At 34.4% G+C, this 258,087-nt stretch overlaps 3 protein-coding genes across 14 annotated transcripts; 2 read left to right on the forward strand and 1 right to left on the reverse strand.

Moving 5' to 3' along the window:
- Positions 1–5,250: 5,250 nt before the first annotated feature.
- Positions 5,251–45,725, forward strand: CCNT2 (cyclin T2). 9 transcript variants are annotated; one of them, XM_031959992.1, is made up of 11 exons: positions 6,342–6,556; positions 7,569–7,650; positions 9,619–9,645; positions 25,177–25,302; positions 26,193–26,253; positions 30,310–30,372; positions 34,725–34,770; positions 36,387–36,550; positions 40,917–40,987; positions 41,329–42,493; positions 42,595–45,725. In XM_031959992.1, exons 1-11 carry the CDS (start codon positions 6,399–6,401, stop codon positions 42,660–42,662), a joined length of 2,031 nt encoding a protein of 676 aa, XP_031815852.1. In that variant the 5' UTR covers positions 6,342–6,398; the 3' UTR covers positions 42,663–45,725. The 9 variants fall into 9 exon arrangements, 8 of the variants coding, with proteins under 8 accessions (XP_031815856.1, XP_031815852.1, XP_031815850.1 ...); XM_031959990.1 differs by having other exon boundaries at positions 41,329–45,725; XM_031959993.1 differs by lacking the exon at positions 9,619–9,645.
- A 9,904-nt stretch (positions 45,726–55,629) lies between these two features.
- Positions 55,630–119,490, reverse strand: MAP3K19 (mitogen-activated protein kinase kinase kinase 19). Its single transcript, XM_031959998.1, has 13 exons — positions 119,317–119,490; positions 117,877–118,068; positions 111,500–111,654; positions 107,498–107,613; positions 100,889–101,004; positions 94,471–94,567; positions 90,739–90,823; positions 83,345–83,610; positions 74,303–74,343; positions 68,520–70,994; positions 62,014–62,160; positions 59,201–59,898; positions 55,630–56,169 (listed from the first exon to the last, which is right to left on the reverse strand). Exons 1-13 carry the CDS (start codon positions 119,488–119,490, stop codon positions 56,103–56,105), a joined length of 4,629 nt encoding a protein of 1,542 aa, XP_031815858.1. The 3' UTR covers positions 55,630–56,102.
- A 38,110-nt stretch (positions 119,491–157,600) lies between these two features.
- On the forward strand, positions 157,601–253,030 carry RAB3GAP1 (RAB3 GTPase activating protein catalytic subunit 1). 4 transcript variants are annotated; one of them, XM_031960002.1, is made up of 25 exons: positions 157,601–157,674; positions 157,780–157,835; positions 162,416–162,491; positions 188,729–188,861; positions 190,573–190,651; positions 195,162–195,281; positions 195,546–195,711; positions 204,035–204,134; positions 213,383–213,464; positions 214,233–214,301; positions 216,334–216,407; positions 227,584–227,676; positions 232,480–232,649; positions 233,558–233,647; positions 234,332–234,504; positions 235,395–235,449; positions 235,814–236,182; positions 242,538–242,675; positions 244,766–244,993; positions 245,637–245,733; positions 245,833–245,936; positions 246,828–246,943; positions 248,062–248,164; positions 250,778–250,798; positions 251,772–253,030. In XM_031960002.1, the coding sequence occupies exons 1-25, from the start codon at positions 157,657–157,659 to the stop codon at positions 252,006–252,008; spliced, it is 2,967 nt and encodes a 988-aa protein (XP_031815862.1). In that variant the 5' UTR covers positions 157,601–157,656; the 3' UTR covers positions 252,009–253,030. The 4 variants fall into 4 exon arrangements, with proteins under 4 accessions (XP_031815862.1, XP_003763865.1, XP_031815860.1 ...); XM_031960000.1 differs by lacking the exon at positions 157,601–157,674 and adding an exon at positions 183,858–183,981 and having other exon boundaries at positions 157,776–157,835; XM_003763817.4 differs by lacking the exon at positions 250,778–250,798.
- The last annotated feature ends 5,057 nt before the right edge of the window (positions 253,031–258,087 follow it).

The raw sequence follows: 258,087 nt of genomic DNA on the forward strand, positions 1-258,087 counted from the left end.
AAACTAGCGTCTCAAGGTGTCTCAAAAGAATTTGCAGGCTCGGACCCATCTCCAAGTCAAGGGGAAAAGTTTATTATAATTTTAATGGCCACTAGAGAGAGCTAAATTCCAAAAGAAGTTAGCAAAGAACCAGAAACAAGAAGGTAAATTTATAGGAAAAAGTTAGAGACCAGGTGCTTCATGTCACCAATATGCTAATTTTATGGCTTAGAGGTAGAGTTGAGTAGTGGTCTGGTACTGACTTCAAAATGCAGTACCCATAATTCTCTAGACAGAGCTCACAGGTGTGTGATAGGGATAGGGGAAAGGGAATGGGAGAACACCTTCCCAAGGTGTGTTTTTAGGCCTGAAACATCAGTAGGTCAAATGGCAGGTACCCAATTTTGTTCTGCCCCTGAGTTAACTTTAAGTACCTCATTATTGTTACTCATTAATTTCAGAAACCCCACTATCACTGACCAACAAGATGTTATCTGACAGCCAGCAATATTTATGGGCTCAGCATCCTGGTCATATAAATTGGAGCAGAATAACCTAAGGGAAAAAATATATCATTTCTAACTATCACTCCCAAGGCAAGGTGGCCCTGGGGTTATTTCTACACCCTTCCTAAGGAATGCACCACATCAGTACTATCATTTGTACCATTTCCTAGATGAGCCTTTCAAAGTTGTTTTGTTTTTTCTGAAGGGCCAGGAAACCCTGAATAATTGGCATTACAAGTGAAATAAGGACAGGAAACCCATTTATTTTAGATAAACTAGAAAGATTTTTCATTAAAGAGGGTAGGGAACTATCCTCCAGATTTGGTTGGATCAAAGGAATATATAAAGCTTAGCCTGGAGAGAGGGGTATTGTTGTTTCTGAGGTTTGACAGAGTTCCGACTGGTCCTTATTGCCCTGGTAAATGTGAAGCCAGAGTAGGGCAGTGTCTACTTTTAGTTAAATCTTCAGTAAAAAGTAAAGTGAGTTTTATTGCATCTTATGGTTGATAAGCCTTATATTGCTTTTTAATCCCTACTTTGAGTCCTAAAACTGAGTTAAGCTTGGTCCAGAATATAAAAGACAGTTAGTTGGGCAGGGGAATAGAAAGAGATATATTCAGAAATTAAATTGATGTAAAAACAAAAGATATCAATAAAAGTTAACAATTTTTTTTAAAAAAATCTGGCTCAATCAGCCACTACTCATTTCAACCTTCATACAGGACAAGATGTTAAATATTGAAAAAAGGTAAGCAAAAATGAAAGAGACACAAACATCCTGATTTTCAAAAAAAAAAAAAATTGTCACTCTATTATGATATTATCAAATAATACTTAAAGACAACACTATGTAAGGCATGCCTATATTGTTTTAACAAGTGAGCTTGGCTTTAATTCCAGAAAAATTCTAAAATGGATCATTAAAAAGACAATTAGAAGCACTAAGAAGAGTTGCATGGCTTCATCAAGAATAGGTCAAATCAGGAAAAGATAATGATCAATGTTAAAATGGAAGTAAGAAAACTAAACTCATTTCTTGTTTACAAAGTTATTAAACAGATAATCAGGAGAAATATGTGTGTGTGTGTATATATATATATATATATATATATATATATATATACACATGCACATACACAGACACATATTTATACACAAATACAAACCTAGATTTTAACAAAGCACTAAAGTATTCCATAACACTTTTATAGAGAGGATAGAGATATGAACCAGACAATAATTTGATGGATTTTGGAGGGATTGAATTGGCCAGTTTTGAATTTGGTCTCCAGGAATGCTTTAGCCCTGTGTTAAATTAACATTTTATCAATTCCTCAGTGAAGGGAGAAGTCAAAAAGTGCTATAGCTACTGTCTCAAGATGGAAGAGAACTTCCAGAATGCACCAAAATTGGGACAACATATAATTCTACTAGACTAAAACCAGTGACCATATTTTACATAATTATAACTTTTAATAGTACAAATTCAAATACATACAAACATTTCAAGGGATTAATTATTCATATTAACTTGTATCTAGCTGTAAGCAATGATGAAAGTTGTAATTGGATTCAATCTATCTGAATTCTACCAAGACAATTTCTTCTCCATATAGAAGGGGAGAAGAGGGGACTGCAGTTAACATGACAATTATACTTAAATCCCACTCCAATGTTATAAAACCTGACTGTAGTATCTATTTGACTTACTGTGCATTTATAATGTTTATTCCATAACTTTATAATTGTCTATTGTAAACATTTTATAATCTTGGGTGCCTTGTTATCCTGTATGCCTAGGACCTAAGAAATAAAGGGGTATAGGCAATATGGCATTTATAGTGTGGGACAGATCGGGTAAAAGGCAGGATTGATCAATTGAGTTCTTACAATTCATTTGAAATGACAAGAGTGTAAGGAGCAAATAATAGAGATAATTAAATATTTCAGTCTTAAAGAGAGTGTAAAGGAGTGTGTGTGTTTTGCTTTTCCTTTAGCAACACTGAAAAAATTCTTCATTTATATTCTTGGCAGAATTACTGGGTCCATAACCAGTGGATGGCTGAAAGAAAAATCACACATCTGGTGGGCTTAACAAAGTCAGTCATGGAAGTCATCCCAGTCAGTGGAGAAAACCAATTCTTAGAAAAACTTTGAGCAATATTTGGCAAGGGGAGAGGAGATACCTCTTTTCTCTTCCTCTCTACTTCCTCCTCTTCCACAATCTATGGTAGACAGTATCCAATGAATCAGAGATGATCTATGAATCAAACAAGAACAGCTGAGACAAACTAAGCCTTACATAGATGCCATACCTAGGAGAGAGTAGTATGAAGACATCATGAAAAACAATATTGAGGTTTTTCAGCATTAGATATTGAAATGCTATATCACATGTATTCCCTAGATATGTACTTCTTCATTAATATACTCTGTATATATGTCCACTCTTCCTAGTGAGATTTTATAAATTTATGAAAGAGTGGAAAGCATGTGCAGATCTGAGGAGAAAATATTTTGGCATTATTTTTTAAGTTGCCATTTCTGCAAATGCCTTTGCTTTTAGTTAATTGTCAGGTGGCTGACAATTAAATGTGAACCCAACAGTGGGAGAATTTGAGCCATAGCTTCAGAAGAATGGGCTTATAGAATAACTTGAACTCAAGAGTAGTAGTTCCATGGGAGTCCAGCAAGTACAAATTGAGGGGGAAGTCACAAAGTGAATGCCACATGCTTTACTAGATATTTGAAATAAATGCAGTCCTCTGCTTCCACTGTAACTTACAGATTCATAGAATTTATAATTAAAAGGAATCGTGGAAAATATTTAGTCCAACTCCATTTCTTTCCTTTTTACACTCAAATAAATCCCTCAGTTTCCCTGCCATTATTATTATATCAATTATTATTCCATCTCTGATACATAACAATCTCTGACCTTTTCAAATAAAGCTAATTTCTTTACCTGTTTTTAAACTGTATTAATGTCTTCTTCGAAGCCATATCTCATACCTAACACTCACTGATTTATCATTCAGCAATACTTGTCCTCTTTTGCATCCAAAAAATTTCAGTCCATATACACCTAGCTTACCTTGTTTAGTGGAGATGAGGAAACAGCATATGAGTCACTGAAATAAATAACAGGTAATGTCCAATTCAAATTCTCTTCTCAGGTCTGGCCCACTTTTAACAAAATTGTAATCAACAAACAGAATAATATAATTTGGAAAAGATTTTAGTAAAATTTTTAATAAGTATCTAGTAATGCTTAAGCATAGTGTTAAAGCAACTCTGTTTTCTTACATATGCTTGCAAACTGCACTCTCTAGCAGATCCTATGACGTTAGATAGGCTTAAGTATAGTATATGGCAGCTTGCTTATCTGTCATCTAAAAACCAGCCAAATTAAGTTTAGATAGGTTTACCACAAGAGTTGATTAGGGTTGTTGGGGTTTTTTTAATTTAAAACAACCACAATTCACTATTCTATTGAGGTGCAGAGGAAGCTGAAACAAAAGTAATCTTAGATGGACATTTTTAGAAATAAGCACAATTATTTTAGCTGAGGCTATAACTTTATTCTTGGCTTTGTCTCACTTCCCATAATAAACATAGACAGATAGAACAATGGGGACACAGAGACAGGATGTACCTTCCTGGAAATCTATCAAGGCAAAACCAAAGGCAGGAATACAAACTCAATCAGGATAAAACTAAATGCCAGTTCTCAAGACTACTATAGACACAAGAGCTCTCAGAGTCTAAAACAAATCTCACAACAAAATCAAAGATTCCTTGTTGACATTTTCTGCTTGAGTAAGTTTGCAAAAGCAAGCAGCCAGATCTAGATCAAAACACATTTGCAAGGTCATCCTTTTTAAATGTTCTTAAATGTTCAACTGACTGCCTTCAGGAGAAAGTAGTGCCAGCTAATGAGAACACTTTGGAGTCCTTTCCTTATTTGTACTTTATTTTCTGCAGATGAGTTCCTGCCTTCTTATTCCCAGCATTTTTTAGTCACTTCAGCTTTGATTTATTACTAAATGTACATATGCATAGTGGATCAAATGAGATTTTTTTTTAAGTTCTTGGTACAATGTCTGACACATAGTAGGTCCTTAAAAGAAATGCTTGTTTCCCCCCTTCCTATTATAATCAAACATCTCTTTGCTTGATGACACAATCAGACTAGATGACCTTTGAGTTTGTATGAATCACCTCCATTTAGAGAATCTGCATTGTTGGAGAGAGTAATTATGTGGATATAATTATATATCTTTTAAGTATAGTAATAGTAGGACTAATTCAAGAAATATTGCATATGATCACAAATTATTAGGAGCTGGAAGAAATCCTAGAGACTATAAACCCCTTGTTTTACATGTGACCCAGAGAGGTTAAATGACTTGCTAAAGATCACACAGATAGTATGTAAAAAAGGTGGTAGTATTTGAATCTAGATCCTCTGACTCTATTGCCAAGGATCTTATTACTGTAGCATTACAGGTAGAAGACAATGGGAATACAAAGACAAAAATAAAAATTTTCTCCCTAGAGGAACTTACAGTGTACTGAGGAAATGTAACATGTACACAAAAAAGTAAATCTAAAATATATACAATGTAATACAAAATTACTTCAAGAGGGTGAGCTAGCTAACAAATGGGGAGATGAGGAGAGGCCGCATGTAGGAAGTGAGCTGTGCTATGAAGGAAGCTGAAAGTGGTGAGGAGGGAGTAAATTCCAGATACGGGATGCCATTTGTGCAAAGGCACCAAAGTGAGAGGTTGTGCACGAGGAACAGCTAAGCAGGCCTGCCTGTTTGACTGGACAGTCTATGAAAGGTAGGTGGGAGGCATATCGTAGAGGGCTTTAAATGACAGGGTGAAGGTTTTTCATGATTTCCTAGTGTCAATTGGCAGACATTTTAGATTTTTATGTAAGGGAATGAATGGCATCGTCATTGTTGTTTTAAGATTATGCATTTGGTACATTTTAGGATTTTATGCTAATCCTTACTTAGTATCCTCCAGCACGGGGAAAAAAAGCTTTTAATATTCCATGTAGTAGCTGAATAAAGACTTGACGTCTTACTGCGCACCTGTGCACAGCAGAGTAGTTGTTACTTAAAATGCATATTTAAGAAGAAACGTAAATCCTACCTCAAAATAGACCCAATAGCGGGACGAGACCAAATTGGCCACCAACGTTAATGTGTGCATATGAATATCTATTTATAATTTCGAGGATGCTACGAAAAGGAGGGTAATGTTTTCAACCAGAAAATAACGAAAAAGCTGGAAAAGGAATTAAAGACCAGCTTGTCCAAGCTCCTCGTCATTTTATATATGAAGGGAAGGCCAGCCCCTTGCCCAAATTAAAGCTCAGGAGCGACGTTAGGACAAGACCTCCGACTCTGAGCTCGTTTTTTCTACCAGGATGGGACTGCTCTCGGCGCTCTTCAATCCTCCGCCATCCTTCATAAGTATGGCCTCCCCTTCTTCTTTACCTCCGTCTCGTCTCTCTCACCCCAGACGCGCAGCACACGGCCCCGCGCTCCTCCCTCCCCATAGCGTCCCCTGCCTCCGCCTTTCCTTTCACCTCGACACTCCTCTGGGCGCGACTGAATGATGCGCGGCGCGGGGCATTATGGTCTCCTGCGCGGCCGAGCCGGCGCAGAAAGGATTAGGGGGGTGGGGAGTGTAAAGAACAAGGCCGACCAAATAAACACAACGTGTGAGAGGGTGCGCGCAAGCGCGCGCAAGATAGCGAGGTGGACCGGGGTGGGGAGGGGGCGGCGCGCGGCTACGGCGAGCGGAGCGGAGCGGGGCGGGGCCGCGCGGCCTTGGCGGGGAGGAGGGGAGGTGGGAGGGGGGCGGGTTAGGGGGAGCCGGAGGAGGAGGAAGTGTCATGGCGTCGGGCCGTGGGGCTTCTTCTCGGTGGTTCTTCAGCCGGGAGCAGCTGGAGAACACGCCGAGCCGCCGCTGCGGGGTGGAGGCAGATAAGGAGCTCTCGTACCGCCAGCAGGCGGCCAACTTTATCCAAGATATGGGGCAGCGTCTCAATGTGTATCCTTTCTTTTTTATTCCTCCCCCACCCCACCTTCCACCATTCACCTCCTAATCTCCCTTCTCCCAACCTCCATCTTCCCTTCCCCCCATCCCCGTCCCCGCCACCTCCCTCATCGTCCCACCACCGGGGCCGGCGTCTGGGGCTTGGACGTGGAGAACATGGCGCTGCAGCCGTCGGCCACGCCGAGAGGGACCTAGTAGGGGCCGGCGCTGGGGGGAGGCTGGAACGAGGGGCGCCGGGGGGCTGGTCGGAGCCGGTGAGGCCGCAAGAGGCAGGGGGTGGGGGTGGGGGAGCTTGGGGCCCTGGGATCCCCGGCCCGGCTTGAACGCTGCGTTGTGTAATCCCTTTGGATGCTCCGCGTGGCGGGAGGGGGGGGGAAGGCCGCTTTGGAAAGCAGGGGGGGGGAGGGGGAACGGGACAGCTTCTCCGGAGGCTCCAGATCCCGGAGAAGCTTTAGCGCGGAACCGGGAAGGGGGGAGGGGGCGAGGAAGGGAGAGTCTGGCGAGACTGTTGAAGGAAGAGGCCGGTGGATGGAGCTTTGAAAGACTTCCCTCCCAAGGCCTCCCCCACCCGCGGGCATCCAGCTGGCTGGACTGGAGGAGACTGGGCGGCTCGGACTCCATGTGCTGTGGAACGCACCGAGCCTAGGCTTTATGTTCTTGGGGCGGCTTTGAAGTGCTCAGGTTTTTGAAGGAAATATACACTTATTTAGTCAGAAATCCTCGTAGGAGGTTTGGCGAGATGGCCTACTCTGAAAAGCTTCATATTTCTTTTCCTCCCACCTCACTCCTCCCCTTAACAATTTTAAGGCCCTCTCCTCTAAGTTTTCCATTTTGGCTTTCTTTTTTTCCTTGAATGAAATGATTTGGAAAAGAGCACTGAAGTACCTCAAAGAAACTTGGGTGCAACACCCAAATAATAATTTTATGAATTATGCTTTAAGAAAAAAAGATTAGATTATATAGTTTTCGTCTTTAAAACGTTCATTTCCTAAATACTACTTTCCAGCTCTCAACTTACAATAAATACTGCAATTGTTTACATGCACAGGTTTTATATGCACCATTCTTTCACCAAGTTTAACAGAAATGTAAGTACAATTTTTTAAACAGCATTTGGCCATATGTTCAAAGTAGTTAAACTTTTAAGTTATTTTATAATAGAGAACGATTCTGTCAGTGATTTATTTTACTGATGACCTGGGTATTAATAGTAAATTTATATTTGCAACTCATGCTTATATTTTGTTTCAAATGGTCTGATCCTGCTTTCATGTTCATATGTAGAACAGTAATCTTCATCCTTAACACTCCCTACATCTTAGAAAACCATATAATTGGGGTTACTTACTTGGCAACAATACTTTTTTTTTTTAATACTTAAAATTTTATATTTAAATGTTTCAGTAAAATACAAAGTTTGTTTAGACAAGCCAGAAGTATATGTAAGTAGTTCTTGGGAGACTTTGTCATATCAATTCTTTGTTATATTGACTTTGTAATTGATTTTGAAACTGACCATTTGTTTTTTAAAGGGGGGAGTAAAAGTTGAGGAATATTAATTTGCAAAAGGTCAGTATCTTTGTAATTCATGTCTGGTAAACAAAGGATGCCAAAATTTCATTTGCTATTGGGGGACTTATTACTTTTACAAATACTGGTCAACCAAATGACAAATCTTGCTTCAAACATATCATCTCACAGGTAAATTATGGAACTGTAGGGATATAAACATTTTCTAGTTAACTTTTCCATGTAACATTAGAGCTTAATTTCTAAAAATAATATTTATAATTTATGAAAATTTTTCTATATAAATTAGGCATTAGAACAAAAATGCTAACAATGCGTGTTCTTTACGATGAAAAATAAAGTTGCCTATCTTTAGAGGGAATTTTGCACTAGCCATACTCTGTCCTTCCCTCAGTTTTAGTTATTTTATTCAACCACAGCTTTATAAAGAATGTTGTTCTAATAATGAGGATATATCATAAAGGGCTTGATCGTCAGTGGATGATCCAAAATAGTTAACCAAAATAACCCTTTAAAAAGTTATTAGTACACTTTTTGTAATAAATGAAAAGGCATGTTTAAATTAATTTTAATAATGTTTAACAATCTATTTCTAAGTTAGTCTGATGATCCTTAGTATATTCTGTTTATTTTGCATAATTCTAATATGAATATTTTCTAGTGGACCACCCCCACTTGCATTTTTCTATTATACATCTTTTTCCTTTCTCTGGTATGTTCCCTTTCTTTCTACTCAATCTCATCAGTCTCAGTTCATATAGTTTTAGTCTAGTGGATTTGAATTAGTGGTAGAGGTAAAGAGAAAGTTAAAAGTGACAGCCTTTAGGTTAGGGATTGCTTGATTTAAAGCACACCACACAGGCTGTGGAGACAAATTATGGGAAGAAGCCAGTGTTGTTGTCCCCTCCCCCCATTCTATCCTATGAAGTTTTCCAGTAACAGATTTTAATACAAAAAGCAAAACAAAAACTTAATTCAGAAAATAAATGATCTACAGCTACACAGAGAATTTTCACATACTTTACAAACTACAGTTTTGATTAGTAATTGCTCATAGGATTTTTCAGGATCACTTTTCTGAAAGTTTTGATATTTTGATATCAAGTGTCTTAAGTCTACCTACATTAGCAATTTGTCAAATCTGGTGCCAAGATTCAAAGCTTTGTCTATTTCAGAAGTCGTTTGTGCAATGGTTGAAAGAACTAGGCACTTCATTGTATTTTTTCAGTCTTTATTTAAATGATATCAAATTGCAAATCTGGTGTGTCTGACTTGTCCTCATGAATCAAAACGACTTTTTGAAACTTTATGTGTAATGTAAACTCTAAAGTGTTATTAATTTTTTATTTTACAAAATGTTAAAAAGATTATACAATACAACCTTAATATAAGAACCTAATCAGTTACAGAAATTTCTTACATTTGCTGTCATATAACATCAAAAATGGTTTTAATATTTATGTTGATGCCCTAGCATCAAATGTACAACTTTACTCTTTTATCTTTTTTTTTTTCTATTCTTTTAGGGTGAAGGGGGTGGTCTCAAATTGAATGTGAGTCACTTTTAAATTCATACTCCCCCAAATCATCAGGAAATTTTTGCTCAATAATAGGGTTTTAATTGAAGAGTGTAACTAACTAAATTTAGGAAATTATAATTCCTTAGGATATCTAGCTAAATGAAAAACTAGTTCATTTTAATAAAAAAGCAAACAATATAGAATGTTACAATAGTAATGACAGGTTTAAAGCATACCCAGTGAGAAACTTTATATTTAAACATTATTTATGGCATGCAATATTTCCATTTTAAATCTGTTAGCATAAAATTAAAAGTTAATGCAACAGGGAAGTGTGATGTTATGTTCTGTTGCAAAAGTGGATTTGAATAAAAAACAAACATGGATATCTTTGTCCCTGAAGATGATTTTCAGAGAAAGAAGGCAGGTACCATAGTTTTTTTTTTCCTTTTCTTGCTTCAATTCTGGATTAAAAGTGGCCAGAAGACATGGGAACTGCTTCCTAGTAACTCTTACTTCTCCCCTTCCTAAGATTCTTCATTAATGCAACATTGTATCTTTGTGATATTCTCTATAACCCAGCAATTTTTTCTTTTGCCTTGAACATACTGTTGAATTATATTGAGGATTTTATTTGGAAGGTTAAATCACCTTGAAAGCTAAATGACATGTATCAAGTACCTTATGATTAAGTGTTTCCTTTTACCCAAAGGGAAAAGCTGGTCAACCTCATTCTATTTGTCAGTTTTTTTTTTTCTACTGGAATTGAGAACTTAATAATAGCCATACTAGGTCAGACTAGTATGGATTTGCTTAGCCCAGTATTCTATTGCTACCAGTAATTACAGAAAGGCAGAAGTGTTTTCCCTATTGGGAAAACTTAACTTAAAAATTAGCTGTATCCTAGTTTCTTGTAATAGATATTTATGTGGAATTCACTAATAATGAATCCAGACCCTTTTTAATGCATTGAAATTTAGCATGATTATTATTTTGGATAGATGCATTTATCCATGATTGATAAACTTTCCTTGTTAGTAAGGATTATTATTTTTTTTTAATTTTGTATACTTCTCAATACTTGGTTTAGAGCCTGGAATGTAGTAGATATTCATGTTTGTTAAATGAATTGGTAGTTTCTTGTCTTTGTTATGAACTTGCTTCACTCCCATTTCAAAGATATCTTTTTGTACTATCATCCTAGTATTGCTGGATTTAATATACAAGTTTGTGCTCACTTTATCCAGTCATTTTAAGATTCTATAGTTTTCCATCTCATCCCTTCTTATTTTTTTAATTGTATACATTGAAGAACTCCTATTCTTTTAGCCTCTCCATACAACAGTCCTACTTTTCCCTCCAACTCCCACTTCCCACCCCGAATCCTCTGTTTATTTTAGTTGTCTTTCCTTGGATCTTCCTTGGCACGTCTAATTACCACAACTCAAGGAATACATAATGGAATGAGAGTACTACACACAGTAGGCCTGATGTGGATACACTAGTTTTACAAAGGTAGGATAATGTTGTGTTTTTTTTTTCCTGTATTTTCAACCTTTTAAAAATGCCTGATCTTTTTGTCAGCTCTCAGTAGACAATTTACAAAGATTCTCTAGGTCCCTTTCCTGGGTGTTTGCTGAGAATCCAATATTTTTGTGCCACTTATTTTGATCTCTTTCACTTAATTTTCAGTAGTGTATCCCATTTATTTGCTGCTTTGGTAGAAGAGTTTGTTATCTGAAAATTGGGAACTTTACTATACACTCACTACTAAATTTATTTGGAATTACTAACTATTATAGTTCTCTTTTATCTCAGTATTCTTTTAACCACCTCAAACACTAGTAAACTTTTCAGGCCTGGTATCCCTTTGCCTAGAACTACAGTAAAAACAAAAATTGGGAGATTTCCCTCAGTTGTTTTTAATAATTCTGTCTTTTAGTTTGAAGTCTACTAGCTGACCAGGATTGGAAATTGTCTTCCAGATTCATCTATTTCCCCTGGGCACTATTAGCTGACTTTCTCATGAACAAGGGTCACATTTGTAATCTGCCATTTCTGATCTTGTTAATTAAGGGTTTGGGAATATCCTAATATATTTAATGCTTTTAAGTAATTTTGTACCTAAAAAAAAAATGGTAATTGTTAGCTTAATGTCTAACAGTATTTCGATGTGGTTTCAGTGCTTTATGCTAAGAACATATCAAGTTTTAAACATTACATTTGTATTTTTTCCCTGAATAGGTACTATTATCTGTTTGGACTTGGTATCATTTTAGATTTCTAAAAAAGACTTATTCTTTGTTATTTTACCCAGACATTATTTATCAGTATAACATTAAACAGATTATTGAATCATAAACTGTTAGTGCTGAGAAGAAACTTAGAAATCATCTAGACCAGTGGTGTCAAACTCATCTAGAAATAGCCTGCAGGCTGCATATTGATTTAGACAATCACAAATTAATATTCTGTTGTATTTTTATCTTATTAAGTATTTCCCAGTTACATTTTAATCTTGTGCTAAGAAGCTCTGAGAGTTGAGTTTGATGCTTCTGATCTAGTCCATACACTCTCCTCTCCCTTTTTTATTTAAATTTTATATACACACACACAAAGATGAGGAAACTGAAGGCAAGAGAGTGACATGGTCACAAAGTGAATTGGTGGTCCACTAGGAAATAGAAACGAGGACTCCTGAACTGGCCAAATATTAATTAATTTTGTTTTTGTTGAGCCATTTTGACTTTTTATTTATTTCATTCCTGGCTCACTGATAAAAGGCAAAATAAGGCAATTTCATCTTTAATGGAAATATTCAGAAATTTTGAGTTAGAAGGGACTCTAGGGGTTAGGATTTTATCTAATCCCCTCATTGCATAGATGAGGAACCAGACACAAAGAGGTGATGATTTGCCCAAAGTCCTAGCTAGTTAAAATAGTAGATCTGGGGTTCGGATACAGATTCTCAGATTCTAAATCTAAATTTTTACTGTACTATACTACATTAAATTTTATTGTTTCAAGATATCTTTTAAACTTCTTTTCTGCCATGGTAAATGTTTTTTAAAATAATTTAAGATGTAGGAACAACTTAATATAAACATTAAATGTCTACTTTCTACAAGACATTGTGCTAAGTAGATTTAATTTTGAGGTGTTTTTGCTTGCTTTCCAAATTTGTTGTTAACTTAAACAAGCCTTTGCAAATTTACTGTTGAATAAGATTTAGTCATCAGAATTCTTAATAGTGCTCTAGAAATTGGAGGTCACAAGCTTTATTAACTTACAAGATTCTTACTAGCTATCTGACATTGATAAAGCTAAGAACTTTAAGTATCTTCCCTTTAAATTGGTTTACATGAAGGAATTTTTTTTCTAGGTAAATTTATTGCAAAAATGCCAAAACAAGGAGTAAAAACGAAAAGGAGGACTGTATATTCTTTTACTTCATAAATATATATTTAATTCTAAAGTAAGAAGCTGACATCGGGGATATGCCCTACTTGTGAAAAGGCAGTCTTTTGCCAACTTATACTTACGCAGTGTACAATACTTTTATAGCATTCATTATAGAAATATAACTCCAGGATTTATAAAGTGCATTGTGCTTATGGCAACTCTGTGGAATCTAGAACTTGCTTGTGAATGAGGTTTAAAAGCAAGTTTACTAAAATGTAGGACAGAAGAAGGAACTGCACATTACCTAAAGGCTAAACTAGTAGCTAATAGCTATTGCTCATCAGCAATGACCAAAAAAATTGGTTTTAAAGTAAGATTTACAGACTTAGCATACTTTCATCATAAAGACTAAAAACTTAGAGGAACTTATCATAACACTGTCAGACATGGTCTTGCACAAAACAAAATGCTTACAGTCTATTGGGAGATATGAAGAATATGAGTAAAATCACCAGAAGTTAAACAGAATTTGTGTTGTCCTTCAAAGCTTTCATCTTGAAATACACTTAATTAAATGATATTATCGTTGTCTTAAAAAAAGTTATTTTAAATTTCTTACATTTGCTATATAAGCAAATTAGCATTGTCACTTTATTCATATCTCATAAAATCATAAACTAAAATTGTTGTCATCCCCTTTATTCAATGGATTTAACTCTGACTTGTAACTTCAAAATGTATGTAGCATATCAACTGTATTCAAGTACTTGTTGCAATTTTTTATTCCAGAAACTCCATATTCTATTGCAATAGCCAATACCTTGACCTCTTCTAGTGTTACGTGGATGGATAAATGCATCCAGACAGACTCATAATGTTTAGGAAATAATGTATGTTTAACTTGGGTGACTATTGTAAATTTTATATTGGCTACAATGTTAAATGTGGTAAGCGCAAGCTATCCAATTAAATGTATGACATGAAGGTCTTTTCCTAGTTGCTTCTACCTAAAATGAAAGGGAAACAGTCTATGGTAACTTCCCTTTGCTTGGTATTGTGCCTTTAAAAAAAAAAAAAAATCTTTCCTCAATAGTGACTTTGTAGTAATTAACATTTATGTAATGCTTTACATTTGCAGAATACTTATCTTTGCAATTGGTAGTTTGTTTGGAAAATAACAATTGGTGGCTTAATGAAAATTGCCCATGATCACATAGCTAGTAAGTGTCTGGGGCAATATTGAAACCCAGGTCTCCCAATTTCCCATAAAGAAATCTATTTATCTCTGTTACTTATGTGACCTCCTTTTTAGTTATAAATTAACTGTACTTTAAAGGTCATTTTGTAGTACTTTTATAACAGTGATGGTGTACATATTGATATGCTCTTTTCTTTGAATAAAAGATTTTTTTTAGCCTTTCCATATAATCCCAGTCAGTGTCCATGTGTTTATTTAAGTTAAGAATGTAAGCTGTGATTATTGAACAGAATTTTTTCTTTGCACAAACATTAAATTCTATATGGAGATAAAACTTTAAACTGTGGCTTTGGTTGGTTTTTATACCAAACTGAACTGATAGTATGGTGAGTTAAATTGGATGGTGTCAGGTTCCTATCATAATTTTAATAAATTACTAAAAAATAATATAGATATGTAGTTGCTCAGTGTTGTTTCTACCCCAAACATCATAATTCAAAGTCATGATATTTATGAATTTTATTACATATTAAATATGTTTAAGAAGAGTCACCTAAAACCCACCCATTTTGCCATGGGTAATAGTAAAGATATGTACTAGTATAGAAAAATAAGTATTTTTTTGTCCACCATGAAAGACAATAATGAAAATGTTAACATTCTAAATAGTTGGTATTCATCATTTAAGAAAGTAATAGTCCTACTTTAAATGACAGTAATTTCTTCTTTGGGTGAAGAATGAGTCCTTGGACCAATTTTAATCTGAGAAATCACATGAGAATTGAAAAAACAGGCTTGTTCCTTTCCATTCTGTAAACAAACAAGAAAAGGAAAGTCAAAACTAAATTGTCATGGACATGAGAAAGCTTGGAAGAAAAAGGCAAAAGATTTTTTAGTTTCTTTTCCTTTCCTCCCTCAATCTGAAGAGAAAATTTTTTTGGAAAAGCTTTTATTCCCAATACCCATATTATTAAACACTGTCTCCTTATAGTTGCATGATTCAGTATTCGTACTTTTTTCATTTGGGTTTTGGAGTCACTAGCTTGTTTAAACAAATTGGATTAGAGCTGCTGTGAATATAATGCATTTCTTGTCCTTCTAATTTATGTTTACTTTAATCTTTGTTCTAACCAGCCAGTTTTACTATATGTAGGCTACCACTTCTACATCTGTAACTAGTCACTTCTTTTCTGTTATGATTTATTATGATTTTACAGCATGCGGCATGACTAGTACCTTCTAGCTCTCTTCTTGAAAAAAGTAGTTGTCATTAAACAGTAGTGAGATTCTTTTAAGTCTGGCTTTTTATTTCTTGGTCTCAAGTCAAGTAATCTTTTCTCATCAGCAACATTAATGGAACCATGAATCAAGATAAGTAAGGAAAAGTGGCTGTCAGAAATGATATAATTTTAAAATTTGGTGGGGGACATTCTTCAAGCTCTATCAATATAGGGAAAAGCTGAAAAGAATGGATAAAGATGCTGCCTTAACCAAAAAAGACGACTTTCTCACCCCTATAAAATTTTGGTTCCTGCTTTTATCAAATGCATCCTCAAAGAAAAGCATAAGAAAAACAGGTAGTTTCTATACTGGATTACATCTTTAGGGTCCAACTACTATTTGAAAATATAGAGAATGTGCTGCTTCCATTGTATTTGTTGTTCAAGCCTTTGACTTAGAGCCTGATTGAAGGCACTTCTCAAAAAAGTTCTATATAATTTTTATAAAATTTATAGCAGTTTTCAAACAAAACTTTCATCAGTGGCCCACTGAGTACATCAAGGGTGTTATGTTTAGTAGGGAAATTCACATTCAAGAGATGCTTGCTAATCCACAGAAGGTATTTTAACAAAGTTCAAACTAAAAAAATTTTCATTGATGGTAAGATTCTTCTTGGAAATGGTAAGATAGTATTATGTTAATTACATCAAACTCTAGAATACTACAAACCTCTTAATGTAATCCATGCTAGAAAGAGTGAAAATTATATATTGATTTGATCATGAGCAGCAGTTTTATAGATTTGTCAGCTTGTTTTTCTTTAAATGATACAGGTAGGATGAGGAGTTGAAGCAAAATTGAGAGGGGTAGGGGTAAGAGAAAGTTAACAGCTGACATTTCCACAGTGTTTTTAAGATTTTCAAAATGCTTCGCTTTGTTTTGATCTTGACAATCACCTTGTGAAATAGATAGTACAAGCTTTATCTTCATTTTGCCAATAAGGAAACTTGAGATTCAAAAAAAGAGGTTTAAATGATTTGCACATTCTAATAGGGCAGCAAGGTGATACAGTGAATAGAGCGCTGGACCTGCAGTTAGGATTACCTGAGTTGAGGTCTAGCCTTACTCTCATGTCTAAAAACTGAATGATTCCTTATTCAGGGAAAAAATACAAATATTTTTGATATTTAAGGTTTTGTATACCATAACAAGGAGCAGCAAGGTGTAGTTGGTGTTGGACCTGGAGGAAGGAAAGGTAGAGTTCAAGTATAACTTAAGAGACTTTACTGGTTGCCTGACCCTGGACAAGTCACTTAAACTTTTTTGCCTCAGTTTCCTTATCTGTAAAATGATTTGGAGAAGGAAAGGCAAACTACTCCAGTACCTTTGCCAAGAAGACCTGATATGGGATCAGTGCAGGACACAATGAAAATGACACCATGTTTATATATCTAATTTCAAAGTAAATATTTGGATTTAATTGGTCTTCACCCAAATTCAATCCTCTTTATACCATATTGCACCTCATCAAGTTGGATTGTATTTGAAAAAATAATTGATAGTTTCTGTGGCACATCACCAATGTATAGCTTACCATCTTTTTTATATCAGTACTTGGCTGATGTTTTCTGTATGCCCACAAATCTTGGAATGCCATGATCTCAAAATATATAGAATAGCAAATAGCCCAAAGATTATGGTAGTTACCATAAAATCCCAGATAATATGATTTGGAACAGAGATGTCAAATTCCCTAATGTGGCCCAAAGCAGATTAAAATGTAATTGGGATGTTTAACAAGATAAATGAAAATACGGTAGTCTAGATAATATTAATTTGTAGTTTGCTAATAAGTCAATTTTAGCTTTTTGAGTTTGATGCCACTAATTTAGAACAGGGATTGACCTTAGAGATACCCATTTTGTACCCTTTATTCTAAATAGGAAACTCAAATCCCAAGCAGGGAAAAGGACTAGCTTAAGACAATACAGTTAATAACAGAATTTGAATTTGAATACACAGTTCTCTGATTCCCAGGTTGTCCTTCATGTCTATAATGCATTCACTCTGACTCTTAGTAGAATATCTGGCCTTCTTCAAAGCCGAGCTCAAATACTATAAGGTTTTTTCTTAACCACGTCCCCCAATTGCTATTTCCCTTTTCCTCCAATTAATTTAAATTTACTTTATATCTATTTATGTGAGGGTGTTGTTTCTGCTTTTAAGTGGTCTATGAGAAGGGAATGCTTCAGGCGTTTTAATTTGTTTATTTGTCCAATCCCCAGAGATTGTATAGTACTTCCACTATGATGAGCATTTAATAAATGCTTGCTTGATTAAAGAACATTTTTAAACCTATGTATAAGTAGTATGAACAGTAAGATGAGAATACGTAGTCAGAGATCCTTCCTCAAGTTAAGATCCTTCATGAACAAATGAACAAAACAAGGATCTGATGGAAAGATATAAAGAAGTTGAAATTTGCATTTAGTAGAGGATATATTTCACACTGGTGATATTATGAACATTTCCCAAGATGTCTTCTGATTTAGTTAAGCATTATTAATGTGGAACTGTTTTGCTTTTTCAGACTACCACAACAGCAGTGAGCATTTTCTAACATCCTCTTGAAACAGCTTTGCCTATATTTTGTATATTTACTTGTATTCCTGTTGTATCTTCTGCTCATTGGAATTAAGCTGGGCCAGCAATAGGACAGTAGAAAAGGTGCTGTACTTAGTTATGGTCTAATGAGCCTGGCATTTAATCTATATGACCCTGTGTAAACCCCTTAAATTTGGGGGGGGCCTATGTCTTCATCAATAAAAGAGAATTATATGTGATCCTGTGACACTTTTTGGGGGGGGGGGGGGTCTTTAGTCTCCCAGCATGTAACATAATGCTTATTAGTACTTAAGCATATGGAATCATAGATAGAAATCTGTAGAGAGGTTTCCTGGTCCAACTTTCTCATTTATACAGATAAAGAAACTAAGACACAGAGATTAAGTGACTTGTTCAAGGTCATACTGGTTTTTAATGGCAAAAAGCCAGGAATTAACCGAAACTCATGAAAGTTAAGTTTGATTTATGTTTTAGCATGTGTCTTTTTTTCCAGTATATGAATCATGATTACCAAGTTATTACTTTGAAATTAAGGTAGTTAACTATTCCAATTGGTGATATTGTAATGTCATGGTACAGGTAGCCATACTGTTTCTAATGCCTTGGCTGAAAAACCCATGTTAACACTTATTAGCTAATAAGAATCTACTAAAGTTTGAACGAGAAGTTTTTGTAATAGATTTATGCCCATACATTTAATAAAGCTTTTAATAAAGGTGTCATTTTATAATTTAGTTGCAGTACCTGAATTATCAGTTATTTTTTTATATGGCTCTCTCTACTCTTCCTGATACCAAAGAATCACAGTTAGTTAAAACCAATTGGCACAGGAATTACATTTTGACTTCAGAACCAATATTCTAATATCAGTAGTCACCATCTTCTGAAAAAGTGCTATTTTATCCTCTATTTTTAAGGAACAAGATTGGTCATTACAATTATCAGAGTTTGGTTTTCCTCTAGTATTTAAAAAAAAAAAAATTACAGTATAGTCACTTTGTGTTTTGATTGTTTTTCTGGTTCCACTTGTTGCACTCTGCATTAGTTTTATACTTTCCAAGTTTCTTTGAATTTCTTTATGTGTATTTCTTCTTTTGGGGAAGAGGGCGCAGAGTAGGGTTAAGTAACCTGCCCAGGGTCACACAGCTCAGAAAGTGTCTGAGGTACGATTTGAACTTGTGTCCTTCCGACTCCAAGGCCTGTCCTTTATCCACTATGCCAGCTAGCTCTCCTTCATTATTTCTTAGATGCTATTCCATTATCATCTTTACCATATATTTATGTGGAGTATTCATTTTAGTGTAAGGAATAGTTTCCATTGGGATCACTTCAGCCCAAATAAAGATTTATAATTTAGTTGTCATTTAACCCTGTTTGTCTCAGTTTTCTCATCTATAAAATGAGCTAGAAAATGAAATGGGCAGACCATTACAGTATCTTTGCCAAGAAAACTCTAGATAGGGTTATAGAGTCACAGAGTCAGACATGACTGGAATAGGACTGAACAACCAGAGTTTATCACAATATAAAAGGTGAAAGATATTTGTTTGGGGTAAAGTTTAAAGAAAATGAATAAAGAAGTGTAGTGGATCTAGATTCTGTTTCCATTCAGACTATTAGGACTTTAAAAGATCATTTAGTCCACTCTTTTTATCTTTACAAATGAATAAACTAATGTCCAGAAAAGTTATCTGTCATATTTCGAATCAAATGGAGTAGTTAACCTGGAATGTGATCCTACGTTCAGCACATTGCAAATGGGTTCCACTAGCAGACCTAAGAGATGAAGAATATGAAAGAAAGAAAATAAATGCATGAGTAAAGAGAAATGAAGAGCTATAAATGATAGCAATTAGTAAAAAATGCCTTCAGGCACTATTGTCTCTGTCACTGAAAAGATAGATTCTGGAACTAATCATTGGATTTTTGGTTTTCCATATGATGAAATTTTTTTTTTACATGAAAAGAACCATTTTGAATGACTGAAAGTGAGCTCAGCTGGAGGAGCAATTATTAAACTCTTCTGTGAAAGAATTGACTATAGATGATCTAGTGGTTTCAGTTGTACCAGATTTAAGTTACATGACCATTTAAGTAGTCAGATAATAAATTTTTTTCCTAAGAAAAGTTTATAGAGATACACTTTGGTACAGATATTTTGCTTTCAATTGGCTGGAGACTGTCCTTCAAGAACAAGTGATAGAAGAAAAGTTTTTTGTTTTTTTCCTATTTATATGAATTCAGGTATCATTTCTACACAAATAAGTTACAATCTTGGACCTGTACATACAATTCTAATATTTTTTGAGCTTTAGTGTTGAATATCACTGCAATTCAAATTCAGCATGATGAAAATAAAATTATTTTTCCTCCATTCTTCCCTGAAATACTTGAATCAACTCAGTTAAGTGTTCATTCCTTCCTAAGATTAAGTTGTAATTATATTTTAAATCTGTAGACATCATCAGTCTCTTGAGATATTGCCGTGCAATATATATTAAATATATTTATTTCTGTCCCCAGTGCCTAACACTGTCTTAAATACAGTATCCCATATGTTTTAGTGTAGTTTTAAGCTTCAATAACTTTAATGGTTTAAAGCTGCACCAAGACTTCAGAATACCTTGTGTAGTGGACACTGACATTTTTATGGAATTTAATTGAAAATTAAATAGTACCATGTTATTAAAGATGAATCACAAGATTATTTATGGAGCCAGAACTTTTGGAAAGATTGGATCAGAATTGAGAATACTGATTATCGTCATTGACAAAGAAGGAATAATAAGAATCTTAGCAATCGAAATAAAAAAGTAATGGTAGGAAATGAAAGCGCTACTAGTTATATAAATCTTAAGAGCTGAAAGGAATTCTTTTTTTTAAATAGGGAGTTAAGAGGCAATAGATTCTCCCTGACTAGGTTGAGGTCTTAAACAAAAGTTTATCTGACTACTTAGGATGAATTAAGTTATGGAAATTCTTCATGTGCAGATTAGTGACTTGCCCAGGGTCACTGAGCTAGTTAGTCATGCTGCTCCTCAACTCCAGGAGTCCACTGCTACTTCTAGATTATTTTTGAAACATTTTTCTGTGTTTAGAATACCCTAATGAAACCATATAAGTAACCTGTGAAGTACCCTCAGCTTCCTAAAGACTGGAGAAATTTGAAAAACCTGAAAATTTGAATGAATTAAGTTAATAGCAAATGGGATTTTCTTTTTCTATGAATTATGACATTGAAAAGTGAAGGTTGCTTTAATAACTCCTTTGGAACCTATTTTTGATTGACAGTACATCCTATTCAAAAGCATTTTACAAAAATGAAGCTATTTGAAACTACAGAATTTAAATTCCATTTTAAGTGAATAATACTTGAAAGAAGAAGCATATAACCTAGTATGGGGATACAAACATGAGTCAGAAGAGGAACAGATATATAGCTCCTGTCCAAATGAGTTTTGAGGGTCAATTGGGTAGTGGTTTCTTCAATCTCTTGAGCTGCCTGAGAAAAAAGAAGAATGTAAACGAAATCTTGTCCCAGAAGGTGGAACAACCTGGGATAGGAAGCAAATACAATATGGTATGCTAATATTTAACATGATGCCACATCTCTGGCTATCAAAATAGGTCCCTTTGGGTGCATCTTCAAAATATTATATTTCTTAATAGTTGATGATGGAAAAGAACTAAGAATAGTAGTGAAACTCACCGTTCAGAACTGTCAGACTTAGATTAAGATGGTGTCTTCTACCTCCAAATTTAGCATCAAATTCCCAGTAAGTAATCTCCTGAGAGAAAGGAGTAGAGAAAATATTAAACACATTGAAAATATCTGCATGTAACAAATTGGGCTTTTTTTCCTTGTTAGAGACATCTTCACATATAAGAAAGGGGATACTCATGATGTCACTGGTATCATCAAAAATGGTATTGTAGAATGCCTAGCTAGCTAAGAGCCATAAAGAAGATAGTTATAACCAATTAACAAAAACTTAATGGATTAAATGCCCTAATAATGAAACGGACAAAGAAAAAGATATCTATAGTTTGCTCTTTCTGTTTCTACAAGAAACAGTTTTTTTAAGTCACATTCAAAATTAAAAGGTCTGAAAAGAAAATTTTACCATGTCTCAGGTATTTAATAAAAAAGCAACAATACCAACAGAGTAGGTTTGAATCTAGGTCTCTATCTAAAGAAGGCTTTTTGTCCATTATATGCCATGCTACCTCTTGCTAATAATTGGTAATAGAAAAGTCTTAGCAACTGCTTAGTAATCTGTTCAAATAAGTATCTACTGTATCAAGATGGGTCTTAACCCATTCAAGAGTGAATTAACATTAGGAAAATAACATGATTAATCATAACCAAAAAAATACATTTGATCTGTAGTGAAGGATTTACCATTTGAATTTTTTTTGAACTTCAAAGCATAGGTATTGAAGAACTTTGTTATACAAACAAGTAAGTACAAAGACAAAGTTAGGGTGGCTCTTCCCACCTTTTTTTTTTTTAACAATTACATGTATCATTTTAGAAATTTTAGCTATAGCAAAAGACAGAAAAGAACATAGAGGGGCATATAAACAGCAAAAATCTATTAGCAGTTAATATAATGGTTTACTTTGTAAAAGAAAATAAACTAAATAAGATGGTTAATAGTTTCATTAAAATAATGTACAAAATTATCTTCAAAATATTGAGCATTTCGGTATAGGCTTTTAGCAAAAATGAAAAAAAAAACAATAGTTTTTATTTAAAATAATTATTTACTGTACCACGGCTAGAAACAAAAAAAGAGATGAGTTGTGCTTTAAGAAAAAAACAAATGTGAAAAATTCTGGACCGATACAGAGTTAAGTTATGCAAAACCAGGAGAATAATTTATACGACTACCCAAAAAAGTTTTTGTTTTGTTGTTTTTTTACCAAAAGGCATCCTAATCTTACTTAATTACACTAACTAGACTAGGAAATAGATAATGAGACGTACTTTTTCCTCTTTTCCAGAATATTGTACATGTTGTTAGGTGTGGGTTCTCTTGGTGTTACTTCATTTTTATGTCATAAATGATCATAAAATAAAAGAAAGGATATTTTGGGAAATGTTGGTATAAAAATATAAAGCATCAATAAAACTTTTTCACAAGGTACAATAGGATATAATACTAGACCTGGCAAAGGTTTCTGGAGATTTTATGCTTCAGCCTTTTCATTTTAGAAATGAAGAAACTGAAGCTTGAAAGATTTAGTTAGTAACTTACTAAAATGAGGACAAAAAATATAGGACTTTGTCACAATTCTTTTTCTCTTACTTTTGAGAGGAGGGACTTTTTACCTCATTGCCTTTGTGTATATTCTTTAGCCCAGAAGTGTCAAACTTGTATCAAACTAAATTAAAATGTAATTGAGACATGTAGGACAAAATAAAAATACAGTAGAAAATAGATTGTTTATATGTGGCTTTTAAAACCAATACATGACCCATAAACATGTATTATGTAAAATTTAGTAGCCCCCAGTTTCTGAGTTTAATACTACTACCCTTTAACCTTAATGCAGCCTTCTTAAATTAGTTGATTTATTTTTAGTTAACAGTGAAGGACTATAGTGCAGTTTTTTCTAAGCTGGGATCACTTAAAATTTAGTTCATTAGTAGGCTGCTCTTTGAGGGTTAACTTGGCCCAAATATTAGGAGAAGGCCCATCATTAGGATGACCATTAGGTAATGTCTTCTTTGGCTTTGCTAATTTAAAAAAATTTCCCCATGCTAGAATAATTTTATGTGAATTAATACAGTTTACAAATTTTTCTAATCTGGAGATTGCTGAACTAGAATGCCAGTTTAAGGTCAGTTAATTTGAGAAGTTTGCTTAATTAACTTATTTAATTCCTATTTCAAAAATAAATGCAAAATTGTTATAAATTATATTTTCTTGATCTCATACTGATTATGTCAAATATTATTATTTAGACTTATTACAGCACTTGAATGAAGGTAACTCCAATAAAAGTAATGAAAGGGACTTTTTTTTTTTCCTCCGGGGCAGTTGGGCTTAAGTGATTTGCCCAGGGTCACACAGCTAGGAAAAGTTAAGTCTGTGAGATCAGATTTGAACTCAAGTCCTCCTGACTTAAGGGCTGGTGCTCTATCCACTGTACTGTCTTGCTGCCCCATTAAAGAGACTTTCATGTTCAAATTACACTTTTTTTCATTATTGGTGACCATATTTCTATTCTTGAAATCTAGACTATACAGCTACTATGGTTTTCTTTATACTTAAACTGTTCTTCCTTCCTGTTCTTGTTTAAGCCAAAAGCAATATAATCTGGTAGAAACTTGTGATTGTTCAATTCATTGTTGCTTCAAAAAGCAATTTCTAGGAAGTGTGCTAGGAAACAAGCTGTGCTTTTTTGCCCCTGCTGAAAATAGAATCCAATGTCTCCTATTCCCAGGATCATTAAAGTATTTAAAGGTATGAGCTCAGTTAGCTAAGTGTTAAAAAAAAAAAAAAATAGCTCTTGTCTTTTTGGTTTTTGATTGTGTGGTTGAGTAATGATGCACTGTACCTAATTTCTGATGTGAATCAGGTTTATTCTTTGTCTATATATTTTGTAAAGAATGTAGCTATTGTGTTTGCATTTGCTTCTCATAATTTCTTAGCTAAATATTAGATTAAACATAATTTGACAAATTATTTCCTTCTTTTTTGCAAAAAAAAGTGTATGTGTATACATAGACTGTTATATATATGTGTATATACACAAATATATAAAACAAAATGCATAAGTTTTGATGCCTTTTTCTTTCTTTTATAGTGGAATAGAAATTATTTCTTTGACATGTTAATGAGCAAAACAATAAAATAAAACTATGTAAGACTTTCCCATATAGCTAAATTCTCCCATCTGAAGGAGAATTATCTTTTTATTCTTTCTTTTTTTCCCTTGCTTTGTTACTTGACTTGAAGAAGCAATTCCTGTGGTCAAATACTTAAAAGAATTAGGCTGAGATAGGCAATTCCTCTGTTTCTCCAGAGACACTAGATGTTAGAAATAAAGAGTTTGCTTAATTTAAAAGAAAACTAACAAAACTAAAATTAAGTTGGTCTTTTCTGCAGATAATAGCACCTACTGCATTATTCTTGGCTGCAAAAGTTGAAGAACAGCCAAGAAAACTTGAACATGTCATCAAAGTAGCACATGCCTGTCTTCATCAAGAGCTACTGTTGGACACAAAGAGTGAAGTATGTGACATAAAAATTGAAATTATTTCACTTCAACACTTGACACTGATTGACCTAGATTTTTGTCAGCATTCATGACTTATTAGAGCCTCTATCTTAAGTCTCTGAACTGAATTTCAGTTCACAAAATCATAAATCAATTATTGATGTAGTCATTGAGTTCGATTTATGTAATTGTTTTTTGTTTGTTTTACAAAGTGCTATCACTCAACTATCAGGTAGATAACACCTAAGAATTCTAAATCATATTAAGCCAGATAAAATCTGTATTTCCCTTCCATTTCCATGATATAAAAATCTAAGTACTAAATATATAGTTTTGTATTTGGTATCCAAGAAAATTAGGAATGAGAAAAGAAGGCTATGAGTTGTATATCACATCAGTTAATGTAGTTTGTAGTCTTAAAAATTGAACTAGTTGTCTGTCCTCAGTGGTGAAGTAAAAGAAGGATAGGGAGGGGAAATGAGAATCATTTTAGCTATATCGTAACATTTTTCATTACCCATTAAAAGCTCTGTGGTCTGGGTGTTTTCTGACTCTTAAATAGGATAATGGTGGGGAGTAATTTTTAAATTTTATATTTTTTAATTGTATTTTTCAAAAAGCTTTAATTTTAGTAGGCATGAGCTATATAAACACCAAAATACATTATTTGTGACTCTCTTTTGTATTGATAACTTCTCTCCCCACCTTCCCTTTAAAGGAGTTGATTTATTAACTTCATAAATTTACATATTCTTGTGAGCACTAGAGATAATTAAAAAACTTTGAACAAATTTCTTTGGGATTTTATTATAATTTAGACATTCTTTCGTGTAACCCATAATTCTAATAAAAGAAGATTGAGTAATCTGTTCTTTATTAAGTGATTATCATTTATCCATGACAGGCATACCTTCAGCAGACCCAAGAACTGGTTATACTTGAAACTATAATGCTACAAACTCTGGGTATGTAGTAGGTATCATTTAAAATTTATTTCTGATCTATTCATTCTCTTAAACCTCTAAAAATGAACAATTTCAGTATATATTTGGCATAACATGTTGAAAACTTAGTAGCTTTAGGGCCTATTCCGTATCACAAAAATGCATATTATTTTTTAAATTACACTTTGAACTTGTTTATAGAAACATTTCTAACATTCTTTGGAAGTTAATGTAATCTCAATAAATCTTCAGATTAAACATATCAGGGTGGAAGGTAATCCTTCAGTTTATCAAAACACATAGAAATGGTTTGACTTGATTGTATTATGATAGCCCACACCAGTGGGCCTACTTTCATGCTTCTTGATGTCATGAAGACTTGATTCCTGAAAGGCTTTTCCATCAGTCCTGACCAGAATGAAAAAGCATAAAGTATGAAAAGAAGCAGATTAATTTATGGATTATAGCACTGTATTTGGAGTCAGGAAGATCTGGATCCAAAACTGAACTGAAACAGTTATTATCCTTGTGACCCTGAGGAAGTCACTTAACCTCTTTTGCCTCAGTTTCCTCATTTGTTAAATAACAGGGTTGAACATGACCTCTAATTTCTCTTCCATACCTTGTCAGTTGAATGATGTATTATGTCTGTCACCTAAGAATGACCCCAATTAAATTAAGAGCTCTCATTACCAAGTTATCCTGAATGTGATGAGTTTTCTAGCTGTAGAAGCTCTTTGAAGACTCTAATGATTGCAATGATTACAATCAGTGTTGTTGGAGGGGGGAGCACTCAAACTGTGATTCTTGAAATATTCAAGTTATTTCTTAAATCATTTATCTTACATAGCAAGCTAAGAAATAAGTAAAAATTATCAAAGTGGGAAAAGAAGTTATCTTATTGTTCTGATATCTATATTGTTTAGTTCAGAAATGGCTAAATATTTGAACATTACAGCCTTCATGAATTAGAAATGAGATATACTTACAGCTGAAAAAAAATCACTTAATTACTAATTATTGAAAAGGAAAAGTGATTTAATTATTAACATTTTTTCACATTCCATCTTTCTTGAAAAGGAAATTTCTTTAGCAGGGGAATGGATAATATTTGAAGTGGAGAACAGAACAGAAATAAATTACTTAAATGAGTATCTTTATTTAAACAAATAATATGCTTTCAGGTTTGTAAAATGCTATGTCTATTATCTTGATCTTTACAACAACTTGTGAGTAATGAGTGAGAAAACTTAGGTTAAATTTGGGTCAAAACAGCTAATCAGTATATGAGGCAGGACAAATTCAATTCTTCCTGATTTCAAGCTATTTTTTCTTTTTAATACCTAGGAAATACATAAAATCTAGAATAAGTCTTATATGAATGTATTTTAGATTACATCCTTTTTGATTCTGCAGTATGATTCAAGAGGCAATAATGATAACATTATTTGCAACGCAATAATCTTGTTTACCTGGCGTTGAAAATTTGATTGTTTAAAAATTAAACCAAAACATTTGCTTGTCTGAACAGTTTGATATTTAAGAAAAGACTACTCTTCATGAAAAGCTAAAAGTGCAGTTGAACAATATCAAGTTGGTGATATAGTCATTCCCATTACAATTTTCTGGATTAAAATACGAGTTTGAAAATTCCTTTTTTAGACATATCTTTGTAAATGATATCTCTGCCTTCTAAAGAAAAGCTCAGGATATATATTGGAAGGGTTGTAGGAAAATAGATATATTGATACACTATTAGTGGACCTATGAAAGGATGTAGATATGTTAGAAAACAATTTGGAATTACCAAAAAAAAGTTATTAAACAGTCCATACTGTTTTACCCTGCTCTACCACCGCGAGGCATATACCCAAGGAAAAAGGAGATCATGCGTATTTATAGCCATTTTTTTCATGGTGGCAACAAAAAAAAAAAAAAAAAAACTACAAGGATATCTGTCAGGTAAAGAATGGTTAAATAAGTTGTGATTGTTTGGTTGATGATCAAAGAGGTAACAAATTACAGTGCCTTAACAGTTTTCTTGTTTTGCTTAGTTTTATCTTTACTTCAGTTGAAACATAATAAATTCTAACACTGCCTTCAAATTTAAAAAAAAAACAAATTACAGTGCTTTACAAACTTAGTGCCTACCTATCATTGTTAAGTAAAGTGATGGCATATAATATTATTGTACTATTAGAAATGAAGAAAAAGATTATTTCAAAAATATGTGAACTTAAAAACTTATGTAGTGAAATCCCAAAACAGTTAATAGTATAACATAAGTATTGTTAAAATGAACAATTTTTAACTTTCATAACTTGGATAAAAAGTAAAAATGCAGAACTAGAAGAAAATGTGTACAATAACAACACTATACAAACAAAGAACTTTGAAAGCTATAAGAATTATGAGCATTGATCATTTGTGATTCCATAGGATTGATATAAAACCTGCTATCAATGACAAGTGATGGATTTAAGGTATAGAATGAGAGATGGTTTTGTATGCAGTCATTGATGAAATTTATTTTGCTTGACTATGCATATTTGTTAGGAGAACTTTTTTTTCCAGTGATAATTAAAGGTAGGAAGGGAAATAATAGATTTCTATTAATTAAAAAGAAATAAAGAGTTCAGGGAAATGCTGAATGTTGCATGCACTTTTAGAAGAAATATCACATGCATTATTAGTTTTACTTTTTCACAAGTGAACTATGAAGAGGTTATACATATGACAAAAAATATAAAAGGTCATTCTGTAAATGAGTTTGGTTTTTAAATTGAAAAGTAGTTTTTTAGCAATAACCACTTTTATCTTTTTTGCTTTTACATTCTCTATTTTTTACTTTTTTGGGGTTATATTTTTGGTTCTTTCAATTAAAACAAGTACTCTGCTGAACTAGATTGAGTTTTAGTAGTTTTTTATTTTTTTAATTTGGTGTAGATTGGTAGTTAGTAGTTAGTTCCCAATGGAAAACTACCAATTTTAGATCTGCAACTTAAGTCTTAACTGAATTGATTGAAGCAAAAAGAAAGGATTCTGATATCAAGGAGTTTGTCTTTTTTATTTAATAGCCTTTTATTTACAGGATATATACATGGGTAACTTTACAGCATTAACAATTGCCAAACCTCTTGTTCCAATTTTTCACCTCTTACCCCCCCCCCACCCCCTCCCCTAAATGGCAGGATGACCAGTAGATGTTAAATATATTAAAATATAACTTAGATACACAATAAGTACATGACCAAAACATTATTTTGCTGTACAAAAAGAATCAGACTCTGAATTATTGTACAATTAGCTTGTGAAGGAAATCAAAAATGCAGGTGTGCATAAATATAGGGATTGGGAATTCAATGTAATGGTTTTTAGTCATCTCCCAGAGTTCTTTTTCTGGGTATAGCTAGTTCAGTTCATTACTGCTCCATTAGAAATGATTTGGTTGATCTCATTGCTGAGGATGGCCTGATCCATCAGAACTGGTCATCATCTAGTATTGTTGTTGAAGTATATAATGATCTCCTGGTCCTGCTCATTTCACTCAGCATCAGTTCGTGTAAGTCTCTCCAGGCCTTTCTGAAATCATCCTGTTGGTCATTTCTTACAGAACAGTAATATTCCATAATTTTCATATACCACAATTTATTCAGCCATTCTCCAACTGATGGACATCCATTCAGTTTCCAGTTTCTAGCCACTACAAAAAGGGCTGCCACAAACATTCGTGCACATACAGGTCCCTTTCCCTTCTTTATAATCTCTTTGGGAAGGGAGTTTGTCTTTTATATCAGGAAAGCAGGTTATAAAACTTCAGAGTATATGGAAAGGCCAGTTGATTTTTTTTTTTTTTTTTTAATGTTAGTGACAAACAAATCCTTAAAGTATAATGGGTAAGATATATTATAAGTCCTTTTGGATTTTGAAAAGGTGGGACCTTTTCTCCTAATCAAAGTGGGGAAGGGGGAAATAGACTTGAGCTATAATGGAAAAAAACTTGTTTCATGTTAATCTATGCTGGTTAAGATGGGCATCAAAATGGTAGCTAATTTAATAAAATGTTTTCTATTTCAGGTTTTGAGATCACCATTGAACACCCACATACAGATGTGGTGAAATGTACCCAGTTAGTGAGAGGTAAATAACCTCTGAAACCTTCTCATACAATGGTATTAAGATTTAATAATTGATTTGTGTGATTTCATTCTCATATGTGAGAATTTTATGAGGACAGGGAAAATATTTTCTATCTCTACATGGTGATTTAATGTCTGACCTAGATTTAATGGAGAATGCATAATTTCACTAGAAAATTTCAGTAGATCTTTTGAGACTTAATGCTTATGCCAGTTCCCTCCCTTCCATAGGCCATTGTGTGAACTCCATAGGTGTAAGCCAGCAATATGGATAATTAAATGGAATTGTTCTCTGATTAGCCAAGATATACCTAATACTGTTAGAAAAATTGTGGCCTATCCATATTTTCTAATTCTGTTTGATTCTTAAATTTGTGTCTTTCCATATATCCTCTATGGCTTATATAACACACTGGAGATCTTTTACTGGAATTTGGAAAGTTTTGTAGAAATTAAAGAAAACTTGGACTTTTCATCTCTTAATTCTAATTTCCCGCTGTGTAACTATATAACCATAATAATCAACAATATACAAATATTCAATCAAAATAGTGTCCTAATTGTTACTCTTTTTCAGTATTCAGAATTAAATATTCAGAAATAAATAAGGTTGAAAAACTATTTGAAATAACTATTTTTATATTTGATGACTAGAAATTTCTTCTAAAAGTTAGTGTAAATCTAACTTTCATTTGTTAAATAAAAGAACTAGACAAAATGACTCTTGGCTCTAACATTCTGCAAATATTTTTGTCTACACAGCATTAAAAGGATAAAGGTCAGGGCAAAAACCTATTGGCAGTCAGTAAAAATCATTTCAAACAGGAAGCAACAATGCGGAAATAAAAATTTAGGTATATAGTAACATGCAGAAGTGGAAAGTCTCCATTACTCGGAGTTGCAACATTAGACTATAATTGTATTATAGTATATACAGCATTAATAATATTGAATAAAATAAGTATAAAGCACTAATAAATGAAGATGTATTGTTCTAAGAGTGTAACTGCTCATTTGACTGTTGTGTACTCTCAGCCAAATATCTGGTTAATAATTGTGTAAATACACATGCATATCCAGATATAGATAGATATAGCTATAGATTTGAGGGAAGAAAGAAAGAGAATGCACTTTTTCAATTAGTCTTACTAATGCTATACAATAATAGTGTTGTAACCCCGAGCGATGAAAGCTTTTCATTTCTGCATATTGCTGTACCTAAATGCTTACATGTTGCTGCTTCCCTTTGGAAATGACTTTTACTGATTGCCAACAGGTTTTTGTGCTGACCTTTGTCCTGTTTGCTCTGTGTGGACAAAAATAGTTATAGAATGTTAGTTAGAGCTAGAAGGGGACCTTAGATCATTCCAGTCATTATTTCACAAATGAAAAAACAAATTTGTTGATTGATTAGAGACATAAAATTATCCAGTCAAATGGATAAAAATAAGTAGTGGAGCAGGCATAAATGGCGCAGTAAATAGACCACCAGCCCTGAAGCCAGAAGGACCTGAGTTCAAATCTGGCCTCAGACACTTAATATTTCCTAGCTGTGTGACCCTGGGCAAGTCACTTAACTCCAATTGCCTCAGTGCAAAAAAGAAAAAAAGTAGTGGAACCAAGTCTCTTGGTTCTCAGTCCAGTATCCTTCCCACTGTAACATGCTGTCTTCATTTTATTTAAAAGATTTTTGTCATCCTGGAGGGTTTTTTTTTCCTTCTCCCCCCAAGAGTCCTAATTCCATTGGCTTAAGAAAAAAAGAAAATTCCCCTCTACTAATTCAGATCATTATCTGCACCTTTTAGTCCTAAAAAATTGCTTCCCTTACTATAACATTAAGTCCTTGCCTAAAATCACATAACCAAGATGAGTCACAAGCAGGACTTGAACCTACTCCTTCATATCAAGCTTAATGTGCTATACCTTGCAGTTCTCAAAAACATGGCTTCTTTCTAATAATAAAACTTTGTGGATTTATATTACCCATTGCTAGGCTTCTCCTGGCCAACATGGATAGGAAATTTAAAGATTATTTGAAAAGAGACGACTTAATTTTCTTTTAAACCGATCACCATCAACACAATAACACACACATTTTCCTAAGTTTGATGCATTGCATAGTAAGTTATTAGAAGAGGAATTTATAATTCTGTTAGTATTAGGAGCCTCTAATGATAAATTCATTTTAGCAGAGTAGATCACCTGCTCTGCAAAGTAGAGATTTAAAAAAAGACTTGGGGACTGGCAGCAAGGCATTAAATGACTAGCCCAGGATAACATAACTAGAGTATGTCAGAAGCAGACTTAAATCCAGGTTATTCTGTTAATGAAGCCAAATCTTTATTTACTGCTATACACTGCTTTTCATTAAATTCTATTATCTCATATAAATCTCTGTTTTGTCATTTGATGGTGATATTTTGTTAAACCTATTACTTCTTAAGAGTTTTGGTTGTGAGTCTTAGTGTTAGTTAAATTCATAGATAGGTGTGGGATTTATACTTTGAATTTTGAAGCCAGGTCATATGGCTTATCTCATTAGGTATTTAATACTAATTCTTATCTCCAGTTTTAAAAATACTTCTGTGGCATGATGTAAGAATCTCCAACCTGAGGTGACCAAAACAAGATCACACTTGTTCTGCAGAGTAGTTGTTGGCTGTCTGTCATAGAAAGTCAGTGTAAGTTTCATCAAGGGTAGGAAAAAGCTACATAATGTGATTTCATTTGTGGAGGTTTTGAAATGAAGCATGAATTTAAATAGATTCAAAGTTTTGTTTTTGACACGTGGCGGGAAATAAAACTTTAAGTGGAATTGTAAAGAGTATTTTGAACTTTTAGCTTGTATCAGCCTTATTAGGAAAACTTGTTTTAGTTTTTATGTCTCCCCCAAAGTATTATTTGTCATTGGTTACAAATATTCTACATTTCTAAACTTAAGGTAGAAATTTTGCTTATTTAATACTTTAAAACTTTTTTTATGTGCTAGTTTAAAATATGTCAAATGAAATAATTAAACCTGTTTAATACTTATGAATGAAATCTTTTTAAAAGTTTGTTTCAGCTTTAATTTGTTGTTGCCATTCAAGTTGTAGATTTTTGGCAAACATCAATTTTTTCTAAACTTTAGTATTTATAATTATTTACTTTAATACAGACTTCCATAAATAAAAATAACTTGTCTGTTGTATTATGCTTTACATTAGTGGTGGCTGTGTTTTAGTGATAAAGTTAATGGCTCTCATCATTAAGTTTTGAGACTCTTCAGGATGAAAACTACACAAATTTGGAATCATAGCTTTTTTCTTTCAAAATAGCTATTTTGTGCATTAAATAATTATGTCCTCCTCAGAAGTTCTGAAACTGTGAATGTTTTTTTAATACAGTCTTGGTGACTTTTATTCACTGCCTCTCTCACTCCCAAAAGAATTCACAAGATACCTGCCACATTGAAATACCTCCTAAGCTCAGCAATGCTTCAACTTTTTGATCACTCTCAGTGTGGATTAGAAGGACAGATGTTGACATCCTTAACAGTAGCAGTGGTGAGGACATTGGGCTTCAGTAGAGGCATTAACTTAAAATATAAGTTTAAAAAAGGAATGAGAAAGAAAACAGCCATGACAATTTAGGAATTGTTTGAATTTAGTTTAGTTTAATCAAAGGCTTCTTTTAAGGTTATATTACCTAGATATTAAAAAGTATTTTTCTGGGATCACCAGGATTAAAGCAAACTAATGCTGGAATAGATAAGGTTTCTCACCTGTGATCCCGTGAATAATTTATTTCTTATAATAGAAAGGAAATTCAGTAATATCTGTATTCTTTTAAAATTATTTTTTGGGATGGTTTAACTAACAGTCTATTGAAGGGACACAGCAATTCATTGTGGTAAACAGAAACCTTTTTCTTCAGTTTACTTAACAGTGAACAAACTAGCTAGGGATTTTTACTGTTAGAAATGCATGTGTCAACTTAAGTATGGCAGAAGATAAAACTTTTTTTTGTATTCATCATCAAGGCTCCCATTATGTTTTCTTTCCATTATGTTTTTAATCAAGGGGACTATCTTATTAACTTCACAAGAAATTTTAGCCAATGTAATTGACTAGTACAGATTTAGTAGACTTTCTTAGATCTTTAAATGAATAGCATAGGATATGAATGTTTTTGAAGGTTTTCAGTACTATTGAGAATGTTGGAGCTCTACTGGTATTAATTTTGATGTATTAAAATCATAGCACTTAATTTTGTGCACAAGCCTTTGAGCTGAAATATTTTCTTGTATTGAAAGCCTTTTGGTGTTAACATATCAGAACAAATAGTAATATTTCATTTTTTCTTTTTTTACAGCAAGCAAGGATTTGGCACAGACATCCTATTTCATGGCTACCAACAGGTTGTTATCCTGACCCTCTTTGTTGCACTGTTGTAGCACACTATAGCTTCCTTTACTGCAGGGCCCCCTCCATGTGTCTTTTACCCTTGTTGCAACAGGCGACTGGACCATCTAGAGTGGTGGTACCTTCCTGTTTGCAGTGCGGTGTATTGTACAAGGGTCTTTTGGCACAAAGGGGTTTAATGCACAATGAGAAGTGTAGTGGTGCTTTCTGATGACATATTCTCGATTGTGAGTGCATAAGTCTAAAATTGGTAGCCTGAATAGCAGCTAAAGATTACAAAGAGCTAAACTTAACCTAGAAATTCGAGCATCTTGGTAAGTACAAAGCTATTTCTAGTTTACAATTGTAGTTAAATGACAATTTTTTAATTTAAACATATTGATCCAATCCTAACTTTAAAATAATCATTAAAGTTTAAAAAAAAATAAAATCTTTTAACTCGGATTTTTTTCCAGATAATACCCTCTAGTAGTAAACTAGAAGTAGTCAATCATATAAGTGCATGGGTTTCCATAAGCACAATTTATGCCTTAAGTAAATGGTTTGGTTTTTTTTGTTTTTTTGTTTTGTTTTGTTTTGTTTTATTTTTTTCATCTTAGATACAACAATATGTAAAACCTTTTTTCAACTTAAGTAAAAACTTCTATGTTTGTTCAATAAATATATCCATCAATTATTTCCATTTCCATCAGTGAAAGTTGAACCTGGAAGAGTAGTTAGGTGTCAGAATATTTGAGCTCTGAATATTAAATTTTTATGGTATAGACATAACATTAACGTTTTACATATTTTTAGAAGATGATTGGGAGGGGAACAAACCAACTTTGTGTGGTCCTTAGTTTCTTATGACAGAAAACATTGTTAAGCAGTAAGATTTTTGTAAATACACATGTGTCCTTAGATGCATGTCCTCATTCCTAAAAATTGAACCTTCATAGTTGAAAATATTCTGGGATAATATTAGATTTAAAGGTTTTAGATGAAGTGGGAGTGGGGGGGACGGGACGGCTGTCACAGAAGTTATTTCGTCAGCCTACTAGTTAAACATTTTTATAGTTAGCTTTTTTAGTTACTTTGGGCCTTAAGAAGTATACAGCCAGAGGTAAGTTTTGGTGGTGCTTTTGCTGGAGGAAGAAAGAGTCATTCAGGAGCTAAAAGTGTTAACTCTTGTGTGACTAGATAATTTGCTGTTCATAAGAGCTATTGGAGATCCACATGAAATGGTTTGATCCCAACTTATGTATATGTTTTAATAATACTTTGTTAGTTTAACAAATTATGCTTTAATTGTTTTTGTTTTTTTTTTAATGTTCTCAAATTACAAAGGAAGTAAATATATGATTTTTTAAATTAAGTACATTTATAGTAACTTGTACTAAATTAAAAATGAGTTGAAAGGTAAATATTCTATCTTTTGTCCCTATAAATAAGTAAAATATTTGATCTAACCATTAAGATAGCCTCATTGACCTGATGTTAGTGTGTGTCTGGTTTTTAAAGAAAACCTATATATTTTGGGGGTACTATTCCTAATCTTACTGATTAATTTTTTTCCTTTGTTTTTGCATATCTGAATATCTGGTTCTTCATTTTCAAACCTGTCCTGCAATAGTCTACATCTTACTACCTTCTGCCTTCAATATAAACCCACAGTGATAGCATGTGTATGCATTCATTTGGCCTGCAAATGGTCCAATTGGGAGATTCCTGTATCTACTGATGGAAAACATTGGTGGGAATATGTGGATCCATCAGTTACTTTAGAATTACTTGATGGTGAGTATAATCAAATTATCCCAAAAATAGCTAAAGGAATTATTCAGGGTATTGGGAAAGGAAATAGATGATAGCTGCCATAATGTAAAGTGTTCTTAGGTTGGCACAATTGCAAGATGTCCTTACCCAATACAAATGTCTTAACTAATTTTGTGATTTCAAAGTTATAGAATTGATAAGTGAACTGGTAATTCTTTGTAAAAAAATTGGTATCTCCCATAGGAAGGAATCTAAATTATGTTACCAGTTGATGATGCTCAGTAATAAAACATGAAGTGTAGTTAACATTAGCATTGAAAGCCCTTTCCAATTCACTCCCAGTCTTTTCTTGCAAGCTTTTTACATATTACTACTCTTCATATATACTACATTTCACTCAAATTTGCCTATTTGCTATTCTTCATAAGATATTCCCATCTCCATGTCTTTGCATAGACTCTCCTTCATGCCTAAACTCATAGAATATACTTCCTCTTTTACTTCTGCATCTGCGAATCTTTATCCTCTTTAAAAATTTAACTTAAGTTCTACCTTCTGCCTAAGACTTTTCTTATTCCCCCAACTGCTTGTACTCCCTGCACCAGAATTCAGGAACCTTTTTTTGCCTAGGACCCTTTGGATATTTATAACTTCATTTGCAAGCCATGCAGAATTTATCAATTTAAAGAACTCAAGTAGTGGGAGATTCTTGTTGCCTTGATAATAGCACCAGACCAGATGATTCTGCAGACCTTATATGGCTCATGGGCCAGACATTCCCCACCCATGACCTATATGATCCCACCCCCCCACCCCCCAAAAAAAAAACCCAACCTACTTTTTACTTACTTAGAAATGTATAAGCTGCATCCCCCAGTAGAAGGTAAGCATCTTTGTATCCCAGTACTTGGTAGACGTTAATTAACAAGTTAATCTATGATGTAGCCAGTTCCAGTAGATGAGAGAGATGTAAATAACAAGGACCAGAATTCTGAGCACAGTATGAGAGAATCAGAGATTACCAGGTACTAGACACTTCTGAATAGTAGAGAAGTGGAAGAGGGCATGGGTTGGTTACTGAAGCTTTCTCATATCAGCGGCTTTGCCCAACCTTACAACCTCTTCTATTCCAAGTTTTCAGGTCAGGCCATGTGGAAGCTTTGTTGTTTTTTTATGGAAATGTAAAGAAAGTCATTTGGAAACAAAAATCTTACCTTTGCTAAAAACATATATAAAACTGGATTCTTTTTAAAAATCTTTGCAAAATATTCTTGTACAGAATATTCATGTTTTTTTCTATCAATTTTCCTTTTTCCTGATATCATTTCTTTAAAACTAAGGCCATGTTCGTTCATTCTTCATTGAGGACCATTGAGATAAAGATTGGGAACTTATCTACCTTAACTATAGTAACCTTGCAGAGTTTGAACAGCCAGTTTTTTCCCACAGAATTTTATTTCCTTAAATTAGAAAAAATAGTTGCTGGGTCATGAATTCAGCTACAAATATTAAAAAGGCTCCCTTTTTTTTTTTTTTTCCCCCAGAAGGGAGATCTTTTCTTTCTACCAATGAGTCAAGTAAAGTGGGTTGGTAACAAATGCCCAATTCTCAGTAATGTTCCAGGTCAACCAGTAGATAAAAGAAAAGATGATTAAAAATACATATCCTATTAAGGATTATACGCTGCCCTCTCATTCAGCTCAAGCAATGATTTAAAAAAAAATTCCTTTCCAAAATGCAGAGACCACCTATGGATTAAGTATAATAATATCACTTTCCAAAATCAAGTCTACTGCCAAAAGAGAAAGAAGGACATAGTTTTTTTTTTTTAATAGAATCCTAAGATTTAGAGCTGAAAGATCATTCTTACATGAAAAATCATCTAGTTCAACCTTTCCATTTTACAGAATAAATTCATGCTCTGAGAGGCTATGATTTTGTCAGTATTATAGTTAATAAGTAATGGTAATACCATAATTTTTTTTTAATTATGTAAAGAATGGTATACTCGCTGGCTTCATATCCACATAAATGATTCATATTATCAGACCCTGGTCTGCCTTCTGTGCTTCAGTCCTGTATCGTCAGTTGACTGTAGGATAGTTCATACTTGATAAAGAGTATAACCTTCTATCTTAAATAGGACCCATTCTCTTTCAGACTACCTTATTTCGGTCAAGAATACTATTACCCTATTTCCAGTCACCCAGATTTAGAACCTGAATCATTTTCTACTCTACATTCTTCTTTACCCAGTACATCTAATGTTCTCAGATGGCCACTATACTCTAGTTAGAAATCTCACCTAGACTTTTGCAGTAACCTCCTGATTCATCTTACACTGCCTTCATACTCTCTCCTCTCATGTATTGCCCACACAGATACAAAAGTAATATTGTAATCATAGTTAAAATTTTTTAGACACCAGTGACTTCCTGTTAACAGAGTGTATCTTTTTTCCCCCCTGAGGCAATTGCGGTTACAGGACTTTCCCAAGGTCACACAATTAGAAAGTGTTAAGTGTCTGAGGTTAGATTTCAACTCTGCTCCAATCACTGCCCCACCTAGCTGCCCCACAGTGTGTCTTTTTTTAAAAGTCTTCACAATCTGTCTCCAACTAGGATCAAAACTTTTAATGTTCAGTTTGTGAAGTTGTAACATCAATAGCTAACCCTCATAGCACTTTGAGAGGATAATTACTTTATTTATTTGTTTGTTTGTTTATGCTGAGGCAGTTGGGGTTAAGTGATTTGCCCACAGTCACACAGCTAGAAAGTGTTGAGTATTTGAGAACAGACTTGATCTCAGGGCTGGTGCTCTATCCACTCTGCCACCTAATTTGCCCCATAAGAATCATATTTAACAGTGACTTGAAAAATTTATTCCTGAACAGTTTTCTCAAATTAATATGCTGAACAGATCCTTTTCAGCACTAAAGTTCTTTCTAAATCAGATTCCATTTTAAGAAAGCTAATTGGCTTTTTTTTTTACCCTTATCAGACATTTCCCAAAAAAACCCTTATAAATGTATTGCCCCAGAAAATTACCTAATGCTGAATGAATATATGTATCATATTCCATCTTTGTAGTTTGATTTGTACAGTTAAAAGTAAGCCTATGTTTAAATTTTTCATAAAATGCATTTTTTTTTATTTTAAAGAGTTGTTCTTTTGTTTATTTGACAACCATCACACTTTTAACCTTATCTTTACTGTATACAAACCAGAATTCTAATTGAGTCCATTATGAGTGAAGGATTTAGACATAAAAGTTTGTTGGGTTGGGTGGGATTTGTAGGTTGGGAGGGGAGAGGGTGGTAGTTTTAAGAAGCTATCTTAAGAGGTGTAGACATGGCTTAAAGTCCCACCTCTGACACTGAACTTGTTAGTGTCTCACATACTGATCTCAAATTATAACTGAGCATATTGGTAAAGTAAGTTTCTACATAAGGAACTGAATTAATAGAAATGCAGATTAGGAAAAACCAACAGAACCCCACTCCCCCACCCCCAAAAAAAAGTCTTGCTTGCAGAATAGTATCTTGGAATAGGAAAATAGGTATGTTTATCAATTTTAAAAGTGCAATTCAGAGTATCATTTTATTTGGAATTTAGCAGGGCTCATGAGATAACGGAAAGAAGGCAAGAGTAAGGAGAAACCCCCAGAAATGATCATTTAGGTTTATTCTACAGGGTTTACACAGTATATAGTCAGTATCCTGATCACATGACAGGCTAAGTCATATAGGTTCTCATTAGTCCTTTCCTTTAGGGAGCATAATCATGAGCTTCTTCGATATTGCTCATTTAAGAAAAGATTCATTTTTACAAATTGTGTGAACTTTCCCTTTCATTATTGAAATAATTAATGGAAAAGTTGGATTGTTTGGGGCCAAAGAGTGGTACCCCTAAAAAAAGCGAAGCAATTTGACATACTGAATAGAGTTTCAGAACAAAATATATGAGAGGGTCACATCCCACCATAGCTGTGTGACTATAGCTAGGACACTTTAAGTTAACAGGTATTTTTAGAAATTAATTTGTCCTTTTTTATACCATATACTTTTGAAGTTTGCAGAGTGTTTTCTTCACAACCAAAAATAATGTAAGTGTTCTTCCCATTTTATAGATGAAGAATATGAGGCTTAGTGAAGAGACTGATCCAAGGTAACCTAACTTAGTATTAGTGCAAGTATTTAAAGCACCATGCTTCTTTTCTGTTACCACTGTATGACAGGCAATCTTAACAAGATTGTGACCATTTCTCTAAAAGTGAGAAGTGGAAAATTTAGAGAGAGCTCTTGAGGTACCTGATTTAAGTGAGCCAATAAAGTGCTAGATTATTTTAAATTCCTTTCACGTGTGCAGAATGTTAATTTTCTTTTCAGAATTAACTCATGAATTTCTACAAATTTTGGAGAAAACTCCTAATAGATTGAAGAGGATACGAAACTGGAGGGTAAGAAGAAATTTAAAGGTTTTCCCAAAAAGTTTACTGTGTCACTTTGGGATGGATTAAATATCCCTCATTTTTTGACCACTCTTCCTAAAAATTATCTGTTTTTTTTTTCTACTCTGTTTATATATAGATAACATAAGGAACATAAGCTTCCTTTCATGAGACAGTTCTCAATTGGCATGTGACGTTAATGTCTTAAATCCCAGATTGTCTTTTTTTTTTTTTTTTTTTTTTTTTTCATATATTTTGTGCAACTTTTTTTTTACAGATAGAAAATTGACTGGTCTCCTTTGCTTTCACTACTTTCTTTTGTGTTTTGTTTTGTTTTGTTTTTTAAATAGGCTAATCAGGCGGCTAAAAAACCTAAAGGGGATGGACAGGTGTCTGAGACAGCTCTTCTTGGTTCATCTCTGGTGCAGAATTCCATTTTAGTAGATAGTGTTACTGGTGTGACTACAAATGCAAGCTTTCAGAAACCATCTTCATCAGCATTTCCTGCACCAGTTCCTCTGAATTCAGGAAATATTTCTGTTCAAGACAGTCATACGTCTGATAATTTGGCAATACTAACTACAGGAATGCCAAGTACCTCATACAGTTTGGCATCACACCAAGAATGGCCTCAGCATCAAGAACCAACAAGGACAGAACAAATATATTCACAGAAACAGGAGACTCCACTGTCTGGTAGTCAGTACAACATCAACTTCCAGCAAGGACCTGCTGGTTCATTACATTCAGGATTACATCACAGGTCTGACAAACTCTCTGATCATCCTTCAGTTAAACAAGAATATACTCACAAGTCAGGAAGCAGTAAACACCACGGGCCAGTATCTGCTGCTCCGGTAATAGTTCCTCAGAAAATGTCACTAGATAAATATAGAGAGAAACGAAAGCTAGAAACACTTGAACTGGATGTAAGGGAACACTATGTAGCTGCCCAAGCAGAGCAGCCACACAAAAAGCACATGCAATTACAGGCAGCCAGCAGCAGTTCTGTAACTTCTCCCATTAAAATGAAAATTCCTATTGCAAATGCAGAAAAGCCAGAAAAATACATGTCGGATAAAAAAGAAAAGAGTGGATCACTTAAATTGCGTATTCCAATTCCCCCCACTGATAAAAGTTCTAGTAAAGAAGAACTGAAAATGAAAATAAAGGTTTCTTCCTCGGAAAGACACAGCTCTTCTGATGAGGGTAGTGGGAAAAGCAAGCATTCAAGCCCTCATGTGAGCAAAGACCACAAAGAAAAGCACAAGGACCATTCCTCCAACCGCCATCACAGTGGCAGCCACAAGCATTCCCATTCACACAGTGGCAGCAGCAGTGGTGGCAGTAAACATAGTACTGATGGAATACCACCCACGGTTCTGAGGAGTCCTGTTGGCCTGGGCAGTGATGGTGGTAATTCCTCTAGTTCCAGTGCTGCAAGGAAGAAGTTGCACATCAATGATGCGTCTCACAACCACCACTCCAAAATGAGCAAAAGTTCCAAAAGTTCAGGTAGTTCATCTAGTTCTTCCTCCTCTGTTAAGCAGTATATATCCTCTCACAACTCTGTTTTTAACCATCCCTTACCCCCTCCTCCCCCTGTCACATACCAGGTGGGCTACGGACATCTCAGCACCCTCGTGAAACTGGACAAGAAGCCAGTGGAGACCAACGGTCCTGATGCCAATCACGAGTACAGTACAAACAGCCAGCATATGGACTACAAAGACACATTCGACATGCTGGATTCGCTGTTAAGTGCCCAAGGAATGAACATGTAATCAATTGTTTAGGTCAATTTTTCCTTTACTTTTTTAATTTAAGAATTGTTAGAATGGAAAACTTCCTGATCTAGCAAAGGCAACACCAGCTGTTGCTGCCATTGTTTCAATATATGTAAGTGCTGCTTTATCCTTCACTCTGAAAAGAAGAGGTTATAGTAAACAAGTCTTATCTCCACATATGATAGTGTTATAAATACTGTAATAGCATGGAAGGTGCAAAAATCTCAGTATTTTTACAGTTGCAGCTAAGAACAGTAGAACGAATGGCTGCTTCTAGGTGTATAGGATGCCTCAAGCATTATTTATCATTTGAATCCTGAAGCCACCGTTTTTTTTTTGTTGTTGTTGTTGCTTAGCTTTTGAATGAGTGTAAATTGTTTTCTTTTGTGTATTTATGCTGTATGTATGATTTGCATGTTTCATTGATAAAGGGATAAAACAGTATACTGACAACTGTTTACAAGAAAGTGGAGAAAAATGTACATACATTTTTGTATGTTTAGATATTACCATAAATACTCAGGATTGGAGCTGCTTGTAAGTATAACAAAATATACAGAATAACTTTATTTTATCTTGTGTCAGAGTCCATCAGTAATCTTAAAAAATAAAAAGGGTGGCACTTTGTCATGTTAATCTTTAACTATAGGCCTTATTGGGAGCCGCTGAATGGGACACTTCACCGCTGAGTGGGTATCCAATGCCATGGATGGTCATCCGTACCCAACTGTGAGGCACTGGATTGAAGCCTTCATGGATTGTTGTGACCAGATTGGCCATTGAAAAAGTCCCTAGTTTTCTGAAGGAAAAAAGGAATAAAAATAAAGTTTACATAATCTTTTGATGTGAAGTGCATTTAAATGTTTATTGGCTTGATGCAGTAATATAGACACAGAGCTGTTAATAATGGTTATGTAGATTAATGTGATTGAGAACTTAAAGAATTCATAAAAAAAACTTGCATAGTAAAAAATTAGTAAGTTGTTTTTTTTTTTTTTTTTTAACTTTAACACCATATATATTATTTTAGTAGCAAACAGGGATCACTGTTCCATAGCATTCAGAATCTGTTCTGAATTCCCCAAGTGTGTTTGTGTGTGATGCCATGTTTCTTTTACAGGTGAATGCAGTCGTCACAATAAAAATGAAAGTAAAACTATTGCTATCACAATTTTCCTTTATATTCCAACAATAAAATAACTATCATTGACTGTGCATTGTACTTGTGATTATAGTTTATACAATCAGAAAGCTCTGTGGAAAAAAAAAAGATCAGTCTCCAATTAAACCACTAGTATACATTTTTATATTTGTTTGCACGTCTCATCATATTCCTGTTGATGTAAAGTTTGCACAGTCTTCTAACTCTAGAACAAATAACAGGCTTTAGCTTTTTTTTTTTTAAGTTGTAATTAAAACTCAGTACTCTTAATTCTGTTTTATCAGCTAATATTGAGAACTTGTCCTGTGGTCAATTTGTAAGCAATATTTAAGTTGTTGAATGTTTTAAGTTGGGTTGAATTTAACTTTTACAAGCACCAAACAGTTATTTGAAATCTGTCTTAATTTTTCCTTAAATGTACATGAATTTTTAAATGTTCTGAAACTACTGGTACATGCACAATTGTAATTTTATTCAAGTATCTGTTGTAGTTTATTGTAAATATTTGACAATTTAATCTCATCTTTTACTTTTTAGTTTATTAAGTAATCCAATAACTACCAATAACTACATCAGCAGTTATATAATTTGGTTTGAGCTTTTTTAAAAAAAAAAAAAAAAGATTATGGTTATTAATTCTTTTGTCAGTTTATCTGAATTTAGGATATATAGAAGCCTATTCCTAGGGACACCTAGAGCCCTATCTAGCCAGTGTGTCCTAACATTAGCATCAGGTTGGCGTTGCAGTTTCTTTCAGTGAATTTAATAATTTGTGCCATTAAATGTCACTCGTCACTATGGCATAATGTTGTATCCAGAAACTAGTATTTTTAATGCAGTCTTATTCTTGCGATGGTACATAAACCAGGGACCTAGTGTAGAATTCAGCTGTGTGCGAGATGAGGGCGGGGGAGGTTTTTGTTCTTAAGTGATAACTGTAAGTAGATGTGAAATTCTAAGGAGCTATCATGTGAAATAATATAGGGTTGCTGTGCTACTGTATAATGGGGAACCATAATACCAGGAATTTTAATAAGATTTTGTAAAGAATGTCCAGAAAAAGTGGTGAATTTATTTTCAGACTGAAATAGAAAACAATGTGAATATTTAAGGTCTGCAACTACACTTAATAAACTTCACTAAGAATTTGGGAGTTTGTTCTGAGATGTTGTGGAAATAAAGGTAATTTTGTTGAATCTTTATAATTGGTGCTAATTATGGAAGGTTCTAAAATAGCTAGTGTATCTTGTTATGGTCTAATACTCGTTGGTACTTCCACAGAATTAAACTTGAAGTGCTATGTATTCACTTTTCACTCTGTAAATGTAACTATACAATGACTTTATTTATTAAAAGGCAGCCAGTTGTAATTTTTACAACACTGTGTGAGCTATTCAGACTCCTTAACCTCTATTCTTTCCCTGAACACTTTATATAAGGAGGTAATAACCTCCATCAACAACTACAAGGGGAATAAATGTGTAAATCCTTAAACTTCATTTCATCAAATGAAAGTCCATGGAATTAAATGACTTGTATTTTCTTTTTGCAGATCTTTTCTCTTTCCATAAATAAAATCCATCAGTCAGTCTGCCTGTTTAGTAGGCTCTACCAAAGAATAAGACTTCCTTGGTTTCTAGTAAATGGAAGTCATTACTAAGTCTTCCTCTAAGCAGTGGTAAACTAAGATATCATAATTTATTTAGGTATAGCATTCCACATGCACATGGTGATGTATAAAGTTAAGGTGATTGGTAAGATTTTTTTTAATTGTTGAAATATTATTAAAATGTATTCTCTTTAAACATCTTTTAACAGAGTGATTTATTCTTAAGTTGTTTTTATCAAGCTGGTCCATTAGCTTCCTATAGAGGGAAACTCAAAGAGAGGTCTTAAACCCTATTGGGGGAAGCAAACACTTTTCGTTTAATTAACATGTGGTTGGATATTTGACTTTGAGGTACTGGTAAACACTTATCCCAGATATTTTAGTAACAGTTAATTTCCTCAGTTTGGTACCCTTTTCATTGATGCAGGACACAGTCCCCCTTTTCTTTGTAGATGGTATCATATATGCAGTACTCGGTGTTCCAACAATGAGGATGGTGGTATATATATGTCTCTTAAATGAGATACATGTATGCAGTTAATTTGGCTAAGGGAGAGTTGTCAAGTATAAAAGCCAGTTTTAGCAAGTAATTATCAAATAATACTTCTTGTCTCCAATGAACAAAAGCTTATTCTTATAAAAACCTAGCAAATAGTTTTGGTTTTATTTCAGAATGCATCCTGCTTATCCTCTTGAAAATTTAAATTTTATTTAAAATAAAAAATTTGTCCCTCGATCTAGTTGTGAAAGTATTAATGCATGCATCTTGAAACCTTTTCAGAAGATATAATTATGTTCAGATTTCTTGCTATATACAAGAAGATAATTAGGTTAAAAAATTACTACGGTCAAACTGCCAAATATTTTATTTAACATACATTCATTCCTGCTAAAATGGTTATTTTTAAACTTGCCAACCTAAAAAGAAATACTGGAAGTTGGCTCTTGTAGATAAATGTTCAGAAGCTATGAGGAGTTTCAGACTATGATGGACTGCACATTATTAAATTGACCTCAATTTGAGGTGTAATCACAAAGGTTATGTTCTTGTTAAATCAGCCCACTTTGTAGTACTTTGCCGAATTAAAAGTTAAATTTTGAGCCCTCTAATTCAGATAGCCAAGACAGGAAACCAGATAAGTGACTGTTAAAAGTATTTCAATTTGAAAATTAATAGCTGATGGGCTGAAAACTCAGTAATTGGAATAATTGATAGCTGCTAAAATTCACAAGAATTATTCGCTTTGAATAAAAGTCTTTGTACTTCTCTTAAGTGAGGCTACCAAGTTTATGGAAATCATTGAAGATTTTACAATAGATTTTAATGCACATAATTGAAGAACATATTGTTAAATAGTTTTAATGCATATACTGAGGTTGGTGTCTAAAAGTTATCTAAATGTTTTCCTTAACATTGCCTTTAGTTTTTAATAGCTTATCAAAAGGGCATCAGTCCTTGCAAGTAGAATAGTAGTAGGATTTGTAGGGCTTCAGAAGTTCAAGAATACTTGTGATTTTGCTGCCTTACTAGTAAAGGAAATGTTACTTGGTTCCTAAATCAAATTAGTAATTTATTTCCACCTTTAAAAGTTAAAAGATTTCATAACTCTGAAAATGTTATAATCTGCAATGTGTTCTGACATTTCTTTTTAATTCCTTTTTAAAGGAAGTGTCTGGAAAATGTAAGTTAATTAAAATGGCATTAAGATGATAAAATTAGGAAGATTTCCCTCAAAAGTTATTCTATGATCTAATATTGTGCAAATTGATTTTGATCTCTAGATAATTAACTATGCTGCTACTGCAGTACATATCTAGATGGTGCAGTTAGTGGAATGCTAGATTTAGAGTATGGAAGATTTGAGTTGAATATGCCTTATTCTACCTTATGATCCTGGGCAAGTCATTGTACCTGTCATTAAATTTACTCTATAAAATAATAGCACCTACCTTAGAAGGTTTTTGTGAGAATAAGAACATTATGCAAAAGGCTTTGCAGACCTTTAAATGTTAGCTATTAAGAATGTTCACTTTGAAATTAATGTCTTAATATGTTCTAACTATACTAAATTGTACCTATTGCTTCCCTTGCTCCCATCCCACCCCCTTGATGGAAGTGCCTTGAAGTCAAGGACTACTTTTTATTTAACAATGCATTGACTTTTGTTAATATAAGGTCAACATTACACAAGTCAATATTGGCATGGATAAATTTGAGTTGAAAATATATTCTAGGAATCGTGTACTTCCTTCTACTGAAATTATTCACCTATGTCTAATGCTAAATCCAGTAGCTTTACTCTGGTCATCCTTGAGCTGTTCAGAAACTGAAACTAACCCCACATATTCTATACATTATCCATTCCTTTGGCTTCCCAGACACTACATTCTACCCCATCATTTCTGGCTGCTCATTTCTGCTGGTTCAGAACTCATTTGTATTTTTTTTTTTAAAGGTTGTCAACATTGTGCCTTTTGTAAATTCTACCCCTAATAGGAATTACTGTTCTTATCTTTTGCCCATTTAGCACCTCTGGCATCTCAAACTCAAATCTGTCCCCTTCTGACTTTATTTCAGTTGGTGCCAGCCCTATTAAACCAGGCACCCTTCTTTTAAAATGGCTATTCTGTCTATTCATCTCATCCAATTGTTAACTAAGTTCTAGCTGGTTCTCCATTCTGTCTTCATTCCAACCTTGCTGTCCTTGTTCCAGCACTTGACTACAGATTGGGTTAAGTTCATTTAAGATTAGGATTTGTATTTTCATGTAGTTGCAGTCTGCTTGTGATATTCTAAATTCTCATGCACAGAAATTCTCATTTCTTAAAACTCGTCACCAAATTGCCAGATTCCTTTGCCAATCAAGAATTCTTATAATCGGGGAGAACCCTATCTTGATGCATGCAATAGAAAATTTTGAATTTGTGATCTGAAGGACTGGGTTTTAATCTCAGTTCAACTACTCCCTATGTGAGTTTGGGTAATCTATTTTACTTCCAATTTCCCCAACTGAAATAAGTTTTGTATTAGAATGACTTTTCCTTCCCTTCCAATTTTTATTCACTAATCCCAGGTTGTACTCCAAGTACTTCCTAAATCTTTTGTTCTGCTTCACTCTTAATGTGCTTACCATTTGTCATACATGTATTGTAATTTTGTTAATTATGGAATTTTTGTTAAGAAATTTTATCTAAACCTGGAATATTCTCTAGCATCTAATAGTCTTACAAAGTGTTGCTTGCTTAAATGTTGAATCTAATTTTAACACATTACAAATGAAATAAGTAAAAAGACTTTTGCTAGCCCTCTTCTATCCCTTTATCTGATAACATCAACTGAATAGGAACTGGGAAAGAAGGGAAACTTGATTTTTATGTAAATGTTAATAAAAGCTTTGTTCCTCCAAAGCTGAGCACAAAAAAAATAATAAAAACCGAAATCCTAATACTTTGGGATCCAGTATTATCACAGATGTGCACCGACAAAAAGTAATGAAGAAAACTCCAGAATGTGTAAGAATGACACGGTTTGAAGGAAAGGCCATTTAATTGGAATTCAGGACTTGGAATTAACTTCTAGTTCTGTTTCTTTCTACTTTGGACAAGTCAATTCAATTCTGTGAGCTATGGTTACCCCTCTACAATGAAAGGGCTGATCTAGATCAGGGCTTAAACTTTTTCCACTCATGACCTCTTCACTGAGAAATTTTTATATGATCCCAGGTATATAGGTATAAGTATGTATACAAATAGAATATTTACTGATAAATCATAATTTCATGACCCTTCCCTTTTATACTGTTAGGAGACTCTATATGGAGTAATCCAGAATTTTAATCTGGGATCTAGATGAAAGTGTGGAATGCTTAGTTCTGCAACCTTGGAAAGGTGGGACAAAGTTGCCCTTACCATCATCTGGGACTATACCTCTTAAAAATTTGTGGAATTTGATTATTGCCTGGCAGGTGAGAAAAGGCTAGTTGCATTTCATGCCTAAAACTATTCTATTATCATTTAAGAGCAGAGAGAATAATAAAACTAAAGACCATGCCAGTTAATTCGTGAGAAGTTTTAGTTTGATTAGTGAGTGAAGCCATGAGGGACTATGTTTTATTTAGGTATTATGTGATTTGAATTTTTGGTCACTTAACCCCTTAGTGTGATTAGCATTTAGATTAAGTTGGGTGTTTGTACATGTATTTAGAAGCAGCAAAAACCCAAGCATTTAAAGATTTTTAAAATTGCATCCCATCAGAAGAAAGCTTAACATTTCTTTAACAATATCAACATCCTTGGCTGCTGCTTGCTTTGTAGCAAGAAGGATCCCCCTGCCACTTGAATCAATTTGTTCCAATTGTGAGCCATTAAGATTGGGGGTGAGGGGGGAGTCTTTTTTTTTTTTTTTTTTAATTTGGCCAAAATCTAATCCCTATAACCTATTATTCCTAAATAAACCTCCTAGGCCATGTAAACAAGGTCTCTGGCATACCAGTACATCTAGTGCTTCAATGAAGGAACCAGCAAGTTCTTTCAGCAGATCTTTTGTAAGACTATAAATTTGTCATTATCCTGTTACTTTCCCTTGGACTTTCTCTAGTTTGTCATTATGCTTCCTAATATGAAGTTGAACAATGCACATCAGATGCAGTCCTACTAGAGTGCAATGTGATCTTCATTGTTGGAATAATAATTTCCTACAACTTGAGCAGTATAGAGAACATTAGCTTCTCAGATTACACATGTGCTAAGTTGGCAATTCACAAAGAAAAGCCCTACATGGATGGGCTTGGTTATCAAAACCCACTTCCTGATGCTATAAGTTGTTCAGCTTATTTTTTGAAACCCAGAGTAGTAGTTTACATTTGCCTTGTAATTTCCTTCCAGGCAGGGCATTTTAACTTTTGCATACTTTAGTATTCCTAGCACTTAACATGGTGTCTAATACATAGCTACTCAGTTTTTTAAAATCTGATTTAAGGCATCAAATTTGGACCATTTTAATCTGCCAAGATCTTTTTTGGAACCTTACTTTTTTTTTTCCAGAGTACTAAATCCAGTTGATGGTCTATGTCTTTATCCAAATCGTTCTTTTCCTAAATTGATCAGCATTTGGCTAAAAAATAGATTCTTGCTGCACTATATAAGCAAATATTGAGGTAAAAAAAAATGTTAAATTTGGAGTCAAGAAGTGAGTTTTAATCCAGACTTCTGCTTTCTCCCTGTGTTTTGATCAAGGCATGTCCATTTCTGAGCATCAACATGTCTTTCAATAATGATTTCCATCCAGATTGACATATTCATTTGTAGTTGGTTCCAATTATACCCATATATTTCTGGTTTGCCCCCAAGAATCTTATGAGACTGAGTCAAATGTCTAGATAGAATCCAAGTATAATACTATATAAGTTTCTCCTAATCTACCAGTCTAATAATCTTGTCAAAAAAGGAAATGAGGTTAATCATCAAGCTCAATAAGTTCGAGTGGTTTCTTTTCCAAATGCACAAAGCTACCCAATTAGGGAAGCATAATTAGATTAGGAATCAGTCAAAATCACTTAGAGTATAGTATGGAAAATGATACTTTTTTTTTTTCTTCGGTGGGTCCTAGAGCATTCTCCAGTGTGGTATAAAGAATGAAAGCAATATTTATTATGCACCTGTTATATGTTAGGGACTATGCTAAGGTGCTAGGGATACAAATATAAACAAAAAGACAATTTCTGCCTCAAGGAATGCTTGGAGGAAGTTAAAAGAGATGGAAAGTAAAGGTACCTTAGAAATTTAGAAACCAGCCAACTAGATTAAGAAAGCCACCCAGTAAGAAGGCCCTACCCTATAAGGGAAATTCCAAGATTAGATAGTGAAATGTGGAAATTTGAAAGCCAAGAAGAGTGTATTTAGTTCCTGAATTTGGGAGTGTTTTGAATCTGACTTCCAATACTTCAAGACTTATTAAGTGTATGGTCACAGGCAAGTTCTTTATCTTCTTTGAGCCCCATTGTTCTCTTTTGTAAGATGGTGACCCTATGGGGAGATCCTGCTCAGAGGTCAGATCAAAGAGGAACTCTCCACGTTGGTACTTAAAGATGGTTCCCTCACAATGTGGATAGAATCCTCTGGTGAATGTATGGGAGAACTTGCAAAAGCATCTCATGGAATTGGAAGGCTCCATTTCAAAGACTGTGATCTGCATTGTTGGAATACTCATCGATGTAATCACAGCTTCATAGAAATGTTGGAGTACTGGTACTTAGTGGGTTATATGATTAACAAGGTGGAATAGTAAAATGTTTTCTATATACCCCATCTCACCAACCTAATGATCTCCAAAGAAACAAATACAGGAATGATATCTATGGTATCAAAGACATAATAATTAAAGCTTGATCAACAAAATTAGTCAAGACTATGTGCTATACAGATCTTATCAAGCTTATGTTTAAAAGTATGCTTCGATGGCCTCAGTATGGTCCTCCCACATCAATGAATCAGTTTGAAGCTCTCCCCACCCACCCTAGCTCTATAAAAGGAAAAATTGCTGATCCTAGCCAATCATGCAAAAGAAAGAGGAAGTGGAAAGGCATGAAGGAAGGAGGGAAAGATGTATTAAGTCCCTGCTGTGTGCCTAGCACTGTGCTAAGTGCTTTACAAACATCTCTTTTGATCCTCACAACCAGAGGGGTGGAATCAAGTGCCCATTTTACAGTCGAAGGAAATGAGGCAAAGACAGGTTAATTGATATACCCCAGGTCAAAACTAGCAGTTATCTGAGGCTGCATTTTGAACTCAGGTTTAGTGGACTTCAATTCCATCACTATATCCATTGTACCTCTTCATTAACTCTCTAAGCAGTTGTGAAAACAGAAAAACAGATCTGACCATGATGTAATCAATAAGTACCATACTCGGAAAGAAGCTTGCTTCAATGAAAAAGAATTCTACAGATACCCCAGCAACTATGGAACACAGCAGGAAATTCCAGAGTGGTCCAAAGGATAGAACTCAAATAAACTTAGAGCTTTTGAAAGATGATGCTAAGATGGAAATTAGATCAGAAATTAGCCTACTGTTGAGCTTTACTGTCTCTGGAATTGAGAAAACAGACTGGGACTGTTGACTAATGGAAGCCAGTTTGATTATTATGGCTTCAATCCCTCAGGATGTAAGTATGCCAAGTCTAATAAAGCCAGAGTTAATGCCCCAAAACTAGGCATGAACCCTTCCAGCCTCTTGCTGGAATGGTACCATAAGAATTAAGATGACTTAATCTCACTCTACTATTGCTACTCCCCTGCTCCAAATTCTTTCCCCTTCATTAGGTAACTTGGGACATATTCTCACTTAATTAGTCCTATAAATAATAGGGCAGTCACTCATTAATATACTGGTTCTTTGTTTTATATAAGGTTAAAGGATGCAGGGCCTGTGACTGAAATCCACACAAGACTTCAACTCACTCATATGTGCTATCCACTGTAGCGCATGGCCACACATTAAGATTATCCCTGCTAGCAAGAGTAGCAATGACATTTGGTAAAGCTATCTTTATATGCAAGTGTTCTTCATCCTGAAATTCCCTGAACTACAAGAATCCAGAGCAAGAAGCAATTACTTTAGAGAGAACTTAATCTAATAAATGGGTATAAATCAAGAAAGCCCTCTGACCCTTCTATTATTTTGATGTATTTTGGAAAATGCCAGCAATAGCAATAAGACGAAAGAAATTAAAGGTATAAAGATAAGTAAAGACATAAAATTATTCCTACATAGCATAAAGATCTACTTAGAAAATGCCAGGAAATCAGCAAAGATATTAATTGAAACAAAGTGAGCAAAGTCACAGGCTACATTGTAAACCTTCAAAAATCAACAACTCTTCTGTGTGATAACAAAACCAAAGAGACAATAATAACGAATAATTCTTTCCCAGATAACTATAAAATGCTTGGGGATCAATTTACCAAAGTTTCAAAAATGCAGATTTGTAGATGCAATTATAAAATGTTTCTTAAAGAACAACTTACGTACTTAGAGGAATATTCAGTGCTCATGATTGAGCTGTGCTAATATAATAAAAATGATAATACCACCAAAATTATGAGTTAATTGGTGTTGTACCAATTAAATTATCAAACTAATACTTTATAGAACACACAATAACAAAAATTCATTTGGAAAAATAAAAAATCTATAATATCAAGGGATACAATGAAAAGACAAAAAAGAGAACAGTATTTCCAGATCTCCAGATCTCAAACTATTATAAAGTAGCAGTCATCAAAACTAGCTCATATTGGCTGAAAAATGAAGAGATAAATCATTGGAACATTCTGGACAGGAGATACATACACACACAAATGCATAGCTCACAACCTGTAAAAAAAAAATGGCATAATGGATAAAGTGCTGGTGTTGAGTTTTAAGTTATGCTCCTGCCATAAGTATGCATTTAGTGAATCACTAAGTCCATTTCTGCTTCCATCTCCTAATTTTTAAAATTGCAATAATATTGGTACATACCTCACAAGATTGAGATTCATGCAAAGTGGTTCCAAACTTTCAAGTTCTATATAAATGTTGTCTATCATTCTTATCATTTTCATCATGACTGTTCATCTTAGTAAAAGACCTTCATGAGTTTCTGGGGCTAAGAAAAACTCATCTCCTGACAATCAAATTTATAGACCTCTGAATTTAGCTAAATTAATCCATAGGGGAATGATGCAGTTTATTGAATGAGATACTCTGGCGCATAGTATGTTAATGTTTACTCCCTTCCTCTCCCTATTGCCAGGTTCTAGTTGAAATCTTTACAACTTGTTAGGATATGCAAGTCCTGCTAACAGGGTCATCCCTTTGCCAGAGAAAAAGGCGTTAGAAAAAGGCAAGAATAGAGACAAGAAAGTTGGCACCATACCAACGCAAGTCAAAACTCAATTATTATTTAATAAATAAATTTTAAAGAGTTGCCTCAAACTAATAATATAATGATCTGTCCCTAGTAAGTGTCATTAGCAGGATTGGAACTTAGGTCTCCTTGACTCCAGGGAGTAGTCTCCACACTTAATTGTTGTGAAATTTCTTCTAGTTAAAAAAAAATTTTAAATAAATAAATATATAAATATATATATATATATATATATATATATATATATATATATATACCCCTCACCCACGTTGGTTAGTGTGTGATGTATCATTCGACCTCTGAGGCAAGTTTATAGTTCACAGATCTATATGTCATGTGAAAGTATGTTTAAGACCCTTTTATTCGATACCTTATTCAAGTAAAAAAAATTATTCCCATTCAGTGATGTCATTTCAATTCCCTAGCCTTTTTTTCTATCTGCCTCTGCCTTCTTGTTACCTAGCTAAGTGCCCATGCCCAATGATTCCTCCCATTTTACTGCCCGGTCCTGATCTCTGAGCTGCCTGCCTTCCCTACAATATGTATGTGGAGAGTCCAAGTAACATGACAAATAATTTATAGAGGAGTAAGCTACAGATCGCTCTGATCAGATAATGTGAGACCTTCAAGAATCGGTACTCTGCTGAACAAGAAACTCTTTCATTCTGCCATGCCAGGCTGCCAGAGTCGCTGAGCCCCACCAGGTCAAACCATGGAGAAAGAACAGGGGCTGCAGCTCAGAACAGTACTCTTGATTTACTTGCATTTAACATTTCTCAACTTCATGCTCTTCTGAATATCTGTTATTTCCCTTTCCAAGTACAAAATAAAGAGGTAAGTTTGTTGTTTTTTTTCTCCTCTACACCATATGTAAATAAAAATTTCATGGTTTCTATTAGGATTTTTACTTTTGTCTTGTTTTTAAAGGTTAAATGACTAGCCCAGCTTGTAAGTGTCTGAGGCTGGAGCAGTTAAGTAGTGCAGTGGATAGGGCCCGGGCTTGGGCCCAGTCCCAGGTAAAGAAAATCTCAGGGAGTCCTGACTCCAGGGTCAGTGTTCTCATGGTGCCACCTAAGTGCCCCCATATTAGGATTTTCATAAGAAAACCAATAGAATAGAAACAAAATGAGTTTAAATTATAGAGACAAAGGATTGGGACCAGATTTCAGATCTTCCAAACCACAAGCACATTGGAAATACTAGTATGAGTTTCAAAAACAATATATATTTGCATATATACATGGAATTAGGGGGTATATTGGTAAATGTCTAACAATCAATTTGCCCCCCCAAAACGAGACACTTTTAAATTTAAACTACATTATTAACATTTTCACAATCATTTTAAACCTAGAAATTCATAAATCAGTCCTCATTTATAGCATTTGAAGATTTCTGAGATGCAAATGCTCACACTGAAATTTAACTGGCTCTTGAGGTGGTATGCCTTCACATATTCATGAAGCCCTGAACAAATGGGAGAATGCTCTTCTATGATGATAACATTTTCAGTTGATGCAACCAAAAGTTTTGGCTAAGTTCGGATTAGACTGGATTTCCAACAAGAAAATCCATGACTCTTAATTTTTCTTCCCTGTAGTTTTGAAACAACTAAACATCTGTAGATATGAACTTCTGTGGAGTGTCTCCAGATCCACTCAGTGACTCCTCTGAAGGAAAGTGTGCTCCAGGAGCTGCAGAGCAGATGGTCGATCATGTTGGTCCCTGTTAGAAAAAATAAAAGCTTAGAAAAGTAGTTTCTGAGTAATATTTGGTTGTTTTGGAAATGAAGTCTCTTACCAAAATGACAAAACACAAAGTGTAAAATAAATAATTTATATCTATAAAAGCACAAATCTAAGCCTCTTCTCCTCCTTTTCCTCAAGACACTAGAACCTCCTAAATAATACACCTGACAGTCATGTAGGACTTGATGGTTTTCAAGCCACTTTCTTCACAATAATGAGATAATTACTACAGATGTAATTTTATAGATGTCAAGATGTCTCTGAAGTCCTGCAGTTTATCCTCTTATTTTAGAGTGAGGCTATTAAGGACCAAGGAAGCTCAGTGGCTTGCCCAAGATCACAAAGTTAATTACAATACAAAATCAGACAAAAATCCAGATAGTCTGAGCCCAGAGCCAGAACTTAGAAAATAATTATTTAATGATAATTCTATTAGATCCTTTTACTGTCAAACTTTTGAGAAGTGGTCTAAACATTTTGTCTCTGTTTCTTTGCTATTTATTAACTCCTTAATTTTCTACAATCTGGTTGAAACTATTCCCTAGAAGGGCATCAATGACCTCCCAGTCACCAAATTTTTGATCAGTCCTCATTAGAGGCTATTGACTATTCCTTAGTCATTCCTTAGAAACCCAATGATCATAATGACTTAATTATTCCTTCTGGAGTCTCTCTCTTCCCTCAGCTTAATACTGTATTTTCATCCTCTTCCTCCCTTTTGACCTTTCCTCTGTCTCTTCTTCATGCAAGCCTCCTGTTCTCCAGTCTCTATCTCCCTAAGCACTCCAGTTCTAATTCTGGGGTCCCAGCTTTCAGATGAGTGAGAGTTCACTATATTTAGTCTCACCCAGTTACGCAACTGCTCTTAAGCCACCTTCTTACAAGTGCTGTTGTACTCCAGCCTTCTGTCCAACCCATGATTCCAGCTCTAATACTGGGAATAATGATCTAATCAAATCTATCATTCCCAGAAAGGACTTGTCAATTGTCCTTATTACTATACTCACCACCCTAGTGACTTCCCTCACCAAAATAACCCTCCTAAGCTACTTACTCTCCTATGTAGCTAGGTTCCATTATTGCAAATAATGAATCTCCTGAAGTGTTCCCATTTTTCTAATCAACACTGAATATTTCTGGTAGGCTGAAACCCAATGATCATACTGACTTAATTATAACTTTGAACAGAAGGAATTTTGAATGCCTGTCATGATGTCAGGGGATTTCTTAATTAGGTTTAATTTTATGTGTAGTTTTCATCTACTGGAATATAAACTCTGAATGGAAGGACTGTGTTTCTTATTGAATTTGCATCCCTAGGAGTTAGTTAGTGTAAGACCTGGCACATAGTAAACCGTAAGTATTTCATAAATCCTTTTTCATTCATTCAATTGGCTTTTCTTCCTCCTGTTCCCGACATTAGACAGTCCCTTCTGCTTTAAGTCTCTTCTTTGGAGAACTCACCTGTTTGCATTGTTTCTGCAACCACTTCAATGATTAGGAATATTCCTCTCTAGCCCCAGTCTTTCAGTTCAGCTCCAATATAGAATCTTTCAGATCTACCAGATAATTTTCCATAGTAAAGAAAGCTGAACTCCTCATCTTTCTCTCCAAGCAGGACCCCTGTCCCCCACTCACAGTTTCCTGATTTCAAAGTACTCATTTTATTTCTGAACAGCTCAGTTTGCTAGGAAGTTCTTGTTTTTGACCCAAAATCTCCTTCCATGAAACTTTTATCACTGATCCTTGTTCTACCCTCTGGGGACAGAGTAATAATGTTTCCACATGAAAGTCTTTCAAATATTGTTAGAAAATGATCACATATCTCACTAAAACTTCCCTTATTCAACTTATTTTAGCTGTGTGTCCTGTGTCCTTGTTTCCTTCATCTATAAAATGAAAGAATTAGACTAAATAATCTTCAAAGTCACTTATCAATCTTAACTTAATGACTCTCTTCTTGATTTCCTAAGAGAAGGATAGTTGTTGGTTTTGAGAAGAGGGATTGGGAAGGCAATTGGAGTTTAAGTGACTTGCCTTGGGTCACACAACTGAGGTCATATTTGATTCCAGAGCAGGTGCTCTATCCACTGAACTACCTAGTAGCCCAAAGATAGTTTTAAAGAGCCATGAGTATGTGGTAAAGGGGGAAAAAAAGGCTTGCTTTGGAGTGACAAAATTTTGTTATTTGTCAAAGGTCTGCCACTTACTTGTCATGTGACCTTATGGAAATCATTTAACTTTTATGCACAATTGTTTCCTCATCTGTAAAGGAGGACTTGGGATTAGAATCCTAAATTTACTCCACAAATAAAGATCCAAGTGAAAAGTAAATGCCAACTGTTGCAGAAGAAAGTAATTGCTAGGAAAATAAAACAATAAATGTCTACAACTATATAAATGCAAAGAATTTTTTTAAAAAATGAATGTTGTATAATTAGCATGACCAACTAATTTTAGATCCCCAAAAGAACTGAGAAAAGGTACATCTTTCTCCTCTTTGCAAAGGTGAGGGACTATGTTTGTGAAACATTACAAATTCTCTCAGAATTATAAAATCCTAGCTCTAAACCTAAAAGAGAACTCAAAGACCAAGAAATGCAACTCCTTCATTTTACAGTTGATGGAACTGAGAAACAGAAAGTAAATGAATCATTTCATAAGTAGCATGTATAAGTTAGTTTTTGCTGAACTGTTTTCCCCCTCTTTCTATTTTATAAAAAAAAAAAAATTAAAATTTGGGGGGAGGGGCAGCTAGGTAGTGCAGTGGATAGAGCCCCAGCCCTGAAGTCAGAAGGATCTGAGTTCAAATTTGGTCTCAGACTTTTAACACTTCTTAGCTGTGTGACCCTGGGCTAGTCACTTAACCCCATTTGCCTTAGCAAAAAGAAAGAAAGAAAGAAATATGTAAAATTTGGGGGGAAAGTTATTTTGATATGCGCAAGCAAGTAAAAAAAGATCTCCATATTTTGGGGGCTTTAACTTCTGCCATTCCCCAAGCTTCTTACCTGGTTAAACAAACACGTACAAAGTCTGCTGCATTTTCTGAAAAGTGGCCTGGTAAAGAAGGCATTAGCCCTCTATGAGTGCCAATGTAAAACATTGCTGCCATCCTGTCCATAGAAGCCAAAGGTGGTTTCCCAGTAGCCATCTCAAATACAGTGCAGCCAATACTCCAGATGTCTGACTTCCTTCCATAGCCAGATTCATTGATGACTTCAGGTGCCATCCAATATGGTGTTCCATGCATAGACTTAAGCATTTCACTATGAGTGCCTGTCAAGCTTACATAGGCCAAACGCCTGGCACATCCAAAGTCAATCAGTTTTATTATTCCAGTCGGCATGAGCATAACATTATTCCCTTTGATATCTCTGTGTACCACACAGTTCTCATGCAAATAGGCTACTCCTTGGAGAATTTGTTTGGTGTATTTGGAAATCACCATCTCAGGCAGGGGTCCAAAACGGCTTATAATACTAGAAATAGAGCCACCAGGAACAAACTCCATGAAAATACTTACAAGGTTCTTTTCTAAGCATGTTCCCAAGTAAGCCACAATGTTGACATGTTTCAGTACCTTAAGCAAGTCCACTTCTTCTTGCAGTTTCTGATATTCTCTCTCATTAGCTACTTGATCAGAGGTATCCAAAGCTACTTGTTTCACAGCTATGAGTTGGCCCTGACTTGTGAGACCACAGTATACCTAGAGGTAAGCCAATATCAATCATTAAGCATGCACCACACAATAGTTGAGCATTTTGATAAGTCAATAAGCATTTATTAAGTACTTACAAGTTCCAGGCACTGAACTCCTCTCTCAGTCCTATCTTTCTTCCCTCCTCAATCCAAATTTAACTTGCATTTCAAGTCTTTGAGGAAAATGCAACTTAAATTATTCTGATAAATTGGAACTGGGACTGAGTTGGGAAGGAAAAATGTTGAAAAAATGTTGCCCCTTTTAAATAGTTCTTATGAAAACTATTGCCCAGATGCCTTCTATAAGATTTAGGGAATCTTATTTAGGGATTAAGAAGCTACTAAGAGAATTTGGAAAAACTGCATAATAAGCCTCTCATCAATTTCTGCTAATTCAATAAATTGATGGCAGAGACCCTTAAGACTCCATGAAACTCTGAATTTATACGGAAATTATTAAATACTATAAATTTACATTTAGGCAGTGTCTTTTTACTATATATCTGTTATTCAACTTATTGAGAGTTAAACACTCATATCTCTAGTGTATTTAACAAGAATAGGAAAAGATCCAGTTACGAATCAGAAGTGTCCAATGACGGAAACATTTCCCATCCTTATTTTCTTTTTTGCTCTCCAAAGAAGCAACTATTAATTCAAGCAGTTCATTTTAGAGCGATTTGAGTGCCCCATCCCTAGATCTATCCTGGCTCAGAAGAGAAAAATAGAAACTCCCAAAGATAAAGTCAAGAATAAAACTGTGTCAATCTTGTGACAGAGAATATCACTGTTCTTTAATGTAGTCAATTCAATTCAATAAGTACTTACAAAATATCTCCTATAAGGCACTGTTAGTTACTAGGGATGTTAAAAACAAGAAACAAGGTAGAGAGATGGAAAGATGGAGGATGGGATGATAGAGAGAGGTAGGCAGTGTAGGAAAAACAATGGAGATGAGAGGAGCAAGAGTCACTTGTGAAACTGTGGGTCAGAGTTGGGAATACCCAGGTAGCATGGACCCATAGCAGACTAGAGAAGTGCTGGGGGAAGGAGCAGAAATTTGGGATCAGATTTTTATAGAGCTTTGGTGATAGAATAACTCTCATTTTAGGGTTAGTTCATTAATACATCTACCTCATCATAAAATTATTAGCAGCATTTTAGGATTATTTCCTTTTTTTTGCTGGTGTCCTGCCAGTTTTACTAAGCATGTATGGAACTTTTCTGAGGATTATAGACCATGGACCGAGGGAACCTTATAGTAAAGCCTAGCTGGCTTCCCCTGATTTAGCACACAGTCTCAGGATGTGACCTTAGTTACTATATAACACAGTTTCCAGAGGCTCCTAAACTCCCCTAATTTATGAAGCAGTTTACAAGCAACAGTTATACTTCCTTAACTTATAAAACAGTCTGTAAGTGACTTCTAGGCTCCCCTTTGCAATCTTACTTCCTTCTATTGTTACTTATAGTTAAAAGCTACTTATCAACTTACTATGAACTAAGGGGTTCAGGGGGATCACAGTAATATAATTTTAACACAGTTTATACCACAGTCCAGTGAACAAGATTTTTTCAGAGTCAAGAGAATAAGATTTTCCAGAGGAGGGTCTCAAACACACAGAAAGAAAACCACTGAGCTGCACTGCCCTGCCACAATTGCATGTTACCCAGTTCTCTTGTCTGCCTTCCTTTTAACTCAGTAGTCAAGAATAAAAGCACCAGCATGTGCCTACATTATTTTTTATTTTATAAGTTGCCTCAGTAGTCAGAGTAAAAGGGCCAGAATATACCTACATTATTTTTTATTTTTTAAGTTGACTCAATAGCCAGAATAAAAGGGCCAGGATATACCTACATTATTTTTTATTTTATAAGTTGCTTCCAGATTTCCTCAGAATTATTAAGCAGGTATCATTGATAAGGTTGTTGACAGCAGCTGTTCCCTTCCTACCTTCTTCCACAGAACAACTATCATGCTGTCCTGCTTGTGGTTATCACTATGAGGAGGAGAGATGGTTATTTGTTCCATATTTTACAAAGGTCATATTAGTACTTGCTGAAATTTTCGCTTTGCTGAGCTCCAAGAGTCTGACATTTTCTTGTATTAACTGGAACGTACCGTGCCATATGCGCCCTTCCCAAGGATTTCACCTTTGGTCCATAGAATAGGCTCTTCATGCTTTAAACTGTTTTCAGAAAATGGCTTTTCATTCAAACTGAAGAAAGGCTTTTCATCGTCAGAGAGCCAGAAATTATTACTATACTTCTGGAAAAGTAAAGTAAAAGAATAAGAAAATCATTATTATATGCATCTAGTACTAAAGAAGAAAAAGCTGCTTCCTAACTTTTTCTGCATATACATGTTCACTGTGACAGACTTCTTTAAAATCCCTGGTGCTTTACTATAACCCTGGCTATATAGACAGTGGCCAAGCCAGGTTTCTGAGGACATGCCTCTGATTTATTAACTATATTTATTTTGAGGTCACTTTATTAAGGGCCCATTGTCTGTCTGTGTTTCACACACAAAAGACAAGACAACATGGTAGAAAGAGCAGAGATCAGAAAAGTTTGGTTCAAGTCCTTCATTATACAGGCAAAAATCATTTCATTTCTAGCATGTTTTGCATCCTTGTCTAGAGCATAAGAATACTACTTCTCACTCTACCAGCTATTTCATTAGGTTGTAATAACATGTATGAAAGCAAATTGTACACTATGAAAGACTTTCAAAAGTTATTATTTTAAAGGTATTATTGCTTCTGAGAGCTTGGTATTCCCATTCAGATGGATTTTAATCCAACAGACAAATCTGCAGCCATTGCAAACAAAAGGAGCCTCTACAAACCATGGTAACTATATATGTCTAAATGTGGGGCAAGTCATTTTGCTTCTATGAACCATCAATCAAATGAGGAGTTTGGGCTTCTTAAGAACTGGTACTTCCATGCTATTCCATCTATGCCCAAAGGTCTATAAATTCATGCACATCCTTTGACCTAACAATACCACTACTAGGTATGAATACCAAAAGAGATTAAAAAAAAAAAAAAAAAGGAAAAGGACTGATATGTACAAAAAATACTTATAGTTGCTTTCTTCTCAGAAACATGTAAAAAAAAACTGAAATTGAGGGGTTGTCCGTCAATTGGAGAATGGCTGAATAAATTGTGATATGTGTTTCTAATGATGGAATATTATTATTCTATGGGAAATGATAAGCAGAATGCTCTTAGAAAAAAAATGGAAAGTCCTCCATGTACTCAAGTACAATAAATGTACTGTATACAAAGTAAAAGCAATGTTCTGAAATAACCAGCTATAAATGACTTTGCAATGACAGTACAATGATCCACAACTACTCTGAAGGACTTATGATGGAAAATCCATACTCAAGAGAAGGAACTGATTATATCTGAATACAGATTGAAGCATATTCTCTCTCTCTCTCTCTCTCTCTCTCTCTCTCTCTCTCTCTCTCTCTCTCTCTCTCTTTCTCTCTCCCTCCCCTCTCTTGCTCTCTTCCCCCCCACTCTCTCTCTCTGGTTTTTATTTTCATTAGGGTAGGAAATCTATGTTTTCTTTCACAGCATGACTATTTCACATGTAGTTTCTTAATTGTGGGTGGAGGTAAGGGAGAGAACCTAGAACTTAAAAATTTTAAAAACAAATATAAACAATTATTTTGAATGTAACTAGGGAAAATAATGATAGATAGATAGATACATAGATAGATAGATGTGAAAAAATTTTGAGTGGTTCTTAACTTTTTTTGTATTAGGCACTCTGACAGGAGTTCCTAATGTAAACGTTTTGATTCCTTCTCAAAGTAAAATATATAGGATTATAAAGAAACCAAATATTAAAATACAATTATCAGGATATTTTAAAAAATAAATTCATGGACCCTAGGTTAAGAATGTCTAGAATTTATCTCCAAGAAACACTTATCATTCTTTAACTATCCCTAATCATAGCCTTCACCTCATCACAGCTTATATTTTATATCCTGTTTGAAACTACCCTAATCATTATTACAGGATAAGGAAGACAAGAAGAACGACTTAACTCAGGCCTATACTTCCTCTTCTACATACTAATTGAATCTCTCCCACTTTCCAGGTCTATAGCGCCATGATCCATTGTCTAACAGTGTTCAGCTCCCTGTATCTGTCCTGGGTCTCAAAGTATCAAATCTTCATGGTTTGGAGATTACACGTTCCTTATAGACTTTCCCAGTACCACCCGCATATTCTCCAAATGCACTAACATAAATGAAGACTTTTATTGTTGAATTGTCATTTCAGTCCAGATCTGTGATTTTATCAGAGTGAAAAATTACTGTTGAACAAATTCCTTCCATTGATGCAGACTGGCGACTTATCTGTAACTTACAGTCCTAGAGATTTATCTGATGTTGTCTCTAGATGACAGGCTCACAATCTACTTTCCCCTTTTAAAGAAAGTGTGGTAAAGCAGAAAAAGTGCTAAAATTGGCATCAAGAGATATGGATTCCCATTTCTGCCACTTACTCGTTAGCATGAAATTAACCAAATCATTTAACCACTCTATGCCTCAGTTTCTTCAACTGAAAAATCAGTAATGTAAGAATAAAGGTTCTTTAACTCTATTTAACCTTTAAGGTCCTTTATATGTAAAAATTGATGATCCATATTTTGCATATGTTTTGTTTTTTAAGTTTCTCTGGAGCATGTTAAAGGAAAAAATATGTTGTTATATTTGGACTCAGAAAACTTAAATTCAAGAACAACTTTGCCACTTACTTTCTAAGCTCTCCACTCTTCACCTAATTTAATCATTAATTAGCCACTGGCAGCAAAAATCTGGGGAAGTCTTCCTAAAGTTAGGGCTCTGGGGCACTCATCCTCTCTCACCATATGTGAGAAACTGCTCTGAAATGGTTTTTAAGGAGAAAAGAAAGTTTCTTAACATCTTAAGCTAATTAATTGTGTGACACTGGGCTAGTCCCTTTACAGAATTTTAAAGCTAGAAGGGGTTTTTGTTGTTGCTACTATTGTTTTTGTTTTGTTTTTTGTGCTTTTGTTTTGATAGACTATCAACTATCAAGCAAATTGTTTTGTCTATCAATTGTTAGACCCTCAAATAAATGGAACATCTAAATAAAAATAAAAAAATAAAAAAAAATAAAAATATTTTGTTTCAGTACTTGTCTCATTATTTCATTCATGGAGGTGCATTACTATGCATGATGGATATGATGTTTAAGTTGAGATTTTCACACGATCATTCTAAAAGAGATGGTTTAATCTTCATTTAGGATTGACCTCTAATTGGCAATGGTTCTTCACAAATCGGCTTTAAAATTCTTTTCACCTCAACCTCATGAAGTAGATGATTTGAGGAAAATGTTTACATTCATCAGGTAAACTTTTACTTAAAGCAACCCAGGTAGTGAATATAGCATAGGTGATTATTCAATTATTTTACTTGATTGAGTCTTTGTATGTTTGAGACTGGACCTCCCTATCTTATTAGGCTAGAATAGCCCCGATTCATAGTCTGACCCCATTGCTGCTCAGCAGGAAAGCTTTGACCTTCTCCATTTCTAATGTAAGATGATTCATTTTGCCTTAGGCAGCAGCATGGTGTTACCTCCTCCCATTTCCTTTCTTGGTACCAGACTTAATGTGAATGTCGGATCAGCTTTAGTCCAAACGCAGCTCAGAATTCCGGAGCTCAGGACCTCACCACACTCACCATGCTTAACTCATAAATTCAGATTTTCATGCAGGTTTTTACAAAATAAAGGACAAAAGTTAGAAAACCAATTCAAAAACATTTGGATTCTTTCTAGTTCAAAATTTTGTAAAAACATTTTCTTCTCTGAAGTCTTAGGTTTAATGTAATAATTGCTAATATAATAGGGTGATTTAAGAGCATATAAATGCTAATCTCAGGTGTCTGGTATACATCAACTTCTTGCAAATAACATAATGGATTTTTAATCCAGTTTGTATCCACTTCCGTTTTATGGATAGCACATCAACTTCTTTAAAAAAAAAAAAAAAAAAAAAAACTTTTTCTTTTTTAAATAGTGTCTCATGATCTCTAATGAAGCAGCTAAATAGCACAGGAAACTAGGCTTAGAATCAGGAAAAACTGACTTCAAATCCAGCCTGAAGCACTTAACCCTTTTACTCTGGGAAAGTTACTGAATTTCTTTCTGACTTAGTTTCCTCTTTGGTAAATAGAATAGTAATAGCATCTATCTACCTCCCAGGATTGTTAGGTTAGAATATTTGTAAATTGCTTTCCCATGTACATCTTTATTTCCTTCTTCATCATCATCATTTCTTTAAATGGGGGAAAGGCAATTGGAATTAAATGACTTACCTAGGGCACACAGCTAGTAAGTGTCTAAGGTCACATTTGAACTCGGTTCTCCTGACTCCAAGGTCAGTGCTCTAACCACTGTACTTTCTAGCTGCCCCATCATCTTCATTTTTAACCCACACTTTTATAATAATACAATGGAAAGAAAAGGCAGCTAGGTGGTGAATTAGATAAAGTGCTAGATCTGAAGGAAGATATGATTTCAAATTTGGCCTCAGACATGTATAAGCTATATGACCCTGGGCAAGTTTGTCTCAGTTCCTTCATCTGAAAAATGGGAATAATAATTGTACCTGCCTTCCAAGGTTGTTGTGAAGATCAAATGAGATAATGATTGTAAAATGCTTAGCTCAGTGCCTGTACAAAGCAGCTCTTTAAAAATGTTCTATTATTATGAAAGAATATTGACTTGAGAGTCTGAAGAATTGGATTTTGTCTAAACTCTGCAATTCATTTGCTATGTTATGTCAGGCACCTTACTTAACCTATCTGTGCTTCAATGTCAGCTGCAAAACTGAGAAGGTTGGGCTAAATAATCTCTAAAGTAATTTAACTCTATGAAATGTACCTGCATGTTTTCCCATCATTTAATTACTATTCATCCTTTAAAACTCGGCTTAAATTTCTTCTTACCAGGCTGTTCAAAAAACAGTAATCTTCATTATGGATTCATATTCTTAAAAGCCCACTTTTCACTTTCTCCACAAACATTATTTCTCTAGCCTAAAATTCTTTCCAGATTTGCTTTTCAGGGAGGTGGGAAGAACAAATACTAGGTTATTTAAAATGGATCAGAATTGGAAACCCAGCTTAAATCTCATCTAGAGAAGATCAGACCTCCACACAGAGGACTACCCTAAAGTTGTGCTTCTTTTCTGAAATTCAAGATTAAAGTTGTTGATTACAGGAAGAAACTTTTAAGGATAAGTAGTGGAAAAAGGGAATGAATCCCGGTTACCCTGGGAAAGTCAAGCTTTTTTTAAATATCACCTCAAAGAGACTTACACGAACTGATGCTGAGTGAAATGAGCAGGACCAGGAGATCATTATATACTTCAACAACAATACTAGATGATGACCAGTTCTGATGGATCAGGCCATCCTCAGCAACGAGATCAACCAAATCATTTCTAATGGAGCAGTAATGAACTGAACTAGCTATACCCAGAAAAAGAACTCTGGGAAATGACTAAAAACCATTACATTGAATTCCCAATCCCTATATTTATGCACACATGCATTTTTGATTTCCTTCACAAGCTAATTGTACAATAATTCAGAGTCTGATTCTTTTTGTACAGCAAAATAATGTTTTGGTCATGTATACTTATTGTGTATCTAAGTTATATTTTAATATATTTAACATCTACTGGTCATCCTGCCATTTAGGGGAGGGGATGGGGGGGGTAAGAGGTGAAAAATTGGAACAAGAGGTTTGACAATTGTTAATGCTGTAAAGTTACCCATCCTGTAAATAAAAGGCTATTAAATAAAAAAAAAAGAAAAGAAAAGAAACCCCAAATGAAATCACAAAAAGTCAGACATGACGGAAAAATGATTAAAAAGCTATTGAACAACAACAACAAAAATAAATAAATAAATAAATATCACCTCAAAACTTGAGGTAGAGTCATGTTGGGAGACAATGGGGACTATGGCAGTTTGGATTTGTCTCTACAAATCAGAAATACCTTGGGTATAGATCAATGTAGGCTTCAATAAAATTGTTCCTGGCAAACTTGAGCCTAAATCATTGAGAACAATATTAATATTAATATTTTTCTTCATTACTATGTCATCTGAATTCCTAAAGAACTTATTCAGTAATCATTCATTTGACAATTAATCACTTGGCATCTTATAGCATCTCTTGTACGGCTATAAACAGGCAAAACTAGAGTCCAATTAGTGAGAATTATTAAGAATTCCCTGAAATGGTCTCAAAATTACACTGCATAGATAAAACTCTGAATAGGGCAAATCTGAATGCATTTTAAGAGATTCTCATTAATCAAGATCTGACTCTAGTTGTTTATCTCTTGTATTGTTATTCATATTTTTACTAAATTTCTTTTTTTAACTGTTTAAGTGTAGGGACTATACTTGCATTTCAAACAAAATCTATTAGCTACATATAATAAATACTTGATAAATATTTGCTGATCAAAAATATTAATGTTTAAACAATTAGATATGCCATCAAATGAAATTGAAGCTATTTACAATGACACTTTCATGCAATGATATACCTGCATTTTGAATCTTGGTGTCTCTTTGTCAAGGTCTTGGAAGGCATTTACTCTTCCACTGATGGTTGGATTTTGTGCTTCAGAATTTGTGTCATTTGTCACCATTTGCCAGGATTTACTGTCTTTTTCCTCAAGAGCTAATAGTTCTGCAGCTAAACAACCCAGTAATTCATCTGTCACTTGTTCGTTATTTTCAGATTCCAGAGAGTCCATAGAAACCGAGCTTGTAACACTTAAAGATTTTTCAGAATTCTGATATGTAACTGACTTATTTGCTAAAGTATTATCTTCCATTGAATATGTCCAGTTTTGGTTTAGAGGTACCTGAGAAGATATACTTTTTGATTTCTCCAGGAAAGAGATAGCACTCGGTGTTTGAAGATTATTGGAAACTCTGTCATCTCTTGGGGTTTCAGAAAGAGTCTGACTGACTTTGAGATTTTCAAGAGTCTCCATATTTAATCTTTTTTGTAGTACAGACTCAATGGCATTCTCCTGACTTGGCCTTAGCCAGATATTCACTGAAGCTACAGATTTGGTTTGATGTTTCTCTTCAAGTTCATGTAGATCTCTGAGACTTGTGGCAAGTATTTGACTGGGGGAATGACTTACGGATTGTTCCACAGAATCTTTTTCCATACTAGACAAATCTGAGGTAGAAGTGGGTTCATTCTGGTTTTGGTGTGCAGTAAGGTCCTCTGGAGACTGAATGGAATTAAGGGGTTGAGCTCCATCTTTACAAGAGGGAGAAGTATTTCCTGAAGATTTCATATGGCAATCAGGTTCTGAAATTACATCATCATTTTGCATATTTTCTATGATACTTGCTGTAGACTTAGGAATTTTTTCTTTTGAAGTTAAATTTTTGTGCTTTTGTTTAATGCCAAGAGAAGTCTTTGGGGGTTTTATATGTCCCTTTTTCTGGGAAATCCTTACTCTGCCATTGCCATTTCTTTCATTTATGGAACAACACTTATTTGAAAGACATCTTCCAGGTGGAGCAGAATTTGTTTCCCTATAGAATTTGTTTTCCTCACGCCCAGCTTCTCTGACATAACAATATACAGGAGTCCCAAACATTTCATAAATTCCTGGTCCTTTGTCAGTTGAATTGATTTCCTTAAACATATCACTATATTTCAGGTCCAAAAAATTAAAGTTTGATTTTGCTGGAGGAACAGAAACAGGAGCAGTAGGTTTTTTTGGTTCCGAATTTTTGCAGATACAAGGAAATCCTTGTCTTTGGGGTTTCAAAGCATGGAAGTTTAATGGTTTCTCCCCTGTGTGTTGTCCTCTCTTCTGAAGCTTGGTTGATTGCCTGGGCCTGGACTCATCAAGCCCTAAAGTGGGAAACACTTGCCTTTTCATACTTGCTTTCTGAACAGTAGGTTTGATGGAACCTTCAATAGAAATTGTAGGACTCTGAGGTATCTTGCTATTCATCTTTGTCTTTGAATCCAATTTCTTCCTATAGGTTTTCATCCTACGCTTATCATTTTCTTGGTGAGCAAATCTATGAAAGGTGTTGTTATTGCTATGAAGAATACTCTTTCTCTTTGAGAGATCCTGTTTGGCTATGGATGGCTCCCTGGGACATTCATTTCCAGGAAAAGTAATGCAGACCAGAGGGACCATTTCACTCATTTCTGTTCCTGTTGTTTCTGATGCTATTTTTGTAGATGTCTCTCTGCTCATGTGGCTTTCGGATAGTTTTGCTAAAGGGTCAGGAGTAATAACAATGGGAATGGTTGTAAAAACAAGTTTTGAAATATGATTTTGCTCACTTGTCTCATCTGTATGTCCTGGTGCATTCTTCAAAGTGGGAAACTCATTTCTAGAACCTTCACTCTGGTCTTGTGTCATTACTAAAGGATTAATTTCTTGGCTAGTTTGAATGGCATATGTCACTCCTTGTTCTTGTTCATGGTTCCTACTCCTTAAGGAACCATGTTGATTTCTTGATGTTGTGTTTTGAGTATTTTTCTCTTCAATATGTCTTATTCCTCCATCATGGAGAGCAATCTCTTTGTCTTTGGAGATGTTGTCTTCTTTAAAAATGTCCTCATTCTCAATGGACACACACAACTGATCTTTTTCAAAGTGAGAGTCTTCAAGTTGGGTACCATCTTCAACTTTCCTATGTTTGAGATTTCCTTCCCTTTCCACATGCTCTCTCAAGTCCTCACCTAATGAATGCCAATGATCCTTCTGAAAAGAGCACATATTCCTAGACCAAATAGAATTGTAACCATCAGGTGTTCTGATGCTATGGTTCACAGAGACTTTAGACTGGATTTGTTGCAACTTATTGGGTGACTGAAAACCATTAGACCGACTCGTGGGTTCTATGAGACCAGGCATAGGACTTGGGGTGCTTGTAAAATGTCTTTCTGTCTTTTTAAGAAGCTTGTTATTTTCTAGAAGAACAAGTTGACTTGATCCAGTAGATAAGAATGATAGTTGTGGTAAGGGAAACTAAAAGAAAAGAGTGAAAATTCTGATGAATATTAGAATGTTAAATAGTAATAATTATATATTCCATGGTTAAGTTAACACTAACCAGAATGTTCTTTGGTCTGCACCACTTTCTAGAATGGTGGGACAATGGCCAATATACATGGATCTACATAGATGCCAGTTTTTATAACTGGAATCCCATTTCCAATAATAGTAAAGTATTTTTGAGAATAAAAAGGAAAAATCAATTTATTTTTATTTTTAAAATTCCAAGCTTTATCTTAAGATTCATAGCTTTATATATTTGAACAATGAATGCTCTGCTACATAAGACTTTTTGAAATTAAAATTAACTAAAAATTTAAAAATTCCTTCTATCTGACTTTTCAAAATAATTGGTCCAAATCTTTTGAAATTCTTCATTTGATTAATTCAAAATTGCTTTATTTTTATGTTGTAACACTGATCATCATCAGACTTCCAATAAACTTAGAATGCTGCTGATGAATGCTTATTAAGGTGAGTCACAGCTAGATGAGAGTGTCTTGGAAATATTACCTACTTGGTATCTGAAAACTAGTCACCAGAAGTGATGTAAAATAAATAGACCCTTGTCCTTCATCAAATTTCAGTCTGAGCTACCTTTTGTTCTCTGCCTCCAGAGGTCAGTATAACCTAATGAAAGAAATCTAAGTGTGTAGCCTATAATATATAGTTTGAAAAACAGTCTCTAAAAGATTTTTAAAGTTTATTCATGTCTTTGCATTTTCTGGCAGTGTGCAGATTCCAGTTAATTGTGCCAGCATTTTTACAAGTACATATGGGAAAAGGTAGCTAATTTGGGGCTTTGTTATTTAAAACTTCTTTCTAATAATCACTGCAGGTACCTACATATGAGGAGAAAGAGTGGATTGCAACAAGAATACAGGATTTAGGGGGGGAAAGTTACATAATCTTTTGGAGGGTATATTTTCTTACCTCTAAATTAAAATATTCCTCCGTCTCAAAGAGATGGTAGATAACAAATGAGGTATTAAGCCACATTTCCCCTGTGACTGAATTCTTCCCTGATAGCACAGATCAACTTTCCAAGAGAGAACCAGCTCTAAGCCAGGTAAATAGAGCTGCTGACTGTGTGATCTTGGAAGTCACTGAGCTCCTCGAAGCTCTGGGTCAGTGGTGTCCAATTGAAATAGAAACTTCCTGTAAGCCCATATTGACCTAAACTACCACAAATTAACATTATATTATATTGTATTTTTATTTATTTTTGTTAAACCTTTATCAATTTTATATATATATATATATATATATATATATATATATATATAGTATTTTTACATACTATATATGTAGTATTTTTATATATTATATATAGTTATATATATAGTATGTATATATACTATATAATATATAATCAGGTTCTTGCTGCAATCTATAATTTTGTGGGCTGTTTGTCCTCAATGGGGCAATTTTGACACTTCTATTCTAGGCATCTCTCTAAGACTATAAAGTATAAAAGAGTTGCTGACCTGCTTTGGTAAAGGGAATTATCCCACTAGGGAATGATCTCACTCCATCTTATCTTCTCTAACAAATTGCCTCCCTACTTTACTACCAATATTCAAACTTCCAAATCTATTGACAGATCACCTAATACCTATGCCTGTATTCCCCAAATACTAAAACAAACAAAAACAAAAAATAAAACAATCCCAAAAAAAGCCTACCACTTCTCACTTTATCCATTCACTTCTGCTATCATGCTATCTCCATCTTTACTTACATGACTAAACTTGAGAGGAAAATCTACAATGTCTCCACTTTCACTTTCTTCTTAACACTCTACAGTCTGACTTCTGACTTCATCTTTCAAAGGAAATTCTCTTTCTAAAGTTGCTAATAATCTGATGCTGTTAACTATTGCTATCAGCTAACAATGGGCTCTATTTTGAGCCCTTTTCTCTTTTTTCCTCTCTATTAGCTAACTTGATGATGTCATCACCTCCCAGAGATTCAATTATCATCTGTTTTTAGATGATTCTCAAATCTATTTGTAACATACTCATCTCTCTCCTGACCTCTCATCTAAATGGCCTGCAGGAATCTTGTACTGAATGGCCTACAGTCCAAAACTGAGCTCGTCCTGCTCTTAGGACCACCTTCTCTTTCAAACTTCCTATCGCTATGGAAGGGACTCTCTTCCTCCAGGTTAGCCAGGCTGACAACCAAGCATCCTTATTTTCTCTCACCCCCACCTCCTCCATCCAGGAGATAAGTCCTGTCATCTCTCCCTTTGTCCCATCTCCATTCTAGGCCCCTTCTCCAGCACAGTCTGCACCCCAAGGCTGACCCACCTCAGCTCCCCACTCCCCTGCCCACCCTCAAGTCTACCCCACACAACTGCCAGAAGGAGCTTCCTGACCGTGTCACCCTCCATTCCCTATCACCTCCAAGATCAAATGCAAACCAGTATGTTGTTTAAAGCCCATCATACCCTCCTACCTTTCTAACACCTTCCATATACTCTATGCTCATAACACCAACCTCCTTAAGGTTCCTCACACAAGACAGCCCGTCTCTCAACTGTGGCATTTTCTCTGGCTCTTCCCCATGCCTGGAATTCTCCCTGGTTTCCAATAAGTTCTAGTTAAAGTCCTTCCTTAAGGAGACTTCCTCTTTAATGTTAGTGCCTTTCCTCTACAATTTGTTTTATGTGTGTGTGTAAGTATCTTTTTGCATTTTCTCTTCCATTAGACTGTAAGTTCCTTGAGAGCAGGGATTTTCTTTTACCTTTGTTTGTGTCACTAGCACTTGGTACAGTGCCTAGCACATAGTTGGCACTTGATACGTTTTTATTGGCCAACTAAAGCTCACTCTTGTATTATATTTCATTATAAACTCTATTGTAATGAAATAGCAAGTCATTCCTATTCTTATCCCTATTCTAAACTAATATTTCATATGTTGACTGCAGGATACTAACTGATGATACACTTGGAAAAGTTAAAACAGCCCTTTAAAAATGCTTTAAATAAAACCAGCAAGAAGTTTAAAAATCTGGTTTCATATACCGCTGCTAAAATAAGAATTCTTCAAATTCTAAGTACTAAGTAATGAAGCAAATCTGTGGCTGCAATTTATTACATTATATGTAAGAGACTTGAAAAATTGAAACCAGAAAATGAAAAGGATTAACAGCAAGTACTACCCAATATCTCCTTAGAAGGAAATATCTCCTGGAAATTAAGACTGGAAATGGCTAGAAAAGATTCCTTAACTTCTATTTTTGTCTTTATTTCAAATATTCTAAAGTAATATCTTACCTCAGTTCTTTGGCTAAGTCTGACAGCATGTATGGTAAAACCTTAAAAATAAAAAAGATTAAGAACATATTGAGTATTCCTAATAGTGAACTTGCAATCAAATTGGGTAGGGTATTGATAGGGAAGAGAATGTTTCTGGCCAAGGTTTATTGAGAAGGAACATGAAAGTTTAACTATGATACTTACATCATGGAAGCATTGGATTGAATCATAGATTAGAAGTTGGAAAAGATTGTATTCTAAGGCCCTCATTCAACAGATGAAAATTGTGGGCCAAAGAAATAACTGTCTTGTCCAGAGTTGTAGAGGTTCTAAGTGGTACTCAGGATATAAACACAGCGAAATGAGCAGGACCAGGAGATCATTATATACTTCAACAACAATACTAGATGATGACTAGTCCTGATGGATCAGGCCATCCTCAGCAACAAGATCAACCAAATCATTTAATGGAGCAGTAATGAACTGAACTAGCTATACCCAGAAAAAGAACTCTGGGAGATGACTAAAAACCATTACATTGAATTCCCAATCCCTATATTTATGCACACCTGCATCTTTGATTTCCTTCACAAGCTAATTGTACAATAATTCAGAGTCTGATTCTTTTTGTACAGCAAAATAATGTTTTGGTCATGTATACTTATTGTGTATCTAAGTTATATTTTAATATATTTAACATCTACTGGTCATCCTGCCATTTAGGGGAGGGGGTGGGGGGGGTAAGAGGTGAAAAATTGGAACAAGAGGTTTGGCAATTGTTAATGCTGTAAAGTTACCCATGTATATATCCTGTAAATTAAAGGCTATTAAATAAAAAAAAAAAAAAAAAATGAATAGGCAAAAAAAAAAAAAAAAAAAAAAAAAAAAAAGGATATAAACACAGCCCCCTGGCTCCAAAGTCAGAACTCATGTTATAGTGCCACAATGGGGCTCTAAGTGTCCCCTCAGCTCAGTCCCTGAGTCTCATCTTTCTAGGGGAGTTGTACCTTTCCTCTGTACCTGATCCACAGCTAGAAGTAGGATTCTGCTGGAGCCAACTCAAACCAGCTTACAAGAGTCACTTGTTAAATTTTCAGTGTGAGCAGGAACAGCTCAGAAATTGGCGAATGCCACAAATTAATAATTTATTGTTTTATTTTATTTATTTAATATTAATAAATAAATATTTAATTTATTTATTTAATAAATAAACAATTATTATATTGTTTTATTGAATGTCAGACTTAAGTAATGGAGAAAATGCTAATAATGAAAAATAAACTTAAAGTCTGTTATACATATATTCCCCTCACCACATCTCCCCCCCCTAAATTCAATTGTTAAACATTTATCAGAATACCAGGGTCTAAGACTTTTATTATTTTGACATCAAATTTTAAAGGATTTTCAAACTGGATATGAGTTGCAGTAAAGGGTTATCAGTCCGGCAAGTAAAGCAGGCTTGAAAAGGAGAGGTAGTGGAAAGAAACTCTAGTCTGGACTCTAGAAAAGAGGCAATAAACTTCTTCCTTCCAATGAAATGGTGAAACTCATGATCTTCCAGCTGGGATTACCCATCAAACTATATTCTACTAGTCCTTGTGATAGGCTTTTCTTACTCCCAAACTCTAAGCTATATTTTCTCATAAAATTGAGGCTCTATTGCAGGCTTTTAATGAATGTAAGAGTCTCCTAATGCAATGCCATCATTACTGCACATAAATCTATGTATGCTTCCCAGCATCTATTATGTACCCAAGAATTTCCATCTCTGACATATTGACACTTTCCAACTTGGCAAATAGTTACTTTCCAACTTGGCAAATAGTTACTAGTAACGTAACTACTGGAGGACAGCCCAGATCCCAGACAAATTATGCGAATTTGATTACTGGAGTAAATGAGGAAATCATTAAGATAGACCACCACTTCCTGCTCTAACTGAAATAATAAATCTATGAACTTTTTAAAAAAGTTCTTCAGGAGCATTGCACAAATTGAAATACATAATCCAGCATTAATTCAGACAAAGAAGGTTTGAAAAATTAGCTTACATTTATTTCCTTTTTTGTGTTTAGATCATATAGGTTTACCAAAACTAGTTTTTCCAGTATTTCGTTTAGAACTCTAAATATCTTATTATATTTTGGCAACATTTATTAAATTGCAAGTGAGGGACATTTAAATCATTTATAATTATTGTTTTTACTATTTAGACTTTTTATATTTTGCTAACTTTTCTTTTAAGTATTTAGATACTAGATGATTTAGGGACTATCCAATATCTATTTATTTATATGTAATATTGATATTATTTCTGACAATCAAGTGACTGTATTTTATACATACATATATTCAGATGCAGTCATTATATCAGATGCTTTTGCTTAATTATTTTATTTAATAGAAAGGAAGGTTCAATCTGGGATAGAGGAGAGAATGATTTCACTCTCCCTACCCTAGAAATAACTGTAATGTTAACATAGAAGACATCAATAAAGTATGTTTTAAAAATATATATTAGAATTATTTCATTATCTGTGGTTGGTTTCTTTAAGTATAATGTAGTTTTCCTGTTTGTATCTCTTAACAGTATCTATTTTTACTGGTGCCTTATCTAAAATCATGATGGCAATTCTGCTTTTTTGGATTTGCCTGAAGCATAATAAATTTTATTCCAACCACTCATTTTAATTCTGTATGTCTTTATGTTTTATTTATATTTATTGTATACAGCAAAGAATTGAGTTCTATAATACATTCTGCCACTTTCTTCTGTTTTGTGGATATTTAGTCCATATTCATAGTGCACATTCACAGTAATAATTATTAAGCTTGTACTTTCCTCTATCAAATTCTATTAAATTACTTTTTTAAGCAGAACTACCTGCAGTTTGCTTGCAATAATGATATCGAAATATTTCTCTCCTTTCACAAATACTTCCCACATTCTAGTGTTCAGCCTTAAACCCAGTTTTCTTGATTTTTCTTTTATTCATCTGTCCATCTCTGTCTATGTCTGTCTATTTCTGTATCTGTCTCTCTGTCTCTATCTTTATATGTCTGTCTGTCTGTCTCTCTCTCTGGATTAGAGTATGAATCAGACTTTCCCTGTCTCTCTCCAATAGCCCAAGTCTTCATTTCATGATCATCTCTAGCACCCCATTCCAAGAAATATTCATTCAATTAATCCTGTTTGTAGAAGATTTTAGGATATGATTTACCTAGACATACTCTTGGTTTTCTCAGTAATTCTCATATAAGCTAATATGTCTAAAATTTAGTAATCACCTTAGTACTTTAGCCCAGTCAGGATAAGAGTGTGGGTCTAGGTTACTCTTATTCTTTCCATCTTTATCCTTTGTGGAATCCCACAGTGCCAGAAATATTTCTTCAAGTCTTCCTCTTTCCTTTCTTTTCTCCACTTAAGCACTTTTAATTTATCTCCTTTTCTTTCCTGTTCTTAAATATTTTCTCTCAATGACCTTGAAGCAAAAGATATCTTTTTAAAAAACAGCTTTATTTTCTCTTTGCATAATATAAACATTGATTTATACATTAGGTCTTTGCTTATTATATAGACTTATTATCTTAAGTATCTTAATGATAACTATGCATAATTGACAAATTGATGAATATGCATGCATAACATTCAATTATGGTCTCTTCAAGAAAAATTATTAAAATTTCTTTTTTTTTTTTTTAACTGAAAAGTAACCTTTTTCATTGATGGCTAAGGTAAAGAATGCATGTTATATTATTTTAGGGTACAAAGTTATTTTCTATGCTTTTTTCAAAATATTATATTCCAGATCTTTCATTTCTTTACTTTGGCAGACAAATAGTTTTATGAGATTTAGACTGTCTTTTCTGGATTTGTGAAAGTCCTGGTCCTTGGCTATGGAATTTGGTGTCTATTAAATTTAGAGCTTATCTCTATTAGAATACTGTGAATTTTACAAATCTCTGCTTTTCTCTGCCACTATTGCACCACCCTCCAATGTCTATACTCTGGAGGAGTTAGCCTCCCAGCTCCAACCCCTACCCTAGAACCTATGCTCCTTTATTTTCAGCCCTGCCACTCAGCTGCTAGATCTATACTCCCTCCCCTTCCCAACCTCTTTATACTTCTTTTTCATAGAACCATCTTCAAATCAATATTAACATTGCCTTAGAAAGGACATATTGATCAACTTCCTATTGTTTCACTCACCATCTCTGTGATTTCCCAGATCAACACACCCTTTCTTGACCTTCATGTGCTGTCTTCCTTCATTCAGGTCAAGGATTATCTTTCTTTTTATATTTGGCATATAGTACTAGTGCTTAACAGGTTTTTTTTTTCATTCATTATTTTTCTTTGTTCTCTGAGAGCTCAAATTTTAAAAACTTCTTCCTTTAATTCTTTTATCAAGCTTTTGAGCCAGTACTGACATTCTTACTCTTGTTTCATTATCGTTTCTGGGGTGCTGGAGAACTTGCTAGTACTGAAGAAAAAGCTATGGTTTGAGGTTTGGGAGTGGATTAACATGAACATAGCAAACAACTTTTCAGCAATGCTTCAAGAAATTCTGGGAGTGAATTCCCTGAGTTCTATTCAATGGCCAAATTATGCAATACCAGCCAATAATGCCCAAGACTAATAGGAAATATAGTGAAAGGATTTTATTGAGGCTGAATACATTATAATATTTCCTTCCTTCCAGTCTTGCATAAGTTTGATTTCCTGTTTAGGTAATAGGTAAAGAAAGACTAATGTGGATACTCATTAATCATTTTGGTTGCCATCCTCGTGACAAAGGATTGCTAAGGTGGTAGCTAAGAATAAGAATAAGAATAAGTTCAAGAATAGAATAAGAAAAGAATAAGTTCAAAGTGATATACAAGTTCACCAAAACACAGATATCCCAATATCTTTGATTTGGAAGTTTCAATTCAAGAGTCACCTCCCCCAACTCTAAAAATTACCACCCCCCAAAAAATTGACTGTTAAATACTGATAGACAGCACTACAGAAAGGCCATAAAATTAGACACAAGCTCTGAAATCAAAAGCAGGATTCAAAATATGCACATTGGGGAGATGGTGGCTACCTCCACTTAGGCTAATTTATCATATATAGACATGGCCAAATATCTTAAGATGTTCTCTAAGGCCGAGCCTTAGATTGATTTGGGATGTGAAAGAAAACTGGTAATCTATCTACTATAATGCTTTCTCTCCTTTTAAATCTAAAAGTGGGCAATATTAGATCAAGGTAGGTGTTAAAGGTCTTTGGAATTCCTAAAAGAACCTCACTACATTATTCAACAAGGAACTCTGTTTTTTATGAGACAGTTAAATATGTACTCCCAGATAAAGGACTGAGATCAGGGATTTCTCCATGAACCATCTGCATTATTATTATGCTTTATATTCTAGGTCACTGGGTACTCTCTTAGGAGCTAGAAACAAGAACAAGAAGGGGCTCAGAAATCTATAATTCAGAGATCCCAGGCCTGGACAGATCTTAACTGTTTTACCATAGATTACTCCACATTGGTATATGCTTTGTGAGAGTGGGTACCAGTAACACTACCTACCCAATCTCCCCCACCTCGTACACAATCCCTCTTCTCATTTCCTTTTCTCTTACTCCATCTATCAAACTTACAATCAAACTCCCAAGTGCCACATTTAAAGTAATAGTGACTCTCTCACTTTCTAATCTTATACAAATATGCCATCAGAAAACACAGATTCATTCCCCAATCCTCCTCAAAGACAGTGTCCATATTCCCATTGTAATTGCTTATCCTCCTTCCACATTATAGTTAATGCCAAACTATGCTCTTCAACTACCCATCAATCACAAAAGTCCCAAGACTACTCCCTATCATAAAAGGATTAAGTGTCAGAAGATTGGATTCAAATGCTGGCTCTGCCACATACTTTGCTTCCTGCAAACCAAGTAACCTATTTGGGCCTCTGTTTGTTGTTCCTCAGTCTTTCAATTGTGTCCAGCTCTTCATGAACTCATCTGGAGTTTTCTTGGCAAAGATACTGAAATGGTTTGCTAGTTCCTTTTCCAGCTTATTTTACAGGTGAGGAAACTGAGGCAAATATAGTCAGAGTCAATATGTTTAAGCGATTAGACAAATCTTCAGACAAAGGAAGGGCAGGGTCCTAAGTTGGGAGGAGAGAAAGGATCAAGTCAGACTGGGTTTGTACTGTGCATCTCGGGTGCCCATCCTTGCAAGGACTGAAAGTGGAAAACCATTTGCCATGCAGCAACCAGGAGAGTTTATATGAAATGAAGAAACTCAGGTTAAAAAAAAATGTCAAGTTAACTATATATCTCAACCAATTCTTTTTATTTGTGTTTCCTTCTCATTGTCAGAGAAAACACTAGCCAGGTCATGGGTGCAGTCTGCCAAGCTTCCTTCTGACTTAACAAAGACAGCCAAAGTTCTCGGACTGGTATTTCTGAAATTGGTCCTTATATGGCAGAGTTGATTTATTTGGAAGGAGGAAGAACAAAGGAGACCTTTTTGTCAAAGAGCAAAGTAGCTCCTGGGAGGCTGGTTATCTGCTTGGTTTTCCCTGTGTGTCTGCATTTATATTACCCTTTCTTGGCTCTGTCAAGAAAGAGTCTCATGTGGCTGGCAGAGTGCTTAAGCTGCTGGAAGTCTTTTTTTAGAAAAAAATTATTGATATTTTTTAGTTTTATGTCACTTTTATTTCCCAATATAGCTTTCTACAATGCCTCTGTACCTAACAAGATTGTGGGTCCTAACATCATATGCCTGTCTATAAAATATGGATTTTACTATGTTAGCTAAATATAAATACTGTGGATTTGGAAAAACTGCCTAAGGCTATGATACATGGAATAGTATGACTACACTCTGTATTAGGACTATATGTACTTTTGGCATAAAAAAGCACCTGGCTCTTTTATTACATCTAGATGATACATGGTTTTGTATTTTCAATGTGCTATGTTATTTCATATGACCAAAGCATTATAAGACTAAATGATAATTTAGGGATCTACTTTGAAATTTTTCAGCAGACTATTCAGTTTCATGCGTTGCTATGAAACTGTGAATAACGTACTTAAAAATCCGTAAGATCAGAAAAGAAGTGGGCTGATCAATGACAGGACAAGAGTGAGGGATAACCAACTGACAGTCCATGTCCTTCACTGGTATCCTCACAATATCGAGAAAACAAAATAAGGTGCAAAGGAGGTCTTAGCCAGCTTCCTTGTTCTTTCTCAGTCAGTTGCTTCTGCCCTATTAGGATGAAATTTTTGGAAGGCATTGGCAAAAGTCACATAAGATGAACAGGGATGGATAACCATAATTTGAATTATTAGAGAATACTCACACTGATAAACTCACAGATCCATTTAAAATTTTACAATATGGATTTAACATATATTTTAACATGTATTGGACTACCTGCCATCTAGGGGAGGGGGTGGGAGGAAGGAGGGGAAAATTTGGAACAGAAGGTTTTGCAAGGGTCAGTGTTGAAAAATTAGGCATGCTATAATAATAATTTAAAAAATAAAAAAAATTATAATGAAGATAAAATTGTTATGTAGAGTATATATATATATATATATATATATATATATATATATATATATATATCCACCTCCATCCCCACCCTATGGAAAATGTGCAGGTATTCTCTATCTGCTTCTATTTAAGCATTTCTCATCATTGGGTTGAGCCCCTCCATTAGTTACTGGTTCAGAAAAGCTGATAATGGATGCACAGCAAACAGAAGCAACAGCTTCCAGCTGGCAGATTAGAAGCACTTTGAGGACAAGATAAGTCTCCAATTATGGGATAGAGAAAGGAAAAGTCCTTCCCTACGCTATCAAAATGACAAAGCAGGTCCTCACTCATCTTTAGAACAATGGACTGAATTATCTGGGCTTCTATCAGAGGACCCTGGCTGACTTGCCTTTCCTTTTGTGTTTCCTTCCTTCCAACCTAGGCCCTTTGAACATGACAATGCTCTGGAAGGCTTGCAAGTGCTGGTAATAAGTACAGTGTCTTCCAGAATGGTTGCAGCAATGGTAACAGGATTGGATCGGTGCTGCCAGAAACACTGGCTTCAGAAATGAAAGCCTCCAGAAAGAAAAATCTGTTTTGTGTTTAATTAACTCTGTGCTTAGTGGAAATGAAATGTGAACTAGCTAATTAACAACTTCGCAAAAAACCTGCTTAGATCTCAACGAAGCTTGAATATTAGCCTTCTGATTTCAATAGTAATGATAAATACTGTATCCTGTTTTAATCATTTAGTGATTTTTTTATTGCTTAGCATTCCCTTTTCTGTCTCATACCTGACTTATAATTGTTTATTTAAACTTTCCCTTTGCAATACTGAGAAATGAATGTAAACTGTTTGCATTTTTGTTTTTCTTCCTGGGTTATTTTTACCTTCTGAATCCAATTCTCCCTGTGCAACAAGAGAACTATTCAGTTCTGCACACATATATTATATCTAGAATATACTGTGACATATTTAACATATATAGGACTGCTTGCCATCTGGGGGAGGGGTGAAGGGAGGGAGGGGAAAAGGAACAGAAGTGAGTGCAAGAGATAATGTAAAAAATTACCTAGTAATGGGTTCTGTCAATAAAAAGTTATAATTATGAAAAAAAATAAACTTTCCTTTTGCCAGGAAAAACCTTTAGAACATTTCTAAAACTAGCAATTCTTTTAGAAACAATTTCCTGTTTCGAATATGAAAATTGAGGATATTATTTCTCCATTGAGAAATCAGACTACTCCCAGAGTACTGGGAAATGGAAAATAAAGTAGAGGCATCAGTACAGGTTGACAGGCCCTGTGGCCTTGGCCCAGCAGGACCAAGCTACCCCTCATGATAGATTTAGTTGAAATGTTTTAAAAGGTTGTTCAGAAAAATCCATGGCATGATATTTGTAAAAATGTCTAGGCTACTTAGACTTAAGTGGCCTATTATTCACAGAAAGTAAATTCATTTGTCACATTATCAAGAAAACATGTGGAATGGGTCTATCATTAAACTCACCATCAGATTTAGTGTGTCGAAAACACTCCTTTGTCACCCGGAAGGTGTTCTTACCCATCATAGACTGGGAAACATTAGGTTCTGAGCAATGTTTTGGCACCGGAAAATCCAGGTCAGCATCAGGCAGCTCTTTTAAGCTTTCCTCTTTCTTAAGAAGGAAAGGGAACAGAGTCTGTTGCCTGATTTTAAATTCCACCATCTCAGTTTCATTTGGAAGAGAAAGAGATCGTTCACTTGCCCACTTTTTGTGCACTGATGTCTTCTGACTAAGAGGGAAAACAAAAGCTCATTCAGAACTTGTCTCCCCACCTTCCCGGTCTTCTGTAATAGCATTTTTAAACTCAGAAATCTATCATAAAGGCCAGATAATTGGCAAGATGGGAAACACGTCTGGGTTAGACTGGCCTAGAAGTGAACAATGATGTGTTCCAAGGCCTCCCTTCGCTAGAAAATAGACACAATTCAATCTTACTAACATTTTGTGTACATTGCAAAGTTCTAGGCACCAGAAATGTAAAGGGGAAGGAGAAGAAAGGCATAAGCATTTATATAGCACCTACTATGTGCCAGACCCATGATAAACACGTTTTAGAAACATTATCTCATTTAATTCTAAGAGCAATCTGAAGAAGTTGGTACATTATTGTCCTTTTACAGCTGAGGAAACTAAGGCTTAATGGAAATTAAGGGACTTGCCCAAAGTCACACAACTAGAAAGTGTCTGAGACTAGAGCTGATCTTGTCTTCCTGACTCCAGGCCTGAGCTCTGCCCACTGGCTGCTAGCTACCTCTGAAGTTGAAAATGGAACTGTCTCCAATGCTCAAAATGTAATAGGGAAATGAATAGCTACAATGCAAGATTCAGGGAGGGAAAAATCACTCTTACTTGAGAGGATCATAAAAGACTTCAAGAAAGAGATTGAGTTTAACATAGTCTTCAAGATTTTAAAGTCAGCCAAGATAGTAAGTTAGAGGCAACCCAGATGAACTCTCAGGGCCTCAAATCAAATTTTGGACCCACACCCAACAAAAATTCAGGGTAAGACATTTTTCTAGCGTAAGAGCATTTGGGAGGTCTGCAGGATAGGCCTGGGACACGAGGAGAGAGGCTCGTTCAGAATCCACACAGGCGATGGCTCTGGTCACAGGAGCAGCTGCAGGATCTCTCATCCCAGTAAGCAGGTTGGACAACTGGTCAAAAAGAGATGAGAGGGATCCTTCTGCTGACATTAGGTACAGTTGTCACTGACTGACAACTCTATTGGCCTCATGCATTTCTGTGTTGTAGTTCCAGCATGGAGAAAGTTCTGGGAGTGGATCACAAGGGAACAGAAGCCCTGGTCACTTTTTTGCTGCTGCTTGTAGCTGCAGGAGATCAGGATCCCTTCCTGAGTAAGGATCAAAGTACAAAACAAAAGAGCAGAGAGCTCATCTTTCCCAGGATCACACCGCCTTGGAAGCACCAACAACGTGCAGACCCCAGAACTGGCTGTGAAAACAACAGCATCGGGCTTATATCCCAAAGAGATTATAAATAAGGGAAAGGGACCTGTATGTGCACGAATGTTTGTGGCAGCCCTTTTTGTAGTGGCTAGAAACTGGAAACTGAATGGATGTCCATCAGTTGGAGAATGGCTGAATAAATTGTGGTATATGAATATTATGGAATATTACTGTTCTGTAAGAAATGACCAACAGGATGATTTCAGAAAGGCCTGGAGAGACTTACACGAACTGATGCTGAGTGAAATGAGTAGGACCAGGAGGTCATTATATACTTCAACAACAATACTATATGATATCTAGTTCTGATGGACCTGGCCATCCTCAGCAACGAGATCAACCAAATCATTTCCAATGGAGCAGTAATGAACTGAACCAGCTACGCCCAGAGAAAGAACTCTGGGTGATGACTAAAAACCATTACATTGAATTCCCAATCCCTATATTTATGCCCACCTGCATTTTTTATTTCCTTCACAAGCTAATTGTACAATATTTCAGAGTCTGATTCTTTTTGTACAGCAAAATAATGGTTTGGTCATATACTTATTGTGTATCTAATTTATATTTTAATGTATTTAACATCTACTGGTCATCCTGCCATCTAGGGGAGGGGGTGGAGGGGTAAGAGGTGAAAAATTGGAACAAGAGGTTTGGCAATTGTTAATGCTGTAAAGTTACCCATGCATATAACCTGTAAATAAAAGGCTATTAAAAAAAAAAAGAAAAGAAAAAGAAAACAACAGCATCAAAAAGCCTGAAGCTTGGGACAGTGCCTCCTCAAGCCCAATTTTAAGGTAAAAGTCAAAGTCAAGAAATAGGCTGGAAAATTTGAGTAAATAACAACAATAACAACAAAAGAATTCCATAAAAAGCTGATATGGTGGCAGGGAAGACCAAGACAAAACCCAGAAGAAGACAACAACATGGAGAGAAAACTACAAAGAAAGCATCAAAGAAAAATGATAATTGAGCCCAAGTCCAAAAAGAATTCCTAGAAAAATTAAAGAAAGTGATAAGAGTGGTATAGATAAAAATTAGGAAAGGAAATGAGGGCAATATAAGAAAATTATGAAAAGATAGTTAATAGCTTGGTGTTTTTTTTAAAGCCACAGAGAATTACTGAAGAAAATAACATCTCAAGAAAAAGAATTAGCCTAATGATAAAAAGAGGAACAAAAATTTACCAAAGAGAAGAATTCCTTAATAAGCAGAATAGGCCAAATGAAAAAAGAGGTATAAAAATTCACTGAAGAAAATAACTCCTTAAAAAACAGAATTGGTCAAATAAAAAAAAGAGGTACACAATCTCACTGAAGAAAACAATAATTTAAAAATTATAATTGGGCAAATGGAAACAAATGACTTCATGAGACATCAAGAAACATTATAATAAAGTCATAAGAATTTAAAAAATAGAAGATGTGAAATATCTCACTGGAAAAACAACTGATCTGGAATATAAATTAAGAGATAATTAAAGAATGATTGAACTACCCAAAGCCATGAACAAAATAAAAGCTTAGACATCATATTTCAAGAAATTATTAAGGAAAACTGCACCAATATCAGAGGGCAAAATAGAAATTGAAAGAATCCAAGTCCCAGGCAGAGTAAAACAAAATTTATCAGCCTCTACATTAAAGGATCAGAGGACTTGGAATGTAATATTCCAGAAGTTAAGTAGCTAGGATTATAAATAAGACTAGCCTATCCAGCAAATTTTTCAGGGGAAAACATGGATGGTTAATGAAATAGATGATTTGCAAGCATTCCTGATGAAGCAACCAGAGCCGAATAGACAATTTGCCATTTAAACACAAGACTCAAGAAAAGCATAGAGAAGTAAATGTACTAGTTCTGTGACCCTGGGCAAGTCACATAAGCTGAATTGCCTCAGGGGGAAAAATAAACATAAAGAATAATCATATGTCTCAATAAAATTAAACTTTTAAAATTCCTACATGGGAAAACAATACAAACGACTCCTAAGAATTTTAACATTAATAGGAATTTTAAAAGTCCTATTAATTTCCTACATAGAAAGAGGGTACAGGAATGAGTCAATTATGTTTGAGTGAAGGGGGGAGAAAAGGGGAATACACTAAAAAAAAGGAAAGGGAAAGGTAGATTAGGGAAGTTTTCTCACATAAAAGAGATGTGCAAAGAGAATTTTTACAGTGAACAGGGAAATGGGAATGGTATGACAGGCAATGTTTGAACCTCTCATCAGAACTGGTTAAAAGAGGGAATATATTATATATACATATATACATATATACATATATACATATATATATATATATATATATATATATATATATATATATAATATGGGGGGATTGTGGATATGGGTGGATGTACACACACACACACACACACACACGCACACACACGTACACACACGCACACACACACACACACACACACTCAGTTATGTATGGAAATGTAACTTTCCCAACAGAAAAATAAGAGAGGAAAGGGATAAGAAAAAGGAAAGGAAGTAATAATGGGGAGAACAAAATAAGGAAGCAACAGTAGACATGAGTAAGGACGGGAGAGAGAGAGAAGAAATTGGGATGTAGTAAAAAATATAGTTATCTACTAGGCTTATTTATATCCCAAAGAGATCTTAAAGAAGGGAAAGGGACCTGTATGTGCCAGAATGTTTGTGGCAGCCCTCTTTGTAGTGGCCAGAAACTGGAAACTGAGTGGATGCCCATCAGTTGGAGAATGGCTGAATAAATTGTGGTATATAAATATTATGGAATATTATTGTTCGGTAAGAAATGACCAACAGGATGATTTCAGAAAGGCCTGGAGAGATTTACATGAACTGATGCTGAGTGAAATGAGCAGGACCAGGACATACTTCAACAACAATACTATATGATGATCAATTCTGATGGACCTGGCCATCCTCAGCAATGAGATGAACCAAATCAGTTCCAATGGAACAGTAATGAACTGAACCAGCTACACCCAGCAAAAGAACTCTGGGAGATGTCTAAGAACCATTACATTGAATTCCCAATCCCTATATTTTTGCCTGCCTGCATTTTGGATTTCCTTCACAGGCTAATTGTACAATATTTCAGAGTCCGATTATTTTTGTACAGCAAAATAATGGTTTGGGCACATAAACTTATGTTGTATTTAATTTATACTTTAACATATTTATCATGTATTGGTCATCCTGCCATCTAGGGGAGGAGATGGGGGGAAGGAGGGGAAAAATTGGAACAAAAGGTTTGGCAATTGTCAATGCTGTAAAATTACCCATGCATATAACTTGTAAATAAAAAGCTATTAAAATTAATATATATATAGTAATCATAAATGTGAATGTGAATAATGTGTGCCCATTTGTGAAATTAAAGTGGAAAGTAGAATAGGTGAGAAATCAGAATTCAAAGATGTTATTTACAAGAGACACACTTGAAACAGAAAGAGATACATAGAATATGTTAGATTCTGGAAAAGAATCTAACATGTTTCAACTAAACTAAAAACGGCAAAGAGAGCTATCATGATCTCAGACTAAGTAAAAGCAAAAATAGATCTAATTAAAAGGAATAATCAAGGAAAATAATTTTTTTAAAAGGGACTCTGGATAATGACATAATATCAAAAAATTTTACATGAAGCTTTTTTGATAAAGACCTTAATATTTAAAAATAATAAAAGTCATTCTCCAATTGATAAATGGGCAAAGGGTCTAAATGCGCAGTTTTAAGAAGAAATCAAAGTTATCTATGGCCATAAAAATGTTCTAGATCACTATTGATTATAGAAGGGCAAATTAAAGCAATTCTGAAGAACTACCTCACATGGGATGAATACTGTAAAGGAGAGGGGAAAAAATAGGTACAGTAATGAATTCTTGGTGGAGTTGTGAACTAGCCCAATATTTTGGAGAACAATTTGGAACTAGGTCCAAAGGGATATAAAACTATGCCTCCAAGATGTCAAAGGAAAACGATTTATAGCAACTCTTCTTGTAGTAGCAAAGAATTGGAAATTGAGGAGATGCTCATCAATTGAAGAATGGCTAAACAAACTGTGACATATGACTATGATGAAGTTTTATTATACTGTGAGAAATGATGAATGAGGAGGAGAGTGGTTTCAGAAAAACATGGCAAGACCTATATGAACTGAAGTAATATGAAGTGAGAAGAACAGGAAATCAATGTACACAGTAACAGCAATATTGTAACAATGACTCACTATGAAGGATTTTGCCACTCTGATCAATATAATGATCCAAGATAATTCCAAAGGACTCAAAATGAAAAATTCGCTTCACCACAAGAGAGAGAGAACTGATAAACTCCAAGTGAAAATTGAAATATAATTTTCTCACTTTGTTTTTCTTGCTTTTGGGGGGAATATGGCTAATATGGAAATATGTTTTTGCATGATTTCACATGTAGGGTAGATACCATATGGGAAGGAGAGAATTTGAAACTTAAAATTTTAAAAGAAAAGAATGTTTAAAATAAATACATAATTTTTTTACAAGAATAAGGAAAATGTCAATTGGCATAAATAAAGAAAATATCAACTAGTAGAAATAAGTAAGTAATCCTCTGAAGGGTGGGGGATTACATGCAGAAAGACATCAAGATAGAGAAGAGCAGCACAAGTCCAGGAAACAAGGAGTCAAATTTTAATGGCATGTAAAATATGATAAAGGAATCACAATGAAATGATTTTGGAAAAGTAAATTGGAGCAATATTTAGTGGATCCTGAATTTCAAGTTATAGAGGTAAAATCAATAGGTTTTGGCCAATGATAGGATGTAAGGGTAGCATAGGATAGAGAAAAGGACCAAGATCAGTGCAAGGAAAGGATGAAGAACAATTCTGAGGTTTTTGATTCTGGGTGACTAGGAGGGGTATGGTACCCCCAAGAAAACTGGGGAGTATGGGGAGTAAAAAGAACAATAATGAAGAAGACTCAAAAGAGTAGATTAGAGAAGTAGGAGGGGAACCAGAACAAAGCAGTACCAAGAGAGAACTACTTAACAGTATTGTATACTGTTGGGGCTGTATTGGGGGCCAGAGAGAAATGTGGACATTTTGATTTGATAACCAAGAAGTCATCAGGGACCCTAGAATGAACAGTTTGAGATGACCAGTAGGAAGTCAGATTGTAGAATATTAATGAGAACCTGGATAGTGAGAAAGGAGAGGTGAAAAGTATAGATTATGACTTCCAGAAGTGTGATCATAAAAGTTGTTAAAGGGGAAGAAGAACATAGAATTATAGCCTGAGGATAGGGAGAGATGAGAGAGTACAAAAAAAGATGAGGTCAAGAGCACAAATGAATTGGTTACATGTTTTAAAATGGGGCAGAGGGTTCAGTGAATAGAACTCGGGGCCTGGAGTCAGGAGGACCTGAGTTTAAATCTGACCTCAGACACTGAACTGGCTGTGTGATTGTAGGCAAGTCACTTAAACCTATTTGCCTCAGTTTCCTCACCTGTAAAATGAACTGAAGAAGGCAATGACCAATCACTCCAATGTCTTTGCCATGAAAACCCCAAAATGGGTCATGAAGTGTCAGATGCACCTGAACAGCAACTAAACAATAACAAAAAATATTTTGAAAGAACAGGGCTTACATTATGTTTGAAAAAAAAAAAGGAAAGGAATAAAGAATGGTAGAGAACAAGCTTATGAATAGTAAAGGAAAAGAGATTGCCGAGGAGAGTGGGGAGGGTATCAGCTTGAAGTGAAGGAAGATTTGGAATTAATACCATGGGAATAATGAATTTAATATCATATATTGGACAACTAAAAATTCAACTTGACATGAAATGAAACTATCATTATAGCAAGTGATTAGCAAATTCCATGTAACACTCCAAGAAATATTCCTTACTTGCGTACTTCAGAATCATTGTCAACTTTGCTCATTTGTTTGGGACTGTTGTCTTCTCTTTGAAAAGTAATAATAATTTCATCACCTACAGAAACATAATAGCATTGGGGAAAAAACATAGGAAAATATTATAATCTTGATTATGCAAATTAGTCTTCATATATCAAAATAGTATTGTCATTAAACAAGCACTCTGAAACAATATACAATTGATTTAAAGAAAATTTCTGGTTATGTTATACATTCTAGATGTCGTGAAGGATCATCTTCAGAATGGGTGCTAGACTAGAAAATAAAGGGAATTTCCAAGTCCTGAAGATGTTAAAATATTTTCAGTTTTCTAAAAAACCCTACTGTTTATGAAGAGTGTACTCAGGATATGAAAATTATTTTTTTAAATTTTGATTTGTGTCTCAGTCTTCAAATTTGTTTCTAAATCTCAGTTACTTAATCAACTCCAAATACATTCTCTCTTGATTTGCCATATTGGTGTTGATGCCCATTAAATTTGAGCCTCACAGCAAATCAAATTTGAAAACTCAAGAGATCCACCATCCTCAGCCTCCTCAGAACTATTGGTGTGTACCACCATCCTCATTTTATCTGAACACTTACAAGAACAAAGTATTTTTAAAAAATCAATAGGTCCTTTCCAAAAGGAATTTTTTTCCTTGGAGTCATATAGTGAAGAGAGGTATTATTTTTTTAAAATTAAAACAATTACAATAGGTTATGATAAGATGGTGTCATAAAAAAGCCTTACCTAGTTTTCACCTTTCTCATTGTTATTCCAATATTTCTAACATTTCACAACACAAAAGAAAGTTTTATCTAATAATAGCATTATTATGTAAATAATCAAGTTTTTTGCCTTTCCAAGAGTTTACATTAAATATTAAATCTATTAATAAAATAACATGAATTAATATGAATTCACTAAATATTGTACTTCAAGCATCTATAATTTTGTCACAGTGGATACCCTCTAAACTGAGAGAGATCTTAAACCCTCTCTCAAAAAGTTTATATTCTATGAAAGGAAAGAGCAAAAAAAAATTTTTTTTTAAAGAAAGGAAATGTCAGTATACATAGAATAAATATAAAACAATACGTTAAATATAAAATAAAAATAGAACAGAATAAAAATAGTTAAATAGGAGGTAATTATAGAGAAATATATATAAATAGAAATAGAAAATGCATCAATTGGCAACTGAATGGATATGTGGAAAGAAGGGAGTGAAGAGTTCAAAATAATGCAGAGGTTACAAATCTGGGAAACAGGAAAGGTGGTGTTACTTTTGACAGAAATAGGAAAGTGTGAAAGTGGAGAAAAATCACTTTTGATTTTGAGAGAAAGATCATTAATTTTGTTTTAGTTTGTTGAATTTGAGATGTCTCTTGGACAACCAATTTGAAATGTCCATTCTCTGAAACATACATTTGTGAACATAGCAAATGTATGAATTTTTTTTTTACTTGATGATCCTTATTTGTTAAAAGGATCATGTTTTTTTCCCCTTATTTGGTGAGGAAAGAACTACCAGTAGTGTTGCCAAAGAGAAAAAAAAAAAGAAAAAATAAAGAAAAAATAATCACTAAGAAATTTTTTAATGCACAGAAGTTCTGAAGGAAACCAATAAGCAGAACAACTTTAAAGTAACATTAAAATTATTATGTACTTCTTAAAAAGACAAGCTATACATAATAAAGATTTTTAGTTTCACATATAAACCTTTTTTATTGTTTGCATATAGTAATATTTTTTCTTTTTTAATGTTCTCTGAAATTCAGAATAAAAATAAGATAAAATAAATGTCCAGATTCATAATACTAAGTTTCAAGACTAGTAATTCATAGACTATACACTGTATATGTATTGAGATAAGTCAACACACAAGTAAGAATTCATTTATTCATTTTAACTTATAAAGCTATGTAAGCTATATGTGTGTGTGTGTGTATTTGTTTAAAGAACTATTTATGAAAAAAAAAAAGAATCATTTATGGCTCTCGAGCTAAACTTTTACCAGTTTTAGGTATGAACAAAGCAATCTGTCAATAACATTTGAATATCAGTACACGACTGCACACAGGGTATTATAAATTCAGTTTATATGATTCCTTTACAACCTCCCTTTTGTATTACCCCCCCCCCCCTCCCAGTGCTCTACCAAATGGCCAAATGGTTACTATAGCAAGTGTGGAGCAATATGATTGAGCATCATGGGATGATTTATAGGGCATCTGCTATTCATGTACATGTAAAATCTTTCTGGAGATCAACTGGTACTCAGAAAATTTCTGTAGGGAAAACTAAAGCAAAAGAGAAGAGCTGGATCAGTACATCCAAAAAAAAAAAAACAAAAAACAAAAAACAAGGTAATAGAAAAATATAAACAAGAAAGAGACCAAAGAATCTGGATATAGAGGAGGCAGTGACAGAAGTCTTGTATGAGATAGGAGGGTAAGGGAAAAAAATATCTGGGAGTATTTTCAAATCAAGTGGAGTACAAGATTCATAGGAATCTGTCAAATTTGAAGGGCTTTTCTCTGATTAAAGTTTAAAAGATAAACATTTAGGGGCAGCTAAGTGGTGGGTGGATAGAGCACCAGCCCTGAAATCAGGAGGACCTGAGTTCAAAACTGGACACAGACACTTAACGCGTCCTAGCTGTGTGACCCTGGGCAAGTCACTTAACCCCAATTGTCTCAGCGAAAAAAGGAAAAGATAAAAGTTTGAAATCTTTAAAACATAAAAATTCAACAGAAGAGACTTTGTGAAGATATTTTATACATTATGTGACTATTTACCTACTGAAAACCAAATGAAGTATCAATACATTGAACCGGGAGCTATTGATGATATAAATATTATCTCTAAATCGGGTAATTAATCCCTTGTTCCTTGAAGTTAAAGTTCTTTGAAGACATTCACGCTTTGAGAACTTGGTTTTGAAAGTTATAATTTTGCTTATTCAGGGGATTTCTTTAATCTATTTAATTCTTTTCAAAACAAAAGACTCTAATGGTTTTAAATTGACCTAACTTAATTTTTGCTCTTGGGCAGGCCCTGGCCAAGTGAAAGTGATGAAGGAGATACTGAATGAATAAGTCAAAAATAGGAAAGAATCCACATAAAAATGTGTGCCTTGGGAGGGACATTAGTGGAAGCAACTTGTCTGAAGTAACAGAGCAGAAGATGTTTTGAGAAGAATCTGAAGTATAATAGATGAAATGATGGTAAAAAAAAAAAAAAAATAGAGGTTATAGTTTGTGAATTGCACTAAATTTTTTGAGTATTAGAGTGAACATGGTACATTTGAAAATGACCCAGGAAAAATAATCAAAAAGATAAATGAATAAGATAACGATTTGCATTCTACTAGGAAAAAATCACAAGAGGACATTGAAGGATTAGAATTGAAAAAAACAAAAACAAAAAACTAGCATTTGTGATGGAGCATAAGAAAAACAGAACAAAGAATTACTGCCTGAATAGATATGAGATGAAATAAAGGGAAGGATAAAAGGAAAGATCTCATTTGTTTTCCATGGATGTGAGTATGGATCAAATATAATATGATTAATTGAAAGTGCTAGACATTGAGTCTTCCTTCAAATTCTGACTACCTGTTTGACCTCAGGCAAACTCAGCCAGAAAATGAAGGAGTTAGATAATCTTTACCATCTGGTTGTCCCTCTATAGCTATGATCCCCTAAACAGTGTACCTTTTGTCTTATTTCCATAATCCTGTACATCCTCATGTGGGCTTTCATCTTCACTGCTCCATGTAGAATGACTAAAATCTTCATCATAGTCAGACTCCTGAAAATTTGTTTTAAAGAAAGAGAAAAAAGCTTTACTTACATTTTTCTTCTTCTTCTTCTTCTTCTTCTTTTTTTTTTTAAACTTTTACCACATAAGAGGAATTTATAGATTTTTCTCTGGACTGAACTTTCAAATTTGAGTAGATACTATAAATTCAATGATACAATAGGGGTCAAGGATCCAACTGTCGTGGAGGAAATATTTAACTACCAGCTGTGGTACAATCACATAAGCAAGAATTAGGATAATTGTTAAAATCATCCAGGCACATAGCAATTAGTATTTTCTATTTCATTTCTGCTACAAATGGGGCTGCTTAACTGCCATGAGTGAGAATTAAGTGGGAAATCCTATGAAATTCATTTGCCTCTTTCAGGGAGAAATTCAGAAGCATCAGTTTTGCTGTATTTTTTTAAATCACCACCTCCAGAAAGCACTTCTAAATTTTTTAGTTAGCAATTTCCCTCCTCTCTCCTCATCGTCTGACCTTATAGTTATATTTCTTTTTTAATAATAGCTTTTAATTTTTCTAAATACATGCAAAGATAGTTTTCAACATTCACCTTTTTTTTCTCCCTCCCTCCCTCCCCACTTCCTCCCTTCCCTAGACAGCTATATTTATATTATAGAAATAATATATTTATTTGCCCTGGTAGCTTCAGACCTATGACTGGCAGTAGTTGTCCATTGACATCACTGTTAAGAGTTAAGTTACACGAATCCAACCATTCTGGAGAGTAGTTTGGAACTATGCTCAAAAAGTTATCAAACTGTGCATACCCTTTGATCCAGCAGTGTTACTACTGGGATTATTTCCCAAAGAGATCTTAAAGAAGGGAAAGGGACCTGTATGTCACGAATGTTTGTGGCAGCCCTTTTTGTAGTGGCTAAAACTGAAACTGAATGGATGTCCATCAGTTGGAGAATGGCTGAATAAATTGTGGTATATGAATATTATGGAATATTACTGTTCTGTAAGAAATGACCAACAGGATGATTTCAGAAAGGCCTGGAGAGACTTACACGAACTGATGCTGAGTGAAATGAGCAGGACCAGGAGATCATTATATACTTCAACAACAATACTAGATGATGACCAGTTCTGATGGACCAGGCCATCCTCAGCAACGAGATCAACCAAATCATTTCTAATGGAGCAGTAATGAACTGAACTAGCTATGCCCAGAAAAAGAACTCTGGGAGATGACTAAAAACCATTACATTGAATTGCCAATCCCTATATTTATGCACACCTGCATTTTTGATTTCCTTCACAAGCTAATTGTACAATATTTCAGAGTCTGATTCTTTTTGTACAGCAAAATAACGTTTTGGTCATATATACTTATTGTGTATCTAAGTTATATTTTAATATATATTAACATCTACTGGTCATCCTGCCATCTAGGGGAGGGGGTGGAGGGGTAAGAGGTGAAAAATTGGAACAAGAGGTTTGGCAATTGTTAATGCTATAAAGTTACCCATGTATATATCCTGTAAATAAAAGGCTATTAAATAAATTAAAAAAAAAAAAAAAAAAAAAAGAGTTAAGTTACAGTGTTGTGGCTGATCAGATGAGCTTGGGATGCTCTTCCAAAGGTTGAACACAAACAATCCATGGGAACATTTGGGGTGGATTCTTCAAATCTATTCACCTCTCCTTTTTTTTAAGCTACCTCAATTCTGCTTTGCTTGTAGAGCACACCCTTCTCTGATGAGAGCACACCCATGCTGGGCAGTCCTGTATCAGTGTCCCCATGTCACACAATCAGTTTCGAAGTTCCTAAGAGAGACCTTGAGCGTGTCCTTGTATCCCCTTTTCTGACTACCTTGTGATCGCTTGCCCTGTGTAAATGCTCCATAAGATAGTCTTTTTTGGCAAGTATACTTTGGCATTCAAACCACATGGCCAGCCCAACAGAGCTGCACTCTCTAGTAAAGTTGGGACGCTTGGCGGTTTAGTTTGAGAAAGGACCCCGGTGTCTGGTACCTTGTCCTGCAGGCGATCTTCAGGATCTTCCCAAGACAATTCAGTTTCCTGGCATGGTGCTGGTAGGCTATTCTGGTTCACGGGCACACAACAGTGAGGTCAGCACAATAGCTCTGTTGACTTTCAGTTTGGTGGTCAGTCTAATACCTCTTCTCTTTCTTCCTGAGCCTCCCAAACACTGAGCTAGCTCTGGCAATGCCTTAGTCAAAAACATTATTGGTGTGAACTCCCTTCAAAGTATATTGCCAAAGTAAGTGAATTTATCCATAGCTTTCAAAACTTCTGCATTTGTTGTGATTGGTGGTTCCACATATTGGTGCTGACTAATTGGGTTTTCTTGTTGTGAATTAAGTCAAAATTAGCAAAGGCAGCAGAGGATTGATCCACACTTTGTTGCATCTCATTGTGAGAGTCTGAATTAAGTACACAATCATCAGCAAACAAAAAATCATGCACCAGAACTCCCTCCCCTTTAGTCTTGGCTTGTAGCCTTATCAAATTGTAGATTTTGCCATCAGTGCCCTAACTTATTTTGATTCCATTTTCAACCTCATTGAAGACATTTGACATTATGGCTGAAAACTTCAAGCTAAAAAGCATGGGAGCAATCATGAAGCCTTGTTTCACTCCATTGGTGACTAGGAAAGCATGAGAACATGGTTCATTACCCAGAATCCAGGGAAGCATGCCATTGTTAAATCAACATATAATTCTGACAAACTCTGGGCAAATTTTGATATAATTTTCTATATGCCTGTATAAATAATAGTATCAAAGACCTTGGTTAGATAGAGGTTATTAGCTGTAGACAGTTTCCCAGTTACAGATTTAAGTATAATTTAATATCTGACCAAAAAAAAAAAATCACATAATTTCTTGGGAATTCAGATTTAATTTCTTACACAGAAGTATCAAACAACATTCTCAATGTGGGAACAAATTAAAATTTAATTGGGAAATATTTAATAAAATAAGTAGAAACACATTAATGTAACACAAGTAATATTAACATGTAGTTTTCTAAGTTAATATCCAATAAGCTGGGATCTTTACATACTGTTTAGTGGCCCCTGTTTCTATTGAGTTTGATACTGCAGGCCTAAAAAAGAAAGATTAGAACTGAAATTATGGTTTCATCATCATTAATTGCTTCCACCAAAGCATATCAGCACCTTCTCTGTAATTTAGAATCTTAAAAAAATGCCTGACACACCATGAGTTAAGTTCAGGGGCACTTTGTAAGTGTCAGAGCCCAACTTGAATCCAGGTCTTAGCTCTGAGATGGTGCTTTATCTACTGTACAACACTGTCTCTCATATGAAATGAAAAAATAAGACTAATGAGATTCTTGAAAAACAAGACTAACAAGAGAAGCATTGTATATAGAAAGTACTCTAGGCTCTTCTAAAGAAGGAATATTTTTTTAATGATATTTTTCCCATTAGTAAAACTCCTTTGAAAGATTGCTATTAGTGAAATTAGTACTATCTTAACTCCTCTAAACTCTTAGAATCACAATTGTTCTATGTAGTAATTAAAAGTTACCAGTCAAGATGCTTTTCTAGTCTGTGCTAGCCTTAAAGGGAGAAGCCTCATAAAAGTCACTGCTCTAAGTCTAGATGGTATTTTTTGCCAGAGTCCCTTCAAACAGTAAACTTCCTCCACCCCACCCTTTTCCCAAAGTTTTGATGTTTCATTTAGTAATTCCTATGAGCAGAATTTATGAATGTTTCCTTTCTTTGTTTTAAATTCAATTATGGAAAACAGGAAAGGCTTCAAGCTCAAGAATTCAGGAATGAAAAATTTGTCTTTCATCTAAAGATCAACCCAATTAAATTCCAAGAGGCTCATCAACAAGAGGTTCATCTCCAGATGGTGAATACCTTTGGCCAAAGCAAGACCATCAACTAAGGGATTGAAATCTGTCTTAATAGAAGGAGAATACCCACAATGAAAAAAAAAAAAGACAAATTTAGGGCTACTAAAAGGAAAAATTTCCTAACAGACACAGCCATGCAAAAGAAAAACAAGCCATCTCTAGAGACAGTCATTAAGCAAAGGTTATGGAAGATGTTGTAGGTTTTTCATACTTATACAAGTATGAGTAAGACTAGAAAACCCCCTAAGGTCCATTCTATATCAGAAATTCCCAACTTCTCTGATTCTAAAATGAAATTCATTAATTTAATTTATTCATTAATTTAATTATGTCATAAAGTATAGAGAAATAACATTCAATGTATCCTGAAATTAAAAAAAAAAATAGTCTTTTAATTATAAGGATTTAATTGTAATAATATTATGTATTTATTTTAAAAACATTTTATATCTATTATTTAATTTGATCCTCACAATATCCTTGTGAAAGATTAGGTTTGATGAAGGTCAAAATGTTAGTGAATAGACTGCAGCTAGGACCTCAATCTCTTGATTCTAATTCCTTCTGTTCCATATACCCTCAAACTGCTACCTTGTCCTTTCACTATACTTTAAAAAGTCTGCCATTATCTGGCAAACTCTTAACCTATGGCCTTCATCAGTAATTCATTTAACCTTAGTAAATCTACATTTTCATTGGATTATGGTAATTTAATGGTAAAATTTTTATCCTAAATGTTTTAATGATTTAGACCTTAATTTGAGGTTCTAAGCATTTAAAAGGATTGTCATGGGATCAAAGGCTTCCTTTTAGATGCAAATTTTGTGACCTTACCAGGTCAGCTTTTTGTCAGATGAACCTTTTGGAAAAGTAAATGTGTTTTTATTTGATCATTTGATACCCATGCATGACTTTCATTTCCCCTTAGAGCAATACTGAAAAAATGAAATCATACATATTTTACTGTCTACTATGAAATGTTGTGCCCAAAAATGAGACCAAAAACTACTACTTTGAAATATAATTATTAGTATTTACAAAAGAAAATCTGGTAAAGCAATCTAATTTACAGGACTCAGACTCACACAAGCTACTTAAAAGCTTTTAAATGCTTTGTGAATATATTCTTTTAAGTGTTAAAATGTTTAAAGAATAAGCTGTAATTTTTTTTTTCTTTTTGGTCAAATCCCGGCCAGAAATTCTGGGGGTATTCCTCTCCTAGAAGAATTCTTTTGTGAAGGCAAACTAGGTCATCTTTTACTTCAGTTTGTACCTAGCCTTTAATCACTGGGCACAGACAAACTGAAGCCTGGGAAAGACTCTAGCTTAAAAAGGCCAAGATTTCCTACTACTTCGGGAGCCCAGCATCAATGGTCCCTACTGAGCCAGAACAAAAACAATTGCTGTTTATACTCACAGTCATCCCTCAAAATGAGCTCGAGATTTGGGCAGAAACCTACTGTTGGCCAATTAATGAGAGACAGTGATTTGGATTTAAAAAGGCCTAGAGTAGTTTCATTTGAATCCCAATGGGCTTTATCTAACCTAGTTAACCACAACTATATTTCAAGAAATCAAAAATAGCAGAAACTGAGAGTTTTTCTGATCCAGACTAATTCTTTTGAGAAGGTAAACTGGGCCATCTTTAATCACTCACTGGGAGTTGCCTCAGCGAATTAAGACCTAGATAAAACCTTAGATCCAAAAGGCCAGGGTCTCCCACTGTATCTTGAGGCCATCACCAGTCTGTCTTGCTTCAGAGACCCTGGAGGAGAGAGTGAAACTAATGACCTCGCACCTGCTCTGCCTTACTAAAATTCAATTCACTTGCAAGTCAAGAAAACCCCTTCCTGATGTTATGTCTTCTTCCAGAATGAAGAAGGAACAACAGTGTGGGAGTAGCTGCCTCCCAGGACCCAACTGGTCTGTTCCAATTAGTCAGCCCTCCTAGTACAGAGAGAAATTATAGAAGATGCATTTGGGAGAAGGTAAATACCAGAGAGCCATTTATGCCTGAAATTTTGGGTAGGGAATGACGGGGAAGGAACTGAAAGCTGATAACTCCATAATGGCCAGGTTGAATTTTATGACTGACAATTTGAGAATGTTTATTGTACTATTTTCATAATAGCACACCGAGACACTACATTATTATTCTTTAACATTCATTTGATTCAGCATCCTCACTTGGAAAATGGACCATATGAATTTTTAGGCATAGAGATTTGACTTATTAAAACAAACAATAATTAATGATCTGGAACTGAACCCCAAAAGCTTTGATTTCTTTCCAAGTGTTTTAATTGTAGCTCAGATTAGTTTCTCCTCTGCTGAATTGTTAGGAGCCTTTCCTTATGTATTCAGCTTTGGGATCCAATCTCCAATGTGCTTTTCTATATACATTTTAAATTAGCTCAATTATGGATTTTTTTTTGGTTCAACACCCTACCTCGCTGCTGCTAATGCTTTGCAAGATGATGTTTTGGCTTTTGGCAGTCATCAGTATTTCAGATTCAGAAGGATCTGCATAGTAACAAATGTCAAGCAAGGATTCAGGATATTGTTCTGCCAAAAAACAAAAAAACAACATTAACATTTTAAATTTTTATTTATTTTTAATGTTTTATTTAAAAAATGTTCAATGTCTCTAACAGCCTCATAGGAGGCATTTCTTACAGTTAAATCAACACCATTTTCCCATAGTCCTTCTTGAAGGGTGATTAACAAGTCTAGGAGCTTGAAGGATCTGTAGCAACCATATGCCAGGATTCACTAAAACAGGGGCAGGTTTCCCTCAAACCCTGCTCTCCCTAAATCCAAGCTCAGCTCTCTATTTACTATGTCACCTAAAAAAATTAGTTCTTGCACATCAAGTTATGACTCCTGTTCTATATGAAGGTCTTTGAGGAAAGAAACACAGCTAAAATGGAATATACGTTTTTTTGTTGTTGTTGTTGTTGTTTTTTGCCAGCAAGTAATTTACAATCAGTTAAAGAGACAGGATAAATAAACTTCAAATAATTAGATGATCGTTCAAGAGAAAGCGTAATTAAATATTATGGAATATTATTGTTCTGTAAGAAATGACCAGCAGGATGATTTTAGAAAGGCCTGGAGAGACTTACATGAACTGATGCTGAGTGAAATGAGCAGGACCAGGAGATCATTATATACTTCAACAACAATACTATATGATGATCAATTCTGATCCTCAGCAATGAGATGAACCAAATCAGTTCCAATAGAGCAGTAATGAACTGAACCAGCTACACCCAGCGAAAGAACTCTGGGAGATGTGTAAGAACCATTACATTGAATTCCCAATCCCTATATTTTTGCCTGCCTGCATTTTTGATTTCCTTCACAGGCTAATAGTACAACATTTCAGAGTCCGATTCTTCTTGTGCAGCAAAATCACTGTATGGACATGTATACTGATATTGTATTTAATTTATACTTTAACATATTTAACATGTATTGGTCAATCTGCCATCTTGGAGGGGGGGAAAGAGGGGAAAAGTTGGAACAAAAGGTTTGGCAACTGTCAATGCTGAAAAATTACCCATGCATATATCTTGTAAATAAAAAGCTATAATAAAAAGAATGAGAGAGAGAGAGAGAGAGAGAGAGAAAGAGAGAGAGAGAGAGAGAGAGAGAGAGAGAAAGTGTAATTAAGTGCTAAAGTAAAAAAGTGCTATTAACTATAAGTGTTATAGGAGAGATGAGGTCTAGATTTCCAGGTTCCCGATTAAGGAACCAAAGGATGAGATTTGAGTGACAGGTTTGGGGTTCAGGGAACCAAATGAAGAGGGTTGGCTCCCCTAAATCCCCTTGGGATTCGGCATAGGGCAGGGAGTTGTAGGAACCCCCTTTTGGCGATGCAGAGGTCCTTTGTAAAGGAATTTACAAACCCGAAAAGCTAGACTGGTAAAAGAAGTGTATTATTGGCATTGGAAAGTCAGCCTTTGCTATGCTCCCACAGAAAGGCCGAATTCCTTGGTGGCAAGGTCCTGAAAGAGAAGTATAAAGTTTCTAGTGGAGGAGTCCTGGCAGAAAGAGAGTTTCTAGCAGAGAAATTCCAACAGAGAAGTATAAAGTCTTGTTTGAGAAATAGGTGAGAAAGATAAAGAGGGGGTAACGCTGAAAGAGAATATCATTTCAGCAGGCAGAGGGTGGCTGCTATGCCAGGGAGAGGTTCCTTGGCATGTTAGGTCCTCTGCAAGGACTGAGCCCCGAGTTGGCTCATTTTATAATAAAAGCTGAGGCTAGCAGCTCTTGATGGGGCCTGGGTGCAGTTTGAGCTAGAATCAGAATAGGGAATCTTGGAATTGAATGAGTGTCCCTCAATAGGGAGCTTAATCAGTAGTGAGTGTTATCTTTTTTTTTTTTTTTTAATAGCCTTTTATTTACAGGATATATGCATGGGTAACTTTACAGCATTAACAATTGCCAAACCTCTTGTTCTATTTTTTCACCTCTTACCCCCCCACCCCCTCCCCCAGATGGCAGGATGACCAGTAGATGTTAAGTACATTAAAATATAAATTAGATACACAATAAGTATACATGACCAAAACGTTATTTTGCTGTACAAAAAGAATCAGATTCTGAAATATTGTACAATTAGCTTGTGAAGGAAATCAAAAATGCAGGCAGGCATAAATACAGGGATTGGGAATTCAATGCAATGGTTTTTAGTCATCTCCCAAAGTTCTTTCTCTGGGCATAGTTGGTTCAGTTCATTACTGCTCCATTGGAAATGATTTGGTTGATCTCGTTGCTGAGGATGGCCTGGTCCATCAGAACTGGTCATCATATAGTATTGTTGTTGAAGTATATAATGATCTCCTGGTCCTGCTCATTTCACTCAGCATCAGTTCGTGTAAGTCCCTCCAGGCCTTTCTGAAATCATCCTGTTGGTCATTTCTTACAGAACAGTAATATTCCATAATATTCATGTACCACAATTTATTCAGCCATTCTCCAACTGATGGGCATCCACTCAGTTTCCAGTTTCTAGCCACTACAAAAAGGGCTGCCACAAACATTCGTGCACATACAGGGTCCCTTTCCCTTCTTTATAATCTCTTTGGGATATAAGCCCAGTAGTAACACTGCTGGATCAAAGGGTATGCACAGTTTGATAACTTTTTGAGCATAATTCCAAACTACTCTCCAGAATGGTTGGATTCGTTCACAACTCCACCACCAATGCATCAATGTCCCAGTTTTCCCGCATCCCCTCCAACAATCATCATTATTTTTTCCTGTCATCTTAGCCAATCTGACAGGTGTGTAGTAGTATCTTAGAGTTGTCTTAATTTGCATTTCTCTGATTAATAATGACTTGGAGCATCTTTTCATATGACTAGAAATAGTTTCAATTTCTTCATCTGAGAATTGTCTGTTCATATCCTTTGACCATTTTTCAATTGGAGAATGGCTTGATTTTTTATAAATTAGAGTTAATATTCTCTATATATTTTGGAAATGAGGCCTTTATCAGAACCTTTGACTGTAAAAATATTTTCCCAGTTTATTGCTTCCCTTCTAATCTTGTCTGCATTAGTTTTGTTTGTACAAAAACTTTTCAGTTTGGTATAATCGAAATTTTCTATTTTGTGATCAGTAATGATCTCTAGCTCTTCTTTGGTCATAAAGACCTTCCCCTTCCACAGGTCTGAGAGGTAAACTATCCTGTGTTCCTCTAATTTATTAATGATTTCATTCTTTATGCCTAGGTCATGAACCCATTTTGACCTTATCTTGGTGTATACGGTGTTAAGTATGGATCAATGCCTAGTTTCTGCCATATTAGTTTCCAATTTTCCCAGCAATTTTTATCAAACAGTAAGTTCTTATCCCAAAAGCTGAGGTCTTTGGGTTTGTCAAAGACTAGGTTGCTATATTTGTTGACTGTTTTATCCTTTGAAGCTAATCTATTCCAGTAGTGAGTGTTATCAATGGGAGTGATGCCCTCTCTCAGGTTAACAGAATGAAGCTGTTTAATCTTGTTTCCCTCGGGTGGGGTCTTTTACAGAGGCCAAAATTTAAGGAGACTTTCTTAGTTTCAGGCTCCTCTCGTCAGGACTTAAAAAATAGCAAGATCAGAGGGGGCTAGGGAAATTATGGGAGGTATGAAAGAAGTAAGAAACGCCACATCTTAAAGGATGGAAAATAGAGCTGGAACTAAGAAAAGGCAAATAGGGCTTTGCTCTAGGATACAGAAATTTAAAGGAGACCATTCTGCTTCCGGTCACAGACAATTTAGCTAATGGAATCTCCCATATAATTAGAGAACAGGAAGGTAAAGCACCAAATTCTTCTCAAAGCTTTTCTTTATAGAGGGCAGGATCTGTACTTCCCAGCTTTTTCCACTTACTAAGTACCTGGCACTCAGTAGACACTTTAAAAATGTTTATTGAATTGAAAATATAAAAAACAGGCAGACTATCAAGGGTGTTCTTTTTCTAAAATAATTAGTCTAATGGGGGTAGTTCTTCCTCTTGCTGGACTTTTCTTTTGCTTTGAATAAAGATAATTATTTTCCCTCTCTGTTGCAGTGGCTTGTTTTAAAATATAAAATAAAATCCTATTTATACAGAACTCTCACAGCAAAACTTTATGCAAGCAAAGGGAATAATAAAAATTATCAATTTAAACAATCTTCACCTTTATTCCAACAAACTCTAGGTAAAAACAGACTTTTACATAAAAACCCATTCCTGTTAGCCTCCCAACTCCCATCATCCATGGTGTGCAGAGAATAAGATCTCTAAAAGAACTTCAAAAAGTTTGTTATCAGTGATCTATACACAAAGCACTTCAGCAAGAGGAAGATTATCATAGGAACTTGGAAATGTGGGTCAGAGGAACCTAAATGTAAAGAGGAGTTGCTGAAGGGTCTAAGAAATTGGAGCAAAACAGAGAGACTCATCTTCTCAGATACTGCTAGTCCTGGGTAGTTTGTCCTATTATCCTACACTCTCATAAAGATGGGGGGAGAGAATGGAGTGAGCAAGGAGGGAAACAACACCTGAACTAGATTTACAATTGAATTTGAAAAAATGCATAAAAACAAAATAATACCTATGATACACAAATAAACAGTTTTCAAAAATTGAGAAAGAAGGAACTTCACCAAATTCCTTCTAGGAGTCAAATACTATTGCTATCACAAAGTCATGGAAAAATAAATCAGAGAACTTCAGACAATGTCATAAGAAGCTAGAACAATATATGCCCAAATTAAATTATTAGTATAAAGTTGAATTTATTGACAATATTGTAGGGATAATTTGGCATTGAGGAAACTATTATCATGCTGTTTGAAAATAATAATTAAAGTTTTAAAATCATAAATCTATAGATGCAGAAGACTTTGACAAAAATATAGGGTTAGGTCAAGATGGTGGAGTAGCAAAGAGTACAACCTAGGTCCTTCATCACACTTACTCTACAGAGATCTAGAAAATGTATCAGAACAAATAAATTCTATTTGAAAAGTCTAAGAAAAAGTCACAATGAATCATTTTTCCAGCCTTGAGCAAACTATAAAGAGAAACAGAGGGAGTCTGAGATCTGGCCAGAAGTATCATGCAGGAGAGAGTCCAAGGGATTCCTGAACTTTGTGTAGGATTCAAGAACATAGGCCATCAGACAGTTCTGTCACCTACTATCTAACTCCACGCCATATACTTAAGGTAGACTGAAGAAGGGACTTATATCAAAGGAGTGAGGAAAAGAGTCACTGATTTTAACTGTACATTGAGCAAAAACACAAGTTAAGAAACAGAGTGACTATGTGATTCTGACCCCAGAAACAGAGCAGGGACTCAGTTTTATATTCCTGTTCAGGATGAATCCTGCAGTGGAATAATCAGGGCAGGGATCCCAGAGTTAAAGAGAGCCTACAGTTCAGCTGTTCTGAACCTATCCAACAGGGGTTAAGCCCAGTAGCAGTCTACTAAAACTAATAACCAGGAACAAGCTGCCAGACCCAAAACTGAATCAAAAACTTGCAGAGTTGAAAACAAGAAGGCAGTGAGTAGATTTTGCTCTGGATTGCATCACTTTGGGAGCATAGAACGCTAGAAGGTCCCCAGCCCAAGCTGTGAAATCAGTCAAAAAAGAATTCAGATGGTCAGACTTTCCCCTCAGAAGGACACAGAACTCAATCTCAATGTGAAGCCCAAAGTCAAGGAATAGGCTGAAAGACCGAAGGGGGAAAAACAATCCATCCATTAAGAGTTATTATGCTAACAGGGAAGCTTAAGACACAAAGCAAAGCATCCAAGAAAACTAGAGCTTGGACACAAGATTCCTGACCCTTGCCTTCAGGGCTGTCCCATCACACACTGCTTCTCTTCTGATCATTCCCCAATATGTAAATGGCCTCCTTCCTCCCTGCCCATCCTCAAAGGTCTAACTCATGTTCCTGGTCTTTGATGAAGTCTTCTCAGATGACTTACCCGCAGAGAGCTTTCCTTCTTTTTAAGCAGACCAGTACTGTATAGTTTGCTCAGCAACTACCAACTACCCTGTGACATTCAGGTCTTGTCTAGCACTGCTAGGAGAATACAGAACCTCGGAGCTTTAGTTTGGCCTTGTTGCAGCTGCGTTTGCTTTTGCCTAGATTATAAGGAAAATCTCTTCCTCCTTGCAAAACTGACCCCGGTATTAGATTCTCTTCAAGGCTAGAGGTCAGGATATGGGCAGAATAAGCTTTCAATGTCTGAACTTCATTAGTCAAAGAATTCAGAGATAAAGAAATGATAAAGAACTCAGCAGATGCACCAGTTTCCAAAGTGGGGGCAAACTGTGCTCCAAAAGCTGTAAATGCCATTCTTCATATTTATTTGTTGTCTCTCCAATGTTATTGCCCCCCAAAAAAGAATGATATCTGTGTTTTTCTGTATTTATCACAACTCACTACAACATCTGGCATATAATAGATATTCAATAAAAATCCATTGGTATTATTTGATGTACTAAAATAAGTTCATAAAATTTTAAAACAGATTTCTTTTTTTAAGTTAACATAAAAGAGAATGCTTACCTGGTCTGGGTAAAGAATTCATCAGTATGTCTAGTAATTGCTGCTTCTTTGAACTTCTTATTTGTGATACATAATGCATTGCTGATTTTCCATTGACATCACAGAGCTTGGGATCTCTAGAGAGAGAAAAACCCCAAAGATTATTCAGTTAATTCTAATGAAAGAAAGTTATTCCAGAGTTATTTTTTACAGGACAACTTCAAGTTGCCAAAAATAATAAAGCATTTCAAAATATACTTTTCAGAGTACTAATAGTATTGAATTATATTTCCTTTGAAAATCATTCCTTTTGGGAAAGGGACCCACATGTGCAAAAATGTTTGTGGCAGCCCTTTTTGTAGTGGCTAGAAACTGGAAACTGAGTAGATGCCCATCAATTGGAGAATGGCTGAATAAATCATGGTGTATGAATGTTATGGAATATTATTGTTCTGTAAGAAACAATCAGCAGGATGATTTCAAAGAGACCTGGAGAGACTTACATGAACTGATGCTAAGTGAAAGGAGCAGAACCAGGAGATCACAGTACACGGCAACAAGAAGATTATACAATGATCAATTCTGATGGACAAGGCTCTCTTCAACAATGAGATGATTCAAACCAGTTCCAATTGTTCAGTGATGAAGAGAATCGGCTACACTCAGAGAAAGAACTGTGGGAACTGAATGTGGTTCACAACATAGCATTTTCACTCTTTTTGTTGTTGTTTGATTGCATTTTATTTTGCTTCTCTCTTTTTTTATTGTTTTGATTTGATTTTTCTTGTGCAGCACAATAATTCTATAAATATGTATGCATATATTGGATTTAACATATTTCTATCATGTTTAACATATATTGGACTACTTGCCATCTAGGGGAGAGCATAAAGTAAGGGGTAGGGAATTGGAACACAAGGTTTTGCAAGGACTAATGTTGAAGAATTGTCCACACATATGTTTTGAAAAATAAAAAGCTTTAGTTAAAAAAAAAAAAAAAAAAAAAAAAGCAAAGAAAATCATTCCTTTTCCAGACTTACCTCTTTCTGATAAAGGCATCCAAGTCACCGTTGCCTTCTTTCTACAGCACCACATCCATTCAATTCCTAAGAACTATTAATTATATCTCTGTAATACTTACCATATATACCTCCTTCTTACCATTTCTACTTCAGTAGTCTACCTCAGTAGTCTCCTCTGGAACTAGTAGCCTCCTAACCACTCTCTTTACCTCAGTTCTCTATTTCCTATCTATCTGACTCATTGTTGCCAGATTTATCTTTCTAGTTTACAGCTTTGATTTCATCATTCCCTTTCTCAAGCACTTAAAAAAATTTCTCAGTTCTTATCAGATATAGTACAAATTTCTTCTCCTAATATGCAGAGCATTCTCCAGCCTGGGTCTAGTCTACTTAGCTAACCTTCTATCACCCTTTTTTCCTCAGGTATTTTGCACACTAGAACTATTTTAAAACATTCTTTAAAAGGAGGGGAGGGGTGCAGCTGGATTGCATAGTGGCTACAGCACCAGCCCTGGAGTCAGGAGAACCTGAGTTCAAATCTAGCCTTAGACACTTAACACTTCCTGGCTGTGTGACCCTGGGCAAGTCACTTGACCCCAATTATCCTATCATCCTGTCCAGGTTTAAACTTCAGAAGAGTTAAATCCAATTCTACATTGTATATTCAGATGCATAACTGTAAAATGGGAGTAGTGATACTTATACTGCCACTTTATTCTCTCAAACAATGAACTGATTTTTAAAATTGTTGTTCAGCTGTCTAGAAAAATTGCACAGTACTCTTGTTAGCTGTATAACTACTGACATTTCAAATGAGCCCTCAACAGTGAACTAGTCATTCAATTATTCAATTTAACAAAGCTTTTTTTCAAATGTTTTTCAAACATTTTTAAAGTACATACTACATACAAGGCCCTGTGTATGGGCAGGGAGAAGGGAAGTCCGAAGAAGGCCAGTTCTTTGCCCTCAAGGAGGAGAGAGCAGACTTGTATACAAACAACTCTAATAGAGATTAGTGTAACTTGGTGGTCCAATGGATTGAGCACTAAACTTGGAAGCAGGGAGGGCTGGATTCAAATCCAGTTTCGTACACTTCCCAGTTCTGGGGGGTTAGTCATTTAACCTCTCTTTACCTTACTTTCCTCATCTGTAAAATAGCATCTTTCTTCCAGTGTTGTTGTGAGGATTGAATGAAATAATATTTGTAAAGTCTTAGTAAAGTGCCTGGCACACAATAGGCACTATGTAAATAGTAGCAAAAGAAAGAGGTCTTAATGAGTTGGGTGCAACTTGAAGGAAGAGGGCTCCATGAAGCTCGGGAGATCAGGGAAGGTTAACTGGAAGAGGTGGTACCCGAGTTCTACCTTGAAAGGAGCGAGACACTTCACAAGGAAGAAGTGAAGGGAGGGATGGACATTGAAGCTGATGACTCCATTCTTCCATTTGTGGCATAGGGACAGACAGATTACTTAATGTACATCCATTAAGCTATTATAGTAGGTTCTAAAAATATCATCCCTGGCTACAAGGAGCTTGCATCCAACTGGGGAACACAGCAAGTACAGAAAGAGGAAAATAAAAGTTAAACTGATTAGGGAGAGAGAACTAACAAATGGGGAAGATCTGAAAAAGCTTCAAGTAAAAAAGTAGAAACTGAACTGGGGCTTGAAAGAAGATCAGAATGTGAAAGCAAAAATTGGGGGGCATTTTAGGCACTGGGCATTGTATGGATAAGCAGAGGTAGAAGATGAAAGAATCAGCTAGTAATCCAGCTGGGGCTGAATGTAAAGACTTGAAAGATGGGGAGAAGGGATGAATTCTGAATCTGTTATTTTATCAAAAAAGATGAATGGTATGAAATAGACTTGATTGTGGAGGGTCTCAAATTTTACAGTAGGAAATTTATGCTTTTTTGCTTTGAGACAACAGGAGTTAGAAACAAATTAGCATAATTTCAAAAAGAAATTTGTGTTGCCAATTGTCTGAGGGCAGGAAACGCAGGATAAAGAACAACAACAAAAAGAACTTTCATTTTTGTCTTAGTATCCCCAGAATCTAGAGGTGTGCCTGATACATCATGGATGCTGAAAATTTGCTTGTTGAATGGACTTAAGAGAGGTTATTTAATATTCTGGTGATTCTCAAAGTTTTATAATTGCACTATCCTATTATTCTTTAGTTTTGTGCAGTAACCCTTCTAAAAGCATATTTTAATTCTTAAATGTAAGGGAATTAAAGTTTGGACAATTCAACAACATCCCTTAATTAGTGGCAAGCTGAAAGTTGCAAAAATTGCAAATCGTTTGTATCCCACAATAATAATGAAAAGTGATAGAAATTTCATAGCTAAACTTCAGATATATGTAATAACTAGCATGCTGGAGAAAGAATATGGTAATAATAATAATAAACAATAGCTTTATAGAGTGCTTGAAAGTTTGCAAAATGTTTTATAAACATTGTCTCATTTTATCCTCACAATCACCCTAGGAGGTAGTCAGTAAATAAACATTGTAATAAGTAAACATTTATTTATTACCTGGGAGATAAATGCTATTGCAATCATCCCCATTTTTACAGCTGGGGAAACTGAGGCACAAAGTGATTAAGTGACTTGCCCAGTATCACACAGACAGTTAAGTATCTGAAGCTAGATTTGAACTAGCATCTTCTTCACAATCTATTCATTGTACCATCTCTCCATCCCTGAAATCCCACTGGATAAATCACAGCCTGGTTTCAAATCCTATCTCTATCACTTACTACCTGTGTGATCTTAGGCAAGTCACTCAATTATTGCTAATTTCAGTTTCCCCATCCATAAAATGGAAGGATTGAACAAAATTGAAAGTTCTTTCTGTCTCTTAATACCACATTGACATGAAGAAATGGTTTTCTTTATTTAATATAAACAATTGAATGCTTCTAAATTTACAAATCATTTCAGTAATTAATCATTCTTTAGCTTCTTTAGCATTTAATTAGTAACACTCATACTCACGCATTATGCTTGAGAAGTTCTGAAAGAAGTTCAATGGGTCTGTACTCTGTTAACATATCAAGGCTTTCAAAAAGGTCAACATCTCTCACTGCCAGCATCAGAGGAGTCAATCCATGTTGATTTGGGAAATTTATATCCAGGGATTTTTCTGATGCCTTAAGAAAAGAAAAAGCTTTCAAATTTTTTTGCCATTCTTATTCTCCCTCCTTGTTCATTCATATGCTGACTGCTTTCTTGGATAGATTCTATTTTTTATATTGACTTCAATATATTTTTCTCTTAACATCTGTCCTCCATTCTTCACATTTTAAAGGAAATGGTGTCTTGTCTGATGATGTAGGCTCTGGTAACCCATCAGGATAATGTAAATTTCTAAGGGCAGAAACTTTTTTGTTATCGTTTTTGTAACTGCAGACATAGCAGGATGACTTGAATGTAAAAGGGACTTGAAAAATACTTGTCCTTGAAAGCTAATCCTTTGTTGATGTTCTCGATCAATAGATCTTCCCTAATTACTTAATTACCTAATTACTTAATCCATATTTTCATCTAGAAGGCATCTTCAATCTCTCCTTTCTATCTTCTTTAAAACACATTGAAATCACCATTGTTTTAAAAAAGCTTTTCTTTGGCTCTGCTATCTTCCTGTATCAATCATCCTATCCCTCCTCCTTACTTGCACAGATCAACTTCACAAAGAGATAGCAAAATTTATCTTGGCTATTCTTCAAGCTCCCCTTTTGGAGTCTCATCACCCATCACTTAGTTCCATCCTCTCCTTTGATTCATTCTTAGATCACACAGTCAACAGTCAAGATATTGGAAGGGGAGATCTAGGACAAGAAGCAATGAAGCTAAACCAAGCTCTGCATGGAATGAATCTATATGCTCCAGGGCCATCTAACTCTCAAATTCTAGGATATTGTAATAGAGTCAAGGATGGGTTTGGAGATGGGATTGGAAGGTTGCAATTAGGGGCTTGAAAAGAGAGGAAACATTGTGTAAAAAAATTACTCTGAGAAATGATTGTAGATAGTCAATGAGTAGAGACAAAAAATTGTCAAAATATGAACAAAGATTCAATTGAAGTTAAGTATCATATATTTATAGCAACTGAAATCAGCTTGGTTTCTTGATTTCCTGCATTGGTGCTCAACAGCTAGGGAATAGGAACAGATGAAACATATGTTGGATGTGACCAGGTTTTGAGGATAAACAGGTCAGCAATGATAAAAGTTATGGGTAATGTGAGTAGGATGAGATTATCAATAGTAGTTAGTGAATTCCTTTAACTGCAGACCACGGGCCCTAGTCTAGATAGAACAGAATGAGGCATTTTCTTTTAAAGAATTGTTGTTTAGGGGAAGCGAGGTGGCACAGCGGATAGAGCACCAGCCCTGAAGTCAGGAGGACCTGAATTCAAATCCGACCTCAGACATTTAACACTTCCTAGCTGTTGATCCTGGGCAAGTCACTTAACCCCAATTGCCTCAGGAAAAAAAAAGAATTGTAGTTTACATTAAAGAACTTTCTCTATGATATATTATTATTATCAATTAAATACTAAAATACTTTATTGTTAATTATGCATTTTTAGAAGTAGACACTTTCTAGAACCATTACTCATTTTTGAGATTGAAAAGACTAGATATTAGGACTTTAACAATATTTATAGCATGTAACACCCAATCTGTACTTAGCAATGAGTCCATTCAAGTACAAGTTCAAATGGAAATACGTTAATTATTTGTCTGGATCAAGGTAGAAGACAATCTGGCTAATTCTGAACTAGAAATTCACTTTGGGACCAACTTATCTAGCTTGCATATCTTTGTTGACTAAAATTACTGAATGGTTCCCAGATCTCCACTTTTTTTGTAATAGTGAAGATGTAGATGAAACATGTCTGTCTTGGCTTCCCCATGGGGGGGAATAAAGATTATATTATCTCAGACAAGTACTGGGGGAATTAGTTATTTTTTTTCATTCTTTGAGAAAAAGCTACTTTATATAATGGTTTGTTATTATTAGTTTGAAGCAATATAAGAGTTGCAAACAGATTTGTTCTATAGAGGATTCATTCAACATTTATCTGATAGTTACTTATCTCCTACTATGAGTACAGAAATTGGGATCTATGCTAGATCATTTAGATATTTTTCATTGATGAAAACTGTCTGATAAAGCATCCTAGATTTATAGCACAACAAACGTTCACAACAAATAACACTAGAACAAAAATCACCTGGTAGCAATTGCATTTTGAAGTCTGTATTAATTTGTGTGCATATGTGTGTTATTAGAATATATCTATTAGATATATATGCATAGATATTTCATATACACACACATATATATGTATGTATTTATTTGTCTTTTATTATCTATTATGTCTGTGAAGAGAATATAATTTCTTTGAAGGCAATGCCCTTGTTTTTGTCCTTGTATTCCTAAAGTCTTGCACAGGGACACTTTTAACAAAGTAGATACTTTTTTCAAATACATTTTTATTGATTTCTTTTTTTTAACATCATCATATTTTCCCCCATATATCTTCCTCTCTTCCTTCCAGAAAACCATTCCATGGGTTCCCATCAATTGGGAAATGGCTGAACAAGTTATGGTATGTGATTATGATAGAATACTATTGTACTATAAAAAATGATCAGGATACTCAGAAAAACCTGGGAAAATCTCCCTGAGCTGATGCAAAGTGGAATGTACTATGTACAAAGTATCAGCTGTATTGTAAAATGATCAGCTGTGAATGATTTAGCCATTCTCAGCAATACAATTATCCAAAACAACTCTGATGGATTTAGGATGAAAATTGCTATTCATAACCAAAGAAAGAACTGATGGTGCCTTAATATAAATTGAAGCACACTTTTTTAAACTTTATTTTTCTTGAGTTTCTTTTATTGTTGTTGGATGGGTCTATGCTGTCTTTTGCAACACAACTATTATGGATATGTTTTACATTACTATATTATGGGGATGTTTTGTATTATCACACACTTATATAACTCTATCAAATTATTTGTCTTCTCAACTATGGTGGATGGAGAGGGAGGAAAGAAGAGAATCTGGAACTCAAAAATTAAAAAAAAAATGTTAAAAATTGTTTTAAATGAAACTGGAGGAAAATACAATATTTTTTAAAAAGCCATCCCATATATCAAATAGTATTTTAAAGACGAAAAAATTAAAAAATTAGCATAACCAATTAATAAACTGAAAAAAACTTTTAAAATATATACAATGTTATATACAATGTATAATACAACAAGGTAATTTTAAAATATTGGTTGAATTTAATTGAATTCTATTATATTGCATTGCATTGAATTCAACTGAACTGAATTGAACTGAATTTAGGGACAATTGTCTATACAATAAAATTTCATCACGTTAAAAGAATTTGTGGAAATTGAATGGATGCCCATCAATTGGAGAATGGCTGAATAAGTGGTGGTATATGAATGTTATGGAATATTATTGTTCTGTAAGAAATGACCAAAAAAAATAAAAATAAAAAAAAAATAAAATAAAAAATAAATTAAAAAAAATAAATAAAAAAACAAAAAAATAAAAATAAAATAAAAAAATAAAATAAAATAAAAAAATAAAATAAAAAAATAATTAAAAAAATAAAAAAAAAAAGAAATGACCAGCAGGATGATTTCACAGAGGCCTGGAGAGACTTTACATGAACTGATGCTGAGTGAAATGAGCAAGAACAGGAGATCATTATATACTTCAACAACAATAGTATATAATGATCAGTCCTGATGGACATGACTTTCTTCAACAATGAGATGAACCAAATCAGTTCCATTTGTTTAATAATGAAGAGAACCAGCTACACTCAGCGAAAGAACTCTGGGAAATGAGTGTGAACTACACAGCATTTCCACTCGCTCTGTTTTTGTTCACTTGCATTTTTGATTTCCTTCTCAGGTTATTTTTACCTTATTTCTAAGTCCAATTTTTCTTGTGTAGCAAAATAACTGTATGGATATGTATACATATATTGTATTTAACATATACTTTAATGTATTTGACATATATTGGTCTACCTGCCATCTAAGGGAGGGAATGGGGGGAAGGAGGGAAAAAGTTGGAACAGAAGGTTTTGCAAGGGTCAATGCTGAAAAATTACTCATGCATATATCTTGTAAGTAAAAAGCTATAATAAAAATTTTTTTAAAAACAATTTTAATTTAAAAAATAAAATAAAAAAGACCTTGTATATAGTAAAAAAAAAAAAAAAAAGAATTTGGATCTATATGTTAGCTGACTATGTGTATGATCTTCAACTTTTCCTATGTCTATTATTCCCTTTAACTCTAAAGGAATGAAAAGAACTTTGATTCCTAAGATATCTGCCAAAAGAAGTTTTTCTGTTTCCAGTTTTTCAACCTCTAGATCAGGGGTTCTTAAGGTTTTTTTTTTGTTTTTTTTTTTTTATGTCATGGACACTTTTAGTGGGCTGATACAGTCTATGGACCCCTTCCCAGAATAATAATTTTAAATGCATAAAATGAAATATATAGGATTACTAAGGCAACTAATTATATTGAAATAGTTATTTATAGACAGATAGATAGATAGATGTACATACATATGTACTTTAAACAAGTTTATGAACCCCCTGCTCTGGGAGTACATATCAGTAATAAGAAAACTTGCTTTCAGATCAGTAATAAATATCTTGATTTATGTATTTTTTTTTTTACAAGATATCATCAAAAAAAGACCAAAAAGAAAACAGGCAGCTGAAAGATTCAGGAATATTCAATATTCCTGAGCTTATTAATGAAAAACATCCTATTGTTTTCTTAAATACTTGAGAAGAAATTTCTCCCACTTCAGTATTTAGAGGAATCAATAGTTTCATCAATTCAAGTTGGGGATGGGGCAACTCCACTAATACAAATGATAGTCCTTCTGTGATCTAGTATTTAGTTTCAACCATTCCTGTGATCAAAAAATTTGTGTTTAGTCACTTTTGCATAGAAAATATAATTTCTATTTCTAAAAATTTACAAATTTTTAATGAATTAAATGACCTAACAGCCAAATTTCTGGTGACAAGCACTTTATAGTAGACTTTATATAATTATGTGGCATTGTAGATTAAGAATCCTGGGCCTGGAGTCAGAAAGTCCTGAATTCAAATAAGGCCTTACGCTGACCAGCTGTGTAACCCTGGGCAAATCATTTAACTTCTGCCTGCCTTGGTTTTCTCAATTGTAAAATAGGGCTAATAATAGTTCCTACACATACTTGTATAAACTCTATCAAATTGCCTGTCTTCTCAACTATGGTGGATGGAGAAAGAGGAAAGAAGAGAATCTAGAATGTTTTAAAAAATGTTAAAAACTTTTTAAATGTAACTGGAGGAAAATACAATATATTTTAAAAAGTCATCTCATATATCAAATAGTATTGGGTTGTTGTGAAGATTAAATAAGACTTATAAAGCTCTTAGCATGGTGCTTGGTACACAGCAAGTGTTTAATAAATGCTTGTCCCTTTCTCCCTATATAAAGATGTGTGTATGTTGATCTTTGTCTCCAAATAAGTGAGGCTTGGAAATATTTTTGCTACAAACTTCCTTGTAATGTCATTTGTTGTAATTTAGTAAACACTTATATGAATACCGGCTGTTTTTCTATCTCATATTATTTGGTGGGTAATTTTAGAATTCTTTCACATACAGTTTTTATCAAATAACTTATATAGGCTGCACCTTATAAAAGACTTATATAATCTATCAAAGGGCCAATACTCAAAGCCTCTCTTATTTTAATGGTCCTATTAAAGCTTGTACTCTGCTGATCCACATTTCAAAAATCCAGAGTAATCTTCTTGCATGATGAAACACTGAAGTAGAACTTTAGTGAAGGCCCATGAAGATGGCCATCAAAAAATATTTGTCCATACCTTCTTCAATCAAAAATAAATATTGTTTTAGGCACCTGCTTTCTGCCTCTCTCTTCTAGGATAAAGAAGATAATTGCATTTAGTCCAAAGGGATCTAAAAAGCAATTATACAAATGGCAATTATGACAAGGGAACACCTTTGAGCAAGTTTATGTCAGTCCCTAGAGTTCTTCCTCAGAGCAGGCACTTTCCATGTGTCTTGCATGACATCTTCTAGCAACCAGCAAGGGAAAATCGAAATGATCTTCTGTGTTTTTCTATTATTCTATTCCCCTATTTCACTCCACTCTCCCGGTTTATTTTCTGTTTTTTCTTTTTAATATTTTTTTCTGATGCTATATATTTGGAGTTACTTCTTCTCATTAAAGAAGAGGAATTGCATTTATCCACAAAAGAAATATACACAAGCAAATTTCATTCTGACTAACCAGCAAGTGCTGAAGTTCCTGCAGGTCACCTTGCCAGGAAGTTTGTAGCAATCGCAAATAAGGAGCACGAGTTCCATTGATGGCCAGGAGAAGTTGTCTTTGGACAGCATTGTTAGCTACGTGGACAGCTGTCTGATTATAGTAGTTGCAGAGTGTTACATCTGCTCCTTTTTCCAAAAGAAATTCAATAACCTGCATCAATTTAAAAAACACAATTATCATCTAATATTTGTTGATTTTCAACAATATGTTAAGTAACATACAGAAGACCGAATAAAAGGGGGAAAATCCATTTTATACAAACCAAGAAAGGTTAGTTACACATTGGCAATAACTAATACCAACTTTTTTAAATGGTCAAAAGAACATAATATATGACTCATTTTAGGAGTTTTCTTTATATTTTGAAGATTTAATGTTTATAGCAGTATTTGATGTTAATAACAAAGAGAAAACTTTTTGAGGTTTTGTCTTTTGAGAAGTCAAACATACAAAAATAAATGAACTTACAAAATTTGTTGTTGTTTAACTTACAATATTAAATAAAATGAAATGATCAGATTTTAGGATCACAGAATTTTCTTAGTCCTTTTGTTCAATTGACTCTCCTCAATTCCATTCCTTCTTTCAGGGAATAGCTAGGTGGTGTGGTGGATAGAGCACAAGACTTGAAACCAGGAAGACTTATCTTTCTAAGTTTAAATCTAGTCTCACAAACTTACTAGCTGGGCAAAGTGGAAAAAGGAAATAGCAAACTACTCCAATATCTTTGCCAAGAAAACCCCAAATGGAATCACCAAGAGTTCAAGATAACTAAACAACTTCTTTTTTCAGATTACCTGCTCATCTCCTATTTATTTCTTTATCTCAGAGCCCCAATATGCTTAAACATTTTTTTTCTATTCATTCCCACCAAAACCTATTCTGAGGAAAGAGTCTTACATATTCATTCACAGTAGATAGATAAAGTATATTTAACCTCTCTGTGGAACATGAGAAAAGTATCTTTAATTATAGTATTTTATTTAATTTTTTAAGGATGCTAAGGTGAAGGAAATATCTTTTATATTGGTGGCTGATGATACAACTGATTTTTGAGAATAGCATCAAGACATTTTTTAGTATTCCCACCCCACTTTCCCCACCCCCAGATGATCCTGCATGTCCATTCCAGAAGATAAGTGATTATCTTCTCATTAAAACATCTCATTCCTTGAATTTTGTAGGTCATAGGAATAACAAGGGACACTCCAGTGATCAGCTGTGCTGGGATCCTTCCCGTTATGTTGAATATGACCTCTGCTTCTTCCTGTGGAACATGCATTGAGCCCACCTTCTCTAAGGGAGCTGAACAGAACTCCCATGATTATCCCATTCACACTAATAAAAGATTCTTCTTCCTATGCATGTAACAAAAATATGAAAATTTCAATTTTTTACCTCTATTAAATTTCTTTCTGCAGCAGTAATGAGAGCAGTATTCCCAGTTGTGGGGTGCTGAAAGTCTAAGTTTCCAAGAATGGAATGAACTTTAGAAATATGGCTGCTGATGAGTTCCACATCACCTCTTGAAATACCCTCCAGGAAATCATGAATCAGCTTATTTTTATTCATCTTTCTAGTGTTATAAAGTATGGAGAAGAAAAAAACTTAAATATATCCCAATATAGATAATCACAATAACAGATAAACAAAAGTTGCATCATTTTCTGCTTCTACTTTCACTTTTGAAAACCTTGTTTCCCCAACCTTGATTTCATTGATATGAGAAGAGCCATGTGAGAAAATCCCTGACATCTTGTTTTGGCAACTAAACCACAAGGCATAGCTCTAGAGCACTGACTAGGGAAGTGAAAATTAAGAGACTTGCCCAATGTCACACTTGTAAGTGTCAGAGTTAGGATTTGAACCTATGGTTTTGTAACTCCACAGCTGACCCTCTGTCCTTTATGTCATGTTGCCTTCTGTTTAAAGATCTATTAGAAATTATATTTATGAATTTGTCATTTATCAGGATCCATATCCACAAATTTATAGTACCTCTTTTCATGGAAGCAAACCATGAAACTAAGTGGACACCCACCTATGGAGAAATCGCTAACAAAACTACAATATATAAATGTAATGGAACATGATGTCAAAAACTATAAAACTGAACAATTGCAGAGCAAACAGAAAGAGACTTTTATGAGCTGATTCAGAGTGAAGTGAGTAGAATCAGGAGAATTACAACATGACCTTACCATTATATAAAAACAAATAAACAGAACTTTGAAAGATTTGGGAATTCTGACTAGCTCAGTGATAAACCACAATTGTGTAGGACCAAACATGAAAGCCTAAAACCACCTCCTAATAGAAAGGGGATGAACTAAAAATAAAGAATAAAATAAACAGTTTTGATCATGGCAAAAAGAGAATTTACTTCACTTGACCATGAATATTTGTTGTGAGGATTTTCTTTTTCATTTTTTTTTTTTTTGTTTCACTGGAAGAGAACAGAATGAGAGCAGAAAAATGGATATTCATTAACTGAAAAAAATATTAAAATTAACTCACAATCTTCTGATCCCAAATTATCAATTCCTCCCCGACAAAGTGGTGCCCCTCTAATTTAAAAATGTCCCATTTCTCCAGATGTTTGCTTTTCTAAAAAAAAAAAAAAAAGCCATATATTTTGGTCAAAATGTTTAAATGAAATGTATTTAACTCATTCACTCACATAATTGTTCATTGAGGCTTCTTTGAGCACCATCCAGGTACACAGTGAAGATTTAAATGGTAAAAAGGATACAGAAGAAATGAGAGACAGTTCTTGCTTCCTAAGAGTTTAGAAATCCATTTGGGAAGATTTCATGCGCACATGAAACAGTTAAGTAGTAGTGAAAGGTAGTGTATGATTAAGTGATGTAATGATTTAGAGAAGCAATAAATGCTAAGGGAGTTCACATAACAGAGGAAGTCTATATAAGTTGGAAAACTTGTGTAAAATGTCATGAATGAAGTAGAACTTGAAGAGAATCTTGAAGGATGAATAGAGCTTGGATTGGTTGGCTCCCAAGGGTAAAGTAAGAAGAAGAATATCATAGGCAAAGCATTTTTGGAGGTAGGAGAGAACAGTTTAGAGTGGCATAAAATAGATTAGGTGACAAGAAAAAAGACAAGATTGAGGAAAATCCTATATAACAGGATGGAGTCTTTTACATAGAAGAAATAGATAGATTTTTTTAATGGTATTTTATTTTTTCCAATTTATGCATGAAGACAATTTTTAACATTAATTTAAAAAATTTGTTTGAACTCCAAATTTTTCTCCCCCCTCCCTAAAGTGGTAAGCAATTTGATATGTTATATATGTGCAATTATGCATTACACGTTTTCATATTAGTCATGCTATGAAAGGAGAAACAAACCAAAAGGAAAATACAAACACACACATACAATGAAAATAGTATGCTTCAATCTATATTCAGACTCCATTAGTTCTAGAGAAATAGGTATTTGGGGATGAACTACATGAACCTGGAAGCAATTTATAGAATGATTTAGAGGAGAAAGACATTAGAGACTAGAAGTATGGTTAAGTAATATTTGATTTGTCTAAGTTTGAGGTAATTAGGGCTCAGACGAAAAAGATGATTAAAAGAAAAGGAAAAAGGTATTGAAATGAGAAATACGTTTAAAAAATCAATAGTATTTGTGACTGAATATATTAGGAAGGAGAGCTAAAGATGACTCCAACATCTTCAGTCCAGATGAGTGGCAGAATGATGGTATCAGTAATAGAAATAGAGAAGTTGAGGGAGAGCCATCACTGGTAGGCATGTGTTATTTTCGTTATGTAGAAGGTGAAACTAACATTGTAAGTAACAGAACTGACACAAAAAACAAGGTTTTACTCTGTCTGCCAAAGAATGTAATCAAGCTTAATGGAGTGTTATCCCCAATCATGCTTACAATTCAATTTGCTTTCCAATCAATTGATTGTCAGAACCACTTTCTGTTCCCTTTTACCTTTTCCCTTCATCACAACAAAGAAGGATCTGTAACTCTATAGATTTTCTATTTCTTAAATTTCTAAGTAAACATATTTTAAAATATCAACTCATTCCCTTCAAGTTTTCTCCTTATATTCAAAGTGATGCAATGTTTTAGATGAGCTAAATTAAACACTTCTAATGTAATGCAATCCAGAATGGGAACGTTTATGAAGTATGCCTGACTGCTTTCTTCTGCTTCAAAAAGAAGCAGAAATTTGGTTGATTGCTGTCACTTAATCATAATCATTATAATCATTAACATTTACTGAACACCCAGTGAGTGCATCAATCTGCAGTGGGGATTGAGGGAATAAATGAGACTTGATCCTGGCCCTGGGAAATTTCCCCATCTAATGTATATCCTTGTTATCATATTCTGGCAATTGCTTTGTATCTTGAATTTATGTACTTGTTTTTGGAAATGCAAGTATTGAAAAGAAGAAATAACTTTCTAAAACAAAAGATAATTAAGGCCTTTGGTGACTCTTCTTGTCCTTTAAAAGAAAAGCTGACATTCAAATATTCCAAGAAGATGTATAAATAAGACACCTGACATTTATATTATCCATTTAAGAATGAAACAGGATAAAGAACTTTTGAAATAACTGTTTTTTCCCAAGAGCTACATTCCATTTGTCTCTCTCTTGCCCATAGATGAGATGACTCAGACACATCAAGGATTTGTGGTGATTTAGTTCTTTACAATGTGACATTCACAGGAAGTATTTTAAGTGGCATATGGCATCTTCAGCCTAAACTCAAAATTAGATTTTTAAATTGAAACATAATCTTTCAATTTTGTTCCAAACATTTACTCCTAAAGTTACCCAAACCAAATACTTATTATAGGGGAGAATATGTTTATGCTCCTGTTCCTTCCCATGTAACCTGTGATTTAGCCATTCAAGAGTGACTAGAGTAGCAAAAAAAGAAGGTAAGCTAAAAGGTAGCAGTGTGTCTATATGTAATTTCTCTGTCAGTTAAAACAAAATGACATTAAAGTTGCTTCTGGAACCTTTACTTAGATTTTCTCTCTAAGATGCTTCATAAGAAAGCATATGCTCAGTTTTCCTTTTAGAATCTGGATTACTCAAAGATTTTAAACAGTCCCTTATCATTCCATGGGTGATTTTAGGTTTGTCCATATCTACTAAAGTCTATTGTTTGATGAAAGTGTTTTAAGTATATGCTTGGTGTGCTTACTTGTTGAATCCAGCATTTGTAAAACAAGATCTTTTGTTTGAGGAAGGGAAGAATGTCTTCTTTGAATACTTGATAAAAACCTTCATTTGATAAAAGTCTGAAATCCATATTAATGTAATGGGGTTTTCATTTTTTAATATTCACAATATAGCTATAAATAAAGGAAGTACTTATTAATTGTACAGCCATGAGAATGGGTTTAATTTTAAAGGTTTATGAGAAGTGCGATAATGATATATTCTTGTCACCAATAGCTTGTCACCAGAAAAATAAAAAATTATGTGCAAAAGTATATCTATTTATATGTTATTTATTATATCATTCCATCATAATCTCCTTACTGGTTAACAATTGATCCTAGAGTTTGGGGGATGTTTTTATGGAAGGTTGAAATGAATTGTCACACTATATTTAAAAGTCAAGAGAAAACTTATCATAAACGAGTGAAATGAAAAAAAAAATTTCTTAAATGTGCTAAGTAGCCACTATTATTGTGCTAAATAAGGGCAAGGGCTACAAAAAAGCAAAACAGTCCTTGCTTTCAAGGTATTAGTTGAACATAAAATAGCCACAGCTAAATCCACAATATAAGCTGATGTTTTCACTTCAGTGATAAACATCACTTTGAAATCAGTAAGTTGCTGTAGCTCATTCTCTGAACCTGACAAAATACTAAAAGATATGTCTTACCTATGGCTTGTTTGATCAACAGAGTTTACATACAGTTGGAGAGACACCAAATCAAAGGTAGCCTGTCATCATCTTACTTTCTTGTTGCACTGATTGACTGAATAGTGGTCCATCCACACTTTAGCAGGTGATCCTTGAAAAAAATGCCTTTGACTTGGATGTTGTTTTTTAATCTTCTTCAAGGTCGCATAATCTAAAGTAGTTTTTCTAACTAAATCAGGCTCCTCGTACATAAAACCCTTCACTTAGCTGCAATGAGACTGGTTAGTTTACGGAATGTCACCTAGGTAACCAGCCACTGTGCATTTAGCTTGGAGAATTGAAAGACAGACAGACTAAGCAGGAAGGAAAATAGGCAAGGCTTCTTAGCAACTGGTAGCCATTTCAAAATTTTCTACTTAAATGATTAGCAAAGGATAAAGCATTTTAAGGGGCATATAACATCTTCAGTCTAAAATCCAAATAAGGTTTTTAAATTGAAACATTTTCTTTCTGTTCAAAATAATTATTCCCAAAGCTATTCAACAAAACCTGTTTCTGGATAGGTAATTCTTATAATAACAATTATTACATTATTTTTATTTTGATGTTTTTCTCCAGGAAACACATCTTTGATGACAATACTCCCTAAACTAATCTATTTATTTAGTGCTATACCAATCAGACTCCCAAAAAAATATTTTAATGACCTAGAAAAAATAACAACAAAATTCATATGGAAAAACAAAAGGTCAAGAATTTCAAGGGAATTAATGAAAAAAAAATCAAATGAAGGTGGCCTAGCTGTATCAGATCTAAAATTATATTATAAAGCAGCAGTTACCAAAACCATTTGGTATTGGCTAAGAAATAGATTAGTTGATCAGTGGAATATGTTAGGTTCAAAGGACAAAACAGCCAATAACTTTAGTAATCTAGTGTTTGACAAACCCAAAGACCCCAGCTTTTGGGATAAGAACTCACTATTTGGCAAAAATTGCTGGGAAAATTGGAAATTAATATGGCAGAAACTAGGCATTGACTCACACTTAACACAGTACACCAAGATAAGGTCAAAATGGGTTCATGACCTTGGCATAAAGAATGAGATTATAAATAAATTAGAGGAAAATAGGATAGTTTAACTTTCAGACCTGTGGAAGAGGAAGGAATTTATGACCAAAGAAGAAATAGAGATCATTATTGATCACAAAATAGAAAATTTTGATTACATCAAAATGAAAAGTTTTTGTACAAACAAAACTAATGCAGACAAGATTAGAAGGGAAGCAATAAATTGGGAAAACATTTTTACAGTCAGGTTCTGATAAAGGTCTCATCTCCAAAACATATAGAGAATTGACTCTGATTTATAGACATCAGGCCATTCTCCAATTGATAATGGTCAAAGGATATGAACAGACAATTCTCAGACAAAGAAATTGAAAATATTTCTAGCCATATGAAAAGATGCTCCAAGTCATTATTAATCAGAGAAATGCAAATTAAGACAACTACACACCTGTCAGATTGACTAGAATGACAGGGAAAGATAATGTGGAATGTTGGAGGGGATGTGGGAAAACAGGGACTCTAATACATTGTTGGTGGAATTGTGAACACATCCAGCCATTCTGGAGAGCAATTTGGAACTATGCTCAAAAAGTTATCAAACTGTGCATACCCTTTGATCCAACAATGTTTCTACTGGGCTTATATCCCAAAGAGATGCTAAAGAAGAGAAAGGGACCTGCATGTGCTCGAATGTTTGTGGCAACCCTTTTTGTAGTGGCTAGAAGCTGGAAACTGAGTGGATGCCCATCAACTGGAGAATGCCTGAATAAATTGTGGTATATGAATGTTATGGAATATTATTGTTCTGTAAGAAATGACCAGCAGAATGATTTCAGAAAGGCCTGGAGAGATTTACATAAACTGATGTTGAGTGAAATGAGCAGGACCAGGAGATCATTATATACTTCAACAACAATACTATATGATGATCAATTCTGATGGACATTGCCCTCTTCAGCAATGAGATGAACCAAATCAGTTCCAATACAGCAGTAATGAACTGAACCAGCTACACCCAGGGAAAGAACTCTGGGAGATGACTATGAACCACTACATAGAATCCCAATCCCTCTATTTTTGTCCACCTGCATTTTTGATTTCCTTCACAAGCTAATTGTACACTATTTCAAAGTCCGATTCTTTTTGTACAGCAAAATAACTGTTTGGACATGTATACATATATTGTATTTAACTTATACTTCAACATATTTAACATGTATTGGTCAACCTGCCATCTGGGGGAGGGGGTGGGGAGGAGGGGAAAAATTGGAACAAAAGGTTTGGCAACTGTCAATGCTGTAAAATTACCCATGCATATAACTTATAAATAAAAAGCTATAATTTTAAAAAAAGAGAAACACATCTTTGAAATACAGAGCATATAAGTACCTCTTCAAAATTTAATTCAGGTGATAATTATAATGTGATTGCTGACTTCACTTAGATTTGAGTTTGTATAAACAGGGCTAAGCTTGAAATAGCACCAGTAAACAGCAAACTCAAGTAAGAAATTTAAAATCAAAAACAAAAAATAAAAACTTTCCTCAGGAAAGCTTGTCACATCCCACAGGAAAAAAAAAAATCCAAACTACTAAGTGGCCTGTGTTTTGGTCTGCTGTGAGTTACTCAGGTCAGTAGGATCTCAAATGATGGTTTAGAAAAACATTCATGATAAAAATTCAGGATATAAAACAAAATGTTCCATGACATTTTGTAATTGATGATTTGTCATTATTATTTCATCTTGGAAAGGCTCAGGGATTTTTTTCACCAAAGACTATGACCTTAAGAATTCTTTACTTTTTTTTTCTTTTAATTCTCCCCAGTACTTTTCCTCTGTAGCATGTTTAGCATAATAAATAATCAGTTATGAAGCTAAGGCAGTATAAATAGTAAAGATAATGAATGAGAGAAAAATGAGTGAAAAAAATTATTAAACCATTATTATGTGCCACTAAGGTCTGGAGATACAAAAGTGGAAAAGGTTGTTTTTAGAGGCAGTAGAATTCACCTCAGTCTTTTTATAGGAAGGCTGGATGATGACTATGCAAGTATATTATGAGAGGAATCAATTTTTAGCTATGCATTGAATTAGATGGCTTTGGAGGTGCCTTTCCAACTAAGAAATTCTGGGTTTTTTGTTTACTTTTGTTTGGAATCAAAGAACCAGGGTTCAAAATCTAATTCTGCCACTACTTTGCCACGATTGAATTAACTACCTACCCTTGAACATCATTGGGCCTTTTGAGGCCAGTTTTCCCATCTGTAAAATGAGGGAGGTTATTCTAAATAACTTCCAAAATTCCTCCCTTTTATAAATCTGTTATTCTGTGATAACTTCAAAGAGGAATTAGTACTATGAGGGATGCAAAAGATAAAGTAGAGATAGAATTGATAGAATTTGGTGGAAGAAGATAGAAAAGGAGATCTAAAGATCATTGTGTTTATGGCCAGAAGAATTATGGTATCAGAAATGTGAGAACTAGGAGTAATAGGTTTTGAAGTAAAAGGAATTATTTTGATTTTGTATAGTGTTGAGTTTAAGGTTCTAAAAAGATGTATTGAGCGAGATGTATGTCTTCAGCTTGTAGGAAAGGTCAAGATTAGAGATAAACATTTTCACAGAAGTGATAGTTGAAGCTATAAAGATCACCAAAAGAGTGTTTAAAAAAAAAATAAGTGGACTAAGAACAGATCTTTGGGAAATGCCTACATTTAATGGGCAGGAAGAAAAGGAATCAGTGAAGGAAACTAAAAGAGGCACAGTCAGAGAGGGAAGAATAAGATTTGAGGTTCAAACAACAAGCATGTTTTAGGCTCTTATTTAATGAAAAAATCTGTGCTGGACTCAGAAGATAAAAAAACCAACATTAATAGAAAAAGGTTCTCTGCCTTAAAAAAGCTTACATTTTTTCAAGAAGTCACATGCACAAAAACAATATCACAGAAGCCAAGAGAAAAGAAAATGCCAAGAAGATAGTTCACAATGTCAACTGCTGTAAAGACATTAAAAAGAAAGGGTTTTTACTTAAACTAATTGTTTTTTTTTTTATCTTTGCATCTTCTCCTTTCCTACATATTCTGCTTTAAATGTCCTTTCCCAATGAATGGATGAATGAATGAATAGAAAATCCTTTTTCTGTATTTACCACATTCCAGACACTGTGCTGAGAACTGGGTATACAAATACATAAATGACAGTTCCTTTCCTCAGGGAACTTACATTTTAGAAGGAGAAAGTCATATAAATAGGTGAGTGGTGACCAAAGAAGAGTTTATTCTAGAAATCACAGAAATGTTGAGTGGAGTCATAGCCAATTGACATGCACTACTCAGAAGCAATGGTAATATTGATCTGATTAGTCTTCTTAGAGCTAAAATTGGAAAAAATCAAAACATAACAAGATGCCTAGAATGAATGGCAGGATGGGAGAAGAAACAAGATCTGAGAGTCCAAAAGAGATCAAAGATCAAAAGGGAACACAGTTTCAGTCTGATAAAGGGAACAGTTTCAGTAAAGGGAACAGTTTCCCTCCCCCTTCAGAATAACTGAAAATTAGTAACTGAGAGGGAATGCACTAGGAGGGAGGGAGAAGGCAAAACCAGAAAGTTCTCTTGCAAAAGATGGAATTTGAGCTAATTCTTGAAGGAAGTCAGGGAAGCTAAGAGGTGGGAGTGAAAAGGGAGAAAATTCCAGGTATAGACATGAAGTGTCACATGCAAAGAACAGTAAGTAGATCAGGATAGCCAGCTCAGGGAGTACATAGAGGTAAAGAAGATTGGAAAGGTAGAAAAGGATTAAGTTGTAAGGAGCTTTAAATGCTCCTTTAAAATTTCTATTTGTTCCTAGATGTAATAAGCCAGTGGGAGTGGAATGGGGAAGGAAGAAGGGAAGATGTTGGAGTTGGGGAAGAAGTGTGACATAAAGAAAAATTATTTTGGCAACTGAATTGAAGAAGGACAAAAATGGGGAAAGGTTTGAAGCATTTACACTATGGAAATTGTCTGAGGAAGGCTGGTCAAGATGATGGAGTAGGAAGAGTCAGTAAAGTCCAGCTCCTAACCACTACTACTCAGTTCCCCAACCAACAGATGGTCCAGTCTCTGTGGTTCTTTTGTAAAGGTCTTGGTCCCTGGAGGTGGGTTTAAAAGGGTCTCAGTGCATAAGGATCTCAGGAAAAGGGGAGACCTTGGGCTCAGTGCCTGAGCAATGAATGAAACTTCAGTATAGTTGCTCTGAAGCCTAAAAAACGGTGTGGTTTTTGCTGAGGCAATTGGGATTAAGTGACTGAGGTCAAATTTCAATTGAGGTCCTCCTGACTTTAGGGCTGGTGCTCTATCTACTGCACCAACTAGCTGGTGTGCGTGTGTGTGTGTGTGTGTGTGTGTGTGTGTGTGTGTTTTAAGAGCTATTACAAGCTCAGGGATGCCCAAGACACAAACCCAGGAGCACAATTTTTTTTAATTTTTTAAAGCTTTTTTTATTTTCAAAACATATGTGTGGATAATTTTTCAACACTGACTCTTGGATAGCCTTGTGTTTCAGATTTTCCCCTCATTCTCCTCACCTCCTCTCTTAGATGGCAAGCAATCCAACATATGTTATACATGTTAAAATATATGTTAAATCCAGTAAGTATAAACATATTTTTACAATTATCTTATTGCACAAGAAAAATCAGATCAAAAAGGAAAGAAAATGAGTAAGAAAACAAAATGCAAGTGAATAACATCAAAAAGAATGAGAATGTTATTTTGTGATCCACATTCAGCTCCTACGGTCCTCTCTGGGTGTGGATGGCTCTCTTCATCACAAGACCATTGGAACTGACATCAAATCATCTCATTGTTGGAAAGAGTCACATCTATCAGTATAATCTTGCTATTGCCATGTATAATGATCTCCTGGTTCTTCTTATTTCACTCAGCATCAGTTCATGTAAGTCTCGCCAGGCCTCTCTGAAATCATCCTGCTGGTCATTTATTATAGAACAATAATATTCTATAACATTCATATACCATAACTTATTCGACCATTTCATAAGCATAATTTTGAAACACTTAGAAGCAAAGCCTCAAAGAAAACTATAATTTGCCCACAAGATCAATTAAAACTTGAACAAGAAATGATGAAAGAATTTTAAATAGTAATATAAATTAAATGATAATAACAGAGGAAAGAATGGGAAAAGAGGAGAGAAGACTTAGAAGAAGAATTAATTGATTAGCACTAGAAGTTCAAAAAATTCACCCAAGTAATATATTGCCTTAAAAGGAGAATGGAACAAACAGAAACCAATGACTCCATGAAGAAAAAAAATATTTAAACAAAGTCAAAAGATAGAAAGATAAAAGAAAATGTAAGGGATCATATCAAAAACAATTGAAATGAAAATGTAAGGTATTTCATATCAAAAAACAACCTAGAAAATAGATCTAGGAATAGCTTAAGAATGGTTTAATTCCTAAAAAACATAATCAAAAACAAGAGTCTGCATTGCCTATTTCAAGAAATTATGAAAGAAAACTGAAAGGATATATTAGAACAAAAGAGAAGAGTGAAATAAAACTCAATGATCATCTAAAGGAAAACCCAAAATGAAAATTTCCAGTTAACATTGTAACCAAAAGCCAAAGTTTCCAGTTAAAGAAAAACTATCATGAGAAGCCCAAAAGAAATATAAATATGAATAAGCTCCAGTAATGATTACACAGACCTTAGCAGTTACCACTAAAAAGGAGCATGGAATAAAGATATTTTAAAAGGCAAAAGATATAGACTTATAATCAAAAATAATTTAAGTTTTTCTATTTTCAACAAATCTGAGTGAAATTCTATAGGGGAAAAAATAAAGCTTCAGTGAAACAGAGGACAAGCTTTTCTGATGAAACGATTAGAGTTAAAAAAAAATCTGAAATATAAATATAGGAATCAAAAGATATATTAAAAGATACATCGATCAATCTAGGGGGAGGATGGAAGGGGGAGGGAGGAAAAAATCACATAATGGTCCTTTAGAACCCTGATGTCATTAGGGGTTTTAGAGGGAGTCAAATAAGACCAAGAGCAATAGTTCTGTTAAGTTTTGATTATGTTGAAAGAAGAGAGAAAAGAGAAGGGGAATCACATGGTGAAAGGGAAGAAAGGATGAGGAAACAACTCATCTAACTGGAGAGCATAAATAAAAGTCTAAATAAATATAGTAGTGGCATAGAACATATACATTCTCACATATATGCATATATGCATGTACATAGATACACACACACACACACACACACACACACACACACACACTGATGTAGAAATAGATTCAACCAGACAGGGAAACTGGAGAAGGGAGAGAGAAGGGGAAAATGAGGGAAAATAGATTAAGGAATGTATTATTAGTCTTTCCTTTGGAAGGGGTAAAATGAAGAGGGTTTTTAAAACGAAAGGATGAAAAGATAAGAACCTGTGATAGGGTAGGCAGGGAGGAAAGAAAGGAAAAGCCATAAGAGAATAGAATAGAGGGAAATACACAATGATCATATCAGAGAATGTGAATAGAATTCTCATGACAATACTGTTAAGAAGTTGCTATTACTACTCCTATTTTATAGATGAGGAAATAGAAGCTTAGAGGAAATAGAAGCAAGTTGGCCTGGGTCATACAACTAGAAAATATCTGAAGCAAAATTTGAAGTTAGTTAGAGCTTCCTGACTCCAGGCTCTCCATTTCACTATCTATCTGCAAGTACAAAGCAGTGTTTATAGAAATAAAGACAAATAAAACAAAACTGGAGAAATATTAATTGCTCATTGTTAAGATAAATCAACTAAAAATGACAATATTAGAAAAGCTAATTAGCATAGGGTTCACATCAATCAGATAGTCAAATGATGACTTTTGAAGAACTAGAAAAATAATAATGAAATTAACATGAAGGAACCAAAGGGGAGGAAAAAATAACTTTTTGTTTGTTTGTGTGAAGGCAATAGGGATAAAATGATTGGTCCAGCATCTCACAGCTTGTAAATGTCTGAGGCAAAGTTTGAACTTAGGCCCTCTTAACTCTATGGCTGACATTCTATCCACTATACCACTTCCACTGTCCCCAGAAAAATTATTTTTAAAAGTAGAGAAAGGAGATATAATTGTGCCAGGTCTCAAATTATACTACAAACCGGTAATACAATGATACTAATTCATCAATTAACTTTTTTTTACATATCTCAGTTAATCATTTTTTAATTCACTAAGTAAGTCCTATTAACTATTTCACATCTATATTTTGAAGATGAAATGCCTCATTCCTTTCTCCAGTCCCACTACTCTTTTCTGTTCTTCTCTGTTGATCATCTTTACCTTGGTTTCTCTTTTCTCCCTTCCCTACAGTTTAGTTCAGTTATACCAATCTATATCACTAGTATAGACTCTTTAATCTCTTACCAACTTTTCTAATCAACACTCACACTTTGCCAAACTTCAGTTGTAAGTTAGCCCCACCATTTGCCTTCTCCAACGCTATTTCTGTACGGTTGAACATCACTGGAAAAAGTCATGTAACTAGGATAAATGTCTGCTACAAATTCATGTTATCTAATCCGAAGCAGGCATTCACTGCTATATAAAATTTTTGTTTTAAATACTTTTCTTTTGTTATTTTGAACTCAACAAACAAGAATATTTCTATATACAAAGAACAGAAAAAGATTATATAATAATCATATAAATAAGTAAATCACAGATCTCTAATATGTACAACTTGGATGTTTTTAAAAGTATAAAATATACTCAAATGAGTTTCAAAGCTCTCCTGTTTGGGTCACGCTCTAAAATTTCTTCTGTTCATTTTTTAAAATGTCTCAATGACCTCTTTTCTTAATTTTTTTACATCATTATTCCTTTCTTCTTTCTCCTTTAAATCCCCTTAAATTTTCTTAAACCTTCCTTATGACAAATAAATCTTGTCAAGCAAAACAAATCATAGTTAGGCATGTCCAAAAATAGGTGTCTCATGCTGCATTGTTGGTACATTATTTTTCTGCCAAGAGGTGGGTAGCATATTTCATTGGTCCTTTGAAGTCATTGTAAGACATTCCTTTGCTCATTTTTAAAGACTTTAACAATTATTTCTCTTTACATGTAGTAAATGTATAAATTGTTCTCTTGGTTCTCCTCACTTAATTCTGCATCTAATCATACAAATCTCTGCAGGTTTCTTAGACTGTCCCTTTTTTGTCATTTTTTATGGTACAATAATATTCCATCACATTTATAGACCATAATTTGTTTAGCCATTCCCCAACTGACCTATAGCCATTAAGTTTCCAGTTCAATGGTGTAACAAAAATGCAGCTATAAATTTTTTTCTACATATGAGTCTTCCCCCTACTTTCTTTGATTACTTTGAGGCATATAACTGATAGCATGCTGATGGATTACCACACTGTGGCTATTTCAAATATGCTCTTTCTCAGCCATTTATCCAGAAATACAGCACTTACCTCTTATTTTTATGAAGAAATATAATGAAGCAAAAAAGAATGTTCACTTAAAACTTAATACCATAAAAATTAATTCCACATCATTACATGCAAAGCATTATGTGAGATGCTGGGAACAGAAAGACAAAAATAGAATAATGTCTTCCCCCAGGTAACTTGTACTCCTTTAGGAGCTAGGGTACAAGGATTGTTACAAAATGAACACAATAAAGTCAAGAAGGAAGAAAGCAGAAGTAAAGAATAGAATCAAAAATGGCTTCATGGAGTAGATGGTACTTGTACTGAAATGTTAATGAAGACAATTATCTTTGAAGAACTTTCCTTCCATTCAGAATGGGCTTCCTCAACAAGGTTACCACAAATTCAAAGGAGATATATACCTCCACTCAGAAACCACATCTCATGAGCCTTCAGTTGTATGTTTATGACTCAGGCAGAAAGCTCACTCAGGTTAAAGCAAAGGCATTTAATGAAAAGCATAGTAAGAGAAGTCACAATAAAACATTTCCCCAATGAAGCTGAAGGATGCTCTCCCACACATACAAACACCATCTGGGGAAGAATGGAAGAAAGTAGGAAACACCTATGGAGAGCACACACAGAGGGAACCCATCTGGAGAGACAATTTGGACCTCTGACACTGCACAGTTGTGGCTATCCCACCTGGCAGCAGGTAGCTTCCACCATGTGTCTCACCTCTGCCAGATGCAGCATCTCCATGGAAGGCTGTTTCATTTTAGTCTCATGTGACGCCTGTTCAGCTCCACTAGTCCTGTTGTCACTGCTGGTTGTTGATGGGCCCAGTTCCTCTGGGTATAAGATGGTGGGGCTTCTTTTTGCATTTAACTTTAACTATAATGCTTAGGTAAGAGGGGGAAATTTTCTAACAATTAGAGATTTTTTTTTAAAATAGAGGTTGTCTTCAAAGGTTAGGAGATCTCATCATTAGAGGTTTTTAAACAGAGACTGAATAGCGACTTATTGGGCATTTCGTGAAGAGTATTCTTTTTTCTTTGATTTCAATTGATTGGCTTCTGAGGTTTCTTTCAACTTCAGATTTTGGGATTCTGTGGTCTAATCTGGAGATGTGCTTTTCCAATTTTCCACTAAATTAACACTTTCTAAATAATGGCCTTTATAAAGTTATAGGACTTGTCATAGCTTTAAATCCACTGGCCTAAACCTTTAGGGACCAATGATAACTTCTATGACCTAATGGCCCACTAAAAGAACTCAGAAACCATTCTTTTAATGGTGCATTCTGGAATTCTCTAGGCAACTGTTGCTGAGCTAACTAACCTATAGTATATAGTGTGTACTATAGTGTATAGTATTTTATAGGGGAATACTCTAGTATCTACTTTCTTCCTCTCTTTAAAAATTAGTACAATATTTGCTCACCTCACATTCTGTGGCACTTCACATGTTTAAAAGAATTACTCAAAAATTATCAATAGGAGCTAAATAGCCATATTACAAGTTCTTCTGGTCTTGGTGAGCAGAGATCTTTGAAAAAAGTAATATTGCCTTTTATCATGTTCTCACAATTATGCATTTCAATTTTCTTTCAATTTTTCTTCTGTTCTCACAAATCATATTAATCTTCTTGTTAGAGAAAACAAAAACAAATATGAGGCTGAGAAACTCCACTTTTTCTCCATTATCTTTTGTCATTTTCTATTTAGTCTAAGCATGCATCTTATCCTTTCTTTCATCTTTTTCATGTCCTTTACAGATTTTTTTGTTGTCTTTAGCATTAATCATAAACTTCAGCCCACAATGAGTTTTATCTTTCCCACTTTAAAAAAAATTCTCCTTAGTTATCTTTTTTTCATCTCCAAATATCAGATCAATCTTTCAAAATCTGGAATATAAGAAAAAGAACGTAGGATTAGGAATCAGGAAATTTGCTATGAACTGTAACTGCAAGTCACTTCATCTTTTAGGAAATATTCTATAAAGTAGCATGCTTGGACTAGATTATTTATAGGATCTCTTTCAACTGAAATTGTCTATGGTTCTAACACACAATGAAAAAGAAATATTTAGATGAATGTACTGGAAAGACCATGAAGGAAATGAGAAAGGAAGGCATTGGTTGAGATCTCCTTCTGGTGGCCATGTATGACTATAAAGCTGCCATATTATGCTTACAAAAAGTATTGTCTTCAAATTTTTAATGTGACTGTGCCTGTTAAGAATCCTTGTTTCAGAGTTCTGGCCCATAACAACAAACCCCTTTGACCAATAGTTCTCAAAGTCTGGTCCAGAGCATCCTGGGAATCTCTGAAATCCTTTCAGAGAGTCTACAAATTCATAATTAGTTTTTATTTTTAATGTGATTAATATCTATAACTATAAACCACATAAACAAAAACTCTTTGGACAGATCCTCAATCATTTTTAATAGGATAAAAATATTGAGAACAAAAGTTTGAGGACCACTGCCTGACAGTCTGGTGAAGCCTATGGACGTCTTCTCAGAGTAACATTTTTAAATGTATGAAATAGAAAATACAGAATTCATAAGAAAGGCAATTATACTGAAACAGAGTTATCAAAATAGCTGTCAAAGCAAATTCATGGACCTTCTTCCCCAGAGAATAGCTGAAGCCCTGCAAAGATGATGTATCATTACCACTTACTTCCCAGAGGAGGGATAATTGAACCCCCCAGGGAGAGTATAAACAGCAGAAATGATGGAAAGCTAAGTAAATGGCTGTAAGTCAACTCTATCCACCAGCTGATTTTGAATAGCTGGTGCTTGGCAGAGCCTATGACACTAAAATCTAAATCAAGTTTGAAAGAAGAAACTATCTGCCCCAGTCTGAAGGAAGTCTTTCCCTAAACAATGAGAGCAGCAAACAGTGTGCAATGATGGAAAGTACACTGGATTTGGGGTCAGATTCCAGCTCTGCTGCTTACAATCCATGTGACCTTGGATAAAATTCTCTGGACTTAGTTTTCTCATCAGTAAAAAGAAGTTTAGCCTAGACTCTAATTCTCAATAAATCTATTACCTTCACTGCTGACCTCTCGTGTCATATTTCCAAATGCCTCTTGACCTCACAAAGTAGATATTCAACAAACATCTTAAATTTACTATGTCTAAAACTGAACTCATCTTTCCTTCTAATGTCCTTACCTCTCACTAATTTTCCTTTGATTTTTCAGGGCAATATTACTCTTCCTTTTGTTCAGGATCACAATCTAGGGGTTGCCCTCAATTTCTTTCTTTTTTCACCCCCGAAAGCAAATCTGTGCCTATGTTTTTATAGCAAATATTTCTCTATCCCTAAAGGACTACAAAACTGTGCATGCTGTATGACCCAGCAGTGCCATTACTGGGGAAAATAAAAGGAATAATTTTAAAATAAGTTATTATCATGACCAACAAAAATTTAATAAAGTTAATATTCCTTTGTTAAAGCTAATTTGTCAAGTGGTTAAATGCAACTGGTGGACAGAAAATCCCTAACATCTGGGGAACACAATTGGTGGAGTTTAGAACTAAAGGTACTGGAGAACATTAGAGGAGGAGTGAAATGAGGCCTTCCCTATGAACAGCCCAGTGGGAGAGGACATTGAGGTAGCTTTGAGATCCAGATCCTAGGGAATCTTTTATCAAAGAGAAAGGAATCAGAAAAATGAGCTATAAGGAAATATAAGAAAAAAGAATGAAATTACTAAAAATCAATTGAAGAACATATATATATAACAATATATATAAAAATTGATAATTTTGAATATAAATAGATAAATCAATAGATATGTAATATTCTGCGATAATAGCTCCAAAATTATCTGAAATGCAAAAAAAGTAAACATCTATGAATATTGCAAGAGAAAGAAAAAAAAAAGAATCAGTCCCTGATGAGACAGAGGATCTTGTGGATTCCAAGAAAAGCATGAAACCACCAAAATTTCTGAATAGTATAAAAGAGAAATAAGAATTGTGAAAGCAGAATTAATGGTCTGCATAGCAGACATAACTAGCATAATATAAAAATCTAAATCGATAGCGGCAGATCTCACCAGAGAAACCAAAGAGAGAATAACTATTAGGAACACAAATACCAAGAATTGATGAGCAACCTAGAAGAAGAAAAGAAAAAAATAATAATGTTGAAAGAAAATGTGTTAAATACAAGCAAAATATATTGATCTTAAAAACAAGATGCAGGGACAACTTAAGAATTATTGGTATCCCAGAAGAATGTGACAAGTCAAAAAAAACCTAAAGACCATAATACTAGAAATAACACAAGAAAACTACCCAGAATGTGGTAATATAGAATGTCCTTCAGGAAAAAAAAAAATACAAAACCAGCAACTATGCTGCAAATATAAGGAAAAGGAAATTCAGAGAACACATCAGAAATAGCAGGAGAAAATATATTCTCAAGAGGAAAGTAGGTCAAGATGAAATCCAGACTGACATACCAAGCAAACTTGAGGGTAATTATTAATGAAAGAAAATCAGACATTCAATAAAAAAAAGAGGCATTTAAAACATTCCTGGATCGGAAACCAAACCTGAACAAATTATTTTATTTTAAAATACCCCAGACAACAGATATCAAAAAAAAAAAAAGTGATGGTGGAGGAGAAGGCCATCATGGGCACACCTTATAAGACTTTCCAAAGGTGAATCAGGTTTTTTTGTGGTACAAATTACAAGATAGCAGGACACATAAAAGAGTGGAAAGGAAGAAGATAGAAGGGAAATTAGTGATGTATTCCAATCAAATCAAAGGTTAATAAAGGAAAAGAAATGATATCTTGTCTTCAAGCAATGGACAGAATAGTCACTATTTTACAAATAAAATTGCTCTCTCAGATCAAAAGAGCTGGGGTTACAACCAAGCTAACTTACCCAGCAAAGTTAAATATAATCCTAAATAAATAAAAAAAAGGACAAACTGAAAGACTTTCAGGTTTTTGTGACAAAACCCCCAGAACTTATAAGAAATTTTGACATATGACATCCACAAGAAATATAAAGTAACATTTTAATCACAATTATAAGATACTCAATAGGGCCAAGTTGTTTATTTCACATACGTGAAAATATTAGCAGTACTCTTATGATTGTCATAATTTTTGGGTAGTTTAAAAGAAAGGCTTGGGTTCAGCTGAGTATGATGGGATAAATGTAAAAGAAAAAATAAACTGTGTAGGGTGAGATAAAAAGGAATAATTATCTCATACAAATGTGATATAAAAGGAAAAATTGATATAGAAATTGCTAGTAGGGGAAAGGACAGGTAGTACTGGAACCTTTCCCTCATGAAGACTGGGTTAAGGAAGGAACAAATATATATCTACAAGAGTATAAAAGACATCTAAATTCAGAAAGAAATTAGAGGGCAAAAAGATAAGATGATAAGAGGATGATAAGGGAGGAATTCTTGAGAGGTAGGTTGGTAAAGAGAAGGGAAGGACAAGGTAGGCAATAGAAGTAAATCAGAGGAGTGAGGAAGGATAGGATAAATAGCATAAAAAGAATAGTGAGGAAAAATAGGAAGGAGGAAAATATACAAGTAATTATTGCTTAGAATGTAAATAGGATGAATTTACCCATAAAGTAGAAATGAATAGCAGATTAAAAATTTAAATTCAATAAAATATTGTTTTCAGGAAATATTATAAAAATGAGAGATACACACAAAGATAAAGGGCAGCAGTAAAACATTATGTAAAAAAAAAGCAGGGGTAGTAATCATGATCTCAGACAAAGCAAAAGTGAAAAATGGAGAAGCTACACTATATGTCAACAATATTATTCAATATTGTTTTAACCTATTTAAAATATTTACACAATATGAAATATCTGAGCTTATATCTACCAAAACATACATAGAAACTGTATGACCATAAACATAAAATACTTTTTATACAAATAAACTCAGATCTAATTAATTGAAGTAATTTTTGTTGTTCATGGGTAGGTAAAACCAGTATAATTTTTAAATGACAATTTAACCTAACCTATTCAATGTTCCAATAAAATGATTATAAAACTGGCTTACTGAATTTGAAAAAATAATAACAAAGTTCATTTGGAAAAACAAAAGGTCAGGAATTTCAAGGAAATCATAGGGAAAAGATATAAAGAAAGTATATTCATCAGTATCAGACTATATATCAGAATATAATATGTTACATTATAATGAGAGAGCATTGTTGAAATATAAAATGGATAATTTCAATTATTTTTAAATTAAAATTTTCTTATATAAACAAAGGATGTAGGCAAGAATAGAAGGGATGTGGGGAAAAAACTTTCATAAAATCTCAGAGAAGTAGTGATTGGGGGGTTGAAATGTTGCTGTAGGAAATGATGAGCTGATTTAGAAAAACATGGAAAGATTTGGACTTATGAAAGAAGATGCCATCCATCTTCAGAGGAATAGATGACAGGTGGAAATAAGGATAGTACAATCTATCAAATGGATGTGTGTGAGAGAGTATGTGTGTGTGTGTGTTTTTCCATATTTAATTGTAGCCTTCTTAGGGGAAGGGAGAGAGGGTGGGAGAAAAAATAAAGTAAAAAGCATACAGCAGAGAACGAAATAAAACCAACAAGGAAGCAAAGAAAATCTTGGCAACTTTGAAAACAAAGTTTAGTATTTATTATACAGGTTTTTGTGGCCCTTGACACTAACAATTACTTCCTAGAAATCCTCTTCTCTCTAGATGTTTGGGATACTTTTCTCTCCTGGCTCTCTTCTTGTTTGACTTTTCCTTCCTTCTCCTTTGATGGATTTTCATCTAAATTATAAGATATCTCCCTGATCTACATATAGATAGATAGATAGATAGATAGATAGATATATTCAGCCCTAATCTCTCTCCTAACCTACAATCCCACAGTATCAACTGCCTGTTGAACATTTTGAAGTAGAAGTCTCAGAGTCCTAAAACACTGATTATTTTCTGAAACTCATCATGTCCAAAAACAGAATTCATTATCTTTGTCCCCCAACCCACCCTCTTTCCAACTTCCTTATTACTATTGAGGGTATCACTATGTGCCCTTGCATAACTTCAATATTATCTTCAACTCGTCATTCTCATTCTTCCTACAAATCCAATCCACTGCCAGATCTTGTCATTTCTACCTCGACAATACCTTTCATCTATCTTCCCCTCCACCTACATAGTCACTACTCTTGTTCAGGTTCTTGTCACCTCCCAGCTTCAGGGACAAACATCTGTATTAGATTAAGCTCAGAATTAGAAGTAGTATGGCACAGAGCAGTGGTTCTTAAAGTATAGTCTGGGGATTCCTAAGAGTTCTTGAGATCCTTTTTGGTTTTTGGCAGGAGTGGATAGTTGAGGTGAAAACTATTTTCATAATAATATTTAGACATTTTAATTTCTAACATAATAAATGTCAATTGATAGCCTATAAAAACAAAAGCTCTTTGGAGTTTTTAATAGTTTTTAAGAGTGCAAAAGGGTTCTCAGACCAAAAAAGCTTAAGAACTATTGGTTAAAGCACATAGCAATGGACTGAGACTTGAGTTTCAATCAAAACATTTTTTCAAAACACACAAAAGCCACTTAGTTCTGTGGGCTTGTTTCCTCAACTATAAAATTAAGGAGTTGGATTTGATAAAGACTGTGGTCTCTTTTGTATCAAAGATATTATGTTCTTATCAGTAAAGTCAGATTACTCAGGAAGCTAAATTATCCTCCACAATCATTCTGGGAATTCAAATCTATACAGGTCTGTCAGTCTAAGATCTTTGACCTAAAAAGTATCTCCAGGTTTCTGGAGATACTCTGACCAAAGACTAGAATTTAAGTCCTTCTCTAAAGAGTCTTGAAGAGCTCATAGTCAATAAGATCTCATTTACCTAGAGCATTCATTTATCCAGAAACATTTTTCTCTCCATCTATTACAATTAAACTGAAGTGATATGCATCAATTATTACAGACTTGGTTCTGATTTTATTTAAGATGCTTTAAGAACAAGGATGTACAGAGAAATGCAAATTAAGACAACTCTAAGATACCACTACACACCTGTCAGATTGGCTAAGATGACAGGAAAAAATAATGATGATTGTTGGAGGGGATGCGGGAAAACTGGGACATTGATGCATTGTTGGTGGAGGTGTGAACGAATCCAACCATTTTGGAGAGTAGTTTGGAACTATGCTCAAAAAGTTATCAAACTGTGCATACCCTTTGATCCAGCAGTGTTACTACTGGGATTATATCCCAAAGAGATTATAAAGAAGGGAAAGGGACCTGTATGTGCACGAATGTTTGTGGCAGCCCTTTTTGTAGTGGCTAGAAACTGGAAACTGAATGGATGTCCATCAGTTGGAGAATGGCTGAATAAATTGTGGTATATGAAAATTATGGAATATTACTGTTCTGTAAGAAATGACCAACAGGATGATTTCAGAAAGGCCTGGAGAGACTTACACGAACTGATGCTGAGTGAAATGAGCAGGACCAGGAGATCATTATATACTTCAACAACAATACTAGATGATGACCAGTTCTGATGGATCAGGCCATCCTCAGCAACGAGATCAACCAAATCATTTCTAATGGAGCAGTAATGAACTGAGCTAGCTATGCCCAGAAAAATAACTCTGGGAGATGACTAAAAACCATTACATTAAATTCCCAATCCCTATATTTATGCACACATGCATTTTTGATTTCCTTCACAAGCTAATTGTACAATAATTCAGAGTCTGATTCTTTTTGTACAGCAAAATAATGTTTTGGTCATGTATACTTATTGTGTATCTAAGTTATATTTTAATATATATTAACATCTACTGGTCATCCTGCCATCTGGGGGAGGGGGTGGGGGGGGTAAGAGGTGAAAAATTGGAACAAGAGGTTTGGCAATTGTTAATGCTGTAAAGTTACCCATGTATAAATCCTGTAAATAAAAGGCTATTAAATAAAAAAAAAAAAGAACAAGGATGTAGTTTTAATTAAAATAGGTGAAATATTATCACAGTCTTAAAGAGCAATTGAATAATAAAGTTAACAGAAATTAATTGCAATCTTGCACTGAAACAGCATATTTTTGACAGAATGTCAAAATGAGTACACTTCCTGGATTAAAACTATGGAACAAAACTGTAGGCTAGAAAACTTGAAATTGCTTACTTTGGAAAAATTTTGCATTTTTTGGCAGGAGCATACCAGGCATAAAAACTCAAATTTTATATGAAATGTGTTATTCATAACTTAATTGTGATTAAATAAGAAAGGCTACCTTATAAATACTCTATACCCAGAAGGTCAACTACTATTGCAACTATCTCTTATCAACAGCTATAGAGAGATCCTAATGCACAGAAAGCCAAGGTAAATGATGTTAGTTTAACTGCTCCCTTCACAAATAATGTTTGCTCTTTCCATAAGACCTAATTAAACTGTTAAATCATCCATTCCTCTAGGGTCTAACAAGGAGGTGGTTTCTCCAGAGTAGAAATAGTCTTCTTAGCTATTTTTTAAGCACCTTGAAATAACTAAAAATTCTGTTAGAGAGGAAGCTCATTGATATTGAAAAGTTCATGCCTTTGGACATTTAGTAAAGTAGGGCACGAGGCCGTAGGGGAAGAAAGAAAAATTCCTGCTTTGAGGCAAGCCAGGGAAAGTGCAAATCTAATGAAAATGTTTCTCCCAGGGGTCCTTTACATCATTAACATCCTAGCTTCATATTTGCTGCAACAAATAACTTACTTAAAAATTCCTCTAGGGAGGAGATAAGAAGCCCAAAATATACTTGCAAGAGAGCTTTACCTAGCAACTTGTTAAGTCTGAAACAATTTCACACCTCAAAGCCTCCTAGATTATTTGGTTTTAAGTGTTGTCAGTTACTAAAGTTTTCCACAATAAGCAGAATAGGAAATGATAATAAAACCTTGTATTTGTAGAGTAATTTAAAGTTTTCAAGATATTTTCTTTATTTCTCATTTAAGTTGAATTAAAAATTAAATGAAAACAGTATTTCTTATTTAGATATTTCAGTGGATCAGGTGAGAGCCTGTGGAGATGTAATGGAGAAGAGACAAGTAGTTTTGGAGGCAAGAAGACACAGGTTCAAATCTTGCCTCTGCCACAGAGAGGGGAAGGTATTTGTCCATGGCAATATAACTAATGATTACAGGAGACAACATTTGAATTTGGGTATTTCTGGGAGGTAAACTGATGTTGTAAATAGAAACACAGTTTTGGAGTCAGGGAGAAATGGGTTCCTGACCTGTCTCTGATATGGCTTGCCCAGAAAATGCTAACTTTCATTTGCAGAGATTTCCTCACAGGGGAGTTCCCTATACCAATGAAATCACAGTTCCAAACATTAGCCTAGTCCATGAGTCTTTGCTCTCACTGGTGCATATTCTCTTTCAACAACCTTATGTTGCAACCCTTCCAAGACTTTCTTAAATATGAAGCTAACTGGGCTTATATCCCAAAGAGATCTTAAAGAAGGGAAAGGGACCTGTATGTGCAAGAATGTTTATGGCAGCCCTCTTTGTAGTGGCTAGAAACTGGAGACTGAGTAGATGCCCATCAATTGGAGAATGGCTGAATAAATTGTGGTATATGAATATTATGGAATATTATTGTTCGGTAAGAAATGACCAGCAGGATGATTTCAGAAAGGCCTGGAGAGACTTACACGAACTGATGCTGAGAGAAATGAGCAGGACCAGGAAATCATTATATACTTCAACAATAATGCTATATGATGATCAATTCTGATGGACGTGTCCATCCTCAGCAATGAGATGAACCAAATCAGCTCCAATAAAGCAGTAATGAATTGAACCAGTTACACCCAGCAAAAGAACTCTGGGAGATGACTATGAACCATCACATAGAATTCCCAATCCCCATATTTTTGTCCTCCTGCATTTTTTATTTCCTTCACTGTCTAATTGTACACTATTTCAAACTCTGATTCTTTTTGTTCAGCAAAATAACTGTTTGGACATGTATACTTATATTGTATTTAGTTTATACTTTAACATATTTAACATGTATTGGTCAACCTGCCATCTGGGGAAGGGGGGGGGGAAGGAGGGGAAAAATTGGAACAAAAGGTTTGGCAATTGTCAATGCTGTAAAATTACCCATGCATATAACTTGTAAATAAAAAGTATAATTAAAAAAAAAATGAAGCTAAGTGGTGATGTGGAGTTTGGGACTTGGAAACAGGAAGTCCTGAGTTTAAATTCAACTTCAAACAGTAATTGTAGGACCTTGAGCAAGCCACTTAACTCTTCTGAGCCTCAGTTTCCTCTTCTATAAATTATAGATTATAATAGTACTTATCTCCCAGGACTGTTGTGAGGATAAAAATGAGATACTATTTATAAAGTGCTTTGCAAACTTTGAAGTGCAATATAAATGTTAGCTATTGCTATAATTATTTTTATTTCTATAAATTAGGGGTCCTCAAACTACGGCCCGCTGGCCAGTGTGGCCCGCTGAGGACGTTTATGTGGCCTACTGGGTTATGGCAAAATCAGACTGGAAATGATGTTCGATCTAAACTTGTGTTAGCAATGCACACAGCACTGGGCTGAGGCGGTGGAGACAGAGTGTGAGGCAATACCGAGGTGAGGTGAGTTCCCAGGCCGAGATGTGTGGTGTGGGGAAGGAAGAGAGATGCAGAAGATGGAGAACTGATGGCCCATGGCCTTGTACAATAACGGCAGCTGCCACAACAGACAGGTGCAGGGATGTACAATGCATGCTGTGCATGTCATGGCCGCTGCAGGGGGAATTCACTGCAGCAGTGAAGGTCGGAAGCAGGAGTGCGAAGAGCGGGAGAGAAAGTGCGGGAAATGGAAGCATCACAGCAAGAGGCAGCTTGAAGGAAGTTGGACATTGCAGTCTGTATGTCTCTGTGTGGGCAAAGTTATTGCTGGTATATTGTTTTTGTAGCACTGTATATATATATATATATATATATATATATATATATATATATATATATATTGGTATTTTAGTAATAGCAATTTGGAATCCCTAGGAAATAATGATGTCAAGAAAAAGAAAAATTGACTAGGAGTGTAGGATATTCAAAGAACAGTGGCCTTATGATTACTTTTTCATGCAGTACAAGGAAAGAGCTGTATGTCTGATATGCCAGACACTATATTCTGTGTTCAAAGAATATAATTTAATATATTATAATTATATATATTAATATTATATATATGATATATTAATATAATATAACACTATGAAACTCAACATAAAGATATTGCTTGGTTGGAGAAGTGAGAAAAGATAAAATATTATAATCGAAAAATACATTGACAACTCAGCAAAATACTTTTGTGAAGCAGAAGCAGTTAAATCTTTCATTACTGCGAGCAAGTTTTCAAGTTGCCAAGCATGCACTGGCAGACCATTTGTGGAGGGAGAATTTGTTAAAGAATGCCTTCTTTCTGTTGCCAGAGAGATGTGTCCAGAGAAGGCCGATTTATTTAGTACAGTGAGTCTTTCAGGATCTACAATTACACGGAGGATTGAAGAAATGGGAGACAATCTGCATCAGCATTTGCAAAGAATTCCTGCTTTTGTGATTCTGCACAACTTCTAATTTTTATTTATGGGACAAATAATTATTTTGAAGTCATAAAAGAGCTTGCTGCACTGCAAAGCATCAAAGGAATAACTATAGGAGAGGACATCTATGAAAAGGTTTGCCAAACTATGAATGGTTTGGAGCTGGACTGGGCTAAACTAGCCAGCATGACAACTGATGGTGCTCCTAGCATGGTGGGGTCTAAGAAAGGAATAATTGCTCACATTAACCAAGAGATGGACAAGCATAACCATTCTCATCCAAAAGGTATACGCTGCCTCATCCACCAACAAGCGCTGTGTAGTAAATCACTGAAGTAGGACTCTGTTATGAAAATTGTGGTATCTTGTGTTAACTTCATTAGAGCTAATGCACTAAATCACAGAAAATTTCAGGAATTTCTTTCTGAACTAAATGTTGAGTATGAAGATGTTCTATATCACACAGAAGTCCATTGACTGAGTTGAGGGAGAGTTTTGAAACGTTTCTATGACTTACTTCCACAGATTGCAACTTTTCTGCTTTCAAAAAACAAAGAAGTACCAGAGCTCAATGATGCAGCATGGAAATGGCACTTTGCCTTTCTGACAGATGTAACAGAGCTACTCAACAATTTCAATATGCAACTTCAAGGAAAGGGGAAGCTCATCTGTGATATGCAATCACATGTCAAAGCATTTGAAGTAAAATTAGGCCTCCTCATCAAACAAGTGAAGGAGGAAAACTTCTGCCATCCCTTCACAACTCAAAATCTGTTAGCGGAAAAACCGCTGATTGCATTCCCAAACAAAACATGTGTGGATTCACTGGAAAAATTGCAAAAGGAGTTCCAATTTAGATTTAAAGAGCTTCATCTCCATGAACAGGACATACAGCTTTTCTGTAACCCATTTTCTATTGACATTGAAAATGTGGATACAATATAATAAATGGAACTGGCTGAACTGCAGAATTGTGACTCTCTGAAAGATGCATTCAAGTCAAGCAGCCTTTATCTCAGGAACCATGCACTCAAAATGGCAACCATCTTTGGTAGCACTTATGTCCATGAACAGACTTTTTCTAGAATAAAACATTTGAAATCTCCAACCAGATCAAGACTAACAGATGCACACCTGCATCATTTGTTATGATTAGCAGTGACAAATATGGAACCAGATACTGATCATCTCATTAGCCAAAAGCAGGCCCATAGTTCCCATTGAAATACTGGTAAGTTTGTTGATTTAATTTTACTTCATTTTAAATATTGCATTTGTTCCCGTTTTGTTTCTTCACTTCAAAAATAAGATATATGCAGCGTGCACAGGAATTTGTTCATAGTTTTTGTTTTTACTATAGACTGGCCCTCCAACAGTCTGAGGGACCGTGAACTGGCCCCCTATTTAAAAAGTTTGAGGACCCCTGTTATAAATCCTTCATGGATTATGTACTGTAAGACCCCTCTGATTCTTTTAATATATTCTGGATATCAGAGTAGCATTCTGGTGAATTGCTAATTCTCATTTTTATTACATGACCAGGGTATCTCCTTTTCTTTTCAACTACCTCTTATTTAATACATCACCAATAATATGTTGCCATCTACTTATACCCACCAGGTGTCCTTCCTCAGGTCTGAATCATCTGCAAATTTTTATTTTTCTGTAAATCATGGTATTTCATAATTTGCAGTCATAATTTCTTAGGACAAAACTGGTATTAAAAAATAGTTTTTGATGTGAGAGAGCAGTTTGTACTTTTGAGTTCCAAAAGATATAAGATCTTCATGGAAAGCAATTGTCCACTTTTTTGTGTCTCTAGTATTGTACTTTAATCACACTAAGAACATAAAAATATTTTTAAAGGGTATGAAGAACCTAACTCAAAATGATTACTTGGAGGCCTCTCAAACTGAAGGTAGAATGTCTTTTATTAGAATCTTGCAAGAAGCAAGCAGTCCTCTCCTGGGAAGTCCAGTGTGAGGAGGTGGCCAATTTACAGAAGCAGGAACTTGGTTAAAAAAGCAAACGCTACACACCCCCTCCCAAAGAACCCTCCCCTTATGCAAAGCTTTTACTCTTGATTGACTCTTGTTACTTTTCCCTTATATGGCCGGTGAGGTGATAATGGACTAACTAGAAATGAGGTAACTATGTAACTATTCAAAAAATTTCATTTCTTCAAGGTCATATGATTTCTAGGAAATTGAAACTGAGGCCTTAGTTTTCACCTACTTTAGCAGATAGTTTCTGAGAAACCTTATTACTTGCCCCCACACACAATATGAATCCAGGTCATGAGTCCAAATCCAGTGCTCTCTAATTGTTGAAAGCAATGGGATTGATTCCCTGATTCTTCCTCCTATTAAATTCCAATGACAGCATCCCATTACCACCCATAGCACTTGCACAAGATATCAATATTCTAATAAAGAGAGGTGTTGTTATTGTTGTTTGACCTTAAGTTCTCAGAGGGGACTATGACATCAAGAAGGTGATGTCATGATATGCAAGTGAATTGGATTTAAGAGTGGGTGGGCTGTGCAAAGTCACCAGTCTTATTTTCTTCTTCAGGAATCACCATATGAAAGTGTCTGGAGAACCTGCTTCTGGGAAAGAATGATGACATCTATTAAATAGAAATGTCCTTTTCAATTTGGAGTATGCACAGACATTCTACAATTCCTTCAGCTCAGCTAAAGATATGCTTAAAAGATAGACTATTGATTGTATAGTGAAACTGAGGTCAGTTCAGTTTTTGTAAATTAGTATTTTTTCAATTAACAAAAATTTATTTTCCCCTCCTATTTCTGTTCCTTCCCCTTGCAGTTAAAAAAAAAAAAGAAAAGAGAAAAGAAAAGAAACCCTTTAAAACAACTGTTTGTGGAATTGTTGGTAGAATTGTGAATGGATCCAGCTATTCTGGAGAGCAATTTGGAACTATGCTCAAAAAGCTATCAAACTGTGCATACCTTTTGATCCAGCAGTGTTTCTACTGGACATATATCCCAAAGACATCTTAAAGGAGGGAAAGGGACCCACATGTGCAAAAATGTTTATGGTAGCCCTTTTTGTAGTGGCAAGAAACTGGAAACTGAATGGATGCCCATCAATTGGAGAATGGTTGAATAAGTTTTAGTATATGAATATTATGGCATATTATTTCCTATAAGAAACAATCAGCAGGATGATTTTAGAGAGGCCTAGAGAGACTTAAGTGAAAAATGCTGAAAAGTTGGGTTTTGACAGTGTTGCAAACTTTGAGGTAGTGTGGGATTGAGATAGTAGGTACCACTGACCAAGAGGTTTTCAAAATGTGAGAGGTTAAGGAAGATTAGGATTCACAGAACAATTAAGTGATTTATTTCTTGAGCAAACAAGGAATTGGGGGATTGGGGTGGGGCTAGGAAGGCACAGGAGGATTCAGATAGTAAAGAAAGTATCTTGTGGTTTTGAGAAAGCCACAAATTTAAGATAATAGCCCATCCAGCCCAAACTAGTTGAGGCCAGTGACCTGATTTAACCAAATCACTATTGCACCTGCTTAAGAGGCTAACTGAATATTAAACAACACATCCTTGAGGAGGAGTTTTCTGCCATTTTTGAACATGGAATGTATGAAGGGGGGAGAATTTATACATATTAAGGGGAAACATGTAGTGAGCATATCCGAAAGACTGTAACCTGGATAAAACGAACCAATCCCTTCTCTCAAGGGAGGAGCTACACATGAGCAAGCATAATGTATCCCTTCTTTCTTTTTTTTTTTTTTTAAATTATAGCTTTTTATTGACAGAATATATGCATGGGTGATTTTTCAACATTGTCCCTTGCAATCACTTCTGTTCCAATTTTTCCCTTCCCTCCCTCCACCCCCCCCCAAGATGGCAGACAGTCTCATACATGTTAAACATATTAAAGTGTTATCTTAAATACAATATATGTGTACACATCCATATAGATCTTTTGTTGCACAAGAAAAATCAGATTCAGAAGGTAAAAATAACCTTGGAAGAAAAACAAAAATGCAAGTAGTGTACATTCATTTCCCAGTGTTCTTTCTCTGGGTGTAGCTGGTTCTGTCCATCATTGATCAATTGGAATGGAATTGGATCTTCTCATTGTCAAAGATATCCACTTCCATCAGAATATATCCTCATATAGTATTGTTGTTGAAGTGTATAATGAGGATCCCCTATTTCTGTACACAGTGCTCCCTCTTCCCGAAGGGAACTGGGGCCCACTTCTGGCCAGAAACATTAAGCGGTCCCTTAAGATTCTTCTTTAATAAATTTTCCTTGATATCTGATTTGCAGTGTCAAAAATGTTATTTTTAACACTTACATGAACTGATGCTAAGTGAAATCAGCAGAACCAAGAGATTACTATACATGGCAACAAAAAGACCATAAGATGATCAATTCTGATGGAAGTGGTTCTTATCAACAGTGAGATAATTGAGGCCATTTCCAATGATCTTGTGATGAAGAGTGCCTTCTACACCCAGAGAGAGGACTATAGGAATTGAATGTGAATTACAACATAGCATTTTCACTCTTTTGTTGTTATTTGCTTGCATTTTATTTTCTTTCTCATTTTTTCCCTTTTTGATCTGATTTTTCTTTTGTAGCAAGATTACTGAATAAATATGTGTGTATATATGTGTATATATATATATATATATATATATATATATATATATTGGATTTAACATATTTTAACATGTTTAAACATATATTGGATTACTTGCCATCTAGGGGAGGGAGTGGGGGGAAGAAGGGGAAAATTTGGAAAGCAAGATTTTGTAAGGGTTAGTGTTGAAAAATTATCCATTCATATGTTTTGAAAATAAAAAGCTTTAATAAAAAAATATAAAAACCCCAAATATGTTTAGTCAAACAAAACTAATATCCACATTGGTCATATCTAAAAAATGTCTCATTCTATAATCACTTCTTTTAAGAGGTGGATAGCATGTTTCATCATGTGTTTTTTGGAATTGTGATTGGTCATTGTGTTGATCAGAGTTCTTAAGTCTTCCAAAGGCATTTTGTCTTTATGAAGTTGGTATTCTGTAAATTGTCCTTGATCTGCTCAATTCACTCTGCATCAAGTAATACAAGTTTTCACAGGTTTCTTTGAAATGTCCCTCTTCATCATTTCTTATAGCACAATACTATTCCATTACATTCATATATCACAATTTATTCAGCCATTCCCCAATTGATGGGCATCCAATGGGACACTTCAAAAGATACTAGCCAGAATATAACTTGTTTCATCAAGAACTAAGTTCTCAGTCCTTAATGCTGCTCATTAGTGCATGATTTTGCTATTGCTTCTGTGTTGTGTCTATTCTTTCTTTTTTTTTTTTTTAAGTCAAGGATATTAGAGATGAATACAACTTTGTGGCTTTGAAAGATCAAGAAAGTAAAATACCAGATATCCAGGATTTGCCAGAAGCTAGACAGTAAGGAATGATGTATAGACTGACCAGCTGAATGGCAGCTGAGTCAGATTCTTCCAGCAGTTATGCTACATTTGGACTTGGTAGAATCAATTCTATATTGAAAATTTCATTGTCTGAGCTCATTCTCCCCAATGATTAAGATGCTATCAGGGATAGTGTGTCCCTACCTATTAAGGAAAATGTGCATACTTCTGTTCTTGATATATTTTTGCAATAAATATCCCTTTGCAAAAACTAATCAATTTTAATTAATTAAATGAATCTGGGAGCTAATCACTCTCAGTTAACAGGGAGAAAAATTATTTTGGGGGTTGTAGCTAATAATTGTCCTCTTAAAGGTGACTCTAGAAACCTGAGGAAAGGATGTGAAAAGTCTCATTTGGGGAGAGTGAATTCAGAGTATTGAAATATGTAAAACAGTTATAGACTAATTCAGTGGGTACCTATACAAATGGATATCATATTGTTAGCAATATGCATTCTTTGTTCAATTTATTTTTTCTAATGCAGATGGCTAGACTATTCCTTTTTGAGTACATGTGGATCTCACTAAGAAGATCCTATAGCACTGTGTGTATAATTTTTACAATGACATAAGGATTTGAGAATATTTGGAGAATCAGAACATGGATATAGACATCTTTTTTTGAATTTTGAAAAGGACCTTCAATTTAGAGCTGGGAAGGATGTTAGCGATCTGTCCAAAATGCTCATCTTACAGATGAAGAAACTGAAGAACAAAAAGATTAATTGACCTCTCCAAGGCAAGACAAATAGTAACATAACCAGTTTTCAAACTCAGGTCTTCCGAATCAAATATGGTACTCTCTTCACTATATTATGTTGTCTCCATGACATTGACAAATAGCTTAAAGGAAAAGGTATTTTTAAATTTTATGCTTATGTTGATATTAATATTCTATAGATTGCTGTATAGATTTTATGGATTGCTATTTTCTCTATGGTAGCATAAAATACAGAATCTTGTATGATTTTAATTTTTTTACAGAAGACACCCCTTAATGCAGAGCTTTTGATTTTATTCTACCACATCCTATGCTTCTTGTCTTCAGCACACATTAGATATAAGATTCTATGTACTGTATACTTTTAACAAAGATATGATCTATTATAGGAAATTATCTTTTTAAGATTATATATCTTCTTCTTGTATTTATATCAAGGATGTTTAGTCTCATATAGATTTGATGAAGATAAGAAAGCTGAAATGACAACCCCTAGGCTAATGACTGGATACAAATGGGGCTGCTTGCCTTTTTTTGTCCCTTCCCTAAACTGGCCACTTAGATTCTGTTTGGACAGTTGGGTAGAAAAAGTGATATGGGTGTTCATACTACTTGGATGTTGAAACTGGCCATTGTCATTTGACCTTCTGGTATATTTTAAGGATTGCTGGGTTTAGCCATCACTCTGAAGCTTAATTCTCTTATGTGAGTTAACTCTATTACAGTGAGATTTCCTTGAAAGTAGGCAACATTTCAATTTTTTCAATGTATCCTCAGCACTTAGCATAGTGCTTAATACATAATAATCACTTAATAAATGCTTTTTTCATTCATCCATTCATCTTTATCCTTTCCATTTGATATTTTTATCTTTATATTAGTGGTTGATCTGACTGGTTATGAGCAGCTGGTTATGAAATGACCTTTGGTTTCTTGTTGCTATTTTGTTCCAGCTATTTTCATTTTTTGTGCTGGTCTATGATTGCCATTACCAACACTTTTTTTCTTATCATTATATATATTCATAATGTATTCCTGGCTTACAGACATGAGATTTCCTGAATAGATGAGCTTTCATTCTCTTAGTTGAAATAAGGACAATGCTATGTGACTGAGATTTGAAGGAAATAAGGTCATATTCCTAAAAGCAAAAACAACATATTCATTCTATTATAGTCATAGAATGATAGAATCTCAAAATTGGAATGGGTTCATCTAACCTCTATACCCTCTAAACCATAGACCTGTAGGATTGGGAAGTGGGGAAATCAGAGTCAGCTGGTGCAGCCCTTGTCTTTTTCACCATCTTTATTAACATCATATATCTAGGTGAAATCTACCTTTCTGCAGTTTAAGTCTATTCTGCAGCCTCTGTGCTCTGGTCTCAAGTAAAAGAAGTCTAGATATAACTCTTCAAAAATCTCACTATAATGTGTTCATCCATCTTATCTTTTCTAGGGTAAACCTCCTCAGTTCTTTCAAAAGATCCTTTTTTTTTTTTTTTTTTTTTTTTTTTTTTTTGGCAATTTCCCAATCCTCCCCCTCCCTTCTAGCTTCCTATCCAGCCTTCTTCATTTCTCTCTACTGTATGTACTCTAACTTAACAATATCCTTTCTAAGATAAGAGTACCCAGAACAGAATATTTTATATGTGGTCTGACACATCTGAAACAGTTTTGAGGGCAGAAATAGTTTTGTTTTTGTCTAGCAGAGCTCCTTGTAGAGTGGAGCCTCCAGATTCATCTAGTCCAATTCAATACAAAGGGAATTCTCACAATGACATCCTTTAAAAAAAATCATTATCCAAGCAGCTAGGTGGCATAGTGGATAAAACACCAGCCCTTAAGTCAGGAGGATCTGAGTTTAATTTTTTTTTTTATTTAATAGCCTTTTATTTACAGGTTATATGCATGGGTAAGTTTACAGCGTTAACAATTGCCAAACCTCTTGTTCCAATTTTTCACCTCTTACCCCCATCCCCTCCCCTAGATGGCAGGATGACCAGTAGATGTTAAATATATTAAAATATAAATTAGATACACAATAAGTATACATGACCAAAACATTATTTTGCTGTATAAAAAGAATCAGACTCTGAAATATTGTACAATTAGCTTGTGAAGGAAATCAAAAATGCAGGTGGGCATAAATATAGGGATTGGGAATTCAATGTAATGGTTTTTAGTCATCTCCCAGAGTTCTTTCTCTGGGCATAGCTGGTTCAGTTTATTACTGCTCCATTGGAAATGATTTGGTTGATCTCGTTGCTGAGGATGGCCAGGTCCATCAGAACTGGTCATCATATAAAATTGTTGTTGAAGTATATAATGATCTCCTGGTCCTGCTCATTTCACTCAGCATCAGTTCGTGTGAGTCTCTCCAGGCCTTTTTGAAATCATCCTGTTGGTCATTTCTTACAGAACAGTAATATTCCATAATATTCATATACCACAATTTATTCAGCCATTCTCCAACTGATGGACATCCATTCAGTTTCCAGTTTCTAGCCACTACAAAAAGGGCTGCCACAAACATTCGTGCACATACAGGTCCCTTTCCCTTCTTTATAATCTCTTTGGGATATAAGCCCCGTAGTAACACTGCTGGATCAAAGGGTATGCACAGTTTGATAACTTTTTGAGCATAGTTCCAAACTTGAGTTTAATTCTGGTCTCAGACACTTAACACTTCCTAGCTGTGTGATCCTGGACAAGTCACTTAACCCGATTGCTTCAGGAAAAAAAAAAAAAGAGTCATCATCCAGCTTCTGTTAAAAGACCTCTCTTTAGGGGAAAAATCTACTACCTCTTGAAGAAATCCATTCCACTTTTAGAGTTCCAATTGTTAGAATTTTCCCTGACATCAGTCTAAATAGGCTTTTTTGCAAATTGCTCCCATTACTCCTGGTTCTGATCCCAGAGATGCAAATAATTCTACTTCCACCAGACAGTGGTGAACCTAAAGACAAGTCTTTAAAAATAGTCTTATCTCTGAATAACCTTTTATGCAGACCACTCATTTCAAGATCCTTCAACCAATCATCATATAACACGGACTTTTATAGTAATTGCTTAACAAACATTTAATTGAATTGAATCTGTGATTTCTAAAATCCCACTTTCTATAGGAAGCCTTTCCCAATCCCTCTTAATTCTAATGGCTTTCCTCTGTTGGTTAGCTCCAACTTATTTTGTATACATCTTACTTTTATACAGTTATTTGCCTGTTGTCTTCTACATTGGACTGTGAACTTCTTGAGATCAGAGATCGTCTTTTATAATTCTTTGTATCCTCAGCACTTAGCGCAATGCTTGGTACCTAGTAGATGCTTAATAAATGGCGACTATTTGCTTGCTACTCCCTCAAGTAAACCAGACTCAAGTCTATTCATGCCTTCTCATTTGGAGTGACATTTGTTCATATCCTCCTATAAATACTGCATTTGTAGGGTCCATAAAACCTATTGCTGAGGCTGGTGCTCTATCCATTGTACCATCTAGCTGTCCCATAAAAATCACATTTTTAAAGTGAAAAAAAAAAAAAAAAAGGAGATGATTCAAGGCAATTCCAATAGATTTGTGACAGAAAGTGCCATCCACTTCCAAAGAGAGAATCACTGAAACTGAATGGGGATCAAAACATAGTATTTTCACCTTTTTTGTTTGCTTGTTTTATTTTCTTTTTCCCCCCCTTTTGATCTTATTTTTCTTGTGCAGCAAGCAGAATATAGAAACACGTTTAGAAGAACTGCACATGTTCAACCTAGATCGGATTGCTTGCTGTTCTGGGGAGGGAGAAGAGGGAGAAAAATTGGGAACACAAGGATTTGCGTTAGTGAGTATTAGAAACTACCTTTACCTGTATTTGGAAAAACAAAATGCCGTTTTTAAAAGTGTGTCCTGACATTGATTCATTGTTGGTGGAGTTGTGAACGAATCCAACCATTTTGGAGAGTAGTTTGGAACTATGCTCAAAAAGTTATCAAACTGTGCATACCCTTTGATCCAGCAGTGTTACTACTGGGATTATATCCCAAAGAGATTATAAAGAAGGGAAAGGGACCTGTATGTGCACGAATGTTTGTGGCAGCCCTTTTTGTAGTGGCTAGAAACTGGAAACTGAATGGATGTCCATCAGTTGGAGAATGGCTGAATAAATTGTGGTATATGAAAATTATGGAATATTACTGTTCTGTAAGAAATGACCAACAGGATGATTTCAGAAAGGCCTGGAGAGACTTACACGAACTGATGCTGAGTGAAATGAGCAGGACCAGGAGATCATTATATACTTCAACAACAATACTAGATGATGACCAGTTCTGATGGACCAGGCCATCCTCAGCAACGAGATCAACCAAATCATTTCTAATGGAGCAGTAATGAACTGAACTAGCTATGCCCAGAAAAAGAACTCTGGGAGATGACTAAAAACCATGACATTGAATTCCCAATCCCTATATTTATGCACACCTGCATCTTTGATTTCCTTCACAAGCTAATTGTACAATATTTCAGAGTCTGATTCTTTTTCTACAGCAAAATAACGTATTGGTCATGTATACTTATTGTGTATCTAATTTATATTTTAATATATTTAACATCTACTGGTCATCCTGCCATCTAGGGGAGGGGATGGGGGGGGGGTAAGAGGTGAAAAATTGGAACAAGAGGTTTGGCAATTGTTAATGCTGTAAAGTTACCCATGCATATATCCTGTAAATAAAAGGCTATTAAATTAAAACAAAAAAAAAATAAAAAAAAAATAAAAGTGTGTCCTGAAACATTTGCCAGCACATCAGTAGTGTGCAAGCACCATTTTATTATCCGTACTTTCCACAAACCCTGGCACAATTCCGTTTCTACCAAATAAATCCTTTTCAAGTAATACTTTCACAGGTAATTAATGCTGTCTGTTCTACCCTCTCATTGACAAAATGAGGAAGCAAAGGAGGGGTGTGACCCGCCCACGTCACACACAGTAAACAGCACTACCTCCCGGGGTTTCCTCGGCCACGTGATCGGGTTGGGCTTGAATGATTCCAGCCCCCAAACCGGGGTTCCTCATTAAACAAGTGCCATTAAAAGGCCCGTATTCAGAAGCCCTTGTTACCTGGGCTAACTTCCTTTTGCCACGGCCTTCCCCGGCTTCCCCCTTTATCTTTTCTTCCATTCTCTCCCCTTCCCAGTAAATCTCCAAGGGAAGTTTCTTCTGTCTGACCAAAATCAGGAAAGCAAGGGCGCCGGACTGGAAGGCCTTGAAAGCTCTAATGCCTCCAAATATAAATGGCTGAGGACAGCCAAAGAAAGCCCTGACTAAGTCTCTCTAGCCGGTCGGGCCAAATCCGAGTTCTTTTGCAAACTGTTAATTTGCAGAGGGAAAAAAAAAGGCGAACCCCATTCCCTTTCCTGCCCGCCCACCCGGAAGTAGGCACACTCGCCCCGCCTCCTTCCCAGCAGCCTTTGCGCCCGGCCTCTCCCCGTCCCCGCCCCCGCCTGGCCCCAGACAGCTTCCCCAAGATGGCGGCTGACAGTGAGGTGAGGCCTCTCCCCTCCTCTGTCTCGCTCCCCTCCCTCCTCGAGTCCCCCAGGCTGTGTCAACTCCCCCGGACTCAACCTTTTTCTGAATTTTTCTTCCCTCAGCCCGAGTCCGAGGTTTTTGAGATCACGGACTTCACCACCGCCTCCGAGTGGGAAAGGTGAGTGAGTTGCTTCCTCCGTGGTCCCTCATCCTCAGCTTGTCTCCCTACTCTACCCCCCCTCCCCCCGCCAGCACACACCGTACCGGCGGCCACGGGAGGCCCCGGTCCCGCTGCCTTCTCCCGACAGGGCCAGGCCTCGCCTTGCTCCTGCTCCTGCTCCAGGCCCTGAGCGTTCCCAGCTCGCCCGGGTTGCTGGCTCCCCAAGCCATCCCCTCCCTCCGCCCCTGCCCCCATCCTCATCCCTTCCCTCTTCTCCAGATTCCCTCCCCTGGAGAGCTATTCCCCAGCCTCCCCTTCCTCCTTCTTCCTTCCTCCCTTCCCTCCTTCAAAACTTTCCTTTTCTCCTAACCCAGCTTCTCGGTACCACCGCCCCCCGCCCCTTTCGGGTGCTCCTCCCCCCTCCGGACCTCTCCCCGCCCCCCTCCGGACCTCTCCCCCGCCCCCCTCCGGACCTCTCCCCCGCCCCCCTCCGGACCTCTCCCCGCCCCCTCCGGACCTCTCCCCCGCCCCCTCGGACCTCTCCCCCGCCCCCCTCCGGACCTCTCCCCCGCCCCCTCCGGACCTCTCCCCGCCCCCTCCGGACCTCTCCCCCGCCCCCCCGGACCTCTCCCCCGCCCCCCTCCGGACCTCTCCCCCCACTCCCCTCCGTACCCTCTTCCCAGCAGGCTGCTTTCGGGGAAGAGCGATGATAAACTTCCTGTTGACAATCCTTGCGCTGCCACTTGTTACTTGCTTGACTGGGACTTGTCACTTTACCTCTCCGTAGTTTTACCTGCAGAAACGAGGCATTTTACCGAGACGTTTGAGGTTCCTTTTAGCCTTTTATGCCAGAGTGATTCTTCTTGCCTATCTCTACAACTTCTTTATCGCATAGATTCACTCATTTTAACAACAGCAATTTCATAATTTACTCCGTAACTATTTTCTTTTTCATTCAAAACTCACTTTATTCGAAATTATAATCCCATATCATCTCTCACAGGGGTGTACTAAGAGTGCTGGATTCTTAGTTTAACTCCAAACTCTGTAACCTGAGCACTTGTTTCCTCATTTGTAAAATGAGGCTGTTAATTCTCATACCTGCCTCACAATGTTTGTGAAGAAAGTATTTTCAGAATTTTAAATAATTATTATTGTTCTTATTTCCTTTTGGTGTGCCCGTTGCAGGAGGAGAGATGGACTTCCTTCAGATGACTGTTGGATTTTTTTTTATTTTCCCTTTCAGGGGATTCAGAATGACTTTAAAAAAAAAAATCCTGCAGTCTTGCTTGCTGAATGCTTTCCTTTGATTTCAACTTTTGCAGCTGTGAATAAAACACTTTTGTTCTTGCTGTTGCTGCTGCTCCTTTTGCTTTTACTCATGTCAAACACCAGTAAACAGATGTGGAGAGTCAACTTCTGTGTTAGTGAAATATTTGTAAAGTTGATTTTCTATGTAGCTTTGGTTCAGGTTAGGGAATTTCTCTTTTCCTTGTTATATATTAAAAAGTTTATTTACTACTTTCAGTGCTTTCACTTTTTATGCTGATGCCACATTTCAAGAATTGTTGATTAGGAGAGAAGATTTTGGTGTTTTTTTTTTTTCCAAAACACAGCCAAGTGATAAAAGAATTCAGATCTTTTATTATTGAAATCAGGATCGGAGCTTTTCCACTGAAATCCACTGAAGGGCCTGTCAGCCCCACGTTCAGGGCGCCAAAATGTTGGTGTTTCTTTTTCCAAAACACAGCCAGGTGATAAAAGTTCAGATCTTTTATTGTGTCCTTCAATAGAGCCCAGTTAGTCCAGAGGCCTATCTCTCTGCTTGTTTCTAAGAGCTCCGCCTGAATGTCTCCAAATCCAAAGGTTTGTCCTTCCCACTCCAGTCAGCACCAAGGTAGAAGATGCAGTGAAATCTCTTCTTGCCTCTGAGATAGCAACATTTCAAGAATTGTTGATTAGGAGAGAAGATAAAAATTATAGATGAGCCAGCATTTGTCTTGAATCAAATTGTAGTTGTATATAGGATATCTTCAAAATGAAATCAGAAAGACAGCACTCCTTTATTGAATTTTTATAAGGTACCTAATGCACAATAAATAATGTAGAGGGAAAAAGAATACAAAAGTATGGTCTGGAATAGTGAGCTTGTAATGTATTTTGGAGAAATTAAACTACAGCTATTTCACTTTTTAACCCATCTACAATTCAGCGAATAGTCTTTGAGAATTGATGTGGCTGAAAAATTCATTACCTTTTGAACAAACTGGTGATAAAATTTCTGAATTTAGCCAGGTGAAACCTCAGATAACAGGCAAACTTAAGTGTCATTATTTTGTCCCTCACCTACCAATTCTTGCCCATCTAGCTTGAGTAGAATCTGCAGAGGCATTTTTGTCCTTTGGGTCTTCATCATGATAGACCTTTAAAGAAAGGAAAACATGTATAGTAACTTTAAATTGTGGGGTATTCTGTAGAAATGCAAAAAATAATGAGTATGTGCTGCATATGATTAGGAAAAAATGAAGATGAGACTTGAATAATGGATGAGATTTGGATAGGGAGGGGAGATGGAAGGTGAGATTTAAAGATCTGAGGTAATAAGGACAACCTGCTTTACAGAACAGATGCTATCTTACTGTAGAGAAGTTTAGAAGGGTTTTTAAACTACGGAAAGAATATAGACATAATGTCTTTGAACATTTTCCATCTGTACCTTGATAGCATGAAAAAGATGTATTGAGATCTTTTGCAGTGATAAGTTTACCTTGGAGGAAGAAAGGAACTGTAAAGTTAGGGGCACCAGCTGCACAAGGTTGTTGCCCTAATCAGGAACTGCACCAGACTGGTGGCAGGATAAATGGACTAGGGTAATATATTTCCTACCAATGGAATATAAATTTCTTGAGTGTTGGGGATTTGATCTTTGTCTTTATATTAATAGTCTAGTGTGTTAAGACAAAAAAGCAAATTCTTTAAATTTTTGTGAATTGAGTCAAAGATTTGTTTACAGATTGGACATAGAAACTGAAAGTATAAGGATTCAGATGAAGCCAAGGTTTTATGACTTGCATGATAGTGCCACTGAGAAAAATGTGATAGTTTGAAAGGCAGCTTTTAATTAAGAGCTAAAGGAAGGAATATTTTAAATTGAACTTAAAATAATAGAATATCTATGCCTTGTGATAAAGATTTAGAAATGGAAATCACTTATTTTAAAAATATTAAAACATTTTCCCCAATCAATTGCACTATAAATTGATTTTTGGTGATTTATTAGACTATTTTGGTACTTATGTTGAAAAAACTAATCATGTCCAATGATCTTTTCACATGGAAACAACTCCATTCAGGTGACAAACTAATCTAAATCTTGTCATTCATTACCGATTTATATAGAAATGTAGTCATATGTATGTGTATACATACACATGCAGGGCCACTGAAGTAGAAAATTTGATGTCTTTAATTATATTTTTCTTCAGTTCTGTGTTCTTAGCAATAGATTCTAATATTTCATTGAATTATGTCATACATGTTCAATTAAAAACCAGTATGTTTTAGACTTGAATTTTTTTTCAATTCTTCATTGATTGTACATAGAAACTGTATATTTTTTCCTAATTTTATTCTTCATAATCATAATTTAGTTCTAGTTTTGTAAAGTAAATTTATTTACCACTGCTGAGCTTTGGGTATTGAGAGCAATGTTCATTTGCTGGTATAGCTTATATTGTCCTTATTACTGGTGGAAATGAATTCTATCTATTGAAGATCTGGTTATCTCTTAGATAATTGAGTTTGTTACGTAGTTGTGTTTAAATCCAAGGCATACAATTTAAATTGAAATTAGCTTTGTGAGGAACTGAGAGATCCTCTTTGGCTAGAACTTCAGTGTGAAAAGATAGGGCCAGATTGAAAAAAGACTTTTGAAGCCAAACTGGAGTTTATATTTTATCCCAGAGGCAATTAGGAATTTTTGGAACTTGAATAGGGGAGTGAAATAGAATGAATTGTACTTAAGGAAAATCAGTTTGGCAGCTGTGTGCAGTAACTATTGGAATAGGGGAGATTTGAGGAAAAGAAACTAATGAAGCTATTGCAATAATCCAGACTAGACGTGGTAAGGTCTTAGTATCTGTGTGAATAGTGAGAGGAAAATAGATTGTAGAACATTGTTTCAGTAGAAATATAGCATTTGGCAACTGACTTTATGCACTCACATGCAGTAATAATTGAGTTTAATTATGAGCTGACATTCGACAAGGGTAGTCTCAGTAAATTGATCTCAATAAATTTGTCATTGATTCCTGAAGAAACAAATTTCTATTATTTCTATGAGAAAGAATTCTATTCTAGGTAAGCGTATAGCAATGTACTAGACAACCAAGGGTCTAAGAATGAGTGGTTTAGAGAAGTTTATTCAATGTTTTTATACCCCATTTTCCTCAACCTTTAGTCTGGAAGAGGATTAGTGGTCTTCTTTTCCTCCCCAGGAAAATAAATGATATCTTAATTTAAGAATTCTTTCTCTTTTTAAAGTTGAATAAAGTGTTCTGCATTGACATGTTTGGAAAGTATTTTTTTTCCCCTCCTAGGTTTATTTCAAAAGTTGAAGAAGTCTTGAATGACTGGAAACTCATTGGAAACTCATTGGGAAAGCCACTTGAAAAGGTCAGATTTGTTATTTGCTGTATAAAAAAACCCTTTCTAAATTGTCGTTTGCCACAATAATCCTTTGTATCTTTAAATTTTAAGTCATTTAAAGTTATATGTAATCTGCTTTAAACAGTATCTAATGGAAATTGATGATAGGCATATTTAACTCTCTAGCCAAAAAGTACATGTTGAGTCTTGTGAAACATTTAAAAAATAAAGTTTATATAGAATGCAATAATTTGTGGGTGATTTTTTTTTTCTTCCTTAATTCTCAGTATGGAGAAAATAGTAAAGGCTCTTTGTTCATCTGCTTTCTCTACTGGATTTTGGGACTGAGCTTTTTGTTTGACTATTCATTGACTTTTTTGATTCTCTTCAGACTTTTCTAGCTTTGTGACCCTAGACAAGTAATTACTTTCTAAGCTTCAGTTTCTTCTTTTGTGTAAAATCCAGATAACATTAGCACACAACTCATAGAATTGTGAGAATCAATTGAAATAAAATATGTAAAGTCCCTTGCAAACCTTAAAGTTCTTTATACATTCTAGCTGCAATTGCAACTATTATCATCACCACTACCACTGCCACCAATAATGTAGAGAATAGTTCTTGACTTTACTGTCTTACATGTGATTATGTGAATGTTAGAATTAGCCATAGAGATGGTGAAGGGAGAGAGAAAATATAGAACTGAAAATTAAATAAAAATTTTTTAAAGTATTTAACAATTCATATCTCAGTTAAGAAGATAATATGTGAAAAAAATTTTTTTTTAAAAAAAGAAGATAATACTGTGTAAGAAAAGCTAGGTTTTCAGCAGATCATTTTTTTTTGGCTAGAACCAAAATAAGCTATAAAATTTTTATAACAATAAGTAGAATTTAAATATGATAGCTTCTCTGACCTTAAATGTTATCTTTTTAAATTTAAATATCTTCATGAGAATTTTGCCGTTTGAACTTCAGATTCCTTTTGTTCGTAAGTTAAACTACTTTTGTTGCTTAATTCCTTGGGCAAATATCTTAAATGTAAGAAATTAACAAACATTTTTTGGTTATGAGGTGTTTTGGTGCTTCATTTCAGGCCTCTGTTGCTTTAAAATTTTGTAAAGCTCTTTGAAAGCTTCAAATGCTGTATTTCCTCTGTTACTATATGAATTAGATCAAAAAAACAAATATTTAGTAAGAAATTTTAAATAATTGACCCTTTGGAAGTAAGATTTAGTTGGTAGTGTTAAGGTGGCATGCCATAATGAATGTCAAATTCTGGCATCAATTGAAATTTTTCCTTAAAACTCTGAAATACAAACTTAATGCCAAATTTTAATAGTTAAACACATTTATAAAGTTTTAAATATGTACCAACAAAATTACAAATGAACAGATTGTGAATTGTACTTACCATTCATATTTAAGCAAAATCCGAGAAAAGTAAGCAGGATATTTTTAAGCTCTTTATACTCAAAATATAAAATTTTTAGATAAAAATATTTTTAATCTAGGGTCTTTGGGGGCTGTGGGTAGTTTTCATGGAATCTGGAAGCATGGGGGGGGAGATTTAGTCCATTTTCATTGACTTATAGCTGAAATTTAGCCTTCAATTATGATTTTTTTTAATTAAGCCATTGATTAAGCCAATGACTTATTAAACCATTAAAACATATGGTTATTAAACTGGGTTTTACCAGACTGCCAAAAGTATCCATGATACTAAAAGTTTTAAGAAATGTCAATTTAAATGTTTATGATACAAAGACTAGTTCTGGGTTTCATAGTTTGAGAAGGTAATGGAAGACTTAGATATCAGGAAAGAGTCATAAAGTTCACTGATGAATCAAAAAGGAAGGAACATGGAGAGAGGCTAATAAAGAAAACTCAGATTCTAGAGCTTGAGAGGGACAGTGGAACAGCAGGTTTTTGTCCCTATTGAGGATGAATTTTCTTTAAATTCAGTTTAATGAAATTAGGGTAGATAAAAGCTTATTCAGAGATTAATATATTTCTTACATATTCTTATTAATATATTTCTTTAAAGTAATTTTTATGAGCTGTTAAATTTGAAGCATGTAAAGGAGATTCATTCTTTGTTTTTGTTTTTGTTTTTCTGCCTTTTAAATCCCATTGAAAAAAAAATTTATATGGAGAAAATAGAATGTAACATGAATTAAAAAATATTAAAATGAGTACATATTTTTCATACCCCTTCTTATGTGCATTGTTGATATTTGCCATAGAATTTATAATCTAAAGGAAATAATGACAAAAACAGCTTTGAATTACAGTTTTACTTTGCTTTAAGGAAATGTGAAAATAAGTGACAAAGTAAAGAATCAGGTGCCTAATTAATAGTATTACCAAATAAATTTTTACTCTTATAGCTGTAATCTGCAGAGGTATTAGGTGATAGTTTGTGGCTCATTTGATGAGACTAATGTATTAAGTAGAGAGTTGTAAGATAGAAAAACTTCATGATTAAGCAGAAGTAGAAATAATAAAAATCAAAGATCTAGCATGATTAAGTTAAACTTTAAGAGTACCTTGATTGTTCAAATTGAGGAAGCAATGTGAACCTATTGTCATTTTTATTTATTTTATGTTTAAATAGTCACTAAAGCTTTAGCAAGTTAATATCAAAAATTTGAGCATATTTGTTACTTTGTAATGGATTTGTGGCAACTAGGCAGCACAATGGGCCTGGAGTCAGAAAGAACTGGGTTCAAATTCCACCTCATTTATTAGCTATGTGACACCAGACAAGTCATTTATAATACTTCTTTGCCCCAGTTTCCTTATCTGTAAAATAGAGATGATAATAATAGCATATTGCTGTGATGTTAAATAAGATAATTTAAAAGCACTAAATAACACGGTGCTGGGCAATATAATGTTTTGTAAATGTTAGCTTTTATCAGTATTACCATTATTATTAGAAGTTTTATGACCATAATAAATGTTGCATATTATAAACAGTTATAAAATTCTTTTTGGGTAGTAAAACAATGTAAAGAAATGACATATGTAATCTAAAGCACTTCTTTAACATTGTATTTAAAAAAAATTTTTTTTTTTTTTACAGAAAATTGGTGTATCAACATAAATATTAATGAACTTTCACAAAATAAAACTGGTTAATGTTTCTGTAGATATTTTGTAAAATAGATATCCTTTTGTATAGTGCTTTGTAGGTTGACACTTTCCCTTTTGTTGTTCTTACTCTTAAACATTATTCCATGTTTTGGGGCCCTGTGCGTTAACATGATCCAATCTAACCCCATCATTTTACCTATGAAGAAACTCACATAGATGAAGTAAATTTGTTTAAAGCTACAAGTTAGTAATTGGCCAAGTTAAAATTTTAGTGCAGGTCTTCTGAAAGCCACTGTGGAGAATTAAAGAGTTGGGAGTGGAGACTAGTATTGTAGTGTTCTAAAGTGTTATTTAGTTTGGGAATTGTTGCTCTGATGCTGATGCCCAAAGTAATTAATGTCTGTGAAAGAATAAATTAAGTTGCCATGTGACACTATTTAACCATTAAAGAACTAGCTTACTTTGAGGATTAGTTTGGCCGGGTACCTTAGGTAGGTTAGGTTTTTTAGTAAATCTTAGATTAAGCACTTAAAAATCAGTGGATTCCATCATATGATTATGTATTAGTCTTTCTTTATTCAAATCTTTCACCTGTGAAGATTGTAACCTTGCCATTCCTTTTTAGCTTCATCTGTACTTGTTCTTGCCAATTGAATTTTGGCAGGGTTTTTTTGTTTGTTTGTTTTTGTTTTTGTCTTTTATTTTCCCAGTAGTACAGTGCCCAACATATATAGTTGGTGCTGATTAAGCTGATTATTTTTGAAATGATAAATGAATGGATTCTTGCCTTTCCATAAATCTATCAGAGTTTTTCCAAGTAATATACTAGAAGCCTTCATATAATTTTTTCATTTTTCAGTGGACTGTCTAATTCTCCCTACAAGATTAGTCTTCCTTTTCAGTCATACAGATTTTGGATAATTTCCTAAGACATTCTCCAAAGATAGACCATTTATATATAATTTCTTAAAAACGTATTGGGAGAGACTTAATTAAGGTAATTTTCTTTTTCCAAAATGTACTCTAAAAGTGACAAATTTTGCTTGGTTAGGTGAGTTTCAAAATCAGTATTTTGTGATTTTTAGAATTTTAATTTCATTAAAAATATTGGGAGGTAGTGTCTTATTTTCTTATGACTTGTTTTCCATTTTTGGCCTTTATTTTTCATATTTTATTTGGCAAGAATTTTGTACTGAATTTTATATTCAAGGCAGTCTCTTATTGATGGTTTGTATTTTATAAGATGGCCACTATCCCAACTTTCAAGTCATTTGTGAGTTTTTTTGGAGGGGGCTTTAAGGGTTGTGGTGATGGTGTTACTGTTTTCGAACTTGGGATTCATTTTTCCAATGTTAATGACAATATTTGGACTAAGTTTTAAAAATCTGTTTCACCCATAATATAAATGAAGTTATAATATTGGAAACACAAGCAGTCCATAACTTAAAAACATTTCTTACAAAAGGACAGTTAATCTATCTAGAAATTCACCTCTCTCATGGAATAACCAAAAACACCTCTCCTTCCTGCCAAAGTTGACTCAACTCTCTTTTGAAGCCATCACCCTTCACAAACACAAGTGGCTGGAGCTGATTCTGGCCTGATCCCCTTAATTTTCAGATTTTTATCGTGCAAAAAATTGAGCTGCTAAATTTTTGTATGTATAGGTTTTTTGCCTTTTCCTTTGATCTTTCTGAGGTATAAGTTAAATAGTGATATCCTTGGGTTTCCCCTTATTTTATCCTTCTATGAAATCTACATAGAACTGGAAGAATCCCAGCTCTAATTGCTGAGGGGGTTGGTATTTTTTATAGAATTGTGTCCTTTATTGTCATAAGCTTTTTCTTCATCTATTGATATGCTAACTTGTTTTTGCTTATTCTATTAGAATATAATAATTATTATAATAGATGCTAATAATAGTTATTAATAATAATCTATAACTATATATAATAACTATTATTATAGATTAGTTAGATCTAATAGCCCAGTATTAACTAAACACAAAGACCCCAAGTAGAAGGATAATGACTGACTTTTTTGACAAAAACTGCTGGAAAAAATTGGACAGAAATACTTAGATTTAAACCAATGATATCATCACTTAACTTCAAAGGGGTACATAAAAAGCCACATTGTAAATTAAAGAAACAAGGGGAAAGTTAATCTATTAGCTCTTTGGGTAGAAGAAAAGTTCATAATAAACAAGGGATTGATAGAGGATCATAGATCAAATGAATAATTGTAATTGGAGTTAAAAGGTTTTGTATAAGCAAACCTAATAAAAACAAAATTGAAAGGGAAATAGCTGTGGGAAAAATCTATAACAAATTTTCTCTGGTAAAGTTCCCATTTCCAAGATTACTTAAGAAACTGACTGAAATATATGATAAAAAGCCATTCCTCAATTGATCAGTGGACTAAGAATATGAAATCAAGGATAGAAATCCAGATGATAGCTATATGAAAAAAATACTTCAAATCACTAATAATTAGAGAAACAAATTAAAGTACATAGGAGATTCTACTTCACACACACCCATTAGTTTGGCAAAAATGACAAAAAAAGAAGATAAGTTTTGGAAGGGCTATGGGAAAATACATGAGTGCAGTATTGGAACTTTGAATAAGTATAACCATTCTGAAGAAGCAGTTTGTAACTATACACAAAAAGTTGCTAAATAATGCGCAAACTTTGGTGTAAATCTCTGCTAGATAATGTAACCAAAAGAAGTCAAATAAAGAAGAAACTATATATAAAGAAGAAAAAATATAACAGCTCTTTTTGTAGTGGCAAAAGCAAAAACTGGGAAATTGGGGATGCCTAACAATTCAAGAATGACCAAATAAATTGTGGTATATTAATATGATGGGATGCTATTGTAATATAAGAAATGAAGAAAGAGGTAATTTTAAAAAGCCTTAGAAAAATTTATGTGAACTGATACAGAGTGAAATAAGCAAAAGACCAATTTATTTTATAGCATCAGTGTTATAAAAGTGAATAATTTTGAAGACTTATAAACTTACAAAGAATGAAATGAGCAGAACTAGGAGAACAATACAATTACCAATACTACTAAAATAAACAAAATTGAAAGCTCTAAGAATTATAGTCAGTACAAAGATCTTTTGTGATTCCAGAAATGATGAAAATGGTTTAGATTATAGAATATAATAGTACACACACACACACACACACACACACACACACACTCTCAAAGCCATTGAGGAAATTTGTTTTGTTGTTAAAAATTTAATGGGGTAAGGAAGTGGGAGGAAACGAAGAGATTTCTATTAATTAAAGAATAGAAAGTTTGGGGGATTGCTCCCAATAGAGAATGTGTGAACTTTAACTCTAGTTTTACTTATTTAACTTTGTTATAAAATGTGGGATTAGTCTGTAAATATTTGTAAAGGTAAAATAAAAACATCAATAAAAACTTAAAAAAAAAATTACAAGTTGGAAATCCTCAAATTTCTTGTAGTTACTCTTTAATAAAAGATAGATTCTGTGGTAATATTAACACTATATTAGTTAAATGAGTTAAATAGTATTTTGTAGCTTAATCTTAGAACTTGGAGAAAGTCCAAATTTCACACAGCTGATTTTACTGACGAACTTTTCATAACACATTATTTTTGAAATTAGTTAAAAGATAACCATGTGGAATAGAGGAAGAAAAGGAAGAAAGGCTTCCATTTTCCCAAAAGCAAGGTGTTCACCCTTCCATCTTCTGCTCTAACAACTTTAATCTTTTTTTCCTTCTCAAATTGTTTGTCTTTCTTCCACTCAAAATGCTATTTTCTTAAGGCTGATGATTTCTTCTAGTTGTTAGGAGGAAAGTTTTTTGATAAAACTAATTTACACAAAAGTGTAATGTAATGGCAGCTACTTAATTTCACTAGACTTAATAAGATCAATTTCTAGTTAACCTCAGCAAATCTGATAGAATTTCTCACTTGTAACAAAATGAAGTAAATCTAAGTAAAAAACAGAATATAATGAAAAATAATGTAGGGTACAAATACTCTCTGGATGATATAGGATTTTAAAATGGGAAAGAACCTTAGAGTTAATCAAATTTTAGAATGTTGCAAAGTTAAAGGGTAACTGTTTCAACCCATATCTGAATAATTGTCCTATATAACATGCCAAACAAATTGTTATCCACCTTAAAGATCTGTTAAATGATCTTTAGTGGATAGAGCACCAGCCCTGAAGTCAGGAGGAACTGAGTTCAAATCTAGCTTCAGACACTTAACATTTCCTAGTTGTGTGACCCTGGGCAAGTAACTTAACCCCAATTGCTTCAGGGGAAAAAAAAATCTTCCAAGTTGAATTATTCATGGTACCTCATTGAATTTAGCCATGTGACCATTTTTATATGGTTGTCTAGGATAGACATAGTTTTATTGTTTTGCTAAGAATAGGATGAAAGACTACAAAATACTAAAAATTAAACTAAACTATTGCTCTATTACTTTGATCTATCAGTTTAATAACAAAAGAGCTGTCAAAAAAGAAATGAGGTTAAATTGGCATAACTATTTGTTGATTAAGCCATGTTGACCCCCTATGATGAACAGATATTCAGTTATTCCTTTTATAATGCATTCTAGAATTTTATTAGGAATCAAAGTCAAGTGTAATGGCTTATATTTTGAAGATGAATTATAAAGAAGATCTCGACTCAGACCTAATGTTTCATATATTTTACTAAGTGACCTTATTTAAAGGATTGGTACCAAGAAATTCCCCAGAATGTTTTTGCTTTTTAGCATTTTCATTTCTGAAGCTGTAGCTTCTCTAAAAGTCTTAGGGTTTTTCATTATTCATCCTTAGTTTGTCCCAGACCACCTCAGCAATACCAGTATTATACCTTGGTGATACTGCGGTTATATCTGAATTAGAAAAGGAATTGAAGGTTTCAGATACAAGAGTAGTGGTGAGGTCAGTGATGGCAGTTCATCTGGTAGTTATTATTTAAGTAAAAATTACCTGTAATTATATTGAACATTTAATATAACTGTTTAGATTAAATTAAGAGGAACGTATCTGATGCAGATTTGAAAATAGGAGTGAATGAATGAATGCATTAAAAAGCATCATTTTATCAGTCACTGCCAAGCATTAAGGATACAAATATAATTATCAAGACAGTCCTTGCTCTCATGAAACTTATACTGTAAGAGGGGAACACCACAAATGTAAGAAAATGGTGACTAGGGGAGTTGGAAGCTGAGTTTAATTATTACCTCTGCTTTTTAATACCAGTATAATCTCGGACAAGTTCACTTTCCAAACTACCAGTTTCCTCAGCTATGAAAGATGAAGAGATTGAACTAAATCATTGGTTCTTAAAGGGTGAACCAGATACAACAAGAGGTCCTTGACAGCCTTTCATGATGGTTATGAGGTGAAAACTAAAAATTTTTTATTTCTAATGGCCCACAGCATAAGCTCTCTGGGGTCCTTATTCACTTTTAAGAATATAAAGGGATCCTTGAGACCAAAAAGTTTGAGAACTGCTGAATTACGTTGATGATGACTACGGTTCCTTCCTGCTTCTAATTTATTAGTCCTATGTGCTTTCATTATTTTGACCTACTCTAGTATTTATACAATTGGTATATCCTGTTAATGTGCTATAGCTGTCCAAGCTTTAAACTTTCTGAAGATCTAGTTTCCTCTGAATAAAACTTTGACTTTGTCACCATTTCTGTAGTTATTGCTGTTTCTGTAATCCTGTTACTGAGGCATTGATAATTTTGTCTTGAGCTATTTTTTGTATATAGCTATAGGAAATTAAAGAGGCAGATAGGTAGTACAATGGGTAGAGTGCAGGGGACTCATCTTCCCAAGTTCAAATTTGGCCTCAGAAACTTAATTTGTTACTCTAAGCAAGTCACTTAACCTCATTTGCCCCAGTTGTCTTATCTGTGAAATGAGCTAGAAAAAGAAATGGTGAACCATTTTAGTAACTTTGCCAAGAAAATCCCAAATGGGTTCACAAAGACTCAGACATGACTATTCACTAAACAGCAATAAAAATGGGTAATTATGTACGGATAAAGTTGTTACTCATAGTAAACTGATATTTAGTATTTAACTTAGAGTGGTAACAGGGCTCTCGTGCTGTCTTAATTCTATCCCTTATTAATTGATACCTGTATTATTAATTTTTTTTTACTTTTCATGATCTTTCATTTTTATATTAGCCCTCTCTTTGAATATATTCTTTCCTATTCCCTTATCTAGTAATCCATCATATTTTTTTTATTTTATTTAATAGCCTTTTATTTACAGGATATATACATGGGTAACTTTATAGCATTAACAATTGCCAAACCTCTTGTTCCAATTTTTCACCTCTTACCCCCCACCCTCCCTAAATGGCAGGATGACCAGTAGATGTTAAATATATTAAAATATAACTTAGATACACAATAAGTATACATGACCAAAACATTATTTTGCTGTACAAAAAGAATCAGACTCTGAATTATTGTACAATTAGCTTGTGAAGGAAATCAAAGATGCAGGTGTGCATAAATATAGGGATTGGGAATTCAATGTAATGGTTTTAGTCATCTCCCAGAGTTCTTTTCTGGGTATAGCTAGTTCAGTTCATTACTGCTCCATTAGAAATGATTTGGTTGATCTCGTTGCTGAGGATGGCCTGATCCATCAGAACTGGTCATCATCTAGTATTGTTGTTGAAGTATATAATGATCTCCTGGTCCTGCTCATTTCACTCAGCATCAGTTCTGTAAGTCTCTCCAGGCCTTTCTGAAATCATCCTGTTGGTCATTTCTTACAGAACAGTAATATTCCATAATTTTCATATACCACAATTTATTCAGCCATTCTCCAACTGATGGACATCCATTCAGTTTCCAGTTTCTAGCCACTACAAAAGGGCTGCCACAAACATTCGTGCACATACAGGTCCCTTTCCTTCTTTATAATCTCTTTGGGATATAATCCCAGTAGTAACACTGCTGGATCAAAGGGTATGCACAGTTTGATAACTTTTTGAGCATAGTTCCAAACTACTCTCCAAAATGGTTGGATTCGTTCCACAACTCCACCAACAATGAATCAATGTCCCAGTTTTCCCACATCCCTCCAACAATCATCATTATTTTTCCTGTCATTTTAGCCAATCTGACAGGTGTGTAGTGGTATCTTAGAGTTGTCTTAATTTGCATTTCTCTGATTAATAATGACTTGGAGCATCTTTTCATATGACTAGAAATAGTTTCAATTTCTTCATCTGTGAATTGTCTGTTCATATCCTTTGACCATTTTTCAATTAGAGAATGGCTTGATTTTTTATAAATTAGAGTTAATTCTCTATATATTTTAATCCATCATTTTTAACAAAAACTAATAAGTCAGCAAACCTAACTAACTATCACTTCAGTCTCCCAGCAAATGCTATGGTTGCCATTCATAGTCCCCTCTGTCAAAAAAAGAGAAAAGGAGAAGCATTGGGTTTTCCTTTAGAAGTACCACCATTCTCCCAGTAGCTACATTCATAACCTTAGAGTGCTTGGATTGGAGAAGGGACTATAGGCTGGAAACAGATTGGATTGTTACAACTCTATGCAAGTGCTAGTCAAGTTGTGTGTTATTGTGGTATCAATGGTAATAAAAAAGAACAGGGAAGGGATACTCTGGTGTTAGAATAAATAGGAATTGAGAAATTTTTGATTGTTGGAGATGAGGGAGAGGGGAAAAGTCAAAGGTAAACATGAAACATGGAAAAAGATGAATTGAGGCACTACTAACAGCAATAATTGAGTCCCAAAAAGGAATAAGTTTGTAGAAAAATACTAAAAATTGGCTTTAATGTGGTGGGGTATGTCTAGGTATATATGTCCTCTGGATAATTGAAAACACTAGTTAGGAACCTAAGAGAGAAAGACTGAATGAAGCTTCAAAGGGAAAGATTTCAGCAGATGAGTATTGAAGAAGAGGCTCATTCTTTCTCACGGAAAAAGTTTTTACAAAGGCATTGAGAAAGGAAAGTACAGAATGAGAATAGTTAGAACATGGAGTATAAGAAAAAGTAATGTTAAGGTTAAGATTAGAAAGATGGGTTGGGGGGCAGCTAGGTGGTGCAATGGATAAAACAGCAGCCCAGAAGTCAGGAGGACCTGATTTCAAATGTGGCCTCAGATACTTAATACTTCCTATCCGTGTGACCCTGGCAAGTCACTTAACCCCAATTGCCTCAGCAAAAAAAAAGAAAGGTAGATTGTAGGTAGATTATGGAGACTATTAAATATCTTGGTGAAATTAGGATGCAATATGTATCTGGCATTTTGGTGATGTACTATATTAATAACCTTATTAAAAATTAACAATGAGACAAACTTACTTTGGCGTAATATTTATTTTGCATCTATGCTAGTTCCCTATGGTTTCTGTTTATGGTTTCCAAGGACTCACAAACAAACTCTTTAATAAGCTATTTATTAATTTTATTGGATGCTATTGTGAGGATTACTGTAATTCTGAGTTCTTTTTTCACCATTTTTGAATATTAGTTTTATCCATTCTCTTGGGACTTGTTTTGGTTTCCCTGATTTTTCAAAAGTCACTGATTTTATAATTACACATGTAAATTGTTGTTTTGGTTATTCTAGATGGAAATTATAGATCTGGACTCAAAGATTGACACCTCTTTAAATGATTAAATAAACATTTATTATGTGCCCACTTTTTGCAAGACATTATTAGGCAGTGGGGATATAAGTATTTTAAAATGACTTAATAATACATTTTTTTAAATTTAATGTTTTGTTTTCCCCCAATTACATGTAAAAACAATTTTAACATTCGTTTTTTTTCAGATTTTGAATTCCAATTTCTAATTCTTTGCCACCAATAAAAGAGTTGCTACAAATATTTTTGTATATATTTTTGTTTTTTATCACTTTGGTCTAAGACTCAGTATTGGTATTGCTGGATTGAAAGGTATGCATAGTTTTATAGCCCTTTGGGCATAATTCCAAATTGCTCTCCAGAATGATTGAATCAATATATAACTTTACCAACAGTCCATTAGTATTTAATTTTCCCATATCCCCTCAAACATTTATCGTTTTACTGTTCTATCATATTAGCCGGTCAGATAGGTATGTGATGGTAGCTCAGAATTGGTGTAATTTGCATTTCTCTTATCAATAGTCATTTATAACATATGTGATTATAGATAGCTGTAATTACTGTGTCTGAAAACTGCCTATTCATACATTTGATCATCTATCAATTGAGGAATGATTCTTATGTCTATAAATTTGACTCAGTTTTCTAAATATCTGAGAAATGAGTTTTTAATCCGAGAAACTTGCTATAAAATTTTTTTCATAGTAATGATTATTGTATATTTTCCTCCATTCTATTTTCCTGTTTATCCTGCTCTTTCCATTTTGCCTTGTCCATTATCTCTTTCTTCTTTTACTTTTCTGTATGGTAAATTAGATTTCTATACCTAGCTGAGTGTTTATATCATTTCCTTTTTGAGCCAATTCTGATGAGAGTAAGGTTCACATGGTTCTTCTCCTCTCTCTCATCTTTCCCTCTACTATAAAATTTCCTTCAGGTCTCTTTTACCTGTCCCTTAATCTTCTCCCAGTGCATTCTTCTTTGTCACTCCTTAATTTTATTTTAAGATAATTATCCAATTATATTCATCTCAATCCCATGACCTCTATGTATAAAGTGCCCTAATAATGGGAACATTTCTAGGAATTGAATTCAAGAAATTACATTTCCCACGGAGAAATGTAAACAGTTTAATCTTACTTATCTTACACTTTACCTTTTTATACTTCTTTTGAGTTTTGTTTTTGGAAGTCATTTTTTTTTTCCTATTCAGCTCTGGTGTTTTCACCAGGAATGCTTGGAAGCCCTCTTTTTTCATTGAATATCTGTTTTTACTCAGAAGGATTATACTCATTTTTGCTTGATGAGTGATTCTTGGTTGTAATGCTAACTCCTGTGCCCTGTGGAATATCATATTCTAAGCCTTTGACAATATATTCTTTTAAGGAGCTTATTTTCTGGAAGAAGGGTCAAAAAAGTATAAATAATGTGAATACTGTGTTATGTAAAGTAGGTTGTAATGAAGTTTAAAGAGAGAACTCAACTAAATGAAAATTTTAGAAAAGAGTACTTTCAGCTGAAGTGATCAGATGAGTAGAGTACATGGAACTTTTATTAAACTTTAAAGAAAAATTATTTTTAATGGCAGAAAATGGAGTGCATTCTGGACTTGGGATAAAAGGTCTTGGCTAATGCCTTGAAATAGAAACCTTGTGACAAGTTTGGAAGGTTCATTTTAGGTTTTAAGGTAAATGAAAGGAAATAAATAAGACTGGAACAGGATGTGGATATATTGTGAAGGGCTTAAATGTATAGCTAAAGAGACAATATTTTTATCCTAGAACCATTAAAAATTTTTAAACAGGGGGAGTGACATGGTTGGACCAATGCCATAAGATTTATCATTTTGGCAACTGTGTGAAGGACAGATAAGAGATGGGCAGCTCTATTTCCTTTCCTTTCTTGGATTATAATTTCTTTTACCTCTTTAGTTTAAAGAAAATTGTCCTGGTTTAAGAAATAAAATGGGAATTTAGTTATTCATGTTTTCTCCTATGTCCTCATAACATATCACCTTTGCTGAACATCAGTTCAGCTTGTCCTTTCTGAATGCACTTCGTGTATTAAACATGCTTTTTAGAAAATACTTTATGCCAATTTGAATATTTTCCACAATCCTCAACTTATTTTAGGCTTTAATATAGAAACTGTTAAATCTTGTGTTGACTTGATTGTGGCTGCACCATACTTGAATAGCTTTTTTTTTTTTTTTTTTTTTTTGCAATATTTCCTCCTTGACCTGGGAGTTCTGGAATTTGGCTATAATATTCTTGGGACTTTTGATCTTGGGATCTCTTTTAAAAGGTTCTAGTTCTAGAATATCAGGACAGTTTTTCTTAATAAATTCTTTTTTTTTTCCTTTTTTTTTTTTTTGGATAAATTCTTGAAAGATAATGTTTAGGCTGTTTTTATGATAATGGCTTTCAGCTAGACCAGTAATTTTAAAATTATCTCTCCTTAATCTTTTTTCCCAAGTCAGTTCTTACCCCCAAGAAATATTTCACATTATTTTCTGTTTTTTCATTCTTTTGGTTTTTTTCCTTCCAGTATTATCCCTTTTCTACCTTTAGTTTCTTTTTTATATCATCACAGTAAATAAAGCCAAATTATATCTACACTCACTAAGAATAATACCCTTAAAAAAGATTCTCAGAACATTTTAATCTTTAAACAACTTATTTTTTTCTTCCCTTTTTACCTTCTTATGCTTTTCTTGAATTCTGTATTTGAAGATCAGATTTTCTTTTCAGCTCTAGTCTTTTCATCAAAAATAATTGAAAATCCCCTATCTCATTGAATGTTTATCTTTTTCTCTGAAAGATAATGATTAATTTTGTTGGGCAGTTGATTCTTGTCTGCGATCTAAGCTTCTTTGCCTTGTGAAATATCATATTCCATGTCCTTTGATCTTTTAAAGTAGAAGCTACTAGGTCCAGAATAATCCTGATTGTGGCTCCTTGATATTTGAATTGTTTCTTTCTGTTTGCAGTATTTTCTCCTTGATCTGATAATTCTGGAATTTAGCTACAATATTCTTTGCAGTTTTTATTCTGGGGTCTCTTTGAAGAGATGATCAGTGGCTGTTTGATCCTCTGATTGTAGGATATCAGGGCAGTTTTCAATGATGATTTCTTGAAAGATGTTGCGTAGGCTGTTTTTTTCATAATGATTTTCAGGTAGTCCAATAATTCTTAGATTGTCTCTCCTGGATCTATTTTCCGGGTTAATTGTTTTTTCAATGAGGTATTTTATATTTTCTGATATTTTTTCATTATTCTTGGTTTGTTTGATTCTTGATGTCTCATTGAGTCATTCACTTCCCTTTGTTCAGTTCTTATTTTTAAGGAATTATTTTCTTCAAGTAAATTTTTTATCTCCTTTTGCATTTGGCCAATTGAACTTTTAAGGGAGTTGTTTTGTTCATTGGATTTTTTTTTCCATTTCACCAATCTATTTTTTAGAGAATTGTTCTCTTTTCCCATTTCATCAGTTCTGTTTTTCAAAAAGTTGGGTTTTTTTTTTCTATTTTTCCAAATCTACTTTTTAAGAAGTAGCTTTCCAGTATATTTTTTTTTCCATTTCACATTTGTAATTTTTAAGGAGTTGTTTTCTTCAGACAACTTTTGTGTTTCCTTTTCCAAAGCTTTCATTTCCTTTCTCCATTTTTCTTCTAATTTTCCTTTTTAATCCTTTTTGAATCCTTACAAGAGAGCCTTTTGAGTTGGAGACCAACTCATATCATCCTTTGAGGCTTCTTCTGGAAACAGTACCCTCAGAGTTTGAGGTCTGTTCTTTTCCTGTCTTCAAAATAGCTATCCGTAGTCAGAGATCTTTTTGCTTTTTTTTTTTTTTTTTGCTCATTTTTAAAGAGTTGCTCTTAGGGCAAAGGGGAGGTTGTTCCAAATTTCCTCTACAGGACTTTAGGGATTTTACACTGCCCTGGGGCTAGCATTGCTGGCTTCAAGTCTTATTTGTTATGCTGCGGTTCAGGAGCTCACCTTGCTTCTATATTTTGTTGAAGGTCTCACAGGCAGTCTGCTTATCCACTGGTTTCTGAACCAGGAGAGAGTAGCCAGTGCTACTGTATTTTTGCTAAGGACTTCTCCAATTTGTGTTTCTTTGTGCTGTACCAGTGCTGGGTTATGTCCCCCCTTCCCTGATATAGATAGTCCTTCCCTGAGGACTTTTCTGAAGTCCTTCCAAGATATCTTTTCTGGAAATTTATTACCCTCCAAATATTTGTGGGTTCTTTTGCTCCAAAATCCATTCAGACATTTGATCTGGAAGCCAGGTAGAGTTCTGGTAAAGGCCTGTCTACTTTCCGCCATCTTGGCTTTGTACCGCACTCCTCCTTTTTGGTTTTTTAATAATTGTTTCTTAATTTGTCATAAAGTCATTAGCTTCCATTTGCTCAATATCTAATTTTTAAGGAATTATTTTCCTCTGTGACCTTTTGTACCTCCTTTTCCATTTGACCAATTTTGCTTTTTAAGGCATTCTTTTCCTTATTAGCTTTTTGCACTTCCTTTTGGATCACTCTCCTTTCTCTTCCCAATTTTTCCTCCACCTCTCTTATTTGATTTTTCAAAATAGCTCCTTTGACCTTTTCTATGACTGGAGACCAATTCTTGGTTTTCTTGGAGGCTTTGGATGTAGGAATTTTGACTTTGTTATATTTTGAGTGTGTATTTTTCTTTCTTGTCACCATAGTAACTTTCTTTAGTCAGAATCTTTTTCTATTGCTTTTTTATTTTCTCAACTTTTAACTCTTTGTTAAAGAAGGAAGGGTTGTTTCCAGAACAGAGGGTGCAATGTCCCAATCTTCAGAAATTTTGTGCAGCTGTTTTCAGAGATCCTTTTAAGGACAATTCTATCAAACAATATAATTCAAGGAAAATTGTATTTATTACTCTCCTGGCCTATATTCTGGTCTGTGAGAAATCACAAGTTCTTTTTTTCCATCTTAGAATTGTGAGGAGAGTCCCCGTTCACTCTGGCTGTAAATTATAGTGTGTTAATCTCTTCCTCACTCTGAAACTGTGAGCCACGACTATGTCCTGGATCTGAGTATGGACAGAGCAACAAGTCCTGCCTCAGTGCTAATATATTGGTCTCCTTTTGACCAGCTCTTCGACCCCCTTACTATCTGTGGTCTGAGATCCTTGGAAGCTGCCACCATCGTTGTTGCTGCCAATTCAGTGGCTCCGGGTTGCTGGTTTTCCAAGGTCCTTTCATCCTAATGAGACAAACCTTTCCTGCCAACCTTCCAAGTTGTTTTTGGTGTGTATAAGCTGAGAGGTCTGGAAATCACCAATGCTGCCACTGGATTGAGAGGTTCCAACATTTGTTTCTGGTTTTCCGGGGCTGTGATACTTTCCCCTCCAAGTGCAACAGACCTTTCTTGCTGGTATTCTAAGTTGTCCTCAGCTAGAATGCTATCTTTTAGTGGATTCTGATGCTTGAAATTTTATTTAGAGTCATTATTTAAAAGTAGTTTGGAGGAGTTTGGGGAAAAAGCTCTGATAAATTTCTAACTTTACTCTGCCATCTTAGTTCCACCTCTCAAAAGTCTTAAGAATTTTTCTCATTTTACAGTTGAGGAAAAATAACATTTAGAGAAGCAAAATGATTTCACTAAAGATTATAGCATGTGTCCAGAAGTGGGCTTCAAAGTCACGTTTTCTCACTACAAGTAAGTGCTCTTTCCACTGTCATATACTACCTTTTCAAATACTTTCCATTCAGTGAAATAAGGATTTTAGTACATATAAAATGAATATGTTAGATTGGATGAAGTTCTTTCTTGTTCTAACATTCTAGGAATATAGGATTTAGAATACATTCTAAAAATAAGGACATATGAAGAAAGACTTATCTACATCCAGAAAAAGAACTGATAAGTAGAAGTATGTATGGAATAATTTTATACATATATGTTTGTGCGTTTGTCCATATGTAGGCACACGTACACACACTTGCATTTGTGCCTAATAGGAACCATCTGGGAAGGAAGGGGAGGGAGACATTTACATGATAATTTTATTTTTTACTTGAATGGAATAGCAAGTTATGTGTACTAGTAGTTTCATGTTTGTAGTTTCATATACAATCATCTTTTTTATTGTACTATGTTATGTGTTTATTTCCTTAAAAATAAAATTGGGAAAAAGGAAAGCAAAAAACCCCAAATAAACAGGGTATCTCAGAAGCCTTAGTATAACTTTAACTTTGCAGTAGGTACAATTAGTATGAGTTAGCAATGAAATATATGAGTATAGGAGGTGAAGACTCATAAGCCCTGCCATATTTTTAGTATCTGTTGTAGGAAAATAGCATAGTTCTTGATTAGTCTTTAAGAGTATATATAATTACCTCCTTTAATATTCAACTGGGAGTCCTCAATCAACATGATGTATCTGGGATTTGGGGATAAATAACAGGAATCTCCTACCTGATAATTTTTATATATTCTCATTGTTTCTTGAAGTATGGGGTGCTGCCACTTTTTTTTCCCAGAACATCTTTATATATAAAATGTGTGACAAGAACCACAAAGGACCTCCTGCTAGTTTTAAATCCTTGAAAATAGTTTGTAGTCACAAAATTGGTTTCCTTTGTCACATTTTTCTATTTTGGGCTATTGAACAGATCAAAACAGACTCATCATAATTCTTTTTTTTTTTTTTTTTTTTGTTCATAGATACCAGATTAGTAGATCAGAGGAATTTTGTAAGTATAGTTTACGTGGATTTCAACAAAGAAATGAAAGAAGAAAGAGTCCATATGTATGTGTGTAGAATAGGGATAGGCTGTTGTATGTAAGGAACAGCAAGAAAGCCCGTTTGGCAACTAAAGACTACATAAAGATGAATCATGTCATAGCATAGCAAGCTAAGTTAGAACTAGGTTGTGATAGGTTTCAAATGCCAAACAGCTGACTTTAATTTTATTTTAGAAGCAATAGGGAACAATTGACATTTGTCAAATAATGGTGTGACATGGGTGTGACATGCACTTTAGGAAATCACTTTGGCAGCTGTGTATAGGATGGGTTAGAAGTGCGATAAAGTAGGGGGACCATTTAGGAAGTTTGCAGTGTTCCACGGAGGCAGCTAGATGGTTCAATAGATAAAATGCTTGGTCTAGAGTTAGGAACATAAGTTCAAATCCAGCCTTAGACATTCTTTGATCTTAGTAAATCACTTAACCTTTTTTTGCCATTGAAGGAAATAGCAAACTACTCCAATATCTTTGCCAAGAACACCCAATATATGCACACATGCATTTTTGATTTCCTTCACAAGCTAATTGTACAATATTTCAGAGTATAATTCTTTTTGTACAGCAAAATAACGTTTTGGTCATGTATACTTATTGTGTATCTAATTTATATTTTAATGTATTTAACATCTACTGGTCATCCTGTCATCTGGGGGAGGGGGTGGGGGGGGGTAAGAGGTAAAAAATTGGAACAAGAGGTTTGGCAATTGTTAATGCTGTAAAGTTACCCATGCATATATCCTGTAAATAAAAGGCTATTAAATTAAAAAAAAAAAAAAAAAAAAAAAGAACACCCAATATATAATCATGAACAATTGGATAAAACTGAACAGTGTTCATGGGAGAGGTAAGAAGGGCCTGACCTACAATGAGTAGAAAGAATAGGAAAGTTGTTGGAGTTGTTGGGGGCAGAGGAGTTAGAAATAACATAACTTGGCAACTAAGAGAGCAAGAAGTCAAGGGTACTTCTCTGGAAATTTGACGAAATAGGGAAGTTCAGAAGAAGGATTGTTTTGGACATGAGTATGAGATGTCTGTGCAACATCCAATTTAGTGGCCAGGTAGTGATCAGAAGATTGGAGATTTTATTTAGACATACATTGGAGATTTTATTTACACATACATACACTCCTCTGAGTGTCATCTGCAAATGGGTGTTATTAAAATCTTGGCAGCTGCCAGTAGTGTTACTACTGGGCTTATATCTTAAAGAAATCTTAAAGAAGGGAAAGGGACTTGTATGTGGAAGAATGTTTGTGGCAGATCTCTTTGTAGTGGCCAGAAACTGAGTAGATGCCCATCAATTGGAGAATGACTGAATAAATTGTGGTATATGAATATTATGAAATCTTATTATTCGGTAAGAAATGACCAGCAGGATGATTTCAGAAAGGCCTGGAGAGATTTACATGAACTGATGGCTGCGTGAGATGAACAGGACCAGGAGATCATTATATACTTCAACAACAATACTATATGATGATCAATTCTGATGGACTTGGCCATCTCCAGCAATGAGATGAACCAAATCAGTTCCAATAGAGCAGTAATGAATTGAACCATCTACACCCAGCGAAAACTCTGGGAGATGACTATGAAACATGACATAGAATTCCCAATCCCTCTATTTTTGTCCGCTTGCATTTTTGATTTCCTTCACAGGCTAATAGTATACTATTTCAAAGTCCTGATTCTTTCTGTACAGCAAAATAACAGTTTGGATGTGTATACTTATATTGTATTTAATTTATACTTTAACATATTTAACATGTATTGGTCAACCTGCCATCTGGGGAAGGGGATGGGGGGAAGGAGGGGAAAAATTGGAACAAGAGGTTTGGCAATTGTCAATGCTGTAAAATTACCCATGCATATAACTTGTAAATAAAAAGCTATAATAAAAAAAAAAAATCTTGGCAGCTGAAAGAACTTAAGGAAGCTTAAATATATCTAAGATTGAATTTTATTGTTTCTATCCTAAACAAAAAAAGTTAGTTTAAGGAATTTACCCCAAAGAGCTTCATAGGTTGTAGATTTTTTTCTTTTATTCTGTGTGACATTCATCCAATTACGAAGCATTATTTACATACACACACACACACACCCCTGTATTTATTCTCCTCTTCATCCTTTGCATCCTTTTGCTTCTGGATTTCTTTTTGCATTTCTTCCATTCTGTTACAAAATACTCCTCTAATAAAAAATTTGAACATGAAGTTCTATTCCTAAAGTCCTTTCACTGTTTGCTTTTGTCACTGGGACTTCTTCTCATTTAAAAACCTTCTATAATCAGTGAGTACTTTAAGCAGAAAAAATATCACTTTATTTCTTCATTGTTCATAGTTTATTGGGTTTAAGTAGAATTACAGTTCTTTATGGCTTTTCTTGAAAAATCTTTCCTCCATGTTGGTGGTCTGTGATTATTTACTCAAGGGGCCTGTGGAAACATTTGCTTTAGAAGTAGTACTATGAAATAGTCCTTGCCTTCAAGGAACCTGAGGAGTGGTGGGGATAAAGTACCATATGGACCTAGGGAAGTATAATTCATGGTAGCTAGTGAAAATGGTAAAAACAAACTAAACAAAACCTCAAAGGGCTTTGGAAATATTTGCAGGAAGGGAGTGCTGTTAGCCAGAGATTACAAGATTGTTCTTAGAGAGAAGCTCCTGCTCTTAATCCTGCTTGAGCTTAATCCTGCTCAATTTAAAGATTCTCACAATATTCCTAAAGTATGGTTCTAGTCATAATTTACTCACTCAGTAGGTTTCAGGGTTCTTATTGTCTCTAAGATAAAATATTAATTGCTCTTTTATTTGAATCTCTGTATTCTTCCAGCCTTGACATCTTCTTGCAAAAGTCTCAGTCTGAGAAGGCCATCAAATGCTCCTTTTTTCAAGAAGCCTTCCTGACTCTCTCAGCTGTTAATGTCTCTTCCTGCAAATTGTTTGATACTTATTTTGTATGTATTATCTATGTTGTGTCTGTCTGGTTTTGAGGGAATTTTATATTTCTGTGTATCTATATGAGGTGGATAAAAATTGAGGGAGAAAAAAACTCTGAGAGTTTATCTTTGTTCTTGTTAATACGTTGTCTGTGGGGCAACTAGGTGGTGCAGTGAATAGAGCACCAGCCCTGAAGTCAGGAGGACCTGAGTTCAAATGTGATCTCAGGCACTTAACACTTCCTATCTGTGTGACCGTGGGTAGACCTCAGTAAAAACAAAACAAAACAAACTGCCTGTATAGCTTTCATTTGCCATTTGTATTATTTGCTGTTGTGATAGGTGTTGTAGCAAGTGTTGATCTTGTTGAGATGTCATGTAGGCAAACTTTCAAATGGAGAAGAGGACTATAGTCAGAACAGGCATTTTAAGTCTCATCAGTCTTCTGGCTCGGCCCTTTGAAGTGTTGGTCCATTTAATTAGCCTGACTAAAAAAAAGTCTTACCAGGACTCTTCTTCCTTTCCTTCCCCGCTGGTTACCAAAGGAATTCTGAGAGTATCCTTCACACAAACAGCTCCTAGACCCTGCTGCTGCTGCTTCTTGTAATTCTTGTGCTTCTTAAGCCCCACGTTCAGGCTCCATATATTGTGATATGGGAGTCACCTGATAGTGGCTGCTGGAGGTCAGACCAGTAGAATGGATCTCCTCTTGTGAGGGGATGATGACGATTATAAGTATAAGGAGACTGAGAGGCAGTTGCATTGTCTGACCTTTCTTTTCCCTCCAATTTATTTCATTCCCCAGTCCACAAGCAACACTTGTGTCGGCAAAGGCTACTTTGCCACTCCTTCAGATGTTATGATTCACAGTTGTAAAGGCTCTCAGAGAACTGACTTGCCCCTTCACCTAGGCATGGTCCTTAACAATTTGCCATCTTTTTTTCTTTTTATTTATAAAAGATATGCATGGGTAATTTTTCAACACTGACTCTTGCAAAAACTTCTGTTCTAACTTTTCCCCTTCTTCCCCTCACCCTCTCCCCAGATGGCAGATATTCCAATACATGTTAAATATGTTAAAGTATATTTTAAATACAATATATGTATACATATTTATACAGTTATCTTGCTGCACAAGAAAAATCGGATTTAGAAAGAAGGTAAAAATAATCTGAGAAGGAAAACAAAAATGCAAGCAGACAATAACAGAGTGGAAATGCTATGTTGTGATCCACACTCATTTCCCAGTGTTCTTTTGCTGGGTGTAGCTGGTTCTCTTTATTATTGAACAATTGGAACTGATTTGGATCATCTCATTGTTGAAGAGAGCCACATCCATCAGAATATATCCTCATATAGTATTGTTGTTGCCGTGTATAATGATCTCCTGGTTCTGCTCATTTCACTCAGCATCAGTTCATGTAAGTCTCTCCAGGCCTTTCTGAAATCATCCTGCTGATTGTTTCTTACAGAACAATAATATCCTGTAACATTCATGTACCACAATTTATTTAGCCATTCTCCAGTTGATGGGCATCCATTCAATTTCCAGTTTCTAGCCACTACAAAAAGGGCTGCCACAAATATTTTTGCACATACTTTCCCTTTTTTTTTGCACATACGCTTTCCTTTCTTTAATATCTCTCTGGGATATAAGCCCAGTAGTAACATTGCTAGATGCACAGTTTGATAACTTTTTGAGCATAGTTCCAAATTGCTTTCCAGAATGGTTGGATTTGTTCACAATTCCACCAACAATGTATCAGTGTCCCAGTTTTTCCACATCCCCCCAACATTCATCATTATCTTTTCGTGTCATCTTAGCCAATCTGAAAGATGTGTAGTCAAGACACATTTCTTATGAATCTTGTTGGGAGATAAAAATCAGACTAAAAGGGAAAAAACCACAGGAGAGGAAAAAAAAAGTATTAAAAAGAAAAGTGAACATTGCATATGTTGATTTACGTTCAGTCTCCATAGTGCTTTTTCTGCATGCAGATAGTGTTTTCTATCCAAAGTCTATTGGGACTACCTTGGATCACTGAACCACTGAGAAGAACCAAGTCTTTCATAGATGATCATTGCACATTCTTGCTGTTAACTATGTACAGTGTGTTCCTGATTCTGTTTATTACAGTCAGCATCAGTTCATGTAAATTTTTGCAGGTCTTTCTAAAATCAGCTTGTTCATTTTTTACAGAACAATAATATTCCATTGCCTTCATATACCACAACTTGTTCAGCCATTCCCCAGTTGATAGGCATCTATTCATTTTCCAGTTCTTTGCCAACACAAAAAGAGCTGCTACAAGCATTTTTGTACATGTGGGTCCTTTTCCCTTCTTTATGATTTCCTTGGATACAGATGGCACTGCTGGATCAAAGGGTATGCACTGTTTTATAGTCTTTTGGACTTAGTTCCAAATTGCTCTCCAGAATGGTTGGATCATTTCACAACTCCACATTAGTGTCCCAGTTTTCCCACAGAAAGTATTTATTAATCACCCACTATGTATTAGGCACAGGGAATACAAATAGAATGAAAGAATCTCTACTTTTGAAGAGCTTATTCTAATGAAGACAACTAGTGCATAAATAATTACTTACAGAATAAATATAAAGCAGTTAAATAAAAGGCAGTTTGGAAGGGAGGGGAACTGGTATTTGAGGGAAAAGATCAGGAAACACTCTTGTAGGAGATACTGCTTAATCTGTGTTTTGAAGAAAGAGAATAATTGTGTTAGAAAAGGATCTGGAGATAGTACATTTCTGTCATGTGGCTTGTCCAGGGGAAAGGCAGGAAGATAGTAGATGGAATATCTTGAGAAGACCAAAGAGAATGCTAATTTGGATAGATTGCAAGGCATGAAAAGGGGAATAACATAATGAGGCTGAAAAGATAGGAGAGGCCAGGTTGTGAAGCCATTAAAATTTTATCTTAAGTGCAATAGGAAGCTTCTGGAGTTTACTGAGCAGAGAAGTGACATGGTTATATACTTAAGAAAAATCACTTTGACAAGCAGGACTTAGGAAGGATTGGAGATGTAAGGAAAACCAGTCAGATGGTTATTACTGTATTGTAGTTGAGAGGTGAAGAAATTGAGTTGGTTTTGTAAGTAGAAAAAAGGGGTTAGATGACCAAGATGCTACATCATCATTCTGCCTTTCTCCAATCATTCCAGATTTTTGCTATTATAAAGTTGCTATGAATTTTTGTAATTTTTATACCAATAGGTTTGCCTTTTGCTTAAAAACAATTTCCTTGGGCTATAGCTATAGTCACTAAGCTGTAAGTCACTTGGATCACTAAGATACTTTTTTAAATTGCTGTGAAATTTTACAGAGTAGTCATTTATAGTTTTGGGGAGCTCAGTGCAAGTAATACAATGTCATCTGGGAATAGGAATTTGGAGAACTGCATTGAGAATTTTCTGCGACAATGAATATTTATTTTCTTATTTAACTTTAGGTAATGATATGTAATATATAAGTAAAACTAGTTTTAATATTATTTCTTAGTGTTCGAGTCTTCAGTTCAGGAAACACTAAGCCTCAAATATAGATAGTGCATTTTATTCAGCTCTGGGAATACAAAAATGAAAAAGATGGAAATGTGTCAGTCTTACAAAATAGAAACTTATAATTAAACAGAAAGTTGAGAATAGATGGGGAATACACTATGTACACAAAAAATAAATATGATTAGGAAAAAGGAGAGACTTGCCAAAATAGGGAAATTTGAGGAGGTAGAGATCATTTTCTGTTTGGAAATTCAAAGAAGACTTCATGGATGAATGGTACTTTAACTGAACCTGAAAGGAAGAGAATTTTGATAGGTGTAATGAGGAGAGAGAATAGGTTCTAGGAATGGTATAAGGCTTCTATTAAAGCATGGAGGCCTGAAGCACAGAATTAGATTTGGAAAACGCTTTTAGTTCCATTTTGGAATATAGAATGAACTGAAAGCAATGTGTAGCTGATAAGGTTAAAAAAAAGTATGTAAGTAGATTATAGATGTTATCATTCTGATAGAGGTTCTGCTATGTGTGTATAAACTTTTAATATGTATTGTAAAATGGTGAGGACTTCTCGTGATATAAAAAATTTTACTTAGAAATTGAACTTGTTTTTTTATGACATATATATATTTGAAAACTAATATAAACCAAATTTTTGTAAAACCATTATTTTAGTACAATAGTGTGAATGGAAACAAAATTACCAATAACAAAGCCAATCTGAAACTGATACTATCATTCTAATGTCTAAGAAGCTTAAACCTGGAAAATGCTTGAGAAATATACCTTTCCTCTTTGCAGAAGTGAAGAACTGTGGATATGGAATACTGCATGTATTTCCAGCCTCTATTCATATGTATAAAGATTTTACCAAACTTTTTTTTTATTTAAAAAAAAAAATTCTTTGTTATGAGGGTGGCTCAGTGGGAAGGAGAGATATATTTAGAAATGAATCTGATGTGTAAAAAGAAATTGTTTGAACAACAATTTTAAAAACTAAAAACTAAATTGATGAATATAGAACAAAAGTTCTTATAGTTTGGGTTTTTTTTTTTTTTTGGTATATACAGTCATTCTTTATTTTTATTTTAAATTAGAATTTTTTTCACTTGACTTCAAATTTAATTATGCTTATAGTTTGAAGCTCTATATTTTTGGGGTGGGAGCAGGGGGAAAATTCAATGACTAATATATACAAAATGAAAATAAGTATGAAAAAGTTTGAATAATTTTATTTTTAAATGCAGGGCATATTTACTAGTGGAATATGGGAAGAAAAATCAGATGAAATTTCCTTTGCTGACTTCAAGTTTTCTATCACTCATCATTTTCTTGTGCAAGAATCCAGTGATAAAGAAGGAAAAGAAGAAGTATTAGAAGGTAGATATGTTTTACTATATATATTTTTATCCTTCCCATTTAAGGAAATTATGGGGAAAAAAAATTTATTTCATTAAAAACTTTTGAAGTATTTTTAATGAAATCATTTCTTAGAAGTTTTTAATAACTTTGCCATTTTTGAAATCTATGCTTTTCATAATAAAATCTTTAAACGAGAAATTTTCTTTTGAGTTCCCGGAGAACTAGGTAGTTATATTTCCTTATAATTTGGATAAGCAGCTTATTAAAAATATAAGGATCTTGTAATCAATGTCAATGATCTTGATTCAAAATTGGGAAAACTAATTATATGGTTTGGACATTTCCATCCTATTTTTATATTGAAATGAATTATATAATCTTGTGACCTTATACCTGCCTCTTGCCTTCTTCCCTGATACTCCATATTTTAACATGTTCCTTATCTCAGCAGCATCAAAAACATTTGCTAAATATTGAAGGTATAGTTTAAGAAGAATTATTATTATTTTTTTGTTTCAATTTTTCCCCTCCTTCCCCCCACCCCCTCCCTTAGATGGCAGGATGACCAATACATGTTAAATATATTAAAGTATAAATTAATAACAGAATAAGTATATATATCCAAACCGTTATTTTGCTGTACAAAAAGAATCTGACTCTGAAATATTGCACAATTAGCCTGTGAAGGAAATAAAAAATGCAGGAGGGCAAAAATATAGGGATTGGGAATTCAATGTAATGGTTCTTAGTCATCTCCCAGAGTTCTTTCGCTAGGTATAGCTGGTTCACTTCATTACTGCTCCATTAGAGCTGATTTGGTATTTACATGAACTTGCTTTACAGCCTCAGTGATATATCCCCAGTTGCCAGTTCTAGAGGCAATTTTTGTTGGGGGTTGCAAGCAAATCAGTAACTCCCAGATACATGTAGTGTTATGGGCCATTATTTTCTAAATTCCTTTATCCAAACAGTTTGAGAAACCAAATCTCCCCAGTTCAAAGGAGCTGCTGTTCATTTGCCAGATTTCAAATGTTCGGCAATGTATTCTGGCTGCAGATTTACAAAATAGATAGAATAGATGCTCATAAAAAAAAAAGTTTTAAGTTTGTTGTTATTTTTTTTGAACCAAGGAAAAAACTACTGATGATACATTGGCCTTTTTTTCTTTCTTTTTTTTTTTTTTTAAATAACATGGTTATGGTACTAATGATCAATAGTATCATCTTTGAACATGAAGGGCAAAACTGAACTAAATAACAAAAGGGATGTGTAGAGAGAAGAGGAAAGATAGACAATTGTATTAGTATTTAAATGACCAGAATCAGAAAAAATATAATTTGGAAAAACTTCACAGTGTGAATGAATCTTGAAGCAGAATTTTTAATTTTCAGAGAAGCAAAGTTCAACAGAGTAGTATTCTTAGAGAAATGACATTGAACAATTGACTGAAGCATATAGATTTAAGGATAGTATGCCTTTTTTGTGTCACAAAGTTTTGTCTGACATTCAGCAGTTAAATACCTACTATGTGCCAGACTCTAGGAATACAAAGAAAAAAATGAATACCTTTACTCTTGAGGAGTTTGAGTTTTCTCAGAATATTTTAAAATGATAGAATTTTAAAAGATGTAAAATTTCATAAATAATGCATTTTCTCTAATTGTTTAGTAGGTTTTCCCCTTGCAATGAAAAGATACTAACTTTTTTTAAAAATTACGTGTTCTCACAGATGCTATTCCACAATCTATGCAGGATTTGCTATGCATGAACAATGACTTTCCTCCTAGAGCTCATTGTCTGGTAAGATGGTATGTGTACATTTTATTCATTGACTTTTTAGTATTTTGAAGTATATGATTCAGAGCGATACATAATTAGGATTATATTTCAGAGATGACTAACAGAATATTTGACAATTTTTATTTGGTATGAATGTGAAAGAAGCTTTTTGAATATGATTCAATGTGAAAATATTGATTAAGCATTTATTGATTGATTACTATGTGCTAGTAATTATACCAAATTGAGAATACAACACACAAAAGCACCCTTCCTTCTCTCCAGGAGTTTATATTCTAATGGGAAAGACTATATGCTAATAACTATGTAAATACAAAGTATTTATAGTTTAAATGGAAGGTAATCTTAAAGGAGAATTTGAGAGGGGAGGATAACAGCAATAAGAGAGGGTGGGAATGGTATAGAATCTTGTAGTCAGAGAATTTAGGAGGCAGAAATAAAGGAGAGAATTACAGCTATAGAGAATAGCCACTGCAAAACAGATAGTCTTGTGTTTATAGATTGAGCAAGTAAGTCAGTGTAGCTGCATCAAAGGGCAAAGCAGTGTAAAACTGGAAAGGGAGGAAAGACTGGCATTGCAAAACTGAGTTAGAGGTAATTGAGAACCATTGGAGTTTATTGATTGGGGAAAAAGGGGTATTATTTGGCAGCATCAACAAGCAATCACAGTGTCACCAAGTTTATCATAAGAGAAATAAATATATATGTGGAACTGAAGAGTTTACAGAAATTTTCATATTTATGGTAGTATAACAAAAGGAGGAAAAAAGAACAGACATGGTATGAGAGGGGAAAAGGACAAAACCCTTCCTGAAGAAGGGAAGAAAGAAAATGGCAAAAGCTGCATTCTTTTCTTTTGTGAATCTCTAGATTATGAAGATATCTGCAAAAGACTTTCTTTATTATTCAGTTATTAGGAACATTAATTGTTGTACTATGTTATAATATAGGAGTATCAAACTCCAGTAGAAGGCCCTGTGGGTCCATATTGATATAGAAAATCATAAAGTAAAATTATCTATTTTATTTATTGTATTTATTTTGTTAAATATTTTCCTACTAACATTTTAATCTGGTTCTACTAAATTCATCCAAGAGTTTGAGACATAGGCTCTAAATATACTGATGCTTTCTTCTTACTTTGTAGGTTTGTTTCAGCCTATTCTAGATAACTTGAAATTACTGTAATTTTATTGTTTTAGTTCTTGTGGTTATTTTGTAAAAGTTATTTTGGCCTCTTTTTTCTGTCAGGCAGGTATTTTGGAAGGCAATTATAATATACCTCTTTCAGTGTGATCCCTCCTCACTTTTGAGGGTCTTTTGCTTTATTTTTCTTACATTAGAAAACCAGATAACTAAGTATTTTAGAATTGGGTTTAGATTAAATCATTAGTTTTAATGAGGTTTGAATGAGGAGCTCTCTAAAGAGTAAAAAAGTTGTATATATGTTGTTTTCTTAGTTCCAAGTTCTAGAGAATCATTGTCTTTCTTTTGGTGTCTCTTTAGTATACCCCAGAATGCTGTACTAAGCCTGTTTTGTACTTATAATAAGCACTCAATATTTCACTTAAAAATACTTTTAAAACCTCAATTTAATGGATATCAGTTTTTAAATACTAGCTTATAAATAAATATGCATTGGAATATCCCATTATATTTATCTCACATTACTATGACACTTGGAGATTTAAAAAACAAAGTTAAGATTATTGAAGATTACTAAAGAACTAAAATTCTTTGTACACATATTTTATGAGGCATACCTTAACAGGTTTTCAGAATGTTAAAGTCAAACAAATTGAGTTATAGAGACATATCAGAAAATACTTTTCTAAAATCTATGATGTATAAAAAGTAGTTTTCTACATAATACATTTTATAAAATATATTTTCATGTTATCAAGAACTCATTTAAAAATTGTAAACAGAATACTTGAATGTAAAATTTTACAGCATAACTCAATTTTTTGAAAAATTGAATTTCATATGAACGTTAAACTTCAATTTGATTACAGGTTTGGTTAAGTAAATAAAAGGAAATAAAAAAGAAAGCATTGGGGAGAAAGAAGGTCATTTTACAAGCTTATTTTTTATCACCACCTTAGAGTATTATAAAGTCAGTAGTTGTACAGTGGAGAATAATTGTTTAATATTTTGAGACCATAAAATAGTATTAGTTTTATTTTAGATTGATTTTATTTCCCCCCAAAATTGAATTTTTTAATTATTGTTTTTATTTAAGAACTTGGGAAAATATCAGCAAATGTGAATAAATAAATATATATATATATATATATATATATATATATATATATATATATAGTTTGTTTTTTAAAATATCTATTAAAGTATTATATTTAACATGATAATACTACTTGCTTGTTTGTATCTGAACTTATTTCTAATCTTTTTTGAGTATTTTTCAATATTTCTTGATGTTCTTTTGATCTTTTTTTCTCTTTGCATCAGTAACACTCTTCTCCAACCTCCATTAACTTTCTTTTCTCCTGCAAAATAATAAGCTCTGTCTTTAAAAAACAAAACAAAACAAAAAAAACCAAAACACAAAACACATAAGTATAGTTAAGCAAACAAATCTATATATTGGCCCCATCAAAAGATATGTCTCATTCTGCACTTGTTATTTCATCTTCTTATTGGGTCCTTAAATCTTTCAAAATTATTTTCCTTTACAATGTTGTACTCATAAAATATTCTAGTTCTCACTGAAATGTTCTTATTTCATTCCTTTTTGCATCAGTTCATATAAGTCCTTCCAGCTTATTCTGAATTTGTCCCTTTCATCCTCTTCTGGTATATACTAATTATTTCTTTTTTTCTTTTTAATTTAAAGCTTTTTATTTACAAAGCATATGCATGGGTAATTTTTCCAACATTGACCCTTACATAACCTTTTATTGCAATTTTCCCCCTCCTCTCCACCCCCTCCCCTAGATAGCAGGTAGTCCAGTACATGTTAAATATGTTGAAATACATGTTAGATCCATACATATTTATACAATTATCTTGTGCAAGAAAAATCAGATCAAGAAAGAAGAAAAAGAAAAATTAAGAAATGAAACACAATGCAAGCAAATAACAGAGTGAGAATGCTATGTTGTATTCCACACTCAGTTCCCACAGTCGTCTCTCTGGATGTAGATGGCTCTTTTCATCACTGCACAAGTGGAACTGGTTTGAATCATCTCAATATTGAAGAGAACCACTTCCATCAAAATTGATTGTTGTATAATCTTGCTGTTGCCATGTATAATGATCTCCTGGTTCTGGTAATTTCACTCAGCATCCATTCATGTAGGTCTCTCCAGGCCTCTCTGAAATCATTCTGCTGGTCATTTCTTACAGAACAATAGTATTCCTTAGCATTCATATGCCATAATTTATTCATCCCTTCTCCAATTGATGGGCATCCACTCAGTTTCCAGTTTCTGGCCACTACAAAGAGGGCTGCCACAAACATTTTTACACAAGTGGGTCCCTTTCCCTCCTTTAGGATTTCTTTGGGATATAAGCGCAATAGAAACACTACTGCATCAAAGGGTATGTACAGTTTGATATCTTTTTGAGCATAGTTCCAAATTGCTGTCCAGAGTGGTTGGATCCATTCACAGTTCCACCAACAACTAATTTCTTTACATAGTGTAAAGGTACTATGTTGAGCCATTTCCCACTTGATGAGAATTTCTTTGTTTTCTAGTTCTTTATTACAACAAAAAGTGCAATCCCTTTAGAGTATATTTTTTGTTCTAATATTGCTGTACCTCAAAAGGCATATACATTTAAATGTTTTTTTGGGGGGTATGGCACCAAATTGTTTTCTAGAAAGATTGAATCAATTCACACTTCCACTAGTAATTCATTATTCTGCTTGTACTCCTCCAATATCTCCAAAAAGTCATTTTCTATTTTTGTCATTTTTTGCTAATGTAATAGGTATATATACCTTATACCTTATATAAACTCCTTAGAGCTGTTTTAATTTTTATTTTCAAATAATTAGTGATTGAAGCATTTTCAGAGATTCATTGTGCTTTTTTTATTTTAATAAATCAGCATTTATTCTCCTTGGGGCAATAAACTTTTTTCCCCACCATTTCTGAAACTCTAGGTCCTTGGTCTCTTAGTTCTTTTTCCTGCTGTTATCATCAAACTTTTTCAATGTTTTCTGATCATAACTGGCCGTATCTTTGTAGTTTCTGCATCTTCAAGGACAGACAGTTTCTCAAAACAGTCTATTACTCAGTTTTTGCTTTTTCCCTAATTTGTAAATGTGAAGTCATGAACAAATAATAAGAATGTTTCTGTGAATAATAGCAAAGAAAATTCAATCTTTTACATGTTAAATTACTGTTAAAAATTCAGGTCTCTAATCCCCATTTTTACATTTTTGTAGCAAAATATCTATACATCTTCTTAAATATATTTTGTTAAAATCAAAAACTTTTTGTGTTCTGAAATTTTCTATTGATGGAATTTTTCTTCAAATTTCTCTTTTAGGTATGGACTACGTGAATTTGTAGTAATTGCCCCAGCTGCAAATAATGATGCTGTTCTCAGTGAATCCAAATGCAATCTTCTTCTGAGTTCTGTTTCCATTGCATTAGGAAACACAGGCTGGTAGGTAGCTAATATTTCTAAAAACCTTCATCTGTAAGGTTTTTGTTTATGATTTGTTTTCATTATGATTTGTAAAAGAAGAAATATCATTACTGTGCTTTTTCTTATGATAAGCCCTTAATAAATTCTAGATTGATGCTCTACTTCACTGAAAGGAGAAAAACATCTTGATGTAGAACAGGAAAAACAATATGTCTTGGGCCTTAAAATATTAAATAATTAAAGAATCTTGTAACACATTAACCACCTCAAAATTTTCTTTAGTCAGGTGCCACTCTTCGTGCAAATACATCACAGATGGCGAAGAATGTATGTGGGAGAATGTCAGGGTCCTGGAGTTAGAACTGACTTTGAAATGGTTCATCTTCGCAAAGTGCCAAATCAGTACACTCATTTATCAGGACTGTTGGATATCTTCAAATCAAAAATAGTAAGTGGAGTTTGTGTTTGGGAATTCTGATTAAAGTATATAATTCAATTTACTATTAAGATATTTTTTTAAAAAATTCCTCGTGTTACAAATAATTGTTTTTAAAACATTTGGTAATGTTTTTGTTTAATTATTTATGTGCATTGTGCTTGGGAAAACAAATATTTTACTATCCTTTTAAAAAAAAGATGCCATTATGAAGAGAAATGCCAATTACCAATTATTGTTTAGTAGCCAATCTGAATGATTTCCAGATGGTTTTATGCTATACTATAGATCTTCTTGATGTCTTTTTTTTAACCTCCTTTGTAATTTTTTATTGATTTTTTTTTCCAAAAAAAAAGTACAGTTTCTTTATTTTTTTTCTAAACACAAGAGTAATGGCCTAAAGGCATTTCCACATTACTCTTTCTGACCCAAACCATTATAAATACAAAGGCCACAAGGCTAGTATGATAAAGGTACTTCTGTCACTTTGTAAAGAATAGAATATGCTGGACTGGCCCAAATTGCTTTGAAAGAATGAATCAGAATTCAAGAAGGTTGCTTCTAGCCACTCTAGGAGAAAGAAGATGAGACCATAGAATGGTAGACTTGTTGAGATACCAGGGAATAGGGAATTTAAGATTTAGTTTTGGAAGCCCATTTTGAAGGTAATATTGCCTTAGATTCTGGTGATGCATATTATTTAATTTATAATGTTTTATTGAATGCTATGTCCAGTTACATTGATTTGGATTGTTGTAATGTTAAAGTTTCTTAATGGACAATTAATTTTTATAGAACAGCTCATTTAGGCAATTTTGTTATTAGATCTAGAACTGCACAAAATATTGCTGTTAAATAATATGAGGCCCTATATTTTATAGGAATTCCTAATAGAATATAGTGGAGTTTGTCTTTACATCAGGTCAGAGCTACTCACTTCAGTATATTCACCAGCCTCAGACTCCCTAATGATATAGATTCCAGGAGGGATTATAAGCATGGACCACCACACATAACAAAATGAATCATTTCTGGGAATATAAAAAGCTTTGAGACACTGCTTGATAGTAGACTGTATGTTGGCTTTGTAGCCAGGAAGAGTTGAATTCTATTCCTGTTTCTGCATATTCTGGCTATGTGACTTCTCCCCCCCTCGCCCCAGTATTTTATATTTCCAATTATATGTAAAGATAGTTGGGTTTTTTTAAATATATTTAAATATTTCCCCCAGTTACATTTAAAACAATTTTTTTTGACATTTGTTTTTAAAATTTTTGGATTCCAGTTTCTCTCCTCTATCCCTACTCCTAATCCCTGTTAAGAAACTGAATATAAAATTATACAAAACATTTTCATAAGTCATGTTGTGAAAGAAAACAGATTTCCCACCCTAATAAAAAGAAACCCTCAAGAAAAATAAAGTTAAAAGAAAATAAGAGAGAGAGAGAGAGAGATAGTATACTTCAATCTGTATTCAAGCACAATCAGTTCCTTCTCTGGGAATGAATAGGATTTTTCATAAGTCCTTCAGAGCACTTGTGGATTATTGTACTACTGAGAATAACAAAGTCATTTATATTTGGTCATCCCAGAACATTGCTATGACTTTGTATACAGTATATTTCACTTTACTTGTGTTCATGGAAAACTTTCCAGGGTTTTTTCTGAGAACATCCTGCTCTGTTTCCCAGAGAACAATAATATTCCATCACAAACACATACCACAATTTATTCAGCCATTCCCCAATTGATGGATAGCTCCTCGATTTCCTTTGAGTCGCTATAATTATTTTTTGTACACATTAGTCTTTTTCCTTAAAAAAAAAAAAATCTCTTTTGGTATTCATGCCTAATAGTGGTGGTATTAGATCAAAGGATATACATGAATTTATAGACCTTTGGGCATAAATCATATCTTTTGAGTATTTATCAGTTGGGGCATGGCTCTTTTTTTTTTTTTATATGTATATAAATTTGATTCAGTTTTGTCTATGTTTGAGAAATGAGACTAGAGAAATTTACTTCAAAATTATTTTTACAATTACTATTGCTATTTCCCCCATTTATTCTCTCTTTCCTTTCACTCTATCAATCCTTGAAAGTGCTAGGCTACTGACTAATCAATCCTTCTCCCAATATGCCTTCTCTTTTATCACCTTCCGCCTTTCTATATCTTATTCCCCTCCTATTTTCCTTCAGGGTAAGATATTTTATACTCATATTGAGTGAATCTTATTCCTTCTTTGAGCCAGTTCAGAAACAGAGTAAGGTTAACTCACTCACCCTCTTCTCCATTATAAAAGCTTTTTCTTGCTTGTTTTTTTAAATGGCAGATAATTTATACCATTTTACTTCTCCCTTTCCATTTCTCCCAGTATATTCCCCTCTCATACCTTAATTTCATCATTTAAAAAAAATATTATCCCTTTATATTCAACTCAAACCTCTGCCCTCTTCTTGTCTATGTATACTCCTAACTCCTATAATAATGAGAAAGTTTTTTAATTACAAGGATCATCCCTCCCATGTAGGAATGTAAACAGAAAAATCTTATGAAGTCCCTTATGATAACATTTTTCTCATCACTTCCTTATGTTTCTCCTGAATCCTATATTTGAAAAACAAATTTTCCATTCAGCTCTGGTCTTTTCATTACAAATGCTTGAAATTTTTCCGTTTTATTAAATGTTCACCTTTTCCTCTAAAGAATTATATTCAATTTTGCTGGGTAAATGATTCTTGTTTATAATCCTCACTCCATTCCTTTCTGGGTTATAACATTCCAAGCTTTCTGGTCCTTTAAAGAAGAAGCTGCTAAATCTTGTGTATCCTAATTGTGACTCCATTATATACTTGAATTGTTTTTTTTCTGTGTGATTTACAATATTTTTTCCTTGACCTGGGAGTTCCAGAATTTGGCTATAATATTCCTGGGAGTTTTCATCTTGGAATCTCTTTCAAGAGATGATCAGTGAATTCTTTCAACTTCTATTTTACCTTTTGGTTCTAGAATAGCAAGATAGTTTTTCTTGAAAGATGATGTCCAGGCTCTTTTTTTGATCATTACTTTCAGGTAGATCAATACTTTTTAAACTATCCTTTCTGGATCTATTTTCCAGGTCAGTTGTTTTTCTAATAAGATAGGTTCACATTTTTTTCTTTTTTCTTTTTTGATTTTGCTTTATTTTATCTTGATTTCTTATAGTCATTAACTTCCATTTGTTCTATTCTAATTTTTTTAAAGTATTATTTTCTTCAATGAGCTTTTGTGCCTCCTTTCCCAGTTGGCAAATTTTGCTTTTTTTAAGGCAGTCTTCTCAATAGCTTTTTATATTTCCTTTTGCACCAGTCAATTCTTTTCCTAATTTTTCCTCCATCTCTCTTACTTGATTTTCAGAATTCCTTTTGAACTCTACTATGACCTGAACCAAATTCTTATTTTTGTTAGAAGTTTGGGATGAAAGAGGTTTGACTTTGTTACCTTCATCTGAGTGTGTGTTTTGATCCTCCTTGTCACCATAGTAACTTTCAATGGTCAGAAATTGTTTCTGTTGTCTGCTCATTTTCCTAGCCTATTACTCTGCTTAACTCTTTGTTAAAGTAGGGCTGGGTTTCCAGGGTGGAGGGGGCACTGTCCCAGGTTTTAGGGGTTTTATGCAACTGTTTTCAGAAATCCTTCTAGGGACCTAACCACAAGCACTCTTTTCTGCCCTGGAGCTGTTAGATGTGTCCCTGCCCCCCATTGTAGCTACAAGATCTAGTATGCTAAAGCCACAGTGCTGCTTTGCTGGGCCTGGGACTCCTGCTCTGCTTCCACAGACCTTCTCTGTTGACCTTCCAAGTCCTCTTTGGTGTCTTTGTCTAAAAGCCACTAGTACTGGTGCTGATTCAGAGACCCCTTGTCCTGTTCTTCTTACTTGTGGGGCCAGGCTGGGGCTGTGCTGACATGGCCTGTGCCAGGTCACTGGACAGTTGCCCTAGTGTCACAGATCTTTTCTGCTGACTTTCTAAGTTGCCTTCAAGGAAAATGTTCTACTCTGTCTTTTTGGGTTTTCTGATGTTCTAAAATTTTAGAGTCATTATTTAAAGGAATTTAGAGTGGTTTAGGAGAGAGGTTGGATGAGTTTCCTTCCTTTACTTCACCATCTTGGCTCCTAAAGATAGTTTTCAACTTCATTTTTGTAGGATTTTGATTTCCAAATTTTTTTCCTTCCCTCGCTTTTCTCTTCCCTTCTTAAGGCACCAAGCAGTCTGATATAGGTTCTACGTGGACAATCATTTAAACCTATTTCCATGTTTATCATATTATGAAAGGAAAATCAAAACAAAAGGGAAAAAACTATGAGAAAGTAAAAGTAAGCAAAGGAAAAAAAAAAGGTGAAAATAGGATGTTTTGATCTGCATTCTTTCTTCATGGTTCTGCTTTTGGTTGCAGATGGTATTTTCCATCCCAAGTCTAATTAGAATTGTCTTGAATGACCACGTTGCTGAGAAGAGCTGAATTGATCATTACATAATCTTGTTGTTAATTGTCTACAATGTTCTCCTGGTTTTGCTCACTTCATTCAGTATCAGTTCATATAAATCTTTCCAGGCTTTCCTGAAATCAGTCTATTCATCATTTCTTATAGAACACAAATATTCCATTACATTCATGTGTAACCATATGAACCACAACTTATTCAATCAGTCCCTAGCTGACGGGCAATCACTCAGTTTTCAATTCCTTGCCATTGCAAAAAGAGCGGCTACAAACATGTGCGTTCTTTTTCTTATTTTATGATTTCTTTGAGACACAGACCCAGTGGGGACACTGCTGAATCAAAGGGTATGAAGTTTGCTAGCCTTTGGGGTATAGTTCCAAATTGTTCTCCAGAATTGTTGGATCATTTCACAACTCTACCAGCAATGCATTAGTGTCCCAGTTTTGCCACCTACCCTCCAGCATTTATTAGTATCTTTTCCTATCATTTTAATAATCTGATAGGTGTGAGGTGGTATGTCAGAACATATTTTTAAAAAATTAGAATAGAATAAATGGAAGTTAATGACGTTATAAGAAATCAAGATAAAATAAAGCAAAATCAAAAAAAAAAGAAAAAAATTGTTTTAATTTGTATTTCTCTAATAGTAGAGATTTAGAACATTTTAAAAATATTACTATAAATGATTTTAATTTCTTCATTTGAAAATTCATATCCTTTGACCATTTATCAATCATTATCAGAAGCACTAGGTGTAAAAAATTATTTCCCAACTTTCTGTTTCCATTCTAATTTTGGCTGTATTGGTTTGTTTTGTGCAAAACCTTTTTAATTTAATCAAAATTATCTATTTTGCATTTCATAATGTTCTATAACTTCTTTAGTCATAGATTCTTCCCTTCTCCAAAGATCTAACAGGTAAACTATTCCTTCCTTGCTCTCCTGATTTGCTTATAGAATCACCATTTATGTCTAAATCATGAACCCATTTTGACCTTGTCTTGGTATAGGGGATGAATTGTTAGTCTATGTCTAGTTTCTATCATATAATTTTCCAATTTTCCTAGCAATTTTTGGTCAAATAGTGAGTTCTTATCTCAAAAGGTAGAATTTTGGGGTTTATCAAACAGAAGCTCACTATAGTCATTGACTATTGTGTCTTGTGTACCTAACCTAAGGAATTTCATTTTCTAGAACCTCTTTTTTCCCTAAAATGACAAGCGCTGATTATTTTTCACATGTCAGTGCTTTGAAGTGCCAAGGTAGCCAAGATTAGAAGGAAAGCAGCAAAGTGGGGGGAAAAATTATCTCTGATAACTCTATGATAATGGGTTAATTTCTCAAATAAATGAAACAAAGTCAGATTTATAAAAATAAGAGGCATTTCTCAGTTGATAAATGGTCCAGAAATAGAAAAGGGGGTTTTCAGAAGATAGCAAAGGTATAGTACCATGAAAAAATGCTTAAAAGAATTATTGATTACAGAAATGTAAATTATATAACAACTCTGAGGTACCATCTCATACCTATCAGATTGGGTAACATTAAAGAAAATGAAAATGGCAATTATTGGAGGGGATGTGGAAAAGTGCATACATTAATGCATTATTGGTAGAATTGTGAACTGATCCAACTATTCTGAAGAATAATTTGTAGCCCAGTGGGTTATAAAACTATGCATATTCTTTCACCCAGTAATACCACTAATAGGTTTGAATTTAAAGGAGATTCAAGAAAAAGGAAAAGAATCTACATGTACAAAAATATTTATAGCAGTTCTTTTTGCAGTTGCAAAGAATTGGAAATTGAGGGGATACTTGTCAATTGAAGAATTGGCTGAGCAAGTTGTAGCATATGATTGTGATGGAATACTGTTATACTATAAAAATGATGAATGATGACAGTGATTTTAGGAAAAAACATAACAAGGTCTATATGAACTACTGCACAGTGAAGTGAAAAAAAAACAAAAAAACACAGTAATATCACTATGGAAAGGTGTTCAACTGTGAAAGACTTTTCAGTTCTGCCCGAGACAATTCCAAGGCACTCTTGATAAAGAAAAAAAAAAATGCTGTCTACCTCCCGAAAGAGAATTAATAAATTCTGACTATAGATTTAAGTATAATTTTTTCACTTTTTTTCTTGCTTTTTTTTTTTTTTTTTTTTTTTTTGCAACATGGTTAATGTGGAAATATGTTTCCCATTATTTCATGTGTATAATTGGTATCATTATTGCTTGTCTTCTCAATAGTTGAAGGAAGGAATAAAAGGGGGAAAATTTGGAACTTAGAATTTTAAAAAGGATGTTAAAAACAAATAATAAATTAATTTTGTTTCTAATATGATTGTACTTGGTAGAATTTGAACTCAGGAATTAATTTTCTACATGTAAAAACAGAGAGGCAGTTTTGTTCTGTTTTTGTTTGCTCTGCTTGTCTTCTCCCCCCTTCCCTCCTCTTTTCTAGGTATTTTATATGTTAAACAGAGCAGCCTATCATACTAAATAAAGAACTAACATGTGATATGAGAGACCACTTTGCTATATATAAGTGGACTTAGAATGAGAAAGATCTGTGTTCATATCCCATTTATGTCCTTTACTAGCCTTGTGACCTTAGGTAACCTCTCTTGATTTTTAGATTTTCTCACCTATAAAAATTAGACTAATAACACTTACCTTGTAGTGTTATTTTGAGGAGACCTTTAAAATCTAAAAGGTCAGGGATTAGGACTTGATGTGTGATTTTTTTTTTTTTTTCATTACTGCAGAAAATTCCCAGATGAAGAAACTTCTTCTACCAAAGCAGATCAACTGCTTTGCAACTTATAGAGTGACCTAAAGCATAGGGTTTAAATGGCTTGCCCAGGGTTATACAACTAGTAGGAATCAGAGGTAGGACTTGGACCTAAATCTTCTTGGTTTGAAGTCCTGCTCTGTTCACTTCACAGCTTTTGACCTTAAAATGATGTATGTATGTGTTTCTTCCAATCTGAAAATTCAATTTTATTGTGAATAAAATTAATTTTTTCCTGTGGGGGGAAAAGGAGCCCTACAATTGTTGGAGATTTATTTTGTTATCATTATTAGATATTGTAATATTTTTCTTTTAAATATTTTCATGATTGGATCTTGATTAGTAATCCATCAAGGAAATTTAAGAAAACCATCAGGGAAAGTAGAGACAGAGTAAGTAATTTAGCCAGGAAAAGGATTATTATTTATTGGGCCCACTGTTATGTTATATGTCAATGACATTTGAAAGATTGTGAAGAATAGGCTCTTCACTACAAGACTGGAGAAGACTAATCTGGCAGAACATGATGTCACTGTAAATGTTTGCCTAGATTTTGACATTGATGCCAGTATAAGCTAGATAGTCTTAGTTAAATGGATTCTAAATCTTTTGAATGCCTGTGTACAGAGAGGAGTCATTACTGATTACTTGTGACTTTGGAAGAAGCGTTGTAATAGAGTGCTCTCTGGGCACCCCAATCTGTGCTTTATTTATCCTTTACTATTATTGAACAGTATGATGAAATTTTCATCAGTGCCTTGAAGAAAGACATAATTGCCAGCTCTATCAGATTTGAAGATAAAAAAAACTTGGCGGTATCACTAATATACCTGGAAATAGAGCAATCATAGAGAGAGATCTCAGTAGACTAAACAATGGACTAAATGTCATAAAATGAAAATTTAATAGGAATAAACATACAATATTACATATGGGTATGAGAAGTCAATTTCATAGGAATAGGTGATTTATTTCACAATCATTATTTATATGACGAGTTACATAAAAAAAGTTAGTATTTACATGATGCCTATTTTTGCATTAATTTTCCAGGGATGTCCTTTAACACCATTGCCGCCGGTTAGCATTGCTATTCGATTTACTTATGTTCTTCAGGACTGGTTACAGTATTTTTGGCCTCAACAGCCACCAGGTAAGAAAATATAACTTTTTTCTTTGATAATGTTTCAGTTATCTTAGTGAAAAGGTTAATATTAAAGAAAATATTTTCATTGTCAGAATTTTATAAGAATTGGTTATATATTGTACTTTTTAATTTTTTATATGATATATCTGATTTCATTGTGTTCTTTATCATTTTCATCCTTTTTTACTTAAAAAGCTCTGTCTGGATTATTTGTTGTCTTAAGGAGAGGGAAGTAACGCAAAGTCTTACAAAAACGAATGTTGAAAACTATCTTTACATGTATTTGGAAAAATGTTATTGAAATTTTTTAAAAAGCTCTGTTGTTCTTAAATTGGGGTGCCATATTTGCCTTACATTTGACAATTTGTCTTTGGAACCTAATTTTCTATAGAAATCACTCTTCTACTGTAAACTGGCAAGCAATAAATGATTAAAATTATATTCTAAAATTAGATCTAAAAGAAACCATACCTCATATGCTAAGAACAGATGTGTAGGAAGATTTTGTTAAGCATAAAGTTTGAGGAGGTGATAAAATTATAAAGGGGAAAGAAAGAACAAACATTTATATAGCACTATATGCCAGGCTCTCTCTTATATTAAGTGCTTTATAAATATCTCAGGAAAGAAAACAGGTATATACATACTTATTAATGATAAGGAAATTGTGTACATATAACTATAGTAGGTAGTCTTTGGAAGTTTTTTGTGGCCTGAAGTTTTATAATCCTTCAGCTAAACCTATGAAAGTAAAGATTCTAAAAGACAGAGGTAAAATCACAGTGGGTATCCATTGAGAATAACTTGTGCAAAGGCTCTAAAAAGGAATGTCATGTGTGAGGAACAGTAAGAAGCTTAGTTTGGCTGGATTGTAATTGCAAGAAAGTAATCCCTAATAAGGCTGTAAAAGCAATTATAGTCAGGTTGTGAAGGATCTAAAACACCAGAGGAGTTTATTTGATCTTAGAGGCAGTATGGAACCACTGGAGTTTATTATTGGGGGGAGGGGAGTGGCGTAATTAGACTTATTAGAAAAATCATTTGGACTAATGTGTGAAGGATGGATTTGAGAGGGTAAAGAAGAACAGATAACCCCATTAGTAGATTATTGCAGTAGGTAAAGTTACTAAGGCCTGAGTTGGGATTGTGGATGTGTGAATAGAGAGAAGGGAGAAGGATATGAAGTTTGGTGCCTAAAGGATGGTGTTGCATTTGATATAAATAGGGAAATTCATAAGAGATGTGAATTTTGAACAAAAATGAATTCTATTTTAGACATGTTGATTTAAGTGTTACAAGACATGTACAGTAATTTGAAATGTTTTAAGAAGCAAGTGGTATTGTGAATCAGCAGATCAAGAGAGAGACTAGGGTTAGAAGGTCATTTTTGCACAGAGGTGATATTTAAAGGAGCTCTTGTGGTCCTGAAGAGAGTAAAACAAGAGGCAGGAGGAGAGCCATATTAGAACAATGTCCTCAAAATTAAGAAAGGAGAAAGTATCCAGAAGGAGAGGATTGTCAACAGTATCCACTGCCATAGAGAAGTCAAGAAGAAGAAACTTTTTCACTATTTCCCGTGAGATTCTTGACTTTTTATTCTTCCAGATGAATTCTATTATTTTTTCCCTGGCTCTATAAAGTAATACATTGATAGTTTGATTGCTATGGCACTGAACAAATAATTTAGGTAGTATTGTTCCTTTTATTATATTGACAGATTCCTCATAAGCAGTTGCTATTTTTCCAATTAATTAGATCTGCATTTGTATAAACAGGATTTTATGATTGTATTTATATAATTCCTGTGTATGTCTTGGCAAGTAGACTCAAAATTTATATATTCTGTAGTTATTTGAAATGAAATTCCTCAGTAACTTCTCTTTCTGTTTCTTCCTTCTGAGTTATGTTAGTTATTATACACAATCACTAATGATATATGATTTTATATATGCAGATTATATATGGTATAATTTGCTGGATTTGTCGTTTTTTTTTTCCAATAAGTTTTTTGACTCACTAGGGTTCTCTAAGTAAATGATCATATCATCTACAAGAAGTGATTGTCTTCTTACCTCTTTGTCTTTATTATCTACTTATTTTTCTTGTCTCAGAATATTAGCTAGCATTTCTAGTATTGTATAATAATGGAGTCTGTGCTTTACCCTAATCTTATTGAAAAGGCCAAATTCATTCCCACTAAATATAAGGCTGTGGCTATTGGTTTATTTTATTTTAATTAAATTTTTTTCAATTAGCAAAAATCTACTATTTTTCCCTACCTCCCCTTTTCCAACTAACAATGAATGAAAAACAAAACTCTTGTTAAAAATTGTGTAATTAAGCAAAATAAATTTCTGTATTGGCTATGTCTAATAAATAAAGTTGTGCCTGTATATACACACATATATGCAGACACACACATATCTCTAAAGTCTTTCATCCATCTAGAAGTGGGCAGCACGTTTTGTCAATAATCCTTTGGAATTGTCGTTTATTGGTATGCCAAGTTTGAATCAGCTTTGATCCTCTTATTTCTTTAGTAACCTCTGGCCCTCTGATTAGATCCTCTCACCTTGGGCTCCAGGGCCTTCATTTAAGGAAGAGACCTAACACAGTCTTCTCCCCATTTCCCCAGTAATTACAGTTGCTTTTGGCCTTACTTGTACTTTCCCATCCTTTTCCCACCCTGGATATTTCTCTTTATCCATTTCCTCACACTCTCTTTCCTTTACTTCTCAGCTTCCTGTTGTATGTTATCTTCCCCAGTTCTATTGTAAGCTGCTTGAGACCATGGATTTTTTTTTTGAGGGGGGGGACGAGGGGGGAGAATATCTCTTTGTATCTCTAGTGCTTTGTGCAGTATCTAGCACATAGTAGGCATTTAATGAATGTTTTTTGATTATTAACAATTGAACAGATGTAAAAAAATTACCCTGGCATGGATTCTGTCAATAAAAAGTTACTATAAAAAAATAAAAAATAAATAAAAAGGCATTTGTGTATTCCAAAATGCTAAAAAGTAATTGAACAACATTGTATAGTAACCTGGATATGCAACTAAGACTTATCAAGGGTGAGTAAGTGATGAGACCAGTTCCCAAAACATATAAATAAAAATAATAAAAATAAATTATTAATAATAAAAAAAACAATTGAACAGAATTCTTAAGACATCAAAATTGTTTATCTTCACAGTATTGTTATCATTATATAAATTATTCTACTTCTGTTTGTTTCACTTTCAATCAGTTCATACACCTCTCCCCACAGTTTTCTGAAATTATCCTCTTCATAATTCCTCATAGCACAATTAGTGTTCCATCACATTTATATACCATAATTTGTTAGGCATTCCTCAATTGATGTATACACTTTGTCAGATTCCAGTTTTTTGATAGATATTTGTACATATTCAAGTTAAATTTTTGTTTTGCTTATGCTAATCCTTTCCTTTTCCTCATATCCCTATTGAATAAAATGGATTTCTGTGCAGTTCTTTGTGTATATATACACATATCTATACATAAGTATGTACTCATAAAGATGCATATGAAAATTCTTCCTTTGACCAATTCAAATGAAAGTGAATTAGCTGTTATTTTCTACCTTCTTGTCTGTATAGACAGCACTGTTTTTTTTTTTCTTTCTTTTTTTTTATTAGCTTTTTATTTACAAGATATATGCATAGGTAATTTTTCAGCATTGACAATTGCAAATCCTTTTGTTCCAAATTTTTCCCTCCTTCTCCCCACCCCCTCCCCCAGACAGCAGGTTAACCAATATATGTTAAATATGTTAAAGTATAAGTTAAATACAATATATGTATACATGTCCAAACAGTGAATTTGCTGTATAAAAAGAGTCGGACTTTGAAATAGTGTACAAATTAGCCTGTGAAGGAAATCAAAAAATGCAGGCAGACAAAAATAGAGGGATTGGGAATTCTATATAGTGGTTCATAGTCATCTTCCAGAGTTCTTTCATTTGGTATAGCTGGTTCAGTTCATTACTGCTCTATTGGAACTGATTTGGTTCATCTCATTGTTGAAGAGGGCCATATTCATCAGAATTGATCATCATATAGTATTGTTGTTGAAGTATATAAGGATCTCCTGGTCCTGTTCATTTCACTCAGCATCAGTTCATATAAGTCTCCCCAGGCCTTTCTGAAATCATCCTGTTGGTCATTTCTTACAGAACAATAATATTCCATAACATTCATATACCACAATTTATTCGGCCATTCTCCAATTGATGGGCATCCACTCAGTTTCCAGTTTCTGGCCACTACAGAGAGGGCTGCCACAAACATTTCTTGCACATACAGGCCCTTTTCCCTTCTTTAAAATCTCTTTGGGATATAAGCCCAGTAGTAACACTGCTGGGCCAAAGGGTATGCATAGTTTGATAACTTTGAGCATAGCTCTCCAGAATGGTTGGATGTGTTCACAATTCCACCAACAATGTATCAGTGTCCAGTTTTTCTACATCCCCTCCAGCATTCCGTATTATCTTTCCCTGCCATTCTAGCCAATCTAATAGGTGTTGTCTTAATTTGCATTTCTTTGATTAATAATGACTTGGAGCTTCTTTTCATATGGCTAGAAATAGTTTCAATTTCTTTGTCTGAGAATTGTCTGTTCATATTCTTTGACCATTTATCAATTGAAGAATGGCTTGATTTCTTATAAATTAGAGTCAGTTCTCTATATATTTTGGAAATGAGGCCTTTATCAGAACCTTTGACTGTAAAAATGTTTTTCCAGTTTATTGTTTACCTTCTATTCTTGTTTGCAATAGTTTTGTTTGTACAAAAACTTTACAATTTGATATAATCAAATTTTTCTATTTTGTGATCAATAATGATCTCTATTTCTTCTTTGGTCATAAATTCCTTCCTGTTCCACAGGTCTGAGAGATAAACTATCCTATGCTCTTCCAATTTATTTATAATCTCATTCTTTATGCCTAGGTCATGAACATATTTTGACCTTATCTTGGTGTACGGTATTAAGTGTGAGTCAGTGTTTCTGCTATACTAATTTCCAATTTTTCCAGCAATTTTTGTCAAACAGTGAGTTCTTATCCCAAAAGCTGGGGTCTTTAGGTTTGTCAAACACTAGAGTATTAAAGTTATTGGCTATTTTGTCCTTTGAATCTAACCTATTCCACTGATCAGCTAGTCTATTTCTTAGCCAATACCAAAAGGTTTTGGTAATCACCAGCACTGTTTTTTTCTCAAGAAGTCTTGGAAATCTTTATTTCATTAAAGGTAATTTTTCTATTGTAGGATTATATTTAGTTTTTCTCTGGCAAATTTTTTTGGGGGGTGGGGGGGTCTATATTTTTTTGTCTTATATTGGTGGCTGCTGAATCTTATGATTCTGGTTGTGTTTCCTTGATGCTTGAATTCTTTTTGGCTGCTTGGAAGTATTTTTTTTTTCCTTTGACCTGGAAATTCTGGATTTTGACTTTTAATTTTTCTGGGAGTTTTTATTTTACAGTGGCCAGTATATTCTTTCTATTCTCAGCTTCTAAGGCCTATGGGCAGTTTTCTTTTGTGAATTTGTTGTTGTTGTTGTTTCTGACTTTTCAGATAGTCCAATGAGTTTTTCTTGATCTATTTTCCAGTTGTTTGTTTTCACTATATACCTTACATATTTTTCTTTTTTTACAGTCTTTTGACTTTGTTTTAATATATCTTTTCTCATGGAGTTACTGGTTTGTATTTAATCCAATTTAATCTTCAGAGAATTTATTGCTTGGGCAAGGTTTTATAGTACACATTGTAAGCTATTTCCTTTCTAATTCTTTCTAATATCACTTTCATTTTTCCCCAATTTAAAATTTTTCTTATCTTCCAAGAATTCTAGATGAATTCATACTCAAGCTAAACACAAGGAAACTAGTATTTGACAAAAAACAAACAAACAAAAAAAACATGCTGGGAAAATTGGGCAACATAATGAGGAAAATTAGATTTAGCCATACCTTGACTACAATCTCACCCTGAATCTTCACTCATATAGTGCCTCATATTTCATACAAACATAAATTCCAAATGGACACATGATCTACCTACTATCTATATGAAAGATTAAATCATAAACAAATTATGGAAAGAAAAACTTATCTGCCAGAGATATACTTAATGGACAAGATAAAAGCTTATAACCAAAAAAGGAATAGAAAGTCTCAAGGAAGATAGGATATTTTGATTACATAAAATTAAAAATTTTTGTGCAAACAAATCTAATAAAGTCTATGTTGAAAAAAATGTTTTCAGGGAATTTCTCTGATACAGGTCTCAATTCATAGATTTATGAAAAATGGATTCAAATTTAAAAGAAAAATAGCTGTTCTTCAATTAAAAAATTGTCTTAATAATATGAACAGTCAGTTCCTGAAGGCAGAAATCCCAACTTTCTGAAGCCATATTTTTTAAAACTCCCAATCATTACTAATTAAAGAAATAAAAATTTACACCATTCTTAGATTTTTGTCTCAGACCTAGCAGCGTGCTAAAGATGACAACAAAGAAAGATGATAGACACATTGTTATCCTGTTAATGAAGCTGTGAATGGACACAACTATTCTGGAAAATTATTTGAAATTATGTATTAAAAAATTGCTAAATTGAGCACATGCTCTTTGTCCTAACTTAATACTGCTAGTTTCTACCCAAGATAGATCAAAAAGTGCAAAATATATTAAATGATATAGCAACTCTATTTTTGTGGTCTCAAAAAGTACTGGAAGCTGTGGGGATATCTATTAGTTAAGGAATAGCCAAATAAATTGTGATTTATAAATTTGATGGGTACTCTGATCCTGTAATAAATGAGGGAAAAGATCATTTCAAAAGGATATGGAAAGATTTATATGGCCTGATGCAGCTTGAAGTAAACAGAAGATTAATTTAAACTATAACATAAAAATGAAAAAATTTGAGTACTTATAAGCTAATGAAGAATAAATAAGGCAAAATCAGTAGGATAATTTGCATGTTAATAACAATTTATAGGAACTATAATTAGTACAATAACTATTCATGATTCCATTGAATTGACGTTTAAACATGCTATGTATATTATAGAAATGTCAAATTTAGGGTGCAGAATAAGATGTTTGTTTTTGTATAGGACTATTGAATTTGTTTTGCTTAACTATTTTTTTTTTTAATTTTTTCTTATTTATGGGACTTTTTGATTTTCTTTTCTTTATAAGGAAGAGAAAATAGATTGGTGTTAGTTTTTTTAAATTGAAAGATATAGCGAGGGTGTGGCATATGGTATACTTTTAAGATAAAATCATTGTATTTTTTGTTTTACTTAGCTGCTATGCTTTGTGACAAGAAACCTCTCATGAAGTAAGAGTAATCTGTAGGCATATGTAAATTAAAAATAAAACATTAATAAAATTTTAAAAAGAATAAAGAACTTAGGGGCAGTTAGTTGGGGTAGTGGATAGAGCACCAGCTCTGAATTCTGGAGGACCTGATTTCAAATTTTACCTCAGACACGTACCACTTTCTAGCTGTGTGACCTTGGGCAAGTTATTTAACCCCAATTGCCTCAGCAAAAAAAAAAAAAAAAAAAAGACTAAAGAACCCCATTGAATGGCCTCAACTGTTACAATAAAGTAAGAGATGAGCTACTCTTCTAAAAAAGAAAGGGGGGGCAATACGGGTGGTGGAGGATTGAGGAGAAAAGAGGCTTGCAAATGCTTTTGTGGGGAATGAGATAAAAAAAATTAATGAAGGAAGAATAAAATAATTTATTTATTTTAGAGAGGGCCTAATTAAGTTGAATAATACTTCCCATTAAAATAGCTGGCCAAACAAAATACAAAACATGTTTTCTTTAGAAAGAATTTTTAAATCAAGGAAAACTTTTCTTAAGCTATATTTAGTTTGCTATTTTTATTAATGTACAATGTGCCTTTTAGATTTTTGTATCTCTTAAAAATCTACATTTTGTAATAATTATTAATTATTGTTCCAATTGTTAATGTAAATATTAATGTAATATAAAATAATGTAAAAATAAAGAAAATTATATAAATTGCCTTTTAATAAATTCTTATGACTCAAGCAATCAATTAAGCTGCAGAAATTAACTGATTAGAGGATTTCTTAACGTTAGTTATTCATTTAGTTATTTCTTCCATGACAGTGGATGATTGTCAAAGATGATTTTTACCAAATCAGAATGTATCAAAACTAAACAATAAGCTTTGATTTTAGGAGTTTCCATTGCTTTTCATAAAATTTCAAATTACACATAACTTTTGTTATTTAAAAAAGAAGTAAATTCTCTTGATAAATATATTCAAAAGGATTAGGTTCTTTTTATGTACAGAATATTTGTTACATCATAAGGTTGACTCACTGAAATAGTGACCTTAAACTTTAAACCAACTAGCAGTTACCTTTACAGTGGAAAAAAAATTTATTTGTACTTTCAGTTATATTATTATACTCTGGGGTAGTTTTGTTTTCTTTTTGGTTTGTTTTTTTAATTTTGTTTCTTTGCCAGGCAATTGGGGTTAAGTGACTTGCCCTAGGTTTAAGTGCATTAAGTCACACGTCTTTTAAATGTTGTGTTAAGTGTCTGAGGTCACATTTGAACTCTGGTCTTCCTTACTTTAGGGTGGGGGTGCTCTGAATACTGCACCATCTAACCACCCAGTTATATTGTACTTTCAATCAGAAAATGTTTCGTGTCTTCCTCGTTTTCGTTACTAAAGAATGTTGATTTTTGTCTGATTCTTTATAAAATATTCTAAAATGAAATAATATGAATAAAGTGCTTTGTAAAGGTAGGTAGGTAACACAGTAGTAGTAGACCTGGAATCAGGAACATGTTAAGTTCAAACCACCCTTAGACATTTACTAGCTAGATTACCCTGAACAAATCACATAAACTTTGCCTCACTTTTCTCTTTTGAAAAGTGAGCATAATTATAGCACCTACCACCCAGGTTGTTATGAGGATTAAATGAGATAATATTGTAAAGCATTTAATACCTAATCAAATAGATTATTTTGGTTATCTTATAGTGCTGAAGCCTAAAGTACTTGTAGGCTAGGGTATGATTTTAGGTTATCCTGTTTACCGAAATAATCTTATATTGTAGAAATAGAACATTTGTCTTTTAAAGACTTAATTTAAATTGCCTAGGTTTCCTATCTCTCCATATTTAACTAAATCCCATATTATGGACAATTTTTCTTTTTGTTTGTTAAAATCAGATATAGATGCCATTGTTGGAGGAGAAGTTGGAGGCTTAGAATTTGGGAAGTTACCATTTGGTGCCTGTGAAGATCCAATTAGGTAAAAATATGTCCTAACCATTTAAACTGTACTTCCAAACCACGATGTTTAATCAATGTCATTAGATTCTTTCTGAGTGACACTGCCACCTACTGGAATGAGTAATGTCCTAGGAATAATCATCTGAGATTCTGGTTACATTGGATTTTTTGTGATAACTGAGAAGTTGTTATTTAATATTTAAGAGATTTCAATAATAATTCAGCGATTATGTTTTATACTAGCAATACAGGCATAAAGACAGATTTGAAGTTCTTTTAAATGGTTTATACTTTTGGATATGATCTTTGAAAAGGAAGGCTTAGCAGTCACTTAACCAAAGAGGTATATGTTTTTTAATGATATGGAGAGTGACCAATATTATTTTAGTAATAATGAAAGGAACTATTTCTAAAAAAGTTGTTTTGTTTTGAATGTAACAGTGATAATATTTAGAAATAACATGACAATAAAGAAGTAAGAATTAAAGGGAAAGGAGAAAACAGTGAGGAAAGGAAGTATAGATACTTTATGAGAAGCAAAAATAGTATAGGTAAGGTGATTTTTCTAAGCTTCTACTCTACTTTTGTCAAGATGTTACAGATAACCATCCAGAGATTAGGAAGAGATCCCTGAGATAATAAATTGGATAGAATATATGGGAATTTAGACCAAAGGTTGAACCTGAAAAGAACAAATTTAATAGCTATGAGCATTTAGTAGCTCACACAATGATAAATTTGAAATCTTGTATAACTCCTATTTATTGACTTTTTAAATTTATTTTAGTGAACTCCATTTAGCAACTACATGGCCTCACCTTACTGAAGGAATCATTGTGGATAATGATGTTTACTCGTAAGTGTGTTCATATTAATGAATTAAGCCTAAATACTGTAATATTAAAATTAATTGCCATATATTTTTACCAGTTCATTTTTTCTATATTTCTTTTTATTTTAAAATTGATCAAATCAATGCAACTACCAGATAACATTGTTCAATGATCCTTTGATTGTCATTATCCAGTAAGACATATTTGCAAAAGGTGCTTTCCTTTTGTCCTATTTAGATGCTAACTTCATATGCCCTTTTCAGAGTCCAAAAGAAAAAAGATTCTCAGATGCTTCTCTTTATGAATTATATTGTGTGATGGGATCAAAACTCAAAGTATTATATGTCCTTCTGTGTGATATGTAACCTGAGTGAGATATGTAATCATTCATAAAAAATTAGTACATAAATACAAATCTTGAACTGGTATTAAAAATGAATTAATAACACTGGGCCCAGAAGAGAATAGAAGCAGAGGGACAGACTGGAATGCATTTGGGAAGTTAAAAAATGCTCCCTAACACAATGCCCCTTTAAAAAAAAAAACAAAAAAAAAATTTCCTTCCGATTCTTTATGACTATAAATATATTGACTGTTCTGTATTATAATTGACTTTGAATTATTTTTAAATAAAGAGTTGTGTTTTAAGATTTAATAGTGTCATCATTCTAAGTGTCTAGTCTTGTGTAAATAGAATTGCATGGTTGGGGGTTCGAGAGGCTAAGATCTTAGAGGTGAGTAGAGTATTATATTCTCTCATAGCAGGCTTATTTCTATAACCTTAAGAGAATTTGAATCTAACCACATGTTAGTGGTTCTTCTCAGGAAAGCCAGATCACCAGTATGGGAAGAGATTGGGGTGAACACTAGTCCAGAGAGTGGCCCTCATTCCACGAGAAAAATTCCAAACTAGGCATGTCATGAAGCTGTTAAATGTAAAAAAATTAATTATTTATGGAAATTAAATTTGTTTTGGGAGCAGGGGGAAATTACCTAAAAAGAAATCTGGGTTGCACAAAAAACTATGAAGTGACAGAAATTATTAGAATGTTTTGGAATAGTTCAAGACATATATGGAATTCTATAATAAAACAAATGTAATGTCTAGTCCAATGATGTTGAAAACTAGTTGAAAATTGTGGGAAGGATTTTTCTGGAAAGGATGTGCTTAAAGAGGAAGACAGTTTGTTTCAATGACTGGTGGTTTTTGCAAGAGGTAGAATACTTCTGCACATTTTTGCATTGCTTTTTTGATAGCAATATAAAGATATGACATGCAGGATGTTACTGGATAGACCTGGCTGTCTTTGCTTTTTTGGTCATCCTTAAAGATGGTAAGTTATCATAGAAGTTACAGTGGTAATGCAAAGAGGAGTTATTTTGGGATTTTAATTCTGAAGACCTAAATTCATATCCTGGCTCTGCTATTTACTAGTTATGGGACTAAGAATTCACTTCACCTCAAGGAGCCTCAGTTTCCTTAGTTATATAATATAATTCATCTCAGAGGTTGTTGGGATAAAAATGCTTTTATAAACTTTAAAATATCATCATATAATGTGCATTATCCAAAAATGATCTAAATACATAAAATTATATAGTGGCTACTCTTATTTTTAATGGATTACTTTTTTTTTCTAACATCATGACATAAAAAGAACTGTGATTTTATCTTTTTGGGAATTCTAGATTGATATAGATTCCAACCATTTAAAACAGCCCTTGAAATTCAAAAAGATTAAGTGATTTCCTATGATTAGCTAAGGTTAAAAATGAGATTTGAATTAAGATTTTTCTGACTTTTAAGTCTAGCACTCATCATCATTACCATGATTCCACCATACTTTTTTATAGTTTTTTAGCCTTTAAGCTTAATGTTTGTGTGCCAGATCCCTCCCCCCTTTTTCTTAGCTAGATTTTATATGCTAGATTACTAATGAAATTAAGAAAATTATTGGCATGTGTATTTTTCTACTTAATGTGTCACTGAACTAAATTTGGATATGTTTTTTGAATTCTTAAGATGATCATAATTAGTATATTTTGCGTTTTTAGGGATCTGGATCCTATTCAAGCTCCTCATTGGTCTGTGAGGGTTCGAAAAGCTGATAATCCCCAATGTTTGCTAGGTAAGAAATTTTGCTTTCTTTATTGATATTTTCCTTTAATCTCCCATCTTCTAAACCTAGAACCTTGGAATCATCTTAAATTCCTTTTTGAACAAGTCATACTCTAGCCATTTTTTTTAAAATAGTAATCTTAATAAGCACTTTAAAAACAGTTAAATAAACACAAAATAAAGAACAAAATTTTACATGTGCCCTTAACATTCAACAAAGGATAACCAAATTAATTAAAAATAAAAATAAAGCAGAAAATGCTAAAGTTCTGCTGCTTTGTTTGTTTTTCCTTTTTTCTTTATGGTGGTTATAAATTTCCATAGAGTTCTGGCCCAGTTGAACTTTCATTCTATTAGGTATTTTTCTCCACATTTCCTTATATGCTTCAAATTAAATCCTTTTCAAAGTCCTATAATATTCCATTACATTAATGTACCAACATGTCATTAGACATAGAAGTTGTTTCCAAGGTTTTACTACAAATACAGAAATTATGCATTTTTGTACAGATTTCTGTATTTTCATACAGATAGGCCTTTCTTTTTTTTTCTCCCACCCTCCCTCTCTCCCTCCCTCCTTCCTTCCTTCCTTCCTTCCTTTCTTTCTTTCTTTCTTTCTTTCTTTCTTTCTTTCTTTCTTTCTCTTCTCTTCTCTTCTCTTCTCTTCTCTTCTCTTCTCTTCTCTTCTCTTCTCTTCTCTTCTCTTCTCTTCTCTTCTCTTCTCTTCTCTTCTCTTCTCTTCTCTTCTCTTCTCTTTTCTTTTCTTTTCTCTTTTCTCTTTTCTTTCTTGATATTTTGGAATAAAGTCCTAGAAGTGGAATGGCTGGGACAAAATAATATGACTCACTTTGATTTTATATATAGTCATGTTGTTCTCCAAAATGATTATACCAGTCACAATCCTAGTGGTATTGCAGCAGAATGTCTATTTACTTATATCCCCATCAACATTTTATTTTATAATTTGTTGCTATTTTTATTGTGATATCCTTGTGTATCTGTTTTTCCATATGAATTTATGACTGATTCATTGGTATGTTTTATTGTAATGTTATTAAATTTCTAAGTTAACTTGGCAAATATCAGTACATTTTTCAACCTTTCAGATTACATGTAAAAACAATTTTTAATTTAAAAAAAATTTTTAGTTCCAAATTCTCTCTCCCTTTCTGTCCTTCCACTCCCCAAGATGGCAAATAATTGACTACGTCTGCAACCATATAAAACATTTCCATATTCACCATGTTGAAAAAAAAATAAAGCCACTTCTAATCCCCCAATTATAGAAAGTTTATAGAAAAAGAAGCATGTTTTGAACTGCATTCAGATCCATCCTTCTTTCTCTGGAGGTAGATAGCATTTTTCATCATAAATCCTTCAGAATTATCTTGGATCACTGCATTGCTGAGAATAGCTAAGTCATTCACAGTTGATTATAGTACAATATTGCTACTACTTTGTACAATGTTCTCTTGGTACTATTCATTTTACTTTGCATCAGTTTATATAATCTTTTCAGGTTTTTTTTTTTTTTTTTTTTTTTAACAACCTGGTTGTCATTTCTTAAAGCAAAATAATTATTAGAAGGATAATTGCTAGGGTGTTAATCTCTGAGTCCATCCAAGCTGTGAATCAGTGGTTGCTGAATAAGGTGAGGCATATATCGATAAGGAGGCTTAGTGATAAAATGATGAGTACTTAAGGGGACATTAGTATTGGAAGGGTGTGAACCAACATTTTCGGGGTATGGGCCTAATAGCTTATTTAGCTGAACTTACTAGGATATGGTGTAGAGGGAGCACAAAGGGTTTTGAATTCTTTGGTATAGGTTCAAGTCCTATTATCCTAAAAATAAGGGGGCCTGGACCCCTGTTTTTTATCCTGTCAAGATAATTCTTTTGTCAGACATAGTTTTATATTTGTGAGGGGATGCATGATAGGGCAATAGGTAAGGAGATGAATCATAGACACAGTGCTAATGTCATTGGTAGAAAGTTTTTTCATAGTAGTATATTAATTGGTCGTAGTGAAAGCAGGGGTAGGAGGCTCGGATTCATAGAAAGGCTATGTGGTAAGGAGTAGTGTTTTTAGTATGAAGGAGATAGTGTTGATGTGAGTGAGGTTGGGGGTGAGGGAAGATCCTATGAATAGGATAGTTGTGATGGCATTTATGGCAATGATGTTTGCATACTCCGCTAGGAAGAATATGGCAAATGGGCCAACTGCATATTCTACATGGAAGCCTGATACTAGTTCAGATTCTCCTTCGGTTAGGTCTAATAGTGCTCGGTTAGTTTCTGCTAGCATAGAGATGTACCATATTATGGCAAGGGGTCAAGTTGTAATGATTAGTCATCTGTTTTCTTGGGTTGTTGAAAGTGTTTTTAGGATGAAAGATCCGTTAATTAGTATGATTGAGAGAAGAATAATGGCTAGTGTTACTTCGTCTGAGATTGTGCTCGTAAGGCTCTGATTAGGGCATACTTTGAGTTTGATGCTCAATCCTGATCATTGAGTTGAGTACACTGATAGCCCAGATGGTGACAGGATGAAGAGAAGACCTAGGTTATTTCATCATAATCATATACCATAGATTGTTCAGCTATGGGTCCTTTTCATTGATCTCTTTGAGATACAGACTTGGCATTGGTACTCTTGGGACAAAGGTATACACTTTTGCAGCTCTTTAGGCACAGTTCCAACTTGTTCTCCAGGATGATTGGAACAGTTTATAATTCCATTGCATTATTATCCCTATTTTTCCATATCCCCTACAACATTTATTATCTGATTGGTGAGAAATTGTAACTCAGATTTGTTTTAATTTGCAATATGATTTAGAGGATTTTTCCCCCAGGTGATTGAAGTTAGTTTTGATTTCTTCAGAAAACTTCCTTTGGCCATTTATAAATTGGGGAATGACTCCTAAGAAATTTGATTCTGTTCTTTATATATTTGAGAAATTAGATTTTTATAAGAGAAATTTGCTAAAAAAAATTTTTTTACAATTTCCTGCTATCCTTCTAATCTTGTCTACCTTGGCCACATGTGTTTGTGCACAGCCTTTTTAATTTAATGCAACCAAAGTTACCCATTTAAATCCCCCTCTCATTTGGTTAAAACTCTTTCCTTATCTGTATGTCTGACAAGTAAAATGTTCCATGTCCCTCTTATTCTTTCTGTTTTAGTTTCATGTTACTTGTTTTTGCCAGTTCTAGAAAATTTTTCTTTTATTTTCTAGAATATGATATTCAAATTCTTTTGTATTTTTTCCTTAAATTTTCTGTTATGTCAGCAATCTTGATATTGCTACATTTTGATCTTTTCTCTAGGTCTTGTCACTTGGATCTATGTGTTTTTCAATAATTTGCATAATTGAAATATTTTTGAGTTATTATTTCATCTGCTCTGCCTCATGTACAATTCCGTTGTTCACTGAGGGCCTGTTATTGATTACGTCAGTATATTTTTTTTTGAGATTTCCTCTTGATTATTTTGGGGTTTTTTCCTAGTCTTTTAAAACATTTAAAACTTTCCTTCAGTTTCCTCCTGTTATTTTAAGACCAAAGCTATTCTTTTATTTGACCTTATGATTTTTATATCAATGTAGTTCTTGTTTAATTACTTTGAGTAATTACATTACTCATGTTGGTTAATGATTTGAGTTTGTCCTTGAAGAAATCTTCTGCTATATCTTCTTCTATGTGATTACTTCTACTATTTCTTATATTATGGTAATATCCCTTTCTTCTAAGTCCTCATACTTGTTTACATAGTTAATTGAAATTTGAATTTTTTAATCACTGATAAATATACCAGATAATCTACAATATACTTTTTAAAAAAACGTATTGAATATCTCTATATAGTATTTGTTAGGTACTATACCTAATATATTAGGTATAGTATACTTATATATAAGTGTTGTGTGTGTGTGTGTGTATATATATCTAATATAAGTACCTAACTATGTGTTAGGTACTTATACCCTAAGTAGGTAGAGTATAAGCAACATTTTTGCGTATTAAATCATTCAAAATTACTTGAAAGAATTCTGTGACAAATCTTTTGAAATGCAAATTATGCTCACAAACTTATGTGTATATGTGTAGATTTTTTAGTACTAAAATCTTTTTGAACTAGGTGATATCTGTACATATTATCTTGGTATAAATATAGATTGATTCTAAATTTGGGAAGACCTTCTATGCTCATTGCATTTTAGAAATAGGCAGTACACATACATACACACACACACACACACACACACACACACACGTAGAGCATCCTTACTTGTTCTAGAATTACCTTCTGTCACAGCAGTACTAATATCTGTAAGTGAAACTTATGAGACAAAATTTAGTTGGAAGGAGGATTTGTGGGAATGCCTCTCAATTCTTAACATTTTTTTCAACCTCAGTAATAGGAGGTACAAGGAAGAATTGATAAGCTTTGAAAAGAGCTGCTGCTTTTCTTTGAGATTTTAGGAAAACAGGTAATTTCTCAAAAATTTGCCAGACTTGATACTAATCACAATTAAAGGGTAAATTCCATGTACAAACCAGATTGTGGGGGTATTTAAGTGTGTGTGTGTATTGGCAGGTGAGCTGATTTCCCATTTCTTTCCAATGAAGGAAAATAAATGGCAGATAATGAGCTGTTCAACTAAGTGTAAAGACATGTGAAAAAGTTTCTTGCTTGAACTAGAATGGATAACTTCCATTTGCTTACTAAAGATTGGTTACTTGCTCATTGCCCTGGAAAAACTAGGTTGCTTGTTTTGCAGCCCTTCAGGCAGGAGACAGCAGCTGTGGGAGAATTTAGCTCCTGAAAAGGAATCACTCTTCATCTCTTGGAGGAAGGCAAGCAGTTCTTGTAACTGCTAGGGCACCCAACAGCAGAAGCGTTCCCTCAGCATGATATGTCACATACACACCAGGAAGCAGTTTGGAGAGTAAAGTAGTTCAAGGCAGGCATCTGAGTCACACGTTCTCCAGAGAGAAATTGATATAGAGCAGTGACATTCAATATAAGTAATCAATTACAATAACAGAATCTAATGGCAGTAGAGAAGAGAACTGACCAAAAATTAAGGAAAGTAGCCCTGGCAGTTAGGAGCTATGAAGAGAAAAAGACTCATGAGAGACTTGTCTTAATGTGCCTAGTTGACAAGCTTGCCAGCAGAGATCCAGTGCTCAGGAGGGAACAATAGGAAGACTGTAAGAAAAGAAGTGATCTGTATCGGACTAGAAATACAAGCTGCCTTGGCCACATGTGTTTTCTGATGTGTTCCTCGGTGTTGGTATTTGTGGGAAAGTTCATGGCAAGGCTTATGGACACAGTAGTTTTGTGGCAACCATTCTCACTGTGCCATGTTAATAGATGTCCAGTGACCAACTATTAAATCTCTAGTGGAGATTTATAAATTATAGTTTTATGACATTTATACTGTAGGTATATACCATAATATGCCTTTACATCTATGAGAGTATTTGTCCTTTGGAGGGACTCAAACCAGGAATACAGTTTTGTTAAGAGGAAAAATGACAACATTTATTTGCTAGGATTATTTTGAGAATAAAATAAAATAATATGACATCTTCTGCAAACTTTAAAGTATTACATAAATGCTTTGTTGTTGTTAGTCATGTTCAACTTTTTGTGACCCCATTTGGGGTTTTCTTGGCAGACAGTAGAATGGTCTGCCATTTTCTTTTCCTACTCATTTTGCAGATGAAAAAACTAAGGCAAACAAGGTTAAGTGACTTGTCCCAAATCACACAGCTTGTGTCTGAGGCCAGAATAAAATTCATGAAGATGAGTTTTCCTGATTCTGACCCCAGTACTCTATCCACTGTGTGATCCAGATGACCCATATAAATGCAAATTGTTTTCTTTTTGTTATAGGCAATAAACTTGTTTTCACCATAAATCGTTTCCTTTCCTATTCTTTCCATGTTCTGGATGTTACTGAGACTTCTGATTCCTTATGCATGACATAGCCTTCTAGACCTACCTTTACAGTGCTGGCTGCTCATTCTCAAAATACAGGTTGGGCCATGTGTCATCCTCCTATTCAGGAAATTTCAGTGGTTTCCTGTCTCCTCCATGATCAAATGTAAAATTGTTTGCTGTCCAAAGCCATTCTTAACTTAATCCCACTTGTCATTCCTTTCCAGTTTTCTTTTCCGTGTTCCCTGAATAGGAGATTCTATCTTGTGCCTCAGGTCATTTGTACTCTCTCTCCTTCATGCCAGGATTGCTTTTTCTCTGGCTTCTTTGGTTTCATGCATGTCTCAGTTATAGTCTCACCACCTCCAGGAAGCCTTTTCTAGTCCTTAATTCTAGTACATTCTTTCTGTTGGTTATTTCCTGTTTATCTTTTGTGTGACTTGCATATATTGTTTATATCTCCCCCATTAAACTGTGCACATCTAGAGGGCCAGGGCATTGTCTTTTTCCTCTCTTTGTAGCCTCCTTATTTAGCGGAGTGCCTGGTATATAGTAAGTGGTTAATAAATGTTTTTTAACTGACTGACTTTGAGATATCCCTAATTTTCTCTTGTTGCCTTAAAAAAAAAAGCTTTATTGTTGCCTGATGTTTTTATGTCTTATATGTTATTTTCAGGTACCATCTAAGTAGGCCCAGCCTTATAACAAAGAAATAGTTAAACAAAACAACTTTATGCCACATTCGACACCTATAATTTTGTACCTCTCTCCTGAAAGAAAGAGTTGGCATTACCTTTTTTACACTATTACTCAATCTTCAGTTTTATTTTAGTGGTTCTGAATTTCTCAAGTATTATAATTTCATATAGAACAGTAATGTTCCATTATATTCCTACACCATAGTATTACGTGTGTTTATAAACAAAAAATGCTTTTATTGGGTGTTGAAAACAATATTCTTTATGAATCTAGCTATTACTATTATCTGTCCTTTAAGTTCTAGGTCTGATTCTTGTTTGCTTTCTCACTCCTTTTAGTTGTCTTAGCATTTTGTGTGATCTCTAAGTTTTGTTTGTGTCTTTGTGTATGTATATTTATGTTTATATATATATATATATATATATATATATATATGTATGTATGTATTACTAGATTGCAAATTTCTTGTGGCCAGAGATCATGTTCCAGTTACATTTGTACTCAGTGAATAATACAGCTATTCAGCAAATTTTATAAAATTCAATTTGCTTAATTACAAAAATTCCTGAAAAATAAGTAGCCTTTTTTACTCTGTAGTGCTAAATATCTCCTTTATAACAGTAATGTTCTTAAGAATTAAAGGACAAGTTACTTGTTCACATGGTTAATTTCAAAATGTTACCAGTTATTGCAATTAGTAGTCCTGAAAAACATTTATTTGGTGAAATAGATAGATAGCTATAGATAAATAGACACACACATACACATATATGTATATACCAATGTTTGCTACTTGTTTCATTTCTTTCATTTGGCAGTAAAGGTTTTTCTTTTTTTGAAATTTAGTATTTTATTTTCTCCCAATTACATGTAAAAGCAATTGTCAACATTCATTTTAAAAATAGTGTTCCAAATTTTCTTCCACCCTTCCCTCATCCCTCATTGAGAAGAGAAGCAATTTGATTTAGTTTATATATAACGCAAAACATAGTTCCCTATTAATCAAGTTATAAAAGAAAACGTAGACAAAAATAAAAAACCAAGAAAAATGAAGTTAAAAAAAGTTCTTTGATCTGTATTCATATTCCATCAGTTCTTTCTCTGAGATTGGATAGTATTTTTCATGATAAACCCTTCAGAGTTATCTAGGATCAGTACATTGCTTAGAATAGTTGTTAGTCATAGTTGGTCATCTTACAATATTGTTCCTGGTTCTACTCATTTTACTTTGCATCAGTTCATGTAAATCTCTCCAGGTTTTTCTGAAAGCATCTAGCTTATCATTTCTTATATCACAATAATATTCTATCACAATCATATACCACAAATTGTTGGGTCATTCCCCAATTGTTGGATAGCCCCTCAATTTCTAATTCTTTGCTACCAGAAAAGAACTGTTATAAATATTGGGGCAAATTGCTCTTGACAATAGTTGAATCAGTTACAAATCCATCAATGGTGCATTAGTGTCTTAATTTTACCCCAACCCCTTTGTCCTTTTCTTTCCTATTAGTCAATCTAATAGGTGTGAGGTAGTATTTCAGTATTGTCTTAATTTGCATTTCTCCAATCACTAGTGATTTATGACTATAGATAGCTTTGATTACTTCATTGAAAAACTAACTATATATATTTTTTAAATCATCATTTGTCAGTTTAGGAATAGCTCTTATTTTTATAAATTTGAGTCAGTTCTCTATATATTTGAAAGACAAGGCTTTATCAGAGAAATTTGCTTCAAAATTTTTTTCATAGTTATGATGACTGTTTCCCATCATCCTATTTCCCTTCTGTTCTGTTTTCTCTCTCCTTTGACCCTGTCCCTTCTCAAAAATGTTTTTTGCCTTTCCCAATCCACCCTTCTTTCTATGAGTGTCTCTCCCCAACTATTTCTCTTATTCGCCTTCTGTTTTTCTTTTAGGGTGAGATAGATATTGAGTGTATATGTATCTTCCCTCTTTGAGCCAATTCCAATGAGAGTAAGGTTCAAGTATTCCCCTCCACCTCCCCCCTTCTTTCCCTTTGCTGTAATAGTGCTTTCTTAAATTTTTTACGTGAGATAATTTACCCCATTATACCTCTCCCTTTCCCTTTTTCTCAGTGCATTCCTTTCTCAACCTTTTTATTTTTAAGATACTATCTCATCATATTCAACTCAAACCTGTGCCCTCTTTCTCTAAATATACATATACTCTCTCTGTCTCTCTGGCTGTTTCTCTCTCTGTGTGTCTATTTCTCTCTGTCTCTGTCTCTCTCTCTCTGTCTCTGTCTCTGTGTGTGTGTGTGTGTGTGTGTGTGTGTGTCTCTCTATCTCTGTCTCTCTCCCTCTCTTCCTTCTCCTCTCTCTTTTTCTCCCCAATATACCAACATATTGGGTATCATTACCCAAATAATGAGAAAATCATCTTCCCATGTTGGAGTATAAACAGTTTAACATTAAGTCCCTTATGATTTTCTTTTCCTGTTTACCTTTTTGTGCTTCTCTTGAATCTTCTATTTGGAAGAAATATTTTTCTATTCAGTTTTGGTCTTTTTATCAGAAATGCTTGAAAAACCCTCTTTTTCATTCTAGCTCCTTTGCCCTCCAGAATATCTTTTCTAAGCTCTTCGATCCTTTCATGTTGATGCTGCTGAATCTTTTATTATGTTAACTGGGGCTCAACAATAATTGAATTGTTTCTTTCTAGTTGCTCTTAGTATTTTCTCCTTGACCTTGGAGCTCTGGAATTTGGCAATAATATTCCTGGGAGTTTTCATTTTATGTTCTCTTTCTGGAGGTGATTGGTGGATTATTTTAATTCCTATTTTACTCTCTGGTTCTACAATATCTAGGCATTTTTCCTTAATAATTTCATGGAGACTTTTATGGTTTTCAGATCAACCAATAATTTTAAGATTTTTATCTCCTGGATCTGTTTTCCAAGTCATTTGTTTTTCTAATATTTCACATTGTCTTCGGTGTTTTTTTGTTTGTTTGTTTGTTTTTTACCCTTTTGCTTTTGTTGTGTTGTTTCTTGATTTCTCATTAGTTTCTGTGTGCTCAATTCTAATTTTTAAGGAATTATTTTTTTCAATGATGTTTTATACCTCCTTTTCCATTTGGCCAATTCTGATTTTCAAGGTATTCTCTTTGTTAGATTTGTTCTGTTTTTTAAGGAGTTATTTTTTTCAGTATTTTTTTTTTTGTGCCTCCTTTTATCAAGCTTATTGACTTTTTCCCTATGATTTTTCTTGTATCACTCTCATTTCTCTTCCTAATTTTTCTTCTTCCTCTCTTAATTGATTTTTCAGTCCACTTTGAGTTTGTCCATATTTTTCTTAGAGGCTTTGAATGTAGGAATTTTGACATTGCTGTCTTCTTATGAGTATGTATTTTGATCTTTGTCACCATAGTAATTTTCTGTGATTGGAATTTTTATTTTGTTGTTGGCTCATTTTTCCAGCCTACTTCTTGACTTCTAACTCTTTGATAAAGTAGGCTTTTGCTTCCAGAGTGTAGGATGCACTGTTTCTTTAGGGAACAATGTCACTTTAGGGGTTTTATGCAGCTGTTTAGAGAGATGCTTCTAGAGACCTGTAAGTTTTCAGTTTTTCCAAGGTGATAGTATCCATGGAGAGCTGTGTTTACTCCTTTCCTGTGCTCTGGTTTGTGACTACAAGTTTTCTTTTCTGTCTTGGAACTGTGATGAAAGACCCTGCTCTACTGTGTACCATCAGCTCTGATTTGCTAGAGCTCCTTGCCCCAGGACTACCACCTAGGAATGTGACTGGAATCTGATTATGGGTGAAGCAAGAGAGCCTTGCCTCCAGTACTGTAATGTCCTTCTGGGGGGCCCCACATTGGGCTCCAAAATGTAATGTCTGAACTAGCTCTCTGGAGGATCTCAGAAGCAGCTACTGTGGCTGATGATCATTCACTTTCAAGGCTGCTTCTGGCTTGTTGGGGATGATCTGAGCTATTGGGACCTGCACTTGGAGAGTGCTCACTCCAGTGAGATAGACCTTTCCTGACAAACTTTTAAGTTGTCTTGGGCTGGAAAATTTTGTCATCCCATCTTTTTGTGGATTCTGACAATTCAGTATTTATTTTAGGTCATTTTTTTTAAAGGCTTTGGAAGAGTTTGTGAAAGAGTTCAAGTGAGTCCCTGCCTAATCTTTGCTATATTGGCTCCATCCCACTTCCAGTAAAGGTTTTTAGATCAGCATCCATATTAATGAGAGAAAAAAAGGAGAAATGAGATTTGTTAAAGAATATTATTTACAATTACTGGAGATGGGAGCAGTGCAGTGATTAAGTCATGTAATTCTGTGTCCAGTTTGGATGGAGCAATGCTAAAGTCCATCTCTTGGTGTATTGGGGAAACTCCTTTGTTTTGATGGGGATCTGGGGGAGGGATCCAGGGTGATTACAGTAGGGAAGAAAGATATTATCTGTTACCTTTGTTTTCAAATGCACATATTGGCATTTTTGAGCACTATAATTGATAGTTTGTTTTTTGTTAATTTTCTAAAATGAGTCAAATTTTTCTTCTTAGGAGATTTTGTTACTGAATTCTTTAAAATTTGCCGGAGAAAGGAATCAACAGATGAAATTCTTGGAAGATCCACATTTGAAGAAGAAGGAAGAGGTAACTAATTTTAAATTAGTGAAATTCAAGCTTCTGTTCTTTTTCTTTAAGAAATTTTGATAATTTAGAATTTTTTTATCTGATCTATTTTTTGATATATTTAGAAAAGTAACTTGTAGTGGAATGAAAGTTATCGGTTTTGACAGGACTATTATGTTACAAGATAAATAAAATGACATCTACATATAAAATACCTGAACTCTAGCAAAGCCATTTTAATACCTTCCACACTGGTCTTATGAACAAGTTATGAAAGAGATTGAATAGTATTATAGTGGAGTGATTCAGATCTAGTTCAACTCCAAAGAGGTAAATTAATGAATTAATATGAGTATCCAACATTCTCCTTTTTAACTGGGGATGGCTGAATAAGTTACAGTATGAACATGACCCTCACACAATATTGAAATTGTGTTTTTCGAGATTAGCCGTAATCTTGGAGCAGCTAGGTGGTGCAGTGGATAAAGCACTAGTCCTGAAGTCAGGAGGACCTGAGTTCAAATGTGGCCTCAGACATGTAATACTTCCTAGATGTGTGACCTTGGGCAAGTCACTTAACCCCAATTGCTGCAGGGGGGGAGGGGAGGAAGATTAGCAGTAATGTGAGCGGTAAAACCTTCTCTGTCTTCCTCCTTAACCTCTAGAGCTTTTGAAACTATCAACTATCACTAGCTTACTTGGTTTTCTACAATATTGCTGAGCTTGGATAGTTGTATTTATTTGATCATTTTCCTTTGCTGGTTAATCACTCATCTCCTGTTTCCTATATATAAGTGATCCTTAAGGTTCTGATTGGGCCTCCTTGCTTTATGCACTCCCTTTCTTAATGATCTCACCAACACCTATGGGCTCATGTATCTCTCTTCAAATGGCTCTCAGTCTTTAATTTGTGTACGTGTTTCTGCTTTTCCTTGAAGTTAACGATTATCGATTTTGTCTTTCTTGCTCCCAGTTCCTGACACAATGTAACTTATATTGTAAATGCTTAATAAATGTGCATTGATTTGAATTTGGAATGTGTCTACTGCAGAGTTAGAGAGCTCTGATCATCACTCTGTTCTTTTCAAGAGTTTTACCAAAAGATAAAGATATAGATGGCAAACATAAAACATGTTCTACAAAAGCAGGGAAAGGCTAGTTAATGCACTGAATGACAGAATTGGATTCTAAAAAGTTCTTGATAGCTAAAACAATGAGCCACATTTGATGAGGAAATTTATATTAATAAATGTAAAATTCTGAACTTAGGTTCACAAAATCCACTATACAAATTCAGACTATAAGAGACATGACTATATGGTTCATGTGAAAATATTGGACTGAAAACTTGGTATCTGTGACATGGCAGCCAAAAAAAGCTCATACAAAATTTGGAACATAAGATTTTACAAGAGTGAATGTTGAAAATGATCTTCACATGTATTTTGAAAATAAAAAGCTATTATTTAAAAAAAGGTAATTCATGGCATTTTGGATACCAATCATAATATATTATTATGAACTGAGAGAGGTTAGAAGTCTTCTGTTCTGTTCTAGACATTATGTTTTTGATAAGACATTAATAAAAAGAGCATTCCAAAAGAGGGTAATCAGGAAAGTAAGAATAATTGCAATTGTGTCATGCAATGATTAATTGAAAGAATTAGGTCTAAGGAAGAAAAAAAGCCTGGGCTGCAAATATTTCAAAACTTGTATTGTGAAAGAATTACAGTTGTTCTGCTTGGTCTTCGAGGACAGAACTAGGATTATTTAGGGAAATTCTAGGGAGGGAGATTGAAATTTAATATAAAGAAATTCCTGAAAAAATAGAACTCTTCAAAATTAGCATGGGTTATCTCAGAATGTTTTGAGTTCCTATGGGTATTTAAGTAAAGTAGGATGACAAGAGATCAAGGTTATTTTAAAGAGAATTCTTGCTTCAGGAAAGTGTTGAATTAAATGAACTCCAAGTTTCCTCAAATTTTTAATATTCTATGGCTCAAAATTTTCTCTCTTAACTTGGTGTGTGCCCTAAAATCAAGGAGCTTGTTTTGAAGTATTATGAGAATATTTAATGATGTCTTCATGTAAAAAAGTTTAGGATATTTTTTAAATGAAAGTTATGAACTTATGATTCATTGGGATTCCTTGCAGAGTGAAAAAAATTTTTGTGTGTAATTTTTTTTAATTTTTAAATTTTATATAATCATTAATATATAATTTTATTTATGTAATTTAATATTTATTTATAATAAATAATATTTATTTATGTAATTTTGTATAATCAAATCAAATAATCAAAATTATCTATTTTATGTTTTCCCCCAAATTAATTTTATTTAAAGCAATACAATAAGAAAAAAGAAAAACAGAAAAGAAATACAAAACAAAATGAAACAAAACAAAGAGAACATTGTAATTTGCCCAGCAGAACATCGGAGAGGATTCAAAACGTATAAAAACAAATACTAGTTCAAGAAAGTGTATATATTAGTAGAAGAAATTATATTCATAAGTGTCCATCTTTACTTCCTTGTAAATTAATTCTTCTATTCTCTGCTGTACACCTTTTTTATTTTATTCTTTTTTCCCCCTTTTCCTACCCCCCGCCCCCAAGCTATGGTTAAGAAAGGATATATTTATTTATACATATGTAGATAAATATACATATACATGCATACACACATATCTTTTCTATTCCTGCTGACCCTCTGCTTTAATTCTGATCTTAACTTGCCTTGCTATTATTATTTAACCTCCCCCTATCCATGTATCCCTCCTTTGTCTTCCCTTCCCCCCTCTTTCTTTATAGATTTTGGAGGGTACTATATCCTTCATAGTATATATGTTGTTTTACCTGTTTAACCCATTCCTGAAGTGAGTAGATTTTCTGAACTACAAACCCTCCTCTTCTCTCTAATGTCTTTGTGTCTGTTTTTCCTCTGTACTTCATTTGTATGACATAATTACTATTTTTATTTTAACTCTGCCCCAAACTTTCTTTTGAGCTATCTTATGTGTTTTCCACAAAGGATCATGTTGAGATAGTGATCTGTGGATTTTTTCTGTTTCTACTTTCCCCTCACATGCTATCACTCCAGGACAATTTTCTTGGATTATTTCTTGCATTATTGTGTCAGGGTACTTTTTTTGGTCACAATTTTTAGGCAATCCAATTATTCTTATATTTTCTTTTCTTGATCTGATCTCTAGATTTCTTGTTTTTCTTATAAGATGTTTCACATTCTGTTCTATTTTTTTCATTCTTTAGAGTACATTTTGTTATTTCTTGATCTTTTATAGCTCTACTGCCTTCCCCTTGCCCAATTCTAATATTCTTTCTTTTTTTTTTTTGCAAAGCAATAATATTTTTCAATTAAAGCTTTTTTAATTTTCAAAAGACATGCATGAATAATTTTTCCACATTGACCCTTGCATAGTCTTGTGTTTCAAATTTTCCCCTCTTTCCCCCAACCCCCTTCCCTAGATGGCAGGTAATCTAATATATGTTAAATAGAAAAATATGTTAAATACAATATATGCATACATATTTATACAATTAACCTGTTGCACAAGAAAAATCAGATCAAAAAGGAAAAAATGAGAAAGAAAATAAAATGCAAGCAAACAACAACAAAAAGAGTGAGAATGTTATGTTGTGGTTCACACTCAGTTCCCACAGTCCTCTCTCTGGGTATGGATGGCTCTCTTCATCACAAGATCATTGGGACTGGCCTGAATCGTCTCATTGTTGAAAAGTTCCACATTCATCAGATCAATTCTAATTTTTAAAGAGTTATTTTCGTCTTTGAAACTATTGTCTTTTTTAGTTGGTTAACTTTTTCATAATCATCTTGTTTTTCTTGAATAATTTTTGGTTATTGTTGTTGCATTTCCTCAATGTCTCTCATTTGATTTTTAAATTCTTTTTTAAGTTCTTTTATAAATTCTCTCTGGACAAGAAGCTTTTTTTTTTAAACTTCAGTGTTCTCTGAAGATGAATCTTGGTCTTCCCTGTTTCCATAGTAAATTTTTTTGGTTGGGTTCTTTCTTCTTTTTTGGTTCATATTTTTTAATGAGAGGAATTAGTGTAATCCTGGAGTGGAAGATTCCTATAGCTTCCCTTCAGCTCTCTTCTCTGACCAGGAATCCCAAACCAAGAGCTCCACTCTCTAGCCAAGTGCCCGTAGCCAGCAGAATCCCTGCCTGCCTGCCTTTGCATTCAATGGGTGTGCTGGTTCCTTCTCACCCAGGATCCTTAGCAGCACTGAGGCCTGGCATTCCCAATAAGCTGAGGTTCCCTCAGTCTTCTCAAACTCAAGACCCCAACTCCACAAACAGTCTGGAGGTGAAAGTTCCTTTGATTCCGGCTGAGGCTCCTGTCATACCCAGCTAGCCCAGGGGTCCCCACTAGGTGTTTCTGAGAAGCTAGAGGGAGGTGGTGTACTTCACACAGGTTCATCCTGGACTGGGCCTTTCTTCAGATCTTCTTAGGTTGTATTGGGAGGACCCACCCCTATTCTGCCCCAAATCATCTTGATTTTTTACCAGTTTATGTTCACTCTGAAGTACAAATTTATTCTATTTGTGGGGAAATCAGAAGAGCTTGAAATTTACCAACCTACTCCTCCATGCAAAAAAATTTTTGTGAGATCTTTGTCCCACATGCTTGCATGGAAAACTTAAGCAGTTGGTAATAGAGTTTCTAATTTTTGAAGAATGACTAACCTACTTTTTTATAACCACATACTTTATTTATCCTTTCTCCCTACTCTGGAACATATTATAATTTGTACTCATTTTCTGTGTGTTTTTTTTTATTAGAAACTGTTGATATAACTCATGCATTATCAAAGCTGACAGAACCAGCACCAGTTCCAATCCATAAGTTATCAGTTACAAATATGGTACACAGTGCAAAGAAGAAGATTAGAAAGCACAGGGGTGTTGAAGAGTCACCACTGAATAATGATGTCCTCAATGCTATTCTCTTGGTATGTGATAATTTTTTTTATTATTATGCTAACATGTAAATACATATACATTATATAACATATACACTCTTTGTGTAGTACTTATGTAGTATTTTATGATACTTATATAGTATTTATATTATTGTACTGTGTAAAACTGGTGTTTTACAATTGAGGATGATCTTCTGAGAACTTTAGTCCAGCAATAGACTAGTAGGACCTAAAAGCTTCAGTGGCTTTTAGGGAAAACTATTCATTGTTATTGCCCCTGGTGGCTCCTAAGCTCTTTTTTCTGAGAGAGGATAATGAAACTTTCACAGTATAATGTAGTTCAGTCCTCATATTTGAACAATGAGTCCAGCTAATCTGTCATGTATATTTAGTTAATGCTTAGCTTTGTTCTTTAGTGTAGACATTGAAAGGATCTCGTCAGTTCATCCAATCACAGTTGAAGTTCTTTTAAAATAATTGTTTCTTATAAGATAGAAAGTTTTCAGGTTCATTTTCTGTTCAGTTAAAATCTAAGGGGACATCCTTACTCCTCAAAAAGCACCTGATTTTCAAGCATTTTGTATGCCATTCAAGAAATAGATGTCTTTTATATGTTCAAGGCAGCTAGGTTGTAGAATACTGGACCTCGAATCAGGAAAACTGAGATTTTGCCTCAGATGTTTGCAAGGATCACTTCTGTAAGAGTATGTATACCATGCATATAACCTGTAAATAAAAGGCTATTAAATAAAAAAATAAAAAAAAGAGTATGTATAGAAGACAAATTTCTAATGTAATAGGAACTCTTTAACTTTTTAACACTCAAGTCAGGAAAGGCCAAATAGCAGGTCAGCCTATATGAATAAAAAATTGAAAGAATGGTGAATGAAATACCAAAAAAGTTGAATCTAAAAGCAGATTTTCTTCCTCTCTTTAAGTTCTTATTCCCTGATGCTGCTTGTGACAAACCATTGGATGGATTTACTTCAACAGGCAACAATAATCCTTCAATAGATAATGAAGAATATGTAAGTTAATTTGGGTACTCATTGTTAAATGAATATAAAGCATTTTTGCAACTTAGCTTTCTAGATATGTCGACTATGTAATTTTGGGAAAAGCCATTTAACTTCTGTGTGCTTAAATTTCTTCATCTGTAGAATGAAATGATGATAGAGAGGGAGCCATTGGTGTCTAGAGTTCCTTCTAGTGATAAAACTATGATATTATTATCCAGTGAAAATGCCAGGAGAGCTGCTCTCTATCCTAAATTTTTAGAATGAATTTTTATATTTTAAAATTGTCTTATACCATTCTATGAAAAAAAAATTTCATGCTTTACGTGAAATAAAAAGTCCTTTATTACATAGAATTGGTGTGGACATATTGTATAGGTGGAAAGATTTCTATAATCAGTGAAAAAATAATATCTAATTTTTGTTCAATGCTCAATTTTTTCATGTTTTAGAGTTTCTGAAATAAATGTTTCTGCACAATTATCTTTATTCTTAAACACTACAAAGTAAGTAGAAAACTTCTTAATGAAATGAGAAATGACACATCCACTTTTTCATACCTATCTATGCCTTACCTCTCTCAAGGATATATCAGATATCTATATGTCAAATATAAACTAGGTTATTCTGTATTAGTTCATAGTATATTTTGTATATGCTTTTAAAAAATATTTTTCTTTTCATTTTTACATTTAGAATCTTTACAATCAGTTCAAATCTGCACCTTCTGACAGTTTGACCTACAAACTGGCTTTGTGCCTTTGTATGATCAATTTCTACCATGGAGGGGTGAAAGGCGTGGCACATCTTTGGCAAGAATTTGTCCTTGAAATGCGCTTCAGATGGGAAAACAACTTTCTGATTCCAGGGTAAATGCTTCTGTTCCTAAGTCTATATATCTAAGCCTGATTTTTTGCTAAATTTCAGTCCTTCATTGTCAGTTCCTTGCATGATACTCGGGTGTGTCACTGACTGGCATTTTGACTTAATGTTATCCAGAAAAACTGATTATCTTCCTCCAAACCCAGACTTTCCCTTTGGACTTGCCTGTTTCTATTAATGTCATTATTTATTTTTTTCTTCTCCTCACTTCCTCTTTCCTGCCTCTCTCCTAACGTTAACCTGATTTCTATTTGTTTCCAATTCCAAATATCTTACTTCTGTTCTCTTTTTGAAACCTGTGGTTATCATCTGATTTTACGTTTTCATCACCTTTTCACTAGACTATGAAAATGGCTTCCTAATTGATTTCTATGTTTTCAGTATCTCTACTCCAATAATTACACAATAGTTTAAATAATATTTCTTAACACACAGGTCAAATCATATCATTTCTCTTCTTACAAATTTTTGGTGGTTTCTTTATTTCTTCAAAGATAAAATACAAAGTCTTTTTTGCCTAACATTTCATGGCTCTCATTTTTTCAAACTTATATTATTTTCCTTCACATGTCACATGATTAAGTTAAGGAATTTCACTTAAGATCCCAAACTTTGGGATTTTCTAGTTTGCCAGGGAGTATTGAAACCTTGTGTTTGCTTAAGTGGTATGGAGATAGGGATATAGTGAAAGTAAAATGTAACTCTTTCTGAGGTTTCAGCCTTCACTATCTCGTGTAGTTTTCTTGTCATTTAAAATTGTTTCTAGGAATTTTTTCCCTAAATATGACTAAAAATGTGTGATACCATGGAAAATTTATAATTCAATAATAATTTTTGTAAAATTATAAATTGTTATTTTTCTTTGCTCTTTCTTTAGATTAGCTAATGGAGTCCCAGACCTCAGATGTTGTTTGCTTCATCAAAAGCTTCAGGTAAATATTTTCTAACCAGTGTGTGTTAATTAGTAACTTAAATAAAAAAACACATTTTGTAAAAAATACTGTAAGGGCAGTTAGATGGCACAGTGGATAGAGTACTGGCCCTGGAGTCAGGCGGATCTGAGTTCAAATGCGACCTCAGACACTAAATACTTCCTAGCTGATTGACCCTGGGCAATTGTCTCGCAAAAACAAAAACAAAAAGATGTCATTATATAATTTATTGCTTCATGTCCCCTGTCAGTCTTGACATTATTTTCAGAATATATGGACAGGGTAGAGAGAAAATGTTTTGGAGACTGAAAGCTATACAGGTATATATTTTTAAACAAAATGTAAATGTTTTCATTTTCCCTAGATGTTAAATTGTTGCATTGAAAGGAAGAGAGCACGCGATGAAGGAAGAAAGTCCACACTTTCTGATTTTGCCTCTAGTACTTCTGCAGGAGATTTTGGGAAAGCTGGAGATTCTGGGCAGGATCATCTAAAAGAAACAGATAAGGAAAAGGGAGAGGTAGGAAAGTCTTGGGATTCCTGGAGTGACAGTGAAGAAGAATATTTTGAATGCTTAAGTGATACAGAGGAACTGAAGGGAAATGGACAAGAGAGTGGAAAGAAAGGAGGGGCCAAAGAATTGTCATGTTTGAAGCCAGAAGGACGCCTACATCAACATGGAAAACTTACATTGCTACACACAGGTGAACCTCTCTACATTCCAATAACACAGGTAGGCAATGGATCAGTCATTTTTAACTTTATTTTTTGCTTGGTTTCATGGAATATAGTAGGAAGTGATGGCTCTCTGTCTGTGTCCAAGCACTTAAAACACTTGTAAATGTTAAAGAAAGAAAGAGAGAGAGAGAGAGAGAGAGAGAGAGAGAGAGAGAGAGAGAGAAAGGAAGGAAGGAAGGAAGGAAGGAAGGAAGGAAGGAAGGAAGGAAGGAAGGAAGGAAGGAAGGAAGGAAGGAAGGAAGGAAGGAAGGAAGGAAGGAAGGAAGGAAGGAAGGGAGGGAGGGAGGGAGGGAGGGAGGGAGGGAAGGAGGGAAGGGAAGGGAAGGGAAGGGAAGGGAAGGGAAGGAAGGAAGGGAAGGAAGGAAATTTCTTTTTGAATAATATGTGTAGGCTAAAAAAAAGAAAATAAATTTAAAGCATTTATCTTAAAGGTCCAATCCATATTTGGAACAAGTGAGAAATTCCTAATATATTGCTAAATTAAGGTATCAGGTAAAAGGTAATGGAAAAGGAAAAGAAATATGGAAATTGTTGAGAGACCTTCCAATCTATGATCAAAGTTCAGCCTAATTCAGAATATAGCTATAAGCCATTTTAGAATTTTAGTAAGAGAAATGATGTGAATCTTTAACAAAAATGATTCTTGTTTCTTTTTTGGAGCAGAAGAAACTAATGTGGTGGCTGTGAGATAGTTAGAGCTTGGAATAAAGATGTGAAAATGTAAAGAACTGGGTAGTTGATTGGATAATGAAGGTCTTGAGATTGTGGTTGTAATATAGAAAAGTATGACTTTTAACTAAGATGTCTTTTCTCAATAAGAATTTTAAAAATAACTTTAAAGAGTTAATAACTCTGTGCCAAACAACAGTTCATGTACATCTATCAATTCTTTACAACTACAGTCATATTAAGTACTACTATAAATATTTTGATGATTTCCTGAGCTAATAACCATACATCACCATACATCCCTTTTGGATATTTTAGGTTCGATATATCCAAAAAAAGAGAATTCATTTTCTTTTCCACTTTCTCTGTTGCCTCAGATTTCCTTAAAGACTAAGCTCAATCCTGCTTTCTACAGAAGGCCTTTTCCTCCAAATGCTAGTGTCTTCCTCTTTTAAATTATCTTCTATCTGCTCTCTTTATATTTGCCATGTTCTCCTTTCCATTTGAACCTTTATTCAGAATAAATTTAAAAGTACCCATATCCAGTACAGAAATCCTTTCCAATAGCATATTCAGTATTACATAGTAGTATTTTTCACCTCTGTGCCATGAGGGAGGGAAGGAGGTTTTGTTATCTTTTTTCAAGGACTTTATTATTTTTTTTTTCTTTACTCAAATTTTGCTTCCTTTTGGTGATCTTATTTACATTGTTTATGTCCTCTTACATATGATTTGATTCTGCTTATTTTAGTCTGCATCATTTCATATATATTTCTCAAGCTTCTTTGAATTCCTCATATTTGTTATTTCTCAGTAAACAATAAAAAGTCATTTGCATTTGGTGACTCCAAGTATTTGACTGTGCCATGACTGAAAGCTATACAGCTATATATTTTTAAATAAAATGTAAATGTTTCCATTTTCCCTAGATGTTAAATTGTTGTATTGAAAGGAAGAGAGCACGCAATGAAGTAAGAAAGTCCACACTTTCTGATTTTGCCTCTAGTACTTCTGCAGGAGATTTTGGGAAAGCTGGAGATTCTGGGCAGGATCATCTAAAAGAAACAGATAAGGAAAAGGGAGACCCTTGAGTGATCAGGCTGAAAGATTGAGTGAGACTCAATTAACCTCAGTAAGAGAAACAACAAGGCAGATTTCACAGCTCTCTTGCCATCTTGGCACAAAACTGGGTGTCCAAGTTTTATATTTAATCCTGATTTTTAGCTAAGGCCCAATGTGAAATTCTTTAGTGTAAGAATGCTAACATGTACATGGAAATAGTGTGATAAGGGTTTTTAGGTGCCAGTGTGGGGTCAGGGAATGTAGAGACAAGAAGTTTAATAAAGTCAACAAGCATTTGTTAAGCATATACCTATGTGTCAGGCACTGTGCTAAGCACAAAGAAAGGCAAAAAAAAAAAAGTCCCTGCTTTCAAGGAGTTAATTGTCTAATGGGGAATCAACAACAACAAAAATTATGTATAAGCAAGATATATACAGGACAAATTGGAGGTCATTACAAGAGAAAATGCTAATGGTGAATTGGGAAAGGCTTCTTGCAGAAAGTGTGATTTTAGTAGGGGCTTGAAGAAAGAGGGAAACTAGGAATCAGAGATGAACAGGGAAAGGGATTCCAGGTAGGAACTTCCATTGAAAATGCACAGAATCAATCAATAGAAGGCTTGTGCAAGGAACAGCCAAGGAGGCACAGAGTAGAGGGAAACGGGATGTGGAATAAGGTGTAAGGAGACTAGAAAGGCTGAAGGAGTCTAGGTGTGAAGACCTTGGAATGCCAAATAATATTAATAACAGTAACTATTGTTAACCCACATTAAAGTCTGCAAAATGTTCTTTAACTCATTTGAAAATAAAGGGTTTTTAAAACTTGATCAGGATGGTTAGGAAGCTACTGGAATTTATTGAATAGGAGGGTAACCTGCATTTTAGGAAGATCATCTTGGCACCTGAAGATTATGGACTGATGTAGAGAGAGATTTGACGTAGAGAAACAGATTGGGCCTGCCCCAGAGAGGAATCAGTGTCAGAGCAGAGAAGAGAGCATATTTGAGAGGTATTACAAAGGTAGAATTAGAGGTAGTGAATGAGAGTGATGAGTAGGGCTGGTAGCTGAGTTGTGAGCCTGGGTGTCTGGGAAAATTTGGTGGTGCTTTCCATAGTAACAGGAATATTAGGAAGAAGGGAAAGTTTGAGGGAAAGGGGAGAGAGAAAGAGTTTGCTTTTGGGCACATCTGGTTCAGGATGTCTAGAAGGCTGTTGGGAATAAGGGCCTAATAATGGTGAGGAGAGAGGGTTGGGCTATAGAAGTAGGGGGGAGATGATGATTGAATTTTGGGAGCTGATGAGATTACCAAGTGAAGTAGTACAGATGGAGAAGGGCATCCAGAACAGAACCCTGGGGGGACATCCATGATTCGCAGGAACAAATGACATGGATGAAACTCTATTAAAGGAAACTGAGAAGTGGTCTGACAATAGGAAGAGAATCAGGGTAGAGCTGCTGGAACCCGAGAAAGAAGCAAGTGCCAAGGAAAAGAGGCTGATCAGGAGATGTAGAAGAATGAGGACTGAGAAAAGACCAATGAGTGGGCTGGAGCCAAGGTGGAGGGGGAAAGGCAGGAATTTGCTGCGGTCTCCCCCAAACTACTCCAAATTCTTTTAAATAATGACTCTAGGCAAATTTTAGAGCATCAGAACACCCAAAAAGATGGAGCAGAACATTTTCTATCCAAAGGTGTCTTGGAAGCTCAGCAAAAAAGTCTGTGATAGCAGCGGGGAGTCCAGTGTTCAGTCCCGACCTGGCCTGGACCGACTTCTGAATCAGCAGCAGTCCTGGTGGCTTCCAGACCACTCAGCCTGGGGATACCAAATTGGAGCTAGATGGTCAGCAGGGAAGTCTGTAGGAACAGAGCAGGAGTACAGCGTGCAGCCCTGGCCCAGGTCAGAGGAGCCTCAGCCCCAGAGTTCCAGTTGGGAATGGACCCTGCTCACAGCTCCAGGGCAGAAGAGAGAGCTCATAGTTGGGTGTCCAGAAGGATCTCTGAGGAATGTGGCACAAACCCCTGCAGCCTGGGGCAGGGCCCCCCTCTTCCCTGGAAACAGAGCCCTCCTTTAACAAAGAGTTAGAAGCAGAATAATAGACTGGGGAAATGAGCAGACAACAGAAAAAGTTTCTTACCACTGAAAGTTACTATGGTGACAAGGAAGATCAAAATATACTCAGAAGAAGGTAACAAAGTCAAAGCTTCTGCATCCAAAGCCTCCAGAAAAAATGAGAATTGGGCTTCGGCCATAGGAACTCAAAGGGGACTTTTAAAATCAAGTAAGAGAGATGGCCAATGGATTTGTCCATTAAGAGGTCATTGGTACTTTGGAGACAGATGACTAATGATCTCAGAAGCCCCAGTTAAGAAGAGTATGAGGCACTGATTGTAGACTAGAATTCTCAAGGAGGTTAGTCACCAAAGGTAGGAGAGATATGGAGCAAGAGGGATCAAGTGAAGGTTTTTGTAAGGAGGTAAGGAGATGTGGGCAGGCTTGTTATCACTAGGAAGATAAACTAGTATGCAGGAAGAGATTAAAGATTAATGAGAGAACAGAGATCATAGAGGATCTAATCAGCTCTAAAAGATGACGAGCATGTCAAGAGTTTATCTCTGTAATGGCAGTGAAGAAAAAGAGATACAGAAAGCCTCCAAGTGATCTGAGAATAGGAAGGGAGATAAGAGAGGGCTGTGCAAGTTTCTCAGTTGAGAGACTAGGGGTCAGAAGAGCCTTGAAAAGTTTAAGGAAAGAAAAAAGTCTGGAGAAAGACATGGTGGTGAGTAGAATAGTGAATCAGTTAGGTTGATGGTAAAGAATTGCCTTCTTGTAGTGAAGACCTGGTTAAGGTTTTATAACATAAATTTGTAGTTGACCTAGTAACATTAATTCAGCATGTGACTAAAAAGTAAAGTAAGGAGATTGTAGGAGTAATCCAAGGAAAGGGCTTGTCAGGGCAAAATCATCAAAAGAGTTAGGGGTCAAATGACTCAAAAGAAGAGTAAGTTAAACTGATTCATCAAGGAGTTAAAATGGAGAAGGGAGGAAGAAAGGAGATGATATGGGAAGGAATTAAGGGGGAGGAGGAATAGGAAGTTATGGTGCAGTCAGAGAATATGAGGAAGCTGGCAAAGGAATAAGCAAAAAGAATGACAACAAACCATGATCAGATAAGGTATTTTTACATTTAGTGAACATGGAAGTTGAGTGAGAAATGGAACATTTATAGGTGACAACAAGTCAAACACAAATTTTATTTGACTTGATTGAAGATAGTATTGTAAGTTTTTAAATTCTTAAATTTTTATTTCCTGCCAGAAATTTGTAAATCGTGGCTTATGCTTATTATGCTATTCCTGCCTTTCCAGTCTTCTTTCCCTTTATTATAAACCTTCACATTGAATATTCAAGCCATATTGGTTTCTTTGCTGTATGATACTTCACTGTCTCATTTCTATAACTTTGCACTGATTGTTTCTCATGGCAGAAATATACTTCTTCATCATCTCTTTTTCCTAATACCTAGTTTCAGATACCTACTTCTATTTCCCCATTTACCAGTCCCTGGTATCCCCTTGATTTGCAAGTACTATCTTTTCATAAAATTTTTTCTGATCCCCTCAGCTGCTAGGATTCCTCCCAAAACAAGCTTTTCCTTTTTTGTATATTATTTATATATATTCATATGTGTGTTTAAGCATTTTGAAAGAAGGAACTGTTTTTACTTTTGTCTCTATATACACATTACTTAGTTCAGTGCACAGACTTAGCCCTTAATAAGTGTTTGTTGATCATCCCATAATAGAAATTTCAACATATTTATGCCTAAAAGACAGAGCAGATAGGTTGTGGTAATTCTTTAGATTTGTGCATCTTGCATCTTTCAGTTCCAGGACTTAAATGAATTGACTCTCAATGAATCTTCCTAAATGCCTCTGAACAATGTAGAAATTTCTGTTGTCAGGTAACCTTCTTAATGACTATGGCATTATTCTTTTTTCCATCAAATTTGCTTTAGCTGTTTTTTGTTTGTGCTTAGGAAGTACTTAATTTTTCTCTCACCTTAAAAGCAAACAAAAACTTTCTCTTGGGAACATCAATTATAATATTCTTGAACTAAAACAGACTCATCTTCTGACATCAGATCCTACTTATTTGGGGGCTTTTAACTGGGGGAAGAGCCATTTGCCTTTATGCAGATATATATGTGTATTTATTTCACTCTTTTAAAACATTTATCTTTTAGTTGATCATATTAGGAATTATTTGCATTAGTCTAATCTAGATTAGTCATGCCCAATTACATTTTACTTTAGCTTTTTCATCTTAACAGGCAGCAAAATGTTTGCCTCTGGACATGACTTTTCCTACCTTTTAAATGCAGATATCCTTAGAGTAGACCTCCAGATCTTATTTGGAGAGTTAAAATTACATTTACCCTTATGTCTAGTTTGTTGTTTTTGAAGACAGTTTAAAAAAGCTTTCATCTCTTTTACTTCTGTTAGAAATTCAATCTTGCTAGAGGTAAAATAATTGTCTTTATTCTATTTTTATGATCCTCTTCCAAAGGGAGTGCTCTGTAGAGGGAAACTGTTTGCAATTCTGCCCTTTTGTACTTCCCAGGAACCAGCCCCTATGACAGAAGATCTGCTAGAAGAGCAGTCTGAGGTCCTGGCTAAATTGGGGACATCTGCAGAAGGTGCTCACCTCCGGGCCCGCATGCAGAGCGCCTGTTTGCTCTCAGATATGGAGTCTTTTAAGGTACACCCCATGAGTAGCATTCTGTGGACTATTTTCAGCATTTCCTGGATGAAGCTGTAAAAGTCAGCCCCTTCGAAGCAACCCAAAAGCTTGAATAGTTATGTTATTTTTCTGGGGGACTTTGATTTTATTTGTAACTCTACCCTGCCTCCTCAAAGGACACATTCAAATCTGTTTCAGAATTATTACAAAAAGAACTATACCACACTTTAAATAATTACTTGAAAGTTAAGAATGAAAACATTTTAATATGTGAATCTAGCAATTTCCTCTTTTCTTTTGTGCAGAAAAAAGTATACTACTTCCAAATAAACTCTGTAGTTCTGTTCATATTAAATATATAAAAATGTCATTTCAAACTACATATCTGAATTTTTTAAATATTTTACTAAATTTTTAAAATTTACAAATTTAATTTGCAGATTTAAAATTTAATTTACAAATTTTAATTAAACATTTAAAATTACTGTACTTTTAAAAAGTACAGTATATACTTAAGGAATAAAAGAGGAGTTCGGTGAACTGAGTTAAAGCCTAGGACAGATAATGTTATTGTTGGAAGAGACAAATCTGAGCCATTTCATAGATGAAGAAATGGAGGCCCAGAGAGGTAAAAGGGTTTGTTTGTGGCCACGTACCCAGAAAGTACCAGAGCCATAACTGAAGCCCAGAATTCCTCATTCCAAACAGTGCTGTGTATACTATCACATACAGATGCCTATTAGGAATGATCCTGGACAACTGTCTATCATTCAACAACTTATCTGTAATAGAGGTTTATTGTTGCTATGACTCTAACTACATCCTCTAGAAGCCCCTTTTTATTGGCTCCCAGGATCCCTATGCAGGTAACATGCTCCCATTTGTTTCCATATCCTCACTAGAGGAGTCCTTAAACTGAAGGGAAAACTAAACAAAGGACCTTTGAGACAAATGCAGATGAACAAGGGTAAATGAGCCATTTTGGATTCTTCTAATAGCAGACCACTTTTACATTGTGAGTGATTGTATTTTATTTTTGGTTTTGGTTTTTACCTTCTTGGAACTTTTCAACTAATGATTTGGGTGCAAAGCTATTTGCTATTATAAGTATTTCAGTGAGCATTTCTAAACAGGAAGAATGAAACAGAATGGTAGCAGGAGGAAAATAACAAAAAACGGTGATATTTGCAGCTTAATTCTCAAGTTTTAATATATTGATACAAATTTTATCAAAAAATGCCTTGATGCTTTAATATCGCACTTTGTTATCAATAGATTTGGTAGTTTTATCTTATTTTTAAAATGACATGTCCTCTCTTCATCTTCAGGCTCAAAACTGGACTTATTTTAAGATTTCTAATATATCTAATTATTAATTCTTTATCCCATGGAATAAGCTTTTTAATAGTCAGTTTGGTTTCCTTAAACTTGAGGAATTATAGTCCGGTTTTATTTCACTCCCAGAACAATTTATATGAATGGGGATTGGGTATATAAAGTTTCAGGTTTTGATGGCAGGATAAAATAATTTTGAAAGCCAAAATTTATTGTACTACCAATTTTGGCTTATTCTGAAGGGAAAAATTCCTACTTTGTATTATTATTCTGTGATTTTCTATATTTCAGAATTTATTTAACTTAAATATATTTAATGTTTTTTTTTCCTAATCAGTGATAGATTATAATTTTAAATTGAGTTTATCTAATACAGATTCTTAATCATTTTCAGTTTATGTCAAGTTGTGATTTCTGAAATTGTCAAATAAAAAATTTCCCTTTTTTCTTCCTCCTTCCCTCCCTCGCTTCCTTTTTTCCTTCCTTATTTCTCCCTTCCTCCTTTCCTTCCTTCTTTCTTTGTTTCCTTTTTTTTTTTTTTTTTTTTGGTAATACTAGGATAGCACAAACAGAACTTAATAGTTTTAGCACCTGACTTTATTCTAGGTAAAAAAAATCCAATTTATCTTATATATTGAAATGGTATAAATAATGAACAGGCTCTTGGTGAAAGAGCTTTTTTTTGCAAAATCAGTATCAGTGACTTGGTTTTAAATTTTGATTGTGTAGATTTTTTTAAAAAAATATTTTTTGGGGGCTGGGTTTCATTTTAGGCAGCCAATCCTGGTTGCTTTTTGGAGGATTTTGTAAGGTGGTATTCACCTCGGGATTATGTTGAAGAGGAAGTGGTTGATGAAAAAGGCAATGTGATCCTCAAAGGAGAGTTGAGTGCCCGAATGAAGATTCCTAGCAATATGTGGGTGGAGGCCTGGGAAACAGCTAAGCCAGTTCCAGCTCGAAGGCAGAGGAGACTATTTGATGACACTCGGGAGGCAGAAAAGGTAATTGATGATAAAATCTATTTTTTCAGAATATTAAGATGATTTTTGCAGTATTTGAATGCCAACTTGGTATACTGTCATGAGAATTTGAGAACACTTGAATCAAAGTGTCAAATTCCAACAAATTTCCCGACTCACCCCACCAAAGTAGCTCTTTTAAGAATATAAAGTGGGTTTTTCCCTCTTTATTTTTACCTTTGGAATGTTAAGTATAAAAATTAATTGCAAACTGATCAAATGATAAGGGATACATTTGATATGAAGTATTCATGCCATTAAGACAAGGTTTGGCTTTTCATTTATCTTTATGGCTTTATTGTAGTGTTAGAAATAGCTACTTCTCATCTCACAATTTAGGGTTAAAAAAAAAAAAAGAATGGCCATTTTTTTTTATTTGTTTGTTTTGATCTTTCGGGGACATATATGTGCCACATCTTTAGGCTGGAAACCTTTTTGGAATATTCATACTTTTAAATTTTTAAATTTTGGTTTACAGGAAGAATATGAGTTAGCCATTTGTGAAATGAGTTTTTGATATTCCTTTACTAAGGAATTTATTGTTTTGTATACCATGAACACAAATAGGGAAAAGCTGCCTGTACCCTCCAACCATAGCAATATTCACTTTGAATATTCTCTCCAGGTACTGCACTACTTGGCAGTCCAAAAACCTGCAGATCTTGCAAGGCATCTCTTACCTTGTGTGATTCATGCAGCTGTACTCAAAGTAAAGGAGGAAGGTAAATCACTCATTTGATTGATTATTTGCTCATTTTTCAAAATTAAGATATATTTTTAACTTATTTAATAAATAATTGGTGTGGTGTTTTTAATGACAGAAACTCTGGAAAACATTTCTTCAGTTAAGAAAATCATAAAACAGATAATATCCCATTCCAGTAAAGTTTTACGATTCCCTAATCCAGAAGACAAGAAATTGGAGGTAAGTTCCTCATGTAGTCATATGTCCTTTCCAAATGTCTTTCTTGCTTTCTTGTAATTGTTAATAGTATTTTTTTCCAATTACATATAAAGACAAATTGAAACATTCATTTTTTAAAAAAATTTTGAGTTCCAAATTTTCTCCTTCCCTCATGTCCTCCCTCCCTGAGTAAGCAATTTGATGTAGATTATATATGTATAGTCATATAGAACCTATTTTCATATTAGTCATTTTGTTAAAGAAGAAATAGACCAAAAGCAAAAAAAAAACCACCAAAAAAAAAGAAAAAGAAAGAAAAATACTTCTGATACTTCAAACTGCATTCAGGCACTATCAGTTCTTTTTCTGGATGTGGATAGCAATTTTCATCATGAGTCCTTTGGAATTGTCTTGGATCACTGTAATAGTAAAGAGAATAGTAAAATCATTCACACTTGTGCATCATACAGTATTGCTATTACTATGTACAATGTTCTCTTGGTTCTACTCACTTCACTTTGAAGTAAGTCTTTACATGTTTTTCTGAAATCTGCCTGCTTGTAATTTCTTATTGCACAGTAATATTCCATTTCATTTGTATTCCACAGCATGTTCATCCATTCTTTAGTTGATGGGCATACCTTCAATTTCCAGTTCTTTACTACCAAAAAAAAGAGCTGCTATAAATATTTTTGTACAAATAGGTCCTTCTCCCCTCCCTCACCTTTAAAAAAAAATCTCTTTGGAATACAGACTTAGTAGTAGAATTGCTGGATCAAAGAGTATGCCCTTGGGCATAGTTTCAAAGGTGGCTCTCCAGTATGGTTGGAGTTCATAATATAGTAATTTTTAAAAAAAGTTTTTGCTTCTTGTTTTGTTCCTGTGTATGGATTTCTTTTTTCAAATGTATAGGAAATCATCCATCAGATTACTAATGTGGAGGCTACTATTGCAAGAGCACGTTCATTGAAAGCCAAGTTTGGAACCGAGAAATGTGAACAAGAAGAGCAAAGGGAAGATCTAGAAAGGTAAGGACTGCATGGCTTCTCTGGGTTACATACAACTGCTGATGGTGAAAGCAACATTTCTGTGAATTCTCCAGTGGATGGAGTCATGTGGTGAAAATGTTGAGAAGATGGCAGGTTCCTGTTTCTAGCTCAGCTGCTAACAAGCTTTGTGTCTTTGGGTCAATCACTCTGTGGCTCTGCGCATGTATCTGTAAAATGAAGGAATTTAGATTAGATTCTAGGGTTCTTTCTATCTTTACTATTCTATGAGTCTATGAAAGATTATTTGAAAATATGGCAATATTAGTAGACTATTCTGGCCAAGAACTAGGAACTCTTGTGAATACAGAGATTTTATGGGGATTTCTCTTGGGCATAGATGTTGAACCAGCTGGCCCTGTTTGAAAGTTACCTCAAACTCAAATTCTGTGATTTTGAGCATTTGATAAAGCTTTACATCTGTTCCTGGCTTGAGTTTATCTTAAGATTTTTGTTGAATGAAATTTAGCAAACCACCTTGCCCTTGATAGCTTTCTTGTCAGTAAAAAGAGTAGGTTCCTATCAAATGATTCATCTCCAAACAGCAGTATGTGAATTAGTGAGCAGATGGTGCGTGTCTGGTGGTTCTGTGCCTCTGACTCTTCATTAGTTCCACCATACATTATCTGTGATATATTTTTGGGAGCACAGTGACACATGCATATAATGGTGCAATTTACAATTGAGACTTTGTCCAACAAGAAATGTAAAAAAAAATCCCACAAAACTCCTTCTGAGAAAAAGCATGTGAACTGGAGAGATGAAGCTTTTCTTTTCTAAATAAAATTTTATCATCTTCAAAACTAAATTTCCCAAGTTAGTTTGAAAGAAAATGTTGAATATTTTTCCTTGAACTTGAATAAAGTTAGGGTTTCTTTCACATTTTATAAGTTATCAAAAAAGCAGTAAGATCATAAACATTGATTTTAATTTTCAATTTAAAATGCCAGTTTCTGTTGGCAACAGGATTTCCACTCTAGTTTTTGTATATTTTGCAAGCATCCTTTTGAGCTCTTGTCAAGAAAATTAATCTAGGAGGATCTACACAACTGTGAACTGAGCTATTTGCCTTCCATGCTTTCATGGTTTGTTTCATGCAGGTTTGTGAGTTGCCTCTTGGAGCAGCCTGAAGTGTCAGTCATTGGTGCAGGAAGAGGACATGCTGGGAGTATCATTCATAAGCTGTTTGTGAATGCTCAGAGGGTATGCAAGATTGTTTATTTACTGTGCCGTAGGCCTTTTCAAACCTTATAATCATTTATGGAAAAACATTTCTGCCTTCTGAATGATGCCGGTTATCCAGCAATTTACCTGTTTCTGAATTTGTTCTTTAGCAGTAATTGAGTGTAGAGTAGCCTTGTGAGTCTGTTTGTGTGTAGTTTTGTGTGTGTGTGTGTGTGTGTGTGTGTGCATGTGCACGCGCATGCGCGCGCAGGATATTAGAAGGATGCTGACATTACTGTTAAAAATCCTCACCTAAATGTTTGCTCTGGACCATTAATTATCACATATAAAAATTTAATCCAGTTGCTTAATGTATTGGCCTATTTTGTAAAATAAACATGTTTAGGACTTGGTAGATCATCATAGATAAAAAGGGCTTGGGATTCATTATTACTGGCAGAAATTAACATTTAATTTAGTTCCTTAGTTACTAAATAATGCCAGCCAGGTGTTTGCTCTTCCAGACCAGAACATAGTTTTTCCTACAACTATTAAACCCTAATAATAATAAGCTTTAATATTAAACTTAATCATTTGCTTCTTGAAAAGGACCTCAAGCAAGTCACTTTACTTAGCTCTCCACACAACTCTGCAAGACTTTAATATGCATGGGAGTTGCCAGTCTGCATTGGTAGAGGGAATTTACTCGTTGGGGGTTCTCTACACCAATGAAATCACAGATCCGATCCTTCTCCCCCCAAAACAAGTAACCTGGAGAAAGCCATTTTCAAAACTGTAGCATTAAACATTAGGCAGTACACTTTGATACTTTTAAAACTACAGAGCTTTGAATATGTTAATATTGAATTGATAATAGTGCTTGACATAGGTTTTCTCTCTTCCTCTCTCCTGAGCACTTGACAGAAAAAATATTTTTGTATTTTAAACAGCTGCCATCTTCCCAGGGGTAATATTATTTCGAGGCCAATCTTTTGAATCTTAGTGATACTTAGAAAAAATACAGACTTAAAAATGTGCTAAGTGCATGTCACTTTCCTAGAGATGATCCTGATAGTAAATGACCCAACTTTGACTTTTCTCAGAGTCAAATTGGAAGGAAACTTAATGTCTTTACATTGTGGAAAAATAATTTTTAGATTCTTTGTTCTTCTATTTAATACCATATTTTGATTTTAAAATAGCCAAGATCATCCATAACTTGTTACTTAGAATGAAGTTAGCAAATGTTGAAAAATGTGATTAATCAGGGGTGAATTCCCTAAATTTCAAAATCTTAGAGCAGAAATTGAGGATTTCAAAATCCTTGTAAATTAGTATTTTAGAAAATAATAGGGCAGGTAGGTGGTGCAGTGGATAGAGCAGCAGCCCTGAAGTCAGGAGGACCTAAGTTCAAATCTGGTCTCAGATATTTCCTAGCTGTATGACCCTGAGAAAATCATTTAACCCCATTGCCTCAACAACAAAAAAAAAGAAAATAATAATAGAAGCTTCTATTTAATTTATTATTTATTTGTTGGCACACAGTCAAGCACTTCATTTTTACCCATAGTTAGACTTTTCCCAGCACATTGGACAGATGGATATGATCATTTTCTCTAGTTATTGCCAATGTCATTTTTTCCCCTGAGTATTTTGCAGTATATCTTCTTGCTGCTTTGAAGAATATCATTTGCATTCTTAGGCATTTAAAAAAATCCTATGGATTATATTTCTTTGTGGAAATTGCTGTGTATTGCATGATGTTAAGAGAAGTGAAATAGTGAAGAGTAGTGAAGGCTCAGAGAATTATGAGTCAGAAATATAAGTATCTTGTTGGTACATTTTCAGGTTTTGAGAGAAAAAACTAAGGCAAAATGGTTTTCAATCTTATTCATAAAACTTTTTCTTTTAATAATTGATAAATAATTTGTGTTACTTTAAAATTGAATTTAGAATGTTAATATCTGAGTTTTTAAAAATTGCAGTTAAGTGACCAGGTTTCAGGAAGACTATCACAACTTCACTGATCTATCTTATCCACACAGCAGTATTCATATATATTTTATCTTTTTCCTAAAAGCAGTAAATTTTAAATTAAGTTCATCACAATTGTTCTATATTGAGAACAATAATTCAGGAATATATATATATATATATATATATATATACATATATATATATATATCCATCCATATATCTTGAAAATGAATTCTAATATCATTTTTCTTGAGTGTTGCTAAAGTTCTTTAACATTAAGTGAATGTAGCTTTAAAAATTCAAGAGTTAAGTGTGTTTTCTGAGTCACGAATACTTGTTTCTCACCTATGCCCATACAATGCACAAAAACTATTTTTTTGTCTCAATTCCTGATTAGCCAACATTAATTCCTAACTTTCCCTACCTTAGTCAGGCTGTCTGATGTATGGAGTAAACATGAAATAGCATATTTTTTACTCTATTTGACATCCTTGTATAAACTGTATGTGTTTGTGCTATACTCTTGTTTGTCCCAATATTCTTTTGACAGGAACATACTCCTGAATACAATGCATGCTGCCTTTGAAATAATTGTGAAATCTGTCGTTTATCCCCTTATAAACCATCTTGCTTGTTTCTCTTTCATCACTGTTTCTTTTCTCACCCTTTCTCAAGCTGACTGAATCTTCTGATGAGGTAACAAATAGCCTTTGTCCCTCATACTCCTCCTTTCCATCCCTCGAGCTTCATGTAGGTCATTAAGACTAATCACTTCTCTTTCTCTCTGGGTCCGGACCTGTGATGTCATTGGTGTGAGGAAACTCCCTTCCAGTACAGATTGGCAGCTGTTGTGTAACTTGGGGTCTTAATAGAGTTTTGGGGACAGGGGCACTGGGAGATTGTGATGCTTGCCCAAAGTCACTCCTTTGGAAGTCTCAAATATTTGGTTCTGGGTGTCCTTCTATCATAGTGTGGTTTTTATCTCTTTTTCCAAAATTGTTTTCCTCATGAATTATTGGAAAGTACAGGAGACTGAGTTCAATCTAGAAGAATATGGCTAAATGTGTAGTCCATGAAAGAAGCACGTCCCTTTGATATGTGGAACTTTTATAGAGTTTTAACTTCATTGGCTGCCATCATGTGGCAGCAACATCACTTGATAATGGACCACGTGAGAGGCCCCTACAAACCAACCACATTCTTCCCAATGAGTTTGGACTCAGAAAGAAGAGATCTGAGCTTTGAAGGGACAGGATTAAATTTCTGTGTTCAGTAGTCTCCTGAGGGAATTCTCTGCATCACTCATGTTATTGAGGAGTCTGGGGTAACAGCCTTCAGGAGTTCGTGGGAAAAGTGCTGTTGGAGTGGCTAGCTATAAAGAAACCAAGGGAGATGTGGTTTCATGACTCTCCCTCCTTTGGAGAGCTGAACTTACCGATTTCTTTACAGAATCTCCTTGTTTTCCTCCTATTTATTTATACTCTTAGGCTGTTGCCATATTTCAAGCTTCTGTGTTGTGCTAGTCAGTAACCATAGCATAGCTGAATGCATCAGTGAGTAATGTGAAACATTTCAATGTCTACTATCATGTTTAATCATCTGCCCTTTAAAAAAATTCAGAGTTCAGCCTTTGATTCCCTTCTGAATTTCACATCTGATTCTATTTAAGGCTGCAAGCATGGCTCCAGTGGAGGAGGAACTGAAAAGAACCAGCTCTTCTGAAGAGCGGAGGCAGAATTCAGGGTCAGACTTCCCAGCCCCTGCGGGCCGGGAGCTCATTTTGCGTACCACCGTTCCGCGGCCTGCGCCCTACTCCAAAGCCCTTCCCCAGCGCATGTACAGCGTTCTCACCAAGGAGGACTTCAGACTTGCAGGGGCCTTTTCAGCTGACACCTCATTCTTCTGATGAGTTTTTTTTAAGTGTTATCGATGTCTTCAGAGGTAATGCTAAATTCTTCTTCTTTGAGAGGAAGGGTGATTGTGCCAGCAAGTGACAGACGGCGTGGGGAGGACACTGTTCTGTTGAATGATCAAGAATCACCTTTCAGGGAATTAAACCAGCATCTGAAAGAGTCACCTGCATCACGCTGCGGTTATGATGTATCCTGGTGGGAACAGAGGAGATGTCGAGAGGCAGCCAAGCATTTTGAATGCTTAAATGGATTGAGAGATTTCTGCCCAAAGAGACAGCCCTGATCTAGTTTATTTAAAGAACTGAGGTAGACGGGCACTGTACAAGGAGCTCAATCTCGAAAGGATAGATAGTACACATTCTGTTCCTTTTCATGACAGTTCTTACAAGAAGAAGCCATTGTCCCACACTCACCATAAATATAAACATTAAATAATTGTATTTATTACTATCAAGTATAAAAAATAGGGAATTTACTCAGATTTCTGGATATTTCGGTTGTGTCTTCATTCCACAAAATCTTCATGGATATTTTAAAACTATTTAATCTCTTGTTCATACAATCACTCAATGGAAATCTTAATTACACTAGTTAACTCTTGATGTGCTGTTTTGTTGGGGTTTTTGTGTCTTTTTAAAATTCCAGCATTTCATGTAGTTAATCTATTTTTCCATAGAATTTTTCCCTAAATGGATTCTTTATGGTAACTATATATTAAACAACTTCATTGCAAATAGCTTTAAATATATCCTTTAATTTTTTGATACTGTACTAATGTAATAAAAATGTGATCCAGGCCAAAACTCTGTGTAAAATGCCTACTTGTAGATGTGTCCTCACTGCCCCTTGCTGTACAGTGTGCCCTTGTTTTCTTGTGCTGCCTTGGCCGTATATTTAATGGAGCAAGGATGGAACACATGCTGTGAATGCAACCTGGAATATGGAAAGGATCATGCAGTCAGTAAAATTTGAATGTATATGTTTATGTCATGAATAAAATTATTTTAAAGCAATATTTTCGGACGTCTGTTAGGGGGAAGTGAAAGTGTATGGGGTTGGTGATATTCCAACCTTTTTTTGTGTGAATCTATTATGCTGCATGTACCTTAAATCAGTTTGTGGTCCACTAATTCCAAAGTATCCAAATTATGATATAATCCTGTATAGCAAAAATAAGAACCTTGCCAATAAATCTTTGAGAACAGAAGCTCAGATGAATAGAATTGTATAAGATATAGAGGGCATTTTTGGCTTTTTGCTTTTCATTTTAAAACAAGTCATATATTGAGCACTGACATTTTGCAAAGGCTAATCTACTTTTGGCCATCTCCTTTATTCAGTTCGTGAAGGCTCTTGATTACTTTTAGTATATTTCTCATTCAGTTCAGTAAAGGATCCTAAAAAATAAGTAAATCCAGATTGTAGACCCTTTTCCTGAGTTTGGTCAGTTTTCTTTCAAAAGATAATATGAGATGAAGCCTTCAGACAGGGATGCTGTTTGTTTTTAAAAATATTATTTATTTTAAACATTTTTTTTCTTTATAAATATTGAGTTCCAGATTTCTTCCCTTTCCTCCAAACTTTGAGAAGGCAAGCAAAATATCATCAATTATACATTGTGAAATCATGTAAAACAAACATTTCATATTCTCCATATTTCCCCTCAAAGCAAGAAAAATAAAGGAGAGAAAATCATACTTCAGTTTTCATGGAGTTCATCACCTCTCTCTAGAGGTGGATAGCCTTTTTTCATGAAGAGTCCTTTGGAATTTTCTTGAATCATAATATTGATCAGAGTAACCAAGTCTCTCATAGTTGATCATCATTACAGCATTGTTGCCATGTACGAGGATCTCCCTCTTCTTCCCACTTCACCTTGCATCAGTTCATAAAAATTTTAGAAGACTGCTATTCTTTAACCTTTTACATTTTTTAACCTATTTAATTTACAATTTAAATTACAAAATTTACAAAAATTTAAATTTGATATGGTGGATTATAAGGAATGCCAGCTTTTCAGTCTTCTACATAACTCATTAAGGAGGATGGGATTATGTAGGAAGGTTCTTTGTCTTCCAAGAACTACTGGTAATATCTCAATACCACCTCATGCTTAACCAATAACTCCCCTTTATGTAACACTCAAATTTACTGAGCCTTTTTTCTCATAATATTCCTGTGCACTAATAAATCTCTGTTGTTAAGGTTCAAGAATTAAAAGCCTTAAGTTTTCTGTTTCTAAATAAGAGAACTCATCTTTAACACTTCTTCTTCTGATTAGCCTGGTGTTTTCCCTCACAGCATCCACCTCTTTTCCTTTGCCATATTGGAGCATTACATAGGGTTTTCAACTAACATAAGAAAAATAAAAGGTTTAGAGAGGATGTAAAAGATGAACTGAAGAACTGGGTGAAAAAAATGATAGAGTTGAAGAATTTGTTTTTTTCCAGTGGCATCTGACTCAAGTTCCAAAAGAGAAACTTAATGAACATAAGAAATTCATGTTGAACAGTGAAGACAGATGATGAAATAACTAAGGGAACTTGTGAAATTACCTTTCTTTTAAGTTCTTTAAAATCAGAAAATATGCATCACTTTAGGATGGGCAAAATGCTAACTTGCTTCAAAGTCGAGGATAGATAAAATGATCACTATTATTTTAAAACTCTTAACTTGGTATTTTTTCCTTATAAACCGTTCCCTGATTTTCCTTTTCAGCCTCATGCCTTTGTAAATCATCCTCACTACTCTCTCCTTCCTTTTAACTCAACACACAGACACACAATTTCTGCCTGTTGAAATCCTTGATAGGTTATAGAGCTAGATAGCACCTCAGAAGCCGTCCAAACCAATTGCTTCATTTTACAGATAAGAGAACTGAGGCCCAGGGAGTTTTAAATGAATTGTCCAAAGTCACAGAGGTAGCCCATGTTTTAAGCCCAAAAAAGTGCCATTTCTCTATCAAGCTTTTCCCCATCCCTCCTGCAAAGTTTTAAGTGATCTCAAATCTGATATCACTCTATCTGAACTGTTTCATATCCTTACAACCTATATATTTCCTCTACATTTCTCTTACACTAGATTTTTTTAAGATTAGCTAGCTGAAGGTAAGAATAACGTCTTATTTCATCTTTGTAACAGTGTTTGCTATAATATATCACAAATAATAGTTTCTTGATAAACTTCCTTGAATTCAATCTCAACAGATTTGGCAAAGCAAGTAAATCAGTTACTAAATAGGCCTAATTCTTTGTCATTGAACATGTACCTAACGTAACTAATTGTGCTCCTTCTGATGAAGACTTTGAAGGATAAAGCAAAAATGTACAAAATGGAAATTGGACTTAGAAGTGAAGAAGCTTAACAGAATTTGCGAGTATGTCCTAAAAAGGCTTAACTTTTTCCCTTTTTGATGGGAATTTCATTTAATCCTATTCTGCCTCAGTTTCATGGCATGTAGGCCCCAAACCTAAAGAGAGATTTAATTGTTGTAAAGCATGTTAAATCATTAAATATTGGGAATGGTCACTAAATCTGTAACTGTATAAATCTTTTTGACTTATACCAGCACAAAATTTTTTTGAATTTGCACTTTTTTTAAAAGCTCAGTATTTAAGTCCTTGATTTATGTATACACATATGTTCCCAGTGGGGATTACTAAGGATGGGAGGAAAGAAGAAAATGGAAGCAAATTGAGAACTTAGAGGAGAAATACCTAATACTGATGCTACTGATGGTATCAGAATATCCACCAACAGCACTGCTGGGTATGTAAAAAAGAGGTGGGTTAAAATGTGAAGAAAACGTCCAGCCTCCTTTCCCCCACCCCCCACCCCCCACTGCCAAAGCCCAAGCCTGAGTGCCTTTGCATTCTGTTCAGTCAGCAATGAGCCACGTGCCTCGGGTGCCTTACGTTCTTAAGTTGCGTCTCTCGGACAAAGAGTTTCAGGAACGGGTCTGAAATCTGATTTTTTAACTCTGAATTGGAAGATTTCAGCGTCTCTTACTTTAGCTTTTGGAAATGACATAACTGCCAGAATTTCTCCAACTCTCGTCTTGGTGTCAGCTTGGAAATGTAATTTTGGCTGAATCCTGAAATGCTCAAATTTAGCTTCTTTACATTAGCCTCACTCATTTGCCAAAAAATACGGCCCTTTCTCAGGCACCTGGTCCCTGCTTTACCAGGTACTCTTGGACTCTTTAAACCAGTCTCATCATCCCGGGAAGGTTTCCTGGCAACGGTTTCTTAGTATGAAGAGCAATTGGAGAGGGTGTTGTATGGTTGCCTTTAGTGATGTTCACTTTTTGACAGAGACAAGCCGGCCTCCACAAAGGGACACGGGGCAGGGTGGAGAGAGCTGGAAGCAGGGAACAGTTTTATGAAATTTGCCCAAGTTGGCTGTGCCTTTTTCATTTTATCCTGGTGTCCCCAGTAACTAGCACAACGTCCTGCCTACAGTATGTAATAAGTGCTCATTTAAATGGATTGCAATGAATACCCAAATACCAATTTAGATACATAGAACGTTCTTCCCTTTTCTTAGCTCTTGAGCATATCTTTGTCCCTTTGTCAATTCAGGAAAAAAAATTTTTTTGCACAAAAACTTGATCCAGAGATCAAGTTTTTTAATTTTAAGCCTGTAGGTTTTTGTTGAGCTATCCTAGAATATCCTACACTAAGATGGTGATTTTAAAGGAATAACTCCTTATTAAAGCACTTGCTTTAAAAGGCATTATTTATAAGGAAGAAAACAGAAAGCATTCAAATGAGATTGCTTCTAACAAGCCATCAAGTATTTTTTAATAGTAGCCACTGGACTTGAACCATGCACTGTACTTGGCCATGGGAATAAGGGGAAGGTATAATGCAAGAGAAGTAAGAGGTGTACTTGTTGGTTCACTGATGAGATGTTATCAAAAGCAATTTTTTAAATCTCCAAACCTTTGCCAGTATTCACCCAAGTATTGATTGGTTTTTAATGACTGGTTCCCCAAAAACAAAATCTGTAGAAGAATAAAATGATATGGTTAGATGAGACAGTCTGATAAACTTGAAGCAATCTAACATAGGAGGAAGAGTATTGGATTTGGAGTCAGAATACCTCCCTGTGAACTTCTCTGGGTCCTCATCTTTAAGTTAGGATGCTGCCATAATTACTAGGATGCCTTTCAGTAATAACTCTGTTACCCAGTGTTCCACGTCTCCTCCCATTGTCTCCAGACCGATAGCACCATCCTGTGATGGTGCACAATGAAGGTAAGGTAAAAATCAGCATTTCTATAGGTTTGCAAAGAGCTTTACAAATATTTCATTTTATCTTCACAACTGAGAAGTAAACACTTATTGTCTCCCATCTTATAGTTATGGAAACTGAGACAGATCAAGTGACTTACCCAGCATCATAGAGCAAGTGTCTGAGGCAAAATTTGAACTCGGGTCTTCTTGACTCAGGTCTAGCACTTCATCCACCGTGCCAGTTGGCTGATTTTAAGACACTGTCCATTTAATTAGAATCTTAAAATTTGTAAAAATCGTTTTCTCAAGATCAGTTCTACATTCTGTATTAACCTGACTTTCCATAGTTGCCCCCCTCTGTTCCCCCCTTCTCATCAGTGAGTGCAGCTGTGTTTATTGAGATTGCACAGAAGTCATGCCAAATTGCTGGTAAAGTTCTTGCTGTGAACAAGTAATGATCAAGCCTAAGGGTAATAAATATCTGCTCTTCTGTTGCCAACTGGCTGTCAAAGATAGTTTCAGGAGATTCACAAGGTAATGTACTGTAAGGGAAGAGCCACAAATGGGTTGGAGGAGAAGACTATTGAGAAGGCAAAAACATTAAAAAAAAGAAAAACCACCCCAAGTCCTATATTGGATTAATTAACTTGGTTAAGGGCACAGAGGAGTACATAAATAAAGTCTTTAGGAAAACTGGCCAATTCAGGTCCCCCCTTTCTGTTTTGCTCTTATTTCCATTTAAGCTGCAGAAATGATTTGGAAGTAGCTAGAAAGCACTTACCCAGTGACAGAATCTGGAAGAGAGGCCTTTGGAGTGGGAGTCTGAGGGAGGAGG

The sequence above is a fragment of the Sarcophilus harrisii genome, chromosome 3, assembly GCF_902635505.1.
Source record: "Sarcophilus harrisii chromosome 3, mSarHar1.11, whole genome shotgun sequence".
Taxonomy (NCBI): Eukaryota; Metazoa; Chordata; class Mammalia; order Dasyuromorphia; family Dasyuridae; genus Sarcophilus; species Sarcophilus harrisii.

Excerpts from the sequence above, each read along its gene's own strand:
- CCNT2 (XM_031959990.1), top strand. The coding sequence starts at position 6,399 with ATGGCGTCGGGCCGTGGGGCTTCTTCTCGGTGGTTCTTCAGCCGGGAG. Across the intron at positions 34,771-36,386 it reads TATTTCATGGCTACCAACAG|TCTACATCTTACTACCTTCT; the intron begins GTTGTTATCCTG and ends GTCCTGCAATAG. Across the intron at positions 40,988-41,328 it reads AGAGGATACGAAACTGGAGG|GCTAATCAGGCGGCTAAAAA; the intron begins GTAAGAAGAAAT and ends TTTTTTAAATAG.
- MAP3K19 (XM_031959998.1), bottom strand. The coding sequence starts at position 119,490 with ATGAATAAAAATAAGCTGATTCATGATTTCCTGGAGGGTATTTCAAGA. Across the intron at positions 90,824-94,470 it reads TTATGGAAATAAGACAAAAG|GTGATGAAATTATTATTACT; the intron begins GTACACTGTTTA and ends ATGTTTCTGTAG. Across the intron at positions 74,344-83,344 it reads TCGACACACTAAATCTGATG|GTTTTACCATACATGCTGTC; the intron begins GTGAGTTTAATG and ends TTTATTTTTAAG.
- RAB3GAP1 (XM_031960000.1), top strand. The coding sequence starts at position 162,445 with ATGACTGGAAACTCATTGGAAACTCATTGGGAAAGCCACTTGAAAAG. Across the intron at positions 195,282-195,545 it reads GCATTAGGAAACACAGGCTG|TCAGGTGCCACTCTTCGTGC; the intron begins GTAGGTAGCTAA and ends AATTTTCTTTAG. Across the intron at positions 216,408-227,583 it reads TAATCCCCAATGTTTGCTAG|GAGATTTTGTTACTGAATTC; the intron begins GTAAGAAATTTT and ends TTTTCTTCTTAG.